The sequence below is a fragment of the Seriola aureovittata genome, chromosome 14 (assembly GCF_021018895.1).
Source record: "Seriola aureovittata isolate HTS-2021-v1 ecotype China chromosome 14, ASM2101889v1, whole genome shotgun sequence".
Lineage (NCBI taxonomy): Eukaryota > Metazoa > Chordata > Actinopteri > Carangiformes > Carangidae > Seriola > Seriola aureovittata.
In genome coordinates this window covers 20,974,635-21,224,527 of record NC_079377.1, presented here as the reverse complement: position 1 = coordinate 21,224,527, position 249,893 = coordinate 20,974,635, and the positions used below count along the sequence as shown (strand labels likewise).

The following is a 249,893-nucleotide window of genomic DNA, read 5'->3' as shown; positions in this document are numbered from 1 at the left end:
ACCTAGGTTCACCATGGTGATGAGTTCCCGTTAGAATAGTTTTTTTTTCCCCTAGATGTGGAGCGTCTGGCTGAACTGGCAAGACGGCGTCATTATGTAAAGTTTTTTCCCCCCTCATTCACCATGTCTGCTCTTTTTCTGGCGAGAACAACAGAGTTTAAATATGTAACATGTTTGTTTGGAGATTTCATATTTTGTTTAGTGCGTTGGCAATAACATGTTCAGTCATGCCAAAAAAGAAACAAACTGAAAAATTGAGAGATTGAGGGTTGAAAGTATTAAAGAAACAACGTGACAGAAAGGGCAGAGTGAGGTGGGATGAGCAGAAAGGAAAGTGATACTCATCACTTCATCTTTATATGTGAAGAAAAAAACTGAGCCGAGCTGAGAATAGATAAAATAACAGAGCAGCGTTTTGTTTAGGAAAAGTGCCCGTAGTCTCATCTGCTAAAGCGCTAGTGGAGGTGAGGAAGGAGGATATTTTGGAAATGGAGATGTCTTTCACAGTCTGAGGAGCGGTGGCATTTCACAATAGCATCTGGGAAAATGTGCAACTGGATTCTGGTTTACTTTTCGTTTTCTCTGTATCACATTGCAGTGACTTTTTCTCAGCCCTTCATTTTTTAGCTCTCTGATAACAGACTCGACGATTTTGAAACCGTTGTCATAAGCATGTGTTTTATAATTTTCTTCTAAAAGAAGATTTTATGAACTCACGTACTTGCCTCCTTCAGTAGCATTCCCATCTGCTTTGTCGTTTTTAAAAGACTAGAAGAGCCCCCTAAGAAAGGTTTAAAAATGGAGGGAAGAGCATTTTCCACAGCTCTTCTCATTGATGAAATGTTTCCTCTTCCTCTTCAATTATTCAAGCCGTTTTCATTGGAGAACTCCCAGTGGCACCCGGTGAGATTTGCATCCTGATTTATTTGTCATATATCCTTTATATCTCTAAATTCTTTATACCTCTCCAGTGGCTCCATGCATCTTTCATGGGCTCCTCAGCAGTGTTTGCAGGCCAGATCCAAACACATTTTACACGTCACGCTGCAGCTGCAGCTCGACTATTTCACCTTGGGTGTGTAGAGTGAATGAAAAATTTATTGTCTAGTGTCGTTAATTTTTTTTCTCCTCACACCACCAAGTTTTTGGCGTTGTCAGTGTCAAGAGTCGCCACCTCACAGGCTGCTTCTCCCCACTTTCTCTCTCTCCCTCCTCTTTCTGCTTTGTGGTGAACTTTGAAAATTGCAAGAGAAGCATCTCTCTGACCTGGAAAGGCTGTTTTGTTGAGGATGAGTGACTGACACAATTAGGTGAATATGGAAATTGTATGTTGATGGTACCCACAGGGCAAGTCAAGTCAGTCAAGACAAATTTATTTATGAACCGCTTTTAACAAAACAAGTTCATCACGAGGGGGAGTTTTGAGAAAGTAAAAACTTCATTCACAAAAATTAAACAAATATTAAAATATTTTTCAGTCATAATGACAGTTGTTGTGACCTTTGCGATACACTTTTTTTAAAGAGGACATTGTTACAGAAACTGCATGGAACCAGAGCTGACATCCCCATACTTTTTTGGACGGACTATTTCCTTGTTTATTTATGCCATTGACAGACAATAGCAAAAAAAAAAAACCCCTGAGGGAGATAAGTTTGTGACACGGTTAAATGCGACAATGCTTTGAACTGGCATCACACAGACTTTACCCCCACACCACAGAGCACAGGGATAAAGATAAACATGTTTGTAATGGTGTAAATTTAAGTCTCCATTTGGCCTGTATTGCAGTTACTCTCACCCACGCAGGATGGCATAAGGGAAAAGCATTCCCAACTGATTAATTCCCCAACAATTATTCCCCTATCTCCCTCTGTCTGTCTCTGTTGACATGCTGCCACTCCGAGCCGTTCCGCTGATTTTCATTTCCCTGACACGGGCACAAGCTAAAGCGCCGCATACGTGGCGCACAATGTAGGAAATACTTCGGCCTTTTCCCCTGGATCGGAGCACAGCGCGCGGAGACAGATTGTGATGCTGGAATGTGCCACCGAGCCTTACAATCTCCATCTGCTTGGGCAAAGCCGTGGATGAACGGGGGAATGACAGAGGGATGGAGAGACAGAGAGAGAGAGAGAGGAAAGGAGGCAGAATGATGGAGTGGCTATTAAATATACAGCAGGCAGCGACGAGCATGCAGGGTGTTGTTGGGAGGCTCCTGCATTACGGTGGCGCATCAGTGCTCTATCTCTTCATTCCTCTTTTTCTTTCTATTTTAGTACTACAGCTTCTCAGCAGTATTGTGTCTGTTGCCCAGTCCCCCCCCCCCACAATCTTCTTTTTTTCCTGCTGTCACTTTTCCTTCCTGTACTCAGATCCTTTTTATTTTTCTTAATTTCCTTCATCACCCTCCCATTAATCCGTATTATCTTTCATCCATACTTTTCCCCCTTCTTTCTCTTTCTTTTCCTTTCCTATTCCGGCTGTGTCTTTCTTTCTCTTTTCCTCACTTCCTTTCCTTTAATCGTCCTTCTACTTTCTGTCTTCTTTCGTTCTGCCCTTACATGCTGCTCATTGGGATGTAAGGCCACCTATGTAACATAAATCAGAGATGAATCCCGCCACAGGGTTTAAATGGAGATGTGTTATTAGAAAAAGTCCTCGAGTCCTTGGCGGCAGGAACCAGTTGATGTGAATTGAGTTGAGGCTAACCTCAATGTTAATTCAAGCTTTTATGGAGCGGCTGTGGTGGTGGTGGGTGCAGGCGTTGTCTCAGGCTTTGTGACAACTCGCTAACGCAGCTCCGCTGAGGTGTCTCTGCCACATTTTCTCCCCGTTTGCCATCTAATTCACACGTCCCTGAAGTACACTCCGTAAAAAAATTGGATGGTAAAACATTGTGAAAACATCCTTAGATGACAGTCGTACCATGGCGGGGGAAAGATGGGGCGAGTGAGAGGGTATGTGGGTCATGTATCAGTGTCCAGATCAGTTGGCAGATTCCCCCCCCTCTCTTTCTTTCTCTCTCCTTCTTTTTCTTTCTTTTTCATTCCAGAAGATTTCTTCATCAGGTTGCGGAGAAGGCGGCCTTCTGTCACGAAACACTGTGCTGTGTAGAGTGGGGGGTGGAGATACGTTGTGGTGGGATGGAAGTAGGTGGGTTTGAGTGGGGGGGGGCAGTGAAGCAGCCTGACTGGAAAAGCGTGTTCGGCTATTTTTAATTCATGGGATACCACCTGGCTAATGGTGTTTTTGGATTCGCCGGCTCCCCGCAAGCCCAGAACAGAACTTGTTTCAAATAATCAGGCCTCCACCAAATGCGCTGAAATTATTCATGCAGCCTGCATTATGAGCCGTTGATCATAATATTGGAATATTAAAAGAGTTCGGAAATGTCAGGTAGCATTAGGATGCACTGATGGCAACCCAAACAGCTCATGTAACTTATATGGGAAAGTAAGACTGAAGGTTTTTTTTTTTTCCTCCTTTAAAATTGTGTAAAATAACCTATATTACTACCTATAGTACACTGTTCACACATTAAAGTTACTCGCATAAAGGATGCATAAAAATACAAATACGATTTGCATTTTTACAATAAAACATTATTTGATGTAAACATAGAATACAAGACAGAGAGAACTTTTCTTCATCCAAACATTAAGAGACTTTATACTCACACGGGTACCATTAAAAACATATTGCATATGTAAAATTCTCCCTCAGTGGGTCATAACAACATTGCGATGTCAACATTACAGGAAACGTTAACATAGTCATGCAGAACTTACAGTAACCAGCAGGCCACTGATGTTATCCTGCCCATTGATTTCCTCTGCGGCCCTAAGTACTGACGGCTTCAGCTTAAGATAGCATGAGACCATAAAAGGCAGATTGACCAAACACAACATCATATGATTATATGAAATATTGATAAGAGTGGTCTGCTCTCCCATCAGGCCTTATGGACAAATGGACAACTGACCAGCCCAGGCTGGACAGCAGCTTGCGTAATGAGCTGAGGAGCATAAGAGCAAAACAAAGTGGAAAATGCAACTGAGTCTTGATGCTGAAAGCTTGTGTGGTGCAGATTTTTCTTATATATTTTTAGTATTTTTTTATTTTAGATTTATTTTGGGTAATTATACATTTTTATTTAAGTCAGCCAACATTGGCACACAAGGCTCCATTCTTATACTCCTCATATTTATTCTGTCACACTGCAGTTTATGTTTTCCCCTGTTTTATCTATTTATTTACTTCTGAAATATACGGTTTAATAGGTCATTTAATAGCTAAAATATCTAATTTATGATAAATCCTACACAGTAATTTGTAATTTTTTTCTTAATGGCCTTAATATGGTTAAATAAATAACTGAATTATAGATAAAGAGTAAAATTAATGACAATCTTTTTACATCCTAAACTAATGCATAATGCGATTGCTTTACTTTCTCCAAGCAATTGAGATAGTTGTTCTGCCACACACATCAAAACACACTGCAACAGAATAGGTTGACACAGCTCATGTTTGGGACAGCTGGATGAGGGAGATGAGAGATACTGGGCCCTGTAATTATCAGAGGAAAATTTCATAGATTTGGATTGTGATCAAAGGAGCCAGCATGCACACGAAAATGTGTGCATGTACAAACACACTCACTGTAAAGTAGTGGACCCTGCTGGTATTTTGTCCAAAGCTTTTCTTTTAATATTTTTCTTCAATTAGGAGAGACTGATATACACGACTCAACAAAGATCAGAGATGTTTATCTTGATTAATGCTGCTAAGAGTGTAAAATCTGAGTAATGAAAGATAAAGTTATCTGTCGAAGCGATGTTATGTCTGTCAGAGCGATTATCACAGCTGTTATCTACAGTTTCTCAGAAGCTACAGCAGCAGAACACACAGAACTGTTTTTGGGTGAGTGGCACATATCTGTAAAATGTCAGCTTTTCATTAATACAGAAATGTTTGGATTGATTTTGAGCAGCTTTCCAGAAGGACATGAAACTTACTCAGGCTGGAAAAGACCATGTCAGTCGTCAAGTTCAAGTGAAAACATAACAACTACATTTTCTTTCTTTGACATCAACAACAAAGGCTGTTTTAACTTCCCAACGAACGTGATTCATTAGCTGCACACATATTTCAAACGACAGATAGGGGAAAAGCAGTTTTTAACAAGCCTTTAGTTGTTGAGGGGAATAAGTGTAAGCAGTCTTCCATCAGCTGCACACATTCCCCTGATGAGACGATAGCGGCTAAGACGTTTATGCAAAGTTGCAACCTCACGCTTTCAACTTCCCCCAGTCACATGGACGACAACTTTGATGCCATATTAGACGTGTAGCAACAAACTTGATACGGGTATTTACCAACAAAGCTTTATTCTCACTTGTGGGTGGTGCAGAGTAAGAGGATTAGTTTTCTTTTTATTTCTGTTGCTGTCAGGGTTTTAGGGGAAACTACAACTTTTGAATTTAATTGTTCCATTGTCTTAAACACAGGAATCTGACTTCATGTCATACGGCCTGAACACCACCGATATCAGGAAAGAGTAACTCCCACGCAAATACATATATATAATATATATATATATATATATATGTGTGTGTGTGTGTATGTTAAGTGTGGTCCATGAGTCTGAGACCTTGTATTTTGTCTGATTTATATTTTATTCATTTCACTGCTGCATTGGTGTGATGTCGACTTTTTCTGCAGTTGCTGAAGTGACACAGAGATACTTGACACCTTCATGAAATTCAAGAACATGAGAAATTTCAAACGTATATTACTAATGGCATTTTTGCCCCTGCATTATTAAATTTCACAGGTATCCTCTTCGTTGTAAAGCCCTCTATTTAATTCCTGATCCTCATGAAAGTCAATTTCCAATACAATCCCACAATTCAAGGCAAAAAATATGATCTGAATTTCACTGTTTAATATGTTTAATATTAATCAAATGTTTAATATAGCAAATTAAACCAAATGTGAGAGATTCAAAAAAGTATCATCGTTCTCATAGTTGACCATTTAAAAAAAAAAAAAAAAAAAAAAAAGTTTTTGGTCTTCATTTCCCATTCGGCTCCAGCCTCTGACATTTAAAAACTCTTGGACACCCTCAAACAAAACAGCGGGAAGAAAAAAGATGGAGGAAGATGAAAGATGAAGAGAAACAGGAGGAAAGGAGGAAGAGAAGAGAGGTGGGGGGAGGAAGGGAAGGGAAGGGAAGAGGAGGGGAGGGGGTTGTGGCAGATTTTTTACCTGAAGGCAAAAGCAGGCAGAGGAACCCTTAGGTTCAGCAGGGAACAGTCGTGCCCGCCCCAGTTCCAGGAAGGCCCTCTCCGCTGTGATCCATTATTCAGCAATGAGCACAATTAGCCTCTGTCAAGCTATTTTTACACGCTCCGATAAGATAGATTCAATGTACAAAAGAATGTGCAACGTACCCCCCCCCCCCCACACACACACACACACACACACACACACACACACACACACACCCCTACCTCCTGCTCCACCTCCCGCACATCTCCACTTATTTATTTATTTGGCACGTTAATGCGTTGGAATGGTATCGATGTAGCTTTTATCCCTTCACTTATTCATCAGGGCTTTGAGAGAGTTTGTTTAGAGCTGTTTAGTGAGGCATCATCGTCAAAGCTGGAGGCAGGGATGAGATACGTTAAGTTGACTCATCTATCTCGATTTTATGATATGTGGGCAATACTGCTGTGTTTGAATGCACATGGCTGGCATTGGAAAATGAATTGATCTCAAGGAGCTTAATGAGCACTTAGCATCAAAAGCAGAGGGTTGATACTTGGCCACATTAAGTGCAGGTGCCCACTTACAGAAGAGGATGACTTCAGTCGGGTTGCATGATTTTTGAAGATTAATTTACCCACAAACCAACAGCATCTTTAAACACGCTTCCACCTACAGTCTAAATAACTGCTCGTTGGGAAATATGCTTATTTGTGTTTTTTGATGATGAGTTTGATGACGAGATTGATACCACTCTCACATTATCTGTTAAATATGGAGTTACCACCAGCAGTCAGTAGCAGCTTAGCTTAGCATAAAGGCTGGAAACAGGGGGAAACAGCTAGCCTGGTCCGGTCCAACAGTATCTAAAACCCACCTACCAGCTCACTAATTAACATGCTATATTTGTTTGAGGTCATAAACCCATCATTCTTATCCAAACGCAAATAAGCATATTTCCAAAAATGAAATATGCTTACTCGCTTAACTATTCCTTTAAAGTGTGCCCAGCAACAATGTGTAAAATATGTTCAGGAAATGGAGCATTTCTTCAGACGAAGCAATTCCTAGTCAGTGCAAAGATAAGTTATGCTTATGAGAGAGATTAAGTAGTTAGTATAGACTGCTGCGCTGTATCATTATTCATGAGATTGTATTGTAATAGAGAATAAATGAATAATAAGGTTAGGCTGAAGAGCAGAAAGTGCCTGAGCTGTCTCCACATTTCAGAGCTTTATGCGCATATCCCAGATCTATATGTACAACATAATTCACTCTCAATTGGCTCACCTGCCATTTTATAGGGAAAGGGGAATATTTTGTCTGAAACACTCTTTTACCAAATGACACTGGCTCCTTGTCTTTTGTTTTTCTCCAAATTTTCCACATTTTACTCGATCACTTCTTGTGAAAACTTTGTGTTTGGTCACGGCTTTTGGCCTCGGGCAGTTTTGCTTTTCTTTCTTGAAGTGAGATGAGGATTTTCTTTGCTCTTGTCACACACTCGCGTTTTTATCTGAGCATCATTTTATCTCAAACCTTAATTTGATGAGATAGCAGTTTGGAAGCTCCTCTATCTCTGATCTGCTTTGATATCTTGGATGTCTTAGAATAGATTTCTTGCACGTATACGGTGCATTTACTGTATAAGAACGCTGCTGTGTGATTTCCTGGATGGAGAGGATTGGTTTCAATTAAAGGACACTGTTAAATATACAGGTAAGGAACTGAGTGAGTGAGGAAATTCAACCAGGCAAAGAAGCTTGAGTGGCTCCGACCATTGAATTATTAGAGCTCCAAGTTTTTCCTGTGGGTTTGTAAAAATCAGGTCCGTCTTAGAAAATGTGGGTTTTCATATACCCACATTTTTCCTTTGCCAATGCAAATGAGCCTCATGCAGGCTTGCATGTCAAATACCGATTGCTATTACTATGCATGAATGCATGTGATATACATTCAGTCGTGTAAGATTGATACCCACGACCCGACTTGTGAAGCCGGCGTCCAGTGCAGCGCTACTTTCAAGATGAAAAGATTGCCTGGTCTGTGAATTACTAGTGATCTTTTAAGATCACATGGCATCCTATTAGCATGAAACTAAATACGCAACATGATAAGCTCTCATTAACATGAGGTATCCCTTAACAAGGTTGTTAGCACATCCCAGACGCGTGCTTTGACCCCTCATTGCAGGTGCTGTCATTGCACCATATCAGGCAGGTAATTAGGCTACTTAAATGCGTGTGTGCGTGTGTGTGTGTGTGCGTGTGTGTGCGTGTGTGTGGAGGTGGTATTAGTGGGGTTCATTATCCCACCCTCTCACTTATCCACCCCTTAACCCAACCCCAGTTGATCTTTACAAGACCTCCCTCCCCTTTCATTCTTTGCCTCCTCTCTCTTATCTCCAGCCGGGCTCACCCTGACCTCCTTCAGCCCTCTTATTCCCCCCAGTGGTCGGGTGGGTGGGGTTAGGGGTGTGTATGGAGGTGGACGGGTGCATCCATTGGGGGCGGCTGATCAAAGCCCCGGGGATCCCCAGGGAGGACATTTTCAGAGGCAGGAGGGAATTTAAACAGCAGTCTAAGCCAGGAAACCAGAGCTGAGGTGAGGGGCGAGGGGGTTATTGTGGCTGCTTCTAACCCAGGAGAGGGGCAGCCCCGTCTTTAATCCCCCTAATGAGGGAGGGGATCTCACCAAGGCTGCTTTCACCTGTAAAGGGTCCTAATGTGGTTTGCATGGTGATAACCCTTGAAAGCTATTGGTTTTTTTAAAAAAGGGCATAAGAAGTGTGAGATGTGAGAAATCTCTGGATTTGTAAGAGCAGCGTGAAGTGTATTGAGGACGACAGAAGCATCAGAAACAACAAAGTGGTCTCTTGAGGCTGACAATATCCTGTGTGTGTGTGTGTGCGCGCAGCAGTGTGTGTTGATGCATGTGTGCCTGTCTTCTGAACTGAGCCTCTTTTTGAAAGTGTTTGTGCACGTTGCAGGCAGTGGTGCAAGCTCTGTGTGTGCGCCTGTACAGTATATGTGTGTGGGTGTGTTTTGGCCTGTTGTGCATCTGTGTGTGTGTCCGTGTCCGTGTGTGTTCCGTCACGTCAGAGACATGACAGGCGCAAACGCTGATTCAGTCTGGCGGTGGTAGCGTCTGAAAGCGCCAGGGAACCTACCGGGAGCAAATGATATTCATTGGTCTTAAACGCTCGGGTTGGCCGGCCGGCCTTGTTGCAACCGCCGGTGTCATGTTACATTATGACCTGAAGATGACGGGGGACGACACTGCTCCAAAGAGAGGAGAAGAGAGAGAGAGAGAGGAGGAGGAGGAGGAGATGCAGGGAGGAGATGCAGACAGGGAGGGATGACGAGTGGCGGCTGCTCAGCTGAGGTCATTTAAAGTCATAATCCACAGTTTGGTGCATTTGAAAAGGACTGACAGATTCTTAAATGCTTGAGTGTAACTTCTGTTTCTTTCCATATTTTTCCATTTATTTATTGTATTTATTTTGCTGTTCTCTATGTTTTATGTATCAGTTTAATCATGTTTACTATAATCTTCTTTACATCATTTTTTCTTTGCATCTGATTTATCTGCTGTGTGTGATCTAATCTATAAAAGTGTGTATTTGAATTTACGGCAGGAACATTACAATGAAACGGTGCTATTATGGAAAATTATGGACAATTAAACATAAATAAAGGGGAAATGTGGGGAAAAAGTTCGTCAACAGGGGGTGCTGCACAGCAGTTCAGTGAACTGCTGCTTCAGCCTTTGAGAAAAGTATTTTACACAGTATTTAACATATGGAAGCATTTTACATTTAATCTATTTTTATTGTCTTTGTATCTGTTGTGTGTGGCTTATTTCACGGGTGTGTCTCTCCCTTTCTCCTGCTCTCTTTCTGTGTGTGTGTGTGTGTGTGTGTGTGTGTGTGTGTGTGTGTGTGTGTGTGTGTGTGTTCGTGTTCGTGTTCGTGTTTGTGCCGAGCCAGAACATGGTTTTGAGGTCAGTTTGAAGTGTCTGGTATCTTCTGCATCTCTCTCGAAGCCTAACCTTGGCTTTTATACCAAAGGATGAAACAGATTACAGTTTAAGATTACCCATTTATTAGGCTGCTGACAGCAGGGTGTGCACAGAGTCAACAGAGACACTGCCAACATCTGTTTGAAAGAGCTCAGACTCAGAATTCCTGTGTTATTTCTGTATTGTGAAAATGTGTCTCCTGCAGCCGCTTACAAGAGAAGACACAGTTGTGATGCCACTGGGCATAATTTCTGACTGAACTGAGGATTTATACCTTAATGAGATTATTTAATAGTAGCAATGAAGTAGAATAATTGTTTTTAGAAAAAACCCCTGTAGTTTTAGTTTCAGATTTTTAAGCTGCATTTTTATTTACTGTACTCTTTTTTTTTTTCCATTTCGAGGGGATACGTGTGGATCAGGGTGACAGTGCAAGGAAAGGAAGAAAAAAAAAAATCAAATATGAGAGAGTGTCATTGTTCAAACAAAAAGAGAAGAACTACACAGCCTGGTTGGAAACAAAACAAAAAAGTGTCTGTGCCAAAGAAGAGAAATCTTTATGAAGACAAAACAATGGTGTCAAGCTAAAACAAAGGCGGCGTTTATTGGTTTGTGGCACTGAATGGCAGAGGTTTGATTGTGTACGGAGGGGAGGGGGAACAGCTGTGTGGCTTTATAAAGACGAGACACTGAGATCCTCCATTGTCAGTCCATACCTTGGGCATGGATCAGTTCTGACAAAGCACCATTATTCGCCGTCACCTTGCTCGTGTGGTCAGATAATGAGGATGTTTTCACAGGAAAACAGAGAAACAGACTGAGAGAGAGTCATCAAATTAAAACAATGTCATTGTGGAGCCAGTGTTTGGAGTTGCTGTTGTAGGAAGGCAGAATGAATGGATTTGTCTCCACGTTTTGTGTGGTAATACAGTTTTTCTGTGGGTTGTTTGTGCCTCTGCCAATGTTGACAGGCTCAGTTTCATTCCCGGCCTTGGCTCGACTTTGTGCCAAAGCTTCTGCTGGAGTCTATTAAAGCGCTGCACTGCAGGACCTATTGCCCGCTACCATTAGCTCTACAGATCCAGACATCTCTGGACTTTTGAAAACCAAGTGGGAAGTACTGTTACGTTATATCAGGAAAATAAATGTTTCTACATCTACATAGAAAGAAAAATTGACTCCAGCCTTAAATTGTTTTGTGAGTAGATAATGGTGGAGGTAATTCAGTTTTTATGGCTCCACTGGACATCTCTGCAAGTTTGCAGCTCCAACTGCCAATAAAAGAGAGTTTGAAAAAACATCCTGTAATGCGTTGCTCCGTCTGCACACAACAACACTCACTGATGCAAAAGTAAAACAAAGTGAGGAAAGAGACAAATACCTAGTAGATGAGTTCAGCTGTTTGTGCTACTTTTAAATTGTTATTTGCTTTTAAGTGATTTGATTGGTCAGTACCTGTTGGAGAGGTAAAGCTGCAAACAGAACTGTAAATGGAGAGGGTGAGGGATTATACGAGCTCTAAATGCCTCAGATTTAGCCCTTCATTTTAGCTTCCTAGCTTCTACTTTTCCCATAGTTTTTCTGTTTGGCATATTTGACCTCTGCTTCGACCTCCAAATCAGTCAGGTGGATGAGCTAGCTATACAGCTAGCACCACAGCATCCCTCTCACAGTCTGTGCACGTCTAGTGCTAGCCGTTAACCCGAGCATCTCCTCTGCGCTACAGCTGCGCCAACATCTGTGCTCTGTGTCTTTTTCGTCCGCCCCATTCCCTCCAATAACCTGCCATCCCTCTGATGGGTATGAATAAAGGAGGGAACAATCTGGATACTCTGTTGCACAACATGCCGCTGGGACTGAACACATATCAATAATAGATTTACCAGGATTCACCTTCTCTTTAGCTTCCTTTTGCATCATATTTTGTCACTAGGGACAAAATATATATATAAACTGCTCGATATAAGACAATATTTTTTAGATTTGGAAAAAGCGGGGTTGTCTTATACTTCAAGTCAACCCAATAATGTGTTCACAAGGTCAGATATTCCCTTTAAATGGAGAGAATACCGGTGTAACATAATCTTCTGTAGAGAGCATTGAGTGTGGTTTGTTTTTAGCCTTAATGTTGCTAAGCTATGGAGTGTTTTCAAGTCCATTTATCGTGAGAGTTTCAGCGTTAGTGCTAAAAGTGTTTCTTTGGCCCAGATTTACCTGCAGAAGTTTTTGAAAGCTGGTGTAACGTGTTTCGCTGCCACACAGGAAATAATTGCAGGATGAAAGAAAATGAGTCGGTAGTGTCTCCTGACGTCCTTACGCAGAAATGAACCAGAGAGGAAGAATTTGAGCTGTCAGAGGATGAGCTTAAAAAGACAGTGTGAAAAATATTGACTGTCAGAGAAAAATGATTCTGACAACTTCAACAGTGTGACAGGAGAGTGTGAATATGTGACTGATATGACAAGATGCACAAATGTTGGTTTTAAGTATTACTGGATTTGGAGTTTCACTTAAACGAGAGAAAAGGCTTCGATGACGACGCGCTTCTCTGTGGATTAATAGTTTCTCAGGGAACACACAGCGCAAGTGGAAAAGTGTTTCCTACCCTCAAAAAGTATTTTTCTCAAAAACAGCTGATGGAAAAAGGAAGTCGTCTTATGTGCGGTGCGGTATGAATCTTATACATGAATACATGCAAAAAGTGTGATAGTTTTTCTTTTGTTTTTTGTGAGTCTGTAATGTTGTAGAAGTGTAATGCTCAGCTGGAGGAGCGCTCTTTTAAAGAACAGTATTAAAGCAGTGGGAGAGTCCTTTAACTGGAGCGCTTCTTCTGGACTGTGTTTGATTGCAGGTTGTCCTCCACCAGCACTTGGTTTTTAAGTTGGGTGTTTTGTTGCTGTAGCAACCACAACAGGCAGACTTTCATAGCAGTTTTACATCCACCATTTTGACAAACATCTTTTATCTACTCTCCGAATCCCCTTGTTGAAGCATCATCTTTGGTTCTCTTTGATTACAGCCTTTATTTGATTCTCCATTAGCTCCTGTATCATAGCAGCTATTTATTTTCAATAAACACAGTTGACAATTGTCGGGCAATACATTAATACTCATCACAGTAATGTGATTTCTTTTTTTCAGTAGCAAGTAGTGTAAGGGATTACAGGCACTAATCCCTGTGCTGCTCCGTTACTCTGACATTTGGGGTTGGCTTGTTTGTTGTGGTACTGGGAGTTTGACCGGGGGTTGATATCAGTTTGGTCTGTGTTCAGCGCGCAGACCGGTCTGAGATATGGCTGAGGTGCAGGGCAGTCAGCAGCCTCCACCAAAAGAGGAGAAACTCCAGGTAATTCCAAAGTTTTCTTATTTAAATTTTGTCTTCTTGGCTGATGCGGCAAATGTTAGAGGTATGTGTTCATTCAGGAGTCCCCACCTCCAGCTAGCTTTTTACAGCCAGAAATCTGCATGAACCTGCTGAAATAGCAGTTTTCTTTTAATGGGACTAAAAAACTCACTTACTTACTTACTTCTGGTACATATGTGTAGGCACTGGGATTATTTAATAGAATAATAATGAATGAACTGCTGAGCATTTATTGTGAAATGGGAAAAAAAATGCAACTGCTGTTAAATCCTGTTTGTAAATGTATTATTTGTTTGTTAGGGGCCAAGGAAAGCACGGTGTTAGACTGTGCGACACTGCACTTGGTAAGGTTACATGCTGAAAAATCCCTTCCAGTTGCATCTTGGCAATGCACAAATTGGCATGTAGGCGGGACCATGTTAATATGGTGTGAGACTGCTAATGGTTTTATGATTGGATAATTAGAGGAAGGTGGGTAATTAGGAGAGTAGTCTGTGCTTGGCTTCACTGTTGGAGTGAGTAGGAACAGGAAGACTCCCTGCTGCCTGTTGAAGGGTGTTTATGTGTGTGAGCGGGTAAGTGTGTGTTTTTGGATGTCATTGCTACCAGCTAATAGTATAAATCCTCTCTGTGCCTGTTTAAGATTCCAGACTTTTAAACAGGGTATTAGTGAGTTGAAGAAAACTACAACCCGTGGCAACTGGATGTGTAGCAAATGTGATGCGATGCAAAAGCCTCGGAGGTGTAATGTACAACAGGAAACCATCATGTTTCACACTGCATTAGCAAAATTTTTGTTTCTCAATGTCACTTTTTGCCTTGACACAAGCTCCTACATTTTACTATTATATCTCATTTTACATGTATTTTAATGTTTTATTTTTTCATATTTAATCATTTAATTTATTTCCAAAATTTGAGCAGTTTTGTGACGTCTGAGGAGCAAATAGTTGATTTTATTTGTTATTTGATATAATCAACCGGGCCAAGCCATGGGAATAGATAAAGAAAACGTGAGAAAACAAAAGACTTTTAAAACACATACGATTCTAATTGATCCACTATTAATGGTCAGATGATGCAACTTTTTTCACATTATACTTCTCCTCCTGAAAAGTGTATGAGTGAGAAAATCCTCAGAATTTTTGCAGAATTGAACGTTTTCACTCCTCTTGGTCGGCCTCGGTTCGCTGGTCCACCCTGCTGCTTTAAGAGCGTGTTTTTAATCCTTGAGAAAATGACTGCGACGCTAACAACTTCTCCCTCCACCCATCCACCATCTCCAGACATCATTAAAGCTAGGCTATAGCCTCGGGCTGCACATGAACCCCTTCTTCAAACTGTACACTTTATCCATAATTCAGCTATCTTCCCTGAATTATTCAAGCAAATAGTGGGGAAAATAATGGAGTTCACTGAATCTTACTTACACATAAAACTATTTTAATGTTGATTTGAATTTTTGAGGCTTTCTGATGGGGTGTGGGAGGGAGGCTTAAGTAGCACATGTGGCCTTCTTTGCCTGATCCGTCCTGATCAGGGGCATGGGGAGGATGGCGTGGCTCATAAACACATTAGCACGGCTGTGGGTGGTAAATAAATACATTTTGAAATATACACACACACATGCATGAGTGTTTGCAGTTTTACACATTCGAAAATACAAGAGCATACACAGGTTGCAAGGCAAAGGATTGATATCAAAAGAAAGAATGATCTTGTGCTTTTCCCTTTCCTCGCTGCACAAGCTGACAGACCAAGTTTATATCTAAACATTTACCGTATGCGATGATATGTGGCGTGACACGGCAGGGCTCCCTCTCTCTCTCTTTCACATGTTTAAAGGGGACAGGAGGGTAAATGTAGCAATGCCCCCTACTTGATACCCTATCAGAAAAAGGCTGAATTAACATTAGTTGCTTACTTACCATACCGTAAGCCCTGGTGTTAAATCATTTACTCCCTTTGGAGTGGGTAGGGCCATGCAACTTTTATCGCGGGAAAAGAATCAGAATTTCCCCGGATAGGAGAAGGGTGGCTCATGCATAAATAATGCATACAGTACATGTTAGCACTATAACCTTGCTCAGGGGTTTTGCTGGAAGCACAGAGAGCATTACTGAGAGGTTTTATACAGTATCATATAGAGGCTGTGAGCCTGTGCTTTGTAACAGGGCCTTTAGAGTAGTGGGGCTGAGGTGGAGGAGAAAGCATCTGAGGTAAAATCAGGAACTTGGGAGGACACACAGGAAAATGTCCTTGGGTCATACGCACCAACACACTTCTGCATATTCCCACATGTGTTTACACTCACTCACTTTGTTGACTCTTTTTTTTTTTACCTGTGAGAACTCACATGTTATATACACACACTGTAGCCTGCCCATACCAAGCATCTGGTGTCATTCGATTTCAGCATTTACCTCCCTTTAACTTTAGCACCAGTTACAGTGTAAAGTGGAATAAACTGAAACCCTTTCTAAAAATAATGCTTATGTTTTGTGCTAATGAGCCACAATCAGTGAACAGGTGGCTATTTGCAACTCCGCTCGTGAAAATAATGTTCCGATACAACTCATTTCCACATATATTTTGCAGGGAAACGTAATGCCACCTGGATTATGTTTTTGATTAACACAAGGAGGAAATGTTCATATTGACTGACTCTTTGTCAATATATTCTATTTGTTTTCCTCCGGTATCCACTTACATTCAGTGTTAATTGAGCATTGAGTGTGTCTAACAAACGTGTTGCATGTTTTTCTTTCCTCATAAAATGTTTGTAAAGAAAAAGAAGTTGGAAAACCTTTTAGCTTAGCTTGCTGGCAGTCTTCTTCTTCTTCTTCTGCCTTTTGTTGGTACTTTGCTGTGTTTGTTTTCATGTTACTGCGTCACGTTACCTGTAGATCAGTGGGACAGTTTGAAACCATTAGCAGGAATGTGTGCTTGTGCTCATGCACGAGACCAGAAGAAAACCGCAGTTACTTTTCCTTCAAAATATGTTTATATATGTTTCAGTATACAGGCATTTTTTGTAGTAGAGAGGGTTGACCATTTGTCATTGTCATGACCATCTTAGCGTCTTAGCATTCAAACACCCTTGCCGCTGCAAAATTACATATGTTGTTACTGCCAGTGGCTTAGATTTTCAAAAAGAGATACAGTCCATGACAGTGCACCTGCTGCGTTTGACCCGGTGTGTATCAATTGCGCTGTTTGCATTGATCAGGTGATTTCTAGGGTTGGCTAAACTGCTGCGGATGCTGCTCCTCTCCGTGGAAGCACAGTCATCGCTCTTACATGCGCTCAAATATGGAAAATCAAACAAATTCAGAAAATAGATTATCAGATTTGGCTCCGCACCAATTCAAAAATGGCTCTGTTGTTGAGCGAGGGATGAGCTCGACTGTTTTTTTTTGGTGATTTTTGCCATTTAACCCAATCTCTCTCTCCCCCCTCGTATGTGTCTATATGGAGGTATAGGAGGAGCGAGAAACGAGGGACAGGGTCACAAGAGGACTGGAGCGATGTACGTGGGAGGAGTGAGGGATAGAATGACTGGGGTGTAAAGAGCAGCGGAGGGAAGGGAGCAAAAGATCACAGGAAGGTGGAGAGGAATGAGGCCCAGACGTGAGAACTAATTTGACACATTTGCCCAGAATTCCAGCACCGTCTGCCACTATCAACACATTTACCCTCTTTGTCTTGTTATCGAGGGAGATGAGGCCTCTGAGGTCTAGCATAGGTCTGGCAGATCAAAGAAGGTGCTTTTCCAATAGAGGCAGTAATCCAAACGCACAATCTCTCCGTGTCTCTGTTCATATGAAGGAGAAAGAGAGATAAGGCTTAAGAAAAGTGAGATTGACAGTCATTTTCCTGTCCTGGGTAGGGGGTAAAATGTGAGTACATTGTATTTCACCATATTGGAAGCATATGAGGTTTCTGCCTGCCGTCTGTTTAGATCACACCGTGGCTTTATATATGTCTGATATTTTTTCTTCTGCCCTGTCTGAATGCCTTTATTTTACGGTGTTCAGATAACTTCTAAATTTAATTTAAAGGATTCATAATAACTTTCTTTCTTTCACTCTCACTCACTTCTAGCCTCAGTTTTAAAGCGAAGTGCTGTAATGATGATGTCCATTTAGATGTACTCTTAAGAAAGATAATCACTGATAGATGTTCAACACACACAGACCTCTGTCCTGCCTAATAGGAAACCAGATGTGGGTATGTTTTTGATTGAAAGCTACCACATTCAGCTTTTTGCTATGAGTCAAGTGTCTCCTCTTACCGCCCTCTTCCCCCTCACATGGTCAGGTTCCTGCCACAACATTTGCCATACACTCTGAAGATGGTTTAAAGCGGAACAGAAACAGAACAGACAGAAATCCTTAGAATACCTACCGCCTTTAATGTTTTCATGCTGCTTTGTTGTAAGATTACCACGACTCCAGTCGTCCACCATGACGTCTCGAAATGACCATAAACATCAATATTGGATGCACACCAGGTCACGGACGGACACAAATGTCTTGTAAATTGTTCTATTTTATAATTTTATTGTCACATATTGCAATAAAGGTCTCATTGAAATGTTGACACAGTCAGGATGGAACTGTGATTTTGGGCTCCACAATTTTCTCTCCACATCTATGAAATCAAAACTATGTCGTAGTAAATATTGTAAAGAAATTAAATGTGCTTTTGCATGTTTTAAATTCAGCCATTTACTGGCCTTAATGCCCAAAACAGTGAACGTAAAAAAATCACTGATAAAAGCCGTTTTTAACCTGCATCTTCTCTTTAAACTGACCAAGGTTTCATATTTGTAAATGATTACTAAATTAGTATATACTTATTATTTAAGAGTTAACAAGATATAGTTAACTTCAGTTCTGTTGTAAACATCATTAAGGGTGATGACCCAAAGGTTAACAAGACGTAGAGTCTACAGTCATGCCCGCAGCTCTGTGAGGCTGTTGTAAACCAAACTATTAGAGGCTGTGAATGTCTGCACCAGAGCACATGGTAACCCAGCAAAATTTGTCGACAAATGTCACTCCGCTCGTGGCACTAAAGTAAGAATCAGGGGATCACCAAAGTCAGTTATGTCATATATGTGAGAAATGTTTCGTTAAAATCTGTGAAAACTCTGAGCTGCTGGTGGTGTCAGGGGGAAGGTCAGGGGATCACCAAAGTTAGCAGAATGGCAGCCATGAATGTCTCTATAAGATTTCCTGACAATCCATCAAATAGTTGTTGAGATATTTCAATCTGGACCAAAAATCGTGGACCAACTGAACGGCACCGCCGCCCGCAGAGCCATTAATGTGGCTAAAAACGAGACCAGGCTGACAGTGGCTGAAAGGCTCACAGGAGCAGACTCCTTTGCAGTGTTTGGAAGAAAGCTCCAAATCAAATTCTTTAAATAACAGTTTAAAATCTTTGCGGTGTACAGTGTGTTCTCTTGTGTTGACATTACACTGTTACACTATTAAGGGAATTAAACACAGCACAGTTCCACCCGGTCCAGAAATATCTTTAGCTGCAAGTGAATTGCATGACTGATTGCATCCAGACTAAAACTGGAGGGGCTTTGTCGCTCCAGCTACATGTTCTCACTAGCCGAGCCTCCTATTAGCAACCTTTGTCTCCCCTAATGAGATATTCACAGTGAAATGTTAATTACTAAACACAGGACCGAGTGGCTTCCAGTACTGACCCCATTCTGATTGATCTTAATAACAATTACTGTAGTTCCCTGTAAAACTGGGTTAGGAGAAAATGAGGTTGTACAAAGACAAGCAACTTAACTATTGAAACAAAGGAAAACCCATTGTACAAGTTTGAGAAATTAAACACAATCAAGCTTTTTTTTTTATTTGATTTTTTTAGCTTTTTTTTCCAATTTAGAGTTAATATCCATAACTAAATCATAACAATATGGTATTCATGAAGAGACAGGTAGTGCTATTTTGTCATACTGCAAACTGTGTGATGGTTGTTTATACAAGCTTGACAAGATTTTGTTGTTGGTGTAATTGCCTGAGTAGGTGCACAAATATATTAACATTCTTGTGTGTGTTTGAAAGGCAGAGATGGAGATCGTGTGTTTGCCCACAGTATGTGTAAGTCTTAGTGTGTGTGTGTGTGTGTGTGTGTGTGTGTGTGTGTTGGCAGTGTAAGATCGACAGCGACTTGCTCCTGTTTGTATGGCTCTAAATCCACATGTATCTGCATGAATCCAGCCCTGTGTGCTTTCTTAATGGCAAAGACCTTCTCTGTTGGCTCAGCTATGAATAACAGTAATTGTTCAACCCACTCCCCGACTATTCCCTTTGTGCCCCTGCCAGCTGGCATCTGGTGCCCACTGACAATAATATTCACCCTCTGCCCCCACCGCCACCCCCAGCCCACACATAGGCACAGTAACACACACTCCTACACTTCTGTGGTCACATGACCCTCCAGCTGTTTTCTGTGGTGGCCTTGAGAGCTCAACGCGCTGCAACTTAAGAAAGCGCACGCAAACATACAAAGCAAGTAGCGCAGCTGACAACGGGAGTGTTTGCAGGGGACACAAAGAGTGATGAACCCGGCTGAGACGCACTTGCATGGATGTATTATGATACATGCATTATATTGCATCTATCTGCACTTATGGTTCAATGCTTTTAACTTCAAAAGTCACAAAGCGTTAAACAACAAGTCCGTCCCAGCCGGGTTCGTAATTTTTTTGTGTCACCCGGAAACACTTCCGTTGTCGTCTGTGCTACTTGTAGCGCGTCTCTGTATGTGGTTGTGTTGTGAGTATTTCATGTTTTCTTAATTTGCTTGTGTTTTGTCTGTTTGCATGTGCATTGAGCTCTCAGGGCCACCGTAGCTTTCACATGATTCCTCTGTCACCACCATGTAAGCTTAGATGACGCTATGTTTGTCTGGCCCACATACATTCAAATATACAAAGATATTCACACGTACACACACACACACAAATAAGTATACCAGTGTGTCACAGTACACATATCTGTAAATACACAGACATGCATATATACACTCATACACTGATTTGTGTAGCCACCAACAACTGTTCCACAACTCACTCATGCATGGGGACACACACATACACACAGAGCTTCCCTCCTGTCCTCTAACCCCCCCCCAGTCCAACGTTTTCTAAATGATCTCATCAGATTAGCCCCAGATTGCTACCTATTACAGCCCCGCTACTTATTTAGCAATTTAGCTAGGGGTAAAATTGCCCCCGCTTGATGGCTAATTTTCAGAGGTGACATTTTGCCACATTGGGCTGCAGCGCTGAGGGGCCAGTTGTTAGATAGACAGGGGGTCCAGTTGTAGAAGAGCCATTAGGGTTAAATGATCCCCTCTGACTTGATTTACTGACAGGAGTCTTCACATTGTAACAAGTGTGGACAGAGGAGTCGGGGAGGTGAGGGAGCTGAATGGTGGCGCTGTCGTCTCTGAGACCAAAACTGTTTCCAGGGTCTAAAGTTTCAGGCTAAATGTGTCTTACTCTTGTCTTGGTCATGTGATATGGGTGCTGTTATGGCAACAGGGCTAAACATTTTGCCCATGGGCTCTCTTAATCAGAGCAGCAGCACGAGTATATTTTTCAGCTTTCCCAACCAAAGAGACAAGTCACATGTAATGGCTGTATTGGCTGATACAACAGTCCTACAATAGAGGGTGGGCTAAACCTCTCTGCACAATGTTTATTGGCCTGAACGGCTAGTGCACAAAGTCTTTAACCTTTATCCCTGACAGTGGTTCAAGTGGTCGCACCAACACCGCCACTATCAGTGGTTTGGTTGCATCTGCAGCCACCCACATTAAGACACTGTCAGGTATATGGGCTAATGGCATCTGCTGGACCAAATGGGATATGTTATGCTGATGTGAAAGTGCATCAATAATCCCTGGTGAGTTATGAACTGACCGTGATTATAGCCCCCGTGACTGCTGGAAATCCGTTAGAAGCTGTAAAATATAAAACCATGACATTATAAATATGCAGGCCATTAAAAACAGCCAGCTGACATTGCCAAAAATAACCCTGACACATTGCCCATACAGAAATATGGATTATCGCCTCATGCAATTCAATTCTCTTTATATCTCTCATGATCTGGAAAACTCCCTCTGCTCTCATTTATAATGAATGGAGAAACCTTATGTACAGTGTCTTATGCTTTCCTGATGATGTCCGTGGAGGGTTGTTTTATTGCTGTGTGTGTGTGTTTGTCCCATTTGCCTTTGAGATTATTTGTCAATGGAGATTATATTCATATTTATACTGTAGATTAACCTGAACAAATATTATTGTCACCTGGGACTAGTATTGTCTCATTTTCCACATTGCAATAACACAGGACATCATAAAACTGAATGTCAGTCATTTGAATCCTGTGTGAATCATTCATAATTCTTATTTCTGATGTGAAAGTAGAAAATCCTGTGCAAGTTATAATGTTAATACAGAAAATATCTTGTTCCTGTCTTCATCCATAAAAATGCAGGCGGCAATGGAACCTATAAAAATATGTTTTAGCACAGATGTCAAGTTTTGGTCTGTCAAATCAGATTATTACAAAGCTATAAGACAAGAAATATTGTTCTTTTTTTTTTTTTTAAACTTTCTCTCCTTATCCATAAAGTGCAGGCAGCTGTGGAATAAGTGAAAGACATTGACAAAGCAATCTCACCACAAGGTTCTTTGACTGAAATCGCACGATCTTCACACAATGGCGCTTCCCTCTTGAAATTGTAGATTGTTCAAATTTAGATGTTCCAACGCTTTCTCACTTCCAATCACACCTGGATGTGCACCTGTAACCACACCCAACAGTGATGTTATGGTGTCCTTGAGTGCACTTCACGTCACTGCATTGAGTTGAAAACTGAGACTGCTGGTGGTCAGAGGAAGCTAGATTTTATTTTGAGGTTTTAAACGTCTGTCTCTCATTCATATTGGCTTAAAAATTGAGACTGATTCTCATTCTTGACCTTAGAAACAATAACTTACAAAACAATTTCAAGCATTTTCAGCATTAAAAAAAAAAAAAAAAATCCCCCAAAAGTCTTACTCTCGTATTCGTGAAAAAAAGCACAAGCAAAATTTAATCAGGCTTTGTAAATGAGTTTCACAGAGAGCAGAGGTTGGAGGGTAAATCCTTAATTATCTGAGGTCCTCACATACTACTTGTCCCTTGCGACTCAAACTAAAGACAATGAAAGACAGAAAAACAGAGATAGTAGCCTCCTTTTTGCGCACTGATTAGCTGCACTGAGGCATTAGTAGAAGCAAAATAGCGGCATTATGGCCCTAATGATCACCAATTTGAGGACCCCTGAGGACCCCAGCTGTGTCCAGGGCCAGACGTATTGGCCCGTGATGAGCTAAACCAAGCCTATTTACCCATACTCTTTGTCCCCAGCCCTTAACAGCCAGCCACACACAAACACATATGCATAATGGAGAAATAATGGAATCTTCTAATAATTTGTTTGGGCCAGGGAGGAAAGCAGAGGGACGGAGAGTCGGAGGCTGGCTCTCTAAATGACATGCCCCTGTGGCCTAACACGATTAGAATTTAAACTATGAGACCGCCGAGCCCTTCTTCAGGGGTTGAGATGAAATATTGAGATTGCTGCCATGGCTTTTGCACTCTTCCCAGCTTCCCGCGACATTCCCTCACTCTGACACTTGTCTGCCAATCAAAGTGATGGACAGCTTACACGGGCAGAACAAAGACGAGGTCCGCTGAGCCAGTTTGTTTTAGTCAGTTTGGTGGTGAAGGAGGTTGAGTGACACCTCGACGCTCGGAGACACACTGCTCTACTGAAGTGATGTCCTGCAGTTTATTTAGTGGTAAAACCATGCGGTGGAAACATTGTCAGACTCTGAGCGTTCATGTGTAGGAGCTGCTGACAAAACACATTTACTACCAGAGAGCAGCAAAATATCTATTCTATTCTATTCTATTCTATTCTATTCTATTCTATTCTCAACAAATACATTTTTTAAATGTCTTTCTTTGTTTGTCTTCTGTTCTTTTCATTTGTATTTGTTTCAGTCTTATATGTCATAAAATCTTATCTTCTATTCTATTCTATTCTATTCTGTTCTATTCCAACAACTAAGATCTTCTCAGCATATACAATATTATGTCATATTTTATTTTATTCTTTTCAAATGAGTAACATCTTCTCAACAAATGCATTATTAAGTGTCATAAAATATCCAACACATTTACTACCAGAGAATTTACTATTCAAACAGCCAAAGTCCCTCAACATATGCAGACTTAAACATCAATTCAACAAAGATATATCTGTCTCTCTCTCTCTCTCTCTCTCTCTCTCTCTCTCTCTCTCTCTCTCTCTCTCTCTCTCTCTCTCTCTCTCTCTCTCTCTCTCTCTCTCTCTCGCTCGCTCGCTCGCTCGCTCGCTCGCTCGTGCCATGTCTGTCTCTCATGTAGGAATATGAACCACAGAAACTGTGTTGGGCACAGAAGCAGAAGCTCATGATTATTTGAATATTTTCTCCCTCATGAATAATAAAAAGATATTGCTTGCTGGACGCCGCGCTGTGGTGTGTGTGTGTGTATGCGAGAGAGTGTGTGTGTTCACATGTGACCACACCGAGTGTTTGCGTGTTGTGTGTGCATACCTGAAACCAGGAGTGTGAGTGTTTGTACATGCATACTGATCTCGCCACCCTTTCTCACGTGTGCGTGTTTTGTGCACATGTATAACTTTTATTGTATATATATATGTGTGTGTGTGTGTGTGTATGTGTGTATGTGTGTGTGTGTGTATGTGTGTGTGTGTAGAGGTTAAAAGGTTGCCAGTCTCCATCCTCTAGGGTTTCAGGCTGCCAGTGAACATATGTTTGTCTCTGTGATCTCTTGGCCCACCAGCCATGTGGGCTCACAGTGTGTGTCCCCTCAGACTCTGCCACTGCCAGGAGAGCAAACATGTTGATGTGGAGTCTGAGTGAAGATGAAGAGCCGCATCCAAAGAGGAGCTGGAGACGCAACTTAAAGGATAGATGTTTGAGGTTTAAAGCCCCAATCCGGTGCTGCTGTATGGCACAAATGGAAGGCCGCCTTCAAATTGCGGTCCATGTAGCTGAGTGTGTATGATCCAGATTTGATTATAGATCATGCGGGGTCTAGTACATGGGAGTATAGACCGTGTGGAATCCGATGGTTAGACTGAAAAGCTGGTCTACACCATTTGTGGATCTGAAACCTGGCTGCCTGACGTCGCCTACTTACAAGTCATCTTATCCACTCAGAGTTTTTCTCATTTTGCAATGAAATGAAATGATATTTAAGAGGTAAAGCTTGTGTCTAAATACAAAACTAAGATTTATCTGATGGTTCTTGTTGCTATAGTTGCTGTAGTAGTTGGACCTAAAGATTCAGCTTCCTTATGGTACTGCATTAACATGCTGTCTTTAACTCCACTGTGACATCTGCTCATGGGCCCCAAATAGTGAAGCCATTATCACCTGCCATGTCTTTGCCACAGTTGGCTGGATTTTGGCATTTGTATATTTGACTGTAGTAAGCTGAGCTAGTGTGTTCTGTCACACATGGATCCACGGCAGTTTCACTGGAGATATCTGAATTTGACAAAGGTGAATATTCGCGTTAGGGATCAATGATGATGAAGAGGAGCCACATATTATTGCCATATTAAACTTTGTCAATTAAAGCTTCTCTTATCAATATTTAAATTAATAATCTCTTGAAATGGCTGTAGGAAGTGTAACAAACTCAAAGAGAATTATCACCCATCTCTGTAGTTTACCTGAGCTCTGTGTGTGTTTCAGCCTCAGCTCATTGTTCTGGTCTCATGGCCCTCACTTCACTCCCATGGCTTTAATCAAGACACTACCTTGCCAGCGCCAAATGGTCAACGGACATAGATAGAGACCAGCAGGTGAACATAGTTTAGCAGCTAAAGAGCCAGATATCTCCCTCAGCAGTCGGTGAAGACCAAAACGGAGCTAAAAGGACAGTGAAAATGGTGTGGTCACCGTTTGCATTGTGTGGTGGCTTCTTCATTGCTTCAGGTTGGGCAGCTGAAATGAGGGATAGCTCTTTGACCGAATAGGTGGGGAGGAGGGACAGACTAAATATACACTGTCCGACGCCCAGACGTTGTATATTCTATCTTTAAGTGTCAAGATGATTGGTGATGTGTTTGAACCACTGAAAGGTCTTGAATCATTGTTAAGACACATTACACTTCCCACTGCAGCCACAAGGTGATAATCATCATAAGTATTGTGATTTTACGTGTTGGCAGATTTTCTTTGACAGACTAACTGCTGGTTTTTCTGACCATCACACTGATCTTATTTCTCTATAAAAATAACTGAGGAAGAATAACTGCTGATCAACTTTTACTGTTACACAAGACCTGGTAGTTCTGTGGTTGTAGAAATCATTACAGTTATTTTGATTTGGACAATAATAATTCAAGAGGGTTCACTGGGAAAGAAATCTCATTTTAAACTGTGTATGTTTTGCCACAAGAGGGGGCTAGGATAGATGAATTACTGTAAAACGTGGACAAAAAACCAACCCGAACCTGCTTACAAAAGAAAATATAACCCCAGAGATATCCTGAACTTTAAATCAGATGATCATTTTCTTTTCGGCATGACTCACACTAGTTTTGTGTGCAGTTTATTTTTCACTTTTCATGTGTTTAATCAGCGTAGTTATTGTGCTTGAGTTTACTGGTCTCATAGGAGCTCTGACGTGAGTCAGATAAAAGTTTTCTTCTCTCCAGAACTCCAAACTGAGGCACTTCCCACTTCAGAGAGCTGCTTTGATAGAGACATCCAGCCCGCTCTCAGTGAAAGTCATCTCACATTTGTGCTAACTTGGCCTCAGTGCGGTCGGCGAGGAACAGAGGGGGAAAATGGAGGGCTAGAGGAAGAGAGAAGAAGGGAAGAGAAGGAACGAGGAATGGCCAGAAGACAAGAAAAGGAAAGAACTGTTTCGTATTCATCTGATTCTAATTTGGATGTAAATTGCAGTCTGATGTCACGGCAGAGCGGTATGTTGCTGGGTAATCACAGAGGAATCCAGGAGAACGAAGCCAGAAAAAAATTGTGCTAGACAGGTGCACAGCAGAGCCGCTCAATAGAGCTGTCGTTTTATCTGCTCTGTCCGTCTCGCACACGACAGAACACGGACGGCGGTGCGTACGGCGGCGTTCATACACGCTGTCATAGAGCACAAGCCTCAAGTTCAATCTGAAACTCAGGCATTGAGGCCCGAGCAGCTGTTACTGCCAACAACTAACTCTTTTCTTTCTTCTTCTTGCTTCCCTTCTCTCTTGCACACACACTCCCATACAAATGCATCCCCACCCTCATTCTCATTCTACTCTTTCACTTGTTTCTGTTTCTCCCCGTTCTGTTTCTTTTTTCAGTCCCGCTGCACTGCCACCCCTCCACCCACATCGGCCCACTTCTGGGCCGCGTGCCACCGCGCCGGCCATCACATCTGCTGATGATAAGTTTAATTTCACTCAATTGCCGTTCATTAACAAATAATGATCCGCAGCCCGTTTATTTGCAGCACCAAGGCAAAAATTTGACATCTAATTGTTTACCTCTTGTAAAGCAGCGTGATGTTGTGTTCTCGCCGACACAAGCGCACGCGCACACACACACAGACACACACACACTCCTCCTTACACATACACATACTGTGTCCCCATCTGATGATGTCAGAGGTGGATTGTGGGTTTTTGGTTGGGGGCAGCGTATGGCTAAGTGACTGCGAGAGCCCCCAGTAATCCCTCTGTTCAGGATGGGGCCCGCTGGGGCCAAATGAAAGATGTAATGGGATCCCTCTGTCGGACTGCTTCCCCTGCAGGGTTAGAGATTAACACTAGTGTCATATTCGGCTCTGTCTGCCAGAGCTGGACCTCTCTGTCACACTCCCTAACAAGCCTGAACATTTCACAGGCTTGAGACCAAATATCTACAGAGATTACTACAGCGTTTATTCAGCATTATACTTTTCTCATGTTCAAATTTCAAGCCTTTTTTTTAAACTACAGAAGTTTCATATTTACTACTTTATGCAGTAGTTGATATGAAAGCGTTGATTCTAAATATATGTTGTGAAATTCTTTAATACTGCATATTTAGATTGGCTGTAATAGGCATTAGTATAAAAGTCAGTACCCTAACAGATGTAGTGAAATATGCAGGCTTTGGGCTCTAAACTGTATTTCATGTATTGATAAAAGCAAGCAGCCAAAACGGCAGTCGTCATAACCAAAGGCTTCCCTCCTGTGTCTTACTTATTTTTCCAGGTCTGCCTTCTCTGCCAGAGCGCAAAGAGCCTACAGCATCATTTCCTTTAGGCTGATGACGTCTGTGGAAAAACAGAACAACAGGAGGAGAAAAAGGCGCTGGTTGACGGCTGCCAATGCTGTGTCAAACCCCGGAGAGAAACGGTGACTTTCCCCAACGTCACGTTACAAGGCTGAGTACTGAGGATGGATTAGTGTAACGTTCAATGTGTCAGTCTGTCAGCCCGGGTTTGTGTGAGGGCTTGGTGTTCCATATTTTAGATGCCACTTGTTTGAGTGAATAAAACACACACACACATACACACACACACACAGAGGCAGGCATGAAGAGAAATAAAAAATAAGGAGATACAAGGCTGCCAACACTTGCTGCCAGCAGTTCTGGAGCCACTAAAACAGCCAGCTTTGACCAGTTTCAGTGGCAGCAGTGACAGAGAGGGAGAGCTGTGGCTTCTGAGTAGAAACCCAGTCTGCTGCAGTTTGGCAAACCCCCGGACCTTTACAGTGTGTGTGTGTGTGTATCTGTTTTTGCTTGTGCGTGCGTGCGTGCGTGTGTGTGTGTGGAGTCTCCGATACTGGAGAGGCTTCAGAGAAAAGAAGCCTGTGTGTGTGTGTGTATGTGTATGTGTGTGTGTGTGTGTGTGTGTGCGTGTGTGTGCGTGCGTGCATGGCCACAGTAGTCTGGCAAACCAAACTTGCATACGTGCACATACAGACTTAGTGGTGGGAAAAAGTCCTCCAACACGTGTGCATGCACACACACACACACATGCACATAGGCATGCATACCCAGTCAGGAGTCAGCTGTCTACCCCTGCTTCTCAGCTCATTAAACCAAATCCCAGGGACTGGACTGAAGAATTTAAATGAGAAGCCCCCCCCCCCCCTCCTCTTTGAAGTTTTGCCCCTTTCACTTTCACCATAGCCGTAGCTGCACTTCTAGCATCTAGCAGGTACAACACACCCACTTTGTCACTGCTCCGTGCCCCTTCGTTCGCTACCGCATGTGGCCTCTGCTGCACCTTTGGGCGTCACATCGGCAGTTTCAAACCCTGAAATTGTATATGTGTAAATCCGACAAAAATCCCCCGCCCAACACTCCCGCCCAGCCCACATTTGTCTGTGCCTCGTAGCTCCAGGTCCCCACGGAAACTGGATAACAGCAGTGTTTAGAGGAGCTAGGGATTCATTTGGGATAACAGGGCTCGCCTGATGGGCCGAGGGACCGTCCAGCAACAGTAACCAGAGAGAGAGAGAGGGGGGAAAGAAAGAGCAGATTAGAGACTTTCAATGGAAGTGCTTGAGGTAACTGTTTTGCAAAAGAGGCTGATCCTCTTATTTACCTCACTGCCACTCTTAAGTAAAAACACACAGCTGCATTGCTTGACTTTGTGTGTTGAGTGAATTTCATGTTCCTCTAGTACACAAAACCTGTTCAGTCAACAGAAAATTCTGTGTGCTAAACTTTATTCTGGGACACAATTAGCTTTTGGGTTGTTTCACTTCAGCTATAGTTCTGCTTCAGCTTATGTTAAAGAGAATATGAGGAAATAGGTCAGAAGTGTTTATATGTGGGTTTTTCGACTTCCTTGAAGTTTTAATGTGCTTACTGATAGTTTTGACAGCTGTAAAAGTCATTGAAGAAGACACGAGTGCGGAGTTGTCTACTGCAGAAATGTTGAAATCTTCTCTGCAATGTGATTTTTGGATTTGGGCGTTGTAGCTCGACGTCTGTCGTGATGGCCTTTTCCTTCAGTTTGCTCAGAATTCTTCTCATTGTTTCTTGATTTACAGAAAACTACTGTAAAACCTCTCTGGATAAAGTTTGAGAGCAGTCTCACAAAAACCCACAGAAGCAGCTGTCTATGTCAGGAAGTAAAAAATGTGCATCTCTATTTCATTTTTTTTTTTTTTTTGTCTCTCTCTCTCTCTCTCTCTCTCATCTTCCTTTGCCGTGAACTTCCCTTCCCCCTCCCTCACACGTGACCTCCGACACAACCTTGATTCTTTTTTCACCGTTTGCCAAAAAATTTTTGGAAGAGACCATCCCTGGCTGAGTCTCTATGGAACTATGCTGCTACCCCCCCCCCCACCTCAGCCAGGCATCATCCAGCGGCCTTCGCTCTCTGTATCAGCTTTTTGTCAGGGATTTGCTTCCTCAATCCCACAAATCAACAGAGGATAGATGCCTATTGTGCCTAATCAAAGCACTTCCTCCTGGGGTAATCCCTCAATTTGAACAGGAAGAAAAGCCCAGTGAAGGGGGGAATGTTCTGGATCAATCCTATGAAGGGCCCATATTATACACTCTCATTTAGATTTCACCAAAGAGACACAGCCAGCCAGCGTTCTTAACCCCCACTACCCTCCCCTCCAACCACCTCCGACTGCTCTCCTTTCTGTTTGTGTTTATCTTTATTTTACTCCCCTTTCTCTCTTTATTAATCTGTTTTTCCCTTCGCTGTTATTGTCAGCAAGTGTCCTCGTGCGCCGGCTGGTTCGCACGTGGCGGCTCTTTCAGCGCTGCTTGTTTACCACGGGAAGGTTGAGGATGATTGACTTGTCGCTGGCGAAAGCTTGTGCGTACAGTGGAATGTAGGATGACAGGAGCATCAACCTAGATGTTTCAGTCAGCCTGTACACAAAGGCCAAAGCTTTCGTCGAGGAGGTGGAGATGTAAATACATTTGTCAGGTTAGCTTCAGTGGGAACTCGGCGTGTGTCATTCTGGTCATTCATGCTCAGATAAGTAGGAGATCTTCCTGGATCGCTTCCATTTTTGGTGCATGTTTACTGCATTTCTCAACCTGTGAAAGATTGGAGATCATATGAAGGATTTGTTCTATTTATTATAAACCCTAATATAAGGAAAATATTGTGACCTGAAAATCCTTCAATCAATAATTTAAAACCTTTAGATGATTCTTTTCTCAGTAGCGCAGTATTTTCTAAGCAGCAATCTCAAGATGACTCAAATGTTGATAGAGGATTTGCAGTTAACCAGATCTGTCAGTCAGCTGTGGTGCCAGAGTAGAGAGCTTGCTGTAATAACTGCTACATACACAAGAGTAGAAAATGAGGACATATCTGGATTTAGAGAGAAATTTGTACGTAACAGTTAACTGTTTTTAAAGGTCGAGTTATGTCTCAGACAAATTCATTCGTATGGCGTATCGTCTGATTATGTCTGAAGGCACAAGTGGGTATAACTGTGCCCATGGCCACACTGGAAGGCAGCGTGAAAAGCCTGTGATTATAGGGAGGGGCTGGACGTGATAATGGTAGAAATGGGGATAACTGCACATACTTTCAGACAGTTAGAAGTCATGGTGTACTCACTACAAGTTACAAAAAGTCTGGCTAGTTGCTGTGTGAAATGGCTGGAAATGTTAGATTGTCAGTTTTGGAGGCTTAAACATTGCTTGACATAGCTTCAGTTTCAGATGCTGTTCGACCATTAGACGAGCACTTTGTGTCAACCATACTGAAAACTGAAGTAGGAACTCAGACTGAAAACAACCCTGCGATAAAACAACGCAGGGGGCTGCGTTCATGGGGGCGTTTTGTCAAAGTTACTGGTAAGACAATGAAATACAATCCAGGAAGTCTAGTCGGAATAATAGCATAATGCGTTTAAAGGCTTCTGCACGACAGTTTATAATACTCACAGACAGAGGGAATGTGTGCTCGCATGTATGTGATTAGCCAACGCAGAGCCCTGCTGGATGATATTGCCCCCCCCCCCCCCCCACACACACACACACACACACACACACACACACACACACACACACACACACACACACACACACTGACAGACCGTCTCCATTCAAATGAATAAGTGGACTGTGTTTTTTTATGCTGAAGTCTGAGTGCAGCCTCAGTCATTAGCCCTAATTTCTGTCCCTGAAAAGTCTTTCAGCTTCACTTTAGCTCGACGTGAAGGAGACTTTTAGCTTGAAGAGTCAGCAAAACGAACCTTTACTTAACTGGTGTTGAACTAACAAGCAGACAGTTTTGGCAATAAACAACAAACAGCAGTGTTGATGAGAGTTAGTGTCATGTTTCTGAATTTGTCATTTTGGAATAACCTGGTAAAAAGAGGCAGAAGAGTCTCTGGAGTGGGAAATGTATTCACAAATCTGACCTCTTTTTAAGCCTTTCATACTGCACCAGGTCACTCTATAATAAAGCACATAGAAATGTAGTTATTTTCGTTCTCAGAGCAGGCGCTGTGACCTTGTCCTGCTCTCAGGCTTTCTTAATAAGCTGCCGTGGCTAGACACCAGCAGATGTTTCTGTTGTGTCTGTTAGATCTTTAAGTAGTTGTTGTGCTTAGTCTCAAAGACAGCTGCCGTTGGTTTCTGTTGACCGCGTTTCTCTTGAGACAAGATCCCCGCTCTCAGTCGGACCAACAAGAATCAATAAAGACACAAAAAGGTTAAAAAATATAATTCCAACAATCCACTTTTCCCTCTACTCCTTGGCTTATTACCTCCTCTAATGCTTGTGTAATGAGAAACTTTTTTCTCCTTTGAGGCCTTTGATGTTGAAGTCTTATTACCTTAGAATATCTCTTTTCTCTACGGATTCACTGATGCCATGTAACCCAAACTCGGGGTTTTTTATACTTGGGAGTTGCATCAGTAGATGTCACTGAACAAAGCTGACAGAACATGACCTTTACCGGAGTTCTGAGGTTACTGTTCTCAAGCGGAGGAAGTCAAAATAGACGAGTGGATTAAGTGAGAGCCGGCATCCCCGGAGACTCATTAGAATAGGAGAGGAATAAGGAGAGAGAGAGAGAGAGAAAAGGACCGATCCCAGCTGGACCGACTTCCCTTCACATCTGACCTCATCACGGGGGAAAGGCTTCACGGACGTCCATCTGGTCAGGTACTCAGACCAGACAGCAGAAGAAGCTGGAAGTCACAAGTGTTAATCTGAATGTGAAGGCATCACTGTGGCAGGTGTATACAAGTTTGCAGAGGAGTTGATTTAACACTTGATCTAGTTTAGTTTAGCGCAGTCATCGAGTGGGTAAACAATTCTTCAATCAACACATTAAGAGTGACAGTACTGGCAAATTTAGGTGCAACTAACAATAATTTTAATTTTAATTGTTGCAACATACAACATTAACAACTTCAACTTTAAATAGTTTGTTTTGTCAGACCAATAATCCCTACATGTAAAAATATTTCATTTACACTGATACAACACAAAGCAAAGCCACTAACCTTCATGTGAACCAGCTACTTTTGCTTTGTAAACACCTTAAACAATTAATTGCTTATAAAGATTTTCTGTTGATTAATTTTTAATCCTTTTAGCTTGCAAACTTGGACCCAGTCTAATCTTGGATAATGAGTCATGTTGCCAAGTTGTGGCTGCTTTAGTAAATTCTGGCTCTGAGGCAGCTTCTTAAAATTTTAGATCAACAAATTTAATTTCAATCTGTATTGATCCTGAACATGATCAATCTTCACACATTCACATGAAAGCTACACTGTGCGGCTGCAGTCATTTACTATTATCCACTGAGCAGCTCTACGTTTGGGGCTTTGCTGAAGGGCATCTCTGCAGTTACTGTACCTCCCGTCGTTATTGCACATTTATCGTGACTCAAACTACACATCTTTCTCTAGAAACACCATTTTCCAACCATTTTTCTACCTTTGTTTGATATAATATATAATAATATCATATAATTACATAATAACATTACATACTAAACTAAACAGAATGCACAAACAGCATTATCGGGCATGTTGTATCTTTAATGTGCTTTATTATAGAATTTAGTTTGATATTCTATAGTATAATAAAGTTGTTAAAGGTGATATTTTCTTGTCGGTATTTTAAAGCAAACTGTTTTAGTTCTGTCTTGCTGTATATTCCTAGTTTTCTTTCATGGCGTTTCCAGTTCGTTTTTTTCACATGTTCCCAGTATGAAGACGAGACTTCCCACAGACTCAGAGTACATGCATGTAGCTGAAGCAGTGGTCCAGTGTGAGATGGCAGCCATGTGTGGCCCAGCTTGTGATGATGCGATGGATGATGTGAGTAATTCTCATTAAGTGGGAAATGCCACATTAACATTTATTACTTTTGAAAGAGGTATGATTACCTGCATTTGCATTGGTTGAACACAGCCCTGTGTGCAAGCAGTTTAATTCCCAGATTACGCTATCCTTATATATATATATATATATATATATATATATATATATATATATATATATATGGCTTGTGAAAGAGAACACATGGCTGCTTTATTTTCCCGCTTGCTGGCACTTCCAGTAAATGCTGTAAATTTTTAGTCCAACTCCTCTTCTCGCTGCAACTTCCTCCATTTCGAGGTGTTTTTGTAGCGGCAACAGGACAAGACTTAGACCGCGTCTGCTTTCCCTCTGTCTGCTTCTAAACATGGTCCTCTCCTCTAGGGAGTGTGGCTGTCTCTGCTCTCTGGGGCCCACAAGTGTCCCAATCCCTTCCTCTGGCCTCGGTTTCTAGATCAAATGTTAGGCTTTAAAAAGCTAAAGTTTGATGTGGATGAGCAACTGCCTATGAAACACTTTAATCCGCAATGCTGTAATGTATTTAATTTCACACCCTCTGATGATGTTGCCCCTTCTTAGGATTACCCAAGGGAAGAAGGGGGTGGGTGGTGGGGGCACAAGGGCAAGGAAAGTGGCGGGGCAGTCGCTGAATCCGTTCGTAGGAGAGAACAAGACTTAAGAAAGACAGAGGGAGGGAGAGGCAATCAAGAACTGTGCAAGGAACGGAGGGAAATGAGAGTAAAGAACAGAAAAAAAGATGCAAGAAAAAATTTACAGAGACAAAACAGCGTTATGTCAGCAGAGAAAGGAGCGAGAGTCGGGAAGAAAAGAGTGGAAAAAAGCATTTCTAATACCGGGGAGAAATCTCGCCACGGAGCTGGCTTCACGGAGAAAAAGAAGAATGCCACTTTACAATTTGGAATGCTTGTATTCAAATAGGAGGTCGGAGCTTTGGAGCCAGAAAGATGCAGCTATATCTGCATTGTCACATCCCCCCCTGCTTGGATAAGGGGAAAAGACACCCTGGCAAATCCCATTGTAGAGCTTGGGAGCTTCATAAAAGTTAAGGAGCGATGGATATAGTCTTGGCCCCCTTATGAGATGAGGATCTATCTGGCCTGGCTTCGGAAGCCCTAGACGCATACGCAGGGATATTGGAGGCAATAATTCCCCGGGACGGGAGCACACACAGGCTCCTTTATATCGCCCCCTAATATCCAATTTACGGGCTCAGGCCCTCCGCCAGAGCAGCCCCCGAGAACTTAGAATGCACAAACGCCAGCGTGAGATGGAATTAGGGCCAAGTTCTCTTTTCTTCTGTTTGCCAAAAGTTTGAGGCTTACAGAAATATGAAACTGTTTTTCTCTCTCCCCCCTCCTCCTTCTCTTCCTCCTTTCCCTCCCTTCTCCTCTCCTCCTCCTCCTCCTCTTCTGTCCGTTAACCCAATTCATCCATTAAATAGACAAGGAACTGAAAGCAATAAATAATTTGGCCCTGGGATGGAAAATGACTTGATGTTGTGTGGTTTTGGTTAGTATATGGCGGGCTTTTCCAGCACAGTGAGTAGGAAATGTTGTAAACAAGCATCGCTGATTGGGAATAATACGCAGTTGTTAAATATATTTGGTTTTCTTTGAAATTTGTCGGGCTGAGGGCGTTGTGGCCGTGCCAAAGTCTGTAAATAAGAGGTTTGATTATTTAGAGGAAAAATGCAGAGGGGTGAGGGGAGTCTATCATGCTTAGATGAGTGGGGATTTATTTAGGTTTTGGGTGAAAAAGTAAAAGTTAGAAAGTGTATACATGCTTAAGAGGCGTGATATTCCCCCTCTGCTGATCTCCTTATCCTCTCCTTAGCCTCCCTAAGCGGTATGTGGTACACACACACACACACACACTCACACGTGCACACACACTCACACGTACACAGAGCAGACTTTCCCTCCGCTATTGCTGGATGAATCTCCCGTGAACCTTGCCAGCCTCCCTTGCCTGTGGATGTATTTACTCATAACAAGGGCTTAGGCCAATAAGAATATATGGTGATTTATACTGTGACCAGCAGGGGATTGTGTTGCCCTGATGCTTTAAGTATTTTACACTTTGCTAAACTCTGACACCTCCATGGATAAAATCCCCCATTTGTACCAGCCCCATCTCCTCCTCCTCCTCCTCATCCTCCTCTTCCTCACATCACAAAGCAACAACAAAACAAAGTGTGATGGAACCTCGACGCAACAGGGAAACGAGGGACTGGTCACAAAGTGCTTACGCCGCTTTTGAGTCAGATATACGGGAAATAATGATGAATGAAACTACTGTGTGACAGAAAAGTGGAATGAAATAAAATAAAAAAAACAAGTGCATCATTCATTTCAGTAAGTTCCCCAAAACAATAATATGTTTACGTGCAAGTGACAAAGCCAGAGACAGAGTCAGCATGGAGAGAGGGTCGGAGTGGATGGGTGAGAATAAAAACATCAGACTTTAAACCGCTGTTTGTTTCCCACTTCAAACAGACCGGCAATGTTGGTTTGTTTCTACCATGATGACGGTTCCTGAACCGAAATCAAGTGGTTTTAATTGTAGTATGATGATGAAGATCGTCTGATCTTTACACATCTTACAGCCATTTCAACTCAAACCACGATGTTTCCCTAAAACTTACCAAACCTTAATCGTAAAACTGTGAGACCAATGTGGGCGTCAGAAAAAGCTTCTATGCGTCATTGCTTTGAAGTTGTTACCTGAACTTCGATGCGGTGAAAAAACATTATTTGATTAATTGCGTATTCAATAAATTGTTGCTAGTCCTTGAATCATTGGAGTAATTTATGAAGCAGAAATTGCCAAATATTTCCAGGTTCCAGCTTCTCGAATGTGAGCAGTCACTGCCTCTCTCTGTTTTACATGGTGTAAACTGAATGTCGGTACTGTTTGCCTCATAAAACAAGCAGCTTGAAAACGTCATTTGGACTCTGCAAAACTGTGATGAGTCATTATTTAATGGTATTTTATTGACCAAACAAATCAAAAGAATAAGCAACAGATTTGCCGATGATGAAAATAAGCATCAGTTGCCACCATATAGGAATGTATGGCCACTACATCTTTGCTACCATAAGCTACTTTATAGGTTTCGTTTCTGTCAAATACAACAATAATTTAACTGAGCGGAACATCACCTGAAATTCATGATCTAATACATTTTATATGGTTATAAAGTAAATTTGTTTTAATTGTTTGAAGTCGAGTTGTAACCTCAGACAACCTCTCACGCTGGCAATCCATCTCCATCGAAATCTGTCTCCGTCTTAATCTACCAGGTCATTCTGGCCAAACTCTCCAAATGGCATCGCATTTGAGAACCCGATGCTGATATTATCCATCTACCTTCCCCGAAAGGTCAAGCAGAGTGTGCCCAAGTCATAAAAATCCCCCATCTCATTATTTGAGCATTTCTCCGGCCGGTGGCAGGGGTGCAGTGCAGTGGAAATGGAATGATATATCGGAGCTGGTCAATAGTCGATCTATAATGACTGTGTTGTTGAGCTTTCACTTTAGAATAATTTATATCCTTGCTGATCAATAACTAATCTTGGGCATAGTCAGCACTGAAATAAAGAGGAGAATGATGATGGCAAGGGGGAGAGGCTCTGCTGGAATGTGTGGGAAACTGATGCGCCCCACCTCCCGTCTCTCTCACACACACACACACACACACACACACACACACACACACACACACAAAACAGACTCTGCTCCACCCAGGCATAAAGTAGATCATCACAAAACTAAAAAGTTTGGGCTGGAATTGGACTTTTTGAAGTGAAATGATTGATTTTTGAAATACTATAATAGTTCAGATTTAATTAGTTTAATAAAAATGGGCACCCTCATTATTTTTGACCGTGTTTTTCTGCGTGTGTGTGTGTGTGTACGTGTGTGCGCATGTTTAAACATCTGTACATTTCTTTGTGTGCATACGTGCAAGTTGTGAGTTTGTAAATCTCACAGCGTTTATGTGTGTTACTGTGTCTTTAGTGTTTATGTGTGTACCTGTGTGTGTGTGTGTGTGGGTGTGTGTGTGTGTGTTGGCCTGTGGAGCTGAGGGGGCTGAACCCTCTGCCCTCAGATTAGCCCCTGGTTGATAGGATTAGGCTCTAATGACTGGGACTTGGAAGACAAAGGGAGTTTCTGCAAAGAGGCTTAGATATGGAAGAATTAGCAGCAACCTTCCATTGCTCTTTCTTTCTCTCTTTCTTGCCTTTCTCCTGCCTTGTTCACTCCCTCTTTCCTCTTCTTTCTGTCTTTATGACCTTTCCTCTCATTGTCTCTTGCATACACATTGTCGCTGGTTCTCTTGTAACTCTCTAATGCTTTCTTCCATCCGTCTCCCTTTCGTCATCTGACAAGTTTGAGCACCTGTCGTAGTTTTACAAATACAGAGACCAAAATTCATTTTTCTCCTTATAAATTTTAGATAAATGTCCAAGTTTGACAATGGAGGCTGTGTCCTTATGTAACATTTATTTCTACAGCTGCTTCTACACCTGGCTTTTCTAAAAAGCCCTCTGTATCCAACAAAGAGCGAATAGGTTCTGCTTTTTTTTAATATATTAAAGAAGAAAAAAAATAACAGGAGCAGATGACAGTGTTGTAAATTCTTTAGAAGTCAGAATTCTTCGCATTGGCTCCAGAAAAACTGTCGAAATTTGAGCACTCGCCGGCAGAATCAAACATCTTGAAGCTCTTTGATACGATTCAGTGCCGTCAAATCACCGTCAATACCGAGCAGCGCTGCAGTGCCAGTGGGTCTGCGTTTTTCGATAGCCTGCCTTATTAGCCTCTATGCTAAATGGTCTGATGCGCCAAGGCCCTGCTCACGTTCTAATTGCCCCGGTCTCAGATGCTCTTCGAGAGGGGCGCGCCAGCCGAGACGCAACACAACAACAGCAAAAGAGAGGGATTTAGGAGATTTTCTGCCAGCTTACGTAAGAAGAGAGGAGAGCAGCTCCTTTTGGTTGGAGATGAGAGGCTGCGTGTGTTTATGTGTGCAAAGATAAAAACCATTGGTGGATGAAACCATTAGAGGAGTATTGCTCAATAAGCCTTCATATTTTAATTTGGAGCAGAGTGTGTATCGTGTTGTGTTTGGAGAGTCTTGTGTGGGTTGCTGGGTACGGCCGTGTTAGCGATGCCTGCGAAGAGGAAAAACAGCCGGGGGAGAACGGTGAAGGAGCCCGAAAATAAAGGAGGGCGGGGTGGACGTCGAGATTTGTTTGGGAAGTCATGTATGGTGGTGTGAGTCTGAGGGCCGAGTGTTGGTTTACTGAGCCCCAGCTGGGCTCTAATCCGGCTGACTTTCATAAACCTGACTGGGCAGAGCAGGCAAAAGCACTGGCATTAGCACGAAGAAAGCACTGTGAGGTTGTCCACAAGCCAATCTCCTGTCAGTCTTAATCCAGTTATTGAACTGTTTATTTAGTTTATTTAGTTTCTTGCCAAAGTCATCACCTTAAGGTCATAATTTAGAAAAATAGAGGCCCCAATCTGTACAAGTGTTACAGTTGTATCAGCCAAGGAAGGAAGTGACCTACTATCCTTTAAAAACAACTGCAGGATGTTTAATTTTGCACTTTTAATTACTTTCTAGTAGCCTTTTTCTTATCTCATTTTACAGTAAAACTGCCCCAAATATTCCTGGAAAAGTAATAAAACACCCTCAATAAGTGACTAATTAGCAGACTAATTTGGCTTGATGTGTTAATACTTCACTTTGATTCGCAGTGAACAGTTCAAAGCCTGGATGTGGAGGTGGGATCTGTGAACCAGCCTCGGCGCACATGTCAGAGGCCGCCGCGTGCAGAAATCCTCAAAGCCAAATCAACTGCTTTTACAGTGTAATAACGGTGACATCATGCAGTTTTCCTAACTATCCCCTGAATTATGTTGAGTCCAATTTGCCCTAAAATGCTTACATACATACGCACAAGCACACACACACACACACACACACACACACAAGTCACTTATACGAACATACGTGCACACACTCACTGCTCCCCTGTGTTGTACACTCGCAGCCTGTTGGCTTTTATCTTGCGCTGGGCAGTAGATGAGGACCATATGCAGCCTCGCTGCAATTATAGTGTGGTGAATTGGTAGAACAACAAGAGGGCGTTTTAACGGAGCAGTAAATGCAGGTAAGGGCCTTTATTAAGGCAGATCAGGTTGCACTGATGTTGTCAGCCGGAGACTGGCTCTCAGACAGGCTGTGTGTGTGTGTGTGTGTGTGTGTGTGTGTGTGTGTGTGTGTGTGTGTGTGTGTTTGCATGTGGCCATATTTGGAATGCATTTCATGATAGATAATGTAGTCGTCAGAGTATCAGAGGAGACATTTACCTATGTTTCTGTGAGGAGTGTTTTGTTTTGGGGGCCGACAAAGCGACTGTCTGTGAGAGCATGTGTCACGCATGCACACAATTTACCTGTCTGAATATCAGAGGGGAATTAGCTTGTGATCTATAATGGTTTTGGACATGTGACCCCCCACCAGACTCTTTTCTAGTGCCCGATAGGTGAAAGGTCAATCTCTAAAATGTTTATGTGCCGCCCTGTGATGTTGACTCCCTCGGGAGACTCAAGATTAACCCATGCTGCTCCTAAATCACCGGTAGATTTATATTTCCACAGGTAGGAACAATATGCTTTTACAGACACAGGTCAAAAAACACTCACTAATAATTCTAGCACTTAATCCAACTAGATTTGTGTCACAGATATACATTGGCAGAGAAGTACTCGGATCCTAACCAGAAGTAAAAGTACTCATTATGCAGAATGGAGCCTCTCAGAGTGCTTTATTCTTATATATATTACACTGTTGGATTGTTAATCTTGATGCATTAATGTGAAAGCACCATTTTAATGTTGTAGCTGGTCGAGGAGGAGCTAATTTTGAACTCCCTCATATGCTGTCAGGTAATTTAATCTATGATAATGCATCATATTCATCAATAAAATATTTCCTTCTGGAGTAGAAGTATTAAGTACCATAAAATGGAAGTACTTAAGTGCAGTTCTTGAGTAATAAGCTAAGTAATTTCCCCTCACTGCACATAGTTAGAGTTAACTGTGTTCTATGCTGTGAAATTGTGACACTCCAGATGTGGAGGATGTTTGATTTTAGGTTGTAGTCCAGAGTTTGGTGGAAATAACGGGAACTAGGAACATAAACCGCTGCTGCAATGGAAGCTCTGGTGGTTTGGTGGTGAGGAGCAAATCCAGGCACAATGTAATTACTGCGAACATGTCGATTCACTCTGATTAACTCTGTCACTGTTTCTGGATGGAAATGGTGTTATTTATTTTTTTATTTCTTTTTGTTTTTTCCTCCCCCTCTGTGGAAGCGCGAGCGGTCAGCCGCAGCTGCAGCGTTTCTCTCTTTGTTGAATCACAGAAATATTTAGTCTGTTTTCCAGTTCAGTTATGTTTATTCAAAAGCAGCTAATCTAAACTGAATTAATGTTATATAACTTGTGGAGAGTGAAAACCTCACATCGCCGTAACATTTTCAGCGGCAGAGAAAAAAAAAAAAAAACTGTTTTATTTATGTTTTTATTTATTTGATGAGACAGTATTTATATATTTTCAGAATTTTTCTCACCTTGAAGTCAAATCAGTAAAAGTGGAGAAGATTGTTAAAGAATTACACTTTGTTGTGTAAAAGCATTTTTTATGTATGAATTTGTTTTATAGGACTTTAAACCAGGTTGTTTCTACTTATAGAAATAATAAATACAAATCACTCTACACTGACAAAAGGGAAGAGACTTTTTCGGTAAACTTTAACCTCCATAAATGATCCTTTTGAAAACATAAAATATGTGCTCTGACTGTCTCAAATGAGAAGTTTAATTCAAATAAGCAACATGTAAATTAAAGTACACCAATGTTCACACAGATTTCCAGAAAACAAAACAATTTCAAAGATTGCACGAACAGCGCCGCTTTAATTCAGGGAATCTTAATGACATTGTAATGACTTTTCTTTACCTCCAGAGTTGACTGTGGAATAGAAATCTTCAAATTTACAGTTTCTGTCTGCATTTAGAAATTCAAGGACGAAGTAAAAAAAAAAAAAAAAAAAGTGGGAGGGAGGAATAATTATCTGAGGCAGGTGTGGTATAATGTGTGATAAACAAAGGAGGAAAGAAAGAGCGACAGAACAAAGAGTATAAAGATAGAAGTGTCAAACATTAGCGAGTGCCAAGTCGTCTGTTGTTGTCTTTTGATGGTTATGACACTTGTGATAATTAACAAAAGCTAAGTGGAATAAATTTACAACAAATCACGCTACCTTGATTCTTTGACAGTTTGTATGTGGGTTTAGAAGAACTTTTCACAGAAAACAAGTTTGCGTCTCATTGTTTGAAAAGCCTTAGTGGATTTTTTTAATTTCTTAATTATTTTTTATTACACATGAGCAGAACAATTGCTTCCATTTATTGCAGCAAAGCAACAGTTAGTGCGCAGCAGAAGCAGTCGTTTGTACTTCACCGTGTCTCTGACATTTGTTGTTATGACAAGAATTTATGCTTTGAAAGCTTCTTTATTAGGACCCCGCAGAGTCGTACAGTATACGAGGGATCTTAGATGAGATGATGTGACCGCTGACCTCCTCATGAACTTCAGTAGAGACTTTGTTTAGGAGAGATGGCTGTAGGTTCACTAGCAACCGCTGCAGTCAATCAGTGTGTTTGGTAATCTGATTCACTGCTGCCAGGATGGACGAGTGCCCCGCTGCTGAACTGGAGTATCTGAAGTATCTGAGCTGATATGCCAAATATTTGCTCTCAATTTCTTCTCAGCGTTTTTTACCGACTGATTAAAATGTATTCTGAAGTCTGCTTCACAACCATCACCGAACCTACTCTGTATCTGAAGCATATTGTGAAGTTGTCTCACGCTGACAGACAAATCTTAACCTAAGCCATGTTTTAGATGAACTGCAGATCTTTCAAACTGCTGATCAACATGCGAAGAACCGCACACATCTCGAATCCTTTCATTGGTTGTCCGCTTGTTTTAGAAACATTTTTTAGGAATCTGTTATTGGTTTTAAAATCAGTAGCAGCCTCGTGCCTGAATACATGTCAGACATGATATCTCCTGACTTTTGGCACCCCCCAGGTCAAGATTAAGACCAGTGAGGAGCAGCTTTTAGTCTGCAGCAGTCCACCAGCCGACCTGCAGGCACCACAATCTGATCATATTTTCAAATTAAACTTTTTTTTTTTTCAGTTTCATACATAGATTACAGATCTTTTTCTACATTGATCTTTTAGCTAGTTCATATCTGTTCTCTCCCAGTGCTCCGTCTCTTTTGTTTAGTCTATTTGACATTACAAGGAAGAGAAAATCAAATCACTCACGGCTGCAAAAATGTAAAGGATGAAACAATTACGTCCAAAACTTAAGTCCATTGTAGACCTTAATCTTGCACTGCCTTTTATTACCCGTTACCAAACGTATTTTACATGATTTTTTTCACTATTATTTGGGGTAATGTTACTGTCTACATCATTCCTGTTTCTATATTTGAGTTGTATATACTGTATTTATTTTATATTTTTGACGTTTATACATGAAAACCTTTACAACTACAATTTCACAGAAAGTGATAACTGGAATTGAAGAGGCCTGTCAGAGTAAAATCTGAAACACTGTACACTGCACATGTATTGGCAAATAATTAATTCTATTAGCTATTCATTTTTCATGAAGCCAATCAAAGAGGCAGCTGAAAAGCTCGAGCGTTTATCGCCTTCATTCTACTATACTGCACAGTGGTTTTGTGGTGTGTGTGTGTGTGTGTGCATGTATGTGTGTGCGTGCACGCGCCTGCCTTACGACTGAACTTTCATGGTGACCATGTGTTTACTGCAGGCTGGGAGATACAGATCAGCCACAAGCCAAACGCTGCTCGTGGTAAAGGTTTTTATATTCTACCAGTCACTCGGGCAAGAAACCGCCCATCATGTGGAGGAATGGTTTTACTCTGAAAGTGAAAAAAAGAGGTCATGTGGCACAGTTGAGCTGTAAAAGCTGGAGAAAACAGTGTGTTTGCTTTTTATTGTACTTTTCTCCTGAACTGAATATCTATCACTTTAAAGAAACATCCACAAAATAACACAAAAACAACCAGGAGCAGGTTCTGTGAAGCTTTGCTTGTCAAAATAAAAGTCCCTTTACTTACCAAAAATACAGATCCTCTACATTATATTGTACAGCCAAACTTTAGGTAACAGTGTATATTCATATTGTGGACACGGTGTTTAAAACCAACATGACAGTCGAATTTAGCAAAAACGTTCACTTGTTACATCCAGACATGAATCATTTTGAATGGCCTTCATTGCTCTTTTACAGATTCAGGGATATATTATATTATATTATATAATTCAGAGAATTTAGCATGTTTCATTTAAAGTTGGATATCTGTTATTTGAAATATGTTGTGGCACAGTCACCAAAGTAAAGCTCTGTCGGCTCTGATCGTCAACACAGTAACATGCTGCATGTGAAGTTGTATAATTGTGTAACATTTCCAACACGGACTGAGTATTACATCTTGAATCAAAGCCCTTCATATGGCTTCCTTATAGCTGATGTTGGCTGTTTCTCTACTGGGGTTTGCTGGTTTATTACCACTAGGCTATGCTGTGCTCCCAGGCCACTCTGCGCTCCAGCCTAAACTCACACCCATCCAGGAAAAGATGAGTCTTCACACCTCTTCTGCAGCCTCCCCTCACTCCTCCCTTCCTATCGCTCTGTGTTTTTTTTCCCCCTCCTGGTTTTATAGCCCCGGCTCCAACACCCAGCTTTTTCCACTCCTCATCGTCATCCTTCATCTCCTTGCTTTGCCGCTTTCCTTTTTTCTCACTTTCCCTTCCTCACCCCCTCCCTCCCTTTCTCTCTCTCTCTAAGGTGCTGATCAATTCACAGTATCTGTGGGAAGTGTGACAACCCCCCATCCTCACCCATTCACCCACTGCCACCCTTACCCCTCCACCCTGAATGGTGTGACTGCCCGACACGTGACACCCCCTTACCCTTACCTCGCCCAAACCCTTCAACCCTGGATTTTTGATTCATGTGATGATGATGATGATGATGATGATGATGCTGATACTCCTTTCCTCCTGCTCTCCCTTCTTTCCTTCTGCCCTCCTCTTTTCATACCGTCCTGTCTCTTCCTCCCTCTCTCTCACTCTCTCTCAGCAGAAGTGTCTGCGACACCATTAGCACACCTGAAATAATAGCGGTGGTGACAAATGCTGCTGGAAGGGGAGGGCGAGAGACATTGTGAGAGAGAGCGGGAGGAGGAGACGGAGAGAGGGAGGTAAGGAGGTGTGTGTGACAGAGTGATGAGCTCTCTTGTCTATCTGTGGGGTTAATTCAGACTCGGCAGCCTTTCAGAGTAAAAGTGGAGCTGCTGACCTGGTGGCCAGTGGCACAATGTGAAAATTGACTGGCAGCATTCAGTACAGCTACTGGTGCAGGCCTCTGCTGTGTGTGTGTGTGTGTGTGTGTGTGTGTGTGTGTGTGTGTGTGTGTGTGTGTGTGTGTGTGTGTACGTGTGTACGTGTGTGTGTACGTGTGCGTGTGTACGTGTGTGTGTGTGTACGTGTTCATGTACTTGCTTCAATGTGTATGTTTATATGTCTGTCTCTCTCTCTCTCTCTGTCTCTCTCTCTCTCTATATATATATATATATGTGTGTGCGTATGTATGCATCTAATTTGACACAGTTCTCACATAGGAAAGCAGCGGTTCATCACATATGTATCTATAGGTGTGATGCAGTGGTGTCAGTGTGGCTGTCACATCCAAGCAGCTTTTGTGTCTGTTCAGTAGTTTGCGGTTCTTTTTCATGAATCCACATGTTCACATTAACGCAACACCTACATATCAGCTGTTCAGAGAGAAAGCAGCAGCAGCAGCAGTTTTCATACTTTAAGGGCTTTGACTAAATGAAGCTTTAAGTGGCTATTTTTAGATTCAAAAACGCATTATAGTTTTACACAAAACATCTGGAAAGGAGACGACTTTAGTTTGATTTGTGCACCAAATTGAATCCATTCTTCCGTCTCGAGTCTTGCCTCAGTTTGGAAGTTGTTTATGTTTGCAGATGTGTTTGACCGTCACTTGGAACTCCAGAAAAGCCCAAAGATTATTTCTACAGAAAATGTTTCTCATGTCACATTCACAGTAAATGCAGCAATGGAAATGAGCAGATCCCCTTTTTGCGATTAGTAGCCTATCATTCTATCTTTAAATGAAACAAACACATGAACACTACACCCACTGAATATTTGCAATAAAAGGCAACACACCAAAAGATGACAGGCGCAGTTGTGTATTTTATTAGCATGTTTAATTATTTACATAAACAGAGATCATGAGAAATATCACAAGTCATTTCTTCATAGATTCAGTATATTGTATACTGCATATACATACAGTGTATTCTGCATTTAGTGCAGCATGCAGAGGAAGATGAGAAATAAAGAAGTGGGCACACGGTAGATTTCTCTTGCAGGGGTCTTACTTTTTGCTATTGATCTCAATTATCAGAGCAGGACTCTTCGTCTGCATTTCTGCATTACGTGTAATTTCCTGCAGCTCCGGTAGAAGGCGCAAATGATTAAGCATTAATGTGTGTGAGAGACGAGAGCAGCTCAGAGGAACATTTGAGCCAAACTGCAGGATCCAGCAGAAGTGAATACTCTGAGGGAAAGGAGTTACACTTGATTTAAAAAATAATGTAGCTGGTTTCATGGTTTAAAATTAATGTTGCACATAGATGCTATTATTTCCACTATACCACAGCTGTAATTTTACACCATTAACCACAAGCCAATGTATTTACCATGATGTTTTTCGGTGCCTTGTAATTATTCTCCCGAGATATTTCTTTAATAGAAAATCACCAAACTTTGACAAAAATCCCACCCAATCCTCCTGTTACAATAAACTGAATATTAGAATAATTCATTCCACTTTCATTAATTAGTAACTATTTCAAAACGAGAATCAGGGTGTAAACCATGTGTGCTTTTCTGATGTGGCGCTGGATTATACATGCGTGCTACCTCATATTCTAGCTCATTACACTCACTTCTCAACTAAATCTCTGAGGCAAGAGAAATCATTTGCTTGTACAAAGCCGAGCGCCTTTTTCTGACTGAATCACTTCAGCCCGCAGCCCACAGCGCCCTAAACGCACCCTAATGAATCCGGCTGGGTATTCTGACAGACGATAATATACTAGTAGTTTCATGTAATTAGATAAGCTGTGAAAACTTTGCAGCAGGTCTCCCTGGCTGCCTGTGTGCTGCAGCAGCAGTGACACAAAGCAGAGGCTCGGTGGCCTTTTTTTTTTCCTGCAGATCCCAACACGTCTGGGCGCAGAGCTGCGGGGCTGCAAAAAGTTTGACCTCAGTTTGACTCCTCGGGCTCCCAGTTTGCTCCTTGCTTCTTCAAACCGCCGCGGACGAGCAGCGATGCAGGCGATCACACAGAGCCGGACAGTGATTCACATCTCTGACCTGAAGCTGTTTTATTTATTTATTTATTCATGTATTTTATTTTTACTCAAAACTGCACGGATTAATAATAAAGTTCAATTTGCGATATTTCTAACAACATTTCTCTGAGCTAAAAATAACTGGTGGGGACTAAAAATAGTAATATGCAACCCAGTGAGGAAAACACTTCTTAGACATTGAAATTTCTGTATAATACGTGTGTTTTCATAAACCAACATAAAGCCTGCAACTTGCCTTTGTCTCCCAACAGCACAAGTCAAGGCGCACAGGCCATCTAATAACGCTTTCATTGGTTTCGCCAGTCAAACATGCTGTCAATTTACATTCAAGCGTTTGAAAGTAATACCTGCTGATTTTATTGAAACGACTCAAAGCATTACCGTCAACGCAAAGCGGATTAAACAGAAATGACGGTATTTGCCCCCCCTGCTCTCTTTTCAGGATGCCAAAATGCGCTGACCCTCACGAAAAAGCAACTCCAGGAGAGAAAGTGGAGCTCCACTTTGCTTTTATAGACGCTAATTGAAGAAGCTTAATTGCTTTATAACGCCATAGTAGTTATTTTACAGTGATGTGATCTCCTTTCATGTTAATTTAGGCTCATTTCTTCTCAATGACTGACTAGAATTTAGTTTACCTTGTGGTGTAGTGAGCAATGTTATCCTGTTTGTGTTACACTAAACACACACGTTTATCTGAAAGTGGATTAAAACATCAGCTTCCCCTTTAATTAAAAATATCTTCCATTGTAGAAAATATCTCCTAAGATTTTTAATAATTTAATATGCAGTAAAAACATAAAAGGAATGTGAGAAGGAGAGCTTCTACTCACCAACAAATAAGTGAATTAACAAACTCGATGAGCACATTTACACGGGATTATTGTTTGATCCGGCATCTCTGTGCGTAAAAGTCCGTGCGTCCTGCGCGGCTTCCCGGCTTCTCTGCTGTCCGCGCCCCGGAGCCTCGCCGGCTGGACTGCGGGAGGCTTTGAAAGTCATTTCATGCCTGTAAAATTGTCCCATCGGATCCCAGCGCTCGGGTTTTTTTTTTTTCTTGCCACAGGAATCACCGGCGAATGTGTGAAGCCGCATTATCATGTTATGACACCGTTTCTGGCACCGGGGGCAGATGATCGATGACTGGACGCGCTGCACGGGGGGAGAAAAAAACTCCTTCAAACAGGCTGTCACCGACCAGCAACACCTCATGAGTATAATCAGGAGATAATGTGGCTCTTTTACACACTCTTCATTCATGTATGATGAGCTGAGAAATAAATACAAAAAAAAAAAGTTGGGTGAGCCTCTCAGCAAGTGGAAAACAACCGCAAAAATAAACAAAAATCTACTAGAATTTGTGAAAATGCTTCACGTGCGCGTCTTCCCTTAAAATTAATCCTGTCCATGTAATTTATCCTGTTTTTAAATTACTTCATATCCTTTGAAATATCTCATAAATATCTTAAACACATTTTGAGGTAGTTAAACTTACCTTTCATAATTAAAAAAAACTTGATAAACTAAATGAAATAAGATTTGCTCCCCTTTATATCCCAGTGAGGAATCAAACATAACGAGATAACGTAAATTCAAATTCATTTTAATTTACATCCACACATTACTGAGTGGTGTCATTACTGCTCTTGAAATTACTCAAGAATCCAGGTTTCTCTTCCATAAATTAAAGCTCATCAATATTTGACCAAACTTTTACAATCTCTGCTCTGCAAACCAGTGAAGACTCAAGCGAACGGTTCATTATGAAGAGAGTTGAATCAATATCAGTATCTGCTCAGAGAGACGAGAGTTGACAAAATCCTAATCTGAATATGCGGCTGTTTGGTTTGGAGAAGTTCAGTCAAAGTGTGAGTGCATTTACAAGTGAGTAATTAAGCTTGTGATGTGAAAATTAGTGTGTATGTGCGTGCGTGTGTGTGTGTGTTTGAGAGAGAGAGGGAGAGAGATCTTGGCCAAATATTGTGTGTTTTTGGTGAATTCACAGGCTGCAGAGGCTGATGGGAAACGCAAAGTGTGTGTTTTCCACTGGCAGACGACGTTTTGTTTTGCGCCTTTCTTGCCAATGTGGCCTATAACCGATCAATCAGCCCGCGGATCGATCATGTGGGGAGCCAATAGGGGGCTCCCATCTCTGTGCCTCTCTGCCATTGGACAGCCCGGGCAGACTGGAGCGACCCATTCAGCGCTGCTGTGGGGGAGAGGGACAGACGACATGTGAACTGTTGTTCAGACATAGAAGATGCTTTGAAAAGCCACTGCAACGTTTCCATGTTTAAGACCCAGCCTTCACACCTCCTCTCAGTGGAAAGATTGAGACTAATTACACTGCTTTTGCATTAAAAAACCATCAATTCTTGAATTTAAATCTAACCAGTGCTGCCACATAACTTGGGAAAAAGTTGCATTTATTGTTCTATTTCTCTGGAGTGCAAGAAGTTCAGGTCGTGCATTTCCTGTCTTACATCTTATGCAAAGGTGGAAACAAACAGACTGTAATACTGTTCATAGTTAATGAACTGCGAGAGGCCCAAAACCTGCAAGACTGGATTCTGGCTGCAGCATACAGTGTGGATTTCATGCAGACGTGACGCTGACAGCTCATCAGAGCTCTGGGCTGACTATAAAACTATTCAAATGAGCTGGATTTAGATCTATGATTTCATTTATGACCATAGAAATGAAATGATTGATTATAAAGTGAAACTCAGCACAAAGTAAATCTACACTTCAGACCACATAGGCTCTTGATAACATACCTGACAATACCTCACAGCAAAGTTGAGAGCAGGTTCAATAAGTCGTAAAAACAAATAAAGTGTTTACAGGCAGAGAAGTGGATGATGAATGCGTCATCCCGACATTCAACCGCGTCAGTGTTTACAAACGAGTCCAGACTGACGAGTAAAGTCGGTTTATGAGGATGAGACATGCAGCTGGAGTCATAGGTGGATATTCTGTGTTTATCCCCGTGTTGTTCCAGCTCGCAGTGCGGCTGGCTGGGCTCGCTTGAGTCCTCCCACCACCCCCCTCCTCTCCGCACGACTTGCTGCAGCCCGGTGCGTTGTGTAAGACGCGACCTGTTATGGCCACCACTACTTCCGGGTTTCAGCAGTCTGGTCGGGATCCTCCGCTCCTCCTCAGCTCAACACACACATCCATTGTACACAAACGGGCAGGCGGCTCACGCATACACACGCACTCACACACATGCAGACACACACACACACACACACATAGAGACGTACACACGCACAGCATCGATCGTGGCTCCTTTAAGAAAGCCTAAGCCAGAATTATCACCCCACCTCCTCTTGATCTCTAGACGCTTTTGCATAAGAAAATCAAGCCGGGAGCCGAGAGTGATCAAAGAAAACGAGAGGAGAGCTGCTTCATTTTTTAACTGTGATTGTGACCATTAACATTTAGGTGGTGCCGATCCCGTGGAGACGCGCGTCGGACCATCATTCATCCGGTACTTTTGACAAGCCCTCGCGTTTTGACTGACAGGCGGAGTGGCAAAAAGCCATGAGAGTCGCCAGTTCTGTTTGAGGGGCTATTTTATTTTCACCCTGGTTTTGGGAAAGGAGTCTGGCGCCGCTGCCCCGAGGATAGCCGAGGACCTATTCGCCGCGCCTGGGCTAAACTTGCGCAGAAAGCGGGGGCTGGCTTCATCGTTCCGTGGAAAAAAAAGGCATACGGGATTTTGGCTGAAACATCTTCCCATTTATTTGGATTTTGTTTCTTCATTTCGTCTCCACCCTGGCCTCAGAGGGGATTTATCTAAACTGAAAGGACGACCAGGGAGTGAGGAGGGTTATGGCGCAACGGGTACGTAGGGCTATCCCCCCTAAAAAAGTTTCTCTAAGTCTACTGTGCTTGAATGCAATCCTGCACTGTAACGTGGCTTAATGACACACATACCCGCACGGACACACACTCGCGGCGAAAGTTTCTGCCGTCTCGCTGACACATGGAGACACAATTTCACGTTTGTCGTCTTTTTGGCACGGTATTACGCACGGCCACACTCGTTTGCTCCACAAACCGGCCCACCGAGGGACATTGGAAGCGTGATCATATCTCACATCGGCTATGTTTTTTAGATTAGTTATGACAGGCCAGTTACTGGAAGCGAAATGGGGGAGGGCATAGAGGCAAAACAAATCTCCGCATTTCTCCTCAGACTGTTCCGTCAAGATTTCAGGTTGAGTGGAGCGTTTATGAGAAAACATTTAAAAGGAAAAAAAAAAAAAAAAAAATCCTAATTTCACCGTCAGTTCTTCTGCTTCATGCTCAGACTGTCCGCTGTAAAGTGTGCTAAAAGACGCAATATTAGCATAATGCCAGTGAGGCAGTTTTTAGTAATGAGGTGATGACAAACGCTTTGATTCATACACCCCGGGACTGCTTCGGAACAGCGGCTGGATCTTCACACGGGCAGTAAACGGTGTAAAAGCAGAGATGTTGTGGACACACTGGCCACATTTAGCTGATTAGTCTGGCACCGGAGCTGCACCACGCTGGGGTTTGCACCTCTTTTCCTTTAGGGTCGAAATGCTCAGCTTTAAGCGATAATGCTTTTTACTCTTACCCCGGCACTTGTTTGTCACTTTCAGAGAGCAATATCAATAATTCAAACCCCTCTTTTCTTCATCTGTTAGAGAAGCACACCTCAAATAAAGATTTTATTTCAGCTCTGCAGACCCGAATCAACGAGCCAGCGTGTTAACAACCCGGCAGCGTGTTTAATAACTACCAAACAACAAGGGGAAGACGACTCTACATTATTTAAGTCGAAACTGACACGTGAAAAAAGTTTGAATATCCAGCTCCGGTTTAACATGGTCTGAAATACACAACACGCGTTGACTTGCTTTTGTTGCATGGCGCTGATCACAGTCTGCTTGATAGGTAATAACATGCTGCACAATTATGAGCCTTTAAAATTAGAAAACACTGCAATTAACCAGTTGAGGACATTTGTTGTTGTTGTGCACAGTGAAAACACTGGACAGCAGGCCCATAAAACCCAATTGCTCAATGGTAATAATAATAATAATAAGGATAATTCTGATAACAGAGCCACGTTGCTATAGTTTCACTATTTTGTACTCTCAGTAATTTTGAACATATTGAATAATTCATGTTTGTTGTCACTGTGAACGAGCTGAGAACAAAAGTAGTTTTCACTTCAGAATAAGTTGCTGCAGTTTTCCTTCTGTAAACAGCGTCCTGCTGAACAAGTCACTTCGACCTCAGTCTGTAAAACTTGTTTTCTTAAACTATAAAAAAAAATTAAACAACTCACAGGGGGGATTTGTTTCTCCTGTTTTGCCTGTTTGACACGTATCAGTCGTTTGAAAGAAAACTAAAAAGCAGATCGGGGCAATTGTGTCAGGAAAACACTTCAATGGAGAAAAAATGTTGAAACGTTTCGACTGTTTTTGGAAATGAATGAAACTATTTCGCTCAGCTGACAGATTTTTACTTGACCCTTTTTAAAAGAAAAAAGAAAGTCTCTCTCCTCCAGCCTTCAAGAACTTTTATAATATTTTCCTGACTTGTGCTTTTACAGCAAAGTTAGAGCCAGAGTCTGATATATTCTTGTGCATGTGTATTCACTGTGGACCCGCGTGTTTGTTGTGTGCAGTACGAAGACTTGCCCCACTACGCGATGGACGGGGTGGGCATCCCGACCACCATGTACGGAGACCCGCACGGCGCCCGGTCCATGCAGGCGGTGCACCTCAACCACGGGCCCCAGCTGCACTCTCACCAGTACCCGCACACCGCCCACACCAACACCATGCCTCCCAGTATGGGCTCCTCCGTTAACGACGCTCTCAAGAGAGATAAAGACGCTATATACGGGTAGGTGCAAGCCTCCGGTCCGCGGGGAAACTCGCTCTCTGGCGGGCAGGCGTGGATCCAGGCCCGGAGGGAGCAGCCGGGGTGGGCTAGTGGGTGCAAAGTCAGAAACAGGAAAAACAACGCCAAATGTGCAGGGGCTGCTTTTCAGTGCAAGGGTGCTTATTACGGAACAACACCGGCTCCCTGCCCGGGACAAGCCGAGTGTCCCGCTCAAGTGTTTGAGCAAAAACACTGGAGCCCAAAGTGCTGCACAGGCGCTGAGCAGGAGTGTGTCTGCACGGGGCTTCTGTTGTTCTTTAATTTTTGCACAGTTTGGAATTTAATGCTTTTAGCGTCACTCATGTTTACCACATGTTTCTGCTGAGTAAACAACTGAACAAACACTGGAGGAGTAGAAAGGAAACTTGTTGAGGCTGTCTCATGGATGTCCTGCTCTTCAGTGGTTCACTGAAAATTGTATTTTCACTCTGAAGAATAATGACGAGACAAAGCTTTATTTAATTACAACTTCTATTTTTTATCATTATTTTTTTTTTTTTAAATTAACTTGCTCGGTTTCTTTTCTACGTTTCATCCTTAATTATGAGCAAAATAATTACCTTCTCTCCTTGAACCATTTTAATTAATTGTGTGTAATGTACCAGGCCTCTGTAAATTAAAAATATATAATGTTTAAGGGAAATCTGACATATGCATGTCATTTATTATTTTACAGAGGTCAATTAAAAATTCCAAGCATTGTGTTTTCACGGTGGCTGAACATGTCACTAAGAGTTTCACCATCTGACGCCATAATGACACAACTTGAGGAGGCATGTTGCCCTGAAAGCTTTACCAGGCTGCACATATTTACTCTGATGACTTAAAGAACAAATAATACATAAATGTGCGCACACTCATTCACCTACAGCTTCAAAGGATTTGACCAAACACACACACACACACACACACACACTCACAAACACACACACTCACACACACACACACACACACACACACACACACACACACACACACACACACGATCCAAACGGAGACCTGTGCAAGAAATTGTTTGACTGACTCTAAAGCTTTTATGCTATTAGGCGCGCCTAGATTTAATCACAGGAGTCTGCCCGCTGTTTGCAGCCCTTCTCCGAGCCTCTGCATAATATAATAGCAGAGGCTGCAGCAGCAGTCCCCATGGGCGAGTTGCTGAAGAGTAGCATGGCTGGCTAAATCTAGCCTGGAGTAGTCTTGACCCCGGCGCTGTTCTCTCTGGTGACATTTGCTATTGTGTGTGTTCCCAGGCACCCCCTGTTCCCCTTGCTTGCACTGATTTTTGAGAAATGTGAATTAGCGACTTGCACCCCCAGAGAGCCCGGGGTGGCGGGAGGAGACGTCTGTTCATCGGAATCTTTCAATGAAGACATAGCAGTGTTTGCAAAACAGGTCAGGAGAGTTTGACTCTTTTTTTTTTTTCTCTTCTGCATGCTCGGGCTGGTTGAGCTCTTACCTGCATGTCCAAAGTGTGGAGCTCTGACTTTTGTGCGTAAAGTTAAATCTGCATTGAGAGAAAAATAAAACCACAGTCACAGATAAAAAAAAAAATAAAAAAAGTTGTAAAGTATGTAAAATGTTTTAATTTCCTACAATGTGTTTGCTGTGCGTAAAGTGGGAATTAACACACACATTTTTCAATACTTGCATGTATTATTTAATCTTACGTCCTATATTATTTATAACTTTATAACTGTTTATATTCATGTATTTTTTTGAAAATGTTTTTGCTTTTAGATTCGGGCCGAAAAGCCTTTATTTTCATCGAATCCAGAATTGGATAATCTGGTAAGATGCATAATATTTTATTTCAAGTCACAAATGAGATTTGTCATATTTGATCAGGGGTTTGAATGTAGCAGCTGTTGTTTGCATGTATAATGTACATGTGTGTCAGAGAGCCATGTGTGGTGCTGAAAATTGAAAGCACGATTGGAGGTGATGTTCCTCTTTTTGGGCTGTTTGATATCACGATGGCCCCCGGTTGTATCTGCAGATGAAGGGCCGCTGTTTGGCAGCTGTCACAACCCTTTGAACTCTGCCTGGAAACTTATTCTGTTCCTGCTCTTCACTTTGTGCAGTTTGGTGCTTTGACTGTGATATGAGAATAACGTTTTCCTCACGACTAGTTGGTGGCTAATAGATCTCTGACTCTGAGGCTTATTGCAGCGCCAGCCTGTGCTGTGTGCCTGCTCTCCATATTGCAATAACGTCCAAGTTTTAATATCAGTTCCACATAAAATCCATTCACATGAATATTTTCCTCATCTGCAGTTACTTGTATTGAGAGAAACGTGCCTGTTTAATATCAAGAGATGTGAGCAGCTCATTTTTTATTGTTATTTTAATTTTTCAGATGATTCAAGCCATTCAAGTTTTACGATTTCATCTTCTGGAGCTGGAGAAGGTAATATTCTCTCGCCATTTCTGTCCAGTGTGCCACTTCAGACCTATGGGCTGTATTTGCATAAATGTATTTTTGCTAGTCGGTTATAATTAGCGTCAAAATCAATCATGGGGCCATTTCTCTTCCGCGTTTAATCACGACGCAAGCTGTTACAACTGGAACGGATATCTCTGTGCCCAAATCTCCCCGCACGTTTTAATGAAGTTTAATGCTGGCAGAAATTGCATGCAAGGTGAAACATATAGTCGAACTTTTGCGGGTTTTTAGAAACGATTCTCTGTGGAGGGCAAAAGGCCCCAGGCAGCCATCTGTGGATAGAAGGAGTGGTGGGTGTAAAACTCTGATTTGCCTCCGTATCAGATGGACTACAGTAGTCTCTACAGTCAACTTTAACCTGAACTCTAACACCGCGAAACACTGTAAAAGCTGTTAAAAGTTTTACTTTTATAACTCATCTCTGCGCCTCTCTCACAGATCTGTGACACAGGTTGGAGCTTAAATAAAAGCTGTAGCCATGTTGTGCAGCAATGAAGGAAACTCACTCCTCTAAATACAGTTAGAAGCTTCACTGCACTGCTTTATTTTCCTGCACATGCATCTGACATTTAGTGTCCCATGCAGCAGGACGCGCCGCATTAGCAGCGATAATGTAATAAGTAGCCGAAATGAAACAGTTTACCTTAAATGTCAGTCAAGCGGGTCACCCTCCTCTAATGGCCACTACCCGGGGCACCGATGATGAATTTAACACGGGTGTTGAGTGCGTTGTAGCCCCTGAGCCCTCTTGTCACTGTCAATTTTCGACGATATCTCTATTTTGAGAGGAGAAAAAAAATAAAAATAAAGTTAGTATCACAGCCCGGGTGGTGCGCGCTGCCAACACGGCACGGCACGGCACGGGATCTGGACACGCCTCGTCCTGGAGGAGTTCAGTGATCTATTTTCACATTTTATAATTTCTGAGCTAAGGTGAAGCAATATTTTTTTTTAAAAAAACGTTTTGGAAGCAAAATAAATAAATAAATCATATTTAATAATTAATCACAGCGTCAGTCATTGTTTCATCTTTTAAAATAGTTCAATATGTTAGAAGCAACAACTGTGCGGCGGTCATCAGGGGTTTCCCAAATAGCCTAAAAACTCTTCGGGGCTCTTTTGCATGTCAAAGGCTGTAATTGTGTGTGTGTGTGTGTGTGTGTGTGTGTGTGTGTGTGTGTGTGTGTGTGTGTGTGTGTGAGTGTGAGTGTGTGAGAGAGAGAGAAAAAGAGAGAGAGAGTTGCACATGTCACTGCTGTGTGATGATGTCCCTTTTGGGTGAGTGTGTGACGCCTCTGCCTCCTCTCCCTGTAGGTACACGAGCTGTGTGATAATTTCTGTCACCGGTACATCAGCTGCTTGAAAGGCAAGATGCCCATCGACTTGGTCATAGACGACAGAGAGGGCGGGTCCAAATCAGACAGCGAGGAAATCACAAGATCATCGGTGGCCCTTGATCAGGTACATCTCTTTCTCTCTCCCTCTCTTTGTGTGTGTGTGTGTGTGTGTATGTGTGTGTGTGTGTCTGTGTGTGTGTGTGTGTGTGTGTGTGTTGTGTGTGTGTGTGTGTGTGTGTGTGTGTTCTCCCTGCTGGTTATTCAGCTATTCTGGGTCACTACTCTGCTGCGCTGTTATTTGCATATGATTAGGGCCGTTTTACATTCCATCCATCGGAATGAAAAATTTTCTGAATAACGTTGCTATTATTGGCCCATTAAGACTTGAACCCGGAACCGACCTGGGAAGATTAGCTCGAAAAAGCATCGCCATAAACTTGACCTGTTTCATGTCGATTTTAATTTAGTGCCTCTCTCTCCATTTCCCTCTCCCCTCTCTGTCTCTTTTGGAAACAAAACCAAACGTTATCAGCTCCTCTCGCGTCGTGAAGCCCAGGAGAGAGCAGCAGCAGCAGCAGCAGCAGAATGGGCTGCAAACTGTGGTTTAGGTGCCTTGGTTTCTCCACTGTGAAGTTCACGGTTCATTACGCGTCTTGTCAGTATTTTTCCTTAGACATGAGTGCACATTGCTTATCGAGACCCCTCCTCTCCCCCTCCTTCATTTCGCTCAGAGCGCACAGATTCAGCGCCAATAAGAGCGTTTATTTTCGAAAGCTATAGAAGCAGCGGGTATTAAAGGTAGATTAGGGAGTGTTTCCTTTTGTGCAGATATCAGAGATAACCACAGCCTTCATTATGTGCTCCACTGACTGTTGGCACTCCGGGGACATTGTAGTGTGCGCACAGGCATGACCCTAATGGTCCACACACTGCCGTTAAATAATGATAACAGCAACCGATGATTAGAATTATGCAAATCTGGATTTTCGGCCATTAATAGCTCCAGTCATTTGCGCGGGAGACGTGGTTGCAGGCTATGAGACCATGTTTCAATAAGTTCAACTATCACAGAGTTTTAAGGAATAGTTTTAGGAGAGTAGCGGCTTTAACCTACGGATACCGATGAGGGGAAAAAAAACAAGTGTCCAAATTAAAGGGATTAGTTGAATAGTCCGACATAAAAAGTAATGAAGCGATTAGGCTAAATAATTTAAATCCGCGGACTTCCATATGGTTGAGTGGCTGGTCTGAGTGGAGAGAGAGACAGCCACCGGCTTTTATGTCCTGGGTTCAATGGCAGGACTGGGAGCGGACTGGGGCCCGACTGGGAGCACCCCCACCCCGGCGCGCATGCACTCCTCTATCCGCGGCCCTTATGTCTGATTATGGAAATGAGAAAGATCACCCGGAAGATAATACTTCATTTAATCCAGAAACAGAATTAAATAACACAGACGCCACTTGTGCATTTAAGTGTCTCTTTGAACGGCTCCTTGTATTCTCTCGGGATTCTGTTGTCGAAAGTTTTTTTATAGACAGGTCAGGACATGAAGGGAAGCCTTATGGTGTATAGATATGGAAATGGAGTGTGTTAAAACCCATGGGTTTGTAGGTGTATGAAGGAAATTACGTTGTGCTTGGGGGCACTGATGCCGATCTTTAATTGACTGTAAGATGAAGACGTGGCCTAATTTAATATAATGAAGGTCTTCACATATAGCCAATTCAGGACACAACCACACAAGCTTATGTTTACGCTGACAGAATAATATAAATCACCCACAGGCATAGTTTGCATTAAAATGCAGGGAAAACTTTTTGACAGATGTGTAATATTGAGGGATGGGCTGATGTTCCAGTACAATAACATAGAGACCGTCCACAGCAGCAGGCTGTGTGTAAATGGGCATATCTAAACAGGGAGAGGTTGCATGCCTCCCTCTGCTGAATACTTATATTGTCAATCTAATGGCACTGCACTTCATGACTTACTTGTGGCTGAATATATATTTTTTGAATTTTTTGGGCTATTTTTGTGACATCTTATCTGCAGTTGTTAGGCAGTGACATCCTTAACGAATTTGCGTTGTGTGTGCATTATCTCTTTCCATATGTATTTTTAATATATGCCCTCGGGCATAAAGTTGAAGTGGACTGGAAAAAAATGCTGAGAATTTGCACAAAAGAACAATGTTAACAAGACGGAGAAAGCAGGCTCATTTATTCATAAAGCAATTTATTCCAGTGAGGCGACTGTAGCAGGAGAGGAGAAAAAAATGTCAGAGGAAAAAAAAATACTTTGAATTTATTAAACTCAACAATTCAACAACGCTGACTTTCTTGCTGCATTATGCACCCTTGCGTCATAACAGTAATTTTCAGAATATTCTTTACATGGCTTTACATTGTTTTCTTAGTCTGTCTATGCAGGCGAATATGGAGGGACGCTGAGCGCCCCTTTCAAAAGAAAGCAGAGCATAGCTGAGAGGTGAAAAAGTCAGAGAGGCTCTGCGCTGGCTTGTGAATGCAGCCCAGCTAGTTTGGGCTCACTCTCCTGTGTGTGTGTGTGTGTGTGTGTGTGTGTGTGTGTGTGTGTGTGTGTGTGCAAATGTGCACAAGCTGTCTATAAGTGTATGCATATATGTGTATATCTGTGTGTTTGTGTGTACGCTGCTGCATGTGCATGTGTGTGTTCAGACTGGCCTGATAAATGCAGCACCCCCCTCAGGTGCTATGTGAGTGGAGTGACTGGTTAGCACCAGTTGGACTTTGTTAACCCTTTCCCTGCCGCTCCCTGGAGAGCTTCCCACCATGTTTGCCTCATTTCTTCACTTGAGCAGCACATTTTCAGCTGCCCCATTAGACATATACATCCTGCTCTGAGCTCAGCTGTGTAGAAACATAAAAGGCACAATAAAATTTCTATTATTCTGAGTGAATTTTGCAGAAGCCTTTAATGTGGAGAGGCTTGTGTCCACACTGACTATATCTCTCTCAGCCCTCTTGTTGTTGTGGAAGTGTGCGTGCAGTCGCTCTGCTGATTGCCATCCCTATTTGCCTGGCACACATGTTCACCTCAGCCGAAAGAAGCAGGGAGGCATTTCCACGCCGCTGTACGTCATTTGCACAGTTGTCTTTAATTGCACAGAGAGCAAGAGGAGGGGCACAGCAATTTGCTAATGAACTCCGAGGGCCCGGGCTCTCCACTGTAGAGCAGAACACTACTAATAGTGCTGAGGACTCACTCCAAGTCTCAAGAGCTCCTCTACTTGATTGAGCCATGCAGGCTGAAGTGGGGCTGGAAATAATTGAAATTTCCGTTAAAAATATTCTCCGCCTGACTTTTTGTGGATGTGAGAGAGACTTAAATGATTATGAATGCTCAGCAGTTGATCTGCTGAGTTAATTTAGTGGAGAGGTATTTTTATATTAGAGAGGCTTTGTGGAACTGGCATTTTCACAGCATTATGTTTTGTTTTGTTTTTTTTGCTGTTGAAATCATGTTCAAAGAATGTGGAATAGCCTGCAATCTGAAATAACAACTATACGTTTTGGGATCTGTTGCTTTTTTCTTTATGTCCCACACAATCTTGCCTAAACAAACCCTGCTTGTGTGAGCTTAGTGTTGTGGTCACTGTGTAAGAATTTTCTCTTGATAGCGCTATCGCGGTATCTTTTCCCAACAATTGGCACTGTTATGCCATACAAGTGCTGGTTTCCAGGTCAGTGAGACCCAGCAGTGTTGGTTTAGGTAACTCTGGCGGTCAAAAAGTGACCCCTGCCTCCCCCCCCCCTCCCGCCTCCTAACTCAATGGAAACCCTGACCGCTGGGGTCAGCCACTATTTTCCTAATCAGTACACCGCTATCGCTAATCTATCCGCTTCTCGTTGAAGTATGGATCGAGTTACACCCGACTTAACAGGCGCTCGCTCTCTCTTTTTTCATTCCCTCTCTCTCCTACAGTGGCACGCTGCTGTTCTTAGTACAAACTTTGAATCATCGTGGTGATTGTTGGTAATAGCAGCTTTTGTAGATGAATAGAGGAGAGGTTTGACCCCCACTCACCCCCCTCCCTCCTCTACACCCCCTCCTCCCTCCCCTCTCCTGAACTCCCCTTTTTTTTTTTTCCATTGGGGAGTGAATGTGGGGCGGCTGTTAAGGATTCAACAAGTGATACAAAGAGGCGACCACGTGACTTGTGTGTTTCTTAGCCTCTTTATTATTGTGGTGGAATAGCAAGTAGGGGTGATTCTGATTAAGCAAATCAAGGCCAGAGAGACTTCAAAGAATAGGAACGTCAGGAGCTTCTTATACGCCTTCATATATTTTCAGACATCCTCATTGCATTTGTTTTTTTTCACTAGGTTCTAGATTCTTTTGGTTGATTTATTAGATGTTTTTTAAGTCATGTATTATTGCTGGAAGCTCAGTGGAGCTGCACTGTGTCACAGATACTCCGTTGTGATAGCCACAAGATCCCGATTGCAAATAAAGTTCTTGGCTAGTGTCTCGTGTTACTTATGATGGGCGGCCATGTCTGTCCCTGAGGCCTGCTGTGGTTTCTTTGGCTAAGTAAACAATAACCTGGCTTAACACATGTGTACTTAGCTAATGGAAAGTTCCTCTCCCCCTTAACCCCCTGCGAGCCTCTGACAATGGCCACCGTCACAAACAACCCGTCTCCAAGGAATCTGCAGAGAACATCCCAGCGCAGCGGCTGTAAGTCAGGCTACGCTAAGCTAACGAAGAAACCACAACAAAACATGTCATTAAGAAGCCACGCCTGCCTTTTCATTCACAGCTGAAAAAAAAAGGAATATGCTCTGTTTGGGGTTAGATAGCGTGGAGGGGAGGGCACTCAAGTTAATGTTTTTGTTTGGATTTCAGCTCACAGAGAGTAAACAAGGAGTCTGTAGCGAGAGCTGAAGGGGAAGAGGCCACAGAGAAAGAAAATCAGAAAGAAAATCAGTTTCCGTGAGTGTCATCTAAATGGACTTTGAAAGCTCTGGTAATTATCTCAAACATGTAATTATCTTTGCTTGTCTCTATGAGGTTAACCCACCGGTTTTAAAAAGCCGATTGAAGAGTACCTGACGGCTATTCAACGTAGCATACTTTGCTTACTCAAGAGACCAAATCCAGTTTTCTCCCTCACCCCCTTCAGCAATTATAAGGTTATTTCTTCTTTCTTTGTCTATTGTGAAGAGTTGGGGAGGAATGGGAGGGAGGGGTCTTTGCCTTTTTTTTCCCCTTTTCTTTGCACCATGCATACCATTATCAGCCCCTCTTTTCTTTTTTGGAAGTACTAATATTGCAGGAAGGGGGTGAGAGCGGTGGAGAGCGCAGAGGTGGTTGGGCAAGCGCTTGCCTGGCCGGTTATCAGAGAGGCAGATCCTGCTTTATCTAGTCACAGTGGAAAGCAAAGTAAACAAGAGTTTACAATAGCTGGCCTTTCAGCCCCTTTCACTAACAGCTTCCTCACCAGCATTCAGCTGAGTGGGAGAATGTGTCCGGAGTTACAGCGGGCCATCTCGCTGCTACAACACATGGCATTCTCGCAGATTTGAACTGGAGGAAGCAGCGCTGTTTGCAAAGGTCAAAAATGTGTTAAAGAAAATGTGTTAAACAAAAAAAAAAAAAACAGACGCACCAAAGCATTCTGGGGGATGAAGTAGCCCAACTGTCATCTTTGATTCAGATGTACCACCACTGAGGAGTGTATGTGTGGGGGGTTATTTGGATATTTATGTCTGTGCCGTTAAGTATGCACATATGATTATTCCCGCACGCTTGCTGGCACAGATCGAAAAGTAAATATCCATATCATCACAAAAGATATTTCAGAGTGAGGAAAGAAGAGAGGGTGGGGGGCAAAGCACAACAACCTTAACCATTTTCTTTATTATTGCAAATGAATTGGCAAGGCAACATTTCTTGCATGAGCGCTTGTATGATATGGGGCCTGGCACAGCGAGAAAGGGAAGCCCCCCCTCGCATCTTAGACGCGGCACAATGAGAATGCATTGGATTGGAATGCCTCACCGATCATAGCGGAATCAGAATTTCCAGCAAGGAAAATCTTTTCATGGTGAATTAGGGTGGTGGAGGGAAGAAAAATGGTAATGAAAAAAAAAGAAAAAGAAAAAAAAAAAAAAAAGGTATGCATGGCTCACAAACAGGGTTCCCTCGGCTTGGCGCGGCAGATTTAAGAACTTTAGCTAAAGCTAGGCAGAATAGAATGTGGAAAATTGAATTTACTAAACAATTAAGCTTTGAATTAATCTATATCCTGCACAGGAGAGAGCGAGAGAGGGAGAGAGAGAGAGCGCGGCTCATTAAGGGGACAGAATAAATCAAGTGTGTATGTGTGCAGTGGGACAGCTCTCTCTCTCTCTCTCTCTCTCTCTCTCTCTCTCTCTGTTTCCTGGAGCTTTCTGTTTATGCATCTTTTCACCTTGTGGATTTACATATCCCACATTTTTAAAGGTGGACCTCGGCTTTGTGAGCTGCGGACTTGTTGGCACAGGGTGTGTGTTTTCTTTGTCGTTGTGTGTCTTGAGGTCAGTGTATGTGCTTTTGTTAAATAGGGACTGTGAGTATGGCGGCTCTCTGATGTTTGCATAAGGTAGATAAAAACTATTTGTGTCAGTGGGTGTGTGTTTGTATCTGTGTGTGTGTGTGTGTGTGTGTGTGTGTGTGTGTGTGTGTGTGTGTGTGTGTGTGTGTGTGTGTGTGTGTGTGTGTACAAGCCAAGTGACCAAAAAAGTGTACACATGCTGTGTGACCTGTGTGTACTGGCATGTGTGTGTGTGTGTGTGTGTGTGGTGTGTGTGTGTGTGTGTGTGTGTGTGTGTGTGTGATCTCAGCTGTGTGTGTATTAAATGCGTGTTAGATCAGTGCTGGGCCTGTTCTGTCCAAGGGTGGCCTGTGATTATAAATAAACTCCCTGTCCCCGTGGAGATGCCACCAGGCCCTGTCTCAGCCCCGCCCCCTTTCCCATGGGGCCTCAGCGGCCACCTCCCAGCAGGCAAAGTGCTCTTTTGTTCAATTACAGCTAATGCAGTAGTTTGCCATTTCTCCCTCATCTTTTCTAATTATATTTCCAAGTGGAATTTGTTACAGAATTAAAACAAAAAGAAAATGGAAAAAAAAAAAAACACATCCTTTTTGCGAGCTGAGGCTCTTGGGTTCGACGTCCCCGGGGTGCTGTGCTATTCTTTTTCACAGAGCTCTGAATAAACAAGTTCTACTCATTTTTTAAAAGCTGCACTTTTGGAGGAGCTGGCAAAAACCAGTGTTAACTGTTTGCGTGCTGAGCATGTGGTCTGGATTACCTCACTTCTGATGTTCTCTGGAGTTACTCAGTCATGCACGGGTGTTTCATTTTTCAGTGTTCTACCGTCCCCACGGTCAGCAAAAAAGAATTTGTAAGAGGTGGAGAAAAAAAAGACCCTCTTGGTATCTTATCTCTGTTAAAATCAACATTTATCTACCCAATCACCGTCCTAGTCATGCCTTTGTGCAGTGAATTTCCTCTTTATTGCAAAGCCTCAAAGCCTAATTTGGAAAACAACGATTATATCGTCCATGTAAGCACTGGATTATAATTTCATAGCCCAGGAACATCAAATGGGCTCTAATAGACCCCAAATGTGTTGAATTTGCTGACTTGTATTTTCTTTTCTGTTATTTTATTCCCCTCTGCATTTTGTTTAAAACAAACCCTGTGTGATGAATTAATGTCTACTTTTTTATGATGCTAAACTCGGCTCCAAATCCTCCTCACACAGGCAGCGCTGCTCGTAGTATTCCAATTGAAACCAGTTGTTCCCCAGTGTGTTTCTCTCCTCTCGTCTTCCGTGTGGGTTTCTATCACTCATTTCGTCACATAGCCCTAAAAGCGCGATGCAAACACCACATTGCCCCTTGATATCTGCTTCATTTGATTTGACAGAGCAAAGATAGGCTCACGCGGGCGGTAGAGGAGGCTCGAGTAAGTGTTTGCGCGTGTATGTTTTGTTTGTTGTGTGTTTGTTTGTGATAGCTGGCTGTGTGTGATAAGGCACAAGATCCCATTTCCTTCTATTTTGAAGTCTCTTTTCTCTCCTGTCCTCAGCGCTAATGTTGCTTTTCAGAGGCACTGAGAGATAAGAGGTAACATCTGGTTTAGTTTCAATATTATGTAGCAGCTTCGCATGGGACAGAGTGCGATTTGAGTGTGTATATGTATATGTGCATAAATGTAAGCACTGTATCTGTGGATGTATGTGTGTGTGAGGGATCTTGATTTTGCTGTGTGTGTGTGTGTGTATTCCTTTTTCCAACCTGTCTGGACCATTTGCTCCCTACGTTGTGCAGCTGACACTCATCTGGCCTAAGACTGTCCCTTACCCTTACACACACACACACACACGTACACACACACACACACACACACACACACACACACACACACACACACACACACACACGGCTTACTATATATAAACCCAGGTCTCCAGAGTCTATCTTGTCTAGTCAGCTGCTTGTGTTTGATGACACAAACTAGTCTCAGTTTAACATCAGTCAAGTCGGTCATCTGCTATTTTTCCTGAAGACGGGGACAAAGGACTAAACGCCCATTTCTGTGGTAATACTTGAACTTCTTCATTTGTCTTTATAAAGTTTTAACTCGGCGTCAGTTCGGTTGCTCAGGCAATATTTTCGTCTTGTATTTTGTTTGAGGAAAGACTGTGGGAAAACTTTAGCTTATTTGGTTATGTCTATGTCTTGGCTCTGCTTCCCAACATGAAATTTAAATCTACATTAGCGGGATTGGACATGCATTTTTTTGTCATTTGCGAACAAAACTGAGGATTTATACTTATGTAGCAATGCTTCAGTTAGTTACCTCTCTCTCCCTCTGTCTCTTGGTCTGCTCTGCTTAGATGACATCACTCCCTGGCGCTCGCTGCGGCCTATCTTAAGTTGTAGCTGTTTTGTATTTTCATCTGCTAGTGGTTTGAGCCAAATGGAGGCAGCCGTGGATTGCATGCCTCAGAAAGCTGGGAACTAATACAACATGTTCGCTCGCTATTCGTCTGGGCCTTTCTCTTCATCGAGCCCCAACAGTCCTCATTCCATAAGATTGTTGCAGGGGCTCTCACACACTGCGTGACTGGGTCGAGGGCGGGCAAATTATGAATTTTGTTTGTGTTTTTGTGTGTGGGCTTTCTTCCACATAATGTACAGCTTATGTAGGCAGAACAGAAGATGATAAAATATGCACGATTAAAAATATTACAACAAATAAAATCAACACAATTAAAGATGGAAGAAAAAAAACAAGGAGCTGACATTAGATCAACTTACTGACCTCTCTCTCTCTCTCTCTCTCTCTCTCTCTCTCTCTTCTCTCTCTCTCTCTCTCTCTCTCTCTGTACAACAGACGTCCTGGAACAGAGATCATGACGACACGGCGTCCACACGCTCTGGAGGAACACCGGGACCGTCCAGCGGCGGTCACACATCACACAGCGGCGACAACAGCAGCGAACAGGGTATGAGACTGAGTTTCTTTATCTGCTGTTTGCATCTTCTTCATATGTGTCAGCTGGAGGAGATGAAGGGGGTCAGACGCTCGGTGTAAATGCAGAACAAACTTCCGAGTGTATGGCGTCAGCTTGGTTGTATCACGAACATCATATATACACACGATTGGAAACTTCATTATGCAGCCAGGTGAGGTGTGGCAGGGCTTAGTCAGTCTTTGCAACAGCTCACAGTTGCTGCTAGTGTCTCTCAGAGAGGTCAGAGGTCACGGTCAACCATGTAGGATCTCTTCTGGGCCTGGTACGGATGCTCTGTGGATTAACTTTGGTCTAGAATATGGTTTCAGTTTTTCTTGGTGCCACCCTGGCAATTGTAACTTTATATTTGAGCATATTTGTAGCTGTATATGTGTGCGCCTGTATGTACTGTATCCCAAACTGCACAGGTCATATTATATGTACTATTTGACTACACTTTGCAGAAGTCTCCACCAAGTTGACGGCTCTTTTGCTTTCATGTCTTAGTTTTTCTGTCATTACCCATTATACTGGAGGATTCAGGTTTCAGGAATATTTTGATGTTGTCATATGAAAACCACCATAAGGCGGTGATGGTGATTTTCATGTTTTTGTATTGTGTGAAGGATTGCATACACATGTTAAAGGAAATTCAGACCTATAAATACATTTCAGATTCTTCAAAGGATATTATGAAATACACAGCTAAAAACAAGGCTGTTTTTTTACAGTATATGGAAAGCAGCTGACAGGTCGGAGACGTTTTTCTGACACTGATGATTAGCCACTTCTCAAATTAAGAAACAATGGCTTTGTAGCCCTTGAACTTATTCTAGTCACAAATTTTCTGGATAAGAATCAGAGAATTTTAAATGTGGAAAAATCCAACATGTGCACAGACTTTGATTATAATTTACTTTTATTTTTTATTCAATGATATTCTTTTTAGCCTCAAATTTAAAGAATCTAATTTATTAGTCTACACTCCCTCTTTGACTAGACAGACTAGTGTGTGTGTGTGTGTGTGTGTGTGTGTGTGTGTGTGTGTGTGTGTGTTGAAGAGAGGCAGAGAGTGAGAGAGACAGCAGTTGGAGAATGGGTTGGTGGTGGTGGGGCGGCGTTGCAAACAAACTGTAGGCAAAAAAGCAACTTCATATATTATTGAAGGCGATGTCAAGGCGAGCAGTTTGCAGGGTTGCCAGTGCCAGGAGGCAGAGCCTGGGCGGGAGCAGAGAGCGCCGCCATGCCTTCCACTCCAACGAGCAGCCATTTATATAGTCAACACACACTCTCTGTGTCTTTGTCTCTCTGTCTGTCTCTTCCTCTATCTCTCTCTCTCTATTTCTTTCACACTCATTCTCTCTCTCTCGCTCACATTCTGTGTGTCTTTCTCTCTCACTCTTCAGTAATGCTCGACAAGGAGCTGAGGGACTGAGAGGTGAGACATGAGTTGAGATAAAAATAAAAGATGGACAGACAGATGATATGGAAGAAGAGAACATACTAAAAAATAGTGAAATTACAGTGAAACAGGGGAAGACAAATGAATATTGTGTGTGTGTGTGTGTGTGTGTGTGTGTATGTGCACGCTTCTGCCTCTGATGACTAATGGTCTGGGGCAGCCAGGCAAGATCTGATTGGTCGCTCTAATGAGTGTGCTCTGTGCCGAGTTTGGGCTCCTGCTTCTCTGACCTTTGCCCTCTATTGACCAAACTGACACTTCATTTTTCACATCTCTCCAATTATAGGCCCACTCCTTATGTCGACCCGCCTCCTCTCACTCACTCTTTCTGTCTCTCTCCCATCATCATCTCTCTCTCTCTCCCTCTTTCCATCTCCTCATACCTCCCTTTTCTCCCTCCGACTCTCCTCGGCTATTGTAGGGGTTTGTTTGTTGTTGACGTTCATTAGAGGGTAAAACGTGGGGTAGTGTGTGTATGTATGTGCACATTCTCTCCATGCGTCGGTGTGCGTCATCTTAATGAATGAAGTGCTTTGATTTGTCCAAGTGTGAGTTTGTGCGTGTAGGTATGAGGGCATCTGCAGGTCCTGAAACATGTGAGCGACGTTAGGTGACTTTCAGAGTCGTTGAATCACATGAACTCAAGGATTTAAGTCTTAATTTTTACAGCTTCGTGTGTATCATGTGTGCGTAATCTCAAATTAATAAAGAGCTGGTACACCAATTTTTTATATAGAGCACTTTTGCATATGTAGACACAGCTATATTTATTATGACTTTATTGATTATCATTTCTGTATAAAGTCTTTAAACTTTCATTCACTGTTCTCTCGTGGCTGCATGAGCATACTGAGGTTATTATCGCAGCATATTAATGTCCACGTTTTTGGAATGAAGGTTTCAATAATCACATGTGGGTATAATGTTCAGCTGTCCCCATACTTTTGGCCATGTACTGTGTGTTTGTTAATTCAGGCTTTTCCACTTGCTTTAAGTTCAGATCCAGCACTAAACAGCTCTGTCAGTGTCTTCCTGCAGCCTGCAGATACCCTGATGTCGGCTGGTGCAAACGTGTGTGTGTGTGTGTGTGTGTGTGTGTGTCTGTGTGTGAGATTGTTTTGTTTATGTGGTGTTTATGGTGGTACACACACACACACACACACAGGCACAAACTGTGTGCAGAGCATCAGGACACAGTGACAACAGTAAATACCGGAGGACATCTTGGACTGGTTTCAGGTTTATATGGGTTAAGCGCTATCACTGCCACGTCATATTGGCTCTGGCAAATTGTGTGTCAGTCACTTGGTAATCCCAGTAAGCTGGTTATTTATCTGTTTGGCACTTTGCTCGCTCCCTCCCCGACAGCTTCACCCCACTGTCTTTCCTCCCTCTCTCTCTCTCTCTCTATCTCTCTCTCTCTCTTGCTCTTTCATCTTCACATCCTCCCTCTCTTCTCCAGTTTTCCCTTGTCTCCCACCTACTCTCGCGTCTCTCTCTTTCATTTTGCTCTCAGTCGGTTTCTCTCTCCTTGTGTATCCCCGTGCTTTTCTCTCTCTCCTCCCCCTTTTTTCTTCCATGCCTCCCACTCACTCTTAAACACTACCTTTGTTTATCCTTCTTCTTTCCCTTTCTCTCACCTCTCTTTGTTCCTTTCGCGCTCTTGTTCTTCCCCATCTCTCTCTCTTCCATTTTTCATATCTTTTCCTCTTTATGTTTTTTTTTCATCTAGTCATCTTTCAGCTTCTTTCTCACTCATTCTGCTCTTCCTTTTTCTTAATCCATCTCCCACTCTTTCCTTTTACCTTCACTTTGTCTCTTCTTCTTCCCCATATCATTTCTTTACTCATCCTCCTGTTCTCTTTCTGTCTCTAACCTCTCTCCTTATTTCATTTTCTCCATGTTTCTGTTATTTCTAATCTTATTTTCCCCTGCCTCTTTCTCTCCTCTACCTTTAACAGATTGCTTTCTCACTGACCTTTCCCTCTGTCTCTCTCTTACACTTTCTTCATTTTCTTCCCCTCTGCCTGTAGAACTGCACAGCTAATAGCCATCTTTCTCCTCCGTCTTCCTTTCATCCATCCTTCAATCCAGCCCCGTTACTCCTTCTCCTAAGTCTTTCAAACCGTGTTCTCACTCGCTCTACACCTCCTCTCGCACGCAGTCTTTCTCTAACTCCTCCTGGTTTGTGTCTCTGTCGCCCGCTCCATGTCTGCCCTCTTCTTCCCTCCATCCTGCCCCTCCAGCAGAGCGAAACAGCTCGGAGGAAGGATGCTGGATGGTCGAGGGCCTTTAACTAGTGAACTCCAGTCTCCTCTCTCTACTGGGCTTTATTCTGAGGCTGTTCCTGAGATAAACACATGCTCTGCTCTGCCCCCTTCTCTGAACGGATCACTGCCCACTGGTATAAAAATCCCCATCTCTACCCAGAAATGTAGCACTCGCGCTCTCAAATCCAAGAGCTGCAGGAATCATGAGGAGGTCACCGCATTACGTAAGATCAGAGGTCTCTGCATGCGCGTTGTGGAGGCTCTTTCCGAAGCAAAGTTATTGATAATGTGATAATGAATGATAACTCTTGGACCTTTTACTCATCTGCAGATGTTTTGCAGTGCTTTTGTGTCCCTGTGATAATGTGCACAGTTAAAAAAAAATTATTTCTGCATGTGTTGACAATGCTCACATGCTAAGCTATTCGTTATGTTGTTTATGCTTTGACCACAATGGCGATGGTATTTTTTAGCACTAAATTCCATTGGCAGTTGAAAAAAATGGAGGGAGGATCACATTTGCTTCACACATGTCATTAAAATCAGTCCTGGGTGTCTCCTCTCTCCCTAAAGAGCAGACAAAGAAGAAAGCCTCTTATTTTTCTCCTCCCTTTCTCTGGGAGATCTTTGTAAACATCCAGCAAGCTTCGACAAGGAGAGTCGGAGAGTGGCCCTGTAGTTAATTAGTCCCACTCTATTAGCCCAGCTGTTTGTTAGCTAGTTCCTACCAACGGGCCTCTTTGTCTAATACCCAGAAGCCCTCTGGAGAAGCCTCATTGTAACTCTTGTGCCTTGGATCATGCTTCTCTGTGAAGAGTAATGCTCGAAGGGCAGAGGAAAAGCTAACAGATCATATATGCATGCGATGGGGGGGGGGGGGGGGGTCCCTCACGGACATGAGTGGGCCTTCTCTTTTTCTCCCAGTATAAAGTACTCCTCTTTGCCTGTGTGAATTTGTAAGGACACCCCTTGGCTTCTCAGAGGGCCTGGCGTGCGAGGGAAACAGAATAACATTCAGGCAGTGAATCGGGCAGCTGCAGCGATGTGGATGCGAGTCGAGCAGAGGAGCGGAGCAGAGTGTTTGCTCTGTTTTTGAAAGCTACAGGGTTTCCCTCTCCGCTTGTCAGAAACATCCAGGGAGTGAGGCGATGACTGGCGATATTAGATATGTATCACCAATTACCCAGACCGTTTGTAAAGAGTACAGTGTGCTGCGCCAAGGCAAATAGCTCCCTGTAAGGCTATGTGTTAGTGTCTGCATACATTTCTGGTGTCTGAGTACTGGCCTGAGATTTCTGGTTGTTGGTCTGATATCCAGCTCTGAGGGGGGTTTTTTTTTTTTCTTTGCCTGGTATAATTGGAGGAATGCTCAGCACAAAATTTACGCTGATATTTGCCATTTGACAGACCTAAACTGTGTGTATGTGTGTGTGTATGTATGCTTAAGTCTAACGTGTAGTTCCTCATCTAATGTGGTTAATTTCTCTTGCACATGAGGTCCTGTTATCCTGTTATCCTTGAACTAATTGTTTCAGTCTGTTCTAAGAAATTCCTGCATTAATTACTGCACCTGATAATTAGAGTGAATTTGACTTTGATGTTTGAATAAATGACTGAATGAGTAGAACCCTGTAAAATATGGAAACCAGAAATGTAAAGGCAGGTGGTACTTGGCCGGAGAAGGAAACATTTGGCCGGATGGTTGCTAGTCCAAATCCCAGCTGGGATCATCTCAGTGGAGGATGTGGCACTTGGACTCCAGGATAGTCAGCTTTCCTGGTTTGATGTGTGTCTGAATATCATGTGCTGATGCAGCTTCACCCCATTCATTCTGAATCACTGTATATAACCTCCACCGGCTGTGAATCCCCATCGATCAGGCTGGAATATTCTTGATGTTGTCATCCTCTCATCTGTCCACCCATCCATCCAGAAGCCGACCTCTGTACCCTCCAACAAGGTCAGGCCACAGAGGAGCTGTTGCTTTCTGTCGTCTCATTGGCCGGTCTCCAGGGCCGGGGCGGGCAAATGGGGACATGGACAGGGGTGCCAGGCAATCAGCGGCTAGAGCCAGCTCGTCCAATCACTCGGCTTCACGTGGCCCCCTCAAAGTCACCGATTAATTGGTCCGATTGTCCAGTAGACTGGAAGAGAGAACTGTGTGTGTCTGTGTTTATCCCCTCCCTGACTTGCTTTTCTCTCCCAGTAGCTGCTGCTCCTGAAAAAATTCTGTTGCAACAATGAGTTAAAGACTCATTATTGAGAGAGTTAGAAGTAAGTGCTGTAAAGAGATAGGAATGTGTATTGGTTGCTTTGGCACACAGGCACTGGCACAACTTTGAGAATATAAATTTGACAGATTGCACTCTTAAAAACTGCAGTGTTGTAATGTTAAATTTAACGGCAGGTGAACTGTCAGCTAGTTAGTGATCAGAAAGGAACAAGAAACTCACAAACTAAGTCAATAACACATTTTCAAAAGCGTTCATTTGTGCACATGCCAATATTAAATATGAACTTGCAAATAAAGATATAGAACTTGAGAGAGGTGGTACGTCGTTTTGTGTGTAGGTTGTCTAGACGTTGTCTAGACGTTATCGAGGAAGATCCTCAGTCCAGTAATTGTCTTACTGGTGTCCAGCTTTCCCGGTAATCTGTTTAAATGTGAGGTCTGTGGGAAGATAAAAGGGATGTGGCTCCCTTGATTAGTCTAGCAGTCTGTATTACTGGAGGTGTGTGTCAGTACAGTAGCTGGCAGACACAAACACGAGTCTCTCTTTGATTCCCTCAGAGCCTGAACATGGGGAAAGAGAGAGAGAGGGAAAAGACGAGAGTGAAAGAAAACGACGGAAAGAAAACAGCTAAATGAGAGCATAAGATAAGGAGGGAGAGAATCTAAGGGTGAATGCTGTGAAAGCATTTTGATGCTGACTGGAGCAGTATGTCTGTGTGTGTGTGTGTGTGTGTGTGTGTTAGAAAATCTTATAGCGAGTGAGGAAAAGAGAGGCAGAACAGTTATCCCTGATGAGTGTGTTAAGTGCTGCTGAGTGTTGTTTGGGAGTCTATTGAGGCGTATTCACCGCTGCTAACAAACAGCAATATCTTCTCTGCCAGTGCAGAGGTGAAAGAGTTGTGGCAGGGCCACCTGAAGCTCACTCTGTTTCCCCTACAGAGTTTGAGTAAAGAGTATGTAAGTGTGTGTCCGTGTTTTTAAAGAAACAAACAGTATGAGAATCATCATACAGCGTCACCGGAGCATACACTTTACGTTCTGTTCATATGCTGTTTATGAAAATCAATATCTGAGAGGCATAAAAGGTAAATGCTTCTCAAAACAGCTTGAGAAAACATCCCTCAACAACTGTGTGTTGCCAGTAGCAGTGTTTATTGAGCCTCAGCTGGATTTACTGCATCTCAAACATTATTATCTGTGGTTACCTGGGAAAAGAGATGCTTGGCCTTTCGGTGTCCAATCACGACCTCCCTCTCTCAGATTCACTGAGATCTTTACAACCTCGCTTTATCGCGGCAGCAAATGCGTCAACCAACATGTAGCGACTTGCTTCGCAGGAAAATGATGGCCCTCGATGACTTTTTATTGCCTCATGGGCAATAAGCAAACTCAGAGTGGCCTGAGTTTGCCCCTCTTGAAAAAGAGGAAATTGTATCAGGTTCCCACAGCGAGGGGCCAGTTTGCTTTTAGGATTAGGGCCGGTGTCACCCGGCCGCTGGGGTCGCGTGGTAGAAAGAGTCAGGAATACAAGTAAACAAAGCAACTTCCTACACCCTCTCCTCTCCTCTCCTCTCCTCTCCTCTCCTCTCCCTCTTTTCACATGTGAAACACTTTGTCAGTCAGGTTCACTAACCTGCTTTTTATTGGCTTGGGTGAACGTCTCGTCTGTGAGAAGGTAATAGCCATAAAACTGTTTGATAAGGTGTCAGAGCCTGTTTGACTGTTTGACTTTGGGATTTATATGTTGCGTGTTGCTGAGCATGTTTACATATAATCATGTGAGCCTCATATTTGTACATATTGTCTCTGTGTCTTTATTTTCTCTCATAGCCTCCGTCTCAGTCTCCTCTCTCGCCATAAGCCCTTTGCTGTCACTACGCCCTTGTTTTTGACTTTCTCTAATGATATTCAGAAGAATGCCCCACACATTTTGAAGGTGAATAAAATGTTTCCCCCGCGCTCTCTGTTACTTTAAATCTCCCCTGCATTCATTCAGTCTGCCTCTCTCTGTCTGTTGGTTACATGTGGGCATGTTTGCATGACCAAAGAAATGCAAAGTCTAGCCCAGACCATTACAATATGCCTTGTGTGCACAATTTACATGAAATACATATTCATTCATGACATGTGTGCACACGAAGTAGCTTCTCTCTCCCTCTTCTCCTGCCTCTCTCATGGCTTTGCTTGGTCTTTTTTTGCTCGCTTAGGATGTGTTTTTCTCAAAGTTTTTTTCAAATGAAAACTACATCTCTCTCTATGTCGTACGAAACTGTATGTTTTGCCTTTTGTCGTTCTCATTTTACCCATAAACGCACTTGGGTCCCACCATGTAGTTTGGTGCTGCTCCAAGAATCAGTACAACAGCCGTTCATTTAAAAAAAAAAAGAAGAAAAAAAAAGAGGTTCTACTTCATTTGCTCCAGCGAGGGAGTTCAAGCGGGAGGGAAATGTATCTTTAGCTTCCATGTTATAATTGTGGCACGCTAATGATGTAGACACATTCTCACTGTCTGTTTACAGGAAACGCTCTTCTTTAATTTGCAACTGGCGTGAATGCCAAATGCCTATATCTAATTACTGGTGTTTGCTGAAAGATACTATTTACACACACTTTTTGCCTCATAGAGGTCTCTCGTGTGTCGGCATGAGGAGATGATGACAAGAAAAGTTAAATGTGTAAACCTGGTAAAGACTAGTTTTGAAATGAAAATGAAATTAGGATAAGAGGAATTATTTTTTCACCAATGATTTGTCCGTTTAAACCTGAAGATATGGTGGTTCAGCGCATCTACAGTCAAGATCTTGTTTGAAAAGTGTCATCCAAGGACTCAATTCAGGTTTATTTTGGTATGAAGAACCATAATTTGCGCCATTCTTGTGTAATCGTGTCCTAAAAGAAGATGCCACTTTTGTCAAATTACTGGATATCTCCTTTTGGAACAGAAGTCTGCAGCTTTGATTTGGAAATGTAAACAAGTTGAAATGTGGTAATGCACTTGTCATGCAAATGAATAGGATATAAAGTTGAAGCATACTCATTCACTTGTGAAATATTTGTGTGCGTGCGTGCGTGCGTGCGTGCGTGCGTGCGTGCGTGCGTGCGGAGGGTCTGGTGTCCATGCCATTGTCATCATGTAGATAGAAATAGAAATGTGATAAATTCCAAATTTGTGACTAGTTTGCGCTCTTTATTTTGTCTGTTTTCAATTCAGTTCCAAATTGCCTGGAACGCACACACACACACACACACACACACACACACACACACACACACACACACACACACACAGATACACAAGCTCTCACAGACAGAAAATGCCCTGGTTCTTAATCGTGGCCAGTACAGGTTCATAGGGAATCTGAGAGTGAAATCACACCGACTCATCACTGATGTGTCACGACGCATTACATCTGGCCGATAAAACAACCTCAAACTCTCTCACTTCTTTCTATCTTTCCATTTTCTCTCGCTGGGGCCTGTGTCCCCCCTCCTCCTCCCCCTCCCTTGAAGAGGAGCTGAGCTCAGGACCCAGGAGGCCTCTGATTAGATAGATGTTAACTTTTCAGGGAAAACCCTGATAGCAGGCCGGAGACGATCACCACTGCTAATGGATGGTTAAAGACCAAATGAGCCTTTTTATTAGCTTTTTACTACTAACATTATGTTGGAAAAAGCTACAATTAATGTTTATTTTTTTTACAGTATTAACTTCAGATGGGTATGACAGAGGCGTACTGTAGTTTGGGCATTCACGTGTGTGGTGGGAGAATGAGAGGAAAGAGAGAGAGAAGGAATGGAGGAGGGAGGGGGGAGAGCAAAGAGACAGGGTATTAGCACTTTGTTCAGTAGAGAAGCATTGTTTGGCCCCTTGGCACACACAAGAACACACACAAATAAGCAAGTCTCACACACACACACACACACAAACACACACACACATGCACAGAGCAGCAACGTTTATTTAAGCTTTTGATAAAGAGATTAGCCCCATCATCCTACGCTCTTAAGCTAGCCGAGGGGGTCCATGTTCAGGAAATCCTGGCTTTCCTGACACATGGGCTTATAGGGAAACCTGGCTCAAGCAACACTTATATGATATTAATACAATTCCTAATGGTCAGATTAACAAGGTTTGGTCCTAACACGGAGGGCGGTTTGCTCAGATTTGTGTTTTTCTGGGGACATATCGAAAGAAGGAGAGAAGAAGAGAGAGACAGAGCTGGACAGAAAGTTACTAAAAGAGTGAAAAGGTTGAAAACAGAATGTGGTAGAAGAGGCGGAGTAGCTGTGCCAGCTGGGCTGCTTTTTTTTTTCTTTATTATTAGCCCTATCACAGTGGTTGGAGTCCAGCTTAAAGCTACAAACAGCGAAGTGCTAATTTTAGCCTCCAAAGAGGATAAGGATAAATAGCTTGCTGCCAGTTTGCCATATGGTCCCCTGCCGATTATATTGTGTCAGGAATATTTTCACCCCGCCCCCATCCCTGCCCCAACACACAAACATATCCATATACACACAAACATACACATATACACACAAACATACACATATACACACAAACACACACATATACACACAAACATACACATATACACACAAACACAGCCTCAGCATTTGTGATGCTGGGAGATCGCTTTATCTCAACATGTAGATGTGATTGAAGAGTTAATTTCCAAAAGTAAGCGTTCTAGAAAAAATATAATCACACAAATGTAATTATTAAACAGATTTTCACACCTGTGAAGGTATTTTTACTATCCCTAAAAAGTCACACAATTTGTTTTTATTAGGGTAGTTTATCTCCTCCTAATAATAGAAAGATATATCACACTGAAAGTGTAATTTTCAAACAGGAAATTGTAGTTGCAGTGATGGCGGCCTCAACCTGCAGTCTTTTTTATCCACTATAGCTTCCAGCTGCAAGGTAACGTTTGGCCTCTTCTGTAATCTCCTGCAACTTGGGTTATATTCTCATTTGAAAATATGAGCCCTGTAGAAGAATAAATATGAGTCTCTCTCTCTTTCTCCATCAACACACATGCATATGTTCACATGTAAATGCAACACACACTCACACCGCAACTCTCCATTATTCTCTCACTCTCTCTCACTCTCTCTCCCTCAAATTGAAATAATTCAATTTATGGACACAGTTCCAGACCTCCCTGGCTAAGACCATTATGCATGGAGGCCCCCCCCCCCTCCCCTTTTCTAACAAAAGAACGGGAGAATTTACCAGCCGGCTCTCCAAACGACACCCACACAAAGCCAATTTCATGCCGGGAAAACACCAGCAGAAGCGCCAGTTTTGGTCAAAACCTGCATCCCTGTGGATTTTCTTTATCACTGAATATGGGTCGATGCTACTTTAATTTCTGTTAGGGCTTATTTTATAACCCCGATATGACACATGCAACTCCTTCTGCTTCTAACATTCAAACCTGGCTGCTGCACAGGTGTTCACTCATTTAAAAGTGAAAGAGAGAACAACGTCAGACCTCTTGGATTGGTAAATGTATGATTTATTCGCAGACTTGATCCCTGCAGCAAATCTACAACCATTTTTGTTGTTGCGGTGATGTTGAACAGCTACCTGTTCAAATATGTTGTTTCACTTTAGGCAATAATAATAATTAAAAAGCATTAAGATGTGAAAGGTTGAGGTGATGTGTTGTGAGCCCAGGTAACCTGGCATGCAGGAAGTTGGAGGTAAACTATGTCAATGGGCCAAAGCTTGACCCAGGGCTGACCCAGGCCAAACATGCTGCCCCCTGAGGCCTCCTCCCCTTGGTCCTTTTGACATGGATACCTGCTATAGGGATTTAACTGAGAGATAAACACATCAGCAAGCTTTTCTAAAAGTTTAGAGAGAGGGAAAGAGAAAGAGAGAAGAGAGGTTCTAGATAACAAATACCTGCAGGTAAACACAAAAGCAGCAGGGTGGGCTGGAGGGCAGCATGGGCGTTTACTTTGTGTGTTTGCAGAGCAACACAAAGCATGCCACTTGCGGTACACACTTGTGAACACACACATTTGGATGTAACCCGATCATCCCTTCTCTCTCCGAGGCCAGTGAAACTCAAAGAGATGAGCAGGGACTGGGGGCTGAGATTCTCACTAGTGATAACCTTTAGAGTAAAGGCCTGAGTGGTGGTGTTACACACACACACACACACACACACACACACACACACACACTCTGCATACATACATACATACATACATACATACATACATATATATATATATATATATATAAATTTATATATTGTACACAGCAGCTCCCATGGGCAGCCCCAGTTCTTTGTTCCACTGAGATTCTTTTAAGCAGCAGAGAGGTCATAGTCTTACAGGAAGTCACCCCCATAGAGGGCTGCCTTTTTCAGGAAGTGACTTGGTGGGACTGTGTGGCGAGAGCGCCGGTGTCCACGGGGGGCATATCACTCCAGTCCACATGGGCCTATGCTCCACAGGAAGTAGGGCCGCTGTAAACCCACTCACTTCCTCTTCCTCTGTCCCGAAAGTCTTATCAGGTCTGCGTATGTGGAGGCTGATAGGACTACAAATCCCCCGTATCCCCGCAACACCACATCCTGTGCCTATCAAAGACACGCTGACAAGGAGGGGGACGTGGAAAAGAAGCATTACTTTGGTGGGACAATTAACTGTGAGGTTAATTTAATACTTCGGATTGCGAAGCTGAGGAGCTCAGACAACAGTAATGTGGATATCTTGAAGTAGGAGTTTATAAGAAGGGAATTCCATGATTAAAATGCCACACACTCAATCTTCACAACAGCGCAACAGTGCCGTCGTCTGCTTTACTCGTGTGTTTACTCATTAAAAATCAGCTAAAACCCAAAAATGTAAATGCAACAACTCCACAACCTGACATATTTAAATGGAGTAGGTTGTTGCGCAGATAATGACTTATCCTGTTTTCCTAACCACCTCCTCAGTAACCTGATCTTGTGGGTGCAGACCATATTATACTCCCTCCTAATACTAAAACCGTCTGTTATTCCAAAAAAACTCACTGGAAGCTAATGCGCTATTATTAGCTTGTGCCACCGCAGGGTTAGCGTGCCTGCATTATCTAACTACATACTGCAGTTTGGCTGGCGCTGATAGGTTAGCATGAGTGGGAAAATCCTTGTGCATTAGAAGTGTTTATCAGAGGCTGTGCCATTCAGATAGTTACCATGTGGAAAAATGCACACACAGACCAGAGCTGTACACGCTAGCTCTGAAAAATAAGCTGGGAAACTGTAGTTTGGTTAATGGATCTACACCCTAAACATGAAGAGATGATTACAGACAGAACAGACTGATTGTTGGTACTGAGATGATACAGTTCCACTTAATTCGAGTTAATTAAACTGGTGGTTTTGACAGGCTGGTAGACGTCAAAGAAGTTAGTGCTGCAAGATATAATTTTCACTAAATGTAGTTCATTGTAAAAGATGCACAGATCACATTAAAGGATGTGTTTTCAGTTAATTGATGTTGACTAAAAATGATACTCTTCATTCTGTAGTTTAGTAGAGATCCTGAAAGTTAAGAGAGTGTCTTCGCATAATGAAAAACATATTTACAGTCAGTTTAAGTTTACTGAAAAGGATATTTTGGTGGTTTATTAAAGGGGCTTACATGTGTATATCTAGGTTTCTCTTGTTGATATATTTTTACTGTTAGTCCACAGGAAAATTAAAACAGGATGTTTTTGCTTTAGTTCAGCTGAAGGTTCCTTCTCTTTGTCCCACGTCTACACTGAAGGACTTTGGAACGCCCTTCAGCACATCAGCTGACTTTTGGAAAGGACCGCCGAGCCATTGTGCTGTTAAGTGCTCTTAGCTTTTGTTATAGTCCTTGTCCTTTCTGCCATCCCTCCCCCCCTTCCTCTCTTCTTCCATAGTCCATTTGACTCTCCCTCCCTCTCTCTCTCTCTCTCTCTCTGTGCATTTGTTGTGTGCTGAGTTTGACTGAGGCTCAGTGCGTCAAAGGTGTCAAAAGCCATCTGAGAAGAAGCAAAGCAGTTGAGAGATTGAGAGTTAAGAGTGAGAAAGAGGCAGAAGAGGGACAATTTCAGGAATCTTGTCATAATTTCAGGAACCACTTTCTGTGTGTGTGTGTGTGAGTATGATATGTGTGTGTGTGTGTGTGTGTGTGTGTGTGTGTGTGTGAGGACTCCCCCTCACTGAGGCGAAGAATCTGTGGGCCCCCCTCACAAGTGCTCCCATTTGAACCGAGTCTGGCCTTCTATCTTCAGGTTAGAAAAAAAAGCAACGGCAACACAAAGGCAAGAGGGGAAAAATCAATAGTTACACAGCAAAAGTGCTCAACATGAAAGGGTGAATTCATCGCCCTACACTTTCATTTTAGCTTGTACCATCTGTCTCTTTCTCTCTTATTCTTTCTCTCTGGACTGATCTGGAAGTGGGAATAAAAGGCAGTCGCCGTGTGTGTGTGAGTGTGTTTGTGTGCGTGGAGGCATACTGCAGTTTAATGTCGTGTCGGTGCCCTGCGCTTGAGGCAGTTTCCAGCGTGTCAGGCAGCCTGTGGTGATGACCCTTTACGGGGAAAATGGCACAGAGAGAGCAGTCACATTTACACTGACATTTTTGCCATCACCTATGGCTATGTCAACAGGCCTGATCCCCCCCTCCCCTCCCCTCACCTCCCCTCACAGCCAACAGTGGATGGCCTCAGCAATAACACACAGAAGCACAGAAACATTTTCACAGAGAAAATGAGCATTAACACAGGTCTGATATTCAATATTTTACAGAAGGTTAATCATTCGCTCCATAAATTGTCATAAAGCTGTGTGTGATGTCATCAGGCCGCTTGTTGCTTGTCCAAACCTAAAATAAATTCCTTTTAAAACCAAATCAAACGTAGGAAAAGCAGACTGACACTGACAAACTGATTAATTGATTATAACACTAAAATTGGCAAACTAATATATCCATCTAACTCACACACGTGTTAACATGAACCGGTGTGCACAAATGTCCACTTACATTCAAGATGACTAACTAACAATGCACTCAAACCACTCGAAAGCCACTTAGACCTTAGGATCTGACAAGCACTTTTAATTAACTCACAAATATGATAACTGGCCTGTGCGCTTTTTTTTTTTTTTTTTTTGTTAGTTAAACACATTCTCTGTGTGTCTGGCTTCCTGATCTCCTCCTCGTCTGATCGCCATAAATGAAATAATTGCTCCAAACTTGGCTCGGATTCTCACAACAAGAAGTCTCCAGTGTGCTTTAATTACAAATAACCCTTGTAAATGACTCACCAGTTACTGTCATTATTGAATCTGTCAGCGCTGATCCACAAAACTGTCATCATTCAAAGTAACCGGCTTTGTTATTGCAAAGCACTCGTTATTTACTGTAATTACTTCAATGGAATTGTCTTTGATTACAGGAAGCAATTACTTAGCTCTCCCCTGATTGTTTACCTGGCAACCCGTATTCTTTTTCCTTTTGTAGTAATTACAACTTTCTGCGGATACCTAATATATTTATTCATTAAGTTTTTACCGGTGTGTGTGCTCTACCAAGATTAATCTACGCTGCACAGTGATGTGATCCAAATGCATTGGCAGAAGTTTTGAGCAAAGATCTGAAAATATTGGTGTGTCTCTCTGGCACAGGCAGGAAGGGAAGTCTAGACTAGCCATATTGTTTTGTCGACAGCGCATGTCATTATCCGGCAGAACAGTTGAGGGGATTTCTCTGTGTCTCTCCTCCTCCTCGGGAATAAAAGGGAGGCGAAACAGCATTGGTCACAGAGAGTGTTTTGTATTGAAGTAAGTGTGTGTGTGTGTGTTGCTTTAGAATACTTTGCTAGTCATTATTGGAAAGCTGCCTTATGGAAGATCGGAGGAATGGGTGCATGTGAGCGTGTTCGAGTGTGTTTTCGGTGCAGTAAAGGGAGAGGTGCTTTTGAAAATGTGCCCCTACTTGGGAATTGCGTTGCAAGGAATTCCTGCATGTTCAGAATATTTGGAGATGGGAGGGGCCTCCAGAGCCATGCAAAGGGAACCCCCCACTGCCTGCAACCCCCCTGTACACCCCCTCCCCGAGTCTAGAGCTTATGAATGGCCTGAATACAATAAACGCCACTTTTTTTTTTTTTTCTTTTCTCCCTCCCTCTTGCAAGCCCTTCTTTACCCCTCTCAGGATTTCTGGGAATGTAATGCATGTGTATGTGTGTGTGAGAGTTTGTGTGCACGTTTGTGTGTGAGTGCAAGAGAGAAAAGTAGTGAGAAAGAGAGCACTTTAGTGAGTATACCTCAGCACGTGTGTGAGTGTGTTTTGTGTATGGTGTTCAGAGTGTGTCTATGTGCATGAATTTCTCGCCTGCCAATATGAGATGTGTGTATCCCATGTGGAACAGGATAGCAGGCCCCTGAGGCCTGCGTCTTGCCTGGGCAGCCAACCCAGGGTCATGTGAGCTTTCTGGGGTGTGAAACTCTAGGAGTGGCCCATGAGGGATCAGCTCCAGGTCACTCACACTCACAGTGAAACACACTCTCTCTCTCTCTCTCTCTCTCTCTCTCTCTCTCTCTCTCTCTCTCTCTCACAACAAATAGCCCTTAGACTAAATGCACTATCGTAAACTCAAAAGACCTGTCCCCACCTCTTCTCCCTCTCAGTCCATCCACGGCCTGTAAAACCTCGCAAAAACATCTCGCAGTAACCTCCAAAAACGTTTAGCCATATGTGAATGATTCCTCACACTCACACAGGATCCCACTCATGACATCTGGCACAAAGCTAATATTCATAACCCCTATTCCTCAACTCAGCAGTGCTTCTAAGAGGAAAAAGAAATTATTAGAAAGCTAAATGTCATAACTCTCTTGCGTTGAACTAGAAGCAACGTGTCTGACAAGATAACTGTTTGCAGATGACTGACTGGTGAATCCATGGCTGTTAATTTGCCAGGCAGCTGATAAATGGCTGACACCTTCGAATGGCACATGTGCCCTCGCAGAGGGGGCAGGTAGTACCAATCTCTGCCTAACGCTGAGATATGGTTCATAATCAGATCATAAGAGATTAGCCCAGATACTGCTTGATAATGTCAGGCTATGCCTTGAGACAGAGAGATGTAGAGAAGTGATAAAGACATAGGAGAGGGAGAAAAAGCGTCATTAGTACTCACAAGTTGAAGAGGTAGACTGAAAACGTCAAGACTGAGGATATTGATGTTCACCCAGATTACCTTAAATTTTAACCGTATTTATTTAGTGAAATATCATTTGCCACTTTCTGTTTGTTTTAAAAAGAAGGAAATTGCAAACCTACAGTGAAGAAAGGTAACAATGCCTCACTGTTACATCCCCAACACTGTGCAAATATCCTCCATCCCAACCCCTTACTCCACAGAGAGACAGAGGAGAGAGGAAAGTAATGAAGTAGGAAGGAGGGGGAGGCAAGAATGAAACATGAAGTGGAGGAAAGGCTTAAATAAAAGCCATCGAAGCTGAATGAGCATAGTAAGTAAGTGTCTGTTTAGCTAATGCTAACGAAGCTCATGGAAATGCATGAAGAAAGCTAACCTAGTTTTTACGTCATTATCTATTTGCTCACAGTGTGTTTGTGTGTGTGTGTGTGTGTGTATGTATGTGTGTGTGTGTGTGTGTGTGTTTGGGTGCAAGTGTGTATTTGTGTATACAGCGTGCGAGGGGACTGATAAAATATTCCTTCCCTTGGTTGGCCCCGGGGCATTTCAACTGCCCCTGGCTCCTTCCAGTCACTGGCCTGCTCCCTAATTGAAACATGCACACACATACACACACACAGACACGCACACACATGGACACTCACGCACACACGACATTCGGGGCTTCTGAGGCTGGAAACACACATGCATAAAGATAGACAGAGATGGACACACACATACAGACCGATGCACATCCATGCATGCATGCATTCTTCACACATGAACATGCACCCCTACCGTCCTGCATTGATTCAGCCCCCACCCCCACCCCCCCAGCCCCTCCTCTAACTAGTTGCGAAGACGTTGTCATGGCCGATCAGTGGGCCAGGCCCAGAGTTGTGCCTCTGGCTTTTCCTTGTGGGGTGACTGGAGCTCGCTAGCCTAGCTGCCCCACGCTGTATGTATGCAGCCCTGGGTTACAGCCTGCTGATGCTCTTAATGAGCCTGGTAGCCTGTGTATGGAGAGAGACTGACTGATTCATTGGCTGACTGGCTTCCTAGCTGCCCGGGTGGCATTCTGACTGTCTGAGTGAGTGGCTGATTGGCTGACTGACAAGGTTGCTATATGACTGACTAGCTTACTGGCTGGCTCGATAGCCTACTGCTTGAGTGGGTAACAGTGGGCAACTGCCTGACTGACCAACCAGAAGGCTGATTGGCTGAACGATGAACTAAAGGTGACGCCACCGAGGTCATGTTGACATCAACGCAGATAAATTTCAAATCGCTGCTTACGTGTCAGAAGTTTTCTGCCTATTCAAGCAGACTAACAATCCATACTGAAACCACAGAGGAGTGATAAATCTTTAACTCTGGACTATTGACTATTACCCTGATGCATCGGCCATGAGCTTTAAGGGCAACACTCACGTGTCAAAAAGCCTGCGCCCACTGTTTTTATATTGGCCCAGGATCAGGAAATAATTTCATATCTCCCAACATTGGCGTGTGACAGCATAATTATCATATTGTACTCAGCTACTTGACCAGCGTCAAATGATGAACCTCTACATGAGCCTCCGATGTTTGCCATTTGAGTCACCGGTAGTGTCTCATTTTTCTAAGAGAAGCCGGCACAGTCATTTTAAATCTTGGAAGAGCTTTTCTGAAAAGTTCTGTTGGTGTTAGAAAATGTCGGCTCCAAAAGCCAAAATAGAAAAAAAATGATTTGCATTACAGTGGACATGACCTGACTGACTTTCCTGTGTCTGATATTTTTATTTTTTTTCAACTGATTAACTCCAGTGTGGCACACAACATCTCTTCCCTTGCCTATCCATTATTTTCTCCCCCTTCATTGCCTCCTTCAGTGGCATGAGTGTGCTTCCACTTCTTCAGTCTCACTGAATGTTCCTCATCCCTCCCTCGCCCTCTCTTCTTCTCCTCTTTCACCCCCTCTCATTGGTTTTCTTCCCCTGTTTTTCTCTTTCTCTCTCCCTCTCTCTCACATGCTGAGGTAACCCTGTTGACATTTCCCCAACATGGCTGCCAGACACAACTTCAGCACCTTTCCTGCCTCACCCTCGCTGCTCACCCCCACAGTCTTTCTCCTTTCTCCCCTCCCACTCTTCCCTCGCTTGCTGGGGTTAAAGAAAAGCAGAAATTAGCCCCAGACCTCACAGAGGTGATTGGTATCAAATTGCAGTGAAAATTGAAATGCCAATAAAATTGACGGCCCTTCCCCAGCCTTCCTCCTTCCTTTTCCCCTTCTAGGTAAAGTAAGTGTCGATAGGTCAGACTTACTTAGAAGACCCCATTGCGAAAAGGAGGGAATAGTGGGAGGTATTAGGGTTTCCCTCTCTGACTTAAATTCAGTCATATCAGGGTCATAATTTTAATTTTCAGTTTCTCTCAATTCAATCTCTTCCTTCTCCACTTTGTGTAAATGTATTGAGGAGCTGTATGTTCTTTGATTCAGTGATATGAAGTAAATATGATATGGGTGTCTAATGCATGCTACTTCTCTCACATTATGCATCATTTTGGTTTGTGATTAATTAGGTCTTCGGGGTTATTTTATATTCTGTAGGCTCATGATTATGAATTTTAAAGATTACAGTTGCTGCTTGCATACTATTTCATTCACCATAAATCAATAGATGCGATGTACTACTTTAAAAAATATGGGCAATATCATGCAGTGTGATATTGTACTACTGTATATGAAGCAGTGGCAGCCTCAAGGTTAGAAAGCAGGCTTGTGACTGGAAGGTAAGCAGTTTGATTACTAAACTGCAAAGATGCATCTCTCTGTGATGCTTCCATGTTTAAATGAAGGTTAAAATAAAAATAAATAAAATGTCTAAGGAATTCAATATTATAGACGATAATAAAGTAAGATGAAGGTTTAATGATCAAAGTAGGTTCAAAGGATCAAAGGAGGATTATGTGATAGAACAGTACAGAGAGTGCACAGACAGCACAAGCAGAATCGTGCAATTTCTTGTGACAGTTTTCTCGGAGAATACACACTTTTATTAGTTATTATGTGCTCTCTCTGCTGCCTCGGTGTTTTCTCTCTCCCTCGTTTCCCCCCCTCTCTCCACGCCTCTCACGATTTCTCACCTCTTCCTGAGCCCGCTTGCTCACCCGCTCCCTCCAACTTGCTCACTTGCACGCATACTCACGCACTCACTCACTCTCTCTCTCATTCACTCACTCACTCTCTCACTCTCTCCCTCACTCTCTCTCTCTCGCTCACACATTCACTCACGCTCTGAGCTGATAGTCCGGCCGTTTGCTTCTGTTTCCCCAACTCGCATGGGACGAGCCCCTAGGTTTGTTATTGTAGGCTTTGCTGAACATGAGCCGGTCTTTACAACGGATTGAAAGCATTTGCTTCCAATGAAAATCTGGTCTTAGATTACAGGGCCTCGGCTCGGCTCACCCCTCTTTTTCCAGCAGGCCGACGGAGAGACAGAGGGGTGGGTGTATTTTAGCCGTGAAACAGTAGGCAGAGAAAACTCACTTGTTAAGCTCAGGCTGTGTTTGTCCCGGGCTAATGATGTAACTGAAGCTTGCAGTGTGAGTGTGTTTTTAGGCAGAGGGAAGTGTAGGAGCTGGCTGGACGCGGTACATTGTGTGTGTGTAGTGTAACGCTAGAGTGGCGAGTCAGTGAATCATTTAATCGATTAATGGATTAGTCATTTTATAGGCTAAACCTTTATTGAATAATCTGGAAAATAATAAACGGATTAATCAATAATGAAAATAATTTTTATCTGTAGGACTGTATGAGTGAATATTATGATTGAAAGTGTGACTGACTTCAACCTGCATGTGGCTAATGCCTAAATCCAACTTTTGACCTTTTGGTGATGTTACAGTGGCCCAACCCTACTACCAGCCTCACATGAATATGTGCATTATTAATGTGCAGTGGCTGGCGTTTGCTTCAGGATCGCACCACCTCTAAAAAAGCAAGCTCTTGTTTTATCCCTCCCCCACCCTCCGTAGCGTCACCTCCACTTCCACACGAGGTTCATTAAAAAGCCTTCAATATGTGTGCATATGTATCTCCTTCTGCCAGAACAGTCGGCGAGAGAGAGTGAGAGCTAGCCAAGAATGTTGTTTCGTATGGATCGTTGAGAGCCTCTCTCTCCTAATGGTGTATATAATTCAGGTGCCCTCCAGGCATGCTTTCAGGAATTCTTTTGCCTGAGGTAATGGGGAGCAAAGGCCTGGATTTTCGGCCCATGATTATTCCATTGATGTGGCAGGCTGGAAAAAAGTCATCTCCAACCGGATTAGCGCCAACATCCCCATTAATTATCGATGAATCGGGGGCTTAGGGTTTAGCTAGGTGCTGGGTGTCGCCCTTTGCAAGTTAGTGGAGTGCAGGCCCGCTCGAATGCAGTTATCTACTCCCACCACAGTGAACAGAACTAGAAGCTTTAGAAGTGCTTTGTGTGTAATCAATAAATAACTGGATCCAATTCTGTGCACTGCTTCAGCATTTTTTTTTTTTTTTCTTCTTTCCTTCCCCTCACTTCCAGTCAAGAAAGGCGGTGAGGGTGCCACTTGTTTATCCCGTCTCATGTTTCTTTTATGATTATCGTCTTCATTGAGGGTGGCTCGCATTTTTGAATAATGATAATAACAATTAGGCTTTTCACAGCCACAGATGGGAGCTGTATAGAAAGCGTACAGTAATTGGGTCGTTTTGAATATGTGGAGTGTGTGCGTATGGGTGGATGTTGTTTGAGTGTGAATGCAGAGAAAAGGCCCATGGAGCACACCTTTCACTTTTCCTCTCAGCGCTCAAACACTCTAAGCTGTCTCAGTGTTCCCCTTAGGTGAGGTTAACTGGCCTTAATAGAGCCTTATCGAAGCCCTACAGGTTGCTGTAAGCAGCCATGACGCCATTGTTATGAAAAGCAGCTAGCTTTGTTAGCGCTGTTTGTGCCTCTGACTTTCTTTTTTTCCACCTATTTTCCTTTTATTTTCTGCCCTCCCCCTCCTCGCAACCTCCCCTTTTGTAGTGCCATGTTACTCTTTCCACCTCAGGTAAAATGGCAGAATGCGCCGGGGCGACGCTTCAATAACTATTTTCCCCTCAGGATAATAAAGACTAAATCTCTCTGTCATTTTCAATTCTGCGCGGGCTTGGATGGGAGAGTGGGGAAATGCGACCTTACAAGTCCTTTGTGCTCCCCTTCTCCCTCTCTTTTCTCGCAGAAAGATGCGAGCGCTCACTGTGTTTTCAAGTGGCGGGGGGAGAAAAATGAAAGGCAGGGTTATTTATAAATGTATTAAAAATGAATGCATTTATGAGGTGCTGTTTTCCAGCCATTCTCTGCTTGCCATTGTTGTGTCTCTATACCCCTCCGTCTGTGCATACAAAGCCCTCCAGAATTCCTTCGAAATCGTATTTATTCCCTTTGAACGCAGAGGCGCAGCAAATGCAGGAAGTAAACAAACTGTGAGTCTGATCTCCACTGTCTCTTCCTGTTTCTTGTCATGTGACAGGTGATGGCCTGGACAACAGTGTGGCTTCACCGAGCACAGGGGATGACGATGACCCGGATAAAGAGAAGAAACGCAACAAGAAGAGAGGGATCTTCCCTAAGGTGGCCACCAACATCATGAGAGCATGGCTCTTCCAGCACCTAACAGTGAGTTGAATGAAACAGCATTTGTTCTCGATCGCTCTCAGTTTCATATCACGTGTGCACACTGAACTTCACTTCACAGCCACAGGCTTTCTTACCATTAGACACACACACACACACACACACACACACACACACACACACACACACACTTTCTGTCTTTCTAGCTCTGCTCCACACAAGTACACTTGCACACAAAGGAACACATACACGCACACACCCAGAGACACTGACACACTCACTGACACTCACATACACACCACCGGAGCAGCCCCCTCTTCTCCACAATGTATCCCGGTTTGTACGGTGAACACTTCAAAGACACAGGGCTGTGTAATCTGCCGGCGATCTCGGCAGCCTGCGCTCTCTCGCTCCTCATCTGCTGAAACTGAATAACGTTGAAGCCAAGGAGAGACGCCCCTGGCCATAACTGCCGCAGATACATAGATGAACCTTATTAAGAACAAATCTGTCATTATTTAACAGATGCCTGGGATGCTGCAAAGGCCTGTGGTTTGGCTTTATTTTTACTCAATTATAGCAGAGAATACCAATGCCGTTAGCACCAGCTGACGGCATCACAAACTGTCTGAGGGGAAAGTAGTGTGGGAAAAAATTTATTTTGACAGTGGGAGATTGCAATGTGACTGTTAAAATGGAGCCAACAGTAAATAGAAGGTTATCTTCTTTAACACAAGTTTCATTTCTAACACAGTCAATGCTCCAGCCACAGTTAGCATTGCTAGATACATTGTGCCAACATGTCTTAATACCTATCAAAGGACAGAAAGAAGACTTGTTCCCATATTGAGTTTGAGTGAAACTCTTCTGTATAACTGATTGCAGAATTTGCACCAGTGGCTCCATTAGTTTCTATAAAGTATTTTAGTATGTTCTGTGCTAACCTATGCGGCATGTAATAATAACAATAATGTTACATTTTATTCATCCCTTTGGGGAAATTAGGGTTTATAATCATTGTTGAGGATCATAATAACATTATTCACATTAAAGGTGGATGAAATATTCCCTTAAACAAATTGAAATTGCCTTTGTGTTTTCACAAATGTTTCACTTCACAGCAGGTTTCTGAGTGGCCACTCGCGTCTGAATTTTTCAGTGGAACAGCCAATGAAAACAAAAATGAAATTTAGACTTAATATCAGAATTGATTGATGTCACAAAGTTCCCATTTTACAAATGATTTAAAACAAGTCTGAGAGTCGGGGTAGTGCAGTAAGACATTGATGGAACTTGAACTTACAAGTAAAACCGTGTCTTGGTTGGAGCAATTGGAAAAAAAAAAGCTTGACATAGTGACATTTTTACTCAGTCAAATTCCTGATGAAGGATTCCTTATAAATGTGTTTCAAAACTAATGGATTCTGCCTATGTCAGGAGTTTGTGCAGAACATGATACAGTTTGGCTGAGTGGGTGTTGGTTTGAATTGCACAAGCCAACAGGGAGGATGCTGGGGAAAGTAATTTGGTTGTTGGATTATGGATATTGCACAGGCTCCACTTTTATTTATTTATTTGTAGCCTGTCTTTGATGTTGATGGCATGTGTTGTACGATGTCTTCCTGTGTTTCCAACAGTGGAAAAATTGAGAGTAACTTTTTTTATTGAGTACACCTCCGTGACGCATCAAGGCAAAGATATATATATTGTATATGTGTACACTGCATATACATACACTGCATATACACAAACATCTCACAAGCCTTATTATACTTTTTGTTCCTCTTTGTACTCTCCCCTTCCCATCTCACCAGCTCTGCCATCACCCTACACACACACGCACACACACACAAACACACACACGCACACACACACACACACACACACACACACACACACACACACACACACACACACACACAAACACACACACATGCACACACACACATCATCACACATAGAAACTAACCTCTCCTCCAGCTCCCTGACCTCAACCCCTCCCCAAAACCTTCAGGGCCACAGAGGAAAGGTGTTTGAAACATACACACATCCTGTCTGTGGAAATACAGTTCAGCACACACACACAGCAGCACACCTACTGTGTCATATTACACCATGAGTTGGGCTTATGGGAGGCTTCTGCACTGTTAGATCTCAAACAGTGGGAAGGATATAAGTGAGTGTCAGGGGAGTGAGGGAGAAGAGAAGAAGAAGAAGAGGAGGAGAAGGCAAGGAGATGAAGTGGGGGGGATAAGGAGGATCCATCAACCTTTTCCTTCTCCCAGGCAAAGGGGAAAGAAGAACTAAAACATGCACACATACAGGCACACAATGGCACATAGGTTAAATTCCTTCATGGCACAAAACAGGAGGAAGCTGCTGTTTTAAACAGCTTTTAAAACTCAGAGGTAAACTGAAAGGTTTAAAAAATCACCTCCAATATGTTTCTCCTCATCAGAGAAGCCAAACAGAAATGAAACCCAGGCAGAAAGGAGCGATATCTTCTTTGTTTATGGGAAATGTGGTCTTAATTTTGAGAAAACATTGGCATTAACAATACCACTGGTGTCAGGTAAATGCTCGCAGTGGTCTCATTTGTTTACACTAATCATTCTTCAGTGTCACGATTAATTTAATCACCATTTGTGTTTATAAGTGCTACACGTAGCAACTCTAATGCAAAAATATTTACAGTATCTCTTACACTGTATGCAGTATGTCTCTCTGTGTCTGCGGATACGAACATGAGCATGAACAGCTGATCCAGGCTCCTTCACAGCATCATCAACGGGCCTGCCTTTGTCTCACAGAGGGATGGAAGATGCGAGTCTGGCCTCTTAGAGATAGACACAATGCCAATTAGGCACACACAGATGAATGCGTGCACCCACATATACACACATATTCGCAACAAAGTGCTGTGGCACCACACAAACCTGAATAAAGGAGTCAGGATCTGTTATTTCTCGAGTATAATAAATATGCTGGATTTTGACTCTGGCACAGAGGCATCAGGACAGAATAAACCAGAATACAATAGGATCGACTCGGGCAGATGTTTCGATACCCACCTTGGTGTATTTTCTGTTATTCGCCCTCACACTTGGACCCTCAAGGGAGTTCCCATTGTACTGAAGCGGAAGGGGAAGGTGGGTGGCAAACTGAGGCAGTGAGAGCATCAGCAGGGTAGGTGGTAGGTGGCATTCATATGTCTGTTTTTTTGTTTTGAAATCATTTCTGCATCTCTGCTCACTTACCCATCAATCATGCTAATTACAGATGTCTTATTCTGGCAGGAAATGGGGGGGGGGGCAGAGTGCCATGTTTGTTATAAGTATGAACACCAACAGCAGAAAAAGTTGCACCTTCTTAGGTCACTTGTAGGTATTATCACTGCCAAAGAGCCAAAGCCCCAAAGTGTTTCCGGTGTGATGAATATTCCCATGTGAAGGGTGGCAGTGTGAAAATGAAGAAATAACAAGTTAAGAAATGGGAAGAATGGGTAGAATAGCTCTTCTACTGTGTCTCTGTCTCCTGTGTGATGGGTAGAATGACAGACAGAGCAGTGGTATTGAATTTGTGACAATGACGACAGTCGCAGCTCAGTGAGTTCTCTCCAACACGCCCAATGAGCTCATATGTTGTCGACAGCGCTTGTGGGACAAGTTCATCGGAAGAATTTGGCTGCTCTGACTTGGAGCGACTACAAAACATTAGCGTTTACCGCTTGTCACGAATGGCCGCGCCGCGCAGCTCGCTGCCAGCTTGACATGCAGCTGTAAACTTGGTGGGGAACCAAAATAAAGGAGGCGGGGGGTTTCTCCACTTGTGTCCTCATCTCATTTTGATGTTTGTTTTCCATTGACGTTCTTAATTAAACATATGTTGTGACAGCCAGCAGTCACTTGGTTTTGCTGATTGAAAGAATGGGATGTTTGGTAAGAGAAATCAGCAGAAATGCGTCTCTACAACGGACAAATTCACCTTTATATCTGCACAACGAGGATGTGTTTAAACCAGCAGATATTGATCTGAAGTGTACTAATGATTGTTTTGTGGAAACAAATATTATAAAAAAAACATATGTTTAAAAATAATTGAAGTTGAAGAAGCGGCTCTGAGCTTATTGCATAACTGGCTGAGCCACCTCGTTGCTTTGTGTTACAATCAAAGAGACGAGCGTCGAGATGAAGAAATTGCTGGTACCCAATCTCTTTTTCCTCCATCCCTCCTATTGTGCAGTTGGAATCCACCCCCCCACCCCACCCCACCCCCCCACCCGCACCCTCCTCTCCTCACAAATGGTATTTTCTTGTTTAATTTAACAAGAAATGAGTAGTAAATGAAAGCTCAGGCCTCAAATCCCCAACGCGCCCTGTGCTCTCCTCTCCACTCCCCTATGAAAAGGCAATTTGTGAAATTATGTGATAGAGTAATTAGATGGAATTCACCCCCGCCTCCCTGCTACACACACCACCCGTATCCCCGTTTAGATTGTTGCCTTGCTAAACTGAAGTAGGTGCGTGTGTGTAGAAAGGAAGGGCAGGGGAGGGGGGTTTGGCATTCACAGTGTTAGCATCGGTATATTAGCCTGGCAGACTGGGACACACACTCTCATACACATTATCACTAACACTCTCTCATTCTGGCTCTCCTCCCCTCCTATTTGTACACAGACCCAGTGTAACGAGGGGCAGCCGTGATCGCAGCTCATAAAAGAAGCCAACCCGCAAAACCCTCAATGAGCTGCTCCCCCCCCCCCCCCCCCCCCACCTCCTCCTTTCTCCCCAAAAAACGTGTAAAATGCACTGAGAGAGAGAGTATAAAAAATCCAACTGGAAGGCATAATCCCCCGTTAATACAATTAGAGTCTAATTTAACCGCTCGCGAACGCAGATGTAGCTGAGCTGGGGGAGAGCTGTTCCCCCCACAGCAGCGTGCAGCGGGGGTTTTGAGCAGAAACAGGTGTGAAAAGTGATATAATTCATTTCTGCGCTGGCAGAGGAGACCAGGAGCCTCGCTGTTGTAGGCCCTGGGTGGTGGAGGAATCTAGACTGGGGGGTGCTGGGTGGGAGGGAGGGTGGGAGGGTTGGAGGAGGTAATATATGTATGGACAGATGGATAGGTGCACTAATCATTAAAGACGAGACATTTTCCATCGTGTCATAATGTTTTAGGTTGGGATTAAACAGAACAGAACACAGTGCAGAGGACACTCAACTTTACTGTCGAGCCAGTTTGGGAAATAGTTTTTTTAAAGGTTGGAGGAGGGTGTCCGCAGCGGGCAATATTCAGTTTTTTGTGATTTTTGTAACAAAGTATAGCTGCTGTGACAGAAACTTCTTGGAGATGTGCTACAGGAACGATTTCCATGGTTCTTTGATGGTCCGAGTGAATCACTATTGTGCTTTATCGGCTGCAGTGTATTTATTAATATTAAGAAATTCATATTGTTGCCGCAGCTGAATGTGAAGTGAAGATTTATCAGTTCCTGAACTTCCTGTGAAGCCTCAGCTAAACAACAAGAAGTGAGGGAAAAAGTTTGCCAGAGGTCAGAGTTCGACATTGCCTCAGATGCCATTAGTCTTCAGCTGTTTATTGCTGGAGCCTGGACATGTCAGCACCCTGGTCACCCGCGGCAACCCTTACCCGCCACGGTGACGCGGGCCTGGAAGAGTGTTATCCTACTGGTCCTGTCTTCATACTTCCTTTGGGCCATTTTTGCCTTTATGACAAAGGTACAATGCTTGAATTGAGTCCATAACACAGAGACTTTACATGAATTTTTTTTCATGTTTATGAATACGGCTGTCCTGTGATTGCTGTTAGACTTGTTTGTCTTAGTTATCCACTGCACAAATTAAGTTTCTCATGAAAAATAATTTCAATTGACCTTCCGAGCTGCCAGGATGCTTCGTTAATAGCTTTGAAAAGACATCAGGAAGGGAGTTTAAAAAGGAGAACATCAGCTGACTTTTTAAGTGTTTTCATTAATTTATTCATAAGCGACAACAAAGGCACGATGTCCATCTTGATACTGTAAATAATATAGCGGTCTATGTGGCCTGGTGTCTCCGATTAGGTCTTAATTCAATCTAAGTGGCAGTCAGAATCTTAGGCGCCACAGCATTAGGATTTCAAAGAGGCCTTAAGAGACGACAGACAGACGGACAGATCTGCCAAAGGCCTTGCGTGACACTGTGACGAGACAGAGCGGCAGGGGAAAACAAGAGAACAAGTTAGTCTTATTCTTAGCATTTTTATTTGGTTTCAGATACTTTATCTCTAGGAATGGAATTGGCTTTAGGCTGTGTGTTTGTGTGCGTCTGTATCTGTTTGTGAGGGCTAGTGTTTGTGTAAATTTGTGTGTGTGTGTGTGTGTGTGTGTTGTGTGTGTGTGTGTGTGTGTGTGTGTGTTCGTGTGTTCGTGTGTTCGTGTTCGTATGAGGGCATTTGGAAGCAATGACTTGTCCGTACCAATCGCAGGAGTGGTTGGTGTCAAAGAGGAGGCAGCTGAGTCAACCTGCCTACCCCCCACTACACACACACACACACACACACACACACACAGGCACATGCACACACTCATACTGTGCTCCAACCCCCACATTACCCCACACCTTGTAATGAAAACATCATCAATTATCCCTCTTGACAGGCCCCAGGGACCAAAGGCAGACAGCTCTCTTTGGGGGCTTCTCTTTGTGAACTGACCCTCACAGACACACATACTTGCTACTCACACACTTGCTCTTTGCAACCATCTCATATGGTGCATGCATGTTTTTTTTTTAAGTGTGTGTATTAAAAGCTGATAGGCCAATGACCCATCTTTTCCAGGAAGGTAGATGGTGCGTGGGAGTAGATAGCAGAGAGTCAGACTGGTCCATCTGGTGGAGGTGTGGGGGGGGGGCAGGAGGTGTGTCTGAGGGGTTCTGGGGGTGTTTGGTGGAGGGAGGGGTCATGGTATGGCCAGGGCAGGGGGAAACCATCAGACCTGACATGGGCTCCTGAAAGGCCATCTGTTTCGTGATTGATGGATGGAATGATGGATGACTGAGAAGATGATAGTGGGATACAGTCGGCGGGGACAAAGACTGACACATGGCAGATGTAGGCATTTTAGGAAGATGTGTAACAGTTTACAGACAGACGTTGGTTGATCATATGCTGAGATTCATTGTGACTATTTCTATTGTGACTATTGTTGTTTAGAAAAACAAACCCCCTCTTTGCTTTTGTGGTTTATACATTTAAAATCAGCATAGTGACTCCCAGCCCTTTGTAAGGATGTGGTTTATGACCTGCCATCCTGTTTTAATGCATTTCATAAGTTTGGGTTTCCGTGGTGTTCAGTGACAGTTTCAGAGGCGTTTCCATCCTGTCAAGAATCTGATTTCTAGAAAAAACACTGCATACTTTAAGAAATTACTTTTACAAATATTTTTTTCTTTAATAAATATCAAATTCTAATATTGAGTATTGGAACCTTTCCAAAGCTCTGTGTGGATGGACGTCATATCGGTTGAATCTTGGTTCAGTGCTACAAGGAAATAATTCTTTTAACTTGTTTGACATTTCAGATGGTTGTATTTTTATCACATTAGGTTAATTTAGAGTCCGAACACCTGTCAGTCACAGAAGAGTCAAAAGTTTCCGTGTAGTTTGTACCACAGCTGGCTTGGAGGTAAAATGAACATTTTATACCAAAGGAGGGAAGAGCCCACTCAGCTTGTGTGTGCTTAGTCGGCTCTTTTTCTTTAATTTTCAAATTTCCTGTCATATGAGGATATTCACAATAATCTCAGGCTGAAAATGAGCTGCAAATATTTATACATAAATACGTCCCGGTCAGGTCTTTTATAGAGTCTCTTTACATTTCTGACAACCTTTTATTTCTGCTTATTCTCCCACTTTCTCCTCTCTTCCTCTTGTATCATTTTACCCCTCTATTTAAAAGCCCTCAAGGGCAGTTAACTTTTAATTCATGTCACCTTTGAACTTTTCCAAAATGGCTGCCATAGAGCTGGACCAAAAGCAAGCCTCTGTCTGTCTGTGTGTGTGTGTGTGTGTGTGTGTGTGTGTTGATCTGGCCTTCGTCGAGGGGTGGGTCGATGTATTTCCTTGAGAACGTGAGAACTTTACAGACCCTCAAGGTCGGTCAGCAGCACCGGAGGGGAGTCACAAGAGATCTAATATGGCTACCAAGAACACACACACACACACACACACACACACACACACACACACACACACACACACACACACACACAAAGACACACACACAGATCAGTTCATATTCAAACTTTAGAAGCTTTTTAGTTTCCTTTTTTTTATTTTTTTTAAATTGCTCTTAAACATTTCCAGCCGGGTGAGAAAAGTTTGTTTGAAGAATCTTTTTTTACTCAGTAACAACTCAGTAGTTATTAATGTCTTGATTCAACATAAAGGTGAGGGAATATTTGATATCAGTCTTGATTTCTCAATCACCTTGTCACCATCACCGCAAACCATCTCCTCTTTTCTCTTTGTCATCCTTCTCTCCCTCTCCCCAGCCCCTCATATAATTTCATAGTTGGGAAACTATGAAACAGTTCAGTGTGTGGTTTCATTGTTGTACGTCAGAGTGATTGATGGCTTCATGCTGAAGCTGTGTTTCACACTAGTTCTATTTTTCATTATCAGCTGTGTGTGATACGTGTGTGTGTATGTATGTGTGTGTGTGTGTGAACGTGTGTGTCTTCAGAGTGGGACAAAGGCCCATTAACTCGGATGTGCGAAATCACTCTTGGTTTGGTACCCACTAATCAGTTTACGATGATTTGCAAATCCGAAGAAGAGGCTCACTCTCAGACCTCAGACACAGACATGCAAACACACACACACACACACACACACACACACACACACACACACCACACACACACACACACACAAGGATGCAAACATATACACACACACACTTTAACATAGGCCCTTAGTAGCGACGTCAGTGGCTGGGTGGGGTGTGGAGTTCCCCACCATCACTGTGGTATTTATTGGAGAGTGAGTGGCAAGTTGACGTGGGGAAGAGTCAGGGAAAAATATTGTCATAAGTCTGTGGTTAGCTTGGTGGAATGCTTCTATCCAACACTTTGAGATTAGCTACGCTGTAGACTCTCATTCTCACCATAAGCAAATACAAAACCTCCAAAATACTTGCTTTTTTTTTGTTTAAAACCCCTTAAATGAAGCTTTGGCAGCAAAATGTTCACTACCTTTCAAGAAACAAGAGTTTAGCATAGCTGTGTGTAGCATGATTTTGTTCAGCCAGTGATATATTAACTCTGCTAAGTGTGAAATCACATTAGCGCTAGCTGTTAGCCATTATCCATTAGGCTGTGTTTGGTGATCCAGAGGATTGTGGGATCTTTTCTGGCTGGAGTCAGCAGCTCAATACCTTTTACTTACAGCAACTGCAGCAGCCTGCCCTAGATACATTTGGTCTGTGTGTGTGTGTGTGTGTGTGTCTGCGTGTGTCTGCGTGCATCTGTCTGTGATTGCATATGCAGTTGCGCTATTATTTGTATGTGTCAGCTTTATGTCTCTTTTGTAAGTGCTGTGAGTGAGTGAGTGTGTGTGTGTGCGCCTCGTTCCATGCGTGTGCTCGATGGATCCTGTGGCTTTGCCGTCGTGGTAATCAGTTTGCGCGTTGGCTGAACTAATTTATCAATTCAGTTCCTCCCACTTGTATTCTCTCCCATGCGTGAACTCTCTCTCTTTCCCCTACACTCTGTCTCTGTCTCTCTCTCAGACAAAACACTTCTTTCTGCAAAGGGGTTTCCGATCTTTTATGCATGCCTTCTGCCTCTCTGACTTCACTCTCCCTTTCCTCCTTTCTTCCATGACTCCCTTTCTCATTCCATTTTTCCACAATGTAAAGCTGTGTTGCCTTACATTTTAATGGCCTTCAACCATGATATCATAGCAATATTGTTGCTCTTGTGCTGTTTCAAAGGCATTGGTGAGTGAGCCATGGTTTATAGATGTGTGATATCTACCCATCTTGAAATCTTAGGCTTAAAGTTTTCTGTATTAAACACTGTGAGGCTCATGATCCACCAGAGGCAGGTGGCACGGGAGGTATGGCCATAGGCTGCTAGTGTGTTTACACTTGGCCAGCTGACCCAATGTGCCCCCTTGGAAGGGGACGGTCAGGTGTGTGTTGTAAGTGCATCTGTGGGACACACACACACACGCACACACACAAGTATGCATTTGAATGTGTGTTCGTCTGTGCTGTGTATACTTGTGTGTCAGGTTGTGTGTGTGTCCAGTGGAGTGAGAGAAATCATAGCTAGTGAACCAGGTGGTGAATGCAGACAGGAAATAACTCATGGTAGAGGAGTTGGACAGAGCTGAGGGCTGAGGAGATGTGGTGGGAAAACCCACAACAACGCACACAGTTTCATTTTTCTCACTTTTTACTATCCTGTCGTTCTTTTCCTTCATGTCCCCTTCTTTCAAAGGTATTTATTCCTCCTATCCTCATGTCCTTCCCCTTTTTTCCACTTCACTGTCCTCCGACACGGTCTCTCTGATATATATGTGCTTCACATTGCACATTTGTCGGCTTTCCTCTCTTTTCCCTCCTTCCACTCTCTCTGAGGCGTGCTGTTGTAGTGTTAGCGATGGTGGGGGGAAGTGAACACGGCTGAGGGTGCTGCTCACTTGTTTGTTACGACAGATTAAGTCATTGATTTGTAAAAGCGGTGCACTGATGGAGAAGGCCCTCTGCTGCTGAAGACGAGCACAGAGAGAGAGAGAGAGAAAGCAGAGGAGGGAGATGGAGGGAAAAGAGGCTAGGATATTAAAATCGAAGGAAAAGATGAGAGCTAACGCTAAAGACAGGTGTTAAGTGGAGATGGAAGAAAAGAGGGGAGAAAAGGAGGCAGCATGAGATAGTTAAGCATAATGCTAAATATAGAACCGAGGGATGGAAGGGGCAGAGATGGGTGAGAAAGATAGGGAAATAGAAGGATGAGAGGAAGGAAGGAGGGGTGTAGGTGTACTCTGAATGACAGAGATGTCAGACAGAGGAGGGAGGTAGGGTGAGAAAGCTTCATCTTTCAATGGCAGCGGCTGCGTCCTCCTTCCCTCTTTCGCTTGCCGCTCCACAGAGCATAAGGGAGCAATTGTGAAATACCTTTACCTAGTTTCAGCATTCCCCAACCCAGGTTCTTTTCACCCCCCTGGGGGCCAACGGTGAGTTTCTAATTAAAACGTCGGGAGCAAAAGGGTAATTATGATAATAACATAATAATATCACCAGGGTTATTAGAAGGTTCTGTGGTCCCCAAATTGCTTCCTCGGAGAGATCAGATTTCAGTGGCATTACGTAAAGTCAAATTTCCTTGAAAGTCAGGTGAAATGAAATGGATTCCCCCATGGTCGAAGCGTAATCTGAGAATCTGATTCCCTCTTGTATGTCATGGACACTGAGTCAAAAAAAAGTGTCTCGCTTACTTAAAGGTGCAATTTAATCCAAAGGTTAGGATGTCTACTTGTTTTTGTTTCGTTGCTTTGAACTCTCCCATAATTGCACATTGTTTCTCCGCAGCTCTGTGTATTGAGCTCCGTGTGTTGTAGCTCAGTGTAACAAGAGAACATTTGTTTTTAGGCTTAGAGATCACTGCTAGAATGCTAGCTCCAAGCACTGTAGCTTGAAGACAGCATGCTGGTGCTCTGAGGTGCTTCCTGCTGTTTTCTCTCCTCTTTCTGTGGTACCTGACTGGGATGGGGCTTTGTGGATCCCTCCTACTCCCCATTTACACACCCCCTCCATCCCAGGCAGCCCTGAGGCAGCCCACCTCCAGCTGTGGCTGCCGTTCACTGCGCCGCTTGGTGCAAGTACCGATTGCTTTGGAGTGCCTCCCCTCGCTCAAATAGGCGGTAATTATGGGCTTAAAGAGGTTTAGTGGTCCAGCAAACTACATAATCACCCCCTGAATTAGCCCCAGCTCATCAGCCTCAGTCCAACGAGCAGCGCTTACCACTACCACTAGCTATCGTGCTGCACCCCCTTCCCTTTATTGCACAGAGGGAAGCACAGCAGCAGGTGTTGTGCAACATCCGGCCCCCTTAATAAATTTAGCCTCCCCTGAGCTGGAATAGGGAGGACTAATGAAGCACGCCCTTGCTCTTAGTGAAAGCAACCGGAGAGTACAGACACCCCACAATATGAGATGCTTTTCTTCAGCATCAACAAACCTTCAAACCTTACCCTTCACATTCTGTGCCGAACACTACAATACAGCACTTTGTTAAGACTTGAGACTTGGTCATGTGCATACATGCTATAAGCTTCAGTATACACATAGACCAGAGACCCACCCAACTGTAAAGCACACGGATCATTGTTCACACCCTGTGGCACAGCAGCTACAGCAGTGGCTGCTGCCCTGCATTATGTTACGTGCCCGTAGAAAAGCCCTGAATGATGCTAATCATTAATTATCATAGTGGAGAAGCTGTTAATGCTGTACATTGTCTAATCCACTTTGTACTAGAGCTTTAATGACATACTTTTCACCCTTTGCCTCACCAGCTAACTAGATTTATCTCATTCCCATAGGCGAGAGCGCTTTGAGATTTCCCTAAATCAACAAAAGCTGTTTTTTGAGAGGGAAAATGCTCATTAATGAATAAAAAGCCCAAGAACATCTGTTTTTTCTCCATTTTCTTTATTTCCAGAAGACATGGAGAGATTTGATGGCACAAACAGTTTGAAAGGGGGGTTTCTTTTGCCATTTTTGGTGCAAATATCAGGGCTTTAAAAAAGGAGCAGTAGTGAATTATTCATGCTACAAGCTTTGAGTTGCTTTACCATAGTCCAGTGCCATAAAATGCACTTTTTTTGTGCTTTACAGCACTAAGACAGATGGCGTTTACTCTGCGCAGAGGGCACTCTGAAGCTCTCATCCTCTAGTTGGTTCATTTTGAGTCTCTCAAAAGATCCGTTTTTGCTCTGTTTTGTTATTTTGCATTGGCGCAGCCCGAATCAGAGGAAATTAGGTTAGGGGTGCTTTGTTTTTTTCTGTTGTTGTTTTGTTCGCCCTCACTCCCTTTTCTTTTTTTCTTTAATCCCCCCTTTCTCCCAGAGCCAGCTTTGTTGCCGGGTCCCTGCTCCCTAATGAAGTCAAAGGGATGTCAGTCGATGCCACCTACACAGAAAGGAATTTGAAATGGCGTAGCTCTCACAGCGCAGTGTGAGCACACACACGGAGGATGAAACTTCCACTGAATGAGCAAGAAATTTGGGAAATTGGAAGCTTGCTGTATGAGATACAACAGGCTTACAGTTTGGAACGCCTGTTTCTAAGTCTGCTCATGCTCGGGGTTCTGGGCATTTGTTGTTAGCATAACAATGTGCTTGCCTCCCCAAATATTTAAGGTAATCTCATACACTTCTGGCAGGAGCAATACTACACTTCCAGTAAACTGTGTGCTCGTGTGTGTGTGTGTGTGTGTGTGTGTGTGTGTGTGTGTGTAAGAAGACAGTTTGGTATGATACTCTGATGCCCTTCTAGCCAAAAAGGCCCCCGGATTAGCCGTCAGGCATTCCTGATGGGCAGCTCAGTTTCCACAGAGATTTGACCTGGGAACAGTGAGGGGAGCAGACCTGGCTAAGCCAAGGCTGTTCACTTTTACCTCAACTACCTCAACAGGCACATGCAAGTCAATAACAATGAATAATGTGGTTGTAATGGTGTTTGCTGTAACTATTGTGTTTCTGCGATTTGGAGTGTCGGGGCAGTTCATTCTTTTAAAAGTGTGCAGGAGAAGAAACAACCAAGACTATCTCATTAATAAGTACACTGTAGTAAAATGTTGCACATTCACAAGTTGTTTACTGCGATTTGTTGCATTTTCTGCCATCCTTGTGCCTTGTGGCAAACCCCAACCATCTGGTGCTGAAGCAAGCTAACTCAAAATACCATTGACCCATGCCTGTTGTCCACAGATTGTGCAGTGTCATGGACTCTTTTTGAGGGACATCACATGACTGTGACAACATATGATTTTCCTCTCTCTTCTTCCTCCCTCCATCCTGTTTCATGGTCGCAGTTTTATAGAGCTAATGTGGCATGTCAAGCCTTTTTAATGGGATGCACAGAGGCTTGGGAAGCGCAGCTTTAAATAGAAATATATGCAATGATAACACTATTGGCTGAGGATGGTGCAGGACTGAGAGGATTCTGGCTGAAGTGAATTGGTTAACAAGGATGGAGTCACACGCTTTGAGATGGAGATGTGAGAGTAAAATGTAGGCTTTCATTTGAAATGTTTTAAAGGAGGTTTATTTAAATACTTACACAAATGTATTACTTGTCAGTAAGCCAGAACAGGAAAACGTGTAAAATCGAATCAAAGTGTAATTTTGTCTGTGTTTCTGTCATTTTTAAAGGTTGGATACCTTGATACCTTATTTTTGAGCCAAAGCCAAATTAAATGTCAACAGTCAGTGAATTTGGAGCCGAGAGAGAGAGAGAGAGAGAGAGAGAGAGAGAGGGAGAGAGAGAGAACAGAAAATGGGACTGGTTTTGCTGAGGAGGTGAGATGAAGAAAAAGGAGAACAGCAGCAAGATAAAAGACATTTTCTGAAATAGCCTTCCCCTTGTGGTGAAGTGGAGCATCCCTGACAAAACAGTGACTCAGACTCCTTCTTTGTTTTGTCACCCCCCCCCCCCCCCCCCCGCCTCTTATTGCTACTGAGAGACTAAGGTGAGGCTTTATGTGGTTTACAAGGTGCAAAAATAAGAATTAGGCAGCCATGACCTTTAGTAAGTTTGTTGTTTGTCTGTTGAAGTTTCAACGACTTGTTGCTTCTGCAGATGATATTAATATTTTGGTGGGTTTAGTTTGTGCAGTAGAGGTCGAAGGTTCAGTCAGCACAATAGCATCGTGTCTTCTCGGAATGACCTTGTGCAATAGCAAACTGGAAACCACTCAGTCTTCAGGTTTCTCAAACATGAATGAAAAAGGAGGACACACACACCTCAGCTCGTGTGTGGCTAGAGTCAGGCAACTTTTGGACATTCGTCGAGTATATTTTTATATGCAATAATTATATTATATAATATTTAATATACACAGCTGCAATGTGTTTACTGTTGTTTTTGTAGCATCTTTAATGCATTATTGGTAACTGGAACAGTTGTTTCTACCACTTCGCCTAGAATAGTTTTCCTCTGGGTTAGACATGGGACAGGGGGAGTAAAGAGGGGTCTTGCAGAATATTTATGCTCTTATCTCTTTGTTAAACCCCTGGGGCTCCAGATATCCATTTCCATGTCTCCTCCCCTGCCTCCTCCTTCCCTCGTCATCTCTTTCCTTCTTCTCTCCGTCTATCTGTCCCTCTCTTGTTCTTGTCTGAGGGGGTCAGAGAGGAAGACGGTCAGACAGGGAGGGGATGTTACTGATGCTCTGTTACTCACCCACACACACACATCTTTCCTAAATCTCACACACACACACACACACATATGACCATGCACGGCTGAACTCACTCATAGGCCCAGCAAGCTCAGTGGTTCAAGCGAGAACAAACACACACACGCTCTCATGTCCATGCACAGATGAACTTGCTAATACAGGCGCACACAAGCAAAGCCTTTGACTCGTATGGACACACGCAACATAACAGACATGCATGCACACACCCACGCATGCACACTCACACACACACACTGGGATTGATAAGACACACAGAGGAGAGAGAAGCAAAGACACACACCCCTCCTGGCACCCACATGCTCAGCGGAGAGCAGGGTGGAAATTCTCATGAAAGGAGTTGTATATTTGGAGAAGACATATCATTAAGATAGGCGGAGGGAAGAGGGAAGGGAGGGAAGGATGCGCAGAAACTTTCCATCTGCTCTTTTAAAGAACATGTTATTGCTTTTCTCACTGAAGGTCTTTCTCTCTTTCGCTCCCTCTCTCTCTCAACCCGCTGAACCACAGCCAAAGGCCGTTAAAAGAGACCAGAATCACTCACAGACAATATTAAAACTGGGCGACTTACTGCTAAGCGAGAAACTAAATCACAGTGTTTTGACAGATAGGAGCTAATTTGGCGGTTTAGAAAAAGAGGAGGACGAAAACAGTTTGGATGTTCCGGGCAGCTCTTCCTGGTAACTCTTGCATTAACGTGAAAACTCTGGCACATGTATCAATTTGAAGGTTGTATTAAGAGGAGCAAGAAGTGGTGGAAGACGTTTTCACATCCTTTACTTTGATAAAAAATAGTAATACCACAATGTAAAACACTCCATTACAAGTAAAAGTCCTGCAGTCGAAATATCAAAAGTTACAGGACTCAGTGTTACACAGTGTTACATTATTACATCTTATACAGTGAAGTTATTACTGATGCATTCATGTAGTTGGTGTTAAAGTGAAACAACATTATGTTCTGTCGGATCGCTCACTGTAACGAGTAATATAAATACAAGAACCTCAAAACTGTGCTTGAGTAAATATACTTGGTTACATTTCACCTCGGGCAGGATGTGTGTTGGAGAGAACAAACTCATGGCAGCAGGCACATTTTTCTCCCAGCTGTCTGAGATTGAGATTTTTGTGTGTGTGCGTCTGTCTGTGTGTGACTAGTTGTGTATATCTGTCTGTCTGCGTGTGTGTGCTGAGGAGCTAGGGGGACGGAAGCATTGAAACAGGGTGTATTTGTGCTGTATTATGGCCGCTGGCATGGCCGCAGCCCCTATATATCACGAGGCAGACACTCCTGCTCCCACAGATCTACAACACGTAGAATGGACACATTGATGTTTTCATGTTCAATCAACTTTGTTTGTTGTTGAAAGGAAAGACTTGAAAGACATGTTATTCACATGATTAGCTTTAATATGACAGCAGTGTGTGTGTGTGTGTGTGTGTGTGTGTGTGTGTGTGTGTGTGTGTGTCTGTGTGTCTGTGTGTGTGTGTGTGTGTGTGTGTCTGTGTGTGTGTGTGTGTGTGTGTGTGTGTGTGTGTGTGTGTGTGTGGTGGCGGCTGTATGTAAAGCGCTCAGTGCGTCAACACATCACATGACACGAGCCCTAAAGAATGTTTTCTCGCTTTCTACACACAGGGAGGCGAGTGGCGTCCCAGATTTGCAGCAGTTATTTTAATTCTGATATTATCTGATCAGTCTGCAGTATGGAAGACACTTGCACACACACGCACGCGCACACACACACACACACACACACACACACACACACACACAGTATATGAGTGGACAGATAACTCACACGTATGAATACAAACACACAAAAATGGTTGTAGAAGAGAAGTGGACACACATTTGGCCAGAGGCAACAATGCAATTATAACTTAGCGCGTGAAATTAGCCTCCTTGTGTTCCCATTCCCCACAACCAATCACATGGACAAGGGAAGGCTGGGAAAAGAAAAATCTGTCTACTCTCTCTCTCTGCTGGGTTGTCCCAGTATTAAACACAATCCTGCTCATTATGCGCCGAAAAAACTGTAATGAAAAAATGAAAACACTGGCGCCGCACTGATTTTGCACGTCTGATTGACTATTTAGTGTGTGTGTGTGTGTCTGTGTGTCTGTGTGTGTTCTTGGTAGACGTACTATACAGAAGCCATATGAGTGGCAACTACTGCTGGTCAGCATAACGTGCAATGATAACTGAATAAATGTGAGGGTGTTGTCTTGTATAGTCGGTTTCTATCGTTCAAATATATAAATTCAAGGATTTGCAAGTTTTATTTTATAAATAAAGACAGAGAATTGTTGGTATTGATGGAATCACTGGGTTAGACTTCTGTGAATGGCTGCTGCTCCTTCGAAACTTATCTTCCTAAAATATCTTTTTTCCTTTGTCATTTATTGTTTGAAATGACGCAGCAGACGTGGAGAATTAGAAAACTGTACTTCTCTGTAATGTGACAGAAATCAGTGGGTATGACTCACACCTCTGGTTGGCAAAGGGAAAACACTTTAGTAGAATGGATCATTGAGCCGTATTTCGTGATCGTCTTGAACTTTAAATCTATTCATGTATCTCTTCTTTCTTTCCTAAATGTATACATAGCATTTTGCAATATACATAGTTGTCCAGTTAGTGCTATCCCTTCAACAATCTATTCTCCCCCTCGCTCCTCTGCTCCTCCCTCCTCTCCTCCGCTTTTATGGCCTGCCTATGGTGTTCAGCACAGTCCATGTCTTGTCTCAGTCATGAACAGCACATTGTCCTCCATGAACAAGGCTCCGTGCATCTGGGATCCCCCCCTCACTCTAATATAAATCAACACACTCCCCAAGTTCACATTTATCCAATTTATTCATTCTATATATTTAAACAGGTGGCTCAACTTTAACTGTTGTCAGCTGTCTGCTCGGGGAAGGGATGGAGTGAGTACTTCATATTTAAACATTGGGTCAGTTTGGTTTGTCTTTCCAACAGCTGAATAGTTGTTTATCGTGTATTCATCTGTCATATTTATGAGCCTTCAAATAAATAGAAATAATCATAGAAAAGGTCATCTATCTTGTATTAGTGCAAATCATCATTTTCCCTAATCTTGAACAAATCCCTGAAAAAGTGACAGCCTCTAATATCAAGGTGATGAGGCCTGATTAAAAAATGTAGACAGTTAAGACAAGATAAAAACTAAATGAAAGATTAAATTGATTTACACTGTGTAACATAGTTACCCTCCCAGTGGCAGACATTTAAGATTTAAAAGACTCAAAATTAGATTAAATTACTTGCTGACATGGCAATGTGTGATTTTGGGGAAATTCCTGTTTCTATTATAAGCTGGTGGTCCTTTCAAAATAATGAAACCTAAGCTCTCTGTACTTAAGGTTTCTTACAATCTGTGCCCGGAGAAATGATTCCAGCAAAGTGGCAAACTTAACAGAGTCATGTTATTGCACCAACTGCAATAAGGATAAAAGCAACCAGCAGCAATAAAGACAAGAGATTTTACATTCTCTTGTCTGTATTTTCTCATACGAGTTGTCTCTGTCTCCTGCAGCATCCTTACCCGTCAGAAGAACAGAAGAAACAGCTGGCGCAAGACACAGGCCTCACCATCCTACAAGTGAACAACTGGTAAGTCTTTTCAGAGTTTACATGTAGTCGATTTCAGGGGTTCGACCCCCCAGGCTATCCCAGTTCTTAATGATTGGAATTAATGCCTCCACTCCACCCCTATTTTCATCCCTCACTCACACACGCAGAGACACACACACACCACTTACCGAATCATCCTCATCTAGATCAATCCATCTAAAGAGATATGGCCTGGAGTGATTTTCCAGACCAACAGCCTAACTCAGCCCAAACATGAGCATCCATGTTAATTAAGAGTCAAACTACATTCTGAAAACATCCAATAAAAACATCCAACATGCACAAGTTATACAGGAATGATTACTGGAAAAGTGGTAGCTCTGAGACTAATTATAGGATTTTACTTTGGCTGACTTATTTTTGGGTTTGTGGGTTTTTGTAGCACCTTTTACATTTGTTTAAATCAAATGAGAACATCTCGCTCACTGTTTACTTGTGATAAAACTAGCATTTATTAACTTTTATCCTAAAAGTTCATTTTTCTGACATAGTCGTGCAGTTACTTCCACTTTAATCTAGAAACCAAAAAATGACTGTAACATGCAGTTACTTTGTCTCATTACATTATAGCAGCAGCTGCTTATTTTCCTCTGATCATTACTCTTGAAAGTCATTTTATTGGGTGTTGACGGACCATATATCCTCTTACACATTATTTTTTAGTACTTTTTTCTTAATAAAAGTAGCATGTGAAGTTATCCTTGTTAGCAAGGCTCCTATCGTAGAGGTACATAGCCTGATTGCTAACCTGCCTTTGCCAATTAATGTTCTCTAAGTGCCAACTAGCCTGTTAATTGGGCACAAGCGTGACTGGCCGTGGCCATAAAATAAGGTTGCTAACTAGCCGTTTTAACCTTAGGTAGCACTGTTAAAGGTAGAAAGGGGCCCTATGTCCTTGTGCGGCTAGTCTTATCAGAGAGATGGCTATCAGCACATGCTTAGTGTTATTAGCCATGTCTAATTAAATGGGCTGGAGACTGGGTAACTGAGGCAGGGCCCAGGCAGAGGGTGTTTGATCTGAGCGGCCCTTAAAATAATCCTTGAAAGTATCAGTCAGTTGGTAGGTACGAGCATGAAAGTGGAGACTGCAGAAAGGCAAAGAGCAGCAGCAGGAGAGAGGGAGTTAAAGAGCCAGACAGAGTGAAAAAGAGATGAAGAGAAAGAGAGAAAGATAAGGAGAGAGGGAGAGAAAGAGATGAGACACGATAAATCCCCATTACCAGCAGTCTAATGATGTTAACATTATTCCCAGCCATTGTTCAATCTGAGACCTCAGAGACAGACAGACGTTAGATTAGGGTATGGTGTATCAGTCTATGGAGAATTCATTTTATACCGGGCCAAAAACAATGCACACACACACACACACACACACACACACACACACACACACACAGGCGGGCAGTAAAAGGCCTCCTGACCAGAGGGAATCCTGTCAGGGTTATCAAATCACGTGACCTCTCTGAAATCTATGGGGGATCAATTCTTACAGCTGAGATAAAGCCAAGCTGTGTGTGTGTGTGTGTGTGTATGTGTGTGTGTGTGTGTGTGTGTGTGTGTGTGTGTGTGTTTGTGTGAGTCAGACAGACAGTCACATGAACAGTAGCTTGGTCACTTAAGGCTGACTGTGTGCTCTCATTCTGTTTGTTATTTTTATTGGTAGGGGGATAGCAACACACCCCGAAGGTGTGTGTGCGTGTGTGTATTTGTGCAAGACCAACACACACTGTGTAAATCGTGGGAGGTTAATCTTGGTTTGTGGAAGATGTTGTGTGTTTGTGTGTAAGTGTGTGTGTGCGTGTGAGAGAGAGAGAGAGAGTGAGAGAGAGAGGAACCGGGGGTGGTTAATCTAAGGGGTATTAGCTGTTAAACCCTGCATGCTGGGATCCCGCTGCCCCCTCACATTTTGTTGTATACAAGTGTGTGTGTGTGTTGTGTGTGTGTGTGTGTGTGTGCGTGTATACGCTTGTCCACAGGCATATTTCCATGCATGGTTGTTTGAGCGAGCAGTACATTGTGGCATGGAAGGGTGATTGAGAGGGAAAACAATAAAGTGAAAAGATGGGTTGACAGAGACATAAAGACAAAGAAATGGACAAAAAGGGAGAACGGAGTGATGCAGAGGAAGAGAGATGGAGGTAGAGGAGACAGAAAAGAGACGATGGAGAAGAAAGAGAGAGAAAAAGAGACAATCAGAGAGAGAGAGAGAAGGAGAGAGAGAGAGAGAGGTTATGTTAGGGGAACTGCCATTTCGCAGGCGTGTTGTTGTGCTGATTGGGAAGCCCCGTCATTGGGTGTCTCCATAGCAACCCCCGGTGATGTTACCTCCTGACCCACTGATTTGTTGAAGTCAATTTCCCGAGCTGTGATTCTGTTTGTCAGTGCTGTTGAAGAACACACACTCGCTCACACACTTATACACAAATGTGTGCATGTCTAAATTCTCTTAGAGTCACACTCTTGCACATGCACACACACACACACACACAACACACACACACACACACACACACACACACAGGCGGGCAGTAAAAGGCCTCCTGACCAGAGGGAATCCTGTCAGGGTTATCAAATCACGTGACCTCTCTGAAATCTATGGGGGATCAATTCTTACAGCTGAGATAAAGCCAAGCTGTGTGTGTGTGTGTGTGTGTATGTGTGTGTGTGTGTGTGTGTGTGTGTGTGTGTGTGTGTGTTTGTGTGAGTCAGACAGACAGTCACATGAACAGTAGCTTGGTCACTTAAGGCTGACTGTGTGCTCTCATTCTGTTTGTTATTTTTATTGGTAGGGGGATAGCAACACACCCCGAAGGTGTGTGTGCGTGTGTGTATTTGTGCAAGACCAACACACACTGTGTAAATCGTGGGAGGTTAATCTTGGTTTGTGGAAGATGTTGTGTGTTTGTGTGTAAGTGTGTGTGTGCGTGTGAGAGAGAGAGAGAGAGTGAGAGAGAGAGGAACCGGGGGTGGTTAATCTAAGGGGTATTAGCTGTTAAACCCTGCATGCTGGGATCCCGCTGCCCCCTCACATTTTGTTGTATACAAGTGTGTGTGTGTGTCTGAGTGTGTGTGTGTGTGTGCGTGTATACGCTTGTCCACAGGCATATTTCCATGCATGGTTGTTTGAGCGAGCAGTACATTGTGGCATGGAAGGGTGATTGAGAGGGAAAACAATAAAGTGAAAAGATGGGTTGACAGAGACATAAAGACAAAGAAATGGACAAAAAGGGAGAACGGAGTGATGCAGAGGAAGAGAGATGGAGGTAGAGGAGACAGAAAAGAGACGATGGAGAAGAAAGAGAGAGAAAAAGAGACAATCAGAGAGAGAGAGAGAAGGAGAGAGAGAGAGAGAGGTTATGTTAGGGGAACTGCCATTTCGCAGGCGTGTTGTTGTGCTGATTGGGAAGCCCCGTCATTGGGTGTCTCCATAGCAACCCCCGGTGATGTTACCTCCTGACCCACTGATTTGTTGAAGTCAATTTCCCGAGCTGTGATTCTGTTTGTCAGTGCTGTTGAAGAACACACACTCGCTCACACACTTATACACAAATGTGTGCATGTCTAAATTCTCTTAGAGTCACACTCTTGCACATGCACACACACACACACACACACACACACACACACACACACAGACACATTTTCTCATGCGTTCACTTGCACCAAATCAGGTCTACAACTGTGAAATCAAGCCAAAGAGGACTTCAGAAAGCATAAAACACTTACTGGGAGTGTGTTACACGGTCATACGCAGACCATCAGAAGTGAATTGAATTCACATCGAATGGCCGCAGATGAACCGTGGGTCATCCATGTTTGTTGTCCCAACAGGGGAAGACCTAACGATGAAAAACATGTACCACTGACAAATGAAACGCATAGTGCAATCCTGTCACATGTTACTGCACGGAACATTATGAACACACTCTCCTTTCCTCTCTCGCTCTCTCTCTCTCACACACACACACACACACACACAATCTCTTTATTCACATATCTGTAATGTGCTTTCTTTCACATATATAATAACAACTCTCTCTCTCTCTCTCTCTCTCTCTCTCTCTCCCTCCCTCCCTCACTCCCTCTCTCTCACGCACTCACACACACCATAGATGTGTTAACACACATGTCGGTGTGTATTATTGATGAGCGAGCACGCGGTAGGGCTCAGCAGATTAAATAAAAATGCTAAAGGCCGGCAAGGGGCGCAGATCACTCATGAATTATTGGCAGAAATACTCTGCACCAGGGAATCTCAATTTGAATGGAGCAAGTGTGTGTGTCTGTCTCTGTGTGTGGTAATACACGTTCACATTCGCACAGCTGAATCATATATAGAGAATGTACACACAATACTGTACATGCCCAAATGCAAATACTCGGGCACATCCCGGCATAGTTTTCTTTACAGCAGAAACGCACACATTAATGCAAAGTCACACACCTCCTAGACACATAAGGTATCCACACAAAGAGTGTTTCCACACACCCAGACGCACACAGATGAGTCACCACATGAAACAAACATACACATTACTTATGCTCATACCCTCATATTATATATCCATTAAATATATTGTCATATAAGCAAAAGTGTTCTTTAAAATACCAAGTGAAAAGTTAAATAGGCAAAGAAAAGTCAGTATTTTACTTCAAGACAAACTGAAAGTCATGCTGTAGATTTTAATTGTTAACATCTCATTATGAGAATGAGAAAAAAGAAAGGTAATTGTGTTATAAAGTAAACCAATGCAGCCATGTTCACAGGCAGGAGGCTAAGTAGCCTGGGAAAGATTGAGTGACAATTATTGTTTCTTCTTAAAATCACACAAATCTTACATGTATTTGCAGTCCAACTTCGTTACTCAAAATAAATATCTGTAGTATTTATTCAACCTTTAATTAACAAGGAAAGTCCCATTGAGATTAAGAATCTCTTTCAAGAGACACCTTGCCAAGACAGGCAGCAGCACAAATAAAACCACAAAGTTGCAGACAGAACACACAACAGCAGACACAATTTAAAAACAACTAAAACTCAAGACTCATAACCAGGTTAAGATAAAGCAATGACATTTCTTTTTCCAGTTTCCAGTTCTTACTGAGCGATGCATAGACACATAGGTAGCATGGGAGCAGACCCAGAGTTGCCTGAAAGTGTGCCAGTGAAAGAGCCTATGTAAATACACTACATAAAGTCAAAACTTTACCCTGAACTAAATTACACCATCGTTTAATGATAAAAAACCTTTTCAAACCTGAACAACAAACTAAACTTACCTAAGATGTAAGCTAGTCCAAAGCTTAGGATAATGTGTCACAGAGATTTGTGACAAATATTAAAATCTGTAGATAAGACAGCACCATGACTGATTTTTCTACCATATGTGATATGAATATAGGATATATACGGATCAGTAAAGGAAGAAATCAGGCAGGAATCAGATCATAAAAAGTACCAGCGTGTTCCACATTTAGGTCTAACAGCAGCCATAATATCAGAGTGTCCTTGAACAATGCAGCCCTTTACCTGCTCACACATTTAAACCACCCTTAATACGGCCGGCAGCTAAGCGTGACATATAAAAGGTCTTCCTTTCTCTGTCGACTTTCTCTTTCTCCGGCTACAGTCAGTATCTCTGTGCTAAGTTCTCCTAACGCTCCGGTGATGTAAAAATCGATGGCAGGGTCATCAGGTTTCCCTTGTTGGCTGCCCCTCCCCTTCCTGCCTGCAATTTAATAATGCCCCTTTAAAGGCAGTGTTTAAGCCTCGCCGAGCGATTGTTTTGTCAATAAGACCTCCTTTTACGAACGTCTTAAAAGCATGGACGGGGGAAACAGTGAGGGAGAGAGAAAGAGAGAGAGGTAGTATTTAAGAGGGCAGAGTGGATGGACATTGAGGCTACTTAGGAAGGAGCAGTGTGGCACGTACATATACGTCTCTTATCAGGTTTCTGAAAGGACAAGCAGAGGTGAGCGAAGGGAAGGAGAGCAAGTGACTGACAGGAGGAAAGAGAAATGGGGTGGAGTGAGAGAAAAAAAAAGAACGCGGTAATATGGGCGGAGAAGTAACACTTCCTGTTTATTATTTTTAATCACAAATTCCCATAGTTTAAGATCATTTGGTACATGCCATGTTAATGCTAATGAAGCATACCGAATCAAATTAAAGGATGATTCTGGTTTATTACTACTTGGGTCTCATTCTCTCAGGATGGCCCATTGTTTTTTGGCAGTTATGATAACACTGTGCTGTGACAAAGCTGAAACGAAGACAGGCAGGACGAGTCAGATGATCAGACAGGTCCTAAACACATGGAAGAGGAAACAGTGAAAGGATTACCCTGACGGTCTGCTGTAAACTTCGCTCGAGGACCTTTACAGACCAAAACCCTGCTGCAACTTTGACCTACTTGCCATAGTTGTGCATGCACAGTTTTCTTGTGCAGTGCTGAATTATTTCCAACGTGTTTGTGTGCAATCACTTTAGGGTTTTATTATCAACTGATGTTATTAAAAAAAAAAAACCCTCTGCTTGTTAGCTGTAAGGGTTAAGCAGTTGATTTGGTGAGTACAATGCTATCAGAGGCATTAGAAGTGATGAGCAATACGACATAAATGAGGCAGAATTCCCCTTTAAATAATATGAGCAACAGACAAACAGGTTAGGGTGAGATGAGTTGTATTATTCAGTATGTTGAAAAGCTAGAGAGAGAGAGAGAGAGAGAGAGAGAGATGCTGGAACTTGTTCACAGAAAGCCTTCTGAGGTGTGTGTGTGTGTGTGTGTGCGCGTGTGTGTGTGTGTGTTTTGGAATTAGCAGGCCCAGTTTCAGTCCATGCCCTAAAGCCTGTTTCAGACACTGCAGCTCTGTCAAGTTGCTTCAGCCTGAAACTCCCGACATTACAGCAAATACCACACAAACACACACTCGCACACACAAATGAACAGACACTAGATATACTAGATATGACCTCACCCTCAGATTTCAACACTGAGTTAAAAAGTGAGAATCATGTCAAGAACAATATTTTCTCCCTCAGTTTGAAGTGTGTTGCTACCAATAGCCTCTCACAGGAATCTTTAGCTTGTGCAGACACGACCCTGTCTTTACTGTATTATGTCAACAGAAATGTGTGTAGACGTGTGGGTGTGCTTCCACACATATAGGTGTCCATGTGCAAAGACACTCTGTGAACCGAACACCATCTCTCCTCCCCCCCTTCCTCCCCCTTTCTTCCTCTTACTCTCTCTGTTTCTCTTACATCACAGCACGCTGCCCGCGGCCAAACCTGCATTTCTCTTCATTCGCCTCTCTCTCTCTCTGTCTTTTTTTTTATTCCCTCCTCTTTTCTCCTCACTCCTCTCCCCTGCTTTTCAACCTCCTTTTGTAGTACAAAAGTGGGAGGAGGGGTGGGGGGTCCAAAACATGAAAGGCGGCAGAACGTGAATGCTGGGGTCTGTGTCGAAGCACACATGGTCGCTGTCTTACTCGCCACCATCAGTCAGTTGTTGTTCTCACGCTGATGTTTTATAGAGTTGATCAAACGCTGTTGTGAAGTGAACCAGCGGGGACGCCGAGCAAGTGTTTTGTGCCAAAATTAAATATCTAGGAAAAATAGGACACCTAGCCCTACAATTAACAGGCAGAAGACTGACAGTGATGTCATGCAATTAAGATAAGTGATGGCTCTATGTAAGGGATTTGGAGACAAAGCATAAAACGATGAGGCTAACAGACTGAACTGAATCAGGGATTGTTCTAAAATACATCATAAAGCCTTAGCGATGCCTGTGAAATTGATAAAATTATTATTATAATATATATGGTATACTAATGTTTTTTAGCACTTGAGCTAATAGGTTAACGGAAGCATGTAAATCTGCAAAAAAAAAAACTCCTCTCCTTTTGGTGTTTGCTGACTGTGGATGTCGACTGCCTTGAAACTGCCTTTACTCATTTCTGGGCACTCAGAGGGATCCCCATAGTGATGGTTGCTGTGAGCCAGCGGGGGGAAGTGACACGCGCAGAGACAGGATATGACACGGGTAGTGTGAGGGGATTTAGGTCAACCACTGTGTTTGCAGCAGTCCCCACTGCAAGCCCTGTCAGCAATACTGGCTCTGTGTGACACTGTGGTCATCTCTGTGTCTGTGTGCGTGTGTGTGTGTGTGTGTGTGTGTGTATGTGACTTTTTTTTTTTGGGTAGCTAAGTGTGTGTGTTTACATGCAAATACATTTGCATACCCCTCCCAAAGACACATACGTGGCGAGTATTGCTAATAGAGCTCCTACATGTGCACATACAGATAGAGCATCACACAGTCATTCATACACACATTTCGATTCCAACCCCAAAGGCTAAAGGACACGGGCTCTGTCCAATGTTGTGTTTGTGGAGTGGGCAGCACGGGACAGCCATGTTGTTTCTGGGTAAAGTCAGGCTTGGCTGGCATTGATGGATGACTGGCTAACTGAGTCCAAGAATGTCTGAATGTGTGTGAAGGGAAGCAGGAACAGAGATAAAGAGAGTGACAGAGGTCGTATGTGACAGCTTCACACTCCCCTCTGATGTCTTATTCTTATTCTCTCTCTCTTTATTTCTAAATGTTTTTTCATCTTTGTCTTTTGTATTCAGAACTTTTCTCTCCCTTTCTCGCCCACCCTCTGTTTATGTTTTGCCTTTTGGCAAATCCTATTTAGAAGTCAGTGAGTGTTGTGAAGCCAGCCCAGCCAATGAGTTCATGTATGTGGCCAACATTTCCTCTCTATAACTCTGTGAGGCACCTGGTTGTCATGGATACACACATACACACTAAATACACATATACACTGAGCTCTTCTCCAGTGTGTTTTGTGTTTGAGTGTGTGTTTGTGTGTGTGTGTGTGTGTGTGTGAGTGTGTGTGTGTGTGTGTGTGTGTGTGTGTGTGTGTGTGTGTGTGTGTGTGTGTGTGTGTGTGTGTGTGGTTACCCAGCCTGTCGCTCCACTCTGTAAAACCAGCTTTAGTGGTAGATTCATGACTCTCTTAATGGACACTGGGCTCTTAGGTAGTGGAGCAACAGGGTGTGTGTGTTTGTGTGTGTTTGTGTGTGTGTGCTTACATACTTGTATTTTATGTGTGTGCAGTAATGGGGATTAAGTGACCCCATGGCTGCTCTCACTCTAAAGCTCCTTTTAAATTTCACAGTTTTCTTATGTTTCCCTCCATATGTGGCTCTGGATCCAACTAATCCACCTCATGTTATTAGGAGCTGGATCAGCAGACCTGCATGTACTGAACGTCTATATGTCAGTGGGTGTGTCTGTGCCTGCATTTGGAGATGGTTCAGGAACTGTTTGCCTGCCAATAAAGACTTATATATATATATATATATATTGGTGACTGAAAACACAGGGCCCCTGTCTACTGTCGGTCTCGTGTGTGTGTGTGTGTGCGCGTGTGTGTGTATGTGTGTGTGAACATGCGTTTATGTTTTTGTCTTGTTTGTCACAGTGCTATAACTAACTCCAAAGTAATATATACACAGGCTTTTTCTATAGGAGGAGGACGTTGAGAAACAGGAAGGATCATGGGAATGAGCCTGGTTGCCTGTTTTGTGTGTAGGAGTGTTATAAACCTAAAACCTGTAGCTATTTGAAGCTGTTTGGTCGGTCTGAGCAGCCTTGGCAAAACCAGTGAGAACGGTGCTACTCGTTGACAAGTGAGCGCACGTAGCAGGATGTAACTGTGTGTGTGCATGCAGGTTTTTGTACCTGTTGAAGGCTGCACAGAGAAATTAGAAAGAATAGTGTCTTTGCACAATATTAGGTATGGCTTTTTTGCACAATCCACATCTCAACTCAAAGCTTAAGATTCCTCCCAAACTGGGGTCAGGACCGATTCAAATGGTCCCAAGATAATCCTGACAAGAAAGAAAAACATATATTTCTCTTCCTCTCAATTATTTTCTTCCTCTCTTTCGGTTGAAATCCTCACTCATGTCCATACTAAGGCAGTGACCTGAGCTGAGGGGTCACAAGTCGACTTATTTATTGTAAATGTTCACACAAAACTAAAACTCTTGTTACCATGGCTCTAAATAATCTTTCTTCATCTACATCTCCATCATAGCAAAGACTTAGAAACAACTATTAAAAAAAAAAGATGAGATCATTTTTACTCAAGAGAAGATTTACACATCCTAACATAATACCAAGACATGTCACAACAGTGCTTGGGAATTTACTCTTGAGTGTTTTGAATACTGTCTAAATTGTTTTAGCAGTATTGGTTTTACATCCAAATCATGCAAACACTATGAATGTGATGCAATACAGTTTCAGCCAATGGGAAAAGTAGTGACATTTGCATTTTTGTATTCAGTGTTAGAGACAGTCCTCATGTCTTAACTGTTTGTGGATTTGATTTGCAAGCAGCTGCGTTGGTTTATTTACACTAATCTGAAGCATCTAATCCAAGTATCTGACCTGAGAACGACACTGAGGAGGAGAGAGGGAGGCAGGGATGGATGTGGGGAAAAGAGAAGGAGGTGATTTATGAGTTAACTTGTCAGCTGAGCAGAACAAGGGAAGAAACTCATAACTGTAACTCCCTCACACACCCACATGCAGCACGCTCACATACATTTACACACACTCAGTATGCAGGTACGTGCACATGAATGCATTGCCACCACCTGCTGCACGTAAGAGAATATGTGAGCTCTATAATAAAATAACTAATTACTTAAGAAGATGGAGATGTGCTGGGACACAGGACAGGATAATAAAGTTCTGCAGGGATACAATGTGTGACACAGCAATAGGATTGAAATGTAGTGTGTGTGTGTGTGTATGTGTGTGTGTGTGTGTGTGTGTGTGTTAGCTCTAACTTGCTGTACGATTGCTTATCTCCTGATTTATAGCTGGTAACTGTATTTGTGTGGGTGCACAAGTGCAAATCAACTGCTTCTGTTTAATTTTAGTTTTTTTAATAATTATCTTATGCAGCATTAAGTTATGTCGAAATCACTTCTCTAGAAACATGGTTGGCTACAAGTTCTTTACAAAGAAACAATGAAATTTGTTTAAGTTTGTGTGTGTGTGTGTGTGTTGTGTGTGTGTGTGTGTGTGTGTGTTTGTGTGTGTGTGTCTGTGTGTGTGTGTGTGTGTTCACCAGTGAGAAGGAAGGATATATGGGCTAGGCGTTAATTGTGGTTGAGCAGCAGACAATCGATGCTGGCCGCGCAGTGACAACCTGATGATAAGCTACATGATTCTACCCGTCAGGAGCTCGCTTTCTTTTTAGTGCTTTTAAATCACATTGATTGGCAGCCAGGAGGAGCGTGTGGTTACACAGTTATTTTAAGCGGCTCTCGGATTTGAATATGCATGTAAACCTCTGTCGGCATGCGCTGACATCCAACGGCGGGTCTTGATGAGTGTGTGTTATGCTGGAATATCCAGTTGTCCATAAATGCGAAGTGTGTGTAGGCCTGTGCACGTGTGCGCACATTCTCTCAGATTACTAATGTAATATTGGGAGTGAGTGCAGAGGACGTGTGTGTATATACAGTATGTGCATGTGCACGTTGGTGCGATTCAGTGTGTCTCATATTACTAATATAATATTGGTAGTGGGCTCAGGAGGTGTGCGTGTGTGTGAGTATGTGTGCCACAGAAATTGAGAACTCCACATGAATTTAAATCAACGAGCTCGCAGAGTAACCTTTTGTATATCCAATCTGCATCTTTCCACTGCTCGTTATTAAATTATCCCCTAATTGGTCACGCATCAAAGGCAGCTGATGAAAAAGACAATTTCTTGCTTTTAATTGGGCATTTCACGTGTGCTTCGTGTACACCTGTGTGCGGCTGCCTCGGCTCACTGTGCCTGTGTATGTGTGTGCGTGTCTCGGGTGTAATGAGAATAGGACATTAGCAAGGGCTTGGCAGACGCCGTCGCAATCAGTTCCACTCTTTCCAGAGAAGGAGGGAGAGGGACGGGAGGATTAATCCAGACATTAGCAATCTCAGAAGGAGTAATAGATTGGAGGCAAAACAACAAAGAATAAAATTCACCCAGTCTCCCTACATGACTTTTAACAGACGTCAGTTCTGGAATAACATATGGCTGACATGTTTTTTGATCCACTTTACCATGGGTGCATGTGTCAAGCACGTGTGCCCACGGTGGGAATCAAACCCTTGGCAGAGTTCGTACCACGCTGGATTGGCTGAACTACACGAGGCCAAATTTTATTTCAAGTAATTTTCCTTCCTCCCTCTTGTCCTTCGGTGTTTTTGCCCAACTTTAGGCGTACCACCAGTGGTGTGTCACGCCAAAATAGCCCAGCTATTGTTGCACTGAGCAGAGCTGAATAGTGCAGCTCATTGTGTTGTGATGGGAGGCAGGGGAATGAACAGGCCATAAACACTGGCCCTATAGCACCCAGGGGTCGTGCAAAGGTGAAGCCTCACTCCCCTAATAGAGGAGCTCCGCTTTTCTCCGCTCTCCCGCTCTCTCTCTCTCTCCTCTCCGTCCCTCCATCACTCTTTATCTCTGCGAATCTTCTCCCTTTCTTATTTCCTCTCTCTTGATTCCCCTCCTTTCTCTCCCTCACCCCAACCTCTCCCTCTCTCACAGTCTCTCTCTCTGTTAGCTTATTAACGGTCACAGCAAGAGTGTCTGGTTTGCAGACCAGAGCCCCTTTGCCCCCCCCCCCCTCTCACTCTCTCACTCCTCCTTCCCTCCCATTCTCCCGCTCTCCATCGCTCCGTTCCCCTGGCTGCTATTATGAGAGGCATTTTATCCTTTGTTCCAGCCCCCATGGTGCATCTGGCCTCAGATATGGGGACGAAGGGGACAGGAAACCAGCGAGAGTTTTTGCAAGGAGGAGGGGGTTTTGTGGGTTAGAGAGTGGGTTCATTGCTGGGAGGTGGACTGCCAGTTTCCACCATACAGGGAAGGAATGATAAGGAGGGAGCAAGCAGGAGAAGGAAACAGATACAGAGGGGGACAGGGAGGGAGGTATGAGAGTCACTGTATATGTTCTTTTAGGAGTAGTAGCAGCACTTGTCGGGCTAGGAGCTGCAGTGATGGTAGGATTATTACTTCGCTGATACATAGTCTATTTAATCCTTAGAGCAAATAAGCACTGCTGCCATATTTCTGGATGGTCACGTGAAGTTGGATTTCTCCCTGAGCTCAACTGTACCAGGAACACATGCCTGACTTTCTGAGACGTGCACACCTATTGCCTAAACAACCCCCTTTGTTGCATCAGTGTATCTTTGAGGGTAGCGGAAGGAGGAACTAAGTTTTGCAGGAAAGAAAGAAAAGTTAGAGAGAAAGAGGAAGAACAGAGTCGAGGAGACAGCAATAAAAGACAAGAGGAAGGAGGTGAAGAGAAGGAGAGGTCAACAGTTAGCCAGCGCTGGCCTCAGATTGACCTCATCCTACTATATAGGACCATGAGAAGAGAGAAGAGGAGTGGAAAGGAGAGTTAAAGGAATGCTCAGGCCTCCTCAACCCTCCTTGCCCTCTCTCCCTTGCTGCTCCTCCCATATCTCCCCCAACAAAACAGGGTAGTGAGGGAGGAAGGGAGGGAGGGGGGGTGTTGGTGATAAAACTCCAGACGTTCCCTCATTTGATGGTGCTCTGCCATGTCAGTGCATTCTCGCATTCCTCCCTGGCTCTTTCTGCTCCCCCCCCAAAAAAAAATTACTTTATTATAACAAATACAGAACAAATTTGTCAAAGCCTTCAGCTGAAAGACTCACAAGATCCCTGTCGCTTGTTTTCTTTCTTTTCCTCAGATCGTTTTATCACGCGGAAAGCTCCACTTGCACTCCTGTCAAAAAATTAACTATTTTTCTAAAGCAGCTTACAAGATATAACAAAGCAATTATATAAAAATAATGCAGGGAAACAATTAGGCTGCTAATCATTCTCTCTTTCTCTTGCTATCTGTCTCCGCCACTCTTGTCATTTCCCTGCAGCTCTGTCTTTAGAAGGTGATACAGGAGAGATAGCAGGCAGAGAAGGGGAGCACCACGAAGCAGTTGGAGAGGGAATATTAAAGAGATATAAAACAAGAGGTTTAATTAGAAGTCAAACAGATCCACCAGCTAGCGTCCTTTTGTTTCTGTTCCTCCTGCTCTTCTCTCCTAGACCCCTTGAAACGCTCCTTTCTCCAGCTTCACAAGTGTAGCAGCGCCATTGTTTCCTTAAAGTTTAGCTAATGCTCCCCTTTTAGAGATGAAATAGAAGTGTCCGGTGGGGCAACAGCAGGAACACATAAATCAAGTCAGAAGCCCCAAAAGCTCTCTCTCCTTGGGGTCATTACAGGTCAAAGGGTCATTTCACAAGGGGTTAGGCTGAGCAAGGCCAGAGCGCTGCCTGGGCGAGGGCGTGAATGTGTGTGAATGGACATAGGAGAGGGAGAGAGATTAAGAGTGTGTGTGCGTGTGTGTGCTGTTGAAAATGAGTGAGTAGCAGATTTAAATATGAGTAATGGTGTGTGTGTGTGTGTGTGTGCATGCGCAATAAATGGTCTGACCCTGTGCTTTTATTGGAGGTCATGGGGTAAAGGGGTTGGTCCAAGACTATATGTACCAAATCCTGCTTCTGTGAAAACACACACACACACGCACACACACACACACACACACGCTAAAAAAAGCTCCTGCTGTCACAGAGTAACACATGGTCACCTGTCTTAACAGAGTATCACCCAAAACAATGCCTCGCACCAGTGGCAACGTGACATGTTTCTGTCAGCAACACTTGCCACACTGCTGCGCTCGAAGCCAAGTGTGTTAAACAGTCAGCAATCTCAGCTCGTCGTGAGGTGGAACGTCTCCAACAAAGCGAGATGGGTCGACATGTTTCAAACAGGCAGAGAGAAAATCCCGGTTAAGCCTCGCCCCACAAAGACCCCAGTGTTTAGGTCGATGTGACTGTGTATACACTGAGGCTGTGCAAGTTTGCACAAGTCGTGGAGTTCTGCGTTTTGAAAGACAACTGCCTCGGTTGTTAAGGTTATTAAGATGTGACTTTCGCTGTGGCTCTACAGGGGCTTTACTAGGGCTCAGGTTTGCTTAGAGGAGAATAATTTCTCCATATCACTGTTATGGTTAGCTAAGAGAAAGAGGCTGGTTTGGCATTGTGTTTGTTTTTATGCTGTGTGCCAAGATTTTCAATGTCTTAGTAAGCAATATTTCCCTGATCTTCTGTGTCTTTGTCCCTTCTCCTCTCTCCTCTTCCTCCTTCTTTCAATCCGCCCTCTCCCTCTCTCTTCATCTGCTTCAGGTTCATTAACGCGAGGAGGAGAATAGTCCAGCCCATGATTGACCAGTCAAACCGTGCAGGCAAGTCTCCTATAGTTACTGTATTCAAGTCGCGCAGGCGAAAGCCGTCCACACTCCATGCACTCGGAGGCCTCTCAGCTGGTAAATACAGGACTGAACCCCCCCCCCCATCCTGGAATGTCCAAAACCTCCAGGGGCTGTCCCCTTCGTTACATTAACGTTACAACATTAACAACAACCATTAATCAACTTTGACGTGCCATTTGGGGTGAGAAACTATTTATTAATTATAAAATATAATCATTTGAAAATGAGTTAACGATGAGTGGATTTATTTTTCTTAGCCCATAAACAAAACTCTCTGTGTTCTCGGTAAAGTTTGCTCTTAACCCCCCCCCCTCCCCCCCCTCCCTTTGCCAACCAGGCAAAGGAAAAAAAACACTCAACCCTTCCTCCCTGGCTCAAACCAAAACATAAAGAGAGCTACACCCGTTTCTTTTTTTGGGTGACCGTTGTTTGGCTTTTTGGCTCCAGACCTGTTTTTACCCACCCCCCTCTCACTCCTTTAAACTCCCCACCTCAACCCTATTTGTGGCTGTTTCAGGGAGCGAGGGGAGTGAGTGAGCGGTCCCCCTGGTGCATGGCTTGGTTTGGACTGCCGTAAACTTTATTACCTGTAATAGGGGTCAGAGGTCAGGGTGGCATTAGGGGCGCAGTAAAGTTCAAAGGCATTCAGTGGGGCCGAGTTCTTGCTTTTGCTTGACTGACCCCCAAACAGCCTAAATCGAAGGTAAGTGGATTTCTATGAGAGCAGAACAATGGAGGCGAGCAAAAAAGAGGAACCCTATCAGGTTTCACTTATCGTTGCTGCTCAGTTATAGGCAGCATTTATTAGATAAAGCATTTAGGTAGGAGCAGAGGCCCGTCAGCAAGAATGACTTATTGTTGTCACAAAGGGAAACCAATTAGAGCTTTAGCCTGGAGTTCATTTTGTTCTTTTGATCATATGTATAATCAAGGATACTGAAATCATACCAGTGTGTGCCAAAGTGTCATTTTGTTCAACATAAAAAGTCATGGTAAGTATTTATTTAAGTAGCAGGGATTTGGTTTCACTACCTTTGTATTAAATAACAACGTCTGAAAGAAAATATATAAATTCTTATATTTGGAGTAACTTTTCAAAACGTCGTCTTTCTTCTGCGGGTGAGAAAAATTTAACTGTACACATGCCACCGCTTAAACCTTACTCATTGGTAGGCAAGTCATGCCGTGCAACCAAACCCAGAGGAACTTTATTTTAAATTCTAGTGCAGATGCTAGAGTTTCCAAAGATACCAGATATGTCAGGTTGAAGTTTTTTGAAATGTGTATGAAATTATGCAAAAACATTGAGTATTTCCATTTGATTGAACGGTACAGCCATAAAAAAATAAAAATAAAACAGTTTGGGGTTTGAATATTTCACTCAGTGACATGAGGGTTGAAGCATTGATACACAACATGTATGATACTGTCAGAAAGTGTGGAATAACATGATTTTAACAACCTTAAAGAAAAATCATCAGAAGTCATCACCGTTACCACGTCTTCCACATTTTAAAACAAAAGTCCTTGTGTGTCTTAAGTGCACATTGGATCTCAGTCCGATCCCTATTAGAGCATTTAGACGCATTAAAGTCTACCAGGGGCTTACAGTGTAGATCCGGCTGCAGAGACACGGAGCAGAATGACGTTGAGAGACAACGGCGGCTCCCTGTGCGTGCACTGGCCAACAGATGATCCCGCTTCGGCCACTGAGCCTTAATTAAAAGCACTAATTGACCACTCCATCCCCTCCCTCCAATCCCTCTATCCCTCCCTCCCACCCTCTGTCTCCTCCTCCATCCACAGTAAGTCAAGGAGCTCCCTACAATCCAGATGGCCAGCCGATGGGGGGCTTCGTCATGGACGGCCAGCAGCACATGGGAATCAGACCACCTGGTAAGGCTTTCTCTGCGTGTCTGTCCCTTTCTTTCCTCCCTCTCTCTACCCATTTTTCTCCTTTCTTTCCCTACTGACGTTAGCTCATTTTCATGCCTTTGTCCTCCTTTTCTCCCTCTTGCCTCATCAGTCCTTCCTCGTACAGATTCACTCCTGTCTCATCTCTTTCATCTATTCACTCTCACCTTTTCTCATCTTCTAACAATATCGCTAGGTGTCGGTGTGTTTCATACAGCAGCATCTGCCATGATTATGGTTCATCCTACCAGCATGCCCCTTGTCTTTTCTCACACACAAGTACTTAGTGGAAGCTATATGGTCACTGTGTGGTGATTTAAGTGTAAGCTGTGCAGCTTGTGCACCCTCAACACAGCAATAAAGATACACACTGCACAGGCACACGTAATGTACATACACACACACACAGATACCTCCCACTCCCTCGACACACAAACCAGAACAGGTGTGGTCAATCACATTACACAACCATCTCCTTCCTCACTCCCTCGCACTCAGTCCCTCTCTCTCACGCCATCAGGTCTAATCCCAGAGTTTGTCCTTAAGCTCCTCTCCTCCTCCTCTATCCCCTGTTTTCTGGGATTCTCTCAAGTCTCTAACCCTATCTCACCCTCCACTCAAAGTCAGCAGGTTTGGATAAACTGCCAGGCTACTTAACCCACCCCACCTCACCTCACCCCATCCACCCCTCCTCACCCGCTTCACCACTCCTCGCTCTGCCAGATTTAAGCCAGTTTGCTCCTCTGCTATGTTGTCTGTCAAGTTCTGCTCAGAGTGAGACCATCGCTGGTATTTACCTCAGTGTTTTCCCTTTCAGTGTGAAAACACGTTCCTGCTTCCAGTTGATTAACTTCTTAAAGAACTTCTTGTCTCTTTAAATAAACCAAGGTTTTGCATTTAAATTCACTCCCTCTATCCCCTCTCAGGACCAATGGGTGGAATGGGCATGAACATGGGCATGGAAGGTCAGTGGCACTACATGTAGCCCCGCCCCAGTCCGGCCAATCGCAACACAAAAGGGGGATGTAAGTAAAAACCAAACTGACACACACACTGACTTGCACATGCACATTTATTTAACACATCAGATCAACAGAGGCATGTCTACAACATTTGAACAGGGGTACATTATACATGTATATGTTTACTGCACATCAGGTTTGGACCTGCTTTTAGGTGTTTGTTTAAAAATATGATCTCTGGCATTTTATACTCTTACAAAATAATGCGTAAGTAGTGTTAAGTGTCTTTTCTCCGTACTGATATATTCAGGAATAATTCATTCGTACTTTGTTCCCCCTCAGTGTTTAAATGGGGTTTTTGTTACAAACAGGCTCTTGTTCTTGCCAGGCTGATTTTTCTCTCTAACTCTCTAACTCTCCCACCCTCAGTGTGGTGATAAGAGCCTTTGATCACAACCTTGTAACTCTGTGTATGTAATGTGTGTGTGTGCGCACACATGTGTGCAGCTCTCTCACATATCCAGTAGCTACAGGACTAAACATCCTGCAAATCATGGAGGACAGGAAAGAAGAGAATGTTTTTCAGGTTAAAACAAAACCAGAAGAGAAAGAGAGAAGGAACAGCAGAGGAGAAAAGGGAAAAACAGACAGTTTGATGTACACATACTCATATACAATATACAATCATATAATCACTGATACAGATGTGTTTTGAGCGTCTTAGTACATTGAATTGAAAATTTTCAGGTTTTCTGGTTTGGTGTACACACACACACACACTCACACACACAGTATTTCTGTTAAACAACTACTCTTGGTTTGTGTGTGTGTGCCAAACAGAAAGAAGGAGAATGGGGCAAAAAGGGGGGAGAGGAGTGATGAGAAGGAAAGGAGGTGGTGATGGGGTGAGGTAGGGGGGGTAGGGGGCGGGGGCAGGTAGGACGTTGCCATGGCAACAGACTGATTGGCAAAAATGTAAGCAGTCGTCGCTGGTGCAAGGAGAAGGAGAGAGAGAGAGAAGTGAGCGCCCCTTAAGTGTCATAAATCTGCCGGGGTGCTGTTGATGCATGAGCCACATTAATACACACTAACCAGCTAGAGGAGTACCCCCCCCCCCCCACCTTTTCTCTCTCTCTCTCTCCCCTTCTATGTCTGTCTAATGCTCACTCTGTCTCACTCCCTCTTTGTGGTTTCTCTCACTGTCTCTTTCTCTTTCACAAACACCTTTTTTCTGTTTCTCTTTAATTCTCTGCCTCTCTCTATCTTTCTCTCACCTCCCCCCCCCCCCCCTCTCTCGCCCCAGGGCCAAATAGACTCCCACATAATTCTGGATGTATACAGGCTTGGTGTTGTCACAGTGAACAGTGTGTATAAAGTGGCTCAGGGTCCAATCGTTCTGAAACATCATTGTTTTGTGTGTGTGTGAGAGAAGTGTCTGTATGTCTGTGTTTGTGCACACACCTGCGTTTGTATACCTGTGTTGGTGCATATATACCATATACAGACATTCATATGTGAAATATATGCATTTGGCCATGTGTGGGTGTGTGCACGCGTACAAACGTGTGGGTCTGTATAACTGTGAATGTGTGTGTGTGTATGTGCATGTGTGTGTATGGTAATAGGATTACTCCTGGCACAGGGAGGGGACACAAACTAGTGCAAAATGGAGGACGTAGCCAGCAGGGTATGGAGCTTAGCTGGGCCTAATTGACTAGATCCAAATTAAATATGCCATCACCAGAGGTGTGACCAATGGATTTGACTTATTCGGTTTACAAAAATAGAGACCATTAACCCTCCACAGAATGCGCGTGCGTGCGTGTGCGTGCCATGATGAAAATATGCCGCCCTTGTTTCCGTCACAAATGTCCACGGCCAAAACAAAAACAGAAAATCTCACATCGAATGGCATCTTTCAGGTTTGAAATGCAGGGAGACATGGTAATAGAAAGGCTGTGCTTTCAGAATGAGGCATGTGTGTGTGTTTCTGTGTTTATGCGAGCAAGTGTGTAAACATGAGGGCTGGTTCGCCGTGTCCAAGCAGCCTCTTTCCAGCAGCTGCTAGCCTTCCCAGCAGACCTTGCTTTAAACAGCCTCAATTTGCCTGCTGAATCTCGTAATTGGGCCACCAGAGGAATCCTCTGCGAGACGGGCAAAGCGCATAGAAGACAAGTAGACAGCGGAGAAAAAAAGACAGAGAGAGAAGGGTAGATATTGAGAGGGAGGGGCGGATGAAGAGATGGCTAGAGAGAAAAGAGTAAATGACAAGAAGGAGGGAGGAAGGAATAAGGAGGAGGGAGAGAAGCTGGGAGAGAGATGGTGACAGAAATATGTCTACTCTTCCTCGCAACTAATCGTTTCTGTACAGCTTCATCAGCTAGCCGATGCTAGCTGCTAGCTTGTCTCCGTCAAATTGCTACTTTCCTTTCTAGGTCAATTAAATGTAAGTGATGTGTTATATTCTTTCATGACCAATTAAATTAATAGGTTATTATGGGAGGAGGGGAAACGGTTATCTTATTTGATTAAGAGAGCACAGGTTCATTATATTTTATAAGCAATTTTCATTAGCAGAGTTGAGGTTTTGTTACCGCGGGGCTAAATTGAGCGGTTATTGTGCTGGAGAGTGCTGAGCCTTGATACAGAAGGTGTCCCTAGCAGTCACACTGCAACATTAGTTAAAACTAAAGCCAATTAGTCCTGCTTAGCGAAGAGCGTTATGCTTTCCACCCAATGATGATTACAGAGCTTATATCTCCTTGCGAAACAATACACCTGTCAGCAGAGATGAAGCCCAGCAAGTGAAGCAGAAGCGAGCCGAGCCTTTGATAGCGACAAAAATGACTCTCGGATGACCCTTACCCCCTTTCCCTTCTTCCTCTCCCTGCTTTCCCTCTTCCACGAAATTAGCCAGGGGTGGCCCCTGAAAACTGTAATTTTCAGTTTCAGGACAATAGTTATCACAGGGTGGAAGAATTAATTATGGCGTAGAGCGTATGGAATTTTTTCTGTCCGTCTCTGGTCAGCTTTCCCCAAAATGTCGGGCAGAACGCTTGAATGAACGCTGCCTGTAACCCCTTTGCTGCCAGCCTCGGCTGGAGACCTTTTGTCCCAGGATTCATTGCTCCAATCATTAAGCACAAATTTGTTAACCCTCTGCTGAGGGGTCAAGATCTCCCCTCATCCCCCCTTCATCGCCACTCGTCCCCCCACCCTCAACTTCTCTTTCTGGTGGATGAACTTTTACTATTAACGAACATTGGAAAAAAATCCCAATGGGGATTTTGTGCCCCCTTGCATTGTCCATGTGAATGTGTGTCCCTGTTGATTTGGCCCCTCTGGAATCCCCCCTGGAGTCTAAGAAAAGAGGCCTAATGTTCAATGTATTGATTGGCTTATTAAGTGAAAAACCGTATTAGCAATGTGTGCTCTTTCAAGCACGCATAGCGTTTATTAAAACCTTGATGCTCTTGTCGTTTGCGAGAGCCAAAAGCAACTTAAGTAGCAATACAACAAATTGTTGATTGACTGCTATTATTTTGGGATGTTTTGTAGCTGTAAATGGTTATTGTTGTGGTATTTAGTTTCTTTTCAGTTTTGTTATGACTTTGCTCCTTGAGTTTTCTGCTGAAGTTTTGTTGCTTTAATTTTCAGAAACTTGCAATAAACATATTAAATTATATGGATATTCAAAAGAATGATTGCTTTAAGAATGACCATGGTCTGCACTGCATTTAAGCTAGCATCGCTAATGGCTTAGCTTGTTGTAGCGCCACAGGTTATGCCCCACAATGAAAAGGTCACGGGTTTCAACCTAGTAGGTTCAGAGAGCTATGTAACCCCTACCACCTCACACATTGAGAGCTAGCTAATTGATGCTAGCACAGCTCACATAATAGCTCACCCTTCTCTTATGCAAGTTGCACCTATTCTCCTCAGTAGCCCAGGTGAAAACAGATGGATGAGGGGAACAACAAACAAGGGTCCTTGCACTCACTCCCCTATTGTCCTCCCTCCACCGCACCTCCTTGTCCTTTTCCCTGCCTCCCTTTGTGTCATCTGTAGTGGCCCTCTTGTGTGTGGTGAGCACGTGGATGGGCCCCGGGCGCTCTCAGGTGACGGGCCTTCACTCTATGATGTTTTTATGCCTTACTGCAGTATGAAATTTTTATGCCAAACTATACTGTGTCTTTTTATACCTTACTATAGTATGACTTAGTACACTAAAGCATAAAAACTTCATAGTATAATAAGGCCTTACTATACAATTATGTTTTTATGATATAATAAGGCATAAAAACGCCGAAAAAGTCATAGTATAGTAAGGCATACTATACTGTACCATACTGTACTATGACTTTTTACTATACTATGAAGTTTTTATGCCATACTATACTATGACGTTTTTTGACATTTTTATGCCATACTATACTATGACGTTTTTTGACGTTTTTATGCCTTACTAAACTATGAAGTTTTTATGCCTTACTATACTATGACGTTTTTTGACATTTTTATGCCTTACTATACTGTGATGTTTTTTGACATTTTTATGCCTTACTATACTATGACATTTTTTGAAGTTTTTATGCCATACTATACTATGAAGTTTTTATGCCTTACTATACTATGACGTTTTTTGACATTTTTATGCCTTACTATCCTATGACATTTTTTGACGTTTTCATGCCTTACTATACTATGAAGTTTTTATGCCATACTATACTATGACGTTTTTTGAAGTTTTTATGCCTTACTAAACTATGAAGTTTTTATGCCATACTATACTGTGACGTTTTTTGACATTTTTATGCCATACTATACTATGACATTTTTATGCCTTACTATACTATGACGTTTTTTGACATTTTTATGCCTTACTATACTATGAAGTTTTTATGCCATACTATACTGTGACATTTTTTGACATTTTTATGCCTTACTATACTATGACGTTTTTATGCGTTACTATACTATGTCTTTTTATGCCATACTATACTATGAAGTTCTTTGACTTTTTTATGCCTTATACTATAAAAACATCATAGTATAGTAAGGCATGAAAACGTCAAAAAATGTCATAGGATAGTAAGGCATAAAAATGTCATAGTATAGTATGGCATAAAAATGTCAAAAAACGTCATAGTATAGTAAGGCATAAAAACTTCATAGTATAGTATGGCATAAAAACTTCAAAAAATGTCATAGTATAGTAAGGCATAAAAATGTCAAAAAACGTCATGGCATAAAAATGTCAAAAAACGTCATAGTATAGTAAGGCATAAAAACTTCATAGTTTAGTAAGGCATAAAAACGTCAAAAAACGTCATAGTATAGTATGGCATAAAAACGTCATAGTATAGTATGGCATAAAAACGTCATAGTATAGTATGGCATAAAAATGTCAAAAAACATCATAGTATAGTAAGGCATAAAAACGTCATAGTATAGTAAGGCATAAAAACGTCAAAAAACTTCATAGTATAGTAAGGCATAAAAACGTCAAAAAACGTCATAGTATAGTAAGGCATAAAAACTTCAAAAAACGTCATAGTATAGTATGGCATAAAAATGTCAAAAAACGTCATAGTATAGTATGGCATAAAAACTTCATAGTATTGTAAGGCATGAAAACGTCAAAAAACATCACAGTATAGTATGGCATAAAAACGTCATAGTATAGTAAGGCATAAAAATGTCAAAAAACGTCATAGTATAGTATGGCATAAAAACGTCAAAAAGTGTCATAGGATAGTAAGGCATAAAAATGTCATAGTATAGTATGGCATAAAAATGTCAAAAAACGTCATAGTATAGTAAGGCATAAAAACTTCATAGTATAGTATGGCATAAAAACTTCAAAAAATGTCATAGTATAGTAAGGCATAAAAATGTCAAAAAACGTCATGGCATAAAAACGTCAAAAAACGTCATAGTATAGTATGGCATAAAAATGTCAAAAAACGTCATAGTATAGTATGGCATAAAAACTTCATAGTATAGTAAGGCATGAAAACGTCAAAAAATGTCATAGGATAGTAAGGCATAAAAATGTCATAGTATAGTATGGCATAAAAACGTCATAGTATAGTATGGCATAAAAATGTCAAAAAACGTCATAGTATAGTAAGGCATAAAAATGTCAAAAAACGTCATGGCATAAAAATGTCAAAAAACGTCATAGTATAGTAAGGCATAAAAACTTCATGGTTTAGTAAGGCATAAAAACGTCAAAAAACGTCATAGTATAGTATGGCATAAAAATGTCAAAAAACGTCATAGTATAGTATGGCATAAAAACTTCATAGTATAGTAAGGCATGAAAACGTCAAAAAATGTCATAGGATAGTAAGGCATAAAAATGTCATAGTATAGTATGGCATAAAAACGTCATAGTATAGTATGGCATAAAAATGTCAAAAAACGTCATAGTATAGTAAGGCATAAAAACTTCATAGTGTAGTATAGAAAAAACTTCAAAAAATGTCATAGTATAGTAAGGCATAAAAATGTCAAAAAACATCACAGTATAGTATGGCATAAAAACGTCATAGTATAGTAAGGCATAAAAATGTCAAAAAACGTCATAGTATAGTAAGGCAAAAAAACGTCATGGCATAAAAATGTCAAAAAACGTCATAGTATAGTAAGGCATAAAAATGTCATAGTATAGTATGGCATAAAAATGTCAAAAAACGTCACAGTATAGTATGGCATAAAAACTTCATAGTTTAGTAAGGCATAAAAACTTCAAAAAACGTCATAGTATAGTATGGCATAAAAATGTCAAAAAACGTCATAGTATAGTAAGGCATAAAAACGTCAAAAAACGTCATGGCATAAAAATGTCAAAAAACGTCATAGTATAGTAAGGCATAAAAACTTCATAGTTTAGTAAGGCATAAAAACGTCAAAAAACGTCATAGTATAGTATGGCATAAAAATGTCAAAAAACATCATAGTATAGTAAGGCATAAAAACGTCATAGTATAGTAAGGCATTAAAACGTCAAAAAACTTCATAGTATAGTAAGGCATAAAAACGTCAAAAAACGTCATAGTATAGTAAGGCATAAAAACTTCAAAAAACGTCATAGTATAGTATGGCATAAAAACTTCATAGTATGGTAAGGCATGAAAACGTCAAAAAACATCACAGTATAGTATGGCATAAAAACGTCATAGTATAGTAAGGCATAAAAATGTCAAAAAACGTCATAATATAGTATGGCATAAAAATGTCAAAAAACGTCATAGTATGGCATAAAAACGTCATAGTATAGTAAGGCATATAAATGTCATAGTATAGTATGGCATAAAAACTTCATAGTATAGTAAGGCATAAAAACGTCAAAAAACGTCATAGTATAGTATGGCATAAAAACTTCATAGTATAGTAAGGCATGAAAACGTCAAAAAATGTCATAGTATAGTAAGGCATAAAAACGTCAAAAAATGTCATAGGATAGTAAGGCACAAAAATGTCAAAAAACGTCATAGTATAGTAAGGCATAAAAACTTCATAGTTTAGTAAGGCATAAAAACGTCAAAAAACGTCATGGCATAAAAACGTCAAAAAACGTCATAGTATAGTAAGGCATAAAAACTTCATAGTTTAGTAAGGCATAAAAACGTCAAAAAACGTCATAGTATAGTATGGCATAAAAACGTCAAAAAACGTCATAGTATAGTAAGGCATAAAAACGTCATACTATAGTATGGCATAAAAACTTCATAGTATAGTAAGGCATAAAAACGTCAAAAAACGTCATAGTATAGTATGGCATAAAAATGTCAAAAAACGTCATAGTATAGTATGGCATAAAAACGTCAAAAAACGTCATAGTATAGTATGGCATAAAAATGTCAAAAAACGTCATAGTATAGTAAGGCATATAAATGTCATAGTATAGTATGGCATAAAAACTTCATAGTATAGTAAGGCATGAAAACGTCAAAAAATGTCATAGTATAGTATGGCATAAAAACGTCAAAAAAAGTCATAGTATAGTAAGGCATAAAAACTTCAAAAAACGTCATAGTATAGTATGGCATAAAAACTTCATAGTATGGTAAGGCATGAAAACGTCAAAAAACATCACAGTATAGTATGGCATAAAAACTTCATAGTATGGTAAGGCATGAAAACGTCAAAAAACATCACAGTATAGTATGGCATAAAAACTTCATAGTATAGTAAGGCATAAAAACGTCAAAAAACGTCATGGCATAAAAATGTCAAAAAACGTCATAGTATAGTAAGGCATAAAAACTTCATAGTTTAGTAAGGCATAAAAACGTCAAAAAACGTCATAGTATAGTATGGCATAAAAACGTCAAAAAACGTCATAGTATAGTAAGGCATAAAAACGTCATACTATAGTATGGCATAAAAACTTCATAGTATAGTAAGGCATAAAAACGTCAAAAAACGTCATAGTATAGTATGGCATAAAAATGTCAAAAAACGTCATAGTATAGTATGGCATAAAAACGTCAAAAAACGTCATAGTATAGTATGGCATAAAAATGTCAAAAAACGTCATAGTATAGTAAGGCATATAAATGTCATAGTATAGTATGGCATAAAAACTTCATAGTATAGTAAGGCATGAAAACGTCAAAAAATGTCATAGTATAGTATGGCATAAAAACGTCAAAAAATGTCATAGGATAGTAAGGCATAAAAACGTCAAAAAACGTCATAGTATAGTAAGGCATATAAACGTCATAGTATAGTAAGGCATAAAAACGTCAAAAAACGTCATGGCATAAAAATGTCAAAAAACGTCATAGTATAGTAAGGCATAAAAACTTCATAGTTTAGTAAGGCATAAAAACGTCAAAAAACGTCATAGTATAGTATGGCATAAAAACGTCATAGTATAGTATGGCATAAAAATGTCAAAAAACATCATAGTATAGTAAGGCATAAAAACGTCATAGTATAGTAAGGCATAAAAACGTCAAAAAACTTCATAGTATAGTAAGGCATAAAAACGTCAAAAAACTTCATAGTATAGTAAGGCATAAAAACGTCAAAAAACGTCATAGTATAGTAAGGCATAAAAACGTCATACTATAGTATGGCATAAAAACTTCATAGTATAGTAAGGCATAAAAACGTCAAAAAACGTCATAGTATAGTATGGCATAAAAATGTCAAAAAACGTCATAGTATAGTATGGCATAAAAACGTCAAAAAACGTCATAGTATAGTATGGCATAAAAATGTCAAAAAACGTCATAGTATAGTAAGGCATATAAATGTCATAGTATAGTATGGCATAAAAACTTCATAGTATAGTAAGGCATATAAATGTCATAGTATAGTAAGGCATAAAAACATCAAAAAACGTCATAGTATAGTATGGCATAAAAACTTCATAGTATATAGTAAGGCATATAAATGTCATAGTATAGTATGGCATAAAAACTTCATAGTATAGTAAGGCATAAAAACGTCAAAAAATGTCATAGGATAGTAAGGCATAAAAACGTCAAAAAACGTCATAGTATAGTAAGGCATAAAAAAGTCAAAAAACGTCACAGTATAGTATGGCATAAAAACTTCATAGTTTAGTAAGGCATAAAAATGTCAAAAAACGTCAGTATAGTATGGCATAAAAACTTCATAGTATAGTAAGGCATATAAATGTCATAGTATAGTAAGGCATAAAAATGTCAAAAAACGTCATAGTATAGTATGGCATAAAAATGTCAAAAAACGTCATAGGCATAAAAATGTCATAGTATAGTAGGGCGTAAAAAAGTCAAAAAACGTCATAGTATAGTATGGCAAAAAAACGGCATAAAAACGTCAAAAAACATAACAGTATAGTATAGCATAAAAAAGTTTTTAAAAAAAAGTCATAGTATTCTAGGGCATTACTAAACTATGCCGTTTTTTGACGTTTCCATAATAGAGGCTCTTCTCTCCCTACATTCATCTTTAAAGCCAACTTAAAGATGAATGTAGGGAGAGAAGAGGGTGAAGATGCATTTCTTCACTTCATTTGTCATTGTATGAGGTTTGTTGGCAGGTGCTCGTTGCATCACTGTAAGTTCTTACGGTTTATATGTAACATAACTAAGGTAATTACAATACACCTGATTCAAGCCTCTCATACCAGTACTACCCTTCAAAACAAGACTGAATTGTAGGCCACCTTAATACGAACCTGAAATATCTTTGCTTATGCAGTCGCCTTTTTTTAGTCAAACGCCGATGGTAAACAATCAAAGGCTAATTTTAAGTTTCCCTGTAGTCCAGTTAAACAGATTATCCAGGAAATGTTAAGTACTGGACCTCGGTATCACTTCAAGTTGATCATGTGTTTGGTCTGTAAGTCCTCTCCTACTGTTAAAGTAGCATTACTGAGGGTGTAGGATTAACTCACTAAACCCTCCAATGCCTTCTCTGTCTTTCAGACATCCACACAGTCTTTAGTGAAGGGCAGGCTACAGTCTGTATTATGACCTGGATTAACACTATGTTGGGTTTGCCACGTACTTTATTGCTCCTCTGTGGTCCTATCAGCAGGTCCTGCCACGTTCACGCGCTATTGGCCTGAAACTGTAACACGAGAGTCTGCTCTCTGAAGTCTAATGTAATCTATTGTCATATTTAATGAATGATTAATGATATCTAATTCATTCAATAGTTTTCTTTTGCAGTTAAATGCTTTGTGCCACAGTGCTGGAGACAATATGCCAATGTGCTAAAAGCTTGAAAATATTTGCATGACTTTGCACATACACTGGAGATTTTCATTTGCATACATTAACCAAATGTACATATCACCTAACCCCAGCCCTGCCACATGAAACCTTGTTGTCTGCACTGACCAATTCCCTTTGAATGGGTTTCAACCCATAAAGGACTATGTAACTCCTGGATTCAAGATAAATGCTTTCACATGACAGTGATGCTGTCTGAGTAGAAACTTGACAATGAATCCACTGCAGATTCTCTAATTTACCAGTGCAAAACTGATCACTGATTAACCATTTTGATCTTCTCTTTCCTCAGAACTGCAGGGCAAACCGGGGGATCACCAGTCTCACAGAGGCCTACAGAGCATGGGAACAGGACTCCCTGACGACAACAACCAACGGCGACCCCTCTGTCAACCTCCAAGACCCAACATCATTTTATTCGGCTTATATCTGCAACATGGGAACCTTCCATGACTGCCTACAATCCTTGTCTATGTATCCAGTGATGGTGACGCACAGAAGATCAAACCTCACCTCACCCAGATGTGACCCCCCTGTCCCGACAGAATCCTGCTTCTTCTCTGGTGGGCACTAGACTTTGCCCCGCCTTGCTGCCCACTAGTTTTACATGGATTCCTCCATTGAAAGTGATTGCGATTGCGAGAACAGATGACACACGAGAGACACACTGGGTCCTCCGCCTGTACCTTCGGCAAATGTGGCACTTGGTGATATTTTCTAGACTCTTTGGCAAACACAAGAGACTTCCTGCGAAGAGCACTCCACTCTTTGGGACGATGGAATTGGACCAAGGAGAAGCCAATGTCTGTATCTGACAGGACACTAACAAAGCAAAAAGAGGTGCCCTTTAAAAAAATATAGTGGATTGAAACATGGAAAGAGGGAAAGCAAGAGAAAAGAAATTAAAAGTATAACTATATCAAACCCTAGTTTGGGAAGCGAGTGGAGAAAGAAAATATACTGTATACTGTTGTAAAATTACGCTGGACTCTCACAAGAACTGGGAATTTAAGTATTGTAAATGCTATTGTATTGTTCTGCATATTATGTTGTTTCTAATAGATTTTTTAAAAAAAGGATGTGAACTTTTTTCTGTTTTTTTTTTTTTCTGGTTTCTTTCCACACTATGTGTGTGTTGTCTCTCCATCGAATTTGACCTCCTGCCCCTCCCGCCATTAAATCACAATGCATTTTTAAAAGAAAAAACAAGTGAATAAACAGACAATTCGATCAGTCTGTCATTTCTCGCAAGCCTTTATTTGGATGGTAAGAGAGAGTGTGATGGCGATTCAGATGTCCTGTTTTTTTTTTCCTTTAATTTTTTTTATACATACATTACACAGCCCATCTACATACATGCAGGGTGCAGCTAAGTGTATTACTGTTGCTGTGTCTTCACCTTCTAACTCTAATTTTGGTGATTTTTTTTAAAATATTTTCATATCAGTTGATTATATGTTCCTCTGCTGGTGCAAAGATTTTATTGGTATAGAAAATTCTCTGACTATTTGGGGTCTTTAAACTCTTATAACTCAGTGGATTAACTCCAGACACAATGACATAAAGCTAAATACAGTTTTCGAGAAGCTAACATTTTGGATGTAGAAGGTTTTTTAATCCAATTGCCACTGTCCGATTCATCATTTGATCTATTTTGTACTCTGTTCAAATGAGGACAGACACATAATGTAGGTGTCAACATGGCTAACATCAGGACAGGCTAACAAACATGATACTGAGCTTCAGTCAATGCTCGCAAACAATCTAAAAAAGATCACTGTGGATGGGAAACTACAAGTGTGTGTCCCACAAACATGTTGTTTCCTGTTTTTCTCTGTGTCTATGATTGAGGGCCTCTGAAAGTCTATTCTAGTGTCCTATTGATGTGTTTTATGTCACAAGGCCGAGCACTCGCTTAGCCAATGGATTCTCTTCCCCTCAGTGTTTGATGCGGCCTGATAACAGGGAGAGGCAGAAGCTATGGGAAAACACCATTTATACCACAGTCCATCTTGATTTAACCAGATGATGTAATGCTGATCAACAGACAGGGGAGAATGTAAAAGTCACAATGTGTGTGTGTGTGTGTGGCAGTATGTATGTGAGGGGGTACATGTGTGTGTGTGCGTGTGCATACATCCTTGTGTGGGTTATCAATGCATCCATTATCCATTGCTTCAAACATGTATAACGCACATCTTTAAGGTTCCTTTGAAGACAAGTCATGTTTCTTATGCTTTTACTTTGAAGGGTATATATGTGCATCTGTGTTGTAAATAAATACTTTTTGTTCAAATAACAGAATCAGAACTAGTCTCACATTATCTTCCTCTATGCAGATGAGTTATTAAAACATATATTCATAGTTAAATCTTTTTAACCATATGTTGTAAAGCTAAATTAGGCACAAACATGTTTACATGTCAAAAAATGCCCACTGAAGAAAACAGAGGTCCACTTCTCTACTTAAAGGAACATGCACTTAAGTCAACCTTCCTCCCACTGCTGTGGATAATGTGTAGCTAATGCATGCGTTATGCAGTAATTTTCTCACACATGGAGAGGGGAGGCGAGGAAAGAGGGGCTCGGCCAGAAAGCGAATTATCCTTCATTTAGCATTAAAATTCATTTAGGTAAAATTGCTACAAACATGTAAATGGGAAGATTAGTTCTCCCTCACGCCTTGTTGCCCGCAGTCAAAGGGCTCCGCTTGAAGCCCAGCGCTCTGCAGCCGATGTTGTCTCCGGGATACACTGCACTTCAGGAGGCAGAGGCTGAGCCGACTGAGGAGACGAGAGGAGAAGGAGAGGAGCCGAGCGAGTTTTGTCTAATTGATACATTTCGGAGAAGCAGTCCTGAATCCCAAAGTCAGTATCTTGTTTTTTCAAAACAACGAACAAGAGAGAGTCTGTTTTATCCATAACAATATACGCGTATAAATCAATACTCTCCCCTTCTCCCTCCCTATCTCTCCTCCGCGCAACTATTGTGTTTTTACTGCCTTTGCCGAATTGAATGATATTTACACTAAAGAAGAAGAAGGAATAAAGACACGCTCTTAAAAAACCCAGGCGACGTTTTAATTGCTTCGCCTCTCCACCATGGCTGGAAAATCCAAGGCTGTGAAATGTGAATTCCTGAGCCTGTGGCCGCTGGGAGCTGTGGAGACAGAGGAGAAAGCCCATACTTGACTGCCCTCTTTAGGGAGGCCTGGTAACTGTCCGGGGCAGCGACGTGTGGAGATGGCGCACAGCACCAACCCTCCTTTTACGCACGGACGTAAACCGCACAAAAACGCGTTTGGAAGTGAAGTGCAAAAGCTAAGACGAGTTACAAAGAGTGTGTTGTTGTTGAGAAAAAAAAAGAAAAGTGTCCTGCAAAAGAAAAGTCAAAGCACAAGTATTTTTACATCTCCTTTTGTCTTAAATCTAATATGGAAACCAGGTTTCTTTCTTTAAATTATTTTTAAAAAAATATTTGAGTCAGGTGAAATAATTGTTGCTTTCACTGCATTTTCATTCCAGGAATTTTGTTTGACAAAGTGTTAAAACAAACAACACGAGTCACTTGTGTCTGAATCAAACACATTTGATTCAATTAAATTCTGGACATAACTTCATTTTAACGTTTTTAAAAGATTTCTAAGATTTAATACTTGGTTAAATAATAATAATTGATTATTTGTATATAAATAAATGTACATAGAGTTTTTATTATGAGTGTAACTCTAGTGTAACTTGTCTTTTGTTTCATCTAATGTAAAAACGTTTACATGATTGTGATTTTGCATTTTGGTCACAGCTGACCTACATCTCAAACCGCTGAGATTTGAATACAAGTTGCCTTCTGACGCTGCTTTTGTCTTTGTGCAGTTTAAAACAGTTTTAATGCACAAAAGTGCAGACGGAGTTTGACTTGTGCTAATTTCAAAAGCTGAAAGTCAAAACGTAATTTGAAGTATGATGCTGGTAGGCCTACACACACACACACACACACACACACACACACACACACACACACACACACACACTGACCGCGGAGTGAACTGTCAGAGTAATGAATGGAGCAGAAATGTGTTCCAGAGCAGTGGAGGTGCCCGGACAGGCCTGTCTTCCTCCCACAACAACGCAGATATTTATGCGCCTTTATGGTTGAAGCGGGGAACTTGGAAAAGTCACCGTGCGCCTCGTGTTCTCTGCTTCACTACAAGCCATGACAAATCTCGGCGGCAATAACGTGTGTAAGCTTATTAATTCAAACCAGCGATTTGTCACTGGTTGCTGAACACCGCGGCCTGTTAATCAAGCTGCTCCTCTCTGTGTGTGCTGAACGAATATTTCAGCTGTAACTGGTTTTATTTTTATTTCATGGTGAAACGTACGCGCACAGAATTTTGTATCTTCTGCGGTCAGTTTTTCACGCTGAGAGTTTATTTCTAAAATTAATGTTTTGGTGTTTTGTCACAACATCTACAACTGTAGATGCTTTGCTTAAGAGTTTGTTAGTTAAAAAGAAAAGAAACCAAATTAAAATCACAAGTTATACAGTAAATTCAAATATGAACTGAGTGAACACAAAACGAAGTTCTGTTAAATTTTTCATTTTAGCTTTACTCTCCTCCAGAGAGCAAGAAGTTAAATGTTGGTCATAAAATGTGCAGATTATGCGGATGAACTGAACCAGCCTCTGTCACCTTCAGGCTTCACGACTACAAAGTCCAACTGCAGGGAAAAGCGTGAGCGCGCAACAAGACAATATGCAACCAATCAACTTCCCATGATTTCCAATAGAAATACATAATACTGGGATTACACACGTGGCCGAGATGACAAGTCCTTTATGAAATCAATATAGACACAAACACAAATTAAACTGCAGCCTGCAGACGCCTCACAGGACTAACTTTCCAAAGCCCTCAAAAACTCCACCTTCAAAAGGTCGCGCGGCAGCTGCTTTTGAAACAAAAGGAGGAGGGGGGGAAAAGGGAGGGAGAGAAAAACAAAAAATCTGTTAGTGGGGAGAAAAGGAGAGAGAGAGAAAGAGAAGAGAGAAGGACTGTTGAGTGGGGGCCATTTTGGATGTCATCTGTCTCCTTGGCGACGGGGCCCCGGCCCTCAAAAGCCCCTTGGGCGCACGGATTGTTTGAGAGGAGCCCGCTATTTTCTGCAGCATCATTTATCACTGTCACCACATAATGATTCCCCTCGCAGCTCCTTATTGATGTTTGTAATTGCATTATCTCATAAGGGGGGATGATCAATGGAGCCGAGAGGAGCATCGAGGGGTCAGGAGATGCCGGATTGCTGTTTGTCCATTTAATGCAACCAGGCTCTCATTATCTGCAGCCTCTCTGCGTTCAGGCTAAGTAACGTTTGGTCTGCTCCCCTCTGAGGTTTCACAGAGAGAGGAGGAAGAGGAGGAGGAGGAGGAGGAGGAGGGGAACAGCTCGTTTCATTTGTTTAACCCCAAGCCACTGCAGATAAAAAATTAGAAATGCAAAGGAGAGAGAGAGGGGAGAGTGAAAGTAACGTGATTAAGTGTTATGTTATTAGTTCCATTAAGTCTGAAAAACGAGATTCTGAATTAAAGCGCACAGCTTTAAGCCCTTGGGCATCCGTCTTGTAGTGGTCATATAACCTGTGATGATTTAACATATCTATAACAATATGCCCTCCTGGTTAAAGCGTTTAAATGGACCTTATGCATATGAAGAGAAGAAAATAAAACGGGAGAATCAGGAGGAGAAAACGTTTCAAACTATATGATCCAGCTCAGTTTTAAGTTTGAAATGATGCGTTTGGGTTTATGGAGCTTTGACTTGTGAGATACGCAGCATCAGGGCCACGCGATGGTGCGCGCGGAGGTTTTTGTAGGGGGTATATGAAGTCATGAGATCCAGTTTCAGAGCCCGACCGAGCCCCCCCCCCCCCAAACAAAATGCGATACCCTCCCTTTCCAAACGACCATAAGGAATACCGACATAATTACTGTGACGTGGGTAACTTCAAGTGCCCCCACCCCACCCCACCTTCACCCCACCTTCAGCCCACCTTCACGCACACACGAAGCAAATCTCTCATCACAAGTATTCCTCTGTCATACTCATGTCAAACAGGACACAGCGAAGTGTTTTGGGACAAATTAAAGGTTAATATTAAAGTTATTTTCATTATTGTAATAAATCCTGTTTAAGCCAAAGAGTTTGATGTGATTCGCATGAAAAAAGCATGAAAGCAACATTTTCCATTGACGTGAAGAGGCATTCTTCAGTGCTCTTTTCAGATTTCCACATCTTCTGCTTTTGAAAAATAAAATTAATTAAAGTTGGCGTGGATTTGAAGGTTCCTTTGCTACTTTGGAATATTTCCCGCGCTTCTTCGTAGCACTAAAACCCTTCTGTAATCATAAAACAAAAATTAAAAAACGTTTTCTGGCGTTTCAGTTTGTGCAGGAGAGGCTGCGGCTGCAGGGCGCTGCTCCTCATCGCGCCCAAAGGGGGGCCTGTCAGCAGGTATGAGTGTGGATATGTGGGCCAGGGATTAGAGACATGCGTACTGGTGTGTGCCAGACACAGGCAGTGGCACAAAGCCTGGCTCAGAGATACATGAGCTGGTAACAGGTAAACACCCCTGTGACTGGTTTGTGGGGGGACTGACTTCAGCTCGGGATGTTTTGTGGTCGCTGGTGAGTTTCTCCGCTCTCCAGCTCATGACCAGAGACGGGACAACATGTTTACTGGCCTCGGTGTTTTCCCTGCTCGCTGCTCCTGCTGCGGGGAGGGGGACGCCGCTGGCAGCGCACCTTTCCAGCGGAGAGAAGCAAACCGCGGCTGGTTCATAACCAGAGATGTTCCTGTCAGCACCTTCCTGAATATCCACCTCTCTCTCTCCCTCTCCCTCTCTCTCTCTCTCTCTCTCTCTGGAAAGTCACCTTGGCAGCGCCAGGCAGGGAAGGAGAGCCAGAGGAACAGGGGTGGGGGTGGGGGGATGTCGGCTCTTCAGCTCACCTGGTGAGGCCGGATCCAATAATAGTGACCTCCCCCTCCTCTCAGACACACGCTCACGCACCACAGCCTGCACGCACCCCGCTTCCCGAGCCGCTCCCCCCCTCCCACCTGCTCGTGGATATAATAACAGCAGCTTTGGCACAGGGCAGAATAATCTCGCAGCTCCTTCTTTTGCTTATAAAGTAAACGCTTATTTACAACCACCACTCTCTGCTTCCGCTTTTCTTCCCCAAGAACTCAGTCACTGAACTCAACGTTTCTCTCCGAGGTTTGAGTTTGATCCACTGAAACTTGAAACAGTGACTCAGCTGTTCAGATTCGGCCTTCGAGTCCTGGAGGAAGAGAATCTGAATACAGCAGAAAAAAACAAAAAAACTTCAGTGTTGCTGCCAAGCTATGAGACTAGGTCCGACAAGAATGGCGCCATTGTTTGTGGTTGTGTGTAAAAAAAGGACGTCACCAATACCAAGCATTGGATTTGAAAATCTGAAAAATACATGTTTACTTTCCCTAATATTCTTAAGACATTTAAAGAAATGATTCTGTTGCTCGTCTGTGATTAAAAATAAAATAATCCTTTGAGCATCATTATTTTATTTTTTCTATAATTATTTATTATCATCATTATCTTGAATACAAAAATCTAATTTATATGAATAATCGGGCTCGGAGACGTCAGCCTGTGCGTCAAACCAGCCTGTGCGTCAAACCAGCCTGCGCTTTGGAGAGGAGCCGCCCTCATCAATCAGCTCGTGCATGGCTGAGTTTTAATTCTGTTGTCTCGCGCGTTGACTGCGAGAGCCGCCTTCTCTCTGTGCACAGTCGCGCCATTGAGCGGCTGCAGGGACTGACTGCTTGGCCTCCAAAAGTAAACAGTGAGGAGGCAAGTCGAGACAGGACAGAGGGGCTGAATTCCAGCCACAGCACAATACTGATAAATGATTGGCCCAGAGCCACGTCTTTCATTAGTTTATTTATATGTGGAGGCTACTTCCCCATTCATCATATACAATCCAATCTATGCCCTAATCTCACAATGTGTTTTAGGGACTTGTTCGGCAGTAAAAAAGTGAGTAAAATAGTCAGTTTATTATTTACAGAGAGGAGTGCAGCTGCTTGAAAGTGCAACACAGTGTCCTGGAGTAGATCAGTAAGCCACTAAATGTAACATTTCTTGCTGTAATGTCATAGGATTAGTCAAAGTAGTGAATAAGAGAGAAATATTTGACATTTTTCAAATGTTTCTACCTCAACCAGAGCTGGAAAAGAACTCGAACAACATGCATATTTGTTACCATTTATTCTATCTTAATCTAGGAGTCATGTTTTTTACAGACAGAGCTACATTTGCATGTGGCATTTAGTCTAAATAAAAGCTGGAAAGTGAAATAGTTAGTGAAAAATCTGCCCCTCCACACTCCCGCTGGAGCTTGTGAATGTGCTACCCATCTCGCATATTCATCAGCCTCACAACAGTGATGGGTAAAAGAAAAATGTCAGCTCCACGCGCTCTCACCCTGTCAGCCGGTTTCCACCCTCCAACCGTGACAATGTGCGTCTTCATCTCTGCGTCTGCTATAAATGCTGCCTTGGGTTTGTGTGTGTGTGTTTGTGAGAGAGAGAGAGAGAGAGGGAGAGAGAGCAGGGGCAACTGTAACAACGAAAGCAGCTTTGACCTTGTCATTTAAGAGAACCTCAGTTCAAGTCTAATTTGTGGAGGTGGACAAAGTTAACAGGAGATCCCAGTATATTCAGTAAAAAGACACCATGTTCTCCAGGAGGCTATTTTCTGTCAGTCCCTCCTGATTCAACTTTCTTTACACCTTTTTCTAATTAAGTAAAAGTTTGATTACAGTGAGAGTTTCAGCAGGTTCAGACTCTTGTGCTCAAGTTTACAGACAAAAGTCACTTGAAATAGTTTTTTCTTTCTACCGTTGCTTTTTATTCTGTTAATGTCTTTTCAACGATGTTTTACTCCCCCCTCCACTTTTTACACTTTTAGTTGTGATGTATTCCATGATGTGTTTGTGATTAATCCCTGTCCACTCAGCGCTTTCATCTACAACACACTCCCATTTAAACCCAGTTTGCCAGTTCTGTCTGCATCTTAATCTTTGTGGATCTAGTTTGGCCGTTTATTTAAACTGTTTAGCGTAATGCAGATGTTATTCCTGGAATAACTTTTGTTGTTGTTTATTGCTGTGTGTGCATCCTGTTGTTCTCCTTTAAAGGGACTAATGGTCATAAATCTTCCTGGTGGTCATTGGAGGTATTACCGTATAAAAGCACCAGCCATTTCTTAAAAAATTAAGCCTAAAGTCATGCGTCAGTTTTTATAGTTTTAGTTTGGATGATACGGATAGGTATTCGATTTTAAAACGCACATTACCATACTAACAATCCATGTTTGGTAAAGCTGCTATGTGAATGTTGATGTCTTTATATCATCTTTAAAATTATGTCAAAAAAGGAAACAACTCTGGTGACAGTTTTAAGTCAGGGAAGACAGTGGCCTTGATGTATTTACATTTACAGTGAGGCACAAGCCAACTGAATGCAAAAGTATACACAGTATTTGATATTTATGTAATAAAAACATGCAAAGTGAAGTCAGCCCCTTATAATTTTGAGTTCTGTTTATTCACAACAACTGGAAGTAGAAGTTCAGAGCGACACACGTGATACAAAGCTGGAGTTGAGGCTTGTCATCATGTTGTCTGGTAATATATTTTCATTTAAGCACGAAAACTGCTGCACACTAGTGGTAAGACATGGACTGAGGATTACACCATCTATATGTTCTGAACTACCAAATATTGTCTCATCTTTACCAACATTACAGATAGATGTTTTTATATAGAAACAAGTATGAGTCTCATCTGCAGAGTTTTAGGATAAGTACTCAAGTTCGTGCTCGCTCACGTTTCAAACTTTTCTCCACACCAATCTTTCCCTGTCTTTTCTCTGAACCCGGGGATCTCATCGCACAATTTACTAAGCAAATCTCAGCCAGGGGAGAGAGAAGAGGCGGGGGCCCTGAATGTGCGTGTCCCTGCAGGCCGACACTGTGCAGTGTTATGCTCGGCGCTGCACAATTTATGGACCATGGACAGTTTATAAGAAGCAATGTAGTCTATCAGAGAGGCAGGCGAAGTGAGGACAGGGGGGATTCGTTTCCATGCAGGAAGCTGTGTTTTGGAATAATATACGCCGTGATAAAGATGTTTCCCCTGTGACGTAAAACAGCGGGGAGCACCAACGGCCACTTACTATTCCAACCAAATATGAAAGAGAGTCTTTGAGCTGCCATACTCTTTTCCTCCTGTGTGCTTTGTGTGAAATGTAGAGATGTTGATATTGTGGCGCTTGTGGCCACTTCACTCAGTTCAGTTTCCAAAAGTAATTGTCAGTGGTATTGAGTCAGGATGTAGAGGATAAGTACTGAAAAGAGCATGGCATTGATAGTTTATCATGCAGTGTCTCTGTGTGTGTACATGAGTCTAATACCAATTTAGCCATTAAAAAAAAATACAACCAGTAAGCTACTGCTGCCTGACCGCTGCTACTATATCTTCAAATAATCTCCTTCTGAGTCCTTACAACAAATCAATAAATCCCAGCCAATGCAGATCGACTAAAATGGAGATTCTCAGCACAATATTCTAAGAGAAAGATTTACCTAGAAATCACTGTGTAGAGAAACCGCCAGCTTTACAGATGGTAAAAAGAAAATAGTTATTACAGTTCATAATACATATGTCATATATAATTTATAATACCCCAAATGACTTGTTATCTGAAACCAAAAATAAAACAGTTCTTCCTTTCCAATAAAATCCAGCATGAAACTTTATATGTTCCCCCTGAAAAATGATCCACTTTTACTATGTCCTCACATGATGTTTATGACTGTCAAGTGACTCCTCAAACACGCTGACGACTCCGAGGCAAAGCCTCGATGAGACGTGACTCACCTCAAAATAACAATGTTTGTTGCAGAAGCGGAGAGAGGAGCCACAACAAAAAGAGACAGAGGCGCAGAAATAATGGAAGGATGAGACCAACTTCCCTCACAAGCCTGACATCTGTCGAGGCGTTGGTGTCATGAGGGCGGCTTGTTATGCAAATGGCTGATACATCCCCGTGAGACACTGACGGGCCAAACTGTTAGCTAGCTTGACATCAATGAAGATGTCAAGGGCAGCACATTGCTGCTTACATACTCCACCGTTCAAACGTCATTTGGTTTTTAAATAAACCAGCGCCGGTGTCACAAAAGAGAGAAAAATCGAATATGAGGCCATTTTTCACCAACCGGGTTTATATTGTTTAATGTAGCTTAGGGGAAAGATTGAACTAGAAAGTGGGCGACATAAGAGCACTGAAACAGAACTCCTAAACATGTGAGAGTTTCAACGATGTGCCTCGCCGGTGCAACCTGCCAGTGGTTCAGGGGTTGTTTATGTATATATGGGAAATCCTTGGCAGCAGAGTTATCAAACACATTCATCTGATAAGAGGTTTAAGAGAGAGCTGCAGGCCTCAGGACACACACACACACACACACACATATTGCACACATACTCTCAAGCCTCAACACACACATACATGCACACATCCATGCGCACGTGCACACCCCTCGAGACACACACAGCAGTAGATCTGTAGGTTTCTCATGAAAAGCTTTTAGCAGTGCAGAAGCAGCTGAAGACGTGGCTATTGTTAAGCTCCGTGATGGATGAAGCAGAGGTATGTTAGTGTTAACCGACTAAAACACAGCTGAATTTATTAGGCTGCAGATAAGCAGGGTCATCACCTCCAAATGGAATGCCAATGAGCCAAATACAATTTCAAAGTAAATAAGGAGCACTTGTGTGAGAAGGTAACCTGAACATGAGCATGAAGTACATTATGGTTTAGTATTACTGTGAAGTGCAGGGGTTGTGGGGGGGCTGGGGGGGGGGGCATGTTTTCCTATAAAAATGAGTGAAAAATGAAGGACAGAATCATTCGAAGACGTGATGAATACAGCAGCACTTTTAAGAAAAACTTTCATTTAAACCAGAGATAAACACAACAAACCTCCTGATTGTAGCATCAGATATCAACTAAATGAATTAAAGTGGATCGTGTGTCATTTTTGTTGCTTTGTGAAGACGGGAACTGTACGTGGTGATACCATAAAACCACTGGCACTGCATTTCACACAGTAACTGAATAATTCAATGCACAATAGTGGTGGGATATACAAAACAGTGAGACATAAAAATACTAGCAAAAATGAAGGTGTGAGACTCAAATGTAGTTTTTTATATTAGATATTTAGATCATGTTGTGGTTGTGTATAACATCAACTCCCATTTATACATTTCTCACAGTTTTTGTGGATAAAACTCGGCTTCTCTGACACACATCTTTCAAAGTAATTCAATTCATCCTGCCTGTTTCTCTGTTGTATTCTTGTTAGAGGGTGACATTGGATCTTTGTGGCTAAACAAACATAAAACAGATTGCCATGATAGGAAATGGTGACAGTTAGTTCCTGGACTGGACAAAACCGAACGCCATCAGCATCATCTTTCATCACCGAGGAGACCGCATTGACTGATGGTACGAGTGCCAGTGTAATCATATGACGCTGAAGAAATCCCAGCACTTAAGACCTACACTGTATATTCTAACATTTCCTCACAGATCATCACATCAGGATACGTACTTACCACCACAGGGTGGTTAATCAAACTCTACATACTATCCTGATTCAATAATTACTGTGTAGGTGCGTCACAGATCACTTAGCAAGTCATTTGGGGCCATTATTGGGGTGCAGGTGACTAAGTGTAGTCTACAACCATCAGGATAGAGCCTTGGATTATTTCAGAAGTATGTATCTATGCTGCCATTACATCTGTACAGTAATGGCCTTAGTAGAATTGAACTGTCTGACCGCTACATCACAGTAAACTGTCTCATAATGACTCCAAGCAGCAGCCACCACTAACTCTGGCTTCATATCAGCTCGTGTGCCTCGGTTTTATTTACAGGACATCAGTCGCTCACCAACTACCAACAACCAATAACCACCTAAAACACGAAACTGATCTAGTGGATCCATGACTAAATGATCAGTTCACACGTGCGTGCTCAAAAACCCAATCCATGCTTAACAAGTGCAACTGCCCTTAAACTGAGGGCCGCCAATATGGCCGCCGATATGCTTGCTCTTCACTCCATGTTCGCGTGCGCTTGATAGCGACAACACATATCCTGCGTTCCATCAGAAGTTAATGCAAGATGGAATTAAGGAAAATAACGTTTCCCATGATGCAAAATCAGAAGTATTCAAGGGAGATATTCTGGTATTGGGAGGAACTGACCCTGATCTGCACCTTCGTGGCACACACAAAGTGCACAGTCAAGTATGTGAACAATGTCGCTCACGCCACAACTAACCAGGTATACACGTTACCTGAAAACCCTCTAGACTTTCTTGTCTTCTATCCCTTCCCATTCGACCCATCTTTCTATATCTCTCAAGAGCAGGTGGCATTTTTTGCTCATCCTTTTCCCAGCATTTTCCCCCTCTCTCGTCTTCCTCCGTGACCCTGAGTGCGCGGGGCAGCGGTCGACCTTGGCTTCCCTCCGTTATGGCAGGGAGCCCGTTAACAGCGGCCATGAGTTGTGGCCTGGCGTTAAACTGTGCTCCAGCCACAGTCAATGTTTATGTCTACCAATCAAACACAATGTGTTTATGTTATATGGCATTATGGACAAGGAGGCTCTCTAAAACACACAGGCTGGAGGAGTGCGGTCCAAGACGAGGGGTTTATGGTCTGTTGAGCAGAGGAGAAAAATGAAGCGTCAGTTGGAGACGAAAGGTTGAACAGAAAAGCTGGTTTGATTTTGTGTTTGTCAATCTGGACAGAACTTAAAGAGGGCAAAATAAAGCTAAATGTGAAATATTTCCAAATCAATCCTGCCGGAGATTGCCCAATAAAGAAACTATAAACAGGCCTATTCTGTTAAGGGTTCTTCAAAGCTAAATTCTATGTGTGCTGCTTAAGTGCCTTTTGTTCATATCGTATAAACTCAGTCCACATCCAAAATCTAATCTCTACATTCAGGCTGCCATTAGACAAGCTGGGGGGGGGGGGGGCTCAAGTGTCCACATTAAAATACTCTGATCCCAGTGTACACTAGTAATTCATTTGTACTTTTATTTCATCTCACTGATAAAATCTACAAGTATAAAACTTGACAGAGAAAAAGCATATAACTATTATATTATCAGAGAAATCTGTGAAATCATAAATCCATCTCTCTCAGTGGACGTGTGCTCAATATAACACTAATGAGGCAGCGCCTCAAACTCATTTTATTTCATTAGTGTCCAGTATTTAAATTCATATGTGGGAGTGATGTTGTTTGGAGGTGAGAGGAACTTGGAGGTGGACCATAAGTCACATTGTCTGCAGAATTTATAGCTATGCTGTTATGCTGATGGATAATGTTGTGGTGATTAATGTACTGACATTTAACGGCAAATCAAATATTATGGCGTGCAAAGGTGGGATGAAATGACCAGCAAATGTTCTGCAGATACTAGACAATGGATACTTCTACGCTGCTTCACATTTTCCCCGTTTGGCTGTTGTGTATTTAACTGCAGTTTGAGGACAGTAGCTCTGGCTTTAGTTCATTTAAATGTCCAAGAACACGATGTGCGTTTGTATGTGTGCACAGATTAGGTGGAAAGATCAGCTATCTCCTCCCTGTCTGAGCTTAAAAACGAGTGTCTTTGTGAGGACGCGTGGGGACTCAAGCTGTTTTGTCCTCAGTGCAAAGCAAACACACACTTAATCCTCCTGGATACAGAGACTTGACATCAATTTGTCCCTGTAGGGGAGGGGCCCCAGGCCAAGTTCCCTAAACCCTAACTCTTCTCTGTTTCCTGGCCAAAACTCTCCGTCTTTCTCTGTCTGTCCTCCCTCAAAACATCTGGAAGGACAAGATGGACAAGACACACCGTCTCCTCTTCCTTCAGAACTACCTTTGAGGTGTCCTTGAGCAAGGCACTTAACACCCCAAACTGCTGGTGAGAGGTGAGCAGAAGACTGCAGTTATACTGGGCAGCTTTCCATGAATCAGCATCCGCCTTCTCTGGAAACATCTCTGTCACACTGTTGTCGTAAATGAGCCTTGTGAATTGCCTTGTGATAGTCAGACAGATTGTTATGTTTTTATTTTGGTGAGATCCATGGTGATAGAGGGTCATGGACAGTTTTCGCACTCCTCCCAGTTATATGGAAGTTCATCAATGACAAAACATTTGACGGAGAATAAAACAAATCTGAGTAATCTTCATGGCAAAATGAGCGTGTGTTTGCTTACATTAAGCATTAAGCACAAAAAACATTTTACCCTCAAAACTTGTTTTGTTCCAAATCAGTTCCCCTCATTTCCTCCAGCTGTTTAGTCAGATTCACATCATTTGAGATAATGAGAGGGCACTTACCAACAAGTTTTAGAAAACATCTGGAAGACAGGGTTAGCTAGGACCTTTTTTTAAGTCTTCCGTTTCAGTCTGAGTAGGAATGAAAAAGATGAAAAAACAGTGTTACATGTTACTTAGAAATTATGAAACTTCCAGGTAAAATCCAGTGGACTTTATTCTGCTCTCAGTTTGGATGCAAAGGAACCAATAATGATCACTGTGCCCAGTACTGTCAGCTAAACAGTCACAAGAACCAAAAAACTAACCTCAGGTTTCTTTTCTGATTTGTTTGTGCCACATCTGAAGACGTGCAGAGGTAAGGAGTCTGGCCTAGGGAGTCGGTGTCCTTATGTTGTTCTTTGTTGTTTCAATGAATATGCAAAATGAGATGTTTTTCTGCTTTAGTGTCATCTAATGAAAAAAGGAAGGGAAGGGAAGTCCACTATATATTTATAATGTCTATAAACATTTGAATAAACTTTCCTCCAAGCTCTACTACTGATATCACAAGGAACAACAGACCAAGAACCAGAATTTAAACCCTTTTTGCTCTTGTCAAAATGCAGGAAAAGTTACTGAAAGCTGATTCAGGATTCCTGGGAATTTCATACGGTGCCAGAGGCTGTTCGTCTTCTTTGGATTTTCTGTTGAAGTTTCTGCAGGTAGTGCTCTTGGCTTTCTATCTTGTTATCATGGGTCAATAATGAACGTATAGCTCTTCTATTGTTTACCACATGATAATTCGTTATTGTAGAAATATAAAATGCCTCACTTCCTGTTTGCCAGAGATTTTTTTCCCGAGAAAAGAATCAAGCATCTGGTGGTTGGAACAGCAGATGTAGAAACTCACATGAACCATTTGGCTGAATCACAGTTGTTTTATATCAGCTGGTCGTACAAAGTAGCAAAAGACAAATAATATCAAGAACGAGGGGACTTTTTCTGCCTGACTCTCATTTTTCTCGTCATTCTCTGTCTCCATCTGTAAAGTGGAAGCGATAAAACAAACCCAATGACTTTTCCATTGCTCCCTCTTATACATCTCCCATTTCTCAAAAACATTTGAAAACATCTGTTTCGGAAAAAAATACGTATATATAAGTTCATCAGTCGATATATCTAAAAGATAAAGGATCAACATTTAGTCATTAAGACATCCAGTTATTTATCATCCTTTTAGAAAATACCATTACTTTGTTTTCATCTTTCTATCAATCTTTTTGTGATACGTGTCGCCTTCATCAAAAAGTGAATATCTCATTTTGGAACAAGACCGTATTTGTTCAGTTTCATTCTTTGCCACAATCCTGCCACTGTCCTTCATCCAAATGCTTCTGTCTCAACCCAAAGCAAAATGGATGAATTTTCCTGCTTGTCCCCTTTTCTCCCTCATCCAAATATTCCTCCTTTCTGAGTTGTATGCCACAGTCATAAATCCTCACAAGGTGGTTTCAGACAGAGTGCCGTAACTCATGTCACCACTGGAGCTAAATCTGAGCACAGCGGACAGCGTGATGCAAGCATGTTGGAGATATACACGGGGGGATTTATTGTGGCATATTTCATCTGAGGCAATGCAGGGACTGTTCTGATGTCTGTTTTGCACTTGTGAACTGGGATGTCTTGCAGAGAGGCACACGGCCAGTGCCGTTTGCTGTGCAATGACAAACAGCATGAACGAGAGCAAGAAACATCCCTCCATTTCTAGCTTTCTCTCATTTCATTTGGTTAAATATTAGTGCCTGCACACCTGCTTATTCATGCAAGTATTCAACCAGCCAATCAGGTGGCAGCGGTGCAATGCATAGAATCCTGCAGGTGTGGGTCAGGAGCTTCAGTTAATGTTCACATCAAACATCAGAATGGGGAAAATGTGATCTCAGTGACTTTGACTGTGGCATGATTGCTGGTGCCAGACGGGCTGGTCTGATCTCCTGGGATTCTCACACACACAGAGTTTTTACTCTGAATGGAGGCAAAAACAAGAAACCTCCAGTCAGTTGCAGCGGACAGAAGCACTTTCTTGAAGAGAGAAGTCAGAGGAGACTGGCCAGAAAGAAAGGCTACGATAAGTCAGACTCTTTTCAACTGTGGTAAGCAGAAAGGCTTCTCAGAATGAACAACACATCGACCCTTGAGGTGGATGAGCTACGACAGCAGAGGACCACGTCAGGTTCCACTCCTGCCAACCAAGAACACAAATCTGAGGCTGCCACGGAAAACACAGCCTCACCAAAACTTGTCTGATGAATCTGGATTTCTGCTGAGGCACCCAGATGGCAGGGTCAGAATCATCAACAGCGTGAATCCAAGGACCCAACCTTCCTCGTGTCAACAATCCAGGCTAGTGGTGGTGTAACGGTGCAGGGAATGTTTTCCTCGCACACTTTGGCCCCCTTAATACCAATCAATCACGGTTTGAAAAGGGAGATTCGCAGCATGAACGTGCAGCTGACAAATCTGCAGAAATTATGTCAAGCAGTCTTGTCAACATGGACCAGAATCTCAAAGAAGCATTTCCAACATCTTGTGGAATCATGCAACAAAGAACTGAGGCTGTTTAACAAGCAAAGGGAGGAACTACTCAGTATTAGTACAGTGTTCGGTGAGTTTATACTCTAATCCGTATATAATGATCTGAATAAATGCAGAATGTATAAAATGTGTGATACTAAAAATTAAAGTCCCTGGCACACTGTATAATACGGTAAATGAAAAGCTCTAAGTCGTACAACATGAGGAAAATTATAAAACACACCCACATGGTGAATGTTGCTTTACACATTGTTTAAACTGTAGCACTCACACTGACCTGAATGCTCAACCAAACCAAACTTGGAGCAAGAGTTGCAGCATTTTTACTTATTAATGCGTCATTTGAAAGATAGTTCTCTTCGGGATGTTATTTATTTATTCATGTTAGTAATGTTATTGAGTTATGACTGATAAATCTGTAAGGCATCACAGGAACTGTTTTCTTTATGTTTGCATCATGAAGTTTTGAATTATTCTATAAAAGGACAATAAATAAGCTTGTCATTAAGTATCAACTGTATATTGATCTTATTATTTTGTCAGATGGTGCTCTTTTCAAGTGAAATGAGCTTGACCTCATGCTGTTTGGTTACATATGCTGATGAAGTTTAAAAATCTGTCGCATGAAAGATGAATCAGAGCTTTGTGCTTTAACTGGTCACTGAAACACATGTGGGTGATGTTGAGGAGCGAAAGAGAGAGAGAGAGAGAGAGAGAGAGAGAGAGAGAGGAGAGAGAGAGAGAGAGAGAGAGAGAGAGAGAGAGAGAGAGAGGTCACGGGGAGGCCGAGAACAGGCAAAGCCGTTACAGAGAAAAACACCCTTTTTTTAAATTTTCATTTAATTTCCTTGTCATGATGATGAGCGTGTCAGCTGTTATTTACCTGAGCCTTTGCTGTCTGCATGGTGTAAAAAGCAGCAGCACTGCTAACAGGTGAGAAAAGACACTTGTAGCATCGCGACTCATTAACTGAACCCTGCAAGGATCCAGGTGGAACACGTGGATCCTTGGAAAGATATGCAGAAGAATCCCTCTCTGGCTTACCTTTCCCCCCATTTATGCTTTTTACTTTTCTTCCCTTCTTTCTTTAGAAGACTAAAGGAAAAAAAAAAACGGCAATAGTGAACCCGAGGGGTGAGGCAGAGGACACGGTGTCTTGTAAAACATGTGCACTTAATATTAGGGTCATAAAACTTGTAAAATTAAAAGCTATTTTGGAAAATAGAAAGAGAAATATTTATGCGTCTGGCTCTGGATAGACGTCGTTTTATCTTGGGGCAGCGAGGGCCCGTTGGGGCACAGGTAACGACTGTCAACAGGCAAGGAGGTGGGGGGAAGGGGAGGTGGTGTCGACTGCATGCTCTCTGTGTCCAACCAGCTGCATGATCTCTGTGTCCAACCAGATGTCCATATGTGTGATTGGGTTTCCCCTTTTCAGTTAGCCAGAGTGGCCAATGTCGGGGTTTCGAAAGAACGAGAGAGGTAGTGGGAGAGAGAGAAACAATGTCTGCTCCTAATTACGAAAAGAGAAGAAAAAAGAAAAAAAAAGGAGAGAAAGAATCTTGGAGCTTTAGACTTTTGCTTACGTTTAGACTTGAGTCACGGCTACGCAAGGGTAGCTACTGACACACAGAGCAGCCTCCCTGACGACAAGGGGGAAAAATGAGAGGTGAAAAAATACAAAAACAATGTCCACCGAGTCGGGCTGATTGAAAAGCTGCAAAAAGCAATTATGATTGTGAGAATGTGCAGACCTTCGTCTTAGCAGCCAGCAAACATCGTAAATCGTGTGGCGCTCTGTGTTTACATTGGGTTGACCTCTCTATGCCCTCTGGTCCTGGCTGGGCTCTCCATGCCCTCAGCACTGTTGACATACATACACATGGAGGCTATAGTCTGTATATACATGAACTGTATGAGTTTGTGTCATGTCTGCTCCGGGTTCATTTTATACCATTTTAAGTTTTTTTTTTAAAGTTTCCATTCAGTGTATGATGCCATTGGGCCTTGTTGTCAGGGTATCAGGGTAAGCCTGAGCTTGTCCTATGAAAGAACCATGCTCTTTGTACTCCTCGACATTTTTACAATGACGGGAACATAACTGATGACCGTGGCAGCTAAGGGTGGTTTTGACCGATGGTCTTGTTGTGGTCTGGGTTGGACCAGGTTTCTGCCTGGATCTAAGGCAGCAAGAAGAACCTGTAGGGGAAGCCAGTGGCTTGAGGACCATTGTTTCTGGTGTCCACACCTGAAGCTCAGCTGGGATAGGTGAGGTGTGGCAGCCATGATCTGACTAATGCATAATCAGCTGCTAAAAACCTCCAGGTTTTTGTCTGGCACCTGCAGGAGAGCCGAGAAGAAGCACTCCAGGCCATGATATGATTCAAACAAGGTTGATTTGTTGAACAGCATCCGCAACTGGCAAACAGAGGAACATCCATTTTTTAAAGTATGCAGGTTTTGAACCTTTCCATCAGAGCTCTCTTTTTTCATTTTTAACATGTCTACTTCTGTCTCTTTTCATGCCAAACAAGAACTACAGCATGAATGCCCTGGAGAGGCCTGGAACTGCTATGAACAGTTTTGGGCTTTTGACATGGTAGACACTTTGTCTTAACCAGGTAGTTTTAAGCATCCCAGGCCTCAACACTGAAGTTGTCAGTGCAGCACATGGAGGCCAGCCCTGTACGTGCTGGTTTGTGGGATCACAGCGTTACTATTTATACGCATGCAGCCTCTGCAACTGTGGACCTCCTCTGCACTTCTGTGATATGTCCACTGATAGTGATATTGGTAGTGGATGAAGAAAAGTGGTCAAGGTCAAGGCTAACAGTCTAGGACAAATCTAGTTCGGTGCAAACTGCTCGTCTGCTGTGTGCATCTTAACTAACAAGCTATTTCTGTCCTGGCAGACTAACGGCTGCCTGTGATGCTGACAATTTACAAACAAAATAGCAACTGAATAAAAGTGAAGAACACAGGGCTGAATGTTTTTTTTTTTTTTTGTCAAACTGCCTCTCAACTCTTGAATACCACTAATGTTCGAGACCTGACCCCGAGGTTACAGCTGACTGCGAAGTCGTCATTTTGAGTGTTTCAGGGTTAGTTACAGGCCGACACACATTTTGAGAAATCATTTCAAACGGCTTTATGAAGACTGTTGAGTGAATAAAAACGATTGCCAGGCACAGAACATTTGGAAGAGTTGGAGCCGCGTGTGAGCAGCAGTCATAAAGTCAGACTCATGTGAAAGCTGCTCATTACCACCATTTGCTCCAGACACAAAAAGGAAGATGTTTTCAACTGTAAAAACAAAAAGGATCTTTTAGGAAAGTAGCTTTTACTTTATCATGCATGTAGAGGAATGAGGCAGTACTTTACCGCCTGCTCCAAGAGAGGGACATAAACATTTTAAACGTACCGTCAGAACAGATGGGAGCTCACTCAGGTACTGCGTCTTCATTGCATGCATCACATACTGGATATAACGTTTAGAGGCACTGACTTCACAAAATATCCTATTTGTATGATATTTTAAAAAAAGGTTGCATAAATGAATAATTTGGAAATAAATGTCTCATGTATTTTAGACATTAAGCGAATCTGTTCACCTGTCCTAGAATATTATGTTTTTATCTTAGCTGATATATTTTAGCAATTGGAAACGCCCATGTTCGCTCCCTAATTGGGTCTCATCAGCCTCGACTACCAGTGGTGAAAGTGACATGGATAACGAATTACAAGCGTTACTTGACCTTGTTGTTTTTGCCAGCAGCTGTTGAGGAGTTAAATTCTGCATTTTAACACGGAAGCTGTCTTTGCTGTTCCTTGTTCATAGTATTATTGCAACTAACCAACTGCAGAGTAGACAATGTGCTTCCTGTTTACACCGGCTCGTGCACGCCCACTGTATGTGATTGCTCAGGTATGTATGTGTTTTCAGGTGTGGTCATTTCTGATATGGAGCTAAAGAGCTCACCTGGACGGAGATCGTCGTAGTGTGGACGTAGAGTGACGGGCAGGGGGACAGTTATACTGTTGACTGAAAGGGGAGTGGTCAACGGTATGTAAATACAGTTGATCTTGGGTTACAGACATGTGGTCAGACAGGATTACAATGGATCAAAAGAGTGTAAGAACAAAAGATATTTTCATTTGGAGGCCTTACATTGTAACAGCTAGGGTCAACTTACCAGGGGGCAGGAAGGGCCCCCAGACTCAGTTAGTAAGGTAAGACACTGATGAAATTAACAACATACGGTTAGGGGACGCTGTACGCAGACAGACAGGTGTCAAAGTGTATTTTTCTCCCTCAGTATGTGAACGTGTGTTTCTATATGTGCATGGCTGTGTGTACATACACAGGCTGTATGCGCACTAGCGTTTTGCGTCTTGCCACCTCGACACAACTCTGGAGGAACTTTATGTTTTGAAACAATAAATACACACACAGCCTCTCTCTGTGAATCTCAGACACACACACACACCAATGGACATGCTCTTAACATACACCTCTGCACACCTCAGCACGGCCAAAATGCACTAAAAATTTACGACCTTAACATTCCTGCAGGGTCAAGCAATTTATCAAATCCTGCACATTCTGGTTTCAATTACACAGCCGATTGTGGAGAGCGGTTATTTTAGCAGGTTCATTTGGCCCAGTAGGGGAGGTTGAGTCTTTTTGCTTAACACCCCATCCCCTTGAACGCGACTGGGCATTACTTTCTGGACAGACGCTTGCCTCTCCTGATGCTACAGATGGCAGGAGAGAAATTGTCAGGCTGCTAGAAAGTGAGCAGATGAGCAGTGGGTGTCATCACACAACTGTCTCTCTCAATTTCGTTCCTCCTCTTGTCTTCTGACTTTGTCCTCCTTCCAGACCTTTTTCAGCGTCTATCCCCCTGCACGTTTCTTCCTTCAACCTCCCTCATCTGTCTGAAGCTTTACAATGATGAAGAGTTTTCTATCATTTTTTTGCCTCTCTCTTTATCCCTCTGTGGGTTTCTTTTTCTGCTCCTCTCTATCCTTTTCTCTCCCACGTCACCCGTCTCTATCTGACTTTCTTGAGCTCTTCGTCCCTTTCTCCACCTCACACCCACTCCCTCCATCTCTCTCCTCTCTCTCTGTGGTAGAGTGGTGATAAATCCCTATTTTATTGCTGGAGAATTCCTCTCTCCCTGCAGGGCTGACAGCTCCCCACGTTCTAAGACACTGCTAGGACCAAACCCAATCCTCCCTCCCTCCATCACTCCATCTCTGCCTCCATCTGGCCCTGATTACTGGGAGAGTGGAAGGGTGGTGGGGCGCGGCGGGGTGGGGTGGGGGAGACGCTGGAGGGAAGCATCACACCATTACACCCTAGGAGAGGAAAAGTCGAGAGGAAGGAGGGATGGAGGGAGTAGAAGAAGCACAACATGTTGGTATGGAGGAGGATAAAGAGGAGGAAGAGGAGGAGGAAGAACACCAGAGGGGAAAAATTGAGAGAATTAGGATGTTAAAAATAAAAGAAGAAGAAGGCAGGAGAGGTCCTAGTGGTCTGGATGAATAAAAGGATAAGCAGCAGAGGAATTCAAAGAAATTTTATTTCCTTTTTTTGACTCCATCCAGTAGAAATGCTTTAATGGGGAACAAGGCCACATTTTTGCTCTGGCTCAAGTGAAAATCAGCTCAACACAAGTTGCCAAGAAAGAGAAGAAATGCTGCCTTTGGTTTCTGCAAATAAGAAATGGGATGAGCCGAGGAATAGTGGCATGGGAGTAACAAAGTATGTGCCGTCATGTTCTCACTGTGGCTGTAAAGCAAAGAATTATTCCTTCAAGAAAGACAAGAAAAATGTCAGTTTCCAGTGGCGTGAGCAAGACAGACAACAATGACAGATAGAGAGAGGGAGGAGGGAAGAAGAAATAAAAAAGGAAGAGAAAAATAGATACATAGAGAAGAAGGAACAACAGGTGACAGCTACAGGCAACAAGCATGAATTATAAGGGTGAAATAAATGGCCAAGCAGAGCCGACGCTCACTGTGTACAGTGTGTAATCTGCAGTATACGACATACAGCCCACAAGAGATGCACTATAGGATGATACCAATGCTTTTTTTTTTATTTTGGTTCTTTTCTCACATTTGCACTTCAGCCTCACATGAAGGATTGGCAAACTGGTTTGTTATTGTATTATAAAATACATTTTGATGAAAGTATAATGTGATAATATGAGTTTAAATTAAATGATGTTGGTTTCATACTGTTTGGTTGCATATCTTCGAGTTTCACACCTACAGTACAGTACGCAACAGAAGCAACAGCTGAGTCCTGCAAACGTAATTGAAAAGTGATAATGGCCATCATTGGAGTGGAAAGTGGCTAAATGGAGAAGAGATTTTGGAAGACTGTGTGTGCCTCTGTATGTGTGTGTGTGTGTGTGTGTGTGTGTGTCCTGGCAGGCCAACTCACTGCAGCAGGTGCCAGAGGAGTGTGTAATAAACACAACTGCTTTGGACAAGCTGGCCTCTCACATCAAATAATGTGTTTTGGCGATGTCCACCTCAGCTGTTCACACGATCAACACTCAGCAGCAGTGAAGGCTCTCAAGGAAACACCACTAATTAATATTACAGTTTCTCACAGTGAAGCAGGGATTCACCGCAGCATCTAGGTCTTGTTTTGGTTTAGTTATAGCTCCGTTCGTTCTGTATGGTGTCTATTCACCGGTATCTCAACTCTGGTAACTTTTATTTTAAAACGAGAGTTACAGAATTTGACAATATAAATTATAGAAAAATATGTTTAGTTTTTTTTATATTTCTGTGTCTTAAAGCTTTCTTATATATATGCCAACACTTTCCAGCTGAAGTTAATAAAGTTTATGATGTACGTTTATATATATATTTTAATGTTACCTGTGCATTATATGTTGGAGAAGGATTAAACCCTTTTAAACATAAACACATTTATTCTACATTTGATTTTGAATTTCATTATTTAATCTCTTTCAGGTCAGTATCTACCTTCATTTACTGGCTGGGATGATGCAAATTGTGCATTATGCTTTTTAATACTGAGCAATCTAAATAAATTGATTTAAAAATATGCAGCATTTAAAGCTGCACCCTACATATTTTTCCCCTTCAACATTAAAGAATATCCATAACACACTGTTGACTAAGCTTTAAGCCTCATGTTAGATTATGAATCACACCCCCTCCTCACTGTGGCTCTCTCGCCACCTCCACCAAAATAATCAGGATAATTTCTATTCATTATTACACCTCCATTTATCTGCGAGACGAGACGTGGGGAGGACGGGGTATAACTCTGAGGAATAACAATACCATTAAAAAGCCTGTGCTGCAAATATCAATCATTGTTGCCGTTAATGTCCCTCCAGCCTATTCAGATGGCCTCTCTCTTTTCCTAATGTCCACCCATCTGTGTGCGTGTAAGTGTGTGTATAAGTGTGCAAGTGTGTGTGGCTGTTATATTCAAAGCCCTTTAATCAACAATCGCTGCATCTGGGCCAGATAATGAATGGCATTGTTTATAACCTCACTCCTGTATCGGGTGATAAATGCATACGCGCCTAATGCTATCATTTGAATAAGAAATGAGATTGTGCTTTATTTTAATATCGAGGAGAGATTGTGTTAATATAAATTTCTTGGTAAAGTTGTGATGATAATGCTGAGGATGATGATGATGTTCCATTTTGTCAAGCAGCCAAAGGATTAAGCCGTGGCAATAAAAATGTGAAGATGCAAAATGAAGTTATGATGCAATTGCTTGTGATTCATGGCCCGTGACAATAAGATATAAACAGGAGTGGTTAAAAGCAAAAGAGAATTGCATTCAAGTGAAAAGTGGATTTAGTGAGTCACACATTTACAAAAAGAAAAAAAAACAAAATAAAATGCTCTGTGAGCATTACTCAAACAGTGAAACAGGTTTCTCTAAATGCACTTCAAAGAATCCCTCGCGCACATGAACACTGATGTATGTGCAGAAGTTCGTGTTTATTTTCAGTTCTGACACATTTAGCAAAACTGCCTTGCCATATAACACAAGATCCACTGTGCGCTTTGTAGCGGTGAAGTGATGGAGGAAAAGCAAATCTAGCTCAAACATCATCACAATAACGCAGGAGCTGTTATGAAAATAATATCACGCTTCAGTTGGATGAAACATTAAATGTGTTGATTGCTAAATAGACTAAAAAAAAGTTCAGTGTCACTCACTTTGAACTATGAATCTTTTTTCTTTTTTTTTTAAAGCAGCAATTTTCATAAGAATTACCCACCAGACATAATAACTCGAGTTGCCGAAAACTGAATTATCATTTATGTAACTTTTAATGAAATAACAGTCAAAACACCCAAAACGTGTTAATAGTCACACTGTGTGAGGCGTTTGCCAAAATGCTGCACTATGTACAATTTATTAAATTTTACTCTGACGACTAGAGATATAAAACAGTGAGGATAGTCGACAGTATAGAGCTGAGGTAGATTTTTGAAAAGGTGACAAAACTATTTTCACTAATGTTTTGCAAAGTAAATTAAAAACAAACAAAAAAAAACATAGGGACCAAAAATCCCTAATCCTGCATATCATGAAGATAAAACACACACACTCACACACACACACACACAGTGTAGTCAATTTCCTGGCACTATTTCCTCAGTGACATTATCCCACTGGAATAGCAGTGGCGCGGTGTTACAACCCTGCGTGTTGCCACAGTGGAATACAGATAGAGAACAGCTCAGCGTTCGCTACCCGGGGACTTTAGCTGTCCAAATCTTTGACAGTTTCTTAGCAGCTCCCGAGCCCTTAAACTGTGAAAGATTCCAGCGACAGATAGGAAACCCCCCACCAGCCCCCAACCCTCCACACCAGCCAGCCCCCCCCCTCTCCATATCAGGCAGAATCATTGATAAAGACAGCCTTTCAGGGATGACACTGATAGCTGCTCCAAAACCATTCGAAAAGTGATTTGCCTGCCATTTTAGCTGCTGCTGCCCTCTTTATGATGCACACGTGTCTGGGAAGACAACGAGATTGCTTATACAGAGGGAATTAGGTGGGACCTTAAAAGGGCACAAATAGGTTTCCAACCATTTATGTACATGAAATATTAAATGCAATTAATCTTTACATTATTAAACTTTGAATTTGATTGAGTGGACCAATTTAAAGTGATCGCATTTTTCAAAAATCCACTCTATTACAGCGTCATGTCAATTTTAAACGCAAGTGAACGCCTCCAGAATTAGAGCAGTCCCTTTAGTTGGTCCTGTTTTGCAGAAGTGTTTGACTCAACGTTCAGATCGTTCGACACAGAGAAGCTGCTGCATATTTTTAGCCAATCAGGACTCAGCCCGCACATTCATTCAGTAAATACTCTTTCATTGATATTAAATTCATTTGTAAAACAAAAAAACCACAATTCTCATCCTGTGAAAAAGTGAATAATGGGAGCTTTAAAATCTTAGACAATCTTGATACACGATATAGATAAACGTTCTATTGCTATAAATAATTACCACAGAAAGGTTTGAATTGCTAATTAATGAAAAGCTGAGTGTTGAAGACAGAAGTCGGTTTATAAAAGAAGACCCAGTGCTGATGGTGTCATTTTGCAACGATGAAAACCTCACAGCAGCGGTTTGTAGGATAGACATTTTGAAAGCTGAGATATTTCTCTTCTAAACTGCAAAATGTTTCATGATGGCTTTAATTTAGTGCATTTTGAAGGCCAACTCAGACATGACATGGAGACACTGCCTCTGCTCCTCTGTCTCCTCCTGCTCCTGCATCCCTTCACCCCTGTTCTCGCCTCTATCCGCATCTTCGGTCCAAATGAATGACGCCAGCTGGGGTCGGCCGGCTGATGCTGGGCCCTGCTAGGTGGCATTGACAGCTGAATTATCCCACAGGCCGCAGCAGCTGATTATCAGCGGAGAAGTCATCAGGGCGTCCCAGCCTCCCCTCCCACCCCCCCAATCCCCAATCTCTCTACTCCCCTTGTCCTCTTCCCCGTCCCCCTGTCACCCCTTGTCAAGAGAGGGACGCCTTCTCCGAGCTCGCCGCCTGGGTCCTCTTGACAGGTAATCTCAACAATAACAATTACCGCCATTACTGGTGTCATAAACAAGTGGCCGACCCCAAGCCAGGGCAATAACAAAGGCTTTATAATTCACCATGCAAGGCCATATAAATACATGTCAACAGGTAACAAGTAATCTAGCAGAATGGATGAGGGCTGGTGCTCCCAAGCACTGGACTGAATCAGTGTGTGTGTGTGTGTGTGTGTGTGTGTGTGTGTGTGTGTGTGTGTGTCTGCTGCAAAGAGCTGTGAGGATGCAGGAGCAGATTGAAGTCGAGGCTGCGGACACACATTTGAATATAATCAAATAAGGAAAAGGATTTTAGTGTGTGAATGTATTTGACCGGACGCGAGTCACATTTGTTTGAGGCTTAAATGCAGCTGCGTGCAGTGAAGCAGTTCTGGCACACTATTGATGAGACCATATTATCTGGGAATGTTATTGATTTTGAGCATGTTATTGATTTAGCAATATAGTGAATACTCCACTGTAAATCTTTGATTATCAGAGAGAAAGATGACACTCAAACGCATCAGATAAATATCTTCATGTGTTGATCATTGGCAGAGGAGCAAAAATCCTAACTGGGGACCAAACAGAAGAATTGTAATTTGTTATTAATAAAACAAATTTGATTCAAGATTGAATTGATATGAAACTAAATTAAACACTAATCAATATTTCACTGCCTCATAAATATATAGTTATAACAATCAACCAATATTATAAATTGGTGTATTTCTCATTTTAAACATTTTTATTAATTTCAGTATATTTAAAATCTTGCTTGGTTCGTTAATAATTTTACGAATTTGTTTATTCTAATATTTTACGCCAAATAATTCTGGCCGAACCTCTAAGTTTGGGCCAGATTGCCTCCTGTCCTCAGCAAAGCAAACAAGGCGTCGTGGCCCGGAGCGCTAAAATAATTTGAGACTCCCTAATGAGGAGAGCTGAGCAGCAATTAACACGTGTCAAAGTCGACATCATCAGGTGCCACTCTCATTTTCTTCCCAAGACTCAATGGATTTTTTTTTTTTTCTTCTTCTCCTCCCGTTTCTTCTTGTTTATTCCAGCCCGAAGGCGTCAGTGTAAAAAAAAAAAAAAGGTTTCCGTGTCTGATGCGGCTGGACGGAGGCGCATTTAACAACCACTAGTTAACGCCATCGAGATTATCGTGCAGACGTCTCGCCTCATTCTTCGTTTTCTTTCTTTTCTTTTTTTTCCCCCTTTTTTTTTTTGTGTTGTTGTTGCAGCGGCAGTCAGACCAGAATCAGACAGGCCAGTCAGCGGGACACAGGAGTCCTCCAGGAGCGATGCTCGGAGCAAAGATCCAGGCGAGGAGGGGAGAGGAGAGCAGGAGCCGCGGCTAAAGCTGCGGCTGATGTTGCATGGTGGTTTAACAAAAAAAAAAAAGGTTAAATTATTATTTCAGATTAGCAGCAAGTGAATTTGATCATTTTAGATAAATTAAGATGAAAACGATGTATTGTTTTTAAATGTGTTCAACAGGAGTAATCTATTTATTTTTTCTTATTGTGTTTGTGAGCGTAATTTTGCGTAAACACTGTGATGCCCTTAAAAACGGCAATTATGTCACCTAAAGAAAACAAAAAACAAAAGATCATTATTATAAAGTAAATTTAAATTGGGGAAAAAAATGAGTGTATTTAATAAGAATAACTTTAGTTCAAATTTATTTTCACTGACATTAGGCTACTTTTAAAGAAAAATAAATGACCGTTTCATTTTCTAAATTAAGAAATAAAGATACGTGAAATGAGAAGCATTTCACATACGTAAAAAAAATAAGCACATTCAAGACAATATTATGAGCAGACTTGAAAATACAAAAATATATATAAACCAGATTTAGCATCAAATGTGTTAATAACTAACGTTCACAGCTGTATTTTGTAATTGTTGACATATGCATTTTATTATAGAGTAAAAGCAGCAAGTCATTTACTTGCATCTTGGACTATTACATACACTACACTCTGATGAGCAAATAGTCATGTGGTGAGTTTAAATTGCCAAATTAAGTGTCAAAAGAAATTAATGTCAAATTTCTCTAATAACAAAAAATGACTTCCATAAGCACAATTAGAGTTCTCTGCTGTTTTTATTTTTATTTTTACTGCCATCATTTATAACAAATAAAAGAGGAAAGTCTTGATGTGAAACACAGATGTGTTTAATCTCCTGTTAGTTTATCCCACAAATGCCAGTGTGCTTATAAAGATGACAAAAAAAAAAAAATCTACCTAGCAACTGCAGTCCAGAAATGAAAACAGATCAACACCACCATTGTGTAGCAACACGGCAGCCTTGTCTCTCAGTTTGTGTGTTAACCAGTTTGTATCGTCTCTTCACTCATAGATGCAGGATGAAGAAAAACAAAGGGCAAGAAGAAAAGGAGTAGGAGGGTTTTTGTTGCCATTCTTCTGACCTGAGCCGCTCATCTTCCTCAGAGCTCAGCGGGAGCTCGGCCGGCGCTTGCCTCGCCTACCCAGGGTCCTTTTGGTGTGTGCATCTCATTTGCATACATTTCTCGCCGGCTGACGAGGCCTCTCTCTCATTAAAGCCTCGTCTCACAAATTCCCTCCCAGAATCCTGCTGGTCCTCGCCGCCATGAATCCGTACCTGTGGTGGCGGTGGTGGCCGCTGATGATGGCATGCTGTTGTCCCAAAGCAACCAGGCGAGGGTGAGGGGGGGGGGGGGGGGGGGAGAGCCAGAGAGAAAGAGAAGAGATGTATAGGAAGAAAGGGCAACAGTTTCTGTGCAGTGAAAACAAAAGAGAAAGCAAACGAGAGGAAGAAAAAAACTGGTCGAGAGAGAGAAGATAAATGAGTCATCTGTGCGCCTCTCTCTCCCTCTCTCTCTCTCCGTCTCTCTCTCTTTCTGACTCTTGAACCAGGCTCCATTTTGTGTTAAGCAGCTCCCTCTCATGACAGATCTCTGGCGGAGTCAGGGGTCAAAGTTGAGGATGGGGTCAGCTGTATCACAACATGCAAGGGAACTCTGTAAACTCTCTCTCCCCCCTCTCTGAAAATTTCTCCTCTATCACTCTGTCTCTCGGCCAAAAAGTGCCTCACCAGCTCCAGGGTGATGAATTATTGCATCTGTAAAGTATAAAGATAAGCGTATTGTCAACAAGAACCAACAATGCGTCACCTGGCGTTCAGACATAAAGATGACTGCGTTAACAAAAACAAAAATGGCGCGTCGGTGTGTCGCTTCAGGTACGAACCAGAACGTCCACGTTGATAAATAGTTCCACAAGTTAAAAAGGATTATAAGACAACAAAGCACTGCACAGCGGTTTATAATACTTTTACAACTGGGAAAAGTTATCAGTCTCATTTCAGTGATCGCAAGGTAAAAATACAGTGTTCACTTTACGAAAGGATCCATTAGAAATGTTTGTTTGCACATATTTTACAGGAGTGGCACCTTCCTACACGACGTTGCACTGTGCTGCGTAAAAAGCTCAACCAAGATTGATTTTTCAGCCAGACGGTCTCGCTTTTTCTTTTCTTTTTTTTTTTTTTTGGAGCACTTCTGCTCAACGCGGTCTTAGTGCGTCTCTCTCAATACTTTCAAACTTCAGCAAGTCAGCAACAAGCCCATTGGTTCCAAATGAAGATGTAAATTGTAGGTCACAAATATTTAGTTTCATTTTTACAAACTGAAAAAATAAACAGCTGGGGCAAGTCAAACAAGAGCTGAATACAGTAAGACATTTCTTAGGGACTATTTTAAGCTGTGCATTAATACACATTCGGTGTGTATTTATGGAAGCGGGACATTCAGTGGCCGTTTTCATGGCAATAAAAGAAGATGTCAACCAGTGCTAGGTGTGGCTCATTGACGTGTTTTCAATCATTTTTTTGTACAACAACGTGCGTCTAACATCTAATATCACCAGGCTTATAACTTTAAAGGTTTGGTATGCACCCATCAGAGGGAATGGGTGATGAAGACAAAACACGACACACCAAAGGAATTTATAGACTTACTGCATGTATAGAAAAGCACAGGCGCACAGGCGCGCGCGCGCACACACACACACACACACACACACAATGAATCAACACATGTAGTACAAACATACCGACTGACCACATCACTCAAACCTCTACACCACCGAACAAGTGGAGGGGTGAAAAACGGAGAGCGAGCGAGAGAGGGAAAAAATGATGAAGTCGGACTTGAACATCAAACAATAAACAGTCCATTAAGTCTGTGGGTGGAAGGGTTTGGGGGTGGGGGGTGGCAAGGCAGATATTGGGGAGGAGGGGGTAGAGGAATGATGGGAGTTTATTTAAAGCATGGTGACCCCGTGGCCGAAGGCTGCCTCAGTGCAGGGATGAATAAAACTTTAATGGCTCATAAAACACAGCGACTCCTTCTCCAAACCGAGCTTCACAGCATTTATTCCTGCTGGACCAATCAGATTGCTTGAATCTCCAAACACAGAGAGAGAAACAGAGAAGAGTTAAAGGAATAGTTCAACATTTTTGGAAGAACTGGCTTATTCGTTCCCTTTCCGTGAGTGAGATCAGAGCACGTCTGTTCTGAGCTGGAGTCCGGACTAACTGACACATTTGTTGAATCTGTGAACTAACAGACGAGTGCAAAACCCACAATTTGAAATGTGTAATTCTGCGCAGCATCTCGGCGTGCAGCGGTTACCAAAAATCATGAGTGATGACAACTTTTGGTGTTTGCAGCAAACCTGGTAACATCACTGTGACGATCAGACTTCAGGATGCTGTCCACTGTCGTTCACAGAGAAACAGTTCAAGCACTGAACTCGCATTAACACCACAAATGACCATATTTTCATTACAACACGTAAATAAATGAGCTGTTGCGGCGCTGGCAGGTGTACTTTGAAACTTTAAACAGAGCCAGGCTAATGACATCCTGACTACAGCTAATTGATTAACCCACAGACATGAGATCGATAATGATCTTTCTGATATCACTCTTTGTAAGAAAGCCAATATTCATAAAATTTTGAACTACTCATTTAAAGTAAGGAAAAAGGGAGCAAGTAAAACGTAGTTGTACTTGTAGTTGAGGCAGAAGAGAGGGAGAGAGAGAGAGAGGAACAAACTTTAAAGCAAGAGGAGAAAAGAGGCCACTGATAAAAGAGGAGGATTGAAGTTGTGGCAGTGGAGTTAGAATAAGAGTGAAAAGAGGAGAGCAGGGTGGGAAGAGATAGAAAAAAAAAAAAAAAAAAGAGTAGACCACAAATGAGGCCGTGCTATTTATCTCGGTAGAGTTTCACACAGACATGTAAATCACACACACACACTGCCCCTCGACCTTTTTAGCACAACACTGCGAAGGTACAAACCATCACCAGTGGTTTAATCAAACCCATGTGAACTGTACTTTCTGCCAAGCACCATTTGCCTCTCTGGAAACCGGCCTGTGACAGCCTGAAGCTGAGGTGTCAATCCACCAGCATATCACCCCGGGAGGCTGGGATCTGTAAACGGCAGCTGTCACCTTATTTAACGCTCAGCCATTTTCTTATCCACCACTTCACTCAGTCTGTGATGTTCACTGACTTTTGCGGGAGTCATGTGTCTGATGTGTAGAAGCGTTGTCGTTTCATCCACTTTTCAGCAGGATTGCTTGATCTAATTGTCCTTTAGCAGGTTGCAGTCGACATTTCCCTGAATACTTTTAGTTCGAGCAGCAATGAGGTTCAACTTAGTCGCAGTAGATAATAAACTGTGATCACCTTATGTGCTTATTTTTTCTTGTTGTCCATGTTTGGGAAGTGAGAGGAAGAGTCAAATCATTTAAAACACCCGAAAACCAAATATAGTGACGCAAAAATGGGCAGAAGCATCTTTGTTGTCAAAGTACATGCGTATTCCTCTGTGTGACTGCACAAGATGAAACATTTAATGTGTGTGTGCTTCAGTACGTGACCCTCCCTGCCCCTCTCTCCCCTCCTTGTTCAGCACAGCGGGTGTCATTCTCAGGTCATGAGACTGTAAATATACACTGTTAGACCCCAGAGCCATAAATCAGAGTGAACAGCCTGAACTCCTACAGGCACTGATAACATGAGACAGACACGACACGTCTGCTGGAATAAATAATAATCACACGTATTCAGCTTACAGAGAGAACGAGAGAAAATAATTACAACACGACTCACAATACTACGATTGTTACACACAGACACACGTGCACATTACAACTTTAGAACTATAAAAAGCAGTGTTATACCACTGTAACCTACTGTGCACTATTACTATGACTACAACTGTAGCATGCATTTTTAATGGCCACTTTTCCCAGAACAGGCCTGGGAAAAGTGGCCATTTTTTTTTTTACTATTATTACTTCAAATATCACTATGAATGCAACAAACACTGTAAATACCATTGTTATTGCTAGTGCAATTAAAACAAACACATTATTGATTCAAACTCAGTAGCTAGTGAAAGCCGATATGGAGTGAAAGCTCCAAAAAAGCTAGTAAGTGGACTTTGAGTTGAGATTACTTCGTCATAGGCTACACATTCATCCTAAACTCAAGAATGGACTTTTTAATGTTTCCAACGCTTTAAGAGAAAACTGCCATAAGAAATAGCATCACTACTGTATATTCAAATATCATCAACAAATGCTACGACTTACACCACCACAATACCTACTTATACCATAAACAGTTGATGTTACGTCTTCTATTTATAGCATTACCATTGCTAGCGCTACATTTGGTACTGCTGGTGTTTTTAACATGTCGAGACTCCAAGCAATAAATTAAAATAACTCAAGGATACATCTTCATCGTAAGCTGCATAATCAGAACACAGTCCAACAGGACTAATAAGCACGCCACAGCTCATAAACACGTCAGTGTGATGGAGGAAAAGAGCTGAATTCCGGGATGAATCTGTTTAGAGAGTTTTTGATAATGCAGGAAGACAGCTCTACAGCTGGACTGCAGTTGTGCTGATTTTCATCACTTCTTTGGCTAAGTCATTATTGGAAATATCCATAATACATTTTGATTTATGCCTTGGCGTTGTGTTTAACGTCTCGCCGTCTTTGTGCTATCAGTACTTTAAAATCAAGTTGCTTTTACTGTCACCAAGATAAATTCTGTCTTCGTAATTTCTAAATGTATCCGCAGTGATCTTTGCCATTATATGTATTCAGACATGTTGTGATTGAAAACATAGATCAAATAAATTGACAAGGCATTTCCACTAAAGACAACAAATACACCCGGAGGCTGAATACTGATGATCATGTTTATGGAAAGTCCTAAAGTAAAAGTAACTTGCTTGTCAAAGCTTGTCATTAACACCAGGTGTCAAGCAATATAAAAATAACTGTTAAGTCTTAAACATAACTTTAAAATGACGCATCTCTCATTCTCACCTTTTTCAAAGATGTTTTACAATCCAGAAGGTATTTCTGCTTCGCTTCAAGGCAACCGGCATCCTTAAAAATTCTTTTTAATCCTTCTTGTAAAAGTCAGAGAAGCTGCCGCTTATTTTCTCCTGCATGTCAAGTGCAAAATGCAGAAACATGAGGAGGTTAAGAATGTTTTGTCATAATCATCATCAAATAAAGATTTATTGAATAGGTTTGGCAGGTTTCAGTGCAACAAAGAGCAAGTTACACACATTGTGTTATTTGTTCTGATCATCACAGTGAGCGAGAGACAGTAACGTCATGCAGAAAAGGGCCTCAGGTTGGACTTGAAACCGGGCCGCTGTGGTTAGCACTAAGTTTTTTATGGTATGCATTCTACCAGGTGAGCCACAGTTTTGTGTCTTGGACGCTTCATACAGTCTGACATGTAGCTTTGCCTGTTTTCGTGGAACGCACAAATGTACAGAGCCGGCCAGCTGTCGGGTGTGAACATGTGCAAATGCTGAAAAAAATAACGTGTGTGCTCCGACAAATTTCACCAATGTATATAAAAAGGTAAATAAATCTTCATTGCTGGAGCAAGGTCAATATGATCTGCTATTACGGTTACATTAATGTCAACTCCTGTCCAGAAAAATCAGCTGAAGATCCCAGTCGTCCAGCATTTAATGATAATGACTGAGTTCTACTGACCTCACCGGAATTAGTCACTATACACTGGAGTTCCCATTACTAAATTACACAAAACAATATCATTCATTATGTCATATATAATGGCGACTCTGTGGATCAAAGGTGTGAAAGTGGAATACAATATGAATGTATTTCATATTCAACACCCTGGCAACAGTTAAGACAAAATATCATCGGAAGAGTGAACTAGCTAACTAAACTTTACATCATCTCCTGATATCAGGGGGCAGTTAACTTGAACCGCATTACATTTACATCATTCCATCTGTGATCTCTGAGGCGGTAAATGTTTTTCCAGGCATTAACGCGTCATCAAAGTGTCCGAAATCCTAGAGGGTTTGATCCTCTGGATCTCTGGAGGGTCCATGGACACAAAGTCTACAATTATCTCTCTGTTATGTCAAGTGCGCTTGAGCCAAAAATTGCTCGCCTTGGATTGTTCAGAGCTATCAGGTTCCCATGTGAAAACACAAGGAATATGACATCACTGCATCACTTAGCTAGCTAGCTACCTCACACACACTCACACACGCACACACGCTAATCCCCAGTCTTAAGCATGTGAGGCCTACACAGACTGTTTGTCTGCCTGTCTCTGCGCCGACTCCCATTACTGAAACCAACCAGGGGGGTTTTTGGGAAATGCAGTACTCTCGAAATGTGTCACCATAATGACAGCAGAAAAATCAAAACACGCCATGAGACTATACTAAGAGTTTTTAATGAAAGAAACATTTTGATATTCTTTCAAAAAACCGGGAATCAGATTCAAGAAAAAGCTATATTGATCGAGTTTCGTAAAAGTGACCACTGTACAACTCTGGTCTCCTCTACTACTACTACTCCTGCGTCTACAAAATACACTGAAAACGCCATGTGTGTTAAATGTAACAAAAGTGAATATGTTTAATTTTAGCCATTTTCAAGCCATTTCAACTGTTTCCCTTTGAGCTGTAATGGGGAAAACGCCTGTGGAGAAGAATGTGATGTTAAACCTCTCCAGTAAAACCAAATATAATAAAAACTGAAACCATAACCGCTTCTTCCAACGGCCAGTACAGCTTCGTCTATTAATTTGTTTTCAATTAAGCAGTAATAACTCTATGATAGGTGATATTATCTTCCCATACACTGAAGGAGGACACTGTTAAATCCATCCATCCATTCGCCATCTGTACCCGCTTACGTTTCGGGTCGCTGGTAGCTGGAGCCGATCCCAGCAGACACTTAGACCAGTTGTTAAAACCAGTTTACAGTAAAGGTGTTCAGTAAAGGTCCTCTTGTAGTGAGAATAGCTCGATGTGCTTCTAATAATAAAGAGCAAACGAAAAAAGCATAGAGAAATTGTCAGTAACTCGTGAGGCTTGCATTAAGTAAAATTACTAATTGTACTATATTTAAAAAAAAAATCTGATTTTCACCTGGATTTTGCATTATCAAATGATTTATCCAATTTTCCCACAATAAAAATAAGAAGCCCTAAGTAAACATTAGTGTGCACACCCCTTAAAATAAGGGATCCATTACCTATAATCATTAGCTACAAACACTCAGCAAAACTGCAGATGACAAAATAACTGAAAGAGCTAAAAGCCCGACAGCAACTGAGCTAAATGTAGTGAAGTTCATTTAATGTATCAATAAGTGAACTAAAGGTGTATTTCAGGGAAGTAAAATGAAATCCTGAATAAAAAACAACAGTTTTCATTGTCCTATAAATTATAATTGGGTTGTTTTTTTGTTTTTTTTCCCACAAGACAGCTCTCCTGATTCAGTGTGGGTCTCACCTACTGGTCTGTTGTTACAAGTTTCAGCTACATTCATGAGTTCCCATACTAGTGACACAATTAGCAAGGCTGCCACTTATGAACTGAGCACAGGTGAAGAGAGGAAACAGTTAGGAGAGGTGAGAATTAGACGGAGAGGGGGAGTTACACAAAGTCATCACGTGTGAGAGAAACCTGACTGGAAGTGTAAAGGAGACGGTAGTGGACAGTGTTGTTTTGGCGTCATTGTCTGGAATCAAGTGACACTTCCTCATTACATTCATAATTGATCTTCATTTATATAAACAGTTAAATACAATTTCTCTCATGCACTCTTTTGTATACGGGCAGTAATCAAAATGAAATAATAATAATCTCAGTTTAGGTTCTTTTTTCTTTTAAACCAAAATTTGATGAACCAACAAATATATACCAGATAAAGAAAACATGCTTATGATTCATGCTCACAACACAATAAATTTTGCATCTATTTTTTTTCCAGTATCTCAACCACAGAGGTCCATTTCTGAGATTGTCATCTGTGTAAAATAACACTGACATGACCTTGTGTAAAACTTAAGAGGAAGCTAAACCAATGTCGTATCAAACCATAATTCATAAGCTTAAGGCTCATTATTCATTCCCTCTCTATCTCAACAGCGACAGTTTCCCCTGCTACTTTAACTGTCACCATCAACCGCAGCGTAATAACACACACATTCACATAAAAAGGAACACACAGTAATAAATTACTAACCAAATGCAAATAACACAAAGTATACTGCATGATCTTTATGGCTAGAATGGGTAATTTGTCCTGTCTCTGCTGTAGAAACACATATTGGAAGCCAGTGTTTGTATCCTGCTTTAAACATGACACCTACCCCCATATCTGTTCGCTCACCGTCAGTCTCATAAACATGTGAAATTCCTAAAAAAAAATCTTGATGCACATGAAATGCAAATGTGACAACCGGACTCAGCCCGGACGCAAATCAAACTAGGTCAAGTTTACCATCATGTGTATCCCCTCGGTGAAATCTTTCACATGTCTGATCTCATGATGAGCTTGTGAAGCAGCCTGCGCGTCACTGCCACTGATCTACTGATCACGGAGGTTTAGATGGGAGAGATAGAGAGGAGAAGCTTGGAGAAAGTATATATATATTTTTTTTTCTTTCTTTCTTTGCAAACACAACTTTCACTGTGTAGAGATTTGCCAAGTTGAATGACTCCACTGTTTATAGGTTGTTTTATGATTCAACTTCATTTGACAAGTGACCCGGCTCTGAAAGTGAAGTAATGCTCATTCCAATCATGGCCTCAAGTCAGAACGTAACTCAGTTTAGGTGTTTACCTTTCTCTTGTTACAATCACATTATTAAAGTGTACGTAAACACACTTTATGGGACATTAAGCTGACCAGACAGTCTTTCCTAAACAATCCTTGTTTATTAAGGAAAAGGGGTTGAACTGCATTACGGGTGTTTTTTGATATTTAGATATAACACTTGTGAGTGCAATGGAACATGACTAAACATGTCTTTGTTGATAAGGTGGAAAAAAAAACAGGACAATTTCCTAAACCCTTGACTGATTAGGCCACGCACATGAATAAGGACGAAATCTGATTTTCATCCGGAAGTCGGTGCTTTGAGCCCGTCCTGTTTCAGAGTGACAGATATTTTGTCAGAAGTATTGCCAGTTGAGCCGAGTGCAACTTTAAATGAACGAAGCCGACGAACTGAATGTCGGCCGCGGTTTGGAACGACAGTGAAGACTCAGCAGTGGGCACCAGGTCGGTCAGAGCTCTTTCTCACCTTGTGGCTCAGCAACTTCAAACTCTGAGTGCGATCTTTGACCGACTTTCACTCACTCACACACACACACACACACACACGCACGCTCCTTGTCTTTGTATAGGCTTTGATAAAAGGGCTGGGAGGTGGGGAAGGGAGCAGCGGAGTGTGTCAGCTCTTGGAGTAGGCTTACTGTGCTGGGAGATGCACTGGGCCATTACACATGACCTCTGACCCTGGCAGGCACCCTGAGGTGAAATGACGCGGGCCTGGTCTTACTCAGCTGGAACAAGGGGAGAGGAGGGAGGCACAGGGTGACTGTGTGTGTGTGTGTTATTAGCGGTTGTGTATATGCATGAGTGTTTACGTGTGTCCATACATCCACTGATGTGTGACTAGTGTTCATGCATCCCACCATTCACAAACGCAGAAACACCACCAGCCTGGTCCCAGACACAGAGCTGCAGGTCTGTCCCGAGGTTATGCAGATGTGATGGGGGGTGTGTGTAAAATATGAATTTTAATCACAGCCGCCTCCCTCCAATTACCAGCCAGCAACCCTGACAAAGGTCCGTCTGCAGTTGGGACGGGGGAATGACAGCACACACATACAGAGAACATGGCATAAATGCATACAGTGTAGAGAATACAAACATCTATTTAGGTTTGGTGGATGTTTTTGTGGACAGTTTTTCAGTGTCATTAGTTTAATAATCTCAGTAATTTAGAGATTCACAATTAAGCTCTTGGAAATGTGGTTGTGATGTTTAGTGGAGCAGCTTTCCTACGTTCCCGTATATAACTCGTGAAATGTTTAATGTCATGTTGAATTATTTTCACAGTCCATAGTGGAGTTTAATTGCATCTATGTAAAACATCTATAGTGAGCGATAGCTTTTGCTGCAAGTCCCTCAGATTCTACAGGCTTATAAAATAAGATAATTTTTTTGCCCTGAATTTAGCCTCCTAGGTAGAATCTCCTCCCAGATCGTGGTCTATGACCACAACAAGTTTTATCAGTCAAATGCTTTGAGTTACACAGTAAAATGATTATTATTAGGCATGGTAAGAGCTCACCAGACAAGAGAGGTTTACAGAGTCTGCACATCAGGACCGCACCTTGCCTTGAATGTCCCGTTTGTCATCAGACATACAGAGCAGACCAAAATTAGGACTGCCAAAAGGAAGTGGGATTTACATGTGACGCAAGAAAAGGTTCACCTCTGAGACTAATGGTAAAAAAAAAGTGCCTTGGGTATCATTAAGTCACACAATGTAGTGAAGAACTAGAAAAACTACAAACAAAGCAAACACTACTGCCGGAGTGACAATGGATATCATAGACACACACACACACAGATACACACTAGATACACAGACACATTTACATAAACTCACACACAGCCACAACACTTCATATGAGGGGTTCATAATTAGCGAGGAGTGTCTCTGTCCTCTGGGTGCACATGCCAGTCACCCGCAGTTGTGACAAGTCTGTCCGTATTAGCGTGACCCTCCTCCCTCCTCCTCAATTGCTGGTCTGTTCTTGGCAGCAATTAAGAACAAAGGACTAAAAATTAATGACTGTGTTGCCATCTATTTAATTGTCTGTTTATTTTATTCATAACTACATATACTTTAAATTTCACAAAAACAATTCAGAATTTGTATTTCTTTATTGATCAAATTATTTATTGTTATAAAATTATTTTCCCATGTATTTGCCACTGTTTGGGTTTTCTTTGGCAACTATTGTTATTCATTATTCATTAACAGAATTGTATTGTAAGTTATCTTATGGTACATACATATTATATGTTTGTATTGTTACATTTAACTGAATAAATTAACTAACTGTCCTGGTTAATAGGAGATAATGACTTCAAAACTAATTTTAAAATATTGCTTCAGCAGTTATTAAACACGACTGATTATACAAACATAATAAAGTAGAAATCTGTCAGTTTTAGGACCATTTGTGCCATAAAGAGGTCATAAATTTGTTTGCTGCAGTAGCCACATCTTTTCTGCTTCAAAAACATCAGTGGATCCACGAGACAGAAAGAAGATTAAGTTAATGAGTAAAAAAATGGGCCTTTTAATTCTCAATAATTTAAATTTACTGAATGTAAATCTAAATAAACCCAAAAAACACACTGAACCATTTCAATGTAAGTTAATGACAAAAAAAATTTCATCACCCGCTGACATACACGCACACACACACACACACCAATGCACACATTTATGAACCTACACACTCATCATATCACTGTTGAAAGCTGCATATAGGTAACAAGTTACAAAATAGGTGCTGACATTCATATGTAAATACCAACCAGGGAGAGCCTGTGTCCACAAGCGCCCACACGCTCCTTTGTTCGTCTTCAGTCAGAAACAATGACAGAGGGGTTTGGGTGAGGGGGTCGGAGATATGTGACCAATGCCAAACCACCCTGTTGCAAAGAGGGAGGTCACGCCACGAGGGTCAGAAGATAGTGAGGAGGGTGAAAGGTCAGCAGCAAAAGAGTGTGTTTGTGTGTGTATGTGGCTCTAACTATTGTGTCCCAACAGTGTGTGTGTGTGTGTGTGTGTGTGTGTGTGTGTGAGTGTGTGTGTGTGTGTCTTATTTCCCAGTGGTTACATCACGTAAGAGATCGCATGAGTACTCCGTTAACCAAAATGCCAATAAAATTACCAACAATATAACTATTTAAATAGTTATGCTGCAACTTAAAAAGCTTAAATTCGTATACTGAGGTAATTATACACTCAGGAAAATCTGAGGGGAAACAGAGAGGATTAAGGATGTGAAAATAAATGCAACATACAAACGCTTTTCTGTCTCATTCAATCGATGTAAAGGCGGATTTAAGTGAGTAGGAATTTTCTCACATGGTGTAAATGGCCACGTTACTGCACGATTATGAAAGTCATTTGGAGAGGCTCTAAACATCGCCGAGCAATTTAAAAAATACTCAAGGACACATGAGGTAATTGCTTCAGGGTGCCAACTGGCTTCAACATGACAGTTGCGATTAAAAAGATTTCCACATACCAAACGTCCACGCGCGCACACAGAAAATATACACTTCCTGCACATGTACACGTACGGATTCATGCAAATAAACACATATGCGCATATGACACATATGTACACACAACTTCCAACCTCTCACACATCTCAGATCTGATTTGACACACACACACACACACACACACACACACACACACACACACACACACACACACAAACACACTCGAGCAAGCTCCTCTAACACACCCACATAGCCATTATAACCAGCATAAACAAGAATGACAAGTTGAGATTAATGAAGGGCCCAGCAGTGACAGACCAATTTAATTGTCAACCATGATGGCTGTTGAACTCCACCAGTGTATTTATACAAGGTTACCGAAGTGCCTTAAAATGTTGCTAATTGATCATGACCAATAAGTAATTAGAAAAACTGATAGTGCGTCCTTCCTCCACACGTGTCAAAGGCACACACTGTCACAGGGGCCCTGAGGAGGGGCAAGCGAGCCTGAGAATAATGAACGAAAAGAAAGAGCGAGAGAGAGATCTGAGATAAGGAGGGCCTGTATACTGTATTTGCATAGGCAGCTGGATAACACAGTGACAGCCAATTTACTGCTTTTGAACATTTTGATTCCACTCAAGTTTTATTCCTGTGACAAGGGGAAACTATTGATGGGATTTTATACATATTGGAAAAGCTAAAAGTTGGGTTGGATTTGGAGAAGAAAGTTTCAAAATAAACTAAACAACTCCCTGTTTAGTCCATCCGTGCACATTACTCTGTGTGGAAATATTGTGATATTGTGTGATATTAGCTGAAGATATACAGTACGCATTAAACTGTGAATTGCTGCACAAAGTGGTATATAACTCCGAGGGTGTTGTAATCATCACAGTGGCACATGACATAAATAGGTCACCAAATGGAGGGAAACTCCAGACTGGCTTTTGTCTAGTAGGTTGAAAAGTGGCAACATGTGACATGAAGCTTTCATGTGCCATTATCCTGCACAAAAAAACAACAAATTTTAATTATGTTTTTGGAGAAACTGAAATTCCTTTCATGTTTTACTTTTTGTGCTATTTTCAAAGAGTGAATCCTGTGTCCTGTCAAAACACAAAATCATCTCCAGACACTGTATAAATAAGTTTTAAATCCAGCTGACTAATGTGTGGTTACAGTCACGACAATGAGTCAAAGTCTGAGGAATCAGGTGTACATGTTATGAAATAATACAGAGTGTTTGACTAACTTCTTCATCAATAATCACAGCCTGATGGACGGTGGATTAATGCAACGTAACGTAAAAATGCCACAGGATTCTGACTTGATTTATATTCAAATATAAAACTACGAACTTCTAATTTTATGAAGTAAAAAGACTAATGAAGGTTTAGAGAATATTAGAGGAGTTTAAAGAAGGTACTGAAACAGTAAAACAAATCGGCTCACTATGGAAACCAAGAAAATGAATTACGAACTGCAGGGACGTTAAGAGAAGCGTGTGAAAGAGTGGGATATCTGAATTTGAGTAGATATCAAACCCTTATAGTTTTCTGATTGTCACGGTTCCTTTCCTCCTCCACATATTCAACTTAGGTTCAGTTACTCCTTCGACTTCTTCTCTTTCATCTACCGTCTTACCTCTCAGTCATTCCCGTTGCCAACGCTGGTCCGATCCCAGCCCGGGTTCCCAGGAGGTTTTACTGGGTTATTCTAAACACTGAGAGCTGACAGTGGCCTTGGCTCCCTGGCTTGACTTCACGTCCTCCGCTGGCAGCCCAAGGCCTGGCTCACTGGGAAGGAATGTGTGAGAGAAAGACAGTGTAAATAAATACTGTAGGGTCGAACAGTGACAGTGAAAGGGAATTTGAAAAAAATTTTTTACAAAAAAATCTTGCGGTTGGAGAGCAGGCTGAAAACCATTTTAGCCACCTGTTATTATTTGTAAAATGGATATTATGCACCATTTGTACCCAGTATAAATATTTAAAATTAAATCACTCTCTTTTTGTTTCCCACATGCGCACACACACACACACACACACACACACACACACAACACACACACACACACACACACACACACTCATACACACACACCATTAAGTAATATCAGGTCAATGGACAAATATAAATTGTTTAAAGCTAAATGTTAAATACACACCTGCATACATGTGCATGACATTTACAGAAAATAATAGATACATCCTGGTGATCAGACTCTGTCTTCTGATGTAAAGTCCTTCTAATGGAAACTGAAAATCCCAGAAACTAATTTCAGCAACTAAACCCCAGAGTTTGCATTTCCACTGCATCTCAAGAACCGGGAGAGTTAGCCACGGCTTTTTTAAGTGACGACAGATCAGAAAGTGACGGCATGGTTTGAGCTGTAATCTCTGCATGCACCAAGACAAACAAGCTGTTGTGTGAATGTGATGTTTGAATGTTGGAAAGATGTGCGGAGATGGAGAGAGAGACAGGCAGCACCAGAATGCCAAGACACCTGTTTCCAAATGACGAGTTTAGATTTTTTCCAGGTCGTTTCTACATCTACTTTATTGAACAGTTGAAAGTAAAATGGCACTCAGTAGAGCGCACTCTGAAAAATACCTTATCTCACAATGTTAAGGAAAGTGATAAAAACAATTCCAGGATCAGCACCAAAATGTAACGGGTTATTCCCTGGCCCATGCCCCATCCCTCCATCAAGTTTGGTGAAAATCGGTTCCGTACTTCTCTGTATAATCCACCAGTTAAACATAAGTGCAACAGAATGATCTATTTAAAAAGGTACCATGTCATTTTCATGGGAAAATTGTGGCACAACTCCCAGCATTTCCACAATCACAACTGGCTCTACTTGCTTGCAAACAGAGCCAATAAAATCTAATAAAATCAAGTCAAACGACAAACATAAATCATACTGCTTTGTTGCTTGCTTCCTTTTTGAACCCGAGATTTCTGGTTGCGTTTCAATTCACAGAATTTTGGTTCTGTGGACGAAACTGTGACCAGAAACTGTAGTGTACAAGAATATTTTTTGAAAGTTGTGACATCGAGAGGAACAAAACTTCGTGTCAGAGGTTGGAAAATGTGGATTCACTGCCTACAAATACGCACAGTATAATACAGACATCTCATGATGTCTTTTCAACGGTGGCTTTAAAACTTGCAAACTCGCATACACAACTTTATACATAGAATCTGATGTCAACCAAACACCTGAACATCACCCTTATAAGTAGCTATTATTCACAGCAGCAGTCAAATGCTGCAAACTTTATTGCCGGAGAAGAGCTCTGTCTGCAGTGTTACTGTTGAGTGGCTTATTCATGTCAGCATGGCTACACTGGGTATCAGTGTGTGTATAAAAGCTTAAACTGAATGAGACCTAAATCAAGATATCTGAACCGACAGTTTGCAGTGCCAGCACCTCATGCCCATATTAGGTCACGAAAGATGCAGCAGCAATATGCACATATGGACTTTGATGGGAACTAATTCAAAAAGACTTCCCTCTCTCCGACTGTTTATAATGTAAATGACAACTTTTAGTGTAAATCAGATGTCATACTCTGTACGGAGCGTGATTTCTGTGTCACTTTGAAGGTTATGGCCAAATTCAGTGTTTTGTTTGGCTTTTACACACATCACTGCTCAGTGAAGCTACCGCTGAGTTTATATTAAAGAAAAGCGAGAAGGTGTTACAACTGGGATGTGTGTAAGAGTAGATCACAACAGATGAGTAAAAGAAAAATGCCTAGGTATTATTCTAGCACTTTTTTTGGGGACATTAGAAGAGAAACAGGGTTGGTTATGAGAGAACCAGACACTGAGATGTTGATATTGAGCGCGGGATCACATCACGCATCCTAAGCGTTGTTGGAGCACAAGTGAATAATGTGATTCAAGAAATTTAACTGTACCAGAATACATTATGATACTGTTGTTCTCTTCCCAGTGAACTGTGCCGAGAGCCACATAAGGCTTCACAGTTTTATTGATGTGGATTTAACTATCTCCCAGCCAGCAGCTCCTCACATTTCTTCATGCTTTCTGAACTGGCGTAAACGGCTGACGAGGTCACAGAAGTCCACTGACAAAAAGTACCTTGGATTTTTATTTCTTGGTTGCATTTGTTGTGGCCCTTGATACCAACGAGATTCAATCACTGAGCGCGACTTTTTAAAGCAAAGACACACTCAAGTTTACCTCTTTTTTACATCTGAGTTCAAATCACTTTTGCTGTTTGCAAGATTTGTTCTGATAAAACTAGAGTGAAGCGAAACAAAACTTCTCTGCTATAAAGTAGCTCAGACCCAAAAACAAACTGAAGGTGTGACTGCATCCTCAGATATTATGAATGCTGATTAATTAAAGTGGCGACACATTCATTCCAGAGCAGCTGACAGACACCACCTAAACGCATCACTCTGTAAACATCTTTTCCAATCGGCATCACCTCGGTTGGCGTTTAGACCTCAGTGACATTACTGATATCCCAGCAGCAAATGCACAACGCTCACATTTGCATGCATTGCTAAAAACATGTGCTCAAGAATTGCGCATGACCCTCCTCATTTTCCCAAGTTGTCTTAGAGGCCTGCTGTTAGTGTAAAGGCTAATGATATCTAGGGGGCTGGGTGTGTGTGTGTGTGTGTGTGTGTGTGTGTGTGTGTGTGGAGGGGTAAAAGGTGTTCACCCTGTCACTTGCTGAGTGGATACAAACCTCTGCAGACACCTAAGCTGAAGAGGGAGGGTGCGACCTCACCCCTGACATAGGAGTTGGCACCTGTCACACACGTTAACACTCGCACACACAAACACACAAAGACATGCATGTATAAATGAGTATTGCACAAAAGGCACCGTCCAAAAATGCTTCCATCCACACACTCGCACAAACACAGACAAACACCACCGCCCCCCAACACTGTCTGCCACCTCCAGCTCTCCTGTTGGCAGCCGGCTGGCGAGCACAGTGGGCAGCGTCAGATAAGAGGATATACACAGGCTATGTTTCAAGGTAAGTGCGGAACAACAGAGGAAATCAGGGAGCTGATTAAAGTCTCGTCAGGTAAATAAAACATTAGGACATTCATTATTAGAAGCCCAGGTAATTAGTGAATGTCTCAGGTTTAAGTAGAGGCATGTACAGTAACAACAGCAGCAAAGGACAAACGCACACTGGAGGAAACTACGTAATGGAGAGGGTCCAAAATTGCCAAAAAAAATAATAAAAATAAAAACCTAATAATCAAACCTCTGCAAGTTTTGGTCATCCAAAGTACACACTATGAAAAAGAGTCTTACAAATCATTCATCAACACTGAAGCCTGAGGACCAGATACGTTAGAACGCCTCTAAGATTTGCACAATTGAACATGACTTAAACAGCAAAATATGTCCATACAGCACATCCAGACAGTAAGAAGCTGCCCAGAATTACACATCTAATGACATAGCAACATCTTGTGCTGAGAACACATATTAATACTTTTTTTTTTTTAAATGATCTGTTTCCCATTGTTGCTCGTTGCTATATTAGTGTTTCCTTCCTGCGTTGCCAATAAAAATGGGTTGTATCAGAAGCCTCACACCAGCTGCGGAAAAGTAACAGAAACCGAGAGGTGAAAAGTGAAAAAGATAGATGAGCCAAAACCAATTCAGTCTCTGTAGCTCTCTTGATGATCCAAAATAAGCACTTGACCAAAGCTAACATCACAGACTGGAGCTATATTTATGGTGCAGATAAAATATTTATATAGTGAGTCATAAAGTCTGGTCCTGGAAAACAGCTGCAAGGGTATTAGATACTGCAAGATTTTGGCAATTAAAATACTTCATTTCTCTAGCAGGATATGCTCATGCACATGGTTTGCCATTTAGGTATTCAGTATGAATTAACAGCTTTATGCAACATCCATTTTGTCAATACTAATCAACAAAAATTCCCTCCTAACATATCGTTTGACTCTATTTGTGTTTCTTTAATCTTTTGTTTTTAGGTGATCAATTATTCATCAAGTTGATATGACAGAAAACTGCGTATTACAAACCAGCAGAGGAACCAAATGTCAGAAAATAAGTGAGTGAAAGGAAACGGATTCAGCATCACACATAAACAAAGCTAAGAGCAGAAAAAGTTCTTTCTGAGAAAATGAGTGCACAGGCAGATATTTGAGCATCAAACAAGGAAGAGAGTGGTACACGCTATAAATAAATATAGTAGTGGTCCTTAAAAAGTGATAGAGGAGCAAAAGGTTCTGCCATATTGTGAGCCGATTCCAATGAATGATGAGTAATTCTTTTATTGTTGGGGGTCGATTTCTGACATCAGATATAATCATTGCTGCCAGATGTCAAAAGGCCGGACGAGCAGCCAATGCATGAGGTTTAAGGGTCTGGACAGAGTTTAAGATAGAAGCCTGAAGATTGGGGACACCTGACATTTTAATCCCTCTGCAGACAGCTATAAAATTCTGAAGGGGATAGACTAAGAAATTTACCAAAAAGCAATGGTTCAAGTAATAAAAGCACTTTGGTTAAGGTTATGGAAAGATTGTGGTTTGTTTGAGTTTAAATAAACACAATGTGTCTGAAGTCACTGTCAACTTTTTCTATATTAAACCAGATGATCTTTTCCTAACTTTAAGTGTTAAACATAACTGTAAAAAAGTTTAACAATGACGTACTAAAAGTGGATATTGTGCTGAAAAAGCAACAGTTCCTTATTCTGTTGATAGAAATTGTAATCTGGTCAGAATTATGTTTCTTCCAAAAACATATTTGCTGTTGCAAATCAGTTGTATTTTGGTTTCATGGCTGGAAAAGATAAAGCACATTGTAAAGAGCACCATGCTTAATCTGAGGAAACCTAAACCCGGGATTACTGACTTTGTGCTGGTAAAACTTGTTAGAGAAATCTTTGTGTCTCCTGGCTCTCTAAAACTGCACAACAGCCCTGCTTTAAAACTTGATCTTTAGTTAATAATGGATTGTGGGACTATCGAATACAGAGAGGTGGATCAACCTCGGTATCCCAGACTAAACTTTGGCCTAGTTGCAGGGATGAGTTATGTCTATTCCGGTCTATAGTTTCATGAATTTGAATGAAAAGCAGCGAATTAGAGATGAATAAATCATGGCGGGATATCGGTGGCTGGTGTCGGTGTTTGGTGTCGGATGGATGGATCCAAGGCACAGTAAGTTCCACATTAAAGTTAATAATGGATTAAACTTAAAAAGCACTGGTTCAAGTGGTCATAGTACACACAGTAGATATCCAGCTACACCGCTAACAACACGTCCAGGCTTTGTTACTCCTTGCTAGCATGACAGTGTTACAAAAGTCTATTCAAGGCCAAAAGTACTAGATGTGTCGACACCCTGTGCACATATTTTCACTTAATGCAACCTATACAAGATTTTAGACGAGAGTTAAACAAAGTTAAAGCCTCTCTGGTGAAAAGCTTTCTTAATTTGGTGCAGAAGAAGTTGACTGACTCACACAGAGTCCCGATCTCACCGTCATTCAACACCATTTGAATGAAGTGGAACACAGACCGTGAACCACATCTTATCACCCAACATCGGTGGCCGACCTCACTAACTCTCTTGTGGCTAAATGGCAGCAAATTCCCCGCAGCCAGATTCCAAAATCATGCCTGTGTTTGTTTGGCCATGGAGTGTATTCAAACAAGCAGTAACAAACATTACACTGGATAACATTATCCTTACAGTCATTATTATTATCATCATCATTTTAAAATCACAAAATGTTTTTTGGATGGAAATCAACAAGTTTTACCTGTGGACAACATCTAAAATGTATTTAAATGACTTACACCTTCTAAAGCAGTATGCTTATTAAGTCTGCGTTAAAAGCATCTTCGAAGGACATCTCAGCATTGTATCCCCCAAATTCTCTGTAGCAATGATTCATACATGATGCCCTCTGCTTTTAGATGCAGCACAAAATGTGACAAAATACCACTAAGATCCAGAGGGGCGTTATGGAAATGCAGGAGGAATCAGGTCACGTTTGATATTATGCACAATATGTGCAGAGGGACAGGGGACAAAAAAAAGAGCATTAATGCAACCATTAAGACACTCTCATCCCCAGTCTTATTCATTAAACATACAAAGTTCTCACACTCGCAGTGACTCCCCCCCTTGAGATGAAATTCTAATGTGATATTAAGAGAACTGGGACAATGGCGGCTCATTACCATGAAGCCGAGGCGGGCAGGCGGCCGTGTCCTCAGTATGTAAACACGAATGGAGCAGAACGCATTACAAGATGCAAACTCTGACGCCGTCTCACAGCAAGCACGGAGAGGAGCACGGCTCTCAAGAGTGCAGCGGTTCTTTGGATCTGTATTCACACAGCTTGTAAGTTTGTTTGTACGAGCCGAGGCTGAAATTGCAGCTTTTGTCTCTGAGTGGGGATCAGCTCTCAAGAAGCACTCACGCCACATTAAGCAGACACAGATGAGGGCATTCAGCTGCTTCACCTCACTTTACATCGCACGTCTATAAATGTAAATTGTATACAATATATTTTTTATTTTTTATGCAGGAATGAATCCGTCCGACCAGCGCATACTCTGGCAAAGTTATATTTTTCAAATATTTCTTATTTCCGTTTTACACAAAGCAGTGTGAGCCGATGTGTTTCCCAACCTCTCCTCACCTTCAGAGTGAAAAGTTTATCACCTTGGAAACACATCCACAAGTAACACGTCTCATGTTTTTACAACCACCACGACCCCCCCCCCCCCCCCCCGGAAAAAAAAGCCAATTAGATGAAAACAAGGATACTGTTTGGGAATTCTTAACAGTATACAAATCTCACCACTCTCACCTCTGTCAAGCCCTTTCAGTTGTTTTGATGTACCGCACATCTGTTGTTATCAAGGTGCTTCACGTGAGGAGCAGCAGAGTGCAAAGAGACGTTGGCAGACATACGCAGAATCTTTCTACGGAAAACTTAAAGCTGCACTGATCAATATTTTGTAAATGTGAAGAGTGTCACTCGTAGTTCCTTCAGCTCATTTTTTCTTTCTGGCTTTGGTTCACTCGCGCCACTCTTATCAACTTTGTGTAGCAGCAAAAAGAGCCAGATACTTCCTTCAGGAGTTAGTGGAGACCAAAACGGAGCTAAAAGGAGGGTGAATATTTGAGGTGGCCGGAGGCACAATATAAAACAGGTGCTGATGTTGCTCCACGCTCGCCATATCAGTCTCATAAGATGATAATATCGCAGTGTTGTATACCTAACATAACATTACTCTGTCTTGCAGATGAAAATGGTTTTGGCTTCCTGTTTAGGTTGAACTATTATACTACAATATATTTATTTATGCCTCTACAACAACTCTCCTGCAACTCCTGCTCTCTCATGAAGCAGAAATCCACCCACAGCATGTCTGTGTCCTCCCCAATGCTGTACCTGTTTTTCCCACTTAACAGTTACAAACCAACCATCACAGTGTTCAGAAAACAGCTTTAGTAGCTTGTTAGGAAAACCTCTTAAACCTTGTGACAGTAGCACTAAATATGTAATTGCACATTAACTGAATTCTTTTTGGTGTTGCACTAGTTTTGTCTTAGCTGAATACCGCAATGTCACCTCTCCAAGCAGGTGAAACTCAGACCCAGATCCGGAGATAAGGAGCAGACATCATCATCTCTCCCGGCTCCCCGTCTACTCGTCTGCATCTCGGAGACTTGTTGCGGAATCAATGACCATCTCCAAGTGTGATAGTGACAGCCAAACGTCAGCCTGCTCTACTTCAAACCCTTCATCCACTGCTTAATTTATTACGTTTAGATTAAATCCGGTGAAATTCAATATTTTAATTGAATGTTTAGAGCCTGAGTGTTCAATGATAAATTTCCATTGGCGCCCTGCACTCCACTATCATGTTTCTTGGCCTAATTACATTTGCATAAATGATGTTCGTCATTATTATCACAGGTTGGGTAGGCGCTACAGGAGTGAAAGCAGGAGCTGTACAGTGTGAAGGGGCAAGGGCATGCTGAAAGGACACTGGCACCAATGGTTTTTTTTGTTTGTTTTTTTTCTTGTGATGACCCAGAAACATTTTTTTTTTAAAAATGCTGAGGACACACATCTCTCCAGCCGGCGAGCGTGGTAAGTTTTCATCTAAATGAGGTTCCCAAGAAGCGAGCGTCGGCAATATCGAGTCTGAGTCCCTGAACGACCACTGACGTGAAAGACAAAATGGCAACGGTTCACCTCAGACAGAACAGAGTCTGTTGAGGCAAACTATCAGTCTGTGACCTATTGTCTGAGATCAATGAAAAATAAATTCATCTCATCTTGATAATGTCAGGCAAACCTAATGTAAAGACGGTACAGTTTATTATGTGTTGACCTTTACCTGTTATTCATTTATCACAGTTACAGACAGAGGAGCTCAAGGGGAAGCTACACACTATAACTTGAAGAATGGGGTGCAAAAAGTTGCAAAACTTAAAACCTGTTTTTGATATTGGCTCCAGAATGAAAAGTAGAGCCAAATTAACAAGGAACCACAACACATTACATTTAGTTTTTTTACATCCTGCAGTTTTACTGTGTGGTTTCATCTAAAAACAAACAAACAAAAAAAACCTCTCCCTGGCCTGGTTTGGTTTGCGTCGTCTCTTTTTTCCTCCCCTTTCAGGTAGAAGCCAAGCAGAGTGGAGGTCGTCAGAGAGACAAGGTTCACCTGGGCTGTTAAAGCTTTTTGACTTTGAGACAAAGCTACTGAGGGACTGGAGCACATGGTGGAGCCTTTAGCAGCTTAAGAGCCAGATACTTCCCTCATTAGTTGGTGGAGACCAAGTTAAGATCAAGTTAAAAGGAGAATAAATATTAGACTTACATTTGTCAGGTGGGCAGAAACACGACATGTGCTGTGGTCTGTCTGCTGGATGTTTGCTAACACATTGTCATGGTGGCCTGTGGTTGAGGATGAGTGAGGATCAGACTAACATTAGTTGAGTCCTCATGTGGGTTTTTATTGGTTCACTGTGGGTAGTAGAAACAGAAAAGAACAGCAGCAGCAACAACAACAACCAACACATCACAGAACCACCTCTTATATACCATGCCAGTAAATAATGGTATCACCTGGACTAAACCACCAGCGGGGGAGTTCACTATATACATACACATAAACTCATCCAACTAGATAAACAGATAATTGAAAATATAATTTCTATCACAAATCAGCGAGCAGATGCAGAACTGAACATCCACATAACCACCAGCTTCAGGAAAGCTTATCATCCAAAACACATATATCACCCGCCCCCCACCCCACCTTCTCAAACATGGTACAACCAGGAAGAAACACAGACATGAGCTCCCTTCGATCAGTCTGACTTCCCATGACTGCCACACACACGCTGCACAAAGTCATGCATTAATACACACATGACATCATGCAGAATCTCACAGCGCATGTAAGCTAAAGCAACACCACAACAACTTGTTGATATGGTCAAAAGCAGATCAACGCATCTTAAAATAAAGCTCTGACAAAGTACAGAAGAGTCTCACAGACAATGAAGGTACAAAATGGGAATTTCTTTCGACGTCCTACAAAATTACAAGCACATTTGCGTTCTAGGAAACAAATCAGTCTGTTTTAACCATGCAACAGAAAATCCTATATCAAGTCGGGGCAGACAATTTTACAGATAATGTATATACCACAGCAACCCCCACCCTTAACCCACACTGGGCCTCTGTCAGACTTATAACTGATGGCAGTGGGTAAGGTGATCCCTGGTAACAGTAACACCACTTGTGGTCATATGTACACAGTGCTTCAGAGCTCTCAAGTGGGTGTCAACCACTGTTGCAGGCAGGGTGTGGGAACAATATGTTCCTGAAGAGGAGAGTGGGACGGGAAGAGATGAGCAGAGTGAGAGTCGTAGGTGCTGACAAGGGTGGCAGCTACACAAGCTTTTACACGGTCAGAGGTTACTTGAGGTTTTAAACATACGAGTAGATGGCTGCCTACAGCCGGCCTGAAGTCAGGCTCGGGCTGACTCGTTAATATTTTAACTACTCCACTCCATCCTGCTTCCTTTCAACTCTGATCAACTCTTACTAACCTATTTCTTCAATTCCAAATGTGATCCATAAACAAAACACTTTCTATGAACCAGGTTATGGTGGATGATTCTGGCAAAAAGCCGAAGGAAACAAGTGACTGATGAAGTCACAGTCACTTTTTTTCACGTCAGACTGAACCCAACCCTGTCTCCTAGAAATTATGTTCATAACTAATTTTCAAAAACAAATACGTTCTACACAAATACATGCTTTTTAAACAACATGAAGAAGGATCTGTTGAATATATCTGCCAAGTCACAAAACTACTGATACTGAAAAACATTCGCTGACAACAGATTTTATTTGTATATCAGCTCATATTAGTTAAAGCATGATCAAACATTTTTATGGTTATGTTTTGACGCTCGCAGCATTTGGTTTAGATTAGGGAAAGATTGTGGTCATGATTAAATATTGAGAAAGTCAAAAAATGAAGCTTGAAACGGGATGTGTTTACTCATTTAAGTGACACCACAGTCTTTCCCTTATGTTAACCAAAGTGTTTCTGTTGCCCAAACCCTCATCTCTGGAGTCAAAGTTCTGTGCCTTGACACTACGTGGTAGAAAATAAAAAACCACAATCCTGTATCTGGTGAATGTGTAAATAGGCAACTGTTTGCTAACACATTAGCCTTAACGGTTCAGTATCAGAGCTGTGGCAGCTTCTCTCTGCATTCAAGAGAGATCTGGGCGAAGATTGATGGTCGTGGTTAGATTACGGATAGTGGTTAGGAGATTTGTGATTCAATGGTCTGTGTGACATTATGTAAAAAACTACAATAAAAGTTATAATTTTTCTTGTGTTCAGTTTGGAGGAACTCTTTGAGTGGCACAAGTAGGTACATTTGTAAGCTACACTTTGCATGGGGATATGATCTGCAGTTTATCCAAGCATCAAGTGCAATGAAGAAGAAAAAAAAGTGAATGTAAATAATGGAGTAGAAGTCGGAGTTTTAAAAGGACAGATTTTTCAGCATGACATCAGCACAGGCTCTTGTTTGTATAATGTCCGCTGCCTCTTGATTAAAAGCCTGCTCAGATTTTCACCCAGAGGACTTCTCAAGAGGAGTAGCCTGGCTTCAGCTTCGGCGACCAGATCCTATTAAGAACTGCCTTGTAAGAGGTTTTCTCCTCTTCACTGCGGAAATAACTGCTGTAATGTCTCCCCTTCTTCACCACTTTGGAATGCTCTTCTCTGCACCCCACCACCCCCCAGCCCCTCTCGGTTTCCCTCTCTTTCTTTCTCTTTGCTCACACGCTGAGAAAAGTAAGTGAGAAAAATGATTAAATCATATTTCGTGGGGGTGGGGGCTGGGCAGGACAGACAGGGGCTCTTAAAAAAACACTAGGTACATCGTCAAAAAGCAATTTTGGCGCTTAGGTTACAGCCACTGACGGGCCGTTACACAGCGCCCCATGGTGTAGGGCCGGTGGTTAAAATATGAGCGAAGCTGAGAGGACCTCCTTATAGTGATTGAGGAGGATTCCCCACTGTTCAAGGCAAGCTGGAGGTTAGAGCCCAGGAAGATTCACTGCACACTGCTCTGCTGGACAGGATAAACCTGACTCCCAGCTTCCTCCAAAGACAATGCCACCGGTAGAGTATCGTGCACTTGGATTAAAACTGACCATCTTCCATTAAAAAACACAATGGATCACGGTTAATTTGAATAGTCACGAGAGAACAAATGTGCTTGCAAATTCAGGTCAACTTTGTCTTGATGGACTCCAAACACATTTCCAGATGGAGAACTTCTCCTCCACTTCAAGGGAAGCCAGGCGATCTCATTCCCCCCAACGAGACCAAGGAAACTGATAGCATAATTTGTCCGCTTAGGGAAGCTCCTGTCGCCACTAAACCTTTTTTTGGAATTAAAGCCCATAGAGGGTGGAGATGCCCAGGGGATGCCGGTGTTGTCTGAAAAGTCGGGAGTAGAGTTACTAGAAAATCCCATCCCTTGAGTGTGACCCCCACTGTGACCCCTTCCCACCCGAGGGATGGTCCGATGTAGGCCCGTACGAGTGAGGAATGAACACGGTGCCTCATGACAGTGAGACAGTAAGTGGTGGCATTGTCAGAAGGGCCATCGAGCAGGTATCAGGAGGTTAAGTGTCCTGTAAAACACTCCTATTCTTCCCATTCTATCTAACCTGCCATCCCACCACTTAATACACTTACACACACAAACACACAAAAACTATACCACCTGCTCAAAGTCGCTATGGTGCTTCTTCAACATGACTCCATAATTTGATTGGATTATGTTTTTTCTTTATGTTTTTTTCCTTTTCCCATCACTGCCAACTTCAAAGCGGGGGCTTGTGACAGGTGCTTACAGCGAGAGGCTGTCACTGGCCGACTTCAAACGCTGCCATATAATGCCACATTGTCATAACTAGCTACCTGGGCCCCACGTTATGATGTGAAGATGATATGCCCCCACTGACCTCAAAGTGCCCTATTATAACAAGCATTCCTCTTTTGTGTGTGTGTTCCAGTCTTTTGGCACAAGTTGAATGTTTGAATTTGCAGGCAAATGTCTGAACTGTAGGTATATTCTCCAACAGCTGTACGTGCATTCGTCTATATGGGGAGAATAGAAAAACATGAAAAACATATGATTTCCTTAAAGGTTTCACGAAGAAAAAGAGGATGATAAACTGATCGCAACAGCTGTGTGGAAACAACGAAATTCAAACACACAACTCTTCTGCTGTACACAACATTTTCACCGACATTACCTTCCCTTCATAATGGCGCCATCCAAGGCTTTTGCAGAACAACTTTCATCATCCTTACTTTAAAAAAAAAAAAAAAGAAATCGCAGAGATTAAACATCTTATTTTATGTTATTTTGGGGATTTAATGTGGTTAATGGATATTGGTTGAACTTAAATTGTCAGTTCATCCGGGCTAAATGTTAACAGGCTTTGTGGTTTATTCTAGCTTGCTCAGACACCCTGTGGGTTCACTGCCTTTTAAGTGGGCGAAATAATACATAATTACTCTCTGTTTTTCTGAATAACTCTGATGCAGTAAAATCAAGTGCTCCATGTACTGTAGGTGCTTGAAAAGTTACTGTTTCCATCTGAATATAGTGAGGGTGTGTGTTATGTAGTTAAAACAGCTCCTCTGATCGTTTTGGGATGAACTGGCTCTCTTTTCTTTTCAAGAATAAGAATTATTTGTGGCTGCCTATCTGTTATCATTGCATCTTGCAGGTCATTCTCACTCACCCAGAAAGTCTCTCAAGGCCCAATGAAGATGCACATGTGGACATTTCTCACAACTATTCCTTCCATATTTGTCACCATCCTGTCTTTCCCTCACCCTCTCTCTCTCCATCTCCTTCCGCCTCAACACAACTTTCCCCTGTCACGGCATATTAAAAGTGGTTTACATGTGCATGTCCAATGCGATGAATATGGATGTGACCTCTTTCTTTGGTGCCTGGCCGCCCGCCTGCCCTCTCGCCGGCACCCCCCCCAGGCACAAGACACCACTTCTCAATGAGCACAGCATGCATAGGAGACAGAGTTTTACTCCCGCTGAACACACACACACACACACACACACACACACACACACACACACACACACACACACACACACACACACACACACACACACACACACACACACACACCAAGGAATTACACTCATAATCATATCCACACATGCACGCATATATATACATACGTGCATGCACACATAGACACAGAGACACACACCCGCCTCTCTCATGCTCTCGCTTTTTCTCTGCTGCATCTCTCCACTGACCTTTCACAATGTGTTTTACATAAAAATAAAAGAAGAAGGGGGTGGTAAAAGCCTGAAGACTGAGGTGGAAGAGGACGCTGATTTATAATTCATGTTTGTGACACCTCTAATGAAACAGTGGCCTCTGGTCTATGTCTTTATATGTGGGAGTTCAGGACTTATAGGCATGTAGATACATGTATTTTTTGCACGTTAGCAGGTATATCTGATTATATTGGCCTGTGAAATTGAGGATATCTGTGCTTGCGCTCATGTCCTTTGATTATTATGAGATAAAGATTTGTGTTTCGCAATAGTAGTATGGTTCCAATATAAAGACTATAACTACTCAAATACAACAAACAATCAAGAAAAAATTTCTATTTGGCAAATTTGGTGAAAACACTGCACCATGTACATTTATGTTCTTCGGCATGTGAGGATCTAAATATAATATCTTTAAATCTTTAATAACTTTAGAAATAAATTTAGAGTGTTCAATTTTAGTCGCTGAATTTTTTCTTTTACTGTTTTTCTTTATAGATATGGTTTATTGTCTTTATCTATTCTATCTTTTTAAATTTCCCTTTAATAATTTTCATTCACATTTGATTTATATTTTCACGACATATCATGTGTGCGCTGGTCTCATGATGTTTCTCTTTTTATATTTCTGCTGTTTTATTAAGTTATAAGTGACATTTAAACAACACTATAAAGCTGCTATACAAATAGAAGTTTTATTGATCGATTGATCTATCAATTGATCTTCACATCACAGTTTCCATGCATTATCCGCAGACTACAAGCAAACATTTTTTTACATTTTAACAAAACAATACATGAGATTCCTATTATTTTACATCAGTTTGCACCTGAGTAAAAGTCAAATGTGTTTGTCTGTGACAGCGCTGAAACAGTTTTTTTGGTATTTTATCAACACAACAGAGAACAATCCTTGCACATGTCCTGATTTGGTCACTTTAATTGGTGTTCGGCTATCTTGTTAAGACTAATTAGACAGTAGCGAAGGTGATGCCGGGTTTGGCAATTAGCACACAGGAGACAAGCTCAGGCTAATCATCTCAGGCTCCTTAGTGGCACGTAAGATGTGATGCTGGCACATAGTGGCACACCCACCACACTGAAGGGGGAGGGAGTTTAAACATTTGTTTTATGATCAGAGACAAACCCTGTGTGTTAAACTGGGACCAGAGGAGGTGTATATATTTAGAGGGGAATACGTGTTAGCGTAGGTCTTGCTCCTCTGCAGCTTAGGATATAAGGGAGAAGCTGTTATCTTTATTACTTTTAACTCACATTAAACATACATACCTGCACAGAATCACATGAACACACAGAGACAGGAGAGCTTGTTTGGGAAATGAACAACTACCATCTGTTTCCTCTGTGGCACACAAAGAAGGAGACGTTACCGTCACCCACAAGCTTAACAAACCCAGAATGTGGAGGTTAAAGGTTTTGCCAAGTGACAAAAATACACAATAAAGTCAGGTGAGGAGCATTTCAGATGAAAGAAAAATGAATGTTTTTATTTTAGCTCCATTTTGATATTATCAATCTGGCTTCATTATAAAATAAACAGTACACATGTTACTGTAAATTATTTCAAATAAAAACATGCACAATAAGGCAGCAATTTATTTTAGAGCAGCCACGTTACACTCATCATAACGAAAAGTGCTTTTCTAATTTGTTTTTAAAGCCTATTCATTTCACATTTAAGTTATGGGTTTTCAAGGGGTGAAAGTGCTGAAATACAAATCTTTAGCATTTTCATAAATGAGTAGTTTACAGTTGCTTTTCTGCAATACAGTCAAGTTTTGTCAATGGTACTTTCCCAGATGAAATATCCCCCATTTCCAAAACCCAAATTTCCTAAAAGCTGAATGAGTGGAGGATGTGGAAGAAGGAGGGAGGAGGGGGGAAATTACACATTGTAGCTATTAATGTCTTTGAACTCTGGTCTTTCCCAAGCCTGATGAACAATATACCCTCTATGTGGGTTCGTGACACGGCAGGGACAGAGCGAGGACGCTCCGAGTGCTGTGGCACCACTAGACCAACACAGTGGCAATGGCGAGCGTCTGGGGTTGAGTCATGAGTCAAGCACGTCTTGCCAATCTATGAATGTGTGTATACATAACGAAGGGGGTGTACTACTGTTCAGTTACTGATGTACTAATGTGAGGATGGGGGGGGATGATTTTGGAGCAGGATGTGGTTCAAGTGGACAAGGGCGAACGAGGCCCTGTGTCTTTCTCTCTGAGACAAAAATGTGCATAAACAGACTATATATGTATGTAGAAATAGACATATCTATATCTGGTAGGACTGCTGAAGAATAACAACGCAGGCAGATAGACTGAGGCAGAAAATGCACACACACACACACATCACATGCTGTAGGCCTTCGTACACAATACACACAGAAAAGCACAAATACACAGCATGCTCACATGTGCATGGTTGCATACATGTACACACAAACCCACGCACACACACGCATGCACACAACCATCTATATCGACTATCATTTGTCAAACGCTGGTTTCGAGTGGGGAAAAGTTCAAAACCCAAATTCCTTTGGCCACGATTTGTTTTCTTTCCCATTGATCACCAAGCAGCTGCTGACTGATTCTCAGCATAGCCAACATAGCCACAATGTTTTCTTAGCATTTCAGACATGCAGACAGACAGGGTGAGAAAAGAGAGGAGGTGAGAAGTGGGGAGGAGAAGGCAAAATGCGAAGGCAGTGAAAGAGTGTGTGGGAGGGGGAGAATTTCTCTCTGTAGTTTGCTACCAAGAAGCATGGGGACAGCTGGAGCTTGATGGTTTGTTTTGCAGATATTTGATCAAAACCAAATATGAAAATCAGGGTAATGTCATGCTACTTCCAGCTTTAGCAAGACAGGACACTGCACAACTGCAAAAGGTTGCTTGTTAAGAAAATATTGAATAATTAATGATTAATGGCAAAAAGAAAAAAAAAGAAAAAAAACATGTTTTTGTCATTCAGTACATCAAATAAAAGAGCGTGAACCTGCAGTATTAGAAGCCACCATGTCTCATCTCTTGTCGTCTGGTGCTCTTCCCTTCCTACATCAGCTCAGTAAACCTCCACACTGTCTGGCTAAATAGCCAAGAGGCTAATCTAACAAGGCCTCCATTGTTGATGTTAACATGGGACTGTTTGCACCCTCTCCTTCTAATAATTGGTTCTGCTCGATCTATTAGCTTCTGTGCTAATCAGATGTGCTTACAACAAGACATTGATGGATAGCTGTTAGCTAACAAGCTAAAATGATCTAAACTCGAAATCAATCAGAAGTATCGGGGTGGAAATGAGCTGTTCCTCAACAACAACACAGAAATCAAACACACCCTTTTTAGATTTTTTAGAAACATACAACCTCCAAAACCCCAAACCCATCTCTGTGTCGAGATAAAGAGTTAAAATATGCATTTGGGGAAAGACATTTTCAATGAATGATATGGAATAAATGTAGAATTTCCTGCGTTTGTTCCTGCTGTCATTTCCTGCACCTATTCATCCTCTGTTCCCTTGGCACCAGAGCCACCATCCTCCTTCCTCCATCTCTCCATCCCCTCTTTAATAAACGAGTGCTGGTGGTAATTGCCCAGTCTGGGACGACGTCATTACTCATTCAGATGTCCAATAATGTTGCAGCACCCCCAACATACACAAACACACACACACACACACACACACACACACACACACACACACACACACACACACACACACACACACACACACACACACACACACACACACACACACACAGGATGGAGGCTCAGTCTGCACATGCAGATCTATATCATTGATCTCTCACCCGCCCTCCCCTCTCCCTCCCATACTTCATTTTTCATATTCAATGAGTGACTTGTAGATTTGGCTGCTCGATACAGATACGTCTCAATTAAGAGGAGCCAAGGGTCTGTATTGACATGTATGAGGACTGGTCGAGCAGCCAAGTGAGGGCAACGGTCAAAGTATAACCTGACGGAAAGTAGTTCCAGCATGAACTTTTGATGAAGGCAGCAGGTTTTTTTTATTCGATGTTTGAACTTGCAAACGAAGCTTGAATCCTCAGGAGGAATGTCTGATGAAGATTTAAAATATCTTATTTCTAAATATCCATTTCTAGAGCAAATGTAGAATGCAATACATCATTTAATAGCTCAAACTCACTTTTGAAATAGTGTGCACTTAATTTTGACACAAAATATCTAATTTTTCAGTATATTTATACTGTATCTCTCATTTCTTCCCTCACTCTCAACCTCAAATATCTGCCTCCGGATTGCATGTTCATGTGAAAAGTAGTGGTGACCTAATTCATGTGACTATTTAATGCCCTTTCTCCCCAGTACAGTCACAGAATGGATTTCCTTCATCCATATCAACTCCATCTTGACAAAACTATATATATATATAGTATAATATATATAAATTTAACTGGACTTGGGGATTTGTGGCTATATTCAAACATAATTGATTGCTAAGTTACTTTAAAGACACTCTTGAGGGACAAGTCATAGATCTCAAGCATAGTGGTGAAGAGTTCAAGGGTCAAAGCCACAACTTCCACACAAAAACAGACTTGCCAAACATGAATATAAAATCTAAAGGGGGCAAAGCTAGACATGCATCCCAGTGCAGCCCACTGGATCCAAGCAGCTGATGAGATGTGGTTTCCCTAGTCTCTGTTGTCAAACTCCCCACAGCACCTGAGGGAAAACAGAGCGGCCTGGGAAAAGAGAAAGTGGGCCAGTGATTGTGTGTCCGATGGAAGGGAGTGAGAGTGAAATACTGTTCAGTTCGTTTTTTAAGACATTTTTTAGGCAATCAAGTGTTTTAATACTCGCAGGGATAATACAAATTTAATTTCATTTATGTATTTGTTTGTCATATTGCCATTATTCTGAATGAATTCAAAACAAACCTAAATATTTGCCACAGCCAGAGGCTCCTTCCTCTGTGGGTTTGCCTTCTCATAGATTTAAAAAGAAATAAACCATAAAATTAAACAAAATATGTAAAGTCCAAGATTTCAAGGCCAGTTTTTACATTTATCAACATCTTTATTTATTCAGTGTATTCCACAAGTGTTAACATATTGATTTATCTGGCTTTATCAATCAAACTACAGAGTTTCCATTAGAATCATCTTTGAGTGAATTCATGAAAATGTTGAATCAAATAAACTCAAAATTTCATAAAAACCTGAGCAAACTGAAAAATGATTTACAAAAGGTTGGTAGGTTAGAAAGCACTGGAGTGTGTGACCAAACAAACACAAGTGCATCATGTTAATTATGTCTTCTGTGCATCCACCCAGCACGCTTGTTTTCCTGTGTCTTAGAGGCGGCTGGGGTCTGATTGTTGACAGTTTGTGAGGCACGTATTTGACCAAAAGGACAAAAATCAAATTGTGAAAATAAACAAGTTAAATGTTGCACTGCAAATCATTATGGAGAAACTGCTCGTTTTTTCTGTCTTACTTGGACACAGAAGTCAGACCAGGTTGGAGAGGAACAAAGAAAAGAGCCGGTCTTCACCTAAACCCTCGAGCCAGACATAAAAGGACCAATGGTTGAGTAAAATGTAGGAATGTGCCATCTTTTTAAGTAGAGGTGGAGAGAGCGAAAAGCACTCTGCTTCATAAAAAGCATGTATATACATATATTGGATAACCGTACACCTCGCCGCTGTAACTCATAAATCTCTGGAGCTGGGACCGTAAAAAGGGCCAGGATGAAAGACCTGATTGGCTTATTTTGACTGATCTGCGGGGGAAGAGTTATTTTTGCCTGCGGACAGACATTTCTGGCAGACGCTGGGGAATTCACCGTCAGCTGAGTGTTAATATTAACTGTCCGTAACAAAAGAGTGTTAGTCTGAGCAGAAAGGTGGTGTGGCCTGACACTGTGCAGACACCTGTGTGATATCACAGCAGAAGAAGTGTACATTGTGTACGTCTGTGGTTATACGTTATGCAGTAAAACGTGTCTTATGTCTTTCACTTAGACAATACAGTACCTGTGCAGGACATTTTAGTTCATTCACACTCATATATGGTCTGACTGGGTTTTTGGCTCAGATGCGATTGTGCAAGATCAAACTTCCTCCCAATGTGCACCTGAAAGTCTCTGTGCTGTGTCAGTATGATGAAACAGCGGCAGCTTTTGTTTTGTTTAAAACAGCAGAATAAAGTAAAATCGCTGATTACATTTCATGCAACACTGCAAAGAGAACAATCAAGCCTACTTATCTTTATATCTACTGGCCAGTGGGTCTCCAAGGCTTTAGTTTCTCACTGGTTTCAGTCGAGTGTCTATAGAAGTAAAAGAATTGAGAGGCTTCACACACACAGGAAACAAAACTACGTAATCCTCTGGCTCTGCAACCGTCAACGAATATGTTTTTGAACTTTCGCAAAAGTATTCATCATCAGTCGTCATAGTTGAGACTATGAAACAATGAGACATGATGTTGAGTGCAGCTCCTCATTCTGACCACTCTTCACTCCTCACACATCTTCACTTCAGTTCCCCTTTCCTGTTCTTCCTCTCTCTCTCTCTATCTCTCTCTCTCTTTTACAGTCTTCAGGAATGTGAGGTCTCCTTAGTGATTTATAAACATACACATAATAAATGGGAGGCTGTAGTTTAAGCGGTGATGAAGCATTCTCTCTCTGGGACACAGCGCTGGCCTGCGTGTGATTTAAAGGGCTGACATTTATGGCTTGCAGGCCTATTATTCAGAGTGACTGTCTGTGTACAGACCAGCGTTTTACAGCGGCTACACAGAGGTGAGCCCAAAACTAAACTAGGATCTGACACAGGCTAAACATCCAGTCAGAATACTACGGTAACATATCACGTGGTGCTAAAGTGGTGGATGTCTGACATGGATGTGTGGTCACAGCCTCAGTTAATCTTTCAACGGAGTGATCTCATGGCACTGTGCAGGGATTTATATGTCAGATTTCACAAATTCTGAATTCTATTTTCTACTTCCTCAAAAATAATATCAAATTCTCCCAGTGACAATGGACTGTATGTTACCATAACTGAGGATATGCACTGTGTAACAGTACGCTTACAGCAGTTCAACATTAGCTGGTTATTTAATCATGAACTGAATGCTCTGTTGTTGCCGTTCTGCTGTATTGTCTCGCGTGCTGCATTAATTATAAATGTTTTGTATTTGATTGCAGTGCAAAGTAGGACAAAATTATCCATTTCACAGTTAACTGCTACTTTGTTTTCACATAACCCATAACCTGCCCGCCTGCCACCAACGTGCAGTGGATTGCAATCGACGACTCAGCGGCCGACATCACTATCTGTCCAAGATAATAGATGACAATAATGGGAAACTGTCCCTAAGCACTCGTTTGGAGTCTTCCTGCCCATTTACTGATACCCTTCATATTTAATTCCCCTCCTATAGCCAGGAAAACAGACACTTTAAGTCCATCTAGAGGGAGCACATTTACAATAAAAGGCCAGCTGAATCCTCGGCTCACGTTTCCTTCTAACTGTGGCAGGACATAAACCTTCGAGCCAGACCTCATTTTCTCGGCGCCATCTCCTGAACACTGCTACAAAAAATCAATAAGGCTGCACACAATCCTCTTAACTTTGGAAGCCATTGTGAAAATGTCTTTGTCGAAAGAATATGGGGAATATCTTTCTTCTTCTTGCTTAGGTTTTTTGTGTCACTCTGATTTCCTTTTAATAGTCAGACGGAGTGTAGGCCCTCACTTGTTGCTAAATTAGCATCTAGCCGTGTGTTCTGCCCGTATTTTCTTGACACAGGTCTATAACACAAGCAGTCTGTTGTTGTGCATTATGGTCACTGTAACTCAATTCCTCCAGCTGAGCAAGGAGAAATAATTCAATCGTGTTGCAAAGATAAAGATCCCTGGAGCAGGGCGGAGAGATCTGCTCTGCCTGTATCAAGTTATACTCTGGAGATTAGCGCATAGCATGTAGCGTTTAGCTGGTAGCTACACTGAATCAATGCTGACTGTGATTCACATAGTCAATAAAGAAGGCTGGCTTATTGTATCACACCGTTCACATAGGTTAAACTGTCACAACATAACACAAGTGCTTTCATAAAGACTGGAATGGCTTCTGTGTCTGTGTGATATGAAGTCTCACACATCCACAGGATTTGAATGTTGGCTTTGAGGTTTTGAAAATGGCTTTGTTAATTCGGGGATACGAGCATCACACGCATGAACAGATATAGCAAAAGATAAGATATGATGAGATAAGAAGCCACCAGAGAAACTCACATTAAACTCATTCTAAGACAAAAAAACTTGTTTTAACCAAATTCAAAAACAATGGTATCACATATACCATTTCACGAAAACAGTAAGGGTTAGTAAACAGTAGAAAGCAGCATGGAGGCCAGTGACTATTAAGCTAATTTTCACCGGCTAAGGGCTGAAATTTAGCGTGTCCACCTGGGTGTCATGTTTCCATCACTGCTGATCGGAGCTGGAGCCGATAAATACCCGTGACTGCTGCAGAGTGATTTGACCTGGGATGCTGATTGTACCGTTTCCCACTGAAGAAAAACAGTCAGATGTTAGCGGGTCTGGGTGGGTTCAATGTCCAGTGTAAAAGGGGCTTAACTGACCCTTTGAACATTGATCCATATGGGATCCAATTCTATTCAATATAAATAAGATGCTGAACTTTGATGTGGCTTTTTATAATAACAATAACGTGATGGGCCTTGTTCGCAGCAGACATTCAGACATGTCACAGTGGGGAAACCACAGACGTAGTTAATAACATGATTAATGGCTGCATGTCCATCAGTGTCGTATTTTACTGATGGACCAAACTGAAACAGAGCTATTATTAATGATTTTAATTCCACTTGTGGATTTATTGTTCTAAGAGGTTAAAACAAGTGGTGTGAAGAAAGATCTACTGCAAATGTTACTTTAAAAAAGTGATATTTTACTACCGACCACTGTTACAATTGACAACATGATGTCTGAGGTTTGGCATCATTAAACCCTATTTCTTAGATTTTGTAAGTGATGAAAAAGTATTTTAAATCATGCTCAGAGCAAAAAACTGACCTATCTAATGGCACGTATAAATAATATATCTTAAGCAGCCAGTGGCATAGATTTTAAAAATAACCTTGCAAACCTTGCGTGGAATGTGTAAGATCTTGAAAGGGGAGCCTGGGCTATATATGTGTGTGAGCGTGTTCGCATGTATTCGTGTGTGTGTGTGAGTGCATATTTTTCCCCCCAACAAAACTCCCTCCAGTCTCTTGCACCCTCAGCATCTATTGCCTTCTGCTGTACATCACTCTGACAGCAGGGACTCGGGCAGAGGCTCCAGGTGGACGAGGTCTTCGAGGCTGCCTCGCGTGATGGACAGGAAGAGTCTGGAATTCCCCCAAACGGAAGTAACCTCAAATTGACCTCATCCAGTCACGACTTGCATGACCCCTAAACTTATAACCCTTGACCTCTGATGCGTGATTCCGCAACACATAAACAGAAGAGGGTCAAAAATATTTATGAAACAGCTGCATTTGTCTTCATGCAGCTTTCATCTGGTTTTAGGTTTAATTCCAGAGTAAGAAACTTACATTTAGTAGCAGATATTTTTGCTTGAACTACAGTCGTTTACAGATTACTTAATGGGAGCACTATCTCTTTTATGTGTTTCATCTACCTATCTTTTTTTAGTTGTTGCAAATTTTGTTTTATTTCAGAATGAACTACTTAATTTTGGCCATTGACATGAATAAACCTGTGTAACGTTTCATAAACATGTCTACAGAATATATTCCTTTACTCTTCAGCCGCAGTAAATCTCTCTTAGTCTATACAGGGTTAAAAGCAATATGTATGCTGCAAGCAGAAGCCACTTCTGCCCAGAGCTGTGCAACAGTGATATTCTTCCCCCAAAAATAAATGACAATGCAACCAGAGGTGGCACATAAATTAAAGTGGCAGCGTGATTGATGACTTGGAGAACAGCACAAAGGGTGTTTGAATCGCTTTTTGGTAGAACTAGGGAATATGCATGTGCACAAACACACCCACACACACACACATATATATATATATATATATATATATATATATATATATATATACATATACATATACATATACACATGTACATGTATACACACATCATAAAAAACAATCATGTCCACACATACACACACAAGCTCAGACACCATTTGCCATGTGTAACCACATCAATCCAAAACCCTTTGCAACATCCTAAAATACACCCTTGAGAGCTGGAGAGAGGGAAAATAACAATAGAGAAAGTGCGTTTGCACATGGTGTGTCCATGTGTGTGTACTGCAGCCCAACCCCACAACCCCTAAATGAGCTCCATGCAATATTAAAGGATGCAAAATTAGTCTGCAAGCGAGGATGTGCTTGGAGCACCATTGGTAAGTGACCCACCAATGGCACCATGGGAAATAAGCAGACTGGGCGTACAAACGCAACAAAGACCAGTGGATATTGTTCCCCCTATTCAGCCTATCCATCACTTACTCCACAACATGTTAATTCTCCTCTAGACCACGAGCCATCCACAGGGTATAGCTATACAACCAGAGGGGACAGCGGACCTATTGACCATATCACCATGGTGACCATTTACAACCTACGTCAAACTCTGGGTGTGTTTTAAATGGTCACTGCTTCATTGGCAAACTGACCTACACAGGGATTTGGTCACTAAGAATAAACTCTGACGAGTGACGTGCCAAACCTATGTACTAGACATCTGCAAGTATCTTGAGTAAGCATTTGTTCTGATTAACCTTCCTTTCACAGTTATTTCCCACCTCAAATGTAAAACACATTCAAAAAGAAGCCATGGGAATAATTTCCAGAATAAAGTTCCAAATATTCTTGGACATTGATCTCAGTGTTCATGTTGCAATAGCAGAGAGGATCATGAAAAACTCATGAGTGAGCAATAGCGCTAATGTGAAACAAGTTAACTATGAGAGTTGGTTTTAGGTCTTCGGGGGCGATTCCAACTAAAGTCTCCAGCCTGAGAGCCAATTCCACGTCAAGTCTTAAGTTCCTCAGAGGACAAGTCCAAGTCGAGACACAAATCTTCAGAAACAAACTGAAAGTGAAGATGTAAGCCTCAAGTCTGAACGCTAACTATTACAGTAGATGACTTGGCATTTGAGCTGACGTTCTTTCATTGCATAGGTAATATTATTAAATATCCAAGGTGAAACCCCAGTGCAAGGCTGTAATTTCGTAGGAATCAAGCCCGTTACAGATCTCAGTCTCAAATCCTCATTTTTGTGACTTCAGTCTCCCTTGAGTCCAAGTCTTAAGTCACCTCTCTGGAATCAGAATAATCACTTATCTGACTTTTCCTTGGTGATTTAATACTACAACAAACACAACAAAGTGATTTAAAAGAGTCGACTTGGAAGGCAACAACATACGTAAACTATTGGAAGTCTAATGGGGTGGGGGGGCTGTTGCAGCCTGAGATTGGAGGAGCACTTTAACACAACACAATGTTCCACGCTGTGGGGGCGTGTAGTGTTAACGAAGGGGGCAAGTCAGTATGAGATCAGCCCTCACCTTGGAACATGACAGGGTCTGGTTTTACTGCAGCTCTTAGTGCCACTGAGGTGATAGATAGATAGATAGATAGATAGATAGATAGATAGATAGATAGATAGATAGATAGATAGATAGATAGATAGATAGATAGATAGATAGATAGATAGATAGATAGATAGATAGATAGATAGATAGATAGATAGATAGATAGCACATGGCGCTGTTTATATTTGTACATCATGGTGGAAGACGGAAGAAAGAGCAGTGAGAAAGAGTGGTGAAGAGGAAGAAGAGGTGGAGGGCGAGTGTACAGTCCAGCATTGTCTTTTATAGCCCCATTCCAGCAGATGAGCAGCATCAATCTTTACCTCACCACTGGGATAAGGCCAGGCTGCTGCTATCAGCAGACTGGGAGTGGGAGGGCACATAACAAAAACACACACACACACACACACACACACACACAGAGGCTTTTGTACAGCTATCTTTCTGGGGACCCGTCATAGACATTATGATTCCCTAGCCCCTAACTCTAACTGTAAACCAAGTGTTTTGGTCCCCACAATGCTCCATGCAAGTATAGTGGGTTCACAGTTTTCAGACCCTGCAAATATAGTAAAACAAAAACACACACACACAAGCGTAAATACATACTGTACATTTATGCCTGCAGCGAGACAGACAGAAACAAGAATCACACACAGTGACCAGTCTATAGTTGCGTTCATATATTACTAATCTGTTTTGCGCAGTCTGTTCCGGGGAAACATAATTCCTGCCAGGATTAGATTCAGTCGTAATGTTTTTCCAGTCAAGGTTGTAGCTATTTTCTTGTACCACACGCAAGTGCAATCAATATCAAACCACAACAATGATCTTTGGCTAAACTTAACTAAGTGCTGGAAGTGCCTCAACAGAAAAAAACTTAATTAATGTAAAGCAGACATCACAGGTGAAACAAATGACTTGTCAGTGGATGTTTTCCTCATATGGTCATTAAAAATGCTGATATAAAATTCAATTCAGGTGGCATTATATTTCTTTCTAATGTACGTGCTGATGAAACTTTGTAGTGTATTAACATGATTTTCAGTAGACAGCTGCTCCGTCTCCCCCCCACACACACACACATATAAGCAAAGACGTGTGTCTCTGAAAATGGACATGCAAAACAAGAAGGCGACAGATGTACATGAATGCAGCTCACTCACACACACACACACACACACACACACACACACACACACACACACACACACACACACACACACACACACACACACACACACACACACACACACACACACACACACACACACACACACACACACACACACACACACACACACACGTGCAGAGGAAACATTACAGTAATTGACAAATGAGCTTCAGAAATACAGGAAGAGAAATGTTGTCGTGCTTCGGGAACATTCTGTCACGCACGTATCCGTCATGTGACGACACACGTCACAAACATACAATGACTCATGTGCCACATTTGCCTTAAGACACACACTTGTACATGCAGCAAATTAATAAGGCACAAGAGATGTTGGTGTGTGTGGTGATGGCGGTGGGGGTGTTAGAGTGTGGGGGAGGGAGGGGACCAACACACAGCAAAATAGGAAATGTTTTGAATTATACATTCCTGCCATCAGTGACAAATTGAGAGAGGGATTCGTCATAAATCATAAGCATGCCGCGCTGCCTACCGAGAGAATTGCTTGGTGGGCAGCAGCCTGAGATTTAGGAGTGTGTTGTTGCCTGGTCTGTGGCTCCAGCCTGCAGCCACACCTGCACCTATACTACTCTCCTATGAGGTGTATGTTATTTTCGACAAACATCAGCTGACAGTGTAAAGAGACAAGTCTGGAGTCATTCCTCTGTAGTGCTCCTTTGTCACCACAGCAGTTTATGTGCAGTTTATTTATTTCATGTATTTATCATTATACTTATAAAACATTGTACTGTGTACAGCTATATACTATAAACCTTTTGTTTGAAACGCAGAGTAACACTTTTTCTCTTTGCTGTTGCTGCTGCACTTTGAAAAAAGTAATTTTTTGTTACTCTTTAAAAAGCACATTTTAATTAACGCGTCATGTTGCACAATCTAAGATTACAGCTGTAAACACAATTAGCTCTTTTTATTTACAGCCAGCTGTAAACCGCAGTAAATTAGTCATGGACTAATGCAACCTTGGTGCACGAGCAGAAAATTGTTTCTTTATCATCAGCAGCGAGGTACAAGTCTTTCAGGGCTTTTTTTCAAGCTATGATGACAACATGCATGTGTGGTCTGGAGCATGTGCTTGATGTTTTTTAAATAATCATGATATGTAGTTCAACATTTGCAAAGGCAAAATTTCCCAAGAGATAATAAAACGTCATCTGCAGAGGGTGTGAACAATGACCTAATACTTAATAAAGGCGCACTTCATACATATGTTAGTATTTTAAGACACAAGTCATTAAAAATGATAACACAATAAAAAGGATGATTTAGAATTTTTTCGCTGTAACCCATAAGGTGACACTTTGTCTCATCACACATACTGACATGTAGCCCACAGGACAAAACAACATCAGCTGTATCTGCACATACACCGCAGCAGCTCTGTCAGTCTATTTAATGTAGGTTTATGAAGAGTGGTGACTTTTCTCACTGCTCGTGTTTTGGTTAACACCGGAGTAACTCTGTGCAGCGCCTCATGTCTGGAGCATGTTCTGTAGGCAAGACACACCTTTAGACAAAAAAGGGGGTAAAGCTCACAAAGAGGAGGCCAAGAGAAAGACAGACTTCATCCATCACGGCAGCTAAACAAACAGCAGCACGACGACTGAATGGGGCAGGGTAGAGAGAGCAGAGATGACCACTGTGCTGTAAGGTGTGTGTGTGTGTGTGTGTGTGTGTGTGTGTGTGTGTGTGTGTGTGTGTGTGTGTGTTGCCCACATCTGCAGGGAAATGACCACCAAGCTATATTGTATGTTTTAATGTGTGTATTTTTGTGTGTGTGGTCATCTGCTGTGAACAGGAATGATACAGTGCCCATAAGCTGTTGACTAAGATGGAAGTTTCCTATCAAAAATGCAAGAGTCTGCACACTGAGTATTTACGTAAGATTTACGTACTGAATATCAGCTTCACAAGGTGTTTAAACTCTATTCTGTGGATAAAAATGTGTATAAACCAGGCTGAGGTTAGTTTACCCCCCACTGCATTCACAGTAAATCCAAAACAAGGCATCCACCATGACACACGCTTGAGTTCAAGCGTCAACAGAGGCTGAGGATCTCTGGTTCCCAGCACCCAGTGGTCCATACTGAACGTCTGTTGTCAATAAATAAATCACCGATGAAGTCAGACTCCCGTATTTGCACAGTGATTAAAACTCACGAGCCGAAGCGCTTAAATGAACCTAAACAAAACAAACGGGCGCAAAGGTTTCACACACACACACACACACACACGCTTGCAAGGTACACACAAGTATGTGGACGAACGCTGAGCTAATCTCAGAAAAAAGACGTGCATAGGCATTTACTGTGGGCACAGAAACACACTGTAGAAAATTATAGCAAAAAGAAGCCAATATTAGTTGCTCACAACACACTTTTTTAAATAAAAAGAAAACAACAAAAAAATGCTATTGTTGTTTATATATGTCACCTATACGCCAGGTGTGATGACTTTACACAGTCCATTATAAACACCATAGTACAGATTATACTGTGTTTATTATTTCTAATGAATTATCTCTCATTTTGCAGAAGAAAGTGTGACGTCAGTTTAGAGAATAAAGACATCTATCACAGTTTTTTGCAGTTTTTGCCTGAGCACTGCTTTAGCCCTCTGTGCCCTGACGCTCCGGTGCCAACGACAGCGTCTGGCACTCTTATCAGCTCCAAGGTTGTTTCTTAGTTAGGAATGTGCATTTCTGACTGTGAACACGACTGTCTACATGATCCTGTTTTTATCTGGAGTAACTTTTTATCAGCACCCACTAGCTTTACCATCCATCAAAATTAGCAACTTATGTCGCTGTTTTCCTGATTCATCAAAGCCAAATCTCAAGCAGCATGAAACTGCAAACCCCAGATATCCTGTAACATAAAAGGACACCAGCTGCCTCCCTGTGTTAGAGGAGACACTTTGTATTTTTCTCTTTATTTCTGATTTATGTGAAATTCCAACACCTGTGTGTAGGGCTACATTTCAGTTTGAGGAGATGCTACACTCTTTCCAGTGGCAGCTGTATCAAGCCTGGACTGAGGGTGTGATTTCCACCGGGGCAAGTATACGCACTCACAAGGCTCTTTGTTCAGGAAAAATAAAATCTTTCATCATATGACACTTCATATTATTACTTACAGTAAAGAACTTCAACAGATCACTAGAAAAGGTGAAAATATTTCTGCGCCGCACTTTGAGTTTATCCAGTTTTATTTGAGTTTTATCAAGTTTTATCCGAGACTTTTTCTAAGCTAATTAAACATATTGCCCGAGAATGTAAAAATCATTTATATTGAAGAGCTGCTGCTAAAAGTCTCCACATCTTCCAACCAGACTGCGACGCAATTTGATGAGAGGTGCGTCGACTGGCAGATGGGAATATCGCACAGAGCGTTGAATAAACGTCCCTGGGTAAATAACCGACTGCAAGACACACCACACCTTCCACCCGCCCAACCCCGAATCCCACTGACTTAATCTCCGCTCGAAGCCTCATCCAAGAGCACCGTCTCGCTAACTATCAGAGGGAAAATCAAATATTTTGTTTTGAGCTTCACTAATATCAGCATTTTTTACTCCACCCCTAATGGCATTTTTATTGATCGGCTTCTAAATGGCGGGCCCCATATATTTGACGGCACTCATTTAAAGTAGAAGTGAGTAATAGCTGTCTGAGGAAAGGCCGTAAAGCTGCGTTTGTGTGTGTGTGTGTGTGTGTGTATGTGTGTGTGTGTGTTTTTTATCGTGCTCTGTCATTGGGGTATGGTAGTAAGGGAAGAGAGAAAGAAGAAAGAGAGGAAGGAGATGAGGGGAAGAGATGGAGTTTTTAATTTACTGAGCACAGGAGAGTAAAGGGGGAGAGGGGGAGGAAGTGTGAGCGAGGTGGAGTAAGACTTTAGGAAAGGTGGGTGAAGGATAAGCAGTAAAAACACATTTTCCATACCTAACAAAATTCGTACTAAAGCATTTCTGCAAACGCAACCCGTTTCACCTACACACGCTCATACATCACCTCTCCGCTTCGCAAACAAACCTCACAACCCCCTTTCTGTCCCCTCCTTCATCTCCCTCTCTCTCCATCCCTCCATCCCTCTCAGGTCATCAGCGAGCGAAACCACAACAAAGGGGGGCCGTTGCCGCGGTGACCTTGGCTGTGACATCATGTGGCGGCAGAAAGAAATGAAGCCATTAGGCCGAGGCAGTGCTTGCCCATAAATCAGACTGTTTCCAATAAGCTGCCTTAATGGTCATCCATCACCCCGCCAGCCAGCGCCCTCCGCGCCCAACCGCCTGGGGAACGGCCACAGGGACGCAAGGAGCGGGGGGTGGGGTGGGGGGTAATAATGGGGGAGAGAGAGGAGAAACAGCCCGGGTAAAATCTGGGGGATACGGGAGGAAAGTGAAAGGAGAGGAATAGCAGTGATACGGGAGAGAGAGAGGAGGGTGAGGAGCCGAGCAGAGATGGGGGAGAGAATGAGGGGACAGACATGAGGGGCTGAAGGAGAGGCCTAGATGCAGGAGAAGGGGGAGGAGAGATGGAGAAAAGGGGGTGGGGGGGTCAAAATGGGGAAATGACAGGCTAAGGAGGGCAGTTGAAGAAAAGAGATGGAGAGGAGAGACAAAGGGAGCAGAGGGGGAGAAGAGGAAAGGTGCAAGTGGAAGAAAGGAGAGTTTTAAGGAGAAATGGGGGGAGATTTGGAGAAGAGATAGAAACTGGGGGAGCGAAGGAGAGAGACAGAAGAGTCCCGTATCAACTGAGGTTAACAAGGAGAGGAGGAGGTGGAAGAGAAGAGAGAGAGGACGAGAAAGACAAATATCAGAAGAACAGAGGGACACGACGACTGAGAGGAAAAGGAGGAGATCAAACAGGCGAGCAGGGAGAGAAAACTGATGATGAGAGAGCAAACAAAACAAGATGAGGGTGATGATCCAAGAGAGCAAACAGAGAGAAACCTTCGGTAATGAAGGGAGTGAGAAGAAAAAGAGGGAAAGACATTGGCCGTGTTTCCATCTAGGTGTGTTATACAAAATGTGATGTGTTAAACTAGATGTCCAGATGCTTCGTGGTCCCACAGCGCCAGGCGAGGTGTGAGCTTCGACTGTTGCTATGCACCTACTCATGATAAACGCATCATCACCTAAACATGTTTTTACTGTAAATCTTCAACCCTGTGTTCTGTGGCTTTAATCAGTCAAATACCTGTTACATAAAACTGCTTTTCTAGTTTAGTCCTGGTGTAAATAAAATAGTCACCAGCCAAAATTAAATTAGAATAAAAATGCTTTCAATTTCCAACCACACTGATTTTTTCTTATGTTTTCTATTTTGGGCAGAGGTCACTTTTTGCGACTTTGCCTTAGTTGTAAATTAAGCCAACCTTTTTGCACATTTTCTGTTGCGTGGTGTAAAATGTGTCCAGTACATTCTGGCACAAAAGTGACAGTGACAATCTCCCCAGTCCTAAGTGCTAATTGAAAGAGTTTTTCCACTTTCCCTTTTCATTTAGTTTCTGTCTTACTTGACTTAATTTGCTACTTATAACCATTTCTTTCCTCTGGGTGTAGTTTTCATTCATGTCGCTACATATTCCGTTCATTAACATATTTATTTGTTCCAACCCAGGCTGACAGCATTTTATAAATTGCAGCATTTTAAAAGTTCGCTAATATTCACTCGACAATCAGATGGAAAATTACACAAGTGAGACAAAATACATAGAAACCCAAGGAGTGAACAGAAGTATATCACATGAAAACATCCTTGTGCTGTGGAAACATCCGTGTGTGCCAAACCCCAAACCCCTGGTAGCTAACCATGGCTGCAGGAATTACTCCACACACTCCCAGTAGTCATGTCATCAGGAACCTGGTGTAACAGGCCCTGTCTGTAGCCCACACCACACCAGCCTCTCGCTGAAAGGTTCAATCTGACTTATGACGCCTGCAGTCTGCAATTGTGGTTCGGCATCCTTACTTTCTCTCACTGGGTTGTTGTTTTCCTACCTTTTTTTAGTATCTTCTATCACAAGGTTTGTTCCTGATCCTCACTCTGTTTTCTCAAGTGCTCTGACTCTCTCTTGTTCTCTCATATTTTATCGTTTTATTTCCCTTCTACACTGCTCTTTCCACTCTCTTCTCCCCCTCTCTCTCTTTGTGTGTGTGTGTGTGTGTGTGTGTGTGTTGTCCGTATTCTCAAGGAAAACGAGAGCCCATTTTGGCCAAAATCAACTCACCCAGAAGTCACTTTACAACCCGTGCTCTTATGAGCCCTGTAAATGTAAGCTGAAAAATGATGTGTGTGGCGCGGCTCTCCTCTTAGGTTTCCCCAAGTACAGCAGCCAAATTGTTTTCGCTAGGCACTACGAGAGGCATTATCCATCATTTTGAATGAGCTCTGTAATTGGGATTATAGGAGCAAAAGTGCAAAAATTGACTTTGAGAGTGATAGCATTACAAGTGGGCCTTTCAGATGAAATAAGAGGGTGAGTGTGCACTGTATGCTAGTGTTTTGGCACATGTTGGGTTAACACTGTATGTGTGTGTGAGTGTGCTTGTGTGTGTGTGTGTGTGTGTGTGTGTGACAGCACTTCAAGCACCATGTCTTTGTATAAACATATATTAATGTGTATGTGTCTTAAACTGTATGTTTTTATATTGAGCACATACAGGCCGCTCTGGATGTATATGTATTTACGCAGTGTTGTGTCTGTATATGCCGTGTATTTACTGAATATAAGTGTGTATATTTGTATTTCTAGCACACTTAAGGTTTAATAGTCAGTGAACCCCCACCTGCCAAATAACTGATCTTTGTTTAGCGAACATTTAGAGGAAGGTTTAGATGGACCGCTGACAGTACTTAGGTAGATTAGTTAAAAAGCTGCCTGCTTGTTTCTGTAGTTTGTCTCAACTGCTGTGCTCATTTTTGGTGGATGAATTTAGTTCTTAAATCAGTCTCTTTCGAGAACAGGACACATCAGACAACATTACTGACAGAGACGTAACTTTACAAGCCTTTTCTTATTAACAGTACTGCAACAGGTCAAGCGGCTAAATCACCTTTTGAACGAGAGATATTTTGGTCAGCGAGCGGAGGAAACTGTTTTACTAATCAGTAGATTCAGTGTGTGCTCCCTCAGACACATGAAGGTTGCTGAATAGGACTGTACATTGAAATATGTCCACTCGTTATTAAGTTTTTATCCGTTGTCTAAAAATGTAATACATTTCGCCATTTACTTTCTTTTTTTTCTTGCTTTAGCCTTTTTTAATCTAATTATATATATTATAAATTTTCCAACAGAGATACAGACACACACACAAGCTCCAGCTCTCTCACTGCAGCACATTCATTTAGAACGACAAGCATCTTCATCGATGGTATTCAGTGATATTCCATTACCAGACATTAATGGACTTCTGCCAATCAGAGGAGAATATTCTTAGTGACCATGGTATGAATACACAAATAGGCCATGTTTGCCTCTGTGTGTAGTTTTTGTCCGCAAATGTATGAAGCTTAAGTGTGTTTACCTCTGTGTTTATGTGTGTGTGTTTTACTATAAGTGATCTACTGTGGAGTGTGTGTACAGAGCAGACAGGCAGACAAACACCAGCTCAGCGGGTACTATTTTATTCATGGTGGGTAATCCCTGCTCTGCACCTCCTTAATCTGCTGCCATGGAGTTTTTGTCCAGAGTTCAGCCCCACTTCACCTCCACCGCCTCATCCACCCTCACACTTTCTCTGCCCTCCCCTTCATCCCTCAAGCCTTAATATTAGCTTGATCTGTCAATTAGTTTTCCTGACTTATCAATTATACTTTTTAGTGTATGAAATATCAGAAAATGCTTCTTGATTGACATAAAACAGAGAAAAATAGCAAATCCTCAAATTTGAGAAGCTTGAGCCTGCAAATGTTTGGCATTGCTAACTAATTTTTCAGCTATTAAAATCTTTGTCAAATGATTTTCGGTTGCTGATCAATTATTCAACTAACTACTTCAGAACTAGTTTTTCTTCAGCATCAGCATGAATAATAAGGAGACACAGGAAAGACAGATTGTCAATGTGACGCCTGAATTCAGTCAAATCTGGAAGAAACAAACTTTTACTGAAGTGTGCTCAAAATAAGCAAAGAACTCAACTAAAACAGATGTGATTTCTTTAGTTAATATGTACACGTCTTTTCCACACTGGTGTCGGTTTATATTAGTACTGGATGTGGCTTCCGTGGTAACACACATTTGAACAGTTATCCAAAACTATCAGATGTGGCGAGCACCTTAGAAAGGAGCAGTAAAGCTTGAGGCCTGCAGTGTTGGCTTTTATTCTGCCTCTTTCTCTCAACCACACTTTTTCCTTTCTCTCATCTCTCTAGGCACCAGTCTTCAGTTATTATCCCCCTCACACACACACACACACACACACACACACACACACACACACTGGGGACCTCGGTGGCCCTTCTCAGCTGGTACAGAGCCCCATATGCTCTAACTCCTGTTGTTATTGTTGTTGTTTGGCTCCCCGGCTCATTTGACGTGTGGACCCATGACAGTGTCCAGGACCCCTTCCAAGTCCCGCCTGGTGCCCCTTTGTGAGTGAGTGTGTGTGTGTGTGTGTGTGTGTGTGTGTGTGTGTGTGTGTGTAAATCAATGAGCCTTGTTTTCTAGTACAAGGATATGATGTTGTATCTAATTGCATGTTGTTGTATCTGTGTTTTTAGGCTCTGTGTGACGGTGTGTGTGCTTTATAGATTTAAAAAATGTATGTTCATCAGTAGTCCTGTAAATGAAGTTATTTGTGTGTGTGTGCTGTTGAACTCTTTCTGAGGACCTTGTGTTAGACCTTCAGAGTGAGGACATTTTTGGAAAGTGAAGATATTTTGGTCCTCACCTCTTCAAAGGGCTGTTTGGGGGTTAAGACTTGGTTTTAGGGTTAAGGCTGGAATTAGGTCTAAGTTAAGTTTAGCACTAGAGAATGCAATGTGTCATTGAGTGTGTGTCTATGTAGGAAATAAACTACAACAAAAAGTATTCACACAACCCGGTGTGGATGGGAAGCCACCCACGTTGCCACCACTCTCTCTCATACACAGGCAAACACGTACAACACATAGAGTACATTATATAAAAGGCAATATTTTAAATGATTTGACACCGATGATAATTTTACAGTCACACTGATATTTTCCATAACCGTCATGCATTTGATTTATGGTAAGTGGGTAAACACCACAGGCTCGTTATAATAGCAAACGCTAAATAAAGAACGGTATTTTTTAAAGCTACGCAAACGCTTATCTTACTTAACCTTTGTTAGTGTGATTAAGTTCAGTTTCCACAGTAAGATCCAGAAAATGTTCTTTATGAAGCTACACAGGAATGTAGAATCAAGAGACATAAATAGGCTAAAGGGTGACACCAAAACATGACCTTACAAATAATTTGTGCTACTGTTTGGAATTCTCCCGCATGTAAACCCAGGGAGGTGAGTCTGCACAGGCTTACATGTGATTTTTGGCCATCTGTCCACTGAGCATGCCGCCCACATTGCCTCTCCACATTCTGATGAGCTACAAGGACACATTATCTCCACTTAGCCCTTCGCCACTTGGCAACTGCAAGAACCATAACAACCAGTCTTTATGAAAACCCACTTTGAGCCACAGCTCTTATTGCCTTTGGAACATGAGGCAACACACTCAGGGCTTTCCAGACCTTCCTCCCTTCCTGGTTGTGCCGAGCTGCGCCCTTTCCAAGACCTCCTCCCCTAAAAAAGTCTTTGGTTTTCATTGCTGTAAAAATGTATTCAGGGAGACATTTATCAGTGAGCTGCCTGCCACTGGAGACCGCATTGGCGGCCATTTTACTGGCCTAGTCAGGGAAAACAGGAAAAGGGAACTTCACTGTAACAGAATGACATTTACATGTATATTTACATTTAGTCACAGCTGTTGCCGAATGAAAGCAATCCCATGCGACTGAGTGGGAAAACTAGAAAGGTCACAGCCTGCTGCATGCACTATGAGTTTATTAGCTTAGCTTTAGTGTTAGCATCATGCATAATCAGTCGGGATTTAGCTCTTTAACTTTTGTTTTGGAAATGGGAAAATGTTTCACAGTGACATTACATCATCACGCACGATTTTACCATATTCATCCGCACACTTTTTAAAGATACTAGCTTTGAAAGTTTGAAACGCAGTTATTTGAGAGCCATGCTTATTGAACTGAGTAATACTTTTCTGATTTTAGGTTGACACACTTTAAACAAACGCAAACAAAGAAAGGGTTTTTCTGGGGCGTGTGAGGGTGTGGGAAAAAAACGAAAGAGAAAATTCAACTTGTTTTTGAAAAATATTATAATATCAAGAAGCAGAATCTCTGGAGCAGCCAGGATGTTATGGTCTGGACATGCTGACCTGTTTTAAAACTAAACCAGCAAACATTAAAATTCATGACCCTAATATTTCTGTATCTTCTCTTTAAGTGCTATTAAATATTAGAGATGAATATAGTACATGTAGGAAGGAACATATGGAGAGACTTATTTTGGTCTGTTTTTTTATATTGGGGTGAGATTTCCTCATTTTGCAGCTTCTCTCCTCTTTAAAGAGTAAAGTGACATTTCATAGTTTTTTCCTCAATATCAAAGCAATAAAAACTGACTGTTGAGTGAAAGGAATGCAAAATGCCTGCTGTGTTTAAGTCTGAGATGTGATGCTCATTTCCCTCATTTAATGTGTTAGTTACATAATTACTTCTTTCCTACAAAGAACTGCAGCTGTGATAATTCCCTGTTAATTACATTAGCTAACACATTTTTTTTTTTTACATTTAAATAATTCTCCCAAATACATATCTCATCTCCAGAGATGCACATGGCAATGATTCAATTATGGAGTAGAGATGAGGAATTTAAAAAAAAAAGAAAAGAAAAGAAAAGGAAAAATACCGCTTGATAATTCAGTTGGCAAACTCTGGCTTCACCTTTTAGGATATTTAGGATCTGTACACTGCAGTTTTCTATTTATTTCCTTTTCTCATTGAATGCCATTGCCTCTGGTCACTGGAGTCTGAAGATACAGTTGTATTCGCTCTGATCCAGAGCTTTTAATGTTGCTACGCCTGCACACCGCTCCCTTCAACGGACACTGTCAATATCTGTGCAGAAAAACTCCCAACAAAATGATAAATGATGACTTCCTATTCACACATCCCTCTATGCATGCACATAAATCCTGTACACACAAACACACGTCAGCTTTTACACCCAAACACATATGCATATAAAGCACACCTCCACCAGGTTCCCTTCAAAATTATGCTTGGCCGAGTGCAGGCGCTGGCCTTGGAAACCACAGCTTCCACTCCCCCCCACCCCCCCTCCTCCCATCACCACCTCCAAACTCCCCTTCATGTCCCTCTCAGGAGCCAAAATGGCGTCCATAAATCAAGGAGCTAGATGTAATCTGCAGTGTCCAGAATGCAAGGGGCGAGGCTGCAGAGCATAATGCGACTGGTTCTCCATTGTCATTCAGACGCAGGCAGCAGCACAGAGAGCCTTGCCTGCACCTGATAAGAGTCCGCTCCGAGTGAGCCATAAATCACACACAGTGCCAACGGTCTCTCCACCGATTTCACACACAGGAGGAGAGACGGAGTGTGTGAGAGGCGAAGAGAGGGGAGAAATCAAGCACAAAGAGTACGGAGAGGGTGGTTTAGAATATGAGCAGTAGATGGGCAAAGATGAGGATGAAAATGTGAACATAAAGAAGAAAGAGAACGCTTTAGAGAGGAAGAGGAAAAGAGAATGCCAAGAATGAAAGAGATGACTGTGGAAAGGGGGGAGTATCAGGGTAGAGAGGAGGGGGGAGGGAAGGAGGGGGGGGGGGGGGTGATAGATCTGCAATTTACTCCCCTATCTCATCTGGCAAGAAGTTTCTCCACACAAAAGACCTGACCTTCAGGAAATAAACACCTCGCTCTCCCAGAGTGCTCTGCTGATGTCTGTGCTGCATGTCAATTCCATCACCGAGTCTCAGGACAGAACTAAAACGAATACACAGAGTTCTCAGAAAATAAACTCGTTCATCCACAAACAGTCCATGAAAAATACAATTTCATGGTTTTAATGAGTTGCCTCACACTTCATGTTTTGACCAGGTTTAGAATAATATTGGGGTTTGGTGGTGTGTCAGGTTATTTAAAAGGTTTCCGCCCCGACCACAAACCAACAAGTCCTTCAAATTAAATGACAAAATACACTCAAACATGTAAATAATTGATAAAGATACAATATGTTTGTACTTAAACTTATTCTGTAAAAATAAATCCCTGATAGGCCCGGGGCCCAGTCTTTCACATTTGGTTTTGTGGTCACTTGAACACCTAGGCTACGTCCACACTACTACGTTTTACTTTTAAAACGCATCTCTTTTGCTACATTTACACCTGCCATTCACACTATTCCAGAGTTTTCGAGTTTGTTTCCAGGTGTTTTGGACGGAGATCCAAACGGACGTTGGACGTTTTTGATACAGAGCTAAAACGGTTGTCTGAACTGAGATTGTTTTTGTTTTAAAACAAAAGCGTATTTGTGTGGACGTAGCCCTGGATGACTGATGAAATTGTGGCACAATCACCCTGCAGTATGACAATAGAGCTAGTTAATTATTCACTTTCCATTGAATAGATGTGGTTTTTCTTAAGAGCCCTTCGTAACAAAGTTTAATGGGTTAAGTTTCGTTAAGGGAGTTCTAGCGTTCCATCAAGATCCTGAATCCTAAATGAAAACAGCCAATGGTTTCGGGTATATTTTATTCTTTTATTTAAGTTTTATTACCTAATAAAAAACTTTAAATAACAGACAAACTATTTAAAACGTGCCATGTTATTTTGAATTTAAAACCCAATGTGAACGTGTGCATCCTGACTGCGAACACGTTCTTCAAGGCCAAATCAACCTTTCATGAACAATCATAAAAACCAACTTCCCTGGAAACCGAGTCAGAGAAAAACATTCAGCTGAGAGCCATCTTTCCTCCAGCTCTTCCATCTCAACAAGAGGTTTAGGTTTTTGTGTCTCATCCTAATCACTCTACCCCCATCTCTCCACCTCGAGTGGCAGCTCTCACTCACACCGTAGCCTCTATTCAATCATCCCCTTATTCCTTATTCATATGCTAAACCCCTATAGCAGAGCCCCTTTGGCCAAGCGCACTGTGAGATAGATGTTAACATGTGTAATCCCCCATTAACGCATACGAGACAACGTATCCTCCGCGGACGCCCACTCTCCCCCTGGGATTAGCTCTCTGAGAGTGGAGGGGCTGATGGGTAATGGTTCAGAGAAGCTCCTCTCAGTTTCAAAAGGCCTCCTCCCTCCCGCCCCCTTCCCCTCCACGCCTGGAGTTTGAGTCGAGATCACTGAGGGTAAGTGTGTTTGCCTAAAGGATTTAACTGATTGTGAGGAGTGCTGGAATTCATAAGGCATTCATTTATTTCTATCCAAAGCCCGACAGGAGCTGTTTAGATTTGTGCTGTAACAACAAAACACAGCCATTAAATGCTGCAAGTAATACAAAGCAGTTAATGTAGCGGCTCACTTTGCAGGTAGCAAATGTGACTCTTATGCTGGTAAAGCTCTACAGTGTCTGTGAAACATGTGTGTTACATTTGTGTCACCTACTTGAAGTTTAACTGCTCTGGCTTAATAATTACGTGAAAAGTGCAAAAGTTTAAAACCCTGTAGCACTAAATGACTGTTACTTCATGGGAGTGACGCTGTTACTCGTTAATGGCTATTTCTATTTTATTTTTTGGAGGCGATTATGCAATACATTTATTACTCATGACAAGAAAAACACTGAAGGAAGCAGGTTATTAGTATTTTGGATCACGATACCAGAGATGATACTATATAAAAATACAACTAAACTGCAACAGCAAATACATTTTGTAGGAATGTAATTGCAACCAGCTTAAGATTGCTATAAATGTAATGTTGTTCATTTGTGTAATTAGAAGGTTGAAAATACGTAGATACAGAACATATCAGTAAAATGTTCAAAGATGTTTCCTGCCAAAATATCCAATCTTGCAGTTCAATATCCACTTATTATTAAACCTTCTTCATGGAGATGTGTCGGCACTCACAGCACTTGGTTATAGGTTCGGGAAAGAAAAGTGCAGGAAACATTTGGTGACTTCAGACGCAACATGTTTATTTACATTTAACCCTAATCACATTCATTGCCTCATCTCATCTGAAGTGCTTTTGTTGCCTGAACCTAAACACAGACACAACTCTGCATACAAACCCTGGTCTCTGGTGTGACAGTTGTGTGGCTTGTACACCTGATACCCCCCCACCACCACCACCACCACCTCCATGGCCACTCTGCTGCTGTTAATAAATGTGTGCTTCAGTCATTGAAAAAACCGCACGTGATCCAGGCAACGAGTTTCCTGCAAAACTTATTTGCTGCTGCAGTTTAGTTGTATATTAATGTAATTTCTTGGGGACAGGTTGACGACATGTCTTCTAACAGCAATGACAGGTGAATGCACAAATGCAAATTATTGCAGGACCGTTTATTACAGAAAACAAGAATTTAAAAAAATGGAATTAACCTGAGGTTTTGCAGAATTTATCATCGATAGATCCGAGAAAAATAAACGATTTTATCACCTTTGCTTCCTGGATTGCACATCCTGGCTACTTGGAGTACTTCTTCTGTCTGTGCGGTGTCTGTGTGTGCTACAGGTGTCAGATCTGTTTACTGTGAGGCAACAAGGCAAATATATAAATATATATATATTTCCATGATGATGAAACCTGTCCTATCCTAACTAATCAGGATCCTAATAAACTAAACCCTTCTCAAATAAAATAAAACAACCTCCTGCAAACACTGATTATGTAGTACACAGCACTAATACTAAACTTTCAAGACCCACAATGGGGCCATTGGCAACACAAAAATGTTGTAATGTGTTAGGGATGCCGTCACATGACATCAGCAAAGTAGTGGTGTCCAAAAACCTGTTAATTGCAGTTGCCCTTTCACTGTGAGCCAAGTTCTTCACACATGAAAGACTGCACATCATCTGCACTGAGGACGAGCTCAGCTCAAACGGCGGTTACATCACGTCTGTGGAGTGAGACGCAGTTTTAGGTTGGCCTGTCTGCGCATGGGACCTGCAAGCATGCTTCATTGGGTTTCACATTATGTACCCTAATCCGGCCAGAGACTATCAAAGGAAACATTAGATGGAAGACCTTGAATAGTTTTGCGACATTGTAGTGCGCTCCTCCTCTTGGATTGCTTTCAAAGCACAGGCATGCCTGTTTCTGAGAGGAGGTGCTGATTTTCTGGCTGTTGGGTCGCCTTTGTCCTGCCGAAAGGAACCGGATTGTCTGAAGAATTTCTCGTGCTGGAGAAAGTTTTTTCATCATTTCTTTATGATTTGAGTGAATTCTGTAAATTCCTTTAACAGTTTTGGGGTATTTTATCTTTATTAATGACATAAAAAAACTGGAATGATTAAAAATGATACGCAGAAGAAAAAGATAAAGATGACAATGTTCATTTGAAATTGTAGAGTAGTGTTGGTTTGGATCAAGTTAAGATGAGGAATTACCTGTTAAAATCCTCTTATAACAGTAAAAACATTTATAAAAATTTGTAGGAAAGCATTTGAAACCCCAGAGGTTTTGTGGTGGAACCGCCCATAAATGCTCCCAAATCCATTCAAAATGACATCAACAAAAATATGAAAGTTTGAGGGTGTTGCTGCCTCGAATTGCCAAATTCCTTTCCTCCCTCCTTTTATACCTCCCTTACTCTCACTGGAAATGTGAAATTAGCTGAAACATGAGGACAATTACAAGAAGGCCTAGCATAAAGACTGGGGGACTGGGAAAATAAACTGATCACAGACCCCTGAACAAATCTGGTTTACTTTACAAAGCCTCCTCTGAACTCCTGCCAACATTTCCCCCGTCTAGATAATTCCTCCCTGAGCAGTTTCATGTTTACACCTTGAAAATCGCTGGATGATCAAGAGGAAAGAGACTCCGATGCATTCCGCTCCTTTGTTCTGCCAGAGGACGCTCGGCTGAGCATCACACCTCAAAAGTAACATTAGAAATATCTAATTGGGTAAAAGTATGCAGGTCATCCTTTTGAAGTTTTTTTTTTTTTTCCTCTTTGTGGCTTTGGCGCTCCCTCCCGTTTACAGTAAATCTGTGGGAAAAAACACCCAGTAAGCTATCTTCTTTGGTGTCTCTCATTTATGACTGGGTCCAGGTTTTTTTTTTTTTTTTTTTTTCAGTAGCAGAGACTGTTGAGGCGTTTTATAGCTTTTCTCATTACTGCATTTTCCAAACAGTGTTGGAGAGGCAGTGGTGCATGGTTGAATCGTTCCGGGCTACTGGGGATAACGGCAGTGCACTGCTCTAAGGGGTCCTGCAAGGGACATCAGAGGACTGCCATGTCAGAATGTAAACCAGCTTTTATAACATACTGAGAGATGGAAAAGAAACAATAAAAAGAGATGCAGACGAAAGCTTTATTTGTAAAACAGAAGCGAGGGAAGGCAACTCTGGTCTTAATCTGTTTGGTCCACGTCTCCGTGAAGACCCAATCTGTGCCGTGTGACTGATTTTTACAAAAGCACTGGATTATCGGACAAATATTGTGACTTACTGAGCTTTTCGTGACACAGCTGAAAGCAGAATGTAAATACAAGCTTTATATGAGATTTGAGACGGGTAAGTTTATATAAAATTACTGCTCAATTAATCAAACACTTTGAGAGCAGGATATCTCAACGTTTACTGACCCAAGTGTCAAAAAATTTGCCATCAGGGCCCTCAAACGATATACTGTAATTCTCAATGGTTTTGGTGGCCACTTGTCCTCTCATCTATAGCACCAGCAATAGACCTGAACAACCATGTGTTCACAAACACAAATATCAAAATCTAGCTGTTAAAAAACTGCACACGTTCATGCTCCCAAGAGGATAAAACCTTTCCAATTTTCAAAACACGCGAATTTTCTTCGTCCATCCTTCAGCCAAATTTCTCAAAACATGAGAGTGAGGTTTGCTGTGAATCATATTCACACTCACAACGCACTCCCTGACACGTATGAGTTATGTTCATATGCATCTATAAATTCCCAAATTATTACTCAAAGCAAAGAACGAGGAAGACAGTCCAGCCATCGCGACGCCTCATGTTGTTTTGTCATAAAATATTATCTCAAAAGAAGAGCAAAAAGATTTGTTTTTGTTTGGCACATTCACTATCATTATTGTTTTGTCTTTCAAGCAAACTTTTGCGAGGTCAAAATGTTGTCTTTGGCTTCTCCCACAAGCCCGGTAATGGAACATGAACGGCCTGCGGACACATGGTGCTTTGAGGTGTGCGAGTTGAGGTGGCAGCATATGGCTTCAGTGCATGGCAGTCGTGCACAAAACCTACAGTGTATGCCATATGTGAGTGTATTTTGTATGCTCAGTGTATACAGACTCGGAGCTTAATGGCTATAACAATTATACATACCTCCTCTGATCTTGTATCACAGAAGATTGGTTTCACTCCAGCATGATTCAATCAGTTGCAGCGTGTCTGCCGTCTCTGGAAAGATAAATTATGCCATTACTGCTCTGAACTGGAGCACTGTGCGCTTAGAAAACAATATAGCTACACTGGGCTTTAAAGGAAATCTCACTAATTACCCCCTTTTTGTTTAGGATAATATTGTTAAGTCATTCATCATTGCAAGGGGTGCCACCGCCGCTGAAGGATTATGAATAGCCATGTTTTTTGCTTTTGCTTCATGGCACTAGAGGTATATCCCGTATGTTTTGGCCTCTGGAGGAGAACCATCTGCAAAACTCAACAGCTACACTACAACTGTGAAAAGTACTGAGTGTTTACATTCAACACAGTCACATTTTACAAGGAGTTACTTATTCCTTTCCAATAAGGTGCAGTATGAATTTCAGATAACATGTTATTTTGTCATGGCTGTGTGGGATTTTATAATGACTATTACAACTTAACAGTGCAGCTCCACTGTTCTCGTTCATAAACACCAGATTTTTCAAATCACTTTACTACTTTACTTTATTACTGTAGAACCTGCATTGCAACATTTTACTTCCCCTCTGTGGCTATAGAAAACTCCCCTGACCAGCTCTATTTTTTTTCACACTCCTACTCATTTCATTTTGATGCTAGCATGTGATGGCGGCACAGCGTGGCAGCGCTCACATTTCCAATAAGGTTGGCACAATGTGGCTCTGGACTATTAATATCCCAGAATGCCATGGCCACAGTGGTGGCATCTGTCTTCTTGGGCCTCCCTCTTTCCTCCACCTCTCTCCCCCCCATCTCCCCCACCGCCGCCTGTCTCATCCTCCTCACCTCTACTCATCCCCCTCTCGTCTCCTCTCTCTTCCTCATTCTCCATCCCGCTCAGATGGAGTGTGCAGTCTTGCAGTACGACACACAGCTTGGTGAAAGGCAGTTGAACCGTTGCCAGCAGCCACATGCTGCTCCGGCTATTTCCATCTCTGAAGAGTAAATGAGCAGAAATTGCAGAATATGTGTTAACTTCCTTGAAAGTCAAGGCAGCTGGAAATCTTTAAATTTAAAACTCTAAAAATCTTTAACAGACGGAACAAGGCCAAAATGTCACCTTGGGTCACAAATGAATATTCATGTCAGCTAAATGTATTAATTTAAAGTCTCATAAATCTGCAAGATACTTGTTTTAGTTTTGCATGTGTGTCCATCAGGGATCTCTTTCCTGAGTTTTATTAGCCTGTGCTATTATTTTTTTTCTATCTCTCTTTTTTGCTTGTGTCTTATCCGTGAAATTCTTATTGTGTTATTATATCAGCTTTATGGAGCAGCAAAATGGACATTTATTTATGAGTGAATGCTGCACATTAGAACTGTAATATGAATCTGGAATACATTGGCTTTCACATCAAACAAATATTCCTTTACAAAGGCCATCAACACCAGCGTTTTATGTTCCAGCCAGCACTTCACACTAATGCTATCTTAGGACTCAGTTTGCATTTATTATGAGAAACATTTTGGACAACTGTCCGGCTGCTCGTGGTGCTCGCGTTTCATTAGTTTCACTTGCGCTTTAATTGATCTTTATTTCCCTTGATTATGATCATAATTAAACACCAGAAAGCTGTTCAAGCTACCAGCCATCTGCCAGGTTGGATGATGGGCACCATGAGTGTGGGTATATGGGTACAAGGCCACCATGGTGCACTCTGCCGAGACCTACGCCTTAAAATGCCCCCTTGAGTGTGTTATCATGAGGTCAGCTGGATTTGTACTCCTCATGATAACAGCAGTGCACTATGTTCCTAAAGATTATATATATAAAATATACTTTGAGTTGCTCACAGATTATTCAGGCCTTCAAAATGCTTAATAATTACCATTATTTTCACAATCACGTCTTTTTTAAACTTTTATTTTCTTTTAATGCCGACCACCATCTTTACCAGAAAACCATTCTTCGTGCTTCTAAGTGCCTGCCTGCTTATCTGATTACTGCAGTTATGTTTAAAGGCCTTGCAGCATGGACTTGCCATCAACTCTTGACCTTCTTAATTGAATAAGTTGAGGTAGTCAGAGCCCAAGGTTAGGTGAGCCTAATTTCGAGCATGGGGCCGGACTACCAACATATGGCTTGCATAGAGTTGATTGGGTTGACTTTACCCCCCTGAAAGCATAAACAACCTTTCCCAGCTGATAACTTTGTGAGATTTCTCCACAATGTAGATGAATATGGAAAGGATGTGATAAGCTGAGGTCATGTGACCTGCACAAACAGGATGTAAAAACTGTACCACCAGCAGAAACCCCTGGCTTCAACCATCCAGTGGAACTGATGAAAAAGGCTTAGCTGCGGATCAAAGATATCAATAGTCATCCAGTCAAAAGGCCACATTCTCATGATGAAAAAAGATGCCATTAAAAACATCTACTTTACATTTTGATTTTCTTCGGATTATGTCCTCGCATTAGATTTATACTCATTCCGATTTTTATTGTCCGGGCTGCACACAGCTCAAATCGAGTTATGAACTTAATCAATCCGTGCTCTCCTGCATTGACTGTTTTATGATTGGTCGAGGTCACCAGGTTTTATTGACCCGATAACCTTAGATGAAAATGGCTCTGTGTATTTGACTAGGAGTGGGAGAAATGGCCAGGGCAGAAATATAGAGCTGCAGGAATCCGTCTCCTCTCGGTTGCGCCTACTAGTTAAATGCATCATAAATGAGAGCTGACGTGGACTAATTTCTTCCGGTGCGTTCTCTGATCCCTTCACTAGAGCTGGCTGACGGTGAAGAGCACGCCATAAAGACGATCATATAGGATAGCTGGAGTGTAAATCTGGACTGGGGCGAGGAGGCAGACCCTACGTGAAGGGTGATGGATTAGGTGGGAATCCTGCCCTTTCTATCTTTCTTACTCCCAATCTCTGCGGCCCATTCCATCTACTTCCACTGGGACACGGAGAGACATGCGAGCATTCCTGACCTCCATAAGGAAACAAGGCGCTGTTGCTACAGCTGCATGCTGAGCAGGCCCTCACCCTTTGGGAGCAGGCAGGAGTCTGTAGCAGGTTCGAGGAGTTTCTGTCTCGGTCAACAGATCATTGAGCAGCCACTTCGTTTGGCAGAGGTGAAGATCGGGAGGACAGGAAGGGTCACAGCGCCTGCAAGTTACAGATGAGAAGATGGAGAGAAAAAGAGATTAATTAATCCAAAAATAGAATTTGGATAAACAGATTGATAGAGAGGCACACAGTAGAAACTTCAGTTACATAATCACACCTCACCCGAACCATGAAAATTAAACATGCTTGAAATCACAACGGCTCTGAGGTCTGAAGTTTATTTGGCAGGAGATAGACTGAATCCCAAATTCTCCCACACTACATTAAAACGTATACCAAATATCTGTGCTGACCACTGTTCAGTTACTGGACACATAGATGTCTTCGCTGTCTAATCACTCTGTGAATGAAGATGTAAAGTAATTTGTATCACGTCTTTTTTCTCAACTCTACTTCAACAGCAGGAGCGCTTCAATTATCTTACACTTAAAGTTTGGTTTGCTCGTCACAAGGAGGTTGATTCAATCTCAGAGGCTTGAGACTTCATTAAGAGAAAGCCTGCGTTAGAAAACAGAGGTGTGGGGTTTGAGGAGGCAGCTGGTCAAATGAAAGATGAAGTGTTTTCTGAACTTGACTCATACTAGAAGGGTGGGGGCCACAAATCAGGTCTTGGGCTCTGCTGAATGAAATTTGACCATTAATGAATTAATCTGTCTCTCAGAAGCGCCCAAATTTGATGGAAGTTCTGCTGCACTGTGAGGATCTAAAACTACTTCCTGCTTGGGCAGTATATGCAGGCAAAGGTTGGCAGGTTTTTACAGATGCCATGAAATCTCCAATCATGATCTCATGCTACGTTAGTGGGCGTAACTAAAAGCTTCAACCAATTAAAGTTATTAAAATGTTCCTTTCTGCCTGTCCTATCAAATCAAACTGCCTTTCTCTACATTGCCTAAGCTTAACATGTATCCGTCACAGTTTAATGTCACAGTCTGCAACACTGCATTTGACCAGGAATTACACACATTATCACATTAAAGAAAAAATGATACCATTTCATTGGGCTTTTAAATTGTTTAAACTACGAATGCTGTCATTTTTTTTTTTTTTTGGCATACAGACCAGAAAATATGCAATATTTAGATTTGGCCACCACGTTGCATGAGGACAGTGAACCCATCGTGTAGTTTTCTGCTGCACTGCTGCCGCCGCTGTGGCCCCTTCAGCATTAACGCATATGGCTTTCCTTAGATCATTACTTCCATTAAGTCATTAAGCCTCGGCCTAAGCGAAGCCTGTTAGTTAGTCACATTAAAGAGTTAACACCTTCCGTCTCCACAACCCGATGGGCTGACACGTCTGCCGTGGCAACTGACACATCGCTCCATCCCCATAATTAGGAAAATTGCTCTTAACAGGTCCACCGTTTAGTAATGGTCTCATTTCTTCCATCTCGCTCTGACGAGAGCAAACTGCACAAAGATGTCCCCATTAACTCTTTGCACCGAGGCTAAACCCCTCCTGTGTCCATTCAACATGGTCTGATCTGTCACTGGACCCCCCCCCCATACACACACACACACACACACACACACACACACACACACACACACACACACACACACACACACTTCTTTCTAATGGTCTTAATGAGCCAACCCATGGCCTGTTCCCCTTACAGATCTTTAACATATTTTTGGAGACCTTTGATCGAACAGCTATCATTTTAGACTTTTGGTGGGAAGGGGGGTTAAGGCTATATGTGAGGAGGGGAGAGGGCAATTTGGGAAGAATGAAGGATGGTGAGACGATTCGGCAGAGAATAACACGCCAAGCTTTCATCTTGCCGCCCCCCCCCCCCTCAACAAGCACCCAGTCCTCTTCCCTTCATCTCACCCCACCATCCCTTCACCACCACCACACTCCCCCCTGCTTCTCTGACCAAATTAAATTGAAACCAGATGGAGCAGGGCCTGGACTGTGCGTTGTGTCAGATTGTCATGGCGCATTAACCATGATTTCACATTGAGACGGTCTGCCTGGCCAGCACAAAAAAAAAGAAAAAAAAAAAAGACGAGAGACAGACAGAGTGAGAAAGACAGACAGATAGAGACGAAGAGAAGAGCGGCTTGGAAAGAAAAGGGAAGAGGAGAGAGAGAGAGGTTTTCACAGAGACAGAGGGAGGGAGGGAGAGAGAGAGAGAGAGATGAATATGGTCCCGCTGCCAACAGATCAATCCCACTGATCGCACAGCTGGCACAGGCTGATGATATGAACGCCATATGACATGGAGACAGGCCTGCATCAGGGAGGCTCAGGATGGTGCCATACCTTTACAGATAGGATTTAACACCCCACATAAATCTGAATCCAAATCCAATAATCATTTCATTAACATCTGCACATCGCGCTGAAAGTAAATCGCCTTTGGACGAAAAAGTTTTTGTTTTTCCTTTACTTGCCCACCTTTGGCTGAGGTTGTCTTAGAAAATTTAGCTGTGTCACGGTTGTCAGTAATAGCGGTTTCTTTTGTTTGGGCCACTTCAAAATTGAAATCAAACACACAGTATAACAGTGCATGCAGTATGAACATCAGAGGGAAAGCCAGGACAAAGGCTTAAAGAGTTCTTCTAATACTATATATGGAGGTTTTACTAAATATTGAAAAAGACATAAGAATGTTAAATAGTTTAATTCTTAGCTGTTCTCTTCCCTTATATGTACAGTGTTTGTACAGTGCATCATATAAATTAATTATTTTTGACTGAAATACGAGGACGGACTCATTAGGAGAGAGATAAATGTGTGTCAAATTTAGCTTTTTATTGCAATCTCATCAACCCACATGTATCTTCAAAATTTTAATTTAAAAGAAAAGCAAGCCTTGAAACAGCAAATACAGGCTTTTAAACATCATGATAATGCATTTAGATTCTTAGATAATTCACTGGGCTGTTAGATGTCCAAGTAGGAGAGTTTTCTCAACCCATTAAGGAGAATTTGATCTTTAAAATTAAAAAAATATGGAGATGTGGAGACACAATTAGTCAAAAGCAAATCAGCAGAGGTCGGGATATCCTGACTTGTCTTTTGCATGAGTCAAGCTCTAAAAACGATGGATCCTACACTCCCCATGAGGCTAAATAGCATCTTATGTTAGACTTCTCTCTCATCAGCTCTGATGACTTCACTGTGACATCGGAAAGGTTGTTTCTCTAAATAAATACCTACACCACGGTCGAAACGAACACACCTCTCCAAAACAATCCTTCACTCTTTGGAGAAACATTTCCCACCACTGCTTTCAACTTAACTTTTATTTTCCTCTAACTTTGCCCGACGATTGCGTGAACATAATACTCTCAACCATAGTGAAACATTTATCTTCTATTCGCCACCCAAGGATCAACGCTGCACTTAACCTCTCTGGGGATGGAATTACAAGTTTGACTTCAACCAGCGATATCATCTCATTGCAGGTGTCATTACCCCAGCTTATAATTGACAGAAGCATTAACATGTCATTAACACATAAGCTTAGACTTATATTTGAACCTTTTAATGAGGCCATCATTCAACATTAATAGATTAGTTATCATGGGTAATGACTGAGGTGTCTTTGCCTGTCCCCACAGGTCGGTGTAAGGAAAACTCAGCATAATGTTTTTGTGGGGAGGGGGGTGGGCTGGGGAGGGTTGGCGTGGGGGGGCTCCTTCAGGAAATGAGAGGAGAGGTCGTTCAGGGCAAACCTAGGGGAGACAAGAGTGGGTACTGTCATCCATGCAGGGGTCTTTAGGTGAGAGAGATAATGAATGAGAAAGACCATTCCTGTTGCCAGTTGGTTTGAGAAGATTTAATCTAAAAAGTCGGACTGTGACTGAAAGTTTTGTCCTTGTGCTGCTCAGGACTTAATCTAACGTGACACCTGCTCTGACAAAACAGTTGTTGGCATGATAGTTAGACCAGCTGGAAATTATTCTAAGCTATCTTGAGTCCTTTTCTCACTAAACAGTGGCCATTTTAAATGTATTCCACATTGGGAATAGAAGGCTTTACCCAGAAGTTGGCATTCAGTTGTTGCAGGGGAAAAGAAATATTCAAGCTGTTGTAGTTTCTTGAGATTGTTACTTAAAAAAGTGTGAAATCCATCTGAAGCCTTTATGTTCATATGTTGAATAAACACTTGTTTAAATATTTCTAACCTCCCAAGTTTCCCCACTCAGTTTAAATTTCAAAATGGCCACCAAGGGAATAACGTAAATATCACAGGATGCAGTCTGAAACATTTTTGAACAATTAGTAACAGCTTTTATTTTCTCAAAAAGGATTTTCTCATAAAACCCTCCTGACAATGACCTTGAATAAACAGCAGCCTCAGCGGCGGGATACATAATTTCTTTTATTACACACACTTAAATCTGTGTGAGACATGATAAAAAAGGGTTTGGATTTACTTTTTTTTTTTTAAAAATAGTTAAGAGATGATGACAGCAGCAGTTTGACAGTGTGGTGACTGTGAGTCTTGAAATATATTTTTTTTCTCACATTCTGGATTAAAATCAGTCTGGTGTCGTCCTTGAATATGCATTTGTATTTTATCGGAGGTTTCCAGAAATTTCCTTATCTGCTCCCGAGCCCTTTAAACTACATAAACACCCACAGCCTCCTGTGTCACATACTAATCACAATAAGCTAGACTCCTTCCTTGTTTACATCAGGCCTTGAATTAAAGACTACAATTAATCTCCCAGAATGCCTGCTCCCACGTCAGCCACAGCCGATGATTGATTAAAGCTGACTCTGGCGTGGCAGTGGCTGAACCTGGCTAGAGTTTCACCAACAGGAGAAGCTGTGTGAACGGCACAGCCCCTTCAGTGCCGGACTCGTGGCTCGTGGGCCTTTGAGACGCCACAAACCCCTATACAACCCCCCAAAGTTCTCTGATGTGAAAACCAGGTAGCCCTATAACCCCCCCCCCCCCCCCCCGACTCTCCGGCCTCCTGTCTTTCCTCCTTCACTCCCATTTCTCAGTCCTAGTGGACTTGGTGATGGATTGTATTTTGCTCCTCAGAAACACATTGTTTTCTTTAGCACAGCAGGGTATTCTATTTGCAAAGGTCTGGCCGGTGAAGTATTGTGGATATCTATCACTGCGGAGGTGCCTCTGTTAAACATGTTCTTTCCTTTAAGAGGAGGAACAGTTTTGAGCGATGGATAGCTGGAGCTGTCTGGTCCTTGCAATGCTCCATATTGATACAAGACTAAAAAAAAAACTACTGCTAATACAAGAACACTAAAGCTGGCTGGGTGAAGGGAAACTTGGATCAAATATAATTTGTAAATATCTCTCAGAGTTTGTTGTAACCTGGTACCAGATTGGCTGGATTTACCAAATTAAGTTATTATTAACCAAATGAAACTGTACCAAATTGAATTTGAAATATTTTAACAGGATCTGATAGAGGCCCAGGGTTGTTGGAAATTATGAAAAGAAGATAAATGAGCTGCAAAAGGAAAAGTTTATCCAAAGCAGTTGGACCATTGAGGCAGAAACCACAAACTCATTGTAGTTGGACCACACCACTGACAGAAAACAAAAGCAGCTTATTGTTTATAGAGGAAAGGTTTGTCCAGTGGTGCATTTCACACACTCGTCATCACTGTACAGGACAAGTCTACAAGTTGGACTCAATCATTATCAGTTACTCAAGAGGCAACACAGAGAAAGTCATAACCTCACTCAAGAGTCTCAGCATCGGAATATCTCCTCTAACGCCAGCTCCTTTGTGTTTCTCTCAAGTTACAATATCACAATTACACAAATGGACGCTTTCCAAAGAGGGATTACCCGCTCTAAATCTCCTTTTAGCACCTCCATGTGAAAGTCAAACAGCGGTGGCGTTTTGAAGACGGTGACAGATGACAACCTTGAACCCATGAGCGTTCGTCGGGCAGCCCGATGGAGCGGTTTGAAAAAGGGCCACCACTGCCTTCACCTCAGGAGAGACTGAAAACATATACAGAGGTCCTGATATGTTTTACATACTGTCCTCTGAGGGGAACCGGGGGGTATTTGTAACGTAGCTATTTCAGCGGAGCGATGATGTACACACCCCAGCTATGTTGAAATAGATTGGAGATGATGTGAAACGCAAACAGGATCAGCGACTCCGAGGCTTGAGGCCAGTGATTTGAAATGAAATAAATAAATAAATCAATCAAGGGTTGCACATCATAGATTTGTGCCTTTAATCATGTGTTGTGGTAATCCAATATATCCAACACATGCCTGGTTGTTGGTATTAAGTATCTCAGAATAATCTTTGCTTTATTGCTACCTATATTCACACAAAAACTCTCTCTAACACACACACACACACACACACACACACACACACAAAGGGGAGGCCCAGGATTCCTGTGTGACCAGAAGACGAGGGAGTTGAACTTGTGACCCCTCCCTGGGGCGTGAGGCCCCGGGGGTTGCAGTATCACAGAGCTGATCCACTCCAGCCTGCCTGGCTTGGCTCGAGCTCCGCCTGCCCACCCACTCCCACAGCTGGCACGTAACACACAGCACTCACTGTACAGCCCAGTGCCTTAGAGCAGCGCTGCATGAGCTCACACTATGATGCAGCATTAAAACACCACTGGGAAAATCACACACCGAGGATTTGATGTGATCCTGGAAACAGGAAACTACATGAAAGATTAAAAAATGCTTTGATGTCACTGAAATGATTTTTCTTGTCAATCTTAAAAAATAAAAATAAATAAAATAGTGCTAGGTGCTATAATCTTGGGAAGCATTTCAGTTTGTTTGCTTCACTAAAAAGCATCAACCTCAGTTTAATTTATCATCAAAACTGGCAAAGAGTACAGGATGAAATTCAAAAATTAACCACAGTACATTAATTATAAGCAGCAGCAGGTACAGATAACACAAAAATGTCTTTTCCATTTTGTTTACCTGCTGCTGATTTGCAGTAATCACAGTAAGATTAATTTTCACACTATATGCAGAATATATTTGTCATATAACTCACCCTCTCGCTGCAGAAGCTAATGTGCTTGAATAGGCCTCAGATGAGCTCATACAATATCGCCACAGTACAGCCGAAAGTGTGACGGAGGAAATCTCACTCATCACATTAAATGCAGGTAATCTGTCACCTTACTGTGCGGTTTACGTCTCTAAACGAGCCCAAATTATCCTTCAGGTGTAATATTGAGATAATATATCAATTAATACAAATACACAAGAGTTCAGCTTGTACAGCTCAATATTACAACATGAGCTCACATATATGAAATGACCACATTTTTATTCATAGTCATTTGGAAGTCCGGTCCTTTAAAATATTGCAATTTATCAGGGATGAAAGCCTACTGATATTAATACATTATAAAAGGCATATGCATATAGAGGTGTGTATAAATTATTAGCGTGGTAGTTAACATGCATCTATCACCTAAACCTGTCCACAATGAATTAATCAATACAGTGTAGCTCCACTTATACGTGTGAGTGTAGACTAACTGCAGAAAGACAAGGACGATTCATAGAGTGATATTTTAAAATAAAGAAATATTAAAAATACTAAATGTTTATGATACATTTTAGGAATTATATACAGGAGAGGCATTAGAGGTACTTTTGATTATTTATGTTAATTAACTTTTCCGTTCTGTAATAATTAAATGTATTATTTCTAAAAAAAGAAGTGATTTTTATCATAAACAGTGTCCATAATTATTTTTGCTTCAATTATTATCATTAATTCATTTCTATAGTTCTGATACCCAGTTGCTTTAATCAGCTACATTAATCTTATGTTATATCTTATAAAATGTCATTAAGACTCGCTGGTTAGAATAATTCAGACTGCAGAGGTGTCTCAGCATCTCAAGCCTGAGCTATATAATAATTATGATATTAATTAGGGAATTATTGGTGGAACACCAATACTATTTAATAATTGGGGCATTTCAGATTAATAATTATTATTTCATAATTAATGAAACACTTCAGTGGTGAATATGTGACCTGTTATTTCAACCTATTACCATGTGCAGTATGCACAGTGCAGGAGACATCCTTCATCATTATATTATAATCTCTGATAAAACACTAACCAATTTTTACCACACACAGAGGATCATGTGATATCTAACAAATTATTGAGATGAACATGAACTTACATCTTCTCTACCTGACTGAAAGAAAATTAAAAAAGATTCAACCATACAGAAATCACAGAGCGACTTAATGAAATGAAAAATGTGCTTAATCCCCTAATCATACTTATTCCAACTGGATTCGGAGGATGTGGAAAACAATTTATTAGAAGTTAAACTGTAACAAAAAATCCTGGAGTGAAGTGTTGCTTTACTTTTCCCTACATCAGGCTGGTTTTTGCAGCGTTTAGCAATATGCTCTGTGTCAATGCGCAACACACTGCAGTCGGTTTACACTGCGACTGTTCAAAGAGCTTGAATATGCACAGAGCCAGAGGAGAAGCTGCGGACCACAAGTCACATTCAGAGAGGAGGAGGGGGACAAGGGGGGAGTTAGCACATGGTTATCAGGGTGTCAGCACCCCCTGCTGGTTTTGGCTGCTTGACTGGGACATATGCCCTCTTGTCGACCCCCCACCCCACCTATCCACCAAACTCTCTCCTGCCCATTCTACTACAGCACCTAAATGCTACACGGTGCTCCTCGGGTCAGGTTGACTTATAACATGACTTAAAACATTGGGTGTAGAAGAGAAGTTCGGAAAATGTTTTCTTTTGTTAGAATCAGTTTTAAAAAATCAGTGTTGAATCCTATGTTCACAACTGAATTAATACAAATTTAAATCACACCACAAAGTTCTGCTGCATGTCCATTTGGATAATTTCTTTCTATTGTAATTTCAGCTGAGGGATCACACTGCAGGTTGAGAAAAATTCCACCAGACTTATGCCCATGAAACTACTTCAAAATCCGACTGGAAAAAGTCACAAACGCATGAAATGTACAAGGTTTTCAGTGATGATGCAGAGTCTTCATCTAACCAAAAATATGTAAATGTGCACCCATTAAACGCACTGTGTAAGCACTGACTCACTTTACGGAAACAATTTCATAAACAAACGGCTCGATGAGAGGTTTTCATACGCACACATGCATGAATCACTGACTGACACAGAATGGAGAGATGAACGAATACCTCTCCTTTGAGCCTTTTGCTCATTAATTTAGGTCTGTTTGTCCCTGTGTCCCATGTTTGATTTGAGTGTTTGTGTAATAATTCCTCTGTTAATATCAGACATTACAGGCCGTAGAAAGGGACATGTTTGCTTCATATATCAAGTTACATTTCTCAATAAGCTTCTATGTGATGAGTGACTTGGATACTGGTTCATGTCTTGGCTAAGGTCATTCTCATGATAAGTTGTTTATTAATGCAACTTTAGATCCCACTTACACTGATGCCTTTCAGTATTAATACACATAATGTTGTGAATATGAGAGACTATAAAAACCAACGGACTATGAGACGTGGGGTTTATATACGTTAATATCCCACTAAAATTGTCATATTCTAGCTTTCTTTTTAGAGTCTCTCATAATTGGAATATGAATTTAGCAAGGCGGTCATAAACACAGTATAATGTCTGCACTTTTATAGTGTCAGAAGGAAAACTGGACTACAACACAGCTGTATTATTCCAGTTCTATCTGTGACTCATTTTATAAATTCATGCTAATCATAAAATTTTCCTCCTGGGTTGGTTTTTATATTAAAAAAAGCGTTGGGACTGGACCGTAGACACTTACACAAAAACAAATACAGGCTAAAAGGTTGACTACCTTTCGCCCAGGTTCCATTGTGACAGTAAATGACACCTGCTGACTCAAATAGGTAAACATACTTTGTGGCCTAGTAGTAATGTTGGGGAGGGAGCAATGAGAAGGCACACAGTTATTTAGTCTTAGCAGTAACTGTTTTTTTTTTTACTCACCTATTGCTTCACATCACACTGTGAAATCTTCCACCAGGAACCCGGAGCCTTTCCGCTGCAGTGACTGGAGCTCAGCATCTTAAAGCTGCAGCTTAGTCGACCACGTTTTGTTTTGTTTTTTTTCTTTGAACATTCTTAATTTATCCAAATTAGTCCAGTTTAAGATAGTGGAGAACAAACAATTAACATCACGCGATAGGCTATTCTAAAGTCAGAGTTTATCTTTCTTAAACAAGCCCTGTACAGTCCAAGCCGTGCATCATGTAAAGCACACAGACTTTGAGAGGACGATCTATCACAGTGAAGGGGAATCATTAAAAGCTCTGTACACAAACGCAGGTGTTTTTAGTTACACACACTGATTAAACCTCTTCTCAGAAACATCTCTCTACATCATCTACTGTACAGACAGGGCTCAACATAGGACTCGCTCTCGTCTCGTTATTTTTGTTTACGCGTTAGAACAAGACAAGTGGCACCTTCATGATGCCTTTAGTGTTTGATAACCTCGGCTGATCTTAAGCATAGCTAGCAGAAGCTAGAGCCTGTTTGATTTGGATTTTTCTTTGTAGTTATAAGCTTCTCTTTTAGCTTTGCTTCTGGTATTTTGCAGTTGAGAGGATTCTGTGCATATCTTACATTTGAATGTGACACCAACAGAAAGAAATGAAAACTTCCATCAAGAAATCCCTCTTTTCAAAATTTTGATTTCGCAATATATACCTTTTATTTAGAACGTCCTCCACTGCCAGGACAATAGACTAACTTCACTATTGCAAAGTCTGAGTTTTAAAAAGATCCCACTGTGGTATGCATTGCAAATTGAGCAGGCAAAATGGTATCTACACTCAGACAGAGGTAAATGGGTTACAGCACAAAATAAGACCAGTGCCCTCCTTTAATTTACATACTGTATAAACACTCTCACTTCCTAAGTGTCCACTGTCTCATCTTCGTCAATTGGAAGATCTAACCACAGGAATACCAAGGTCTCAAATCAAAGGCAGGAATGTGAAAACAGAGACGGTAACAGCGCATTACCATGACACCACCATCTCCCATGTGGACATATGGGAGAAGGGTGACACTACAGGGGGCTCTGGGTCTTGTCGTTAGCCAGGAACGGGCTGCTCTCTCTGGGTTATCAGCCTTCTCCCGTGACCCCCCGGTGGAGCAGCAGGGCTGTTCTGTTGTTTCATTATCACAGAGGTTCACGTAGCATGGAGAGGCGCCATCATTATCCATCAGGCTTAATGAGACTATCTCGCTGCCGTAAAGGTCAGGCAATTACTGCTGGTGCAGTTTTCAGCCTGGAGACGCAAAGAGGTTGGAGAGGGATGGGGGCGAAATAGATGGTGATAGTGCACACAACAGACCCACACACACTCACACACACAAACAAACACACATAAGGGATGCTTGCATGTTAGGTATTCATTTATCACTGATGAAAATCTTGTGTCACCACAATTCCAGCTTGAAAAATTAACTAAGAAAGCATTGTTTTTAACTCGACTTCCATGAATTTGTGAGTTTATCCAACAGGTTTAATGTTAAGGTTTTCAATAATTGTGTTTGGTTGAATTTTCCATTTTTACCTAAAAAAAAAAAAAAACACTTCTAAGTTTTAGTTTGGCTTCTAGTACAGCTGCTGTTTCTTGCACTGATTTGTGGACAAGTCTCAGAGGAAGAGCAAACCTCTGTAAAATAATAGGTGACTTTCCAGTCATCTGGATCATGTGCAGTATATGACAAGCCTATAATTGCATCAGGCACTGCACCTTTGACCGGTGGCATATGACATCACCTACAGGCTGGGTATATGTGCCTCTCACAGCTGTAACCATAAGTAGCCTCAAACAACAAGGTCTCAAAACATACAGGATTACACCGAAACCTTCATCCATCTACTACCAAGAAAGTTTATTAATGTCTGTTAAATAGAAACCAAATTACACACTGAAGGTGTTCTGGAGTCATATATTTGTAAAGTCACAATCATATCGCTCTCCTTTCAAAAGAAATAGACCTTTTTTTCCATCAGATTAATTGAAACAACTTCTGCCAAAATGACATTACTTTTTAAATTTCTAATTTAGAGTGAAAAGCTGCACTTTTCTTTTTCAAGAGCTTTCAATCACATCTAACAGTCTTAATCAACAGATGCAATTCAGTTGCCAACTCTGGTCTCAAGTCTGTCTTCAGTGTCTGAAATAAATGACCTTCTTCATCACTGTAACATGTAGTTGAAAGTCTGGAAAAACACTGGTAAGTAGACTTTGAGTTGAATCATCGTTCCCAACATTTTTTTTTCTGTTGTTTAGATGCTGACGCTGGATTTGTTCACACTTGTAGTTAAGCTCTCCTTCTCACTGAGACCCAGTCAGCCTGTTGTGATATGGTTGTGACAAAACAGCTCATTTTACATGATCCCTTCCTTAATATGCCATGTGCCTGCATAACCTCACAGATACATCCTCAAGTCTTCATTAGCAGTGAGGAATGATAACTTCTCCGCTGCCATAACAACAGTAAAAAATGTAGGAATGATCCTTTTCTATATTGCCTCAATTTCCACTTCAACAGATGTCTAAGAAATGACAAGATACCTGCAGAGAAATGTTTAAGAAAAATATCACCTCTCTTTCCTCTATCACAGCACCACCTTGCCTCCAGCGCCACAGGCAATCCTGGGACAGGTTTATGCTCCTCTTGCACAGAGTTTGAGCCACTGGTTACAGTGTTTTAACGGCTGGATTAATGGGGTGGCAAGAGGGGCCATAAATTGATAATATAACCGCTGAACATACTTGCCAGGACAATTAAGATAATACAACTGGAAATAGAGGCCTCATGAATCGCCATGGTAAAGAGCAATGGCTGCCTTACAATGATGCGCACCCTTGAGGCCTTTGGCTGGAAACTGTATCTGTGTTCTTCCAGATATGAGCAGCGATAAACTCCTAACAATCACGCATGATGACTGCTAAAAAGTTTTAAAAAATAAATAGAAGATATTTTGAAAATATGGAAGATGGTAATTTATTGCTCATGCAGACCTCATACACAAGCATTTCAATCTGCACTTTACTGTTTTTTGATGTAAATGTAGTGACGATACGGTCACAGGTGTTATGGGACTTCATGCATCTATGTCAAAGAAATCTAAAAGCTTTAAAAGAAAATGTTCCCTCAAGTAATTTGTCCTGTCAAAACACCATCTACAGGCATATCCATAGTTTATTACAAGGGGGTTGACATTTCAAATAATATTACAGTGAGTATAGTGTCCAAAGGTCAATGGTCTTGTCCGTCATTAATAATGTGGCTGCGTCGTTGAGATGGAGAGCTTATGTGCTGAATGATCTGAACCCAATTTGCTTAATACCTCTTTCGTCTCTATCAGGCTGTTTTGAGAGCGGAAAGACACAATAGGTTTTTTATCAATCCATGTAAAGCAGAATAAAAAGCTCAGTACCCACCCACTGCCCTCTAAATAAAATAATAAGTGGCTTCAGTGGCATCATCATCAGTATTTTCTCACATTAGAGCTTAAAAAAAAGAAGAATCTGGTGCACCTTAATCACAGAAAGTGACACCGCTTGTGAAGATTAGACGGCCGAGCCGAGAGCGTCCTTCCATGATCGTTACTCAACATACGTAAAAGATGGCCATGTTTTTCTTCCTGCCCCCGACACCGTCGACCACCATCCCACTGCATAACGAGCATGCGGCGACAAGCGGGTAACAAAAACAAAGGCGTAATAAGAGAGTGAAAAATGATGCAGAGCGGTTGTAATGAAGATGAAAAGACTTGCTCTGATGCCTAATGAAGATACATGCCCGTATTTCTCTGACACAGTACTAATTACGAGCTGGGTTTCCATTAATATCTCATGAAATATTAAGTTCCATTAGCTAATAAAAGCAGGCTGCAAAAACTAACGCAGGCTCACTGGAGCATTCTGAGCAGGTAAAGAGATACAGTATAAGGTCTTGGTTTTATTGCCGGGAGCACAAGTGATGAAATGTGTCTCTCCATTATTACATCTTAACACTTATCAAGACTGAGGCAGAACTGTTCTTTCCCCTGGTTATTACAAAAACATAAATTTGTCAAACCTAAGTTTGAGGTGTTAATAATGTTTTATCATAAGGATTCCATAGTTACTCTACTTGATGGAGCAGAATATCTTTTAGAGATATTTTTTTTTACATCCTTTTCTTTTTTAAACCCACTTCTGCACAGTTTGTCTCAGTTGTCTCATAGCTTCAAACTCTAATCAGTTGGATGTAATCAACTAGAGACCATTGAGCTATTAGCTTTTAGCCACATTGAAAGAGCACGGCAATGCTTCTCAAACAATATCTTTATCAGAGTCAATTCATTTAACCGAAGATAATACAGATGCACCCGCCTCTCCTACTCTTCTGGGTCTGAATCCAAGAAGAAATTCAGGGAGAATTAGTCAATTAACTGTTGGCCAGTAATGATTCTGAGACTTGGCGTTATTGGTAAATTATAATGAATGATCATAAAGCTTGGGGCCCTTCAGCTCCAAGGCCCCTACAAATGAGAACGGAAAAGACCCGTAGCCAGTGAGTATGTGCAGCCCTGCCAAGTGCCCGATTGATTTTCTTATTTTTGTGCTGGCAGCCTGGCTCTGAGGAATGAGTTTTAATTCTGGCAGTGCATGATTAAGTCTGCTTGTGCTTAACGGCAGCCTGCTCGACTGGAACAGTGAATGCGGTAGGAAAAGGAAAGAGACTGAGGGTAGTGATGGTGAGGAATGTGTGCCGGTTTGCTTTAGTGAGGGCTTTACGTTTGTGTCTTAATGGATGTCTGTGTGTGTGTGTGTGTGTGTGTCTGTTTAAGTGTGTGTGTGTGTGTGGGTGTGGGTGGTGGGAGCTGCGGTTGTTCAGAGGGCCTGAATGGCACCTGTCAGGCTCTTGATTAACGAGGCCCTCTGCCCTTCAATTCCCCAGCCTGTCACTCAGAGAGGATGCATTAATCTTCATCGCCCGCTTGTCAGGTCAGGGCCGGTCCAAGACACCCACCAGTGTGTGTCCGTATGTTTGTGCACTTAATGCGTGTCTATATGTGTTTGGACGTCTACTGCGTGTGTTTCAGTCAGTGTAAGTGCATGTATGTGTCCTTGCTTGTGTGTGAGATTAAACGCACGTGTGTGTTTGCGTGCATGTGTGAGATTGCTTGGGTGGAGGAGGTGATGCAGGAGGGGGAGGTGTGTGGATTGAGGGAGTTAAGTCGAGTAACGTGAGGCTGGACTAAAGTACAACGACAAGACCGCAAGGGAAAAATTTAGGAAACACTAAAAATACAGAAAATGCTCATAATTAATATCTGGCCCTTCAACAGTCGGCATTTGCATAATTTATTAAGATTCACAAGAGCATGTGCACTCTGTAACACCCACATCATTCCCTCGAGTGAGAGGTGAGAAGAAAGGCTGGGGTGATGGGGGGTAGGTTGGTCATCACTAGTATCAGCGTGTGTTTGTTTGTGTGTGTGTGTGTGTGTGTGTGTGTGTGTGTGTGTGTGTGTGTGTGTGTGTGGAGACAGATGGAGAGCAGGGCTGCCTTCCTGCCAGCCGCCACTCGCACTCATCCAACCAGCACCCCACCCCTGAACCCTCAACACGATCCATCCGACCAATCAGATGAGCCCAGCTGCATATGTGCCAGCCAATCCCAGAGCCGGCAGTTCAATTAGAGCATAATAAAGGGACATTCATCATTCAATTAGGCATCTGTCACCGAGCCACAAAAGGGAAAAAACTTGGAAGATGCAAAGAGGGAGTGGGGGAAAGAAAGAAAGGGTGAAACAGAAAAGAAGACAGAGAACAGGAGAGGGGGAGAAAAGCTGAGAAAGGAAAATGGAAAGGCAGCAGGAAAAGCAGGCAGTAAATAAACAGACCTCCAGAGCAACGGATGGATAGAAAGAAAGAGAGACTGAGACAAAGTCGGAGATGCAGATAACAAAAGGAGAAAGAGAGAGTGAAGAATATGAAGGGTGCAGAGAGAGAAAACGAGGCAGGGATGCAAAATATTCATAATGTTAATTAGAGTGCCATCTCAGTGACACTGTTATGACTAAAAGCGAGCCCTGGTGTAATGACAAGACATCAGAGACGTATCAGGGACATTATCTGCTGCTGTGCAAGTTATCATCAAAACTTTTCCCATCAATAATTTCAGTGCTTCAATAATCAGCCTCCAAAGACGTTATATTCTCATCCTTTTCAATAAAATATGGAAATACAGAAATATGTGCAGCTTACAACACAGCAGACCGCAGTTTCCGACGGCGCTAATGCAACTTAAAGCGATTACATATGGTAATTTTAAAGCATCTACTGCACAGGTATCACCATCTAAAACAAATAGATCATACCACTGCTCAAGACAACTGGGTGCCTCCATACCACACCAGTGGTTTGTCATTTATGCTTTTCAAAATTACGATAATTTCCTTGTTGAGAGAGCGACGTCTCCACTCCGAGTCGTGGTTGTATTTGTTTGTTTTTCTTTGATTATACAGAAGATGTTGAAAGAGACTGAAATCTTTAGCTCTGTTTACTCTGAAACTGCCCTCCAATCTGATTGTAGCTGTAAAGCGATTCACATCAAACCAGTGGCTCACAATTTTAATTGCAGCGTTTAAGGTCTGCCAGTCTTTTTTGGTGACAGTCTTGGCTGTTCCTAGTAATTAAACTGATGTGAAGATGAATGTGGTAATAAATTATTGACATTAAAATATTAAACACAGCACCGTGATAATACAGCCTTACTTATATTGCTAGCATGACATTGCGTGACATTGTATAACGATGAGTGTGTAAAGCTGCACGGGACAGTGCACCTTAAAACAGTTAATAATGATCAATCAAAGCTTGTTATACTGGCCAGTCACATTCTTTTCTCTACATCTCTTATTGTACATATTCTATATGTCATATACTCTATATATTGATCAGATGTTGGCTGGGTTAGGTCAATAAGCAGTTAACTGATTGGTTAGAGCTCTAAAGAATAAGACTGGCTCTATGATCACACACATTCCATTGATTATTATACCGGTATGATAAAGTTTAAGAGGCAGTTTTGTGTTTTGATCTCATGCTTTCCTACCAGTGACAAAGAATTTAATTTGTCTGATATTTTTATACAAAAACCTTGAATAAACACTGGTCATAAAAATCCTCATCACTTCAAACATTGCTCATCACATTGTCTCTGTCTCGTCGTCTCTCTCTCCTTGTCTCTGTCTATCTCTCACTGCTTCTCTCTCTCTGCCAGCTGTCTCCAAGCCCCTGTGGTCCTCCCTCCCTCACCCCTCCTTCCTCTTCTTCCTCCTCCTCCCCTCCGTCTCTCTCACCCCAGTCCCTTACCAAGTAGGAAAATGATCCCTAGTAAATAATATATCAAGATAAATGATAATTGCTCCGATTTTTTGTGTGTTCCGCGTCACTTAATGAGCGCCATAAATTAGCAATGAATACGGCTGACAGCGTTTGTCGGAACACGGTCGATGCAAATGCGCCCTGGCATCCCAGTGGTTAAAACTTTGCATCTTCTCTCTGTGTTCCTCCAGCTTTGAGACGCTTCCTTTAATTCAAATTATACAACACATCATACAGATTCATTCAGAGTCCCAGTTCACTACGGGGACTCACTTACTTCATGTATTTTGCAGGGAGAAATGAATCCACTGTGATCTGCTTTGTTGGATCCTCTGAGGATGCAGGCGCGGGGACACTGTAAGAGTCAATGAGAAAAAGAAGTTTGTTTTAAAAAGGTCAAAATGAGAAAGATACTTTGATTGTGAAACATGCACGAAAATTCATTCCCCTGCATACAGAAGCCACATGATGTATCTGGCTGTGATCTTTCATCACAAAATCAAGACCACTTTGAGGAAAGAATCATCTGTAATTTGTTTCCTGATAAATTTCAGGAACAATTTTGCTAAATATTACAGCTCATTATTCCTCATTACTTTTATAAATGGCTGGAAATAACTTGCCATATTATGTCATTGTAGAAAAAGGAAAAAAAAAAGAAAAAGCACCTTTAAAAGCAGACACACACACACACACAGTACAGTAATTGTATATTGGCTGTGGGTGAGCACCCGCACTTAAGCCTCATCCCTCCGTCCCTGTCAGACATCAAACGGGGGGCCTTGGCCACAGATCGCACACACGGGCTTCCCCAGAGACCGCCTGATTGAAACCTGGCAACAGGACCAAACAGCTGCTTCAAACAAAAGACATCTGCATATTTCAGATTTGTTTTTCATAAATTAACACCACAACCTGCCAAAAATCTGGGCGAGGGAGTCTATCGACTTGTGTATAATTAGATAAAGTTTACAAGCTTTGAAAGTTGGAAATTAGCATGAGGTAAAGGGTTACTCACCAGGGAAGTGGGGGGGTGTGGGGTGGGGACCTAGCTTACAGGCATGTTCCTGACTTCTTTTGTAATGACGGAGAGGTGGTGGTTGTGGTGGTGGCGGTGGGGGTGACTGTTCAAGCTAAGGGAAAACATACAAACACAAGTCCTCTGGTGTCTGTTGAAGCCACAACAGAAGCTCGGGTTTGTTGTTCTCTTCGGAGGGTGAAGGTTTAGCACGTCAGCAGCATGTTGACAGAAGGTGATGGCGCTGGCTGCAGCCAATTAAAAACTGTCTGGCTTTTTTAGGCTCTGCGCACGACCTAATGACACCTACTGTTCATCTGTGTGCATGTGCATGTGTGTGTGTCTGTTTGGCTCTGATAGGGCCCTGTGTGTTGCCTTTATGGGGTCAGATAGCGAGCTGTTTCACTTGTAAAAACCCCTTCAATTATTCAGTGAAGTCAAGTCTCCCCTTTATCTCCCGCTTGTCTCCTGATGTGTTTGGGGACAGCAGGCAGACAGTGAGAGCGATGGCAAAGGAGAGGGATGGAGGAAAAAGAAAGGAAGGGAGGGAGGGATGAATGGATTGATGGGAAGGAGCGGTTGTCTCCTAAAAAGCATTGCTGCCTAATTACTAGCTCATTTAGATCAGCAACCACAGTTATAAATAACCCAACAGCTGGCGCGATGGAAACAGACAACACCAAACACGGAAACGCAGCACAATATCACAGTCAGCTGAATTAAGCGTCGGAATGATAATGGTGTCTGTGGTGCCCAGAAAGACTCTGATGTGCCTCACCATGGTTGTGCTATTTACAATTTTAAACCCTCAAATGGGCCCAGGCTAAGGGTGAAGTTAAGTTACAAGAATAGATGTTTCATTCCAAACTGTGTTCGTTCGGGAAAATGTTTGTTGCTCAAACATCGTATCTCGAATGTGAAAGTTTTCCACACATTAAAATGCTGCGTGGGAAAAAAAATGAGTTTTAACCTTTTCATTTAGAATTAGAGGGTCGTTTCAACAAACACATTTCCTTCCTTTTTTTTTTTTTTTTTTTTGTCCTGGCTTTTAGATACCTCCAACCCAATACAAACCCTTTAAACTCTTATCTACCAAGAGCACCGACATCTCAGTAGGTATGATTAAAGAGATGAATAAAAACATGAAAGAATGGGAAATAAATCACCGGTGGATGAGTCGGACACCATATTTTCTCATGTTAGTCAGGTGGAGGAT

The 249,893-nt window shown here is 42.0% G+C and overlaps 1 protein-coding gene and 2 long non-coding RNA genes across 4 annotated transcripts; 1 reads left to right on the top strand and 2 right to left on the bottom strand.

Moving 5' to 3' along the window:
- The first annotated feature begins 28,053 nt into the window (after positions 1–28,053).
- On the top strand, positions 28,054–140,197 carry meis1b (Meis homeobox 1 b). Of its 2 annotated transcripts, XM_056395076.1 has the most exons (14): positions 28,054–28,177; positions 45,378–45,498; positions 53,378–53,598; positions 54,888–55,029; positions 55,375–55,425; positions 55,994–56,044; positions 57,395–57,541; positions 66,846–66,957; positions 89,645–89,790; positions 108,798–108,874; positions 124,190–124,248; positions 126,082–126,171; positions 127,116–127,214; positions 138,186–140,197. In XM_056395076.1, exons 3-13 carry the CDS (start codon positions 53,402–53,404, stop codon positions 127,172–127,174), a joined length of 1,131 nt encoding a protein of 376 aa, XP_056251051.1. In that variant the 5' UTR covers positions 28,054–28,177; positions 45,378–45,498; positions 53,378–53,401; the 3' UTR covers positions 127,175–127,214; positions 138,186–140,197. The 2 variants fall into 2 exon arrangements, with proteins under 2 accessions (XP_056251051.1, XP_056251050.1); XM_056395075.1 differs by lacking the exons at positions 28,054–28,177; positions 45,378–45,498 and adding an exon at positions 50,906–51,555.
- Positions 46,500–50,740, bottom strand: LOC130181186 (uncharacterized). The gene is made up of 3 exons (XR_008829534.1): positions 50,484–50,740; positions 48,540–49,915; positions 46,500–46,886 (listed from the first exon to the last, which is right to left on the bottom strand). It is a non-coding gene; the product is annotated as an uncharacterized LOC130181186 (long non-coding RNA).
- A 27,870-nt stretch (positions 140,198–168,067) lies between the features above and the next one.
- LOC130181525 (uncharacterized) lies at positions 168,068–227,197 on the bottom strand. The gene is made up of 3 exons (XR_008829586.1): positions 227,128–227,197; positions 182,396–182,547; positions 168,068–169,158 (listed from the first exon to the last, which is right to left on the bottom strand). It is a non-coding gene; the product is annotated as an uncharacterized LOC130181525 (long non-coding RNA).
- Between the last annotated feature and the right edge of the window lie 22,696 nt (positions 227,198–249,893).

What these genes read in the sequence shown, in the direction of transcription:
- meis1b (XM_056395075.1), top strand. An exon ending in ATCTTCTGGAGCTGGAGAAG is followed by an intron (nt 56,045 to 57,394) that starts GTAATATTCTCT and finishes CTCTCCCTGTAG; the next exon opens with GTACACGAGCTGTGTGATAA. An exon ending in CATGGGAATCAGACCACCTG is followed by an intron (nt 126,172 to 127,115) that starts GTAAGGCTTTCT and finishes ATCCCCTCTCAG; the next exon opens with GACCAATGGGTGGAATGGGC.